The 288,358-nt window shown below is 41.5% G+C and overlaps 2 protein-coding genes across 2 annotated transcripts; both read right to left on the reverse strand.

The window, feature by feature from the left end:
* Positions 1-11,395: 11,395 nt before the first annotated feature.
* Positions 11,396-12,439, reverse strand: LOC126068844 (melanoma-associated antigen B2-like). The gene has a single exon (XM_049871536.1). It carries the CDS (start codon positions 12,437-12,439, stop codon positions 11,396-11,398), a length of 1,044 nt encoding a protein of 347 aa, XP_049727493.1.
* Positions 12,440-18,614: 6,175 nt separating this feature from the next.
* LOC126068845 (melanoma-associated antigen B2-like) lies at positions 18,615-156,230 on the reverse strand. The gene is made up of 4 exons (XM_049871538.1): positions 155,320-156,230; positions 106,453-106,527; positions 105,548-105,791; positions 18,615-19,052 (listed from the first exon to the last, which is right to left on the reverse strand). The coding sequence occupies exons 1-4, from the start codon at positions 156,228-156,230 to the stop codon at positions 18,615-18,617; spliced, it is 1,668 nt and encodes a 555-aa protein (XP_049727495.1).
* Between the last annotated feature and the right edge of the window lie 132,128 nt (positions 156,231-288,358).

Raw genomic sequence — 288,358 nt, forward strand, 5'->3', positions numbered from 1 at the left:
GTGTGCATTTATCGATATAAATTGGCCTCTGAGCACTGCTTTTGCTGTGTCCCAGAGGTTTTGATAGGAAGTATTTTCATTCTCGTTGCTTTCTATGAATTTCCTTATTCCCTCCTTGATGTCTTCTATAACCCAGTCTTTTTTCAGGAGGGTATTGTTCATTTTCCAAGTATTTGATTTCTTTTCCCTAGATTTTCTGTTATTGATCTCCAGTTTTATTGCCTTGTGGTCTGAGAAGATGCTTTGTAATATTTCGATGTTTTGGACTCTGCAAATGTTTGTTTTATGACCTAATATGTGGTCTATTCTAGAGAATGTTCCATGTGCACTAGAAAAAAAAGTATATTTTGCAGCAGTTGGGTGGAGAGTTCTGTATAAGTCAATGAGGTCAAGTTGGTTGATTGTTGTAAGTAGGTCTTCCGTGTCTCTATTGAGCTTCTTACTGGATGTCCTGTCCTTCTCTGAAAGTGGTGTGTTGAAGTCTCCTACTATAATTGTGGAGGTGTCTATCTCACTTTTCAATTCTGTTAAAATTTGATTTATGTATCTTGCAGCCCTGTCATTGGGTGCATAAATATTTGATATGGTTATGTCTTCCTGATCAATTGTCCCTTTTATCATTATATAGTGCCCTTCTTTATCCTTTGTGGTGGATTTAAGTCTAAAGTCTATTTTGTCAGAAATTAATATTGCTACTCCTCTTCTTTTTTGCTTATTGTTTGCTTGATATATTTTTTTCCATCCTTTGAGTTTGTTTGTTTGTGTCTCTAAGTCTAAGGTGTGTCTCTTGTAGGCAGCATATAGATGGATCGTGTTTCTTTATCCAGTCTGTGACTCTCTGTCTCTTTATTGGTGCATTTAGTCCATTTACATTCAGGGTAATTATAGATAAATAAGTTTTTAGTGCTGTCATTTTGATGCCTTTTTATGTGTGTTGTTGACAATTTCATTTTTCCACATACTTTTTTGTGCTGAGGCATTTTTCTTAGTAAATTGTGAGATCCTCATTTTCATAGTGTTTGACTTTATGTTACTTGAGTCGTTACGTTTTTCTTGGCTTTTATCTTGAGTTATAGAGTTGTTATACCTTTTTGTGGTTACCTTATTATTTACCCCTATTTTTCTAAGTAAAAACCTAACTTGTATTGTTCTATATCGCCTTGTATCACTCTCCATCTGGCAGTTCAATGCCTCCTGTATTTAGTCCCTCTTTTTGATTATTGTGATCTTTTACCTATTGACTTCCATGATTCCCTGTTATGTGTATTTTTTTTTAATTAATCTTAATTTGTCTGTTTTTGTGTTTTCCCTATTTGAGTTGATAACAGGACGTTCTGTTTTGTGACCTTGTGTTGTGCTGATATCTGATATTATTGGTTCTCTGACCAAACAATATCCTTTAGTATTTCTTGTAGCTTTGGTTTGGTTTTTGCAAATTCTCTAAACTTGTGTTTATCTGAAAGTATCTTAATTTCACCTTCATATTTCAGAGAGAGTTTTGCCGGATATATGATCCTTGGCTGGCAGTTTTTCTCCTTCAGTGTTCTGTATATGTCGTCCCATTCCCTTCTTGCCTGCATGGTTTCTGCTGAGTAGTCTGAACTTATTCTTATTGATTCTCCCTTGAAGGAAACCTTTCTTTTCTCCCTGGCTGCTTTTAAAATTTTCTCTTTATCTTTGGTTTTTGCGAGTTTGATGATAATATGTCTTGGTGTTTTTCTTTTTGGATCAATCTTAAATGGGGTTCGATGAGCATCTTGGATAGATATCCTTTCGTCTTTCATGATGTCAGGGAAGTTTTCTGTCAGGAGTTCTTCAACTATTTTCTCTGTGTTTTCTGTCCCCCCTCCCTGTTCTGGGACTCCAATCACCCGCAGGTTATCCTTCTTGATAGAGTCCCACATGATTCTTAGGGTTTCTTCATTTTTTTAAATTCTTTTATCTGATTTTTTTTCAGCTATGTTGGTGTTGATTCCCTGGTCCTCCAGATGTCCCAGTCTGCATTCTAATTGCTCGAGTCTGCTCCTCTGACTTCCTATTGCGTTGTCTAATTCTGTAATTTTATTGTTAATCTTTTGGATTTCTACATGCTGTCTCTCTATGGATTCTTGCAACTTATTAATTTTTCCAGTATGTTCTTGAATAATCTTTTTGAGTTCTTCAACAGTTTTATCAGTGTGTTCCTTGGCTTTTTCTGCAGTTTGGCTTATTTCATTTGTGATGTCTTGAAGCATTCTGTAAATTAGTTTTTTATATTCTGTATCTGATATTTCCAGGATTGTACCTTCATTTGGGAAAGATTTTGATTCTTTTGTTTGGGGGGTTGGAGAAGCTGTCATGGTCTGCTTCTTTAAGTGGTTTGATATGGATTGTTGTCTCCGAGCCATCTCTAGGAAACTAGTTTTTCCAGAAAATCCGCTAAAAAAAATGCAGTCAGATCCCTATCAGAGTTCTCCCTCTGGCTCAGGCTATTCGGATGTTAATCAAGCCGGCTGGGGAGGGTGGAGGAGGGGACAGAGAGATAGGAGAGTAGCACCTCAGAATATAGCCAGAGTTGCTTGTCTTGCTTGGAATGACTATTATATCTGAGATTCCTGCGGGGCGCGTCGCCTATGTGTGCTGGCGGTGTGGAGATTGCCCCCGGGGGGTCTGGCCCGCTGGAGTCACGGTCAGATCCTCCGCTTCCAGCCCCACGCCCAGCGTCAAGGCTCCCCTGCTGGGACGGTGCACTCTCGACTCCAAAATCAGTCGCTGCCTCCCGGGGACTTCTCGTCCCTCCAGCCGCGTTGCCGTGTCACCTCCGCGAACCGGTTGGGCCCCCTCCCGGGTTTAGTTCAGGTGGGTGGAGCAGCTCCCCGTGCTTGTGCCGTGACCGAGTGTCCTGGCTGGGAAGCTGTTCTCCCCACTCCAATACCAGTCGCTGCCTCCCGGGGACCTCTCCTATCGGCTGCGTCCCACGCCGCCCGCCTGAACCAGCTGGGCCCCCTCCCGGGGTTAGTTCAGGGGGGTGGAGCAGCTCTCTGTGCTTGTGCCGTACCTGACTGGTACGCTGGCTTCAGGCTCTGAAAACAATTGCTGCTTCCCCGTATTAGTTCGTTCTCTGTCTCTAAATCTGTGTTTGTTGTTCAGGGTTCGTAGATTGTTATGTATGTGATCGATTCACTTGTTTTTCCGTGTCTTTGTTGTAAGAGGGATCCGAGGTAGCGTTTGCCTAGTCCGCCATCTTGGCTCCGCCTCCTCATCAATAATATTTTTATAAGACAGTGTGACCCGGATATTGGGAACCAACTTCACAAAATAGAGGGAGGAGTAACTATGAGTATCAAACACCTAGTCGAGTTGGCATTCAAGGTCTTTAACAACAGAGAAGAAGACAAAGCCAGGAAGTGCCAGGTTGCCCTACTGGCAACAGCAGCAACAGTATAGAAACAGTATAGGCCGTGTAGGAGGAAAAGACCCTAGTGAGGCCTGGCCCTGACCCCCGCTGGAAGAGAACCAGTGTGCATATTGTGAGCAGGAGGCCCACTGACAGAGAGAGTGTCCTGAGAGAGAGTGAGTACCGACTAACTCAATACCAGGCCTCTCTAGTCAGTAATCCCCGCACATCAGTCCGATCTCTTGCGGCTCCAGATTCAGCCACCCCTCTGCCCTCTCTGTTCCTGAGAGACTCCGTTCACCGTGACCCACAAAATCAACCTCTAAGAGATGCCAGTTTAGAGATCTTCATAGGTGAGAGTAGCTTCATTGAGGGTGGCAAAGGAGAGTGGGCCACGCAGTTGTCAGCCACACCGAAGTCCTCGATGCAAAAGCTCTCCCAAATGGTACCTCAGCCCAAAAAGCTGAGCTGGTTGCGGTGATCCCGGCCTCCCGGCTGGCCAAGTCAAAGACAGTGACCATTTATATAGATTCGGAGAATGTGTTGTCACTTTTACATGTATATGAGACTTTGTGGAAGCAAAGAGAACTTTTAAATTCGGTCAGTAAGAAATCAAACACGGCCAGCAGATTTTACGACTCCCTGAGGTGGTGTCACTCTTGTTACTCTGGCTGTGGTACAGTGCAAAGGAGATCAACAGGAAGATACAGTAGTGGGCCAAGGCCACGAAAGGGCTGACTTATAGACCAAGCGAGCAGAAGAAATGTGACCTCAGTAGTAGTGCCTGATTCTAGCTTGCCATAAGCTACAGAAGACTTTTATAGTTGCAAAAACAGGGGTCAGGCAGGGAAGAAACAACTGATGAGGCTTTCAGGAGTAAAAAGTTAGAGAGCAAGAAGAACGAAGAGAAATCAAAAAAGGTGAAATGGGAGTAGAAAGGTAGAGAAGAAAGGGAGGGATGGCCCCAGAGTGGACTGTCCTAAACGTAAATATATTGATTTATTATGCTACTGGATAGGGTTACAGAGTTTTGTGAGCAGCTGGGTCTGCACCATTTCTCAATCTGTATGGTCCCTCTCAACATTAAAGACCACTACTTACAAAAAAAAAAAAAAGAGAGAAAGACAAGAACTTCTCGGAAGCGTAAGACTGAGCACCAGGAATATGTTCTGGGAGAAGATTGCAAGAGAAAAGTAAACTGGACTATTGAAGCCCACCGGGCCAAACCTTGCAAGAAGACCTAATTAGCACTGGCTAAGACCCTTCCCCTTCCCTTGGCTCTGTTCAGGACTAGGGTTGCACCTCAAACCAAAGTTAAGATAAGCCTTTTGGAGCTTATGTATGGGCGTTCCCCCCTCAGTAACTCGTGGGAGAGTTTCATTACTCTGGGTCCTGAGGATACCTTGGAGGCTAGAGACATACAAAGCTAGCTCGCTATTAAACAATATTTCTGTTCTGTAGCAGGGGTGCTTGACTCTCATTACAGGTATATGACATGACAGACTCTTCCAGAACCTGAAGTCTCTTTCTCCGTGTCAAGACCTGGAGCACTACAGACCCAGGAGGAGAACAAACCCCTGGCACTACAATCAAGATCGCCAAACAGGGAGAGTAGATCCACAACTCTCCTCTAGCTGCCTGCTACTCGGGACAGTGACCAACGAGCCCTGCAGAAGAGTAAGAACTGACAAGACAGTAATAACTGAAAAACTCAGGCTTCAGAGGATTTAAAGTCATAGACAATTGTACCAGTTGACTGTCATACCCTGGCAGTTGTGCAGGTTGTTATTCATGACTCTGCTCAAGTTTGCCACCAGTATGCGGCCTTATATCCTGCTTGTTTATTTCCTGTGTCTCCATAGAAGAAAAAAGGGGTCCCAAAAAGGGCAGGATAATTATCTCATTAACACCTCAAACACTCTCCACTTAAAAGATCACTGGGTCTATATCACCTCCCCACCAGAACTAAAGACAATGTAGAGGCAGTCCCCGTCCAGGTGCCCCCGCCTACTAAAAACACCACTAGATTCCCCATGCCATGGGTCTCCCCCAGGGCTCATCTTCCATTAATTACAATAGGGACTTTGTCCAACAGACTATCCAGGGTCTCACTGACTCCAGTGCTAAAACCCCAGGCAATTGGAATGAGACAACTTACTTCCAGACTAATCTGACCAACGAAGTCTGTTACATGGAGATACCTAATGAGAGAATCAAGAATTTCCCAAGAACTTTTTATTTTCTCCTTGACTATTACCACGTTGCAGCCCTATACAGTTTGAATTTGGCATCAGAATCCTGTGCATGCGTGAAACAATATTTGGGCACATGCACAGGACCTGAAGAGCTGTGTCCCCAATCTGTCCTTGGACCTGAACATCAAAGACATGGTTCAACATTTGGGCCTGCAACTGTGGACATGGGAGGGCTAAGGGCAGAGAGTTCAGGGTACCAAATCCAACCCCCAGACGCCATTGGAAATAAAAAGCTCCCCAACCCCCTCAGACAGTGAGCACCTGGCCTTATGGTTGCTAGACTCCACATTGCTCCTTGTCTGTGCAGACAATAAATTTCCACTTTCTGTTTCCTTGCAATTGGTGGTGTGGCATCCATCTTATTTCGATTGGCTAATAGGACTGGACAAGAACACTAGTTCAGTTACAAGGTCATGAAAGCTCCATAGACACATCCAAAGTCCATGAGGGACCAAATTACTGAGCTGAGGGCTATGTGGCCATGGTACTGGGGAACATCTAGCTCAATTGGCATAACATACTTTATAAAGAAAATGTTCTACATTCTAATACACTGAGTAGCATCTGGGGTCTTAAAAATTGTGAGTGGCCATCTAAGATACTCCACTGCTCCCAACTCATCTGGAGCAAGGAAAAATGAAGAAAACCAAAGACACAAGGGAAAGATTAGTCCAAAGTACTAATCGACCACAACTACCACAGCCTCTATCAGATTGAGTCCAGCAGAACTAGATGGAGCCTGGCTACCACCACGGACTGCTCTGACAGGGATCACAATAGAGGATCCTGGACAGAAATGGAGAAAAACGTAGAACAAAATTCTAACTCACAATTAAAAAAAAAAAGTCCAGACTTAGTGTCTGACGTAGACTTGAGAAACCCCGATGGTATGGCCCCTGGACACCCTTATAGCTCAGTGCTGAAGTCACACCTGAGGTTCAGCCAAGGATTAGGCAGGCCCATAAAACAACATGAGTCTAAATGGCCATACCAGCCTAGCGGCGAGGACAAGAAGGCAGGAGAGGACAGGAAATAGGGAAACCGAACTCGAGAAGCGGAAAGTGTTATCATGGGGATGGCAACCAATGTCACAAAACAATATGTGTATTAATTGTTTAATAAGAAGCTTGTTTGCTCTGTAAATCTTCATCTAAAATACAATTAAAAAAATTTATTTTCCCCATAGAGGAAAAAAAATTATTTTATTTTATTTTTTTTACAGATATTAATGAACAAGATAGTAAGCAAAGTGTAAGAGGAAAAAAACTGGACTCAGGTTAAAGACTTTTGAATTTGGATCATAGTAAAAGCTAGACAGAGCTTTAAGGATAATGAAAGGAGATTTGCATTCTCTTCAACGACTCAGAAGTTACTGTCCAACTGAGCTAAGACTCAATTCCTAGGTTTCTTTATATCTGTTCTTAAAGTATAACGGTTCAGAGCACAAGTACTGGAGAAAGATCTGAATTCCTTCACTGTGGCTTAAAGCAAATATCTTAACATTCCCTGAACCTCCATTTCTGCATCTGTAAAATGGGGTCAATAATAAAATTTGTGTATGAACTAATGTATGCTAAAAGATTAACATGGTAGATGATACATAGAAAACAGTCAATAAGTTTCAGCTAACATCATTTTCTTTGTTCCATAAAGATAGTTCCCTGTCTGTTATTGCTCCCTATTCTATACATTATTGGTTAGCACAGTCCCTATCACATAGTATGCTTGTATGATTATGTGTTCGATAAGTATTTGATAGGAAATATAAAATTTGGCAATGAATGGTAGAAAATAATTAAAGCCGTAGATGGAAAGATTATATAGTTGCGTACCAATTTATATTATATAACAAACCATGCCAAAATTTAGTGGCTCAAAACAACAGCCATTAATTTGTTCATAAGTCTGTGGTTTCAGTTGGGATGGCACATCTCTGCACCATGTAGTGTTGTCTGGGTTCACGCCTGAGTTTGTGGTCAGCTGATGGTCCAGGGCCTCACTCACATGGCTCTTGCCTGGCTGCCTGTCTTTCTGTTGGCAAAGGGCAAAGGAGCTATCTAGGCCATTTAGCTCTCACTATCCAGCAGGCTAGGCTGCATTTGTTCACATGGTAGTGGTCACAAGGTATCTCTTTTCAAGTCTCTACCTGTGTCATGTTTGTTATTATCCAATAGAACAAAGCAAGAACTGTGGCCAAGCCCAGGGTCAGTATTGGAAGGGACTTCCCATGGCTTGGACAACAGGGAGGGTAATCAGTGTGGCCATTTATGCACAGTGAAAATAAAATGCAGTAAATAGATCTCATGATATTTGAGCGTATTTACTGCAAAGGGAAAGTTCCTGATTAAGAAAGCAACATAAGCTTCTGAAAGGAAAGACAAGTTCATAGGACCAAGAAATTTCAGTAGCCAGAAGGGTTCCTGGACGTCTCTTCCTCGGGAACTAAAAGGAGAGATGAAGTGATGGGCGTGAAGGGGAGATGTGGCTGCTAAGAGAAGCTAAGGCAGTTCTCAACCTTACCAGTTACTGTTGAGTTGATTCCAACTCGTGGAGACCCCATGTGTGCCAGAGAACAACTGTGCTCCACAGGGTTTCCAATGACTGATTTTTCAGAAGTGGTGGAGAGGGTGTGCACCCCTGCAGCAGAGAGATGCCTCCTTGGCTTTAACAAAGACCGCCTTTACAGGATTCTTGGGGGGCACTGCTCTAGGACCCCACAAGGCTCCTACTGTCCTAGTCAGGACCCTATAGAGGAAATTAGAGGAAGGATTAGGTTGTAGATTGCCAGCCCTGCTTGGTTCTTCCTGGGGTGACAGTAGGGGCTGGCACTAAGGTGTCTGTACGGGGTTAGTGAGGAATTTGCTCAGTTCATGTCAGGGTCATCCTATCAACTGCTGGCAGGGCCAGGGCCACTCCTCTCTGCTACACTGAACTGGATACTTCAAATCCCTCTGGAACCCACAAGGAGGAACTGAAGGAGTAGCTCAGCCACCACTCCTGGCAGGGTGTCTCAGTGATGACAGCACAGTGGGGCTCGTACTGTCTCAGGTTCCTTGGAGGGCTCACCCTTCCACAAGGGTCCTCACCTTGGGTGCCCACTTTGACCAGATCCCTCACCTCCCTGAGATGCCCTGGAAGAAGTAACTGCAATTCACTAAGTCAGCATGCCAGTTCCCCAGGTTTCAAAACTGGGGTGGGGCTTTATGTTTCCCCCTTACTACAGAGAGGAGTCACCTCATCATAATTCGGTGTCCTCACCTTGATTCCTCTTACGGACCCAGTCTCCTGCCTCTGCTGAGTAGGCCTCCCCAGTAGCCCAACAACTTCATGGCATTGAGACGACCCACCCTCAGGAGAAAATGAGGGGGCTCCTTAGTATGGTATCTCTTACCTTGGCTTCCGAGGTCCAGAAGTAGAGGGGGGACGTTGTACAGCCTCCTGTCTTCTTGTTTGGTGGGGGGTTAATTCCATCCTTCCTCTTTAAGTATTTTTACATTGATTTCCACCAGGTTCTGGGATTTCTCTCTCTGCAGAATTGGGGCTTGAACATAGGCCCTCATCTCCCTTAGACCCTCCAGGCGGGAGTCAAGGGTCACTTGAGCTTGTCAGATTTCTCCTGGGCTCCCAGGGCTCATGGCATTGGCAGGATTCAGTGTAGCCCTCCCTATCTTTGGTTGAGTGGTCCTTAGTACCTCAATTATGTCTTCCCCTTGACTCTGCACCATTCTTGGGACCCTATCCTCTGCTGACCTGAGGCCACACCTCTCAGACCAAAGACCACACCTTCCTGAGACCTCACATTTGGAAGTCAGAGTGACCCACATCCTTTGCAGTCTGTTTTGGGAATCCTAGGGCTGGCCAGGGTGGCAGGGGTCACCTGACTGCAGACTTCTCAATTTGGTGACCCCTTCATTGCTCACTCAGGCTTATGACCTTGTTTCCGGGTAGGACCTGGTATTTCTCCCTCTACTAACTTGAGTCCACCTGAAAGCAGGGGTGGAATTGATGGCTCAGACCAAGGCCCTCACCTCCTTAGAGGGGACTCAGGGTGCTTCACATCTGGCTACCCCTGCCTGGAGGCTGTCAGAGCTGAGAGCAAGGATGGGCTGGGGGCAGCCCCTCTTTTAAGGGGAAGCCTCCTAATTAGCACTAAGGTCCTCGTCTTGCCGGCAGTTAGGGTCTAGGTCTCCCCCCTCTTCACAACTCGGGTGCTTTCTTGGACCAAGGCCCTCTCATCCTGAGACTTTACAGGCTGAAGTCAGCCTGGTGGCCCTGAAGCCAGCGGTAGGGTCAGGACTTTGTGGGACCTCCTCTGTTCTGGGATAGGTGACTCTGTAGTCCACATTCAGGGTCCTCACCTGGACTCCTGACCAGTCGTGAGACTCCAACCTCCTCTGCTGATGAAAGTCTCAACCTGGTCAGACCAGAGGCCTTGTCTTCCTGGCACTTCCTAGATGGAAGTCAGCGCCTGCCCGTCACATCTGGTCAAGGCTATACGGGGGCCTCCGAGTGCCAACAGGAGAGGTGGCACTCTTAGGACCCTGCTTTTCTGGGGTTAACTGCTCATCACAGTCCACGTTCAGTGTCCTCACCTTGACCCCTGATCAGTCTTGAGACTCCACCCTCCTCTGCTGAGGAGAGCTCACAGCCCCCCAAACCAGAAGATGCACCTTCCCAACACTTCCTAGATGGAAGCCAGGACACGTCACATCTGTACAAGGCTGTAGGGAGGGCCTCCAAGATTCAAGACATTGGTGGCAGGGGCCGGGGCCCCGAGGGCTGACAGCAAGGGCAGGATTCTTTGGAATGCAGTGTTCTGGAGTGAGTGATCCCTTAGTGCTCACGCAGGATTTTCACCTTGATACTTATCAGAGCCTGGGAGTCCCTTGTATGAAGACCCGACTCACAGGCTCAGAATAAGATTCTTGCCAGCCGAGACCCTCGAGGGACAGCTCAGGGTGTGCTGTACCATACACTCATGTGCGGCCTCACAGGAGTGCAGGCTGTTTTACTTCTCCTGGAAGATCATTTTTAGGCAGTAGGATGCCCCATAAACACTCAGGGTCCACACCTAACTCCTGAGGTCTTGGAGAATATCTCAATCTCCTCCTTATTTCATTGCTGCTCTTAGACTCTAAAATCTATACACGGGCTGCCACACCTTTACTTAAAGGGCCCCAGTACTAGCATGAAGCCTTCCAAAGGAGAGATGCTCAATCACTGTTTGGGGAAAATAAAAGCCAGGGAACAAGTGATCAAATCATCACAATTTATTTTCTCCCACATCCTTAAATAAGCTAAACAAATCCAGGCACGTGAGTGTTCTACTTTTACCAAATGGAATAAGGGAAACCATGAACTGACCAACTTTTATGGTTTTCCACCTCTACCTTGTCATCCCGACTAACTCCTGTGGAGATTTTTAATATTTCTAAGAACATTCCTATTCCAGTACCACATTAACGTGTTCTGAATTCGTAAGAAACGATTCAAGGATTTTCAATTTGTTTTACACAATACAAAACTCTTACCCCTAAATCTGAAAAACAACAATCAATGCATGAGGTGAATTTAGATTCTGAATCTTAACAATCCTTCAATTAAAAAGAACATTTGAAAAATACAAAAAACGAGCTAAATCTACAAGTCACTCAAGTGTAACAGAAATACGAGAAGACATACATGTGCCCACTCCAGCCCCATGTTGCCTCTACTACTTAGAAGGTTAACCAGCCATTTTCAACAACAAAGTGAAGAATCTGAATTAGACGTCACCAGGGATGGGAGGACCGGCTAGACTCTCCCTGACACTAGCCCTGGCCCTGGCATGAGGACCAGCCCCAGCCCATTCTCTGCCTGCGGCTGTCTCTTCCTCATCTCTGCAAGTTTCTTTATACAGGGCGTGTAAGGCACTGGAGTTGGTATCCTTGACCTTGGCCGAAAACTCCAGGACTCTTCTCTTGCTGTCTTCAGCTCGGGCTCTGGGACCCCACAGGAATTCATAGCGTGGAGGATCACTGTTGGGCACCTGCCGGTATTCCAGGTACTTTGCCTGCACCAAATCTTTGGTGATGAGCTTCCGGGGCTCCCCAAAGATGAAGTGCGTCTTCCCATCGTACATCCCAAACACATTCAGGAATTCCCACATCTCCTCCTCGGTGGCCCGGTTGCCATTCCTGTAGATCATGGCCAGGAGAGGCATCAGAAGCCCGGTCTTGGGAAACTCCCTGCCACCACTCAGACTCTCTTCCTTGGTAATCTCCAATTTGCTGACAAGGACATAGCATTGACCTTTGGAATCGGCTTCCTTCAGGTCAAGGCCAAAGACCAGCTCTATGCACTCAGAGGCTCGCCTCAGGATCTCAGGGAAGTGCTCCTTGTACCTTTTGTTGATGATCTTTATCATCTTTCCCTTCGTAAAATGCTCTTGCATTTCATACTTGGACAGCAGGAACTGCGACAACATGGTCACCCTCCTGGTTAGAGGATCTCTATGTGGCCTCTCATTGGGGGCTCGGGCAGAAGAGGAACTTGGACGTCCCTCATCTTGGCTCTCAGCCCCTCTAGGAGCTATTCTGCCTGAAGCACCTGCAGCAGGAGTGGTGGTGGACGGTGCTCTCTGAGACCGCTGGGGAGTGTGAGCAGCAGGGGAGCTCTGGGGAGGCCCCCCAAAAGGAGGAGAGGAAGAGGACGGGGAGCCTTCCTCCTCTGCTGCAGTGGCCTGAGCACCCTGGACACTGTGAATGTCACCATGGGCCTGGCGACGTTTCTCACGGGCGCGGAGCTTACTCTTATGACCACGAGGCATGATGACTCTGCTCAAGGACAGTAGGCAGGAGTGCAGAAAGAGGGCAGGTGATGCAGGCCCACAGGAGCAGGGAGGCTGAGAGGGTGTACGCCCTGTAGCAGAGAGGTGCCTCCTTGGCTTTCACAACCGACGCCTCTGCAGCATTTTTGAGGACACTGCTCTAGGGCCGTACAAGGCTCCTATTGTCTTGGTCAGGACCCTGTAGAGAAAATTAGAGGAAGGATTAGGTTGTAGATTGTCAGCCCTGCTCGGGGCTTACTGGGTTGAGAGCAGGGCTGATACTAGGGACTCTCTGCAGTGGGTTATTGGGGATTCCCCTAATTTCACTCGTAAGGCCATAATATCAACTGCCGGCAGGGCTAGGGCACCTCCCCTCTACTAATCTGACCCTGAAACCTCAACTCCCTCTGGGATCCACAAGCAGAAACTGAAGGAGCAGATCAGCCACCACTCCTGGCAAGGTGTCTCAGTGATGACAGCACACTGGGGCCCGTTCTTTCTGGGGTTCCCTGGAGGCCTCAGTCCTCTGCCAGGGTCCTCACCATGGCTGCCCCCTTTTACCAGCTCCCTCACATCCCCGAAACGCCCTGAGAGTTAGTGAGTGCAACTCACTAAGTCACCATACCCAGTTCCTCCAGGTCTGAAGGCAGTGTTGGGGCTCTACGTTTCCCCCCTTTTTTCTGGGAAGAGTTATCTCATCAGAACTCAGTATCCTCACCTTGACTCCTATTAGAGACCATGTCTCCTGCCTCTGCAGAACACCCCGTCGGTACCCCTTACCATCTAGTCGATTCCCAGTCAACGCGACCCTATATTAAAGAGTAGAACTTCTCCATGGAGTTTCCAAGAAGTGCCTGGTGGATGTGAACTGCTGAACTTTTGGTTAGCAGCCATAGTACTTAACCATTCTGTCACCAGGGTTTCCTCTCCTGTATAAGCCTCCCCATTTGTCCAAGGACTTCATGTCCCCTAGGAACAAACCAGGGAGGCACCTCAGCCTGACACCTCTGACCGTGGCTCCCCTGGGCCAACAGCAGTAGGAGGCTTTTCTGCATCCTCCTCTTTTCTTGGGGGAGAGAAGAGGTGTTAATTCCCTATTGCCTTCTAAGAGATTTTTTACCTTGACTCCCACTAGTATCTGGGATCCCTCTATCTCCTGAACTGGGGCTTAAATGAAGGTGCTCAGCTCCCTCAGACACTCCACGCAGAAGTCCAGAGTCCCCTGAACTTGCCAGATTTGTCTTGGGCTTCCAGGGCGACTGACATTAGCAGAGCCCACTGCAATCCTCCCCATTTTACGTTGAGTGGTCCCAGTACCTCAATCATACCTTCCCTTCACTCTGCACTATTCCTGGAACCCCACTCTCTGCTGTCATGAGGCCACATCCCTCAGACCAAAGACCACACTTTCCTGACACCTCAGAGTTGAAAGTCAAGTGAGCTACATCCTTTGCAGTTTGCTTTGGGAATCGTAGGGCTGGTCAGGGCCGCGGGTGTTACATGACCCCAGAGTTCTCAACTGGTGACACCTTCGTTCCTCACTCAGGCTTCTAAACTTGTTCCTGGGTAGGGATCCTCCCTCTACTAACGTTAAGTCCACCCAAAAGCTGGAGTAGGACTGATGGCTCAGACTAAGGGCCTCACCTCCCTAGAAAGCAGTTGGGGTGCTACACATCTGGCTACCCCTGCCCGGGGGCTCCCAGAGCTGACATCAAGGTTGAGCTGTGGCCGGCCCCTCTTTTAAGGAGAACCCTCCTCATTAGCACTAAGCTCCTCGCCTGGCCTGCAGTTAGGGTCTAGGTCTCCTCCCTCTTCGGAACTCGGGTGCTTTTTTGGACCGAGGCCCGCCCATCCGGAGACTTTACAGGCCGAAGTCAGCCTGGTGGTCTTGAGGCTGACGGTAGAGGCGCGACTTTGTGAGACCTGCTCTGTCCTGGGTTAGTGTCCCCTTAGTCCACATTCAGGGTCCTCACCTGGACTGCTGACCAGTCCCGAGATTCCACCCTTCTCCTACGATGAGAGTCTCAACCCGGTCAGACCAGACTCCTCAGCTTCTGGGCACTTCCCAGATGGAAGTCGGCGCATGCCCGCCCGTCACTTCCGGCCAAGGCTAGCGGGGAGCTCCGAGGGCCAAGGTCCTTAGAGGGGGTTCTCCGAGGGCCAACAGCAAGGGCGGCGCTCATAGGACCCCGCTTTTCTGGGGTTAATTGCTCACCACAGTCCACATTCAGGGTCCTCACCTTGACTCCTGATCAGTCCTGAGACTCCACCCTCCTCCGATGATTAAAGCCTCAACTCTCTCAGACCAGAGGCCTCTCCTTCCTGGCACTTCCAAGATGGAAGTCAGCGCATGCCCGCCTGTCACATCCGGCCAAGGCAATACGGGGCCCTCCAAGGGCCAAGGCCGTTAGAGGGGGTTCTCCGAGGGCCAACAGTAAGGTGGTGCTCTTACCCCAATTTTCTGGGGTTAATTGGTCACCACATTCCACATTCTCGATCCTCACCTTGACTCCTGATAGTCCTGAGACTCCACTCTCCTCTGCTGAAGAGAGCTCACAGCCCCCCAAACCAGAAGCCGCACCTTCCTAGCACTTCCTAGATGGAAGCCAGGACATGCCACATCCGTACAAGGCTATACCCAGTGCCTCCAAGGATCGAGGCCCTCCTACAGGGGCAGGGGGGCCTCCGAAGGCCGACAGCAAGGTCAGGATCCTTGGGACTCCAGCGTTTTGGAGTGAGTGGTTCCTTACTGCTCAGGCAGGGTCCTAACATTGATACCTATCACAGCCTGGGAGTCCTGCTTAAGAAGACCTGACTCACAGGCTCAGAACAAGATTCTCACCAAGGCGAGACCCTAGAGGGACCGGTCCGGGTGTGCTGCACCATACACTTGCCTGGGGCCTCACAGGATTGGAAGCTGTTTCACTGCGCCTGGCAGATCCTTTTTAGGCGATAGGTCGCCCCATAAACACTCAGGGTCCACACCTAACTGCAGTTAGGGACAAGACTCCTCCCTCTACAGAGCTGGGGCCACCCCTTCAGACCAGACCCTCCCTCCCTGAGACCACTCAGGAAAAAAGGATGGGCATCTCTGTCAGAGAGCTCTCCCAGAGGCTTCCCAGGACTAAGAACAGAGGCAATGCTCTCTTCTGCTCCTTCTCTTGATGGGGTTCCCACTCATAACACTCAGGGTCCTCACCTTGCCTCCTTTGAGAGCCTGAGTCTCCTTCCTCTATGGACCTGGGGTATGCCCACCAGACCTGGTACCCTCCAGGCAGAATTGAGACTCCTCATCCTGACAACTCTGCCCTGGGCCTCCCAGGGCCGACAGAGGGGGCATTTTGTGTGAACTCCTCTTTTCGGGGTGGGTGGCTCCCTCCTTCCTCATTCACAGTCTTCATTTTGTAAATGACCAGTCCTGGAAATCCACACTCTACTGAACCCAAGGCTGCTCTGCTCATATCAAGGTCTTAACTGACCTGGGACCTCTGATTTGGAAGTCAGGATGAGTCATATCCAGCCAGGACTGTCTGAGATCTCGCAGGGGAAATTGCAAGGCCAGGACGCTTGGGGACCACACTCTTCTTGAGGGGCCTGCACATCAACTTCATTCAGGATCATCTCTTAGGTATCTCCCAGAGGCTGAGTGTCCTCGCTTTACTGGCTTTGAGAGTGTCCTTAGGCCACTGTCTCAGGTCCCTGAGAAACCTGAAGAATAAGTGAGGGCACTACCTGGGGCTCTCTAGTTCTGAGAGCAAGCCCTGCAGTTCTTTGTGTGATCCCTAAATTCTGGTGTGTTTTTCCTCTGTCTTTTCATTCACTGGGATCCTCTTCTTAGCTCCTCTTTGATTAAAGGCTTCCTGAGAAATCCAGTATCCTTGCAAACTTGAGCAATTTTGCTATTGCAAATATTGCCAGGATTGGGTCCTTGTCCTAGAGTGAGAAGTGGCATGAGGTGGGGAAGCTGCAGCCAAAGATAGGAAGCCCAGCACAGGTGGTGGGCTGTCAGAAAAACAGGCTGATCTAATGCTTCTCTGCTTCAGCCATGCCTGGAGGTGCACATAACCTTGGTTGTAATAGATTTACTTTCTACAGGCAGAGGCTCTCCGGGATGATTTTATGAGCCCCAACTCTTTTCAGGTTATCTGGACTTGCATTTGTCGATGATTATATTGTCACTGAATATTTTCTTTTCTTTTCCTTATTCATACCTCTCACTTATTTTAGTATTCACATAGCTCTGACTATACAGTCCAACTCAACGCCCTGGGCACAGCGTTATTCATTTTCTTACCTGAGAAACATTTCGTAGTAGAGAGAAGAACAGTGAATTAAGAGACACATGGTAAGCCTCTGGCTGGAAGGAGTGGAACAAGCTAGGCTCCAGACGGATTCAGACAAGGGGTCTAATCTAGCTTGCTCATGTACTAGACTTTCAAAGTCAAATACATTACCAAAAACTCTGAGCTCCATGTTCTCCTTCTGTGAAGTGGGATTGATAAACCCTGTCTTCTAGGGCAGGTGCATTGTGTGCAAGGCATGAAAAGCACTTGGAAATGTGACTGCACATATTTGATCTTCAAAGAATGGCACTTGTTACTATGATTATTTTCACACTACACAATACCACCCTCCTCTTGAGAATTTTTGGTTTTGTTTACTCCACGATCTGTCAGAATATGCAGCACTCTAGGACAAAGAAAACGAAATCAGAAAAAATGCTGAGTAGGAAGAAAAATGAAGTAATATTTTACATTAGCTCCTTGCCGTTGAATCAATTCCAACTAAATGCAAGCCCATGTAGAACTGCCGTACACGATTTCCATGGCTATAAATTTTAAAGAAACAGATTGCCAGGCCTTTCTTCTGTGGTACCACTGGATGAATTTGCACTGCCAACATATATGTTAGTAGTCAAGGTCAAAGCATTTTATCACTCATTAGAGAGTCTCATAGTTATCTAGTGCTGTTATAACAGAAATACCACAAGTGGATAGCTTTAAGAAGTAGAAATTTGTTGTCTCACAGTTTAAAAAAAGGAGCCTAGAAATCTGAATTCAGGTTTTGGCTCTAGGGGAAAGCTTTAACTCTTTGTTTGCTGTGGGGGAAGATCCTTGTCTTTCTTCAGCTTCTGTTTCTTTTTTCCTTGGAGATCTCATGTGGCTTGGCAACTATCATTCCCCACTTGAGATTACTTGCTTGCCGAATCACCTCCTTTACATCTCAGAAGAGAGTGGAGTTAAGACACCCTCTGGGGCGGGGGGGGAACAAACACACTGCTGTCCAGAAGATTCTGACTCTCAGTGATGCAAAAAGGACAGAGTAGAAGTGCCCCATATGGTTTCCAAGGCTGGAAATCTTTACAGAAGCTGACCGCCACATCTTTTTCCCTTGGAGAAGGTGTTGGGTTGACTCTAGACACACCTTACAATCCAGTCTCTTTCACATAACAACACACATTCCCAGATGGCGTTATAACCATAGGTATAGGGTTAGGACTTACAAGACCTGTTTTTGGGAGGCATGGTGGTTAAATTCAATCCATATTAGGGAGCATATTCTTTAATGTGGGTGTGGGTAGACTGTCCCAGCTTAATGCAGCATGAAGCTCCTAGAAGTGCTGTCAAGGACCAACAATTTCCCCTCCCATTGCCCTTCCATGTATGTCATCCCAATTTTCATTCACATCACCACACCCAAAAGTCTAGTCTTCACCTGGGGTTTGCCAAATGACACTCAAGGTAACCTAATTCTAAAGTCCCTTCAATGGCATGGGCTCTGGCTACCCCAGCTCAATGCAAAAGGCTTCAAACAGTGGCTTCCCTACACAAAGGAGTAGGTCTCTATTTCTCAGGAACTCCATGGACACACTGTGCAGACCATACCCAGTCAGTGCACGTGTTCAAGTGCACCAGGACAAGAGCACAGGGCACCTTCCAGTCCTGACCCCGGAGGGGATTCCTCTCTCATTCCCCAAAATCCCAGAGTAACTGGGAAGAGCTAGCTTCCATTCCAGGCTCAGCCTCTCCATGCTGGGGCATCATGGGAGTGTCTGGCCGTGCTCACCCCCCACCACAACCTCATCTGGACTCCCTCCACCTCACTCCACTCACTTTACCCACCCCCTACCCTTGTCTGCCCCATGTAGCCAAATGTGAAAATCCATTCCCTACCACTACCCATTCACCTGCTGGTACTCTAGGTACTTTTCCTGCACCAAATCTTTGGTGATGAGCTTCCTGGGCTCCCCAAACCTGAACTGCCTCTTCCCATCGTAGATCCCCAGCACATTCAGGAATTCCCACGTCTCTTCCTCGGTGGCCCGGTCCCCATTCCTGTAGATCATGCCCAGGAGAGGCAACACGAGCCCATTCCTGGGAAACCCCCTGCCACCAATAAAATTCTCTTCCTTGGTGATCTCCAATTTGCTTACAAGGGCATAGGATTGACCTTTGGAGTCGACTTCCTTCAGGTCAAGCCCAAAGACCACCTCCAGGTGCACAGAGGCTCTCCTCAGGATGTCAGGGAAGTGCTCATTGTACCTTTTGTTGATGATCTTCATCATTTCTGCCTTCGTAATGGGCTCTTTCATTTTATACTTGTACAGCAGGAACTGCAACAACGTGCTCACCCTCCGGGTTACAGGGTCTCTTTGAGACCTCTCAGTGGGGGCTGGCGCCTCAGAGGAACTTGGCCTTCCCTCATCCTGGCCCTCGGCTCATCCGGCAGCTCTCGTGCCCAAAGCACTTACAATAGTGTTGGTGGGCGGGACTCTCTGAGGCTCCTAGGGAATGCGAGCAGCAGGGGAACTCGGAGAAGACTCCCCAAAAGGAGGAGAGGAAGAGGAAGGGGACCCTTCCTCCTCTGCTGCAGTGGCCTGAGCACCCTGGACACTGTGGTTGTCACCTTGGGCCTGTCGACGTTTCTCACGGGCACGGAGCTTACTCTTCTGACCGCGAGGCATGATGACTCTGGTCAAGGACAGCAGGCAGGAGTGTGTAAGGAGGACAGGTGATGTGGGCTCACTGGAGGAGGGAGGCTGAGAGGGTGTGCGTCCCTGCAGCAGAGAGATGCCTTCTTGGCTTTAACAAACACCACCTTTGCAGAATGCTTAAAGGGCACCACTCTAGGACCCACAAGGCTCCTATTGTCCTGGTCAGGGCACTGTAGAGCAAATTAGAGGAAGAATTAGGTTGTAGATTTCCAGCCCTGCTTGGGGCTTCCTGGGGTGACAGCAGGGGCTGGCACTAGGGACTCTCTGTACTGGATGATTGGGGGTCTTCTAAGATCACTCTCAGGGTCATCATATCAACTGCTTGCAGGTCCTGGTCCCTCCCCTCTGCTACTCTGAACTTGACACCTCAAATCCCTCTGGGACCCACAAGGAGGAACTGAAGGAGCAGCTCAGCCACCACTCCTGGCAAGGTGTCTCAGTGATGACAGCACAGTGGGGCCCATTTGACTGGGGTTCCTTGGAGGTCTCAGTCTGCCACCAGGGTCCTCACCTTGGGTACCCACTTTGACCAGATCCCTCACCTCCCTGAGATGCTGGGATAACGTAACTGCAACTCACTAAGTCATCACGTCCAGGTCCTAAGGTCTGAAAGCAGGGATGGGGCTCTGTGGTTACCCCTTATTTCTGGGAGGAGTCACCTCGTCATAACTCGGTGTCCTCACCTGGATTGCTCTTAGGAACCAAGTCTCCTGCCTCTGCTGAGTAGGCCTCCCCATTAGTCCAAGGACTTCATGACCCTGAGACGACCCACCCTCAGGAGAAAACGAGGGGGAACCTCAGTGTAATATCTCTGACCTTGGCTTCCCAGGTCCAACAGCAGAGGGGGGAGCGTTGTACAGCCTGCTGTCTTCTTCTTTGGTGGGGGATTAATTCCATCTTTACTATTAAAGAATTTTTACCTTGACTTAAATTTCTGTGTGCTGAACTGGGGATTAAACCTAGGACCTCATTTCCCTGAGACCCTCCAGGAGGGAGTCAAGGGTCACCTGAACTGGTCAGATTTGTCCTGGGTTCCCAGGGCTCATGGCATTAGCAGGGTTCAGTGTAGCCTTCCCATTTTGGGTTGAGTGGTCCCTAGTGCCTCGATCATATCTTCCCTTTAACTCTGCACCATTCTTGGGACCCCACTCTCTGATGACTTGACACCACACCTACCAGACCCAAAGACCACACTTTTCTGAGACCTCAGAGTTGGAAATCAGAGTGACCCATATCCTTTGCAGGCTGTTTTGGGATTCCTAGGGTTGGCTGGGGTGGCGGGGGTCACCTGACCCCAGATTTCTCAATTTGGTGACCCCTTCATTGCTCACTCAGGCTTCTGACCTTGCTTCCGGGTAGGACCTGGTATTTTTCCTTCTACTAACTTGAGTCCAGCTGAAAACAGAGGTGGGAATTACGGCTCAGACCGAGGCCCTCACCTCCCTAGAGGGGAGTCAGGGTGCTACACATCTGGCTACCCCTGCCTGGGGGCTCCCAGTGCTGACAGTGAGGTTGGGCTGTGGGCAGCCTCTCCTTTGCGGGGAGGCCCCCTCATTAGCACTAAGGTTCTCGCCTTGCTTGTAGTTAGGGTCCAGATCTCCTCCTCCCTCTTCAGAACTGGGGTGCTTCCTTGGACCAAGATCTTCTGGTAATGAGACCTTCCAGGTAGATGTTGGAGTGGCGTCCATCTTATTTCGATCCGCTAATAGGACTGGACAAGAACCCTTGTTCTGTTACAGATTTTGGCGACTCTGGCCGGGACTTGCAGACCCCAAACCCTGGGCGGTGAGTATCCAGACCCCCTGCAACCCTTTAAGATGTGCCCTGACGCCATTTGGTCAGTAAGGAGTTTCAGGTGGCCACGGTGATCCCTGCCCCAGGATGAGATCCACTGGGTCCCCACCTCAGCTTGGAAATAGAAACTGGAAACTGGATGGGAAAGGCCTCTGATTTAAGGTAAGTGCATGGGACCAGGTTGTTCCACTGGTCATCTGGGGGGCTAAATTCTCCCCTGAGGGGGTTACAGTTCTCCCAGGGAGCTAAGCAAAGAAGAGGGTGGCAACAGCGCAGTCCTAAGACCCGACCCTGTTAGAGTGGGGATTGAAGCCTCTGCCGAGACATCCCCCAACTCTGTGGCGGTTCCCTGCCCCGCTCACAGCCCACCAAGCCACAGGTTCTAACTGCAGTTTAGCCAGACCACGCTGCATCCCTAACAACAGTTTCAATTTGGTATCAGATTCCCGTGCATCTGTGAACCTAGATTTTGGCGCATGTGTAGGACCTGAAGAGCTGTGTCCTCAGTCTCTCCTTGGACCTGAACATCACTGACATGATTCAACATCTGGGCCTCCAAATGTGGACATAGGAGGGCTAAGGGCGGAGAGTTCATGGCACCAACTCCAACACCCAGAAGCCACTGGAAATAAAAAACTCCCCAACCCCCTCAGACAGCGAGCATGTGGCATTATGGTCGCTAGACCCCCACACTGCACCTTCTCTGTGCAGACAATAAATTTCCACTTTCTGTTTCCCTTGTAACTGGTGGTGTGGTGACCATCTTATTTCTATCGGCTAATAGGACTGGACAAGAACTCTTGTTCGGTTAAAAAATCATGAAAGCTCCATGGACATATCCAAAGTCCATGAGGGACCCAGTAAGGGCTAAGTGCTATGGGGCAATGGTATTGGGGAACATCTGGGTCAACTGGCATAACAACATAGTTTATAAAGAAAATATTCGACATTCTACCTTGGTGAGTAGCATCTGGGATCTTAAAAGCTTCTGAGCAGCCTTCTAACATATTGCACTAGTCTTACCCCATATGGAGCAAGGGAGAATGAAGAAACCAAAGACACGAGGCTCAGATTAGTCCAAAGGACTAATGGACTATAACTACCACAGCTTCCACCAGACTCAGTCCAGTACAACCAGATGGTGCCAAGCTACCAAAACTAACTGCTCTGATGGGGAGCAATAATCGATAGTCCTGGACAGAGTTGTAAAAAAAAATGAAAAAAAAAAAAAACCAGTTAGCTCAAAATTCTAAATCACAAAAAAACAAAAAAAAAAACACCAGACTTTGTATCTAATAGAGACTGGAGAAACTCTGAGGGTATGGCCCCGGACACCATTATACCTCAGTGCTGACTTCACTACTGAGGTTTACCCTTCAGCCAAAGATTAGGCAGGCTCATAAAGCAAAAGAAGTCTAATTGGGCACACCAGCCCAGAGGAAAGGACGAGAAGAAAAGACAAGACAGGAAAGATGGTAACGGGGAACCCAAGGTGGAGAAGGGGAGAGTGTTGACATGTCGTGGGGTTGGCAACCAATGTCACAAAGCAATATCTGTATTGTTCAATAAGAAACTAGTTTGCTCTGTAAACCTTCATCTAACATACAACAAAAAAAAAAATAAAAAATTTAGTTTCCTGATAGAGGAGGACAAATACTAATGGACAACATATGAAGCAAAGTGTAAGTGGCAAGAACTGGACTCAGGTTAAAGACTTTTTATTTCGGATCATAGGAAAAGGGTAGCTAGACAGACCCTTAAAGATAAAGAGAGGAGATCTGCATTCTCTTCACTGATGGGGAAGTTACTGTCACAACTAAGACTCAATTCCTAGGTTTCTTTATATTTGTTCTTAAAGTATAATGGTCCAGATTACAAGTGCTAGAGAAAGGTATGAATTCTGTAACTTACTGTGACATAAAGCAAATATCTTAACGTTCACTGCACCTCCATTTTTGGATCTGTAAAATGGGGTCTATAATAGAGTTGGTGTATGGACTAACATACGCTCAAAGATTAACATGGGAGATGGTACACAGAAAACACTCAGTAAATTTCAGCTGTCATTATTTTCTTTGTTCCATGAAGATAGTTTCCATGTCTGTTATTACTACTGTATGCATTATTGGTTAGCACAGTCCCTATCACACAATATGCTTATATAATTATGTGTTAGATGAGTGAATATTTGGTAGGAAATAAAAGATTTGGCAATAAACAGAAGAAAATAATGAAAGCAGTAGCTAGAAGGGTGAATAGTTAAGTTATATAATAAACTATGCCAAAATTTAGTGGCACAAAACAACAGCCATTTTTTTTTCTCCATGAGTCTGTGGTTTCAGTTGGGATGGCACATCTCTGCACCATGTAGTGTTGTCTGGGTTCACTCCTGAGTCTGTGGTCAGCTGATGGTCCATGGCCTCACTCACATGTCTCTTGCTTGGCTGTCTGTCTTTCTGTTTGCAGAGGCAAAGGAGGTATCTAAGCCATTCAGCTGTCACCATCCAGCAGGCTATCCTGCATCTGTCCTCGTGGCAGTGGTCACAGGGTATCTCTCTTCAAGTCCTACTCGTGTCATGGTTGCTATTATCCCACTGAGCAAAGCAAGCACTATGGCCAAGCCCAGGGACAGTAGAGGAAGGGACATTCCAAGGCTTGGACAAGAAGGAGGGTAATCAGTGTGGCCATTTATGCACAGGTGAAAAAAATGCACCAGATAGATCTCATGATATTCGTGCATATTTACTGCAAAGGGAAGGTTGCTGATGAAGAAAGCAACGGAAACATCTTAAAGGGAAGATGAATTAATAGGACCAAGAATTTCCAGGAGCCAGAAGGGTTGCTGGATGTATCTTCCTCTGAAGCCAAAAGCAGAGATGAAGTGATGGGTATAACTGGGAGATGTGGCTGCCAAGAGAAATGAAGGCAGTTCACAAACTTACCAGTTCCTGTTCAGTTGCTTCCAACTCATGGCGACCCCATGTGTGCCAGAGAACAACTCTGCTCCATAGGGCTTACAATGGTTGATTTTTTAGATGTGGATTGCCAGGCCTTTCTTCCGAGGTACCTCTGGTTGGACTAGAACTTCCACACTTTTGATTAGCAGCCCAATGTAAAGTGTTAACCATTTGTACCATTCAGGGACTCCCAGTTCACAACAACATCACTTATTAACTGAAGACTCATGTCCTGGTCATCTTGCTAGTTTCCTTTCAGCTTCTATTCTTTTGGGTGCTCCCTAAGACACCTATCCTAGGCCACATTCCACCAGAGATGCAAACATCGCCTTCATGTTTATGTGATTTTAGAAGACCCCAATCCTGGGAAGCATTTTAAAATACATTCAACATAACAGGCACTAGAAGAGGTCATTTTTGAGTAAGTCTTCTTGCTGATTTTTCACAAACTCTAGATCATCTCAATGTGACCCTGAGGTCTATCCAAAACCAAACCAAACCTCTTTCTGTCAAGTTGATTACAACTCTTGGCAATCCCATGTGTGTCAGGGTAGAACTGTGCTCCATACGGTTTTCAATGAGTGAGTTTTTGGGAAATAGAGCGCCAGGCCTTTCTTCTCTAGCTACCCTGGATTGACTGGAACCACCAAAACTTTCCTCCCCACGTATACACTGCTGGTTGGGTTGACGTCATGTAGAGACAGCCTTAGATGCAATTACCTTTTCCCAGTATTCATTTTTAAAAGCATACTTACTATAACAAAATCATTGATTTCAATATTATCTCTTAAAAGTTTGTTGAATTTCAAAAGATATTGCTTTCAAATTTGGTTTAAAATTTTGTTGAAACATTAATACATGCACGTGACACAAAAATTTAAATAATTAAAAACTACTTATATGGAAAGAATGTCCTATTCCCCAAAGATAACAACTGTTAAGAGTTTTTCTATTTTTTAGTGGTAACTTGAAAATCCTGGTGGTGCAGTGGTTAAGTGCTACGGCTACAAACCCAAAGGTTGGCAGTTGGAATCCACCAACTGCTCCTTGGAAACTCTATGGGGCAGTTCTTCTCTGTCCTATAGGGTCAGTATGAGATGGAAATAACTCAACAGTAATGGGTTTGGTGTCATTTTTTTTTTAGCGGTAACTTTGGTGAAAGTTGAGACAGTAAATAATACTGGGAAAGACAGCACAGTTTTTCCAAGGCAACGTCAGGGAAGCTCCACAGACACATCCAAACTCCCTAACAGACCAAATTACTGCGCTGAGGGCTACGGGCACCTTGATCTTGGGGAACATCTAGCTCAAGTGGCATAACATAGTTTATAAAGAAAATGTTCTACATTCTACTTTGGTGAGTAGCGTCTGGGGTCTTAAAAGTTTGTGAGCATCCATTTAAGATACTCTACTGTTCTGACCCCATCTGCAGCAAGAGAGAATCAAGAAAACCAAAGACACAAGAGAAAGGACTAATGGAGCACAACTACCACAGCCTCTATCAGACTGAGTCCAGAACAACTAGATGGAGCCCGGCTACCATCACTGACTGCTCTGACAGGGATCACAATAGAGGGTCCTGGACAGAGATTCAGAAAAATGAAGAACAAAATTCTAGCTCAAAAAAAAAAAAAAAAAAAGGCCAGACTTTGTGTCTGACAGAGATTGGAGAAATCCTTAGAGTATGGTCTCCGTACACCCCTATAGCTCATTACTAAAGTCATTCCTGAGGTCCAGCCAAAGATTAGGAAGGCCCATAAAACAAAATGGAGTCTAAATGGGCACACCAACCCAGCAGCGAGGAGAGGGCAGGAGAGGACAGGAAAGCTGGTAATAGGGAAAACAAGTTCGAGAAGGGGAAAGTGTTAACATATCGTGGGGTTGGCAACTAATGTCACAAAACAATATGTGTATTAATTGTTTAATAAGAAACTTGTTTGCTCTGTAAGCCGTCATCTAAAGTACAATTAAAAAAAAAAAGAATTTAGTTTCCCCATAGAAGACAGACATTAATGAACAAGACAGTAAGGAAAGTGTAAGTGGCAAGGAACTGGACTCAGGTTAAAGACTTTTTATTTTGGATTGTAGTAAAAGGGTAGCTAGACAGGCCCTTAAAGATAACGAAAGGAGATCTGCATTCTCTTCAAGGATGTGGAAGTTACCGTCAGAGCTAAGACTCAATTCCTAGGTTTCCTTATATCTGTTCTTAAGCTAAAGTGTAATGGTTCAGAGCACAAGTGCTGGACAAAGATCTGAATTCCATCACCTACGGTGACTTAAAGCAAATATCTTAACCTTCTCTGAGACTCCGTTTATGCATCAGTAAAATGGGGTCAATAGTAGGGTTGGTGTATGAACTAACGTATGCTAAAAGATTAACATGGTAGAAGGCACACAGAAAACACTCATTAATTTTAGCTATCGTCACTGTCTTTGTTCCATAAAGGTAGTTCCCATGGCTGGTATTGCTTACTATTCTATGCATTATTGGATAGTACAGTCTCTACCACATAGTTAGACATATAATTATGTGTTATGTAAGTTAGTATTTGATAGGTAACAAAAGATTTGGCAATGAATGGAAGAAGATAAAGCAGCAGCTAGAAGGGTTACAGACTTAAGTAATGATTTATGTTATATAAAAAACCATGCCAAAATTTAGTGGCTCCAAACGACAGCCATTTATTTGTTCACGAGTCTGTGGTTTCAGTTGGGATGGCACATCTCTGCACCATGTAGTGTTGTCTGGGTTCACTCCTGAGTTTGTGGTCAGCTGATGGTCCATGGCCTCACTCACTTGTTTCTTGCCTGGCTGCCTGTCTTTCTGTTGGCAGGGGCAAAGAAGGTATCTAGGCCATTTAGCTCTCACCATCCACAGGCTAGCCAGGGTTTGTTCACATGGTAGTGGTCTCAAGGTATCACAAGAAAAGTAAGAGAAGGCAAACTCCAGTGTCACATGTCTTTTCAAGTCTCTACTTTTGTCATGTTTGCTATTATCCCATTGAGCAAAGTAAGCACTATGGCCAAGCCCAAAGTCAGTATGGGAAGGAACTTCCCAAGGCTTGAACACCAGGGAGGGTAATCACTGTGGCCATTTATGCACAGGTGAAAAAATGCACCAGAGAGATCTCATGATATTTGAACATATTTACAGCAAAGGGAAACTTGCTGATGAAGGAAAGAGGAGTTCATAGAACCAAGAATTTTCAGGAGTGGAAAGGGTTCCTGGATGTCTCTTCCTCTGAAACTAAAAGGAGAGCTGAAGTGATGAGTATAAAAGGGAAATATGGCCCTTAACAAAAACTAAGGCAGTTCACAATCTTACCACTTACCGTTGAGTTGATTCCAACTCAAGCCGACCCCATGTGTGCCAGAGAACTACTGTGCTCCACAGGGTTTCCAATGGCTGATATTTCAGATGAGGATTGCCAGTCCTTTCTCCTGAGGTGCCTCTGGTTGGACTGGAACCTCCAACATTTTGATTAGCAGCCCAACGTAAAGTGTTAACCAGCTGCACCCCCCAGGGACTCCCAGTTCACAACAACATCCCTTATTAACTGAAGGCTGATGTCTTGGTCATCTTGTTAGTTTCCTTTTAGCTTCTGTCTGTTCTTTTGGGTGCTCCCCAAGACATCTATCCTAGGCCACATTCCACCAGAGATGCAAACATCGCCTTCATGTTTATATGACTTTAGAAGACTCCAGGCCTGGAAAGCATTTTAAAATACATTAAACACAACAGCACTAGAAGAGGTACTTTTAGAATAAGCCTTCTTGCTGATTGTCCACAAATTCTAGATCATCTCAGTGTGACCCTGTGGTCTATCCTAAACCAAATCCAACCTCTTTCTGTCAAGTTGATAACTACTCATGGCAGCCCCATGTGTGTCAGGGTAGGAGTGTGCTCCACAGGATTTTCAAGGACTGATTTTTTGGAAATAGACAGCCAGGCCTTTCTTCTGAGGCACATCTGGATTGACTCAAACCACCAAAACTTTTCTCCCAGTAAATAAAATGCTCATTGGGTTGACATCATGTAGAGATAGCCTTAGATCCAATTACCTTCTCCCAGTGTTCTTTTTTAAAAGGATATTTATTACAAAAAAAATCATTGATTTTAATAATATCTTTTAAAATTCTGTTGAATTTCAAAAGATATCACTTTCAACTTAGCTTTACAATTTTGTTACAAACCTAATACATGTACATGGTACAAAATTTCAAATAATAAAAAATTGTTTAAATGGAAAGAATTTCCTCTTTCCCAACAACAACTACTGTTACGAGTTTTTGTATCCTAGTGGTAACTTTGGTGAAGGGTAAGACAGTACACAATACTGGGGAAGCCAGCACAACTTATCCAAGGCAAGGTCATGGAAGCTTCATAGACACATCCAAACTCCCTGAGGGACTAAATTACTGGGCTAAGGGCTTTGAGGGCCATGGTCTCTGGGAACATCTAGCTCAACTGGCATAACATAGTTTATAAAGAAAATGTTCTACATTCTACTTTGGTAAGTAACATCTGCGCTCTTAAAAGCTTGTAAGTGGCCATTTAAGATACTCCACTAGTCTCCCCCATCTGAAGCAAGAGAGAATGACGGAAACCAAAGATACAAGGGGAAGATTAGTCCAGAGGACTAATGGACCACAACTATCACAGCTTCAACCAGGCTGAGTCCAGCACAACTAGATGGATCCCAGCTACCACCAGTGACTGCTCTGACAGGGATCACAATAGAGGGTCCTGTACAGAGCTGCAGAAAAACGTACAATATTTTAACACACACACACACAACAACACCAGACGTTCTGTCTCATAGAGAGTGGAGAAACCCCAGAGAATGGCCCCAAGGCCCTTACAACTTAGTACTGAAGTCACTACTGAGGTACACCGTTCAGGCAAAAATTAAACAGGCCCATAAAACAAAACAAGTCTAAATGGGCACAGCAGCCTAGGGGTGAGGACGAGAAGGCAGTAAAGGACAGGAAAGCTGGTAACAGAGACCCCAAAGTTGAGAAGTGGGGACTGTTGACATGTCACAGGGATGGCAACCGATGTCACAAAACAATATGTGTATTAATTGTTTAATAAGAGACTAGTTTGCTCTGTAAACCTTCATCTAACGTACAATAAAAAAATAAAATAAAATAAAAATTTTAGTTTCCTGATAGAGGAGGACAGATACTAATGAACAAAATATTAAGCACAGTGTAAAGGGCAAGGAATTGGACACAGGTTAAAGACTTTTTATTTTGGATCACAGTAAAAGGGTAGCTAGACAGGCCCTTACACATAAAGAAAGGAGACTGGCATTCTCTTCACCGACACAGAAGTTACTGTCACAGCTAAGACTCAATTCCTAGGTTTCTTTATATCTGTTCTCAAACTAAGTATAAGGCTTCAGAGAACAAGTGCTGGAAAAAGATCTGAATTCAGTCACTTACTGTGACTTAAAGCAAATACGTTAACATTCTCTGAACCTCCATTTCTGCATCTGTAAAATGGGGTCAATAGTAGGGTTGGTGTATGTATGCTAAAAGATTAACATGGTAGATGGTACATAGGAAACACTCAATAAATTTTCTTTGTTTCATAAGGGTAGTTCCCATGTCTGTTATTGCTTACTACTCTATGCATTATTGGTTAGCACAGCCGTAGCACATAGTTGGATATCTAATTATGTGTTAGGTAAGTGAGTATTTGATAGGAAATAAAATATTTCGCAATGAAAGGAACAAAATAATGAAAGCAGTAGCTAGAAGAGTTATACAGTTAAGTAAAGATTTATGTTATATAAGAAACCATGTGAAAATTTAGTGGCTCAAAACAACAGCCGTTTATTTGTTCATGAGTCTGTGGTTTCAGCCGGGATGGCACATCTCTGCACCATGTAGTGTTGTCTGGGGTCACTCCTGAGTTGCGGTCAGCTGATGGTCCATGGCCTTACTCACATGTCTCTTGCTTGGCTATCTGTCTTTCTGATGGCAGGGTCAAAAGAGGTATCTAGGCCATTTAGCTGTCACCATTCACCAGGCAAGCCTGCATTTGTTCACATGCTGGTGGTTCCAAGGTATCACAAGAAAAGTAAGAGAGGGCAAACCCCAATGTCAAATCTATTTTTAAGTCTGTACTTGCTTCCTGTTTGCTATTATCCCATTGAGAAAAGCAAGTACTATGGCGAAGCCCAGGGTCAGTATGGGAAGGGACTTCCCAATGCTTGGATGACATGGAGGGTAATCAGGGTGGTCATTTATGCACAGGTGAAAATTATGCACCAGACAGATTTCATAGTATTTTACCATACTGACTGCAAATGGAAGGTTTCTGACGAAGCATGATAAACTTCTGAAAGGAAAGATGAGTTCATAGGACCAAGAATTTTCAGGAGGCAGGTTTCCTGGATGTCTCTTCCTCTGAAACTAAAATGAGACAGGAATTGATGGGTATAAGGGGGAGAAGTGGCCCTTAACAGAAACTAAGGCAGTTCACAACCTTATCAGTTACTATTGAGTTGATTCCAACTCATGGTGACCCCATGTGAGCCAGAGAACAACTGTGCTCCACAGGGTTTCCAGTGGCTGAATTTTCATAAGTGGATCACTGGGCCTTCCTTTTGAGGTAGGTTTTGTTGGCTTCAAACCTCCAACCTGTTGATTAGCAGCCCAATGTAAAGTGTTAACCATTTGCACCACCCAGGGACTCCTAGTTCAAAACACTGTCCCTTATTAAGTGAAATCTCAAGTCTTGGTCATGTTGCTTGTTTCCTTTTAGCTTCTATTCTTTTGGGTGCTCCCTAAGACATCTATCCTAGGCCACATTTCACCAGACATGCAAACATCTCGTTTTTGTTCGTATTCTTTTAGACTTCAGGAGTAGAAAGCATTTTAAAATACATTAAACATAACAGGCACTAGAAGAGGTATTTTTTAAGTAAGCCTTCTTGCTGATTCTCCACAAACTCTAGATCATCTTCTGTTTGACTTTGAGGTCTATCCTAAACCAAACCTCTTTCTATCAAGCTGATTACAACTCATAGCAACCCCATGTGTGTCAGGGTAGAACTGTGCTTGATAGGGTTTTCAGTAAGTGATTTTTTGGAAATAGATCACCAGGCCTTTCTTCTGAGGCACCTCTGAATGGACTCGAACCATCAAAATGTTTCACCTAATGAATAAACTGCTCATTGGGTTGTTGTCATGTAGAGATGGCCTTAGGTCCAATTACCTTTTTCCAGTGCTCATTTTCAAAAGATGGGTTTTCATTTTCAAAAAGATAGTCATTACAAAAAAGTCACTTATCTTAATATCTTTTAAAAGTTTGTTGAATTTGAAACTAAAAAAAAAAAAAAGAAACTAAAGTACTGTCAAATTAGGTTTAAAATTTTGTTACAAAAGTAATACATGCACATGGAACAAAAATTCAAATAGTAAAAAATTGCTTAAATGGAAAGAATGTCCTCTTCCCCAAAGGCAACTAGTGTTTAGAATTTTTCTATCCTAGTGGTAACTTTGGTGAAGGGTAAGACAGTAGGCAATACTAGGGAAACCAGCACAACTTATTCAAGACAAGTTCATGGAAGCTCCACAGACACATCCAAATTCCCTGTGGGACCAAATTGCTGGACTGAGGGCTGGGGCAATGTGGTCTCAGGGCACATCGAGTTCAATTGCCATAATCTAGTTTGAAAAGACAATACTCTACGTTCTTTGTTGAGTAGCGTCTAGGATCTGAAAATCCGGCTAGTAGCCATCTAAGATACTCTAACTGGTCTCACCCTTTTGGGAGCAAGGCAAAATGAAGAAAACTAAAGATTGGAGGGCAAGATCAGTCCAAAGGACTAATGGACCAAAACTACCACAGCCTCCACCAGAGTCAGTGCAGTACAACCAGATGGTGCCAGGCTACCACCACTAACTTCTCTGATGGGGATCAATAGTAGAGAGTCCTGGACAAAGCTGGAGAAAAAAGTATTACAAAATTCTAACTCACACACACACAAAAAAAACCAGACTTAGTGTCTGACAGAGACTGGAGAAACACCTAGAGTATGGCACCCGGACACCATTATAACTCTCTATTGACGTCACTGCTGAAGTTCACACTTTAGCCAAAGACTAGGCAGGCCCATGAAACAAAAGGAGTTTAAATGGGCACACCATCCCAGGGGTGAGGACGAGAAGGCAGGAGAGGACAAGAAATCTGGTAAGAGGGAAACCAAGGTCGAGAAGGGGAGAGTGTTGACATGTCGTGGGGTTGGCAACCAATGTCACACAACAATTTGTGTATTCATTGTTTAATAAGAAACTAGTTTGCTCTGTAAATCTTCATCTAATGTAGAATTAAAAAAATAAAATAAAATTTTTGTTTCCTGATATAGTAGGACAGATATTAATGGACAAAATATTAAGCAAAGTGTGAGTGGCAAGGAAATATAGTCAGGTTAAAGAGTTTTTATTTCAGACCATAGGAAAGAGAGATGGGCCAAGCTGGGGGAGCAATCAGACGCTTCTAGTGATCCCTCTTGCAAAAAAGACCCCAAAACAAGTGAAACAACTATATTTATGACAAGCTAGGAGCCCTGAACATCAACAGTAAAGTTAGAAAATGGACTGAGCAGCGGGGGTGGGGGGGTGGGGGGGGAGTGGGGGGTGGGGAGAGACGGACCAAAAGCAACAAGGAGTTGCCCGACCTGAATCGCTGTGAACCCTCAGGCACCATTCCCTGGAGCAACCGCAGCAGGGCTGGAGATAGCGATCTGGATGCAGTTTCCTAAGGGAGAGGCAACCAGCCGCATAGCCTACTCACACCTCCGGAACCAGAGGAAAATGGCGCTCTTAGCAAAAGCTAAGCACTTCCCTGTATTTTACCCCACGACCAGCTGCCAAGCCGGCCTCACTGGCTGTCAATTTCCCTGGGCCTGACACAGGCCCTTCTCAGAGCTCTGGCCCATTCTCCCAGCCTTGGAGAAGGAATGAACTCACAATTGGGGGAAAAGATAATCTGCTAGCTCCACTAAGCTCGGGAGCTCAGGAGAGAAGCAGCTCTGTCCTGGCATAAAAGGTCTGTGGACTTTGAATACCTTTCCCCTCTGCATGGACCTGTGTGGGCCTATTTCTGGAGAACAGGCCCTTCTTGGCAGACTGCAACTGTTTCAGCTGTGCAGAGGAGAGGTGGGTGTTTGATGTTTGACACCACTTTGCCTATTGAATAGGGTCCTCACCTACACACATCAGGGGCCTAAGGAATGGTGGCTCCAACCATGTCACCTAGCCAACCATGACAAGGGTCCAAGGATAGCTGGTAACTCCCAGTCCTTACCACCAAAAACTCTGGGTCCCCATGGTCCATCTGCTGAACCCACCCACCTGTGTGCTCTAGGGAACAGACCCCCGCATTCCTCACAGACACATGGGGGATAGTTGTCAGCTTCCTGCCTGTTCAGAGCATGACCTCCTGCTACAATGATACCTGTGCCTACAACAATCACCCCCGCCCCTCTAAGACTGTAGGACAGAGCCTGTATCATGCACTTGATGACCAACTACCTGGACACCTGAGCTGAATCCACACAAGAAAAGTGAATGGACTACTAGGTTCATACACCTGATAACAGCTCTAGCCAACTGGTGACAGGATGTTAGAGCTTCAAAGATGAATATAATCAAGCTAGCTCTCTCAAGCAGCCTATTTGGGCATATCAAAACAGAACAAAGCAAGAAGATAGGATACAGTAAGCAAACATAAAATAAACTAATACAATAACATACAGCTGGATTGGAGACAACAGGCAATATGAAATCAAATAAAGAAACAGACCACGATCACTTCAACAAGCTCTCAAAACAAAGACTCAAGGGATCTTCTGGATGAACGTGCCTTCCAGGAATTACCAAATGGAGAATACAAAAGATTAATATACAGAACTCTTCAGGATACCAGGAACGAGGTCAGGGAGGAAATCCAGCAATACGCAGAATAACCCAAGGAACACACAGATAAAGCAGTTGAAAAACCTAAAAAGGCTATTCAAGAACATAATGAAAAATTCAATAAGCTGCAAGAATACATAGAGAGACAGGAATCAGAAACTCAGAAGATTAACAATAAAATTACAGAACTAAACAGCTCAATAGAAAGTCAGAGGAACAGAATTGAGGAATTGGAAGGCAGAATTGGTGAGACTGAAGAAAAAACATGTGGCAACAATATATTAAAAGAAAAATCATTTAAAAGAATTTAAAAAAGTGAAGAAACCCTTAGAATCATGTGGGACTCTATGAGGAGAAATAACCTACTAGTGACTGGAGTACCAGAACAGAGAGGGATAACAGAAAATACAGAGAGAATTGCTGAAGATTTGTTGGCAGAAAACTGCCCTCATATCATGAAAGATGAGAAGATATCTATCCAAGATGCTCATCGAACTCCTCATAAGATAGAACTCAAAAAAAAGTCACCAAGACATATTACAATCAAAGTTGCCAAAACCAAAGATAAACAGAGAATTTTAAGAGCAGGTAGGAATAAATGAAAAGTCACCTACAAAGGAGAGTCAATAAGAATAAGCTCAGACTACTTGGCAGAAACCATGCAGGCACGAAAGCAATGGGGTGACTTACACAAAGCATGGAAGGAAAAAAACATACCAGCCAAGAATCATATATCCGGCAAAACTGTCTCTCAAATATGAAGGCAAAATTAGGACATTTCCAAATAAACAGGAGGCGGGGCCAAGATGGCGGAATAGACAGATGCTTCCGGCAAGCCCTCTTACAACAAAGACCTGAAAAAACAAGTGAAACGAGTATATTTATTACAAGCTGGGAGTCCTGAACATCAAAGGCAAAGTTAGAAAACGAACTGAGAAACAGGGGAGGAAGAGACAGTCCAGAAACGGAGGGGAGTTACTGGATCTGAATTGCTGGGAGCCCTCAGGCACCATTCCTGGGAGAGGCTGCAGTGGGCTGGTACTAGCCCAATTTGGCCACAGTTCCCGCAGGGAGAAGCAGCCAGCATACTCACACCTTCAGAGCCAGAGAAGAATGATGCTCTGGGCAAAAGCTAAGTACTTGCATGTATTTTACCATGCTCTCCGCCCCCAAGCCGACTTCAGTGGCTGTTGATTTCCCTGGGCCTGAGATTGGCCCTGTTGAGTGCCTAGATCCATCCTTCTGGAGTAGGAGAAGGAATTAATTCACAGCTGGGGAAAAGATAATTTGCCAGCTCCACTAAACTGGAGAGATCAGGACAGAAGCGGCTCCTGTCCTGGCATAAACGGGCCTTGGATTTTGAGTACCTTTTCCCCCACATGGACCTGTGAATAGGCCCTCGTTGGCAGACTACAACTGGTTCAGCTGCGCAGTGGAGAGGTGGGTGTTTGATGTTTGACGCCGCTTTGCCTATTATACATGGCCTTCACCTACCCACACCAGGGGCCTAAGGACTGGCGGCTCCACTCAGGTCACCCAGCCACTCGCGACAGGGGTCCAAGAATAACTGGTACCTCCCAGTCCTTACAACCAAAAACTTTGGGTGCCCACGGTCTTTCTGTAGAACCTACCCACGTGTATGCGCTAGGGAAGAGGGACGCACTTCCCTCAGAGACACTTGGGAGATGATTCTCAGCCCCATGCCTTGTCCAGAGCATGACCCCCTGCTGCAACCAGATACCGGTACCTACACCAATCACTCCTGTCCCTCTGAGACTGTAGGACAGAGCCTGTATCACGCACTTGATAAGCAGCTACCTGGACACCTGAGCTGAATTCATACAAGAAAAATGAATGGACTCCTAGACAGATGTACCTGATAACATCTCAAGTCATCTGGTGACAGGATGTTAGAGCTTCAAAGGCAAAAAAAAATCAAGCTAGCTCACTCAAGCGACCCATTTGGGCATCTCAAAACAAAACAAAGCAAGAAGCTACGATACAGTTAGCAAACATAAACTAATACAATAGCTTATAGATGGCTCGGACAGAACAGTCAATATCAAGTCACATAAAGAAAAAGACCATGATCACCTCAACAAGCTCTCAAAACAAAGAATCCAGGGATGTTCTAGATGAAAGTTCATTCCAGGAATTAACAGAGGCAGAATACAAAAGTTTAATATACAGAACCCTTCAAGACATCAGGGAGGAAATAAGGCAATATGCAAAACAAGCAAGGAACACACAGATAAAGCAATTGAAGAAATTACAAAGATTATTCAGGAACATAATGAAAAGTTTAATAAGCTGGAAAAATCCATATACAGACAGCAGGCAGAAATTCAGAAGATTAACAATATAATTACAGGATTATATAACTCGATAGAAAGTCAGAGGAGCAGAACTGAGCAAGTAGAACCTAGAATTTCTGAACTCAAAGATAAATGACCTGGAACTAATATATTTGAAGAAAAATCAGATAAAAGAATTTAAAAAAATGAAGAAACCTTAAGAATCATGTGGGGCTCTATCAAGAGAAATAACCTACGAGTGATCGGAGTACCAGAACAGAGAGCGATAGCAGAAAATACAGACAGAATTGTTGAAGTTTTGTTGGCAGAAAACTTCCCTGATATAGTGAAAGATGAGAAGATATCTATCCAAGATGCTCATCGAACTCCACATAAGGTAGACCTGAAAAGAAAGTCACCAAGACATATTATAATCAAACTTGCCAAAACCAAAGACAAAGGGAGAATTTTAAGAGCAGCTAGGGATAAATGGAAAGTCACCTACAAAGGAGAGCCAATAAGAAGCTCGGACTACTCGGCAGAAACCATGCAGTCAAGAAGGCAGCGAGATGACTTATTTAAAAAATTGAAGGAAAAAACTTGCCAGCCAAGAATCATATACCAAACAAAACTGTCTCTTAAATGTGAAGGTGAAATTAAGACATTTCCAGATAAACAGAAGTTTAGGGAATTCTTAAAAACCAAACCATGACTACAAGAAATACTAAAGGGAGTTCTTTGGTTAGAAAATCAATAATATCAGGTATCAACCCAAGATTAGAACACTGGGGAGAGCAACCAGAAGTCAACCCAGAAAGGGAAATCAACCAAAACAAAGCAAGATTAAAAAAAAAATGCTCAAAACAGGGTAACAGCAATATTATTATATAAAAGAAGACAACATTAGAATAATAAAGAGGGACTAAGAAATGTAATCATACACCTGCCATATGGAGAGGAAGATACAGTGATACAAAGAAATAAAAGTTAGGTTTAAATTTAGAAAAATAGGGGTAAATAATAAGGTAAACACAAAGGAGAAAAACTATCCTACTCATCAAAATAAAATACAAGAAAAAAATAGAGACTCAGCAGAAACAAAATGAACAACAACAAATATGAGGAAAGGACAATATATACAGATAATCTACTCGGCACATAAAATTAAGTGGGAAAAAGAAACTGTCAACAACACACAAAAAAGACATCAAAATGATAGCAATAATTCATATCTATCCATAATTATGCTGAATGTAAATGGACTAAATGCACTAATAAAGAGACAGAGAGTGGCAGAATGGATGAAAAAACATGATGCGTCTATATGCTGCCTACAAGAGACACACCTTAGACTTAGAGACACAAACAAACTAAAACTCAAAGGATGGAAAAAAATATATCAAGCTAACAAGAATCAAAAAAGAGCAGGAGTGGCAATACTAATTTCTGACAAAATAGACTTTAAAGTTAAATCCAACATAAAGAATAAGGAAGGACACTATATAATGATTAAAGGGACAATATACCAAGAAGATATAACCATATTAAATATTCATGCACCAATGGCAGGGCTGCAAGATACGTAAAACAAACTCTATCAGCATTGAAAAGTGAGATAGACAGCTCCACAATAATAGTAGGAGACTTCAACACACCACTTTTGGTGAAGGACAGGACGTTCAGAAAGAAGCTCAATAAAGACACGGAAGATCTAAATGCCACAATCAACCAACTTGACCTCATAGACATATACAGAACACCCCACTCAACAGCAACCAAGTATACTTTGTTTTCTAGTGCACAAGGAACATTCTCTAGAATAGACGACATATTAGGGCATAAAGCAAGCCTTAGCAAAATCCAAAACACTGAAATATTATAAAGCATCTTCTCTGATCATAAGGCCATAAAAGTGGAAATCAGTAACAGAAAAAGCAGGGAAAAGAAATCAAACACTTGGAAACTGAACAATATCCTGCTCAAAAAAGACTGGATTACAGAAGACATTAAGGATGGAATAAAGAAATTCAGAGAATCCAATGACAACGAAAACACTTCCTACCAGAACCTTTGGGACACAGTGAAAGCAGTGCTCAGGGGTCAATTTATATCCATCAATGCACACATACAAAAAGAAGAAAGGGCCAAAATCAAAGAATTATGCCTACAACTTGAACAAATAGAAAGAGAGCAACAAAAGAAACCCTCAGGCACCAGAAGAAAACAAATAATAAAAATTAGAGCTGAACTAAATGAAATAGAAAACAGAAAAACAATTGAAAGAATTAAGAAGACCAAAAGCTGGTTCTTTAAAAAAATCAACAAAATTCATAAACCATTGACCATAATGACAAAAGAAAAACAGGAGAGGAAGCAAATAACCCGAATAAGAAATGAGATGGGTGATACTACAAGAGACCCAACTGAAATTAAAAGCATTATATCAAATTACTATCAAAAATTGTGCTCTAACAAATTTGAAAACCAGAAGAAATGGATGATTTCCTAGAAACACACTACCTACCTAAACTAATTCAAACAGAGGTAAAACAACTAAATAGACCCATAACAAAAGAAGAGATAGAAAAGGTAATCAAAAAACTCCCAACAACAACAAAAAAAACCCTGACCCAGATGGCTTCACTGCAGAGTTCTACCAAACTTTCAGAGAAGAGTTAACACCACTACTACTAAAGGTATTTCAGAGCATTGAAAAGGACGGAACACTCCTAAACTCATTCTATGACGCCAGCGTATCCCTGATGCCAAAACCAGGTAAATAACCACAAAAAAAGAAAATTACAGACCTATATCTATATCCCTCATGAACTTAGATGCAAAAATCCTCAACAAAATTCTAGCCAATACAATTCAACAACATATAAAAAAAAAATTCACCATGACCAAGTGGGATTCATACCAGGTATGGTTCAAAATTAGAAAAAACAATTAATGTAATCCATCATATCAATAAAACAAAAGACAAGAATCACATGATTTTATCAATTGATGCAGAAAAGGCATTTGACAAAGTTCAGCACCCATTCATGATAAAAATTCTCAGCCAAATAGGAATAGAAGGAAAATTCCTCAACATATTAGAGGGCATTTATACAAAGCCAACTGCCAACATCATCCTAAATGGAGAGAGCCTGAAAACATTCCCCTTGAGATTGGGAACCAGACAAGGATACCCTTTATCACCGCTCTTATTCAACATTGTGTTGGAGGTCCTAGCCAGAGCAATTAGGCTAGACAAAGAAATAAAGGGCATCCAGATTGGCAAGGGGGAAGTAAAAGTATCTCTGTTTGCAGACGACATGATCTTATACACAGAAAACCCAAAGGAATCCTCAAGAAAACTTCTGAAACTAATAGTTCAGCAGAGTATCAGGATACAAGATAAACATACAAAAATCAGTTGGATTTCCCTACACCAACAAAAAGAACATCGAAGAGGAAATCACCATATCAATACCATTTACAGTAGCCCCCAAGAAGATAAAATACTTAGGAATAAATCTTATCAGAGACCTAAAAGGCAAGAAACCAAAAGAGACCTACATAAGTGGAAAAACATACCTTGGTCATGGATAGGAAGACATAACAGTATAAAAAGTCTATTCTACCAAAAGCAATCTATACATTTAATGCAATTTCGAGCCAAATCCCAAGGACATTCTTTAATGAGATGGAGAAACAAATCACCAACTTCGTACGGAAGGGAAAGGGACCTTGGATAAGTAAAGCATTACTGAAAAAGAAGAACGAAGTGGGAGGCCTTACTCTACCTGATTTTAGAACCTATTATACCGCCACAGTAGTCAAAACAGCCAGGTACTGGTACAACAACAGATACATAGACCAATGGAACAGAATTGAGACTCCAGAAATAAGTCCATCCACATATGAGCAGTTGATATTTGACAAAGGCCCCAAAACAGTTAAATGGGGAAAAGACAGTCTCTTTAACAAATGATGCTGGCATAATTAGATATCCATCTGCAAAAAAATGAAACAAGACCCATACCTCACTCCATGCACAAAAACGAGCTCAAAATGGATCAAAGACCTAAATATAAAATCTCAAACAATAAAGATCATGGAAGAAAAAACAGGGACAACGTTAGGAGTCCTAATAAATGGCATAAACAGTATATAAAACATTATTAAGAATGCAGAAGAAAAACTAGATAACTGGGAGCTCCTAAAAATCAAATACCTATGCTCATCCAAAGACTTCACCAAAAGAGTAAAAAGTTAACCTACAGACTGGGAAAAAGTTTTTAGCTATGACATTTACGATCAGCGCCTGATCTCTAAAGTCTGCGTGATACTGCAAAAACTCAACTGCAAAAAGACAAATAACCCATTTAAAAAATGGGCAAAAGATATGAACAGACACTTAACTAAAGAAGACATTCGGGTAGCTAAATATACATGAGGAAATGCTCACGATCATTAAAATACAAATCAAAACTACGAGATTCCATCTCACTCCAACAAGGCTAGCATTAATCCAAAAAACACAAAACAATAAATGTTGGAGAGGTTGTGGAGAGACTGGAACACTTATACACTGCTGGTGGGAATGTAAAATAGTACAACCACTTTGGAAATCGATCTGGCTCTTTCTTAAAAAGCTAGAAATAGAACTACCCTATGATCCCGTAATCCCACTCCTTGGAATATATCCTAGAGAAATAAGAGCCTTCACATGAACAGATACATGAACACCTGTGTTCACTGCAGCACTGTTTACAGTAGCAAAAAGATGGAAGCAACCAAGGTGCCCATCAATGGATGAATGGGTAAATAAATTATGGTATATTCACACAATGGAATACTACGCATCGATAAAGAACAGTGATGAATCTGTGAAACATTTCATAACATGGAGGAACCTGGAAGGCATTATGCTGAGTGAAATTAGTCAGTTGTAAACAAAATACAATGTTGTATGAGACCACTATTATAAGAACTCCAGAAATAGTTTAAACAGAGAAGAAAATATTCTTTGATGGTTATGAGACGGAGGAGGAAGGGAGAGTGTGAGAAGGAAATTCACTAATTAGGAGATAAGAAGGACTTCAGGTGAAGGGAAAGACAACACCCAATACAGGGGAGATCAAACTAACTGGATTAAGAAAAAGCAGAGAAGTTTCCGGAATAAACTGAATGCTTTGAAGGCCAGTGTAGCAGTGGCAGGGGTTTGGAGACCATGGTTTTAGGAGACATCTAAGTCAATTGGCATAATAAAATCTATTCAGAAAACATTCTGCATTCCACTTTGGAGAAAGGCGTCTGGAGTCTTAAACGCTAGCAAGCGGCCATCTAAGAAGCATTAATTGGTCTCAACCCACCTGGATCAAAGGAGAATGAAGAACACCAAGGACACAAGGTAATTATAAGTCCAAGAGGCAGAAAGGGCCACATGAACCAGAGACTACATCAGCCTGAGACCAGAAGAGCTAGATGGTGCCCGGCTACAACCGATGACTGCCCTGACAGGGAAAGCAACAGAGTACCTCTGAGGGAGCAGGACAGCAGTAAGATGCAGACCCCAAATGCTCGTAAAAAGACCAGACTTAATGGTCTGACTGAGACTAGAAGGACCCCAGTGGTCACGGCCCCCAGACCTTCTGTTGGCCCAGGACGGGAACCATTCCATTCCAAAGCCAACTCTTCAGACAGAGATTGGACTGGACAATGGGTTGGAGAGGGATGCTGGTGAGGAGTGAGCTTCTTGGATCATGTGGATGCTTGAGAGTATGTTGGCATCTTCTCCCTGGAGGGGAGATGAGAGGGCAGAGCGGGTTAGAAGCTGGTGAAATGGACATGAAAAGAGAGAGTGGATGCAGGAAGCAGTTGTCTCATTACGTGGAGAGCAATTGGGAGTATATAGCAAGGTGTATATAAGTTTTTGTGTGAGAGACTGACTTGATTTGTAAACTTCCACTTAAAGCACAATAAAAATTAAAAAAAAAAAGTTAAAGAAAGAATCTTAGGAGCAGCTAGGGATAAACGAAAAGTCACCTACAAAGGAGAGTCGATAAGAATAAGCTCAGAGTACTCGGCAGAAACCACACAGGCAAAAAGGCAATGGAATGACTTATATAAACCACTGATGGAAAAAAATTGCCAGCCAAGAACCATATATCCTGCAAAACTGTCTCTCAAATACGATGGTGAAATTAGGACATATCCAGATAAACAGAAGTTTCGGGAATTCGTAAAACCCGCACCAAAACTATAAGAAATACTAAAGGGAGTTCTTTGGTTAGAAAATCAATAATATCAGGTACCAACCCAAGACTAGAACAATGAACACAGCAATTAGATGTCAACCCAAACCAGGAAATCACGAAAATAAATCAAGATTTAAAAAATGCTCAAAACAGGGAAACAGCGATGTTATTACGTAAAAGAAGACAATATTAAAACAATAAAGACGGACTAAGAAATGTAGTCATAGATCTTTCATATGGAGAGGAAGACAAGCTGATATAAAGAAAGAAAAGTTATGTTTAAATTTAGAAAAATAACGGTAAATATTAAGGTAACCACAAAGGAGAGAAACTATCTTATACATCAAAATAAAATACAAGGAAAAAATAAAGACTCAGCAGAAACAAAATTAACAACAACAAAGAAAAGGAAAAGACAATATATAAACTACTCAGCTCGAAAAAAATTAAGCAAGAAAAAGAAACTGTCAACACACAAAAAAAGACATCAAAATGGCAGCACTAAATTCATACCTATCCACAACTACACGCAATGTAAATGGACTAAATGAACCAATAAAGAGACACACAGTGGCAGAGTGGATTAAAAAAACATGATCTGTCTATATGCTGCCTACAAGAGACACATCTCAGACTTAGAGACATAAACAAACTAAAACTCAAAGGACAGAAAAAATATATGAAGCAAGTAACAATCAAAAAAGAGTAGGAGTAGCAATATTAATTTCTGACAAAATAGACTTTAAAGTGAAATCCAGCACAAAGTAAAAGGAAAGACATTATATAATGATTAACGGGACAATATACCAAGAAGGTATTACCATATTAAATATTTATGCATCCAATGACAGAGCTGCAAGATACATAAACTGTATCAGCATTGAAAAGTCTGATAGATAGCTTCACAATTATAGTAGCGAAATTCAACACACCATTTTTGGTGAAGGACAGGACATCCAGAAAGAAGCTCAATAAAGACATGCAAGATCTAAATGCCACAATCAACCAACTTGACCTCATAGACATACACAGAACACTCCACCCAACAGCAGCCAAGTATGCTTTCTTTTCTAATGCACATGGATTGTAGTAAAAGGGTGGCTAGACAAACCCTTAAAGATAAAGAAAGGAGATTTACATTCTCTACACTGTCTCAGAACTTACTTTCAGAGCTAAAACTCAATTCCTAGGTTTCTTTATATCTGTTTTTAAGTATAATAGTTCAGAGCATAGCTCTGAACCTCCATTTCTGCATCTGTAAAATGGGGTCAGTAATAGGGCTGGTGTATGAACTAATGTATGCTAAAAGATTAACATGGTAGATGGTATCTAGAAAACACCAAATAAATTTTAGCTATCATTATTTTCTTTGTTCGATAAGGATAGTCCCATGTCTATTACTGCTTATAGCTCTCATGATATTTTAACATATTCACTGCAAAGGGAAAGTTGCTGATGAACAAAGCAAGAACAACTTCTGAAAGATGAGTTCAAAGGACCAAGAATTGTCAGGAGCCAGAAGGGTTCCTGGACGTCTCTTCCTCTGAAACTCAAAGGAGAGATGAAGTGAAGGGTATAAGGGGCAGATGTGACCCTTAACAGAAACTAAGGCAGTTCACAACCTTCCCAGTTACTGTTGTGTTGATGCCAACTCATGGCAACCCCATATATGCCAAGAACAACTGTGCTCCACAGGGTTTCCAATGAGTGATTTTTCAGAACTGGATTGCCAGGCCTTTCTTCTGAGGTACCTGTGGTTGGACAGGAACCTCCAACCTTTTGATTAGCAGCCCAATGTAAAGTGTTAACCATTTGCACCCCAGGGACTCCCAGTTCACAACAACGTCCCTTATTAACTGAAGACTGATGTCTTGGTCATCTTGCTAGTTTCCTTTTAGTTTCTGTCTATTCTTTTGGGTGTTCACTAAGACATCTATCCTAGGGCACATTCCCCCAGAGATGCAAACATCTCTTTCAGGTTTGTATTATTTTAGAAGACTCCCAGCCCGGAAAGCATTTTAAAATACATTGAACATAACAGGCACTAGAAGAGGTATTTTTTGGGTAAGACTTCTTGCTGATTCTCCACAAATTCTAGGTCATCTCAGTTTGACTCTGTGGGCTATGCAAAAGCAAACCAAACCTATTTCTGTCAAGCCGATTTCAACTCACGGCAACCCCATGTGTGTCAGGGTACAACTGTGCTCCATACGGTTTTCAATGAGTGATTTTTTGGGAAATAGAGCGCCAGGCCTTTCTTCTGAGGCACCCCTGGATTGACTTGAACCGCCAGAAATTTTCCCCCAGTGAATAAACTGCTCGTTGGGTTGACATCAGGTAGAGATAGCCTTAGATCTAATTACCTTTTCCCAGTGTTCATTTTTAAAAGTATAGTTACTATAACAAAATCATTAATCTTAATATTATCTTTTAAAATATTGTTGAATTTCAAAAGACATTATTTTCAAATCAGGTTTAAAATTTTATTGAAACAGTAATACATGCACATGGAATAAAAATTCGAATAGTAAATTCTTTAAATGGAAAGAATGTCCTCTTCCCCAAAGACAACTACTGTTAAGAGTTTCTGTATCCTAGTGGTAACCTGGAAACCCTGGTGCTGTAGTGGTTAAGGGCTATGGCGCGCTGACCCAAAGGTTAGCAGTTCGAATCCACTAAGTGCTAATTGGAAATTCTATGGGGCAGTTCTACTGTGCCCTATAGGGTCGCTATGAGTCAGAATCCACTCAACGGCAATGGGTTTGGCTTATGGTTTTTCTGGTGGTAACTCTGGTGAAGGGTAAGACAGTACACAATCCTGGGGAAGCCAGCACAACTTATCCAACGTAAGGTAGAAGTTCCAGCCAAGACTTCCCCCTGCTCAGCTGCGGTACCCCACCCCCCTGGCAGCCTGCCAAGCCACAGCTTCTAACTATGATTTCGCCCGACCAGCTGCGGCCCTAACCACAGTTTGAATTTGGGGCCAGAATCCTGTGCATGCACGAATCAAGATTTTGGCGCATGTGCAGAGCCTGAAGAGCTGTTTCCTCAATCTGTCCTTGGATGTGAACATCATCAACATGATTCAACATCCAGACTTCCAAATGTGGCCATGGGAAGGCGAAGGGCAGAGAGTTCTGGGCACCAAACCCAACCCCCAGACGTGGCTGGAAATAAAAAGCTCTGTAACCCCCTCAGTCAGTGAGCACGTGGCCTTATGGTCGCTAGACCCGGCATTGTTCGTTATCTGCGCAGGCGGTAAATTTCCACTTTCTGTTTCCCTTGCAACTGGTGGCCTGGCGTCCGTCTTATTTCCATCGGCTAATAGGACCGGACAAGAACCCTCGTTCTGTTACAAATTTTGGCGACTCTGGCCGGGACTTGCGGACTCCAAAACCTGGGTGGTGGGTATCCTGGCCCCCCGCAACCCCTTAAGTTGGGCCCTGATCCCATTGGTCAGTAAGTAGTTCAGGTGGCCACCATGATCGCAGCCCCAGGATGAGGTCCGCCAGGTCCCCACCTCAGCCCAGATATAGAAACTGGAAACTGGATGGGTAAGAGCGTGGGACCAGGTTGTTCCACTGGTCATCTGGGGGGGCTAAAGTTCTCCCGGGGTCCTAGGCAAAGAAGAGGGTGGCAACAGTGCAGTCCTAAGACCCGACCCCAAGGTTTGTAAAATGAGGGAAGTGGGGGTTGTGGCCCCTGAGACCGATCCTCAGCCTAGTTGGGGTCCCTCACCCCATCTGAAACCAAGGGTATCAGGTCACTTTGCCACCAGTGACAATCTTTGTCCATCTGTGATCACCTAAGGTTAACTGGCACTTGATAGAGGGGATTTAAGTCCCTCAGAGGTTGCCCTGCCATCACGACTATCTTTGTTTCGGAACACTCTTTTCCTCTTTCCCTTTCTATCTCTGCTCTCTGACAGCAGAAAGTGGGTAATTTAGTTTATGGTCATTGATTTTGGTTAAGTCCTGGTTTTGGTTTTGATTCAGGTTTTCGTTTTTGGTTTAGAGGACGTCCTTTTTGCATTGTTATTCTTTGTCTGTCTGTTGGGCACTCCACTAGGTGAGGGGGGCATCCTTCTGTCTGAATGCATTTAAAACTAGTGTTCCTTGTCTGTCTTTGTGGGAGTGTGTAGGGTTAAAAAAAAAAACAGGATAATCCTAAAAACATTCCAAAGCGTTCACCTTTAAGGTATACTTCAGAGAACTGAGATAAATTCGGTTGTGATCGTGGGAGAAAGAGAAAGTCTTCCGTGCCGCGGCCAGGGTTGGTGATGAATAGGCCTTACAGCTGCAGCAGAGTGTGCGGCTCACCTCCTGGACCTGTGCCGGGCCGGAGGAAAGGTAGACAATTAACCAGGGAAGGCAGTTCAGGTGTCCTGGGAATTTTCCCTTGCTATTTTTTATTGCCCTATACAGGGGCGGATACTCTATCGAGGGGGAAATGTGTCCCTGGGTGCTGCAAAGCCAGGACAGAGTCAACAGGGAGGGTTAGCCCCCGGCCAGTATCCCCTCCAATGAATAACTCCAGTGGCGAATAGGGGCCAGGTTCCCTTTAGTACAGCAGGCCTGATTAACTGGAAGAATAACACATCAGGATGTCGAAAGAAACCAAAGAAATTGTATGAACTGTTTACTGCCATCTTTAACTCTTTTGGTTCTACCTGGGCAGGCTGTCAATCTCTCTTAAGCACCTTCCTCCCCCAGGAAGAGAAGAAGAATGAACCTAGACAAGGCTGGAGAGAAAGCCCAGAGGCAACATGATGGTCGATGGACCAGGGATGCAGTTGATGACATCTTCCCCCTTCAAGACCCCACTGGGACCATAATCGCACAGTGGAATATGGTAGGCTCACCCGATGTGGGGGCTGTCTTTTACTGAGCCTTAGATGTGGAGTGCCTAAGCTCTTAGATTGGAACAAAGTACATGAAATTAACCAGTGTAAAGATGGAGGACCCAGCAGCCTTCCTCAAAAGAGTTATAGAGCCATTAGACAATATACTGATCAAGATCCAAAGGACCCAACAAATGCTCACAGTTTCAATAACATTTTCATAAGACAGTGTGACCCAGATGTTGGGAACCAACTTCACAAAACAGAGGGAGGAGTAACTATGAGTATCGAACACCTAGTCGAGTTGGCATTCAAGGTCTTTAACAACAGAGAAGAAGACAAAGCCAGGAAGTGCCAGGTTGCCCTACTGGCAACAGCAGCAACAGTACAGAAATGGTATAGGCCCTGTAGGAGGAAAAGACCCTAGTGAGGCCTGGCCCTGACCCCCGCTGGGAGAGAACCAGTGTGCATATTGTGAGCAGGAGGCCCACTGACAGAGAGAGTGTCCTGAGAGAGAGTGAGTACCGACTAACTGAATACCAGGCCTCTCTAGTCAGTAATCCCCGTGCATCAGTCTAATCTGTTGCGGCTCCAGATTCAGCCACCCCTCTTCCCACTCTGTTCCTGAAAGACTCCGTCCACCGTGACCCACAAAATCAACCTCTAACAGATGCCAATTTAGAGATCTTCATAGGTGGGAGTACCTTCATTGAGGGTGGTCAAAGGAGAGTGGGCCATGCAGTTGTCAGCCACACCGAGCTCCCTGATGCAAACGCTCTCCCAAATGGAACCTCAGCCCAAAAAGCTGAGCTGGTTGCGGTGATCCAGGCCAAGTCAAAGACAGTGACCGTTTATATAGATTTAGAGTTTGTGTTGTCAGTTTTACGTGTATATGGGACTTTAGGGAAGCAAAGAGGTCTTTTAAATTGGGTCAGTAAAGAATTCAAACACGGCCAACAGATTTTACAATTGCTGGAGGTAGTGTCACTCCTCCTTATTCTGGCTGTGGTATACTGCAAAGGACATCAACAGGAAGATACAATAGTGGCCTAGGGCCACCAAAGGGCCGACTTATAGGCCAACTGAGCAGCGAGAATGGTGAGCCCAGTAATAATGACTGATTATAGCTTGCCATAAGCTAAAGAGAACCTTTATACTTGCAAAAATAGCATCCGGACAGGGAAGAAACAACTGATGAAGCTTAGAGGATTAAAAAGGTAGAGAGCAATAAGAATAAAGAGAAAACAAAAAGGTAAGAAGGAAGTAGAGAAGAAAGGGAGGGATGGCCCCAGACTGGACTGTCCTAAACGTAAATATATTGATTTATTCTGCTACTGGATCAGGTTTTAGAGTCTGGTGAGCAGCTGGCTCTGCACCACTTGTCACTCTGTATGGTCCCTCTCAACCTTAAAGACCACTACTTACCAAAAAAAATAAATAAATAAAGACAGAGACAAGATCTTCTTGGAAGCCTAAGAGGAGACTAAGCACCAGGAATATGTTCCGGAAAAAGATTGCAAGAGAAAGGTAAACTGGACTATTGAAGCCCACCAGGCCAAACCTTGCAGGAAGACCTAATTAGCACAGGCTAAGACCCTTCCCTTGGCTATGTTCAGGACTAGGGTTACACCTCAAACCAAACTTAAGGTACGCCTTTTTGAAGTTATATATAGGGGTCCCCTCCTCCGTAACTTGTGGGAGGGCTTCATTACTCTGGGTCCTGAGGATACCTTGAAGGCTACAGACATAAAGAAAGCTAGCTCACTGTTAAACAATATTTGTATTCTTTACCAGGGGTGCTTGACTCCCCTTAAAGGTACATGACGTGACAGACTCCTCCACAACCCGAAGTCTCTTTCTCTGTGTCAAGGACTGGAGCACTACAGACCCGGCAGGAGAACAAACCCCTGGCACTGCAATCAAGATTGCCAAACAGGGAGAACAGGCCCACAACTCTCGCATCCAGCCGGCTGCCGCACACGATACTGACCAACAAGCCCTGCAGAACAGTAAGAATAGACAAGACAGTAGTAACTGAAAAACTCAGGCTTCAGAGGATTTAAAGTGATAGACAATTGCGCCAGTTGACTGTCATCCCCTGGCAGTTGTGCAGGTTGTTATTCATGACTCTGCTCAAGTTTGCCACCAGTATGCGGCCTTATATCCTCCTTGTTTATTTCCTGTGTCTTCTTAGAAGAAAAACGGGGTCCCCAGAAGGGCAGGATAATTATCTCATAAACACCTCAAATGCTCTCCACTTAAAAGATCACTGGGTCTGCTTCACTCCCCCTATCAGAACTAAAGATACTGTAGAGTCAGTCCCGGTCCAGGTGCCCCCACCTACTAAAAGCATCCCTAGATTCCCCATGTGATGGGTCATCCCCTGGCCCATCTTTCATTAATTACAATAGGGACTTTGTCCAACATACTATCCAGGGTCTCACTGACTCCACTGCTAAAACCCCAGGCAACTGGAATGAGACAACATCTCCATACTAATCTGACCAACCAAGTGTGTTACATGGAAATACCTAATGAGAGAAGAGAATCAAGAATTTCCCAAGAACTTTTTATTTGCTACTTAACTTTTGCTTGCCCAACCACACGGGTCCTTCACCCCCAGATACACTAATTTACCTCCAAAACACATTTAAAATGCCATAAGAAAAAAACACCAAAGCCCTGAGTACTGAGTGTGCCCCCTGGGCTTTGAGCTCCCCTGGCTCAGAGCTTGTGGAGCGGAAGTTGGCTCGAATGAGCTGGTGCCTCCCTCGGCGGCTGTGCCATCACTTTGTGTGCCCCCCGGTGAATGTGTCTGAGTGCGTGGGTCTGGCTGGTGCCTGGGTGACCACAGCTCGGCTTGTCATTGTCCTGGCTGTGGATGGACAGCTTCTTACATTGGCCCTGTCACAACCACTGGTCAGTGTTCCCTAGGACTTTTGTTTCTCTCAGGCACCAGTGTCTGCATGTACTGGGCCTCCGGGCGAGCCTCAGGTTGTAGACTAAAGAGGGCGCTGGGTTTAATCCTAACTGGGGCAGGTGCAGTAATAGGGCTGCTGGCTCCTTTTTGAGGACAGGAGTCCCTCCAAAATAAATGGCTACACAAGTTCAACCAGGGCCCAACTGCACAAACTATTTGAGACATGGTAAAGGCGGCAACCCTGAACTTAACATGGTGTCTTCCCCTTCTAAGATCCTTGGCCATGGTCGCCTTGCTGCTTGTATTCAGGCCTTGTTTGTTTCACCTTTTAGTAAAGTTTGTGTCTTCCAGGCTTCAAAAAGTTCCACCTGCAAATGATGCTACGACAGGGATATCACCCCATCTCCCCCAAGCAGGTTCCAGCTAGAGCCCAGTTCTATGCCAGCGCCCCTAGGCAGCAGGAAGAAGCTACAGAAGATGAGACCTTCAGCCCTAAACCCCTTATAAGATTAAAAGGAACCTGTTAGAGCGGGGATTGAAGCGTCTGCGGAGACATCCCCCAGTCTGCCATGGTTCCCCGCCCCCCTTGCAGTCCACCAAGCCACAGCTTCTAACTGCCGTTTGGCCGGACCACGCTGCGGCCCTAACAACAGTTTGAATTTGGCATCAGAATCCTGTGCATCCAGAAACCAAGATTTTGGCACATGCGCAGGAACTGAAGAGCTGTGTCCTTAATCTGTTCTTGGACCTGAACATCACTGACATTATTCAACATCCAGGCCTCCAAATGTGGACACGGGAGGGCTAAGGGCACCAAATCCACCAAATCCAACACCGAGATGCCACTGGAAATAAAAAACTCCCCAACTGCCTCAGACAGCGAGCATGTGGCCTTACGGTCGCTAGACCCCCACACTGCACCTTCTCTGTGCAGACAATAAATTTCCACTTTCTGTCTCCCTTGCATCTGGTGGTATGGCAATCATCTTATTTTGATCAGCTAATAGGACTGGACAAGAACTCTTGCTCGGTTAAATGTCATGAAATCTCCATAGGCACATCCAAAGTCCATCAGGGACCAAATTACTGGGCTGAGGGCTATGGGGCCATGGTATTGGGGAACATCTAGCTCAATTGGCATAACATACTTCATAAAGAAAATGTTCTACATTCTACTACAATGAGTACCATCTGGGGTCTCAAAAAATGTGAGTGACCATCTAAGATACTCCACTGCTCCCAACCCATCTGGAGCAAGGGAAAATGAAGAAAACCAAAGGCACAAGGGAAAAATTTGTCCAAAGTACTAAATGGCCACAAGTACCACAGCCTCTATCAGACTTAGTCCAGCACAACTAGATGGACCCAGATACCACCACTGACTGCTCGGACAGGGATCCCAGCAGAGGGTCCTGTACAGAGCTGGAGAAAAATGTAAAACAAAATTCTAACTCACAATAAATAAAAAAAAAACCAGACTTAAGTGTCTGATGGAGACTGGAGAAATCCCAAGAGTATGGCCCCTGGACACCCTTATAGCTCAGTGCTGAAGTCACCAATATATTTGAAGAAAAATCAGATAAAAGAATTTCAAAAAATGAAGAAATCCTGAGAATCATGTGGGGCTCCATCAAGAGGAATAACCTATCAGTGATTGGAGCAGCAGAACAGGGAGGGATGACAGAAAATAGAGAACTGTTGAAGGTTTGTTGGCTGAAAACTTCCCTGATATTTTGAATGATGAGAAGATATCTATACAAGATGCTCACTGAACTCCATACAATGTAGATTTTAAAAGAAAGCCACCAAGACATATTACAATTAAACTTGCCAAAACCAAAGACAAAGAGAGAATTTTAAGAGCAGGTAGGGATAAATGAAAAGTCACCTACAAAGGAGAGTTAATAAGAATAAGCTTGGACTACTTGTGAGAAACCATGCAGGCAAGAAGGCAATGGTATGACATATAAAGCATTGAAGGAAAAGAGGGGCAGCCAAGAATCATATATCGGCAAAACTGTCTCTCAAATATGAAGGCAAACTTAGAACATTTCCAAATAAACGCATGTTTAGGGAATTCATAAAAATCAAAGTGAAACTATAAGAAATATTAAAGAGAGTTCTCTGGTTAGAAAATCAATAATATCAGATACCAACCCGAGACCAGAACACAGCACAGAGCAACCAGATGTCAACCCAGATAGGGAAATCACAAAAATGAATCAAGACAAAAAAACGCTCAAAACAGGGAAACAGCGATGTCATTATGTAAAAGAAGACAACATTACACCAATAAAGAGGGACTAGGAAATGTAGTCACAGATCTTTCATATGGAGAGGAAGACAAGGCAATATAAAGAAATAAAAGTTAGGTTTAAACTTAGAAAAATATAGGTAAATATTAAGGCAACCACAAGGGAGACTAACAATCCTACTCATCAAAATAAAATACAAGAAAAAAAAAAAGATTGAGCAGAAAAAAAAATCAATGACAACAAATAAGAGGAAAAGGCAATATATAAACTACTCAGCACAAAAAATTAAGTGGGAAAAAGAAACTGTCAACAACACACAAAAAAAGACAACAAAATGATAGCACTAAACTCACACCAATCTGTAATTACTCTGAATATAAATGGACTACTAAATGCACCAATAAAGAGAGAGAGAGTGGTGGAATGGATTAAAAAAACACAATCCATCTATATACTGCCTACAAGAGACACAGCTTAGACTTAGAGACACAAACAAAAACTCAAGGAATGGAAAAAAATATACCAAGCAAACGACAATCAAAAAAGACCAGGACTGGTGATATTCATTTCTGACAATATAGACTTTAAAGTTAAATCCATCATAAAGGATAAAGAAGGACACTATATAATGACTAAAGGGAGAATATACCAGGAGGAGGTAACCATATTAAATGTTTATGCACCCAATGATAGGGCTGCAACATACATTAAAAACAAACTCTATCAGCATTGAAAAGTGAGAAAGACAGCTCCACAATAATAGTAGGAGAATTCAACACACCACTTTTGGGGAAGGACAGAACATCCAGAAAGGAGCTCAATAAAGACACCCAAGATCTAACTAAATGCCACAATCAACCGACTTGACCTCATAGACATATACAGAACACTCTACCCAACAGCAGCCAAGTATATTATCTTTTCTAATGCACATGGATTGTAGTAAAAGGGTGGCTAGACAAACCCTTAAAGATAAAGAAAGGAGATTTACATTCTCTACACTGTCTCAGAACTTACTTTCAGAGCTAAAACTCAATTCCTAGGTTTCTTTATATCTGTTCTTAAACTAAAGTATAATGGTCCAGAGCACTAGCACTGGAGAAAGATCTGAATTCCATCACTTATTGTGACTTAAAGCAAATACCTTACCATTCTCTGAACCTCCATTTCTGCATCTGTAAAATGGGGTCAATAATAGCGTTGGTGTATGAGCTAATGTATGATAAAAGATTACCATGGTAGATGGCACATAGAAAACAGTCAATAAATTTTAGCTACCATTATTTTCTTTCTTCCATAAAGATAGTTCCCATGTCTGTTATTGCTTACTATTCTATGCATTGTTAGTTAGCACACTGCCTATCACATAGTATGCTTATATAATTATGTGTTAGATAAGTATTTGACAGGAAATAAAATATTTGGCAATTAATGGAAGAAAATAATTAAAGCCGTAGACGAAAAGGTCATGTAGTTAAGTAAAGATTTATCTTATATAACAAACCATGCCAAAATTTAGTGGATAAAAACAATAGCCCTTTATATGTTCATGAGTCTGTGTTTCCAGTTGAGATGGCACATCTCTGTACCATGTAATGTTGTCTGGGTTCCCTCCTGAGTTTGTGGCCAGCTGATGGTCCATGGCTTCACTCACATGTCTCTTGCTTGGCTGTCTGTATTTCTGTTGGCAGGGACAAAGGAGATATCTAGGCCATTGAGCTCTCATGATCCAGGAGGCTAGCCTGCGTTTGTTCACACGGTGGTGGTCACAACGTAATGGAAGAAAAGTAAGAGAGGGCAAACCCCAATGTCACATCTCTTTTCAAGTCTTTACCTGAGTCCTGTTTGGTATTATCCCACTGAGCAAAGCAAGTACTATGGCCAAGCCTGGAGTCAGTACAGAAAGGGAGTTCCCAAGGATTGCACAACAGGGAGGGTAATCAGTGTGGCCGTTTATGCACAGGTGAAAAAAAATGCACCAGATAGTTCTCATGATATTTGAGCATAGTTACGGCAAACGGAAAGTTGCTGATGAAGAAAGCAACATAAACGTCTGAAACGACGGAAGAGTTTGCAGGACCAAGAATTTTCAGGAGCCAGAAGGGTTCCTGGACATCTCTTCCTCTGAAAATAAAAAGAGAGATGGAGTGATGGGTATAAGGGGGAGGGGGCTGTGGGCCTTAACAGAAAGTAAGGCAGTTCACAACATTACTAGTTACTGTTGAGTTGATTCCAACTCATGGCGACCCCACACGTGCCAGAGAAACACTGTGCTCTATACGGTTTCCAATAGCTGATTTTTCAGAAGTGGATTGCCAAGCCTTTCCTGCGAGGTGCCTCTGGCTGGAATAGAACCTCCAACCTTTTGATTAGCAGCCCAATGTAAAGTGTTAACAATTTGCACCACCCAGGGACTCCCAGTTCACAACAACGTCCCTTATTAAGTGAAGACTGATGTCTTGGTCATCTTACTAGTTTCCTTTTAGCTTCTGTCTGTTCTTTTGGGTGCTCCCTAAGACATCTATCCTAGGCCACATTCCACCAGAGATGCAAACATCGCCTTCACGTTTGTACTATTGCAGAAGACTCCAAGCCTGGAAAGCATTTTAAAATACATTAAACGTAACAGGCACTAGAAGAGGTATTTTTTGAGTTAGCCTTCTTGAAGATTCTCCACAAACTCTAGATCATCTTAGTCTTATTCTGTGATCTATCCTAAACCAAACCCAACCTGTTTCTGTCAACTTGATTACAACTCATGGCAACCCCATGTGTATCAGGGCAGAACTATGCTCCATAGGGTTTTCAACGAGTGATTTTTTTGGAAATAGATCACCAGGCCTTTCTTCTGAGGTACCTCTGGGTTGACTTGAATGACCAAAACGTTTGCCCCAATGAATATACTGCTCGTTGGGTTGACATCATGTAGAGCTAGCCTTAGATCCAATTACATTTTTCCAGTATTCATTTTCAAAGGATAGTTAATATAACAAAATGATTTATTTTAATATTATCTTTTAAAATTTTGTTGTATTACAAAAGATATTACTTTCAAATTAGGTTTAAATTTTTGTTGAAAAAGTAATACAGGCACATGGTACAAAAATCAAATAATAAAAAATTGTTTAAACGGAAAGAATGTCCTCTTCCCCAAAGACAACTACTGTTAAGAGATTTGAATCCTAGTGGTAACCTAGAAACCCTGGTGGTATAGTGGTTAAGTGCTACGGTGCTAACCCAAAGTTGGCTGCTCGAATCCACCTGGCACTCCTTAGAAACTCAATGGGGCAGATCTACTGTGCCCCATAGGGTCGCTATGAGTGAGAATTGACTCGATTGCAATGGGTTTGGTTTTTGGTTTTTTTAGTGGTAACTTTGGTGAAGGGTAAGACAGTATAAAATAATGGGGAAGCGAGCACAACTTTTCCAAGGCAAGGTCATGAGCCTTCCACAGACACATCCAAACTCCCTGAGGGAACAAAATTACTGGGCTGAGGACTGTGGGGACCATGGTCTTGGGGAACATGTAGCTCAAGTGGCATAACAAATTTTATAAAGAAAATATTCTGCATTCTACTTTGGTGAGTAGCATCTGGGATCTTAAAAGCTCGTGAGCAGCCATCTAAGATAGTGCACTGGTCCTACCCCATCTGGAGCAAGGGAGAGTGAAGAAACCAAAGATACAAGGCCCAGATTAGTCCAAAGGACTAATGGACCATAACTACACAGCCTCCACCAGACTCGGTCCAGTACAACCAGATGGTGCCAAGCTACCAAAACTGACTTCTCTGACAGGGAGCAATAATAAACAGTCCTGGACAGAGTTGTAAAAAAAAAAAAAAAAGCACAAAATTTTAACTCACAAAAAAACAAAAACAAAAAACACCAGACTTAGTAGGTAACAGAGAGTGGAGAAACTCTAAGAGTATGGCTCTGGACACTATTATACCTCAGTACTGAGGTTTACCCTTCAGCCAAAGATTAGGCAGGCTCATAGAGCAAAAGAAGTCTAAATGAGCACACCACCCCACGGGCGAGGACGAGAACCAAAGAGAAGACAGGAAAGATGGCAACGGGGAACCCAAGGTGGAGAAGGGGAGAGTGTTGACATGTCACGGGGTTGGCAACTAATGTCACAAAACAATATGTGTATTAATTGCTTAATAAGAAACTTGTTTGCTCTGTAAGCCTTCATCTAAGGTACAATTAAAAAAATAATTGTTTCCCCATAGAGGACAGATACTACTGAACAAGACAGTAAGCAAAGTGTAAGTGGCAAGGAACTAGACTCAGGTTAAAGACTTTTTTTTTTTTTTTTTTTTAGCTTTAACTAACAGAAATTTATTCTGTCACAGTTTAGGAGGCTACAATTCTGAATTCCAGGTGACAGCTCCTGCGGAAGATTTTCTGTCTCTGGCAGCTCAGGTCCTTGTCATCAATTTTCCCTGGTCGAGGAGCTTCTTAGTACAGGGACCCCAGGTTCAAAGGGCGTGCTATTCTCCTGGGTCTTGTTTCTTGATGTCCCCCTGTCTCTCTGCTTGCACCTCTCTTTTATATCTCAAAAGAGATTGACTTAAGACACAACCTAATCTTGTCGTTTGAGTCCTGCCTCATTAACATAACTGCCACTAATCCCACCTCATTATCATCATAGAAGTAGGATTTACAACAAAGAGCAAAATCACATCAGATGACAAAATGAGTCCTGCCTCATTAACATAACTGCCACTAATCCCACCTCATTATCATCATAGAAGTAGGATTTACAACAAAGAGCAAAATCACATCAGATGACAAAATGGTGGACTAACACACAATACTGGGAAATCATGGACTAGCCAATTTGACACTCAAATTTTGGGGGGACACAATTCAATCTATAACCACCAGCAGGGAATGATTACATCACGAAATAAAGTAAGCTCAAACATAGGACATGTCTAAATATAATTTTAAATTCTATATAGATATTTCTTACTATGCTTAAGTATGTGTAGCTTTTTTAATACTGATAAAAATCTTTCATTTTCCTTCTCATTTAAAATTATTTACATCCATTTGGGATATTTTGTTGTATGCCACCAAATCAGTTCCTACTCATAGCGACTTTATAGGACAGAGTAGAACTGCCTCACAGGGTTTCCTAGGCTGTAATTTTTTTTTTTTAATTAACTTTTATTAAGCTTCAAGTGAACGTTTACAAATCCAATCAGTCTGTCACATGTAAGTTTACATACATCTCACTCCCTACTCCCACTTGCTCTCCCCCTCTTGAGTCAGCCCTTTCAGTCTCTCCTTTCGTGACAATTTTGCCGGCTTCCCTCTCTCTCTATCCTCCCATCCCCCCTCCAGACAAGAGTTGCCAACACAAGTATCCACCTGATATAATTAGCTCACTCTTCATCAGCGTCTCTCTCCCACCCGCTGACCAGTCCCTTTCATGTCTGATGAGTTTCTTCGGGGATGGTTCCTGTCCTGCGCCAACAGAAGGTCTCGGGACCATGGCCGCCGGGATTCCTCTAGTCTCAGTCAGACCATTCAGTTTGGTCTTTTTATGAGAATTTGGGGTCTGTATCCCACTGATCTGCTGTGTTCCCTGTCAGGGCAGTCATCTATTGTGGCCGGGCACCAACTAGTTCTTCTGGTCTCAGGATGATGTAGGTCTCTGGTTCATGTGGTCCTTTCTGTCTCTTGGGCTCTTAGTTGTCGTGTGACCTTGGTGTTCTTCATTTTCCTTTGCTCCAGGTGGGTTGAGACCAATTGATGCATCTTAGATGGCCGTTTGTTAGCATTTAAGACCCCAGACGCCACATTTCAAAGTGGGATGCAGAATGATTTCATAATAGAATTATTTTGCCAATTGACTTAGAAGTCCCCGCAAACCATGTTCCCCAGACCCCCGCCCTTGCTCCGCTGACCTTTGAAGCATTCATTTTATCCCGGAAACTTCTTTGCTTTTGGTCCAGTCCAACTGAGCTGACCTTCCAAGTATTGAGTGTTGTCTTTCCGTTCACCTAAAGCAGTTCTTATCTACTAATTAATCAATAAAAAACCCTCTCCCACCCTCCCTCCCCCCCCCTCGTAACCACAAAAGTATGTGTTCTTCTCAGGTTTACTATTTCCCAAGATCTTATAATAGTGGTCTTATACAATATTTGTCCTTTTGCCTCTGACTAATTTCGCTCAGCATAATGCCTTCCAGGTTCCTCCATGTTATGAAATGTTTGACAGATTCGTCACTGTTCTTTATCGATGCGTAGTATTCCATTGTGTGAATATACCACAATTTATTTACCCATTCATCCGTTGATGGACACCTTGGTTGCTTCCAACTTTTTGCTATTGTAAACAGAGCTGCAATAAACATGGATGTGCATATATCTGTTTGTGTGAAGGCTCTTGTATCTCTAGGGTATATTCCGAGGAGTGGGATTTCTGGGTTGTATGGTAGTTCTATTTCTAACTGTTTAAGATAACGCCAGATAGATTTCCAAAGTGGTTGTACCATTTTACATTCCCACCAGCAGTGTATAAGAGTTCCAATCTCTCCGCAGCCTCTCCAACATTTATTATTTTGTGTTTTTTGGATTAATGCCAGCCTTGCTGGTGTGAGATGGAATCTCATCGTAGTTTTAATTTGCATTTCTCTAATGGCTAATGATCTAGAGCATTTTCTCATGTATCTGTTGGCTGCCTGAATATCTTCTTTAGTGAAATGTCTGTTCATATCCTTTGCCCACTTCTTGATTGGGTTGTTTGTCTTTTTGTGGTTGAGTTTTGACAGAATCATGTAGATTTTGGAGATCAGGCGCTGGTCTGAGATGTCATAGCTGAAAATTCTTTCCCAGTCTGTAGGTGGTCTTTTTACTCTTTTGGTGAAGTCTTTAGATGAGCATAGGTGTTTGATTTTTAGGAGCTCCCAGTTATCGGGTTTCTCTTCATCATTTTTGGTAATGTTTTGTATTCTGTTTATGCCTTGTATTAGGGCTCCTAGGGTTGTCCCAAATTTTTCTTCCATGATCTTTATCGTTTTAGTCTTTATGTTTAGGTCTTTGATCCACTTGGAGTTAGTTTTTGTGCATGGTGTAAGGTACGGGTCCTGTTTCATTTTTTTGCAAATGGATATCCAATTATGCCAGCACCATTTGTTAAAAAGGCTATATTTTCCCCAATTAATTGACACTGGTCATTTCTCAAATATCAGCTGCTCATACGTGGATGGATCTATGTCTGGGTTCTCAATTCTGTTCCATTGGTCTATGTGCCTGTTGTTGTACCAGTACCAGGCTGTTTTGACTACTGTGGCTGTATAATAGGTTCTGAAATCAGGTAGAGTGAGGCCTCCCACTTTCTTCTTCTTTTTCAGTAGTGCTTTGCTTATCCAGGGCTTCTTTCCCTTCCATATGAAATTGGTGATTTGTTTCTCTATCCCCTTAAAATATGACATTGGAATTTGGATCGGAAGTGCGTTAAATGTATAGATGGCTTTTGGTAGAATAGACATTTTTACTATGTTAAGTCTTCCTATCCATGAGCAAGGTATGTTTTTCCACTTAAGTATGTCCTTTTGAATTTCTTGTAGTAGAGCTTTGTAGTTTTCTTTGTATAGGTCTTTTACATCCTTGGTAACATTTATTCCTAAGTATCTTATCTTCTTGGGGGCTACTGTGAATGGTATTGATTTGGTTATTTCCTCTTCGGTGTTCTTTTTGTTGATGTAGAGGAATCCAAGTGATTTTTGTATGTTTATTTTATAACCTGAGACTCTGCCAAACTCTTCTATTAGTTTCAGTAGTTTTCTGGAGGATTCCTTAGGGTTTTCTGAGTATATAATCATGTCGTCTGCAAATAGTGATAACTTTACTTCCTCCTTGCCAATCCGGATACCTTTTATTTCTTTGTCTAGCCTAATTGCCCTGGCTAGGACTTCCAGAACGATGTTGAATAAGAGCGGTGATAAAGGGCATCCTTGTCTGGCTCCCGTTCTCAAGGGAAATGCTTTCAGGTTCTCTCCATTTAGAGTGATATTGGCTGTTGGCTTTGCATAGATGCCCTTTATTATGTTGAGGAATTTTCCTTCAATTCCTATTTTGGTAAGAGTTTTTATCATAAATGGGTGTTGGACTTTGTCAAATGCCTTTTCTGCATCAATTGATAAGATCATGTGGTTTTTGTCTTTTGTTTTATTTATGTGATGGATTACATTAATGGTTTTTCTGATATTAAACCAGCCTTGCATACCTGGTATAAATCCCACTTGATCACGGTGAATTATTTTTTTGATGTGTTGTTGGATTCTATTGGCTAGAATTTTGTTGAGGATTTTTGCATCTATGTTCATGAGGGATATAGGTCTATAATTTTCTTTTTTTGTAATGTCTTTACCTGGTTTTGGTATCAGGGAGATGGTGGCTTCATAGAATGAGTTGGGTAGCATTCCGTCATTTTCTATGCTTTGGAATACCTTCAGAAGTAGTGGTGTTAACTATTCTCTGAAAGTTTGGTAGAACTCTGCAGTGAAGCCGTCCTGGCCAGGGCTTTTTTTTGTTGGGAGTTTTTTGATTACCGTTTCAATCTCTTTTTTTGTTATGGGTCTATTTAGTTGTTCTACTTCTGAATGTGTTAGTTTAGGTAGGTAGTATTTTTCCAGGAATTCATCCATTTCTTCTAGGTTTGCAAATTTGTTAGAGCACAATTTTTCATAATAATCTGAAATGATTCTTTTAATATCATTTGGTTCTGTTGTGATGTGGTCCTTCTCGTTTCTTATTCGGGTTATTTGTTTCCTTTCCTGTATTTCTTTAGTCAGTCTAGCCAATGGTTTATCAATTTTGTTAATTTTTTCAAAGAACCAGCTTTTGGCTTTGTTAATTCTTTCAATTGTTTTTCTGTTCTCTATTTTTTTTTTTAATTCATTTAGTTCAGCTCTCATTTTTATTATTTGTTTTCTTCTGGTGCCTGATGGATTCTTTTGTTGCTCACTTTCTATTTGTTCAAGTTGTAGGGACAGTTCTCTGATTTTGGCTCTTTCTTCTTTTTGGATGTGTGCATTTATCGATATAAATTGGCCTCTGAGCACTGCTTTTGCTGTGTCCCAGAGGTTTTGATAGGAAGTATTTTCATTCTCGTTGCTTTCTATGAATTTCCTTATTCCCTCCTTGATGTCTTCTATAACCCAGTCTTTTTTCAGGAGGGTATTGTTCATTTTCCAAGTATTTGATTTCTTTTCCCTAGATTTTCTGTTATTGATCTCCAGTTTTATTGCCTTGTGGTCTGAGAAGATGCTTTGTAATATTTCGATGTTTTGGACTCTGCAAATGTTTGTTTTATGACCTAATATGTGGTCTATTCTAGAGAATGTTCCATGTGCACTAGAAAAAAAAGTATATTTTGCAGCAGTTGGGTGGAGAGTTCTGTATAAGTCAATGAGGTCAAGTTGGTTGATTGTTGTAAGTAGGTCTTCCGTGTCTCTATTGAGCTTCTTACTGGATGTCCTGTCCTTCTCTGAAAGTGGTGTGTTGAAGTCTCCTACTATAATTGTGGAGGTGTCTATCTCACTTTTCAATTCTGTTAAAATTTGATTTATGTATCTTGCAGCCCTGTCATTGGGTGCATAAATATTTGATATGGTTATGTCTTCCTGATCAATTGTCCCTTTTATCATTATATAGTGCCCTTCTTTATCCTTTGTGGTGGATTTAAGTCTAAAGTCTATTTTGTCAGAAATTAATATTGCTACTCCTCTTCTTTTTTGCTTATTGTTTGCTTGATATATTTTTTTCCATCCTTTGAGTTTGTTTGTTTGTGTCTCTAAGTCTAAGGTGTGTCTCTTGTAGGCAGCATATAGATGGATCGTGTTTCTTTATCCAGTCTGTGACTCTCTGTCTCTTTATTGGTGCATTTAGTCCATTTACATTCAGGGTAATTATAGATAAATAAGTTTTTAGTGCTGTCATTTTGATGCCTTTTTATGTGTGTTGTTGACAATTTCATTTTTCCACATACTTTTTTGTGCTGAGGCGTTTTTCTTAGTAAATTGTGAGATCCTCATTTTCATAGTGTTTGACTTTATGTTACTTGAGTCGTTACGTTTTTCTTGGCTTTTATCTTGAGTTATAGAGTTGTTATACCTTTTTGTGGTTACCTTATTATTTACCCCTATTTTTCTAAGTAAAAACCTAACTTGTATTGTTCTATATCGCCTTGTATCACTCTCCATCTGGCAGTTCAATGCCTCCTGTATTTAGTCCCTCTTTTTGATTACTGTGATCTTTTACCTATTGACTTCCATGATTCCCTGTTACGTGTATTTTTTTTTAATTAATCTTAATTTGTTTGTTTTTGTGCTTTCCCTATTTGAGTTGATAACAGGACGTTCTGTTTTGTGACCTTGTGTTGTGCTGATATCTGATATTATTGGTTCTCTGACCAAACAATATCCTTTAGTATTTCTTGTAGCTTTGGTTTGGTTTTTGCAAATTCTCTAAACTTGTGTTTATCTGAAAATATCTTAATTTCACCTTCATATTTCAGAGAGAGTTTTGCTGGATAAATGATCCCTGGCTGGCAGTTTTTCTCCTTCAGTGTTCTGTATATGTCGTCCCATTCCCTTCTTGCCTGCATGGTTTCTGCTGAGTAGTCTGAACTTATTCTTATTGATTCTCCCTTGAAGGAAACCTTTCTTTTCTCCCTGGCTGCTTTTAAAATTTTCTGTTTATCTTTGGTTTTGGTGAGTTTGATGATAATATGTCTTGGAGTTTTTCTTTTTGGATCAATCTTAAATGGGGTTCGATGAGCGTCTTGGATAGATATCCTTTCGTCTTTCATGATGTCAGGGAAGTTTTCTGTCAGGAGTTCTTCAACTATTTTCTCTGTGTTTTCTGTCCCCCCTCCCTGTTCTGGGACTCCAATCACCCGCAGGTTATCCTTCTTGATAGAGTCCCACATGATTCTTAGGGTTTCTTCATTTTTTGAAATTCTTTTATCTGATTTTTTTTCAGCTATGTTGGTGTTGATTCCCTGGTCCTCCAGATGTCCCAGTCTGCATTTTAATTGCTTGAGTCTGCTCCTCTGACTTCCTATTGTGTTGTCTAATTCTGTAATTTTATTGTTAATCTTTTGGATTTCTACATGCTGTCTCTCTATGGATTCTTGCAACTTATTAATTTTTCCAGTATGTTCTTGAATAATCTTTTTGAGTTCTTCAACAGTTTTATCAGTGTGTTCCTTGGCTTTTTCTGAAGTTTGCCTTATTTCATTTGTGATGTCTTGAAGCATTCTGTAAATTAGTTTTTTATATTCTGTATCTGATAATTCCAGGATTGTATCTTCATTTGGGAAAGATTTTGATTCTTTTTGGGGGGGGGTTGGAGAAGCTGTCATGGTCTGCTTCTTTAAGTGGTTTGATATGGATTGTTGTCTCCGAGCCATCACTGGGAAACTAGTTTTTCCAGAAAATCCGCTAAAAAAAAATGCAGTCAGATCCCTATCAGAGTTCTCCCTCTGGCTCAGGCTATTCGGATGTTAATGAAGCCGCCTGGGGAGGGTCGGGGAGGGAACAGAGAGATAGGAGAGTAGCACCTCAGAATATAGCCAGAGTTGCTTGTCTTGCTTGGAATGACTATTATATCTGAGATTCCCACGGGGCGCGTCGCCTATGTGTGCTGGCTGTGGGGAGATTGCCCCTGGGGGGTCTGGCCCGCTGGAGTCACGGTCAGATCCTCCGCTTCCAGCCCCACGCCCAGCGTCAAGGCTCCCCTGCTGGTATGGTGCACTCTCGACTCCAAAATCAGTCGCTGCCTCCCGGGACTTCTCGTCCCTCCAGCCGCGTTGCCGTGCCGCCTACGAGAACCGGTTGGGCCCCCTTCCGGGGTTAGTTCAGGTGGGTGAAGCAGCTCTCCGTGCTTGTGCCGTGACCGAGTGTCCCGGCTGGGACGCTGTTCTCCCCGCTCCAATACCAGTCGCTGCCTCCCGGGGACTTCTCCTACCGGCTGCATCCCACGCCGCCGACGTGAACCAGCTGGGCCCCCTCCCGGGGTTAGTTCAGGGGGGTGGAGCAGCTCTCCGTGTTTATGCCGTACCTGCGTCCAGTCCAAATCCCAGTGGGACGGTTCCCCGGCTGGGACGCTGCTCTCCCCGTTCCAAGACCAGTCACTGCCTCCCGGGGACTTCTCCTACCGGCTGCGTCCCACACCGCCCGTGGAACCGGCTGGTCCCCCTCCCGGGGTTAGTTCAGGGGGGTGGAGCAGCTCTCTGTGCTTGTGCCGTACCTGACTGGTACGCTGGCTTCAGGCTCTGAAAACAATCGCTGCTTCCCCGTATTAGTTCGTTCTCCGTCTCTAAATCTGTGTTTGTTGTTCAGGGTTCGTAGATTGTTATGTATGTGATCGATTCACTTGTTTTTCCGTGTCTTTGTTGTAAGAGGGATCCGAGGTAGCGTCTGCCTAGTCCACCATCTTGGCTCCGCCTCCAGGTTAAAGACTTTTTATTTTGGATCGTAGTAAAAGGGTAGCTAGACAGACCCTTAAAGATGATGAAAGGAGATCTGCATTCTCTTCACTGATATGGCAGTTACTGTCAGAGTTAAGACTCAATTCCTAGGTTTCCTTACATCTGTTCTTAAGCTAAAGTGCACAAGTGCTGGACAAAGATCTGAATTCCATCACTTACTGTGACTTAAAGCAAATATCTTAACATTCTCTGAGACTCCGTTTATGCATCAGTAAAATGGGGTCAATAGTAGGGCTGGTGTATGAACTAATGTATGCTAAAAGATTAACATGGTAGAAAGCACACAGAAAACACTCATTAATTTTAGCTATCGTCACTTTCTTTGTTCCATAAAGGTAGTTCCCATGGCTGTTATTGCTTACTATTCTATACATGATTGGTTAGCACAGTCTCTACCACATTGTTAGATACATAATTACGTGTTAGGTAAGTTAGTATTTGATAGGAAATAAAAGATTTGGCAATGAATGGAAGAAGATAAAGCAGCAGGTAGAAGGGTTATACAGTTAAGTAATGATTTATATTATAAAACAAACCATGCCAAAATTTAGTGGCTCAAAACAACAGCCATTAATTTGTTCATGAGTCTGTGGTTTCAGTTGGGATGGCACATCTCTGCACCATGTAGTGCTGTATGGGTTCACTCCCGAGTTTGCAGTCAGCTCATGGTCCATGGCTCACTCACTTGTTTCTTGCTTGGCTACCTGTCTTTCTGTAGACAGGGGCAAAGTGGGTATCTAGGCCATTTAGCTCTCACCATCCATAGGCTTTTGGCGATTTCCAATTTTCCTAGATTCATACTTCGTACATTCCAGGTTCCAATTATTAATGGATGATTGCAGCTGTTTCTTCCCATTTTGCGTCGTGCCACATCAGCAAATGAAGGTTCGGAAAGCTTTACTCCATCCATGTCATTAAGGTCGACTCTACTTTGAAGAGGCTGCTCTTCCCCAGTCATCTTTTCAGTACCTTCCAACAGGGGGTGCTCATCTTCCAGCACTATATCAGACAATGTTCTGCTGCTATTCATAAGGTTTTCACTGGCTAATGCTTTTCAGAAGTAGACTGCTGGATCCTTCTTCCTAGTCTTAGTCTGGAAGCTCAGCTGAAACCTGTCCCCTGTGGGTGAAGGAGATTTTTATCAGCCGCTGCAGTCTGAAATTGATCGAACATGCAATCAAGATGCATTGATTATTACTGGCAATTGGAATGCGAAAGTTGGAAACAGAGAAGAAGGATCAGTAGTTGGAAAATATGGCCTTGGTGATAGAAACAATGCCAGAGATTGAATGATAGAATTTTGCAAGACCAATGACTTCTTCATTGCAAATACCTTCTTTCACCAACATAAACAGCGACTATACACATGGACCTCACCAGATGGAACACACAGAAATCAAATTGACTACATCTGTGGAAAGAGACGATGGAAAAGCTCAATATCATCAGTCAGAACAAGGCCAGGGGCCGACTGTGGAACAGACCATCAGTTGCTTATATGCAAGTTCAAGCTGAAACTGAAGAAAATAAGAGCAAGTCCACAAGAGCCAAAATATGACCTTGAGCACATCCCACCTGAATTTAGAGACCATCTCAAGAATAGATTTGACGCATTGAACACTAGCGACCGCAGACCAGACGAGTTATGGAATGACATCAAGGACATCATCCCTGAAGAAAGCAAGAGGTCACTGGAAAGAAAGAAAAGACCAAGATGGATGTCAGAGCAGACTCTGAAACTTGCTCTTGAGCATCGAGCAGCTAAAGCAAAAGGAAGAATTGATGAAGTAAAAGAACTGAACAGAAGATTTCAAAGGGTCTCTCAAGAAGACAGAGTAAAGTATTATAATGACATGTGCAAACAGCTGGAGATGGAAAACCAAAAGGGAAGAACACGCTCGGCGTTTCTCAAGCTGAAAGAAATGAAGAAAAAATTCAAGCCTCGAGTTGCAACGGTGAAGGATTCCATGGGGAAAATATTAAACAATGCAGGAAGCATCAAAAGAAGATGGAAGGAACACACAGAGTCATTATTCCGAAAAGAATTAGTTGATATTCAACCATTTCAAGAGGTGGCATATGATCAGGAACCGATGGTACTGAAGGAAGAAGTCCAACCTGCTCTGAAGGCATTGGTGAAAAACAAGCCTCCAGGAATTGATGGAATATCAATTGAGATGTTTCAACAAACAGATGCAGCGCTGAAAGTGCTCACTCGTCTATGCCAAGAAATATGGAAGACAGCTTCCTGGGCAACTGACTAGAAGAGATCCATATTTATGCCTATTCCCAAGAAAGGTGATCCAACCGAATGTGGAAATTATAGAACAATACCATTAATATCACATGCAAGCAAAATTTTGCTGACGATCATTCAAAAATGGCTGCAGCAGTTTATCGACAGGGAACTGCCAGAAATTGAGGCTGGTTTCAGAAGAGGACGTGGAACCAAGATATCATTGCTGATGTCAGGTGGATCCTGGCTGAAAGCAGAGAATACCAGAAGGATGTTTACCTGTGTTTTATTGATTATGCAAAGGCATTCAACTGTGTGGATCATAAGAAACTATGGATAACACTGCAAAGAAAGGGAACTCCAGAACACTTAATTATGCTCACGTTACATAGATCAAGAGGCAGTTGTTCAGACAGAACAAGGGGATACTGACTGGTTTAAAGTCAGGAAAGGTGTGTGTCAGGGCCATACCTATTTAATCTGTATGCTGAACAAATAATACAAGAAGCTGGACTGTATAAAGACGAATGGGGCATCAGGATTGGAGGAAGACTCATTAACAACCTGCGTTATGCAGATGACACAGCCTTGCTTGCTGAAAGTGAAGAGGACGTGAAGCACTTACTAATGAAGATCAAAGACCACAGCCTTCAGTATGGATTATACGTCAACATTAAGAAAACAAAAATCCTCACAACTGGACCAATGAGCAACATCATAATAAACAGAGAAAAGATTGAAGTTGTGAAGGATTTCATTTTACTTGGATCCACAATCAACAGCCATGGAAGCAGCAGTCAAGAAATCAAAAGACGCATTGCATTGGGCAAATCTGCTGCAAAGGACCTCTTCAAAGTGTTGAAGAGCAAAGATGTCACCTTGAAGACTAAGGTGGGCCTGACCCAAGCCATGGTATTTTCAATCACATCATAGGCATGTGAAAGCTGGAAAATGAATAAGGAAGACCGAAGAAGAGTGGAAGCCTTTGAATTGTGGTGTTGGCGAAGAATATTGAATATACCATGGACTGCCAAAGAACAAACAAATCTGTCTTGGAAGAAGTGCGGCCAGAATGCTCCTCAGATGCAAGGATGGCGAGACTGCGTCTTACATACTTTGGACATGTTGTCAGGAGGGATCAGTCCCTGGAGAAGGCCATCATGCTTGGCAGAGTACAGGGTCATCAGAAAAGAGGAAGACCCTCAACAAGGTGCGTTGACACAGCGGCTTCAACAATAAGCTCGAGCATAACAACGATTGTGAGGATGGTGCAGGACCGGGCACTGTTTCGTTCTGTTGTGCATAGGGTTGCTATGAGTTGGAACTGGCTCGACGGCACCTAACAACAACAACAATCCACAGGCTAGCTTGCATTTGTTCCTATGGTGATGGTTCCAAGGTATAGCAAGAAAAGTAAGAGAGGGCAAACCCCAGTGTAACATCTCTTCTTAAGTCTCTACTTGCGTCATGTTTGCTATATCCCTTTGAGCAAACCAAGCACCATGGTCAAGCTGAGAGTCAGTGTGGGAAGGGATTTCCCAAGGCTTGGACAACAGGGAGCGTAATCAGTGTGGCCATTTATGCACAAGTTTAAAAAGTCCACCAGATAGATCTCATGATATTTGAGCATATTTACTCCAAAGGGAAAGCTGCTGATAAAGAATGCAACATAAACTTCTGAAAGGAAAGATGAGTTCATAAGACCAAGATATTTCAGGAGCCAGAAAGGTACCGGGGTTATCTCTTTCTCTGAAACTAAAACCAGAGATGCAGTGATGGGTATAAGAGGGGGATGTGGCCCTTAACAGAAACAAAGGCAGTTCAAAACCTTACTACTCACTGTTGAGTTGATTCCAACTCATGGAAACCCCTGGTGTTCCAGAGAAAAACTGTGCTCCATAGGGTTTCCAATGGCTGATTTTTCAGACGGGGCTGAGAGGGTGCAAGCCCCTGCCGCAGAGAGATGCCTCCTTGGCTTTAACAAAGGCTGCCTTTACAGGATTCCTGGAGGGCACTGCTCTAGGACCCCACAAGGCTCCTACTCTCCTAGTCAGGACCCTGTAGAGGAAATTAGAGGAAGGATTATGTTGTAGATTGCTGGCCGTGCATGGGGCTTACTGGGGTGACAGCAGGGCTGACACTAGGGACTCTCTGTACTGGGTCAGTTGGGGGTCTTCTCAGTTCACCTTCAGGGCCATCATATCAACTGCAGGCAGGGCCAGGGCCACTCCCCTCTGCTACCCTGAACTTGACACCTCAAATCCCTCTGAAACCCTCAAGGAGAAACTGAAGGAGTAGCTGAGCCACCACTCCTGGCAGGGTGTCTCAGTGATGACAGCACAGTGGGGCCCGTTCTGTCTGGGGTTCCTTAGAGGCCTCAGTCCTTCACCAGGGTCCTCACATTGGGTACCCACGTTGATCAGATCTCTCACCTCCCTGAGATGCCCTGGAAGACCTAACCGAAACTCACTAAGTCAGCATGTCAGGTCCCCAGGTTTGAAGGCAGGGGCAGGGCTTTATGGTTCCCCTTATTTCTGGGAGGAGTCGCCTCATCATACCTCGGTGTCCTCACCTTGATTTCTCTTAGGGACCTAGTCTCCTGCCACTGCTTAGTAGACCTCCCCATTAGTTCAAGGATTTCATGGCACTGAGATGACCGCCCGCAGGAGAAAACAAGGGGGAACTTCAGTGTGATATCTCTGACCATGGCTTCCCAAATCCAGTAGTAGAGGGGGGACTTTGTACAGCCTCCTCTCTTCTTGTTTGGTGGGGGGTTAATTCCATCTTTCCTCTTGAAGGATTTTTAACTTGACTTCCACCAGGTTCTGGGATTCCTCTCTCTGCTGAATTGGGGCTTGAACATTGCCCCTCATTTCCCTGAGACCCTCCAGGCGGGAGTCAAGGGTCACCTGAGCTTGTTGGATTTGTCCTGGGCTCCCAGGGCACATGGCATTAGCAGGATTCAGTGTAGCCCTCCCCATTTTGGGTTGATCGGCCCCTAGTATCTCAATCATGTCTTCCCCTTGATGTTGCACCATTCTTGTGACCCCACCCTCTGCTGACCTGAGGCCACACCTCTCAGACCAAAGGGCACACCTTCCTGAGACCTCAGAGTTAGAAGTCAGAGTGACCCATATCATTTGCAGGCTGTTTTGGGAATCCTAGGGCTGGTCAGGGTGGCGGGGTCACCTCACCCCCAAGTTCTCAATTGGTGACCCCTTCATTCCTCACTCAGGCTTCTGACCTTGCTTCCGGGTAGTACCTGGTATTTCTCCCTCTACTAATTGAGTCCACCTCAAAGCAGGGGTGGCATTTACAGCTCAAACCAAGGCCCTCACCTCTCTAGAGGGTAGTCGGGGTACTGTACATCTGTCTACCCCTGCCCGGCGTCTCCAGGAGCTAACAGCAAGGTTGAGCTGTGGGCCGCCCCTGTTTTGAAGGGAAGCCTCCTCATTAGCACTAAGGGTCCTTGCCTCGCCTGCACTTAGGGTCTAGGTCTCCTCCCTCTTCTTCCTTGGACCAAGTTAGGGTCTAGGTCTCCTCCCTCTTCTTCCTTGGACCAAGGCCCGCCCATCATGAGACTTTACAGGCAGAAGTCAGCCTGGTGGCCTTGAGGCTGGCGGTAGGGGCGGGACTTTGTGGGACACCACTATTCTGTCTAGGTCTTTCCATCATCCTCATTCAGGATCATCAGCTTGATACCTATCAGAGACAGAGACTTCTGCATCTACTGACTTGAGGTGCCCTTCTTAGGCGCAGGCTCTCAAGTCCCTGAGAACTCTAAAGGATAAGTGAGGGGATGGTCAGCCTGACAGCTCTGCCTGGGGCTTTCTAGGTTTTAGAGCAGGTGCTACTCGGTCTCTGGGTGAGCCCTATATTCTGGGATATTCATCTTCCCAGTCCTCACTCATGGATGTCCTGATCTTGGTTCCTGTGTCTTGGACTAAAGGCTTCCCGGGAAATGTCACATTCCTCCACGTCTTCAGTCATTTGCCTCCTGGAATCCTTGCACAGTATGGGTCCCTGTCTGAGAGGCATGTGAGATGGGGATGCTTCAGCACAAGACAAGGGGTCCAGAACAGCGCTCTCAGCAAAAACCAAACCGCACTGCCATCGAGTTGATTCCAACTCATAGCGACCCTATAGGACAGAGTAGAACTGCCCCATAGGGTTTCCAAGGAGTGGTTGGTGCATTTGAACCGCCAACCTTTTGGTTAGCAGCCAAGCTCAACCACTGCCAGGGCTTCTCCTCTTGGGCAGTCTCCATAATGCACCACTCTGTTGTCCAACATCCAAAAGCTGCTGTTTAATAGATCTTGTCCAGTTTTCCAGTTGTTTTTAGCAGGAGGGCAAGTCTGTTACCAGTAACTTCCTTAAGGCCAGAAGCCTGTTGCTACTAATTTAGTAAAAACTCATTGCAACATACACAGCACTGAAACAGTTTACACGTTGGTTTCTTGCAGGGGTCTGGAAAGAATACAATTTCGTGTTTAGGGAAAGGACCTCAAAAAGAGTTTTTTGTTCTAGCCTCAGGCCATCCTTCCAGACTGTACGTTCTGTTTTGACAAACCTGCTCAGATGACCCTTAAATCCTTGCCTTATCCATCCAGTACAGGGGTACTCTGAAGGTACAGCGAAGGTATGCAAAAAATAAGTCCCTGCTTCTTCATCTTTCCTTGTTCTCTTTTTTTTTCACCCTTTTGGGCCTATGAATAAGTACCTGCCATTATACAACTTTTGACACCTTTAAAAGTGCATATTATTTATTTCAACCATTTCATCGTATTTCTCAAAGTATAATTATTACACAATGAATGCTGTTTTCTGTTCAGATGCATAAAACTTGTTCAAGCTCTCCTGTAATTTTGAAAGGTATGTTTGATTTTTTTTTTAATCTTATAAAACTTTAGTCACTGACTCTATTTACCTGGATCACCAAGAATGCAACTCCAGAAAAGGGATATTTTTCAGGCTTAGAAAAGAAAGTGTAAGCGGTAGAGCTCGTGTTTTATATGCATAATGTCAATTTGCCTGCATTTTCTTTGGTATTGGTTTATTCCTTAAACAGGCTGACACAGTTCCAGTACTGAATTTTAGACCGGGAAAGGAAACTCTCTTGGTGCTCTCTGAGGGTCTAACCAGTCTCCAAGGCCTGCTTAAACTGGCCTCTGGGTACTTCTGTAAATTCATCTCCCAACTGTTTCCTCTTGTTCACTTCAGTCAATGATAATGGCTCCTGTGTGTTCCTTGGAGGCACAGAGCATGGTCCTATGGCAGGGTAGTTACCTTCCACAATCCTTCCAGAAATGCTCATTCCCAGATATCCATATAGTTTTCTTTCAGTCTTCTGTTCAAATATCAATTCCCCATGGAGAGCTGCATGACAGTTCAGAATGAACTCAAATAGCTTCAAATGCAAATCAAAACTACAATGAAATATCATCTCACCCCAATAAGACTGGCATTAATCAAAAGCACACCAAATAATAAATGTTGGAGAGGTTGTAGAGAGACTGAAACACTTACACACTGCTGGTGGGAATGTAAAATGGTACAACCACTTTGGAAATTGATTTGGTGCTTCCTTAAAAAGCTAGAAATAGAACTACCATGTTGTTGTTGTTAGGTGCCGTCGAGTTGGTTCCGACTCATAGTGACACTATGCACAACAGAACGAAACACTACCCGGTCCGGAGCCATCCTTACAATCGTTGTTATGCTTGAGCTCATTGTTGCAGCCACTGTGTCAATCCACCTCGTTGAGGGTCTTCCTCTTTACCGCTGGCCCTGTACTCTGCCAAGCATGATGTTCTCCAGGGACTGATCCCTTCTGACAACATGTCCCAAGTATGTAAGATGCAGTCTCACCATCCTCGCTTCTAAGCAGCATTCTGGTTGTACTTCTTCTAAGACAGATTTGTTCGTTCTTTTCACAGTCCATGGTATATTCAATATTCTTCGCCAACACCACAACTCAAAGGCATCAATTCTTCTTTGGTCTTTCTTATTCATTGTCCAGGTTTCACATGCATATGATGCAACTGAAAATACCATGGCTTGGGTCAGGCACACCTTAGTCTTCAGGGTGACATCTTTACTTTTCAAAACTTTAAAGAGGTCCTTTGCAGCAGATTTACCCAAAGCAATGTGTCTTTTGATTTCTTGACTGCTGCTTCCATGGCTGTTGATAGTGAATCCAAGTAAAATGAAATCCTTGACAACTTCAATCTTTTCTCCATTTATCATGATGTTGCTCATTGGTCCAGTTGTGAGGATTTTTGTTTTCCTTATGTTGAGGTGTAATCCAAACTGAAGGTTGTGGTCTTAGATCTTCATTAGTAAGTGCTTCAAGTCCTCTTCACTTTCAGCAAGCAAGGTTGTGTCATCTGCATAACACAGGTTGTTAATGAGTCTTCTGCCAATCCCGATGCCCCATTCTTCTTCATATAGTCCAGCTTCTCGGATTATTTGCTCAGCATACAGATTGAATAGGTATGGTGAAAGAATACAACCCTGACGCACACCTTTCCTGACTTTAAACCAATCAGTATCCCCTTGTTCTGTCCGAACAACTGCCTCTTGATCTATGTAAAGGTTCCTCATGAGCACAATTAAGTGTTCTGGAATTCCCATTCTTCGCAATGTTATCCATAGTTTGTAATGACAGAACTACCATAGGATCCAGCAATCCCACTGCTTGGAATATATCCCAGAGAAATAAGAGCCTTTACATGAACAGATATATGCATGCCCATATTCACTGCAGCACTGTTTACAACAGCAAAAAGGTGGAAACAACCTAGATGCTCATCAACAGATGAATGGATAAACGAACAGTGCTACATACAAACAATGGAGTATTACACAATGATAAAGAACAATGAATGGATAAACAAACTGTGGTACATACACACAATGGAGTATTACACAACGATAAAGAACAATGAATGGATAAACAAACGGTGCTACATACACACAATGGAGTATTACACAATGAGAAAGAACAGCGATGAATCTGTGAAGCATCTCATAACATGGATGAATCTGGAGGGCATTATGCTGAGTGAAATAAGTCAATCACAAAAGGACAAACATTGTATGAGTCCACTCCTGTCCTGAAAAGGTTTATGCACAAAAGAAACAATCTTTGATGGTTACGAGGGAGGGGAGGGATGGGGATGGAAAAACACTAAATAGACAATAGGTAAGTGTTAAGTTTGGTGAAGGGTAAGAGAGTACACAAAACTGGGGAAGCCAGCACAACTTGTCCAAGCAAAGGTCATGGAAGCTCCATAGACACATCCAAAATCCCAGAGGGACCAAATTACTGGGCGGGGGGCTGTGGGGACTACGCTTTCAGGGACATCTAGCTCAACTGGGACAACATAATTTATAAAGAAAATGTTCTACAATCTACTTTGGTGAGTAACATCTGGGGTCTTAAAAGCCTGTGAGTGGCCATCGAAGATACCCCACTGGTCTCACCCCTTTAGGAGCAAGGGAGAATGAATAAGACTAAGCATACAAGGGAAAGATTAGTCCAAAGGACTAATGGACCACAGCTAGCATGGCCTCCACCACACTGAGTCTAGCACAAATAGATGGTGCCTGGCTACCACCACTGACTGCTCTGACAGAGAAAACATTAGAGGGTCCCAGACAGAGCTAGAGAAAAATGTAGAACAAAATTCTATCTCAAAAAGAAAGACCAGACTCTTCTTGTGTCATGTTTGATATTAACCCATTGAGCAAAGCAAGCACTATGGCCAAGCCCAGAGTCAGTATGGGAAGAAACAAGGTTTGAACAACAGGGAGGGTAATCAGTGTGGCCATTTATGCACAGGTAAAAAAAAAATGCACCAGATAGATCTCATGATATTTGAGCATATTTACTGCAAAGGGAAAGCTGCTGATGAAGAAAGCAACATAAACTTCTGAAAGGATAGACAAATTCACAGGACCAAGAATTTTCAGGAACCAGAAAGGGTTCCTGGACATCCTTTCCTCTGAACTGAAAGGAGAGATGAAATGATGGGTGTAAAAGGGGTATGTGGCTGCTAAGAGAAAGTAAGGCATTTCACAACCTTACCAGTTACTGTTGATTCCAACTCATGGTGTCCCCATGTGTGCCAAGAACAACTGTGCTCCACAGCATTTCCAATGGCTGATTTCTTAGATGTGGATGGCCAGGCCTTTCTCCTGAGGTGCCTCTGGTTGGACTGGAACCTCCGACATTTTGATTAGCAGCCCAATGTAAAGTGTTAACCATCTGCACCACCCAGGGACTCCCAGTTCACAACAACGTCCTTTATGAAGTGAAGTCTGATGTCTTGGTCATCTTGCTAGCTTCCTTTTAGCTTCTGTCTATTCTTTTGGGTGCTAAGACATCTATCCTAGGCTATATTCCACCAAAGATGCAAACATCTCCTTCATGTTTGTATGATTTTAGAAGACTCCAAGCCTGGAAAGCATTTTAAAATACATTAAACATAACAGGCACTAGAAGAGGTACTTTTTGAGTAAGGCTTCTTGCTGATTCTCCACAAATTCTAGATCACCTCAGCTTGACTCTGTGGTCTATCCTAAACCATACCAAACCTCTTTCTGTCAAGTTGATAACTACTCATGGCAATCCCATGTGTCAGGGGAGAAGTGTGCTCCATAGGATTTTGAAAGACTGATTTCTTTGAAAATAGACAGCCAGGCCTTTCTTCTGAGGCACCTCTGGATTGACCTGACCCACCAAAACTTTTCTCCCACTAAATAAACTGCTCGTTGGGTTGCATCATGTTGAGAAAGCCTTAGGTTCAATTACCTTTTCCCAGTTTTCAAAGGATAGTTATTATGAAAAAAATTCATTTTAATAATACCTTTTAAAATTTTGTTCAATCTCAAAATATGTTACTTTCAAATTAGCTTTAAAATTTTGTTACAAAAGCAATGCATGCACATGGTACAAACTTTCAAATAGGAAAAAATTGTTTAAATGGAAAGAATGTCCTCTTCCCCAACAACATCTACTGTTACGAGTTTTTATATCTTAGCGGTAACTTTGGTGAAAGGTACACAATACTGGGGAAGTCAGAACAACTTGTACAAGGTCATGGTAGCTCCATAGACACATCCCAACTCCCTGAGGGATCAAATTACTGGGCTGAGGGCTGTGGGGTCCATGGTCTCTGGGAACATGTAGCTCAACTGGCATAATTTACATAGTGTATAAAGAAAAGTGTTCTACAGTCCACTTTGGTGAGTAGTGTCTGTGCTCTAAAAAGCCTGTAAGTGGCCATCTAAGATACTCCACTGGTCCCACGCCATCTGGAGAAAGAGAAAATGACGAAAACCAAGGACACAAGGGAAAGATTAGTCCAAACGACTAATAGACCAGAAGTATCACAGCCTCCACCAGGCTGAGTCCAGCACAACTAGACGGTGCCCGGCTACCACCACTGACTGCTCTGACAAGGATCACAACAGAGGGTCAGGTACAGAGCCGCAGAAAAATGTACAACAATATGTTAACCACCCCCCACACACAAATAAAATAGACTTAATATCTCATAGATAATGCAGAAATCCCAAAGAATGGTCCCTGAAACCTTACAACTCAGTACTGAAGTCACTACTGGGGTACACCGTTCAGCCAAAAATTAAAGAGGCCACTAAACGAAATGAATCTAAATGGGCACACCAGCTCAGGGGTAAGGACGAGAAGGCAGCAAAGGACAGGAAAGCTGGTAACAGAGAACTCAAGGTCGAGAAGTAGAGACTGTTGACATGTCATAGGGTTGGCAACTAATGTCACAAAACAATATGCGCATTAATTGTTTAATAAGAAAGTAGTTTGTTCTATAAACCTTCATCTAACGTACAATAAAAAAATAAAATAAAAATTTTAGTTTCCTGATAGAGGAGGACAGATACTAATGAACAAAATATTAAGCACAGTGTAAATGGCAAGGAACTGGACTCAGGTTAAATTCTTTATTTTGGATCATAGTAAAAGGGTAGCTAGAGAGACCCTTCAACATAAAGAAAGGAGACTGGCATTCTCTTCACTGATGCAGAACTTACTGTCACAGCTAAGACTCAATTCCTAGGTTTCTTTATATTTGTTCTCAAACTAAAGCATAATGCTTCAGAGCACAAGTGCTGGAAAAAGATCCGAATTCCCTCACTTACTGTGACTTAAAGCAAATGTCTTAATGTTCTCTGAACCTCCATTTCTGCATCTGTAAAATGGAGTCAATAGTAGGGTTGGTGAATGAACTAATGTATGCTAATAGATTAACATGGTAGATGGTACATAGGGAACAGTCAATGAATTTTAGCTATGGTCATTTTCTTTGTTCCATAAAGGTAGCTCCTATGTCTGTTAAGCTTACTATTCTGTGCATTATTGGTTAGCACAGTCCCTATCACATAGTTAGATACATAATTATGTGTTAGGTAAGTGAGTATTTGATAGGAAATAAAATATTTGGCAATGAATGGAAGAAGATAAAGCAGTAGCTAGAAGGGTTATGCAGTTAAGTAAAGATTTATGTTATATAACAAACCATGTGAAAATTTAGTGGCTCAAAACAACAGCTGTTTATTTGTTCAAGAGTCTGTGGTTTCAGTTGGGATGGCACATCTCTGCACCATGTAGTGTTGTCTGGGGTCACTCCTGAGTTGTGGTCAGCTGCTGGCCCATGGCCTCACTCACTTGTCCCTTGCTTGGCTATCTGTCTTTCTGATGACAGGGGCAAAAGAGGTATCTATGCCATTTAGCTGTCACCATCCAGCAGGTAGCATGAATTTGTTCCCATGCTGGTGGTTCCAAGGTATCACAAGAAATGTAAGAGTGGGCAAACCTCAATGTCTCATCTATTTTTAACTCTATATATGACTCATGTTTGGTATTATCCCATTGAGCAAAGCAAGCACTATGGCCAAGCCCACAGTCAGTATGGGAAGGGACTTCCCAAGTCTAGGACAACAGGGAGGGTAATCAGTGTGGCCATTTAAGCACATGTGAAAAAAAAATGTACACGATAGATTTAATAATATTTTAGCATATTTACCACAAAGGCAAAGTTGCTGATGAAGCAAGATAAACTTTTGAAAGGAAAGACGAGCCCACAGGACCAAGAATTTTCAGGAGCCAGAAGGGTTCCTGGACACCTCTTCCTCTGAAACTGAAAGGAGAGACGAAGTGATGGGAATAAGGGCGTGATGTGGCTGCTAAGGAAACCCTAGGGGCGTAGTGGTTAAGTGCTACGGCTGCTAACCAAAAGGTTGGCAGTCTGAATCCACCAGGCGCTCCTTGGAAACTCTATGGGGCAGGTCTACTCTGTCCTGTAGGGTCGCTATGAGATGGAATCGACTCGACAGCAGTGGGTTTGGTTTTTTTTGGGTGGCTGCTAAGAGAAACTAAGGTAGTTTACAACCTTACCAGTTACTGTTGAGCTGATCCCAACTCAATGTGACCCCATGTGTGCCGAGAGCAACTGTATGCCACAGGGTTTCCGATGGCTGATTTTCCAGAAGTAGATTGCCAGGCTTTTCTTTCAAGATGACTCTGGCTGGACTGGAACCTCCAACATTTTGATTAGCGGCCCACTGTAAATTGTTAACCATTTGCACCACCCAGGGACTCCCAGTTCACAACAACCTCCCTTATTAACTGAAGTCTGCTGTCTTGGTAATCTTTCCACTTTCCTTTTAGCTTCCGTCTATTTTTTGGGGGGCTCCCTAAGATATCTATCGTAGGCCACATTCCACCAGAGATGCAAACATCTCCTTCAGGTTTGTATTATTTTAGAAGACTCCAAGCCTGAAAAGCAATTTAAAATACATTAAATATAACAGGCACTAGTGGACGTATTTTTTGAGTAAGTCTTCTTGCTGATTCTCCACAAATTCTAGTTCATCTCAGTTTGATTCTGTGATCCACTCAAAACCAAACCAAACCTGTTTCTGTCAAGTTGATTACACTCATGGCAACCCCATGTGTGTCAGGGTAGACTGTGCTCCATAGGCTTTTCAATGACTGAATTTTCTGGAAAAGGGTCACCAGGCCTTTCTTCTGAAACACCTCTGGGTTGACTTGAACCACGAAAACTTTCCTCCCAATGAACAAGCTGCTTGTTAGTTTGACATCATGTAGAGATAGCCTTAGATCCAATTACCTTTTCCAAGTGTTCATTTTTAAAACGATAATTACTTTAAAAAATCATTTATTTCAATACCTTTTAAAATTTTTTTGAATTTCAAAAGATATTACTTTCAAATTAGGTTTAAAATTCTGTTAAAAACGTAATACATGTACGTGGTACAAAAGTTTAAATATTTAAAAATTGTTTAAACATAAAGAATGCCTCTTTCCTAAAGACAACTACTGTTAAGAGATTTTGTATCCTACTGGTAACTTAAAAACCCTGGTGTTGTAGTGGTTAAGTGCTACGGCTGGTAACCCAAAGACTTGCAGTCTAAATCCACGAGGTGCTCCTTGGAAAGTATATGTGGCAGTTCTACTCAGTCCTATTGGGTCACTATGAGTCAGAATTGACTGAATGGCAATGGGTTTGGCTTTTGTTTTTTTTAGAGGTAACTTTGGTGAAGGGTAAGACAGTACACAATACTAGGGAAGCCAGCACAACTTGTCTAAGGGAAGGTCATGGAAGCTCCATGGAAACATCCAAAGTCCACGAGGGATGAAATTACTGGGCTAAGGGATGTGGAGCCATGGTCTGGGAGAAGGTCTAGCTCTACTGGCATTACATTGTTTATAAAGAAAATGTACTACATTCTACTTTGGTAAGTAGCCCTCTAAGATACTCCACTGGTCCCAACTCAACTGGAGCAAGGGAGAATGAAGAAAACCAAAGACACAAGGGAAATATTAGTACAAAGGACAAATGGACAACAACTACCACAGCCTCCACCAGACTGATTCGAGCACAACTAGATGGAGCCTGGCTACCAGCACTGACTGCTGTGACAGAGATCACAGTAGAGGTTCCTGGACAGAGCTCAAAAAATATATAGACCAAAAATCTAACTCACACACATACCCAATAAAGACCAGACTTAGTGTCTGACATAGACTGCAGAAACACAGAGAGTATGGCCCCCGTATAGCCTTATAAGTACTGAATTCATTCCTGCGGTTCACCCTTCAGCCAAAGATTAGGCAGGCCCATAAAACAAAACAAGTCTAAATGGGCAAACTTGCCCACAGGCAAGGACAAAAAGGCAGGAGAAGACAGGAAAGCTGGCAACAGGGAAACCAAGGTGGAGAAGGGGAGAGTGTTGACATGTTGTGGTGCTGGCAACCAATGTCACAAAAAAGTATGTGTATTAATTGTTTAATAAGAAACTTGTTTATGAAAATTGGAGGCGGGGCCATGACGGCAGAGTAGTCAGACGCTTCTGGCTATCCCTCTTACAACAAAGACCTGAAAAGACAAGTGAAATGATTATATTTATGACAAGCTAGCAGCCCTGAACATCAAAGGCAAAGTTTGAAAATGGACGCAGTGTCAGGGGGAAGGAGAGACAGTTCAGATGTGGAGAGGAGCTGCCAGACCTGAATTGCCAGAAACCCTCAGGCACCATTCCCTGGAGCGACCACACTGGGGCTGACGGTATCGTTCTGGATGCATTTTCCTCAGGGAGGAACAGCTAGCCCCACAGCCTACTCACACCTCTGGTACCAGAGAACGTCGCTTTTGGCAAAAGCCAAGTACATGCATTCATTTTACCACAGCCCCAGCCCCCAAGCCGGCTTCAGTGGTTGTCGATTCCCTGGGCCTGATATAGGTTCTGCTGAGTGACCTGAGCCATTCTCCCTGCCTTAGAGAAGGAAAAAATTCACAATTGGAAGAAAAGATAATCTGCTAGTTTCACTAAGCTGGGGAGCTCAGGACAGAAGCAGCTCCTGCCCAGGCACAAACGGTCTATGTACATCGAATACTTTTTACCCCTGCATTGACCTGTGTGGGCCCATTTCAGGAAAATAGGTCCTTGTTGGCAAACTGCAACTGTTTAAGCTGTACAGCGGACCTACACCAATCATTACTGCCCCTCTGAGACTGTAGGACAGAGCCTGTATCACACACTTGATGACCAACTACCTGGACACCTGAGCTGAATCCATACAAGAAAAGTGAATGGACTCCTAGGCTCATATATCTGATAACATCTCTAGCCGTCTGGTCACAGGATGTTAGAGCTTCAAAGGCGAAAGTAATAAAGCTAGCTCACTCAAGCAGCCTATTTGTGCATATCGAAAAAAAAACAATGAAGAAGCTAGGATACAGTAAGCAAACATAAAATAACCTAATACAATAACTTATAGATAGCTTGGAGACAACAGTCAATATCAAATCACATAAAGAAGCAGACCATAATCGCATCAACAAGCTCTCAAAACAAAGAATCAAGGGATCTTCTGGATGAAGGTGCTTTCTAGGAATTACCGGATGGAGAATACGAAAGATTAATATACAGAACTCTTCAAGACATCAGGAACATGATCAGGAAGGACATCAGGCTATACGCAGAACAAGACAAGGAACAGACAGATAAAGCAGCTGAAGAAATTAAAAAGCTTATTCAAGAACATAACGAGAGGGGTGGGGCCAAGGTGGCTGACTAGGCAGAAGCTACCTCGGATCCCTCTTGCAACAAAGACTCAGAAAAACAAGTGAATCGATCACAGACATGACAGTCTATGGAACCTGACCATTGAACACAGATCTAAAGAGTTGACCTGAGTGACAGGGGAGTGAAAAGCTGCACCCTGAAGCAACAACCGGTTCTAGAACTGGCATCCGGCTCCACAGTCTTGAGCCCTCACGGTTCCTGGGTGCCGAGTAGTGGGGCTGATTGTGGCTTGCTGAGGCGGGGATAGGCACGAGACACAGCCCTAACCCCTAGCCCCCTGGGGTAACCTCGGTAGAGACTCAGACAGCGCAAGCAGGCTGCACACTGACGCGGCTAACGACAGAACGAGCAACCACGGAGAAGGAGCGACTGTTTTCAAAGCGTGGAGCCAGCGTCTCACTCAGAAAACCTTGGTGCCGGGCTTTGGACTGGGCTCAGGGGAGCTGAGCATGGCTTCCTGAGATGGCGCAAGCACGGGACGCAGCCCTAGCCCCCTGAAGTGACCTCAGGGGAAGCCCAGCCAGTGCATGCAGCCAGTGCAACGACATGGCTGACAGGAGGAGAAGTCACCGGAAAGCTGCGACTGGTTTTGGAGCCCGGAGTGCAGTGTCCCAGCCTGGGAACCGTGGTGCTGGGCTTTGGACTGGGAGCAGAGGAGCTGATCACGGCTTCTGAGACAGCACAAGCACGGGCCACGGTCTGACCCTCAGGGGCAATCTGGACCCACAAAGGCTACATGCCCCTTGGGAATCTCAGATAAAACAGTCATCACCAAGCTAGATAAGTAACTTTGTCTATATTGCTGGGTGCCACTCTCTCCTATCTATCTGATCCCTCTCCTCCCTACCCCAGGTGGGCTTCATTAACATTGGAATTTCCTGGGCCAGGGACTGAAGTGCTCTGTGGGTTTTTTTTTCTTTTCCTAACCCATTCTCCTGGCCTGAGAGAAGCAGCTACTAAAAACCCAGGGACCAAAAACCCTTCCCTGACTTCCCTAAACTGGAATAACAATACAGAACCAGCTCCAGCTAAGCATATGAGATCCACTGTCTTGGGCTTTCATCCCTACAGGGAACAAGGTGGCTATTATAATGCAAAGGCAATTCTGATAGAGGTCTGACTGAAATTGTTTTAGCTGAGCACTGGAAAGACAAGTTTTCTAGGTCTGATATCTCTACCTATTAAACAGAGGCCTCACTGATCTTCACTGATCCACAATGGGGAACTGAGGGCTGAAGCTCCACCCAAATCCCCTAGCCACCTGCCAAAGGGGTCTGAGGATACTGACACCTACCAGTCTTTAGCGGTACATGCATTGGGTGCCTAAGGTACAGCTGCAGAGCCCACCCATCAAAGTGCTTTAGGAATAGAGACATACCTACCTCACTGGCACATGGGGGAAGGCTGTCAGCATCCTGCCCCCCCTGGAATGTGACCCCCACCTGCTACTAGAATCTGGTGCACACAACTATCACCACGACTCCTCTAAGTTAATAGGTGACAGTCTACACCACACACTTGGTGACCCAAAAAGAGACCACCTAAGCTTATTCTATTCAAGAATAGTGAAAGGACTCTTAGCCTTATATATCTGGTAACAGCCCAAACCAGCTGGAAATAGGACATAAGTGATTCAAGGGCTACAACAATCAAGACAGAGCAATCTAGTAGCCCATCTGCGTATATGGAAAGAAAACAAAACAAGATAAGACTCAGTGAGCAAATATAAAATAAATCATCACAATATCTGATAGATGGCTCGGAGACAGCAGTCAATATCAAACCACATAAAGAAGCAGACCATAATTGCTTCTACAACTCCCCAAATTAAAGAATCAAAATCTTTCCCAAATGAAGATACAATCCTGGAATTGCCAGACGCAGAATACAAAAAACTAACATACAGAAGGCTTCAAGACATCAGGGATGACCTCAGAAATGAAATAAGGCAATCTACAGAAAAAGCCAAGGAACACACTGATAGAGCAGTTGAAGAAATCAAAAAGATTATTCAAGAACATAGTGGAAAAATTAATCAGCTGCAAGAATCCATAGAGAGACAGCATTCAGAAATCCAAAAGATTAACAGTAAAATTACAAAATTAGACAACTCAATAGGAAGTCAGAGGAACAAAATCGAGCAATTGGAATGAGGAGTGCGGGAGTTGGAGGATAAGGCAATTGACACCGATATAAAAAAAATATAGTTGAAGAAAAATCAGATAAAAGAATTAAAAAAAATGAACACCCTAGGAATCATGTGGGACTCTATCAAGAAGAATAAGTTGTATGTGATTAGAGTTGCAGAACAGGGAGGGATAACAGAAAATACAGAGAGAATAGTTGAAGATCTGTTGGCAGAAAACTTCCCTGGCATCATGAAAGACAAAAGGATATCTATCCAAGATGCTCATCGAACCCCATATAAGATCGATCCTAAAAGAAAATCACCAAGGCATATTATCATCAAACTTGCCAAAACCACAGATAAAGAGAAAATTATAAAAACAGTCAGGGATAAAAGAAAAGTCTCCTACAAAAGAGAATCAATAAGAATAAGTTCAGACTACTCAGGAGGAACCATGCAGTCAAGGCGGCAATGGGATAACACATATAGAGCACTGAAGGAGAAAAACTGCCAGCCAAGGATCATATATCCAGCAAAACTCTCTCTCAAATATGAAGGTGAAATTAAAAGAGTTACAGATAAACAGAAGCTTAGAGAATTTGCAAAAACCAATCCAAAGCTACAAGAATTACAAAAGGAAATTGGTCAGAAAATCAATAATATCAGACACCAACACAACACAAGGTCACAGAACAGAACATCCTGATATCAACTGAAATAGCGAAATCACAAAAACAAATTAAGATTAATCTTAAAAAGAAAAAAATGCTCAAAACAGGGAATCACTGAAGTCATTATGTAAAAGACCACAATAATCAAAAAGAGGGACTAAATACAGAAGGCATAGATCTTTCATATGGAGAGGAAAGCAAGGCGATATAGGACAATAGAAGTTAGGTTTTTACTTAGAAAAATAGGGGTAAATAATAAGGTAACCACAAAGAGGTCTAACAATTCCATAATTCAAAATAAAAACCCAGAAAAACGTAACGACTCAGGAAACATAAATTCAACTACTATGAAAATGAGGAACACATAATTTACAAAGAAAAATGTCTCAGCACAAAAAAGTAAGTGGAAAAATGAAATCGTCAACAACACGCACAAAAAGGCATCAAAATGACAGCACTAAACACATACTTATCTAATTACGCTGAATGTAAATGGACTAAAAGCACCAATAAAGAGACAGAGAGTCTCAGACTGGATAAAGAAACACGATCCGTCTATATGCTGCCTAGAAGAGACACACCTTAGACTTAGAGACACAAACAAACTAAAACTCAAAGGATGAAAAAAAATATATCAAGCAAACAACAATCAAAAAAGAGCAGGAGTGGCAATATTAATTTCTGACAAAATAGACTTTAAAGTTAAATCCACCACAAAGGATAAAAAAGGACACTAAGTAATGATTAAAGAGACAATTTATCAGGAAGACATAACCATATTAAATATTTATGCACCTAATGACAGGGCTGCAAGATACATAAAACAAACTTTAACAGAACTGAAAAGTGAGATAGCCAACTCCACAATAATAGTAGGAGACTTCAACACACCACTTTCAGAGAAGGATAGGACTCCCAGTAAGAAGCTCAATAAAGACACAGAAGACCTAATTGCTACAATCAACCAACTTGACCTCATAGACTTATACGGAACACTCCACCCAACAGCTGCAAAAGTATACTTTTTTTTTCTAGTGCACATGGAACATTCTCTAGAATAGACCAAATATTAGGTCATAAAACAAACCTTTGCAGAATCCAAAACATCAAAATCCTACAAAGCATCTTCTCAGACCATAAGGCCATAAAAGTAGAAATCAATAAGAGAAAAATCAGGGAAAAGAAATCAAAACATTTGGAAACTGAACAATACCCTGCTCAAAAACGACTGGGTTATACAAGACATTAAGGAGGGAATAAAGAAATTCATAGAATGTAACGAGAATGAAAACGCTTCCTATCAAAACCTCTGGGACACAGCAAAAGCAGTGCTCAGAGGTAAATTTATATTGATAAATGCACACATACATAAAGAAGAAACAGCCAAAATCAGAGAACTGTCCCTACAACTTGAACAAATAGAAAGTGAGCAACAAAAGAATCCATCAGGCACCAGAAGAAAACAAATAATAAAAATTAGAGCTGAACTAAATGAATGGGAGAACAGAAAAACAATTAAAGAATTAAGAAGACCAAAAGCTGGTTCTTTGAAAAAATTAACAAAATTGATAAACCATTGGCTAGACTGACTAAAGAAATACAGGAATGAAATAACCCGAATAAGAAATGAGATGGGGCATATCACAACAGACCCAAGTGAAATTAAAAGAATCATATCAGATTATTACGAAAAATTGTACTCTAACAAATTTGCAAACCTAGAAGGAATGCACGAATTCCTAAAAAAAAAAAATACTACGTACCTAAACTAACACAATCAGAAGTAGAACAACTAAATAGACCCATAACAAAAAAAGAGATTGAAACGGTAATCAAAAAACTCCCAACAAAAAAAAGCCCTGGCCAGGACGGCTTCACTGCAGAGTTCTACCAAACTTTCAGAGAAGAGTTAACACCACTACTACTAAAGGTATTTCAAAGCCATAGAAACTGATGGAATACTACCTAACTCATTCTGTGAAGCCAGCATATTCCTGATACCAAAACCAGGTAAAGACACCACAAAAAAAAAAGAAAATTGCAGACCTATACCCCTCATGGACATAGATGCAAAAATCCTCAACAAAATTCTAGCCAATAGAATTCAACAACATATCAAAAAATCAATCCACCACGACCAAGTGGGATTTATACCAGGTATGTAAGCCTTTGTTTTTTTTTTTTTTTATGTAAGGTTGGTTTAATATTAGAAAAACCATTAATGTAATCCACCATATAAATAAAACAAAAGACAAAAACCACATGATCTTATCAATTAAAGCAGAAAAGGCATTTGACAAAGTCCAACACACATTCATGATAAAAACTCTCAGCAAAATAGCAATTGAAGGAAAATTCCTGGACATAATAAAGGGCATCTACACAAAGCCAACAGCCAACATCATTCTGAATGGAGAGAGCCTGAAAGCATTTCCCTTGAGAACGGGAACCAGACAAGGATGCCCTTTATCACCGCTCTTATTCAACATTGTGCTAGAGGTCCTAGCCAGAGCAATTAGGCTAGACAAAGAAATAAAGGGCATCCGGATTGGCAAGGAAGAAATCAAATTATCTCTACTTGCAGATGACATGATCTTATACACAGAAAACCCTAAGGAATCCTCCATAAAACTACTGAAACTAATAGAAGAGTTCGGCAGAGTTTCAGGTTACAAGATAAACATACAAAAATCACTTGGATTCCTCTATGTCAACAAAAAGAACATCGAAGAGGAAATCACCAAATCAATACCATTCACAGTAGCCCCCAAGAAGATAAAATACTTAGGAATAAATCTTACCAAAGATGTAAAAGACCTATACAAAGAAAACTACAAACTACTAGTGCAAGAAACTAAAAGGGACCTATATAAGTAGAAAAACATACCTTGCTCATGGATAAGAAGACTTAACACAGTAAAAATGTCTATTCTACCAAATGCCATCTGTATATACAATGCACTTCCGATCCAAATTCCAATGACATTTTTTAATGTGATGGAGAAACAAATCACCAACTTCATATGGAAGGGAAAGAAGCCCCGGATAAGTAAAGCATTACTGAAAAAGAAGAAGAAAGTGGGAGGCCTCACTCTCCCTGATTTTAGAACATATTATACAGCCACAGTAGTCAAAACAGCCTGGTACTGGTACAACAACAGGCACATAGACCAATGGAACAGAATTGAGAACCCAGATATAAATCCATCCACATATGAGCAGCTGATATTTGACAAAGGCCCAGTGCCAGTTAATTGGGGAAAAGATAGTCTTTTTAACAAATGGTGCTGGCATAATTGGATATCCATTTGCAAAACAATGAAACAGGACCCATACCTCACACTATGCACAAAAACTAACTCCAAGTCGATCAAGGACCTAAACATAAAGACTAAAACAATAAAGATCATGGAAGAAGAAACAGGGACAACGTTAGGAGCCCTAATGCAAGGCATAAACAGAATACAAAACATTACCAAAAATGACGAAGAGAAACCCGATAACTGGGAGCTCCTAAAAATCAAACACCTATGCTCATCTAAAGACTTCACCAAAAGAGTAAAAAGACCACCTACAGACTGGGAAAGAATTTTCAGCTATGACATCTCCGACCAGCGCCTGATCTCTAAAATCTATATGATTCTGTCAAAACTCAACCACAAAAAGACAAACAACCCAATCAAGAAGTGGGCAAAGGATATGAACACACACTTCACTAAAGAAGATATTCAGGCAGCCAACAGATACATGAGAAAATGCTCTCGATCATCAGCCACTAGAGAAATGCAAATTAAAACTACGATGAGATTCCATCTCTCTCCAACAAGGCTAGCATTAATCCAAAAAACACAAAATAATAAATGTTGGAAAAGCTGCGGAGAGATTGGAACTCTTATACACTGCTGGTGGGAATGTAAAATGGTACAACCACTTTGGAAATCTATCTGGCGTTTTCTTAAAAAATTAGAAATAGATCTACCACATAACCCAGAAATCCCACTCCTCGGAATATATCCTAGAGAAATAAGAGCCTTTACACAAACAGATATATGCACACCCATGTTTACTGCAGCACTGTTTACAATAGCAAAAAGATGGAAGCAACCAAGGTGTCCATCAACGGATGAATGGATAAATAAATTACGGTATATTCACACAATGGAATACTACGCATCGATAAAGAACAGTGTGAAATCTGTGAAACATTTCATAACATGGAGGAACCTCGAAGGTATTATGCTGAGTGAAATTAGTCAGATGCAAAAGGACAAATATTGTATAAGACCACTATTATAAGATCTTGAGAAAGAGTATAAACTGAGAAGAACACATTCTTTTGGGGTTACGAGGGTGGGAGGGAGGGAGGGTGGGAGAGGGTTATTTACTGATTAGTTAGCAGATAAGAACTACTTTAGGTGAAGGGAAGGACAATACTCAATACAGGGGAGGTCCGTTTAACTGGACTGGACCAAAAGCAAAGAAGTTTCCTGGATAAACTGAATGCTTCGAAGGTCAGTGGAGCAAGGGCGGGGGTTTGGGGACTATGGCTTAAGGGGGCATCTAAGTCAATTGGCAAAATAATTCTATTATGAAAACATTCTGCATCCCACTTTGAAGTGTGGCATCTGGGGTCTTAAATGCTAACAAGCGGCCATCTAAGATGCATCAATTGGTCTCAACCCACCTGGATCAAAGGAGAATGAAGAACACCAAGGTCACACGATAACTACGAGCCCAAGAGGCAGAGAGGGCCACATGAACTAGAGACTTACATCATCCTGAGTCCAGAAGAACTAGATGGTGCCCGGCCACAACTGATGACTTCCCTGACAGGGAGCACAACAGAGAACCCCTGAGGGAGCAGGAGAACGGTGGGTTGCAGTTCCGAAATTCTCATAAAAAGACCAGACTTAATGGTCTGGCTGAGACTAGAAGAACCCTGGTGGTCATGGTCCCCAAACCTTCTGTTGGCCCAGGACAGGAACCATTCTCTAAGACAACTCATCAGACATGGAATGGACTGGACAAGGGGTTGGAGAGAGATGCTGATGAGGAGTGAGCTACTTGTATCAGGTGGACACTTGAGACTGTGTTGGTATCTCCTGTCTGGAGGGGAGATGGGAGGGTAGAGAGGGTTAGAAACTGGCAAAACCGTCACAAAAGTAGAGACTGGAAGGAGGGAGTGGGCTGACTCATTAGGGGGAGAGTAAATGGGAGAATGTAGTAAGGTATATATAAGTTTATATGTGACAGACTGACTTGATTTGTAAACGTTCACATAAAGCAAAATAAAAATTATTTTAAAAAAGCACATAATGAAAAATTTAATAAGCTGCAAGAATCCATACAGAGATAGCAATCAGCAATTCAGAAGATTAACAATAAAATTACAGAATGAAACAACTCAATAGAAAGTCAGAGGAGCAGAATAGAGGAAGTAGAAGGCAGAATTAGTGAGAATGAAAATAAAACACTTGGAACCAATATATTCAAAGAAAAGTCAGATAGAAGAATATAAAAAATTGAAGAAACCCTTAGAATCACGTGGGACTCTATCAGAAGAAATAATCTATGAGTCATTGGAGCACCAGAATGGGAGGGATAACTGAAAATACACAGAGAATTGCTGAAAATTTGTTGGCATAAAACTTCTCTGATATTGTGAAAGATGAGAAGATATCTATCCAAGATGCTCATCGAATTCCTCATAAGGTAGAACTCAAAATAAAGTCAGGAGGACGTATTATAAACAAAATTGCCAAAACCAAAGATAAAGAGAGAATTTTAAGAGTGGGTAGGGATAAACAAAAAGTCACCTACAAAGGAGAGTGAATAAGATTAATCTCTGACTATTCAGCAGAAACCATGCAGGCAAGAATGCAATGGGGTGACTTATATAAAGCATTGAAGGAAAAAAAAGACAGCCAAGAATCATATATCCTGAAAAACTGTCTCTCAAATATGAAGGCAAAATGAGGATATTTCCAGATAAACAGAATTTTAGGGAATTTGTAAAAACCCAACCAAAACTACAAGAAATACTAAAGGGAGTTTTCTGGTTAGAAAATCAATAATATTAGATATCAACCCAAGACTATAACACAGGACAGAGCAACCAGATGTCAACCTAGATAGGGAAATCAGAAAAATAAATCAAGATAAATGCTCAAAACAGAGAAACTGCGATAGCATTATGTAAAAGAAATCCACATTAAAACATAAAGAGGGACTAAGAACTGTAGTCATAGATCTTTCATATGAACCAGAAGTCACAGCGATATAAAAAACTAAAAGTTAGGCTTAAAATTAGAAAAATCAGGGTAAATATTAAGGTAACCATAAAGGAGACTAACAATCCTACTCATCAAAATAAAATACAAGAATAAAATAAAGACTCAGCAAAAACAAAATCAACGAAAATGAGTAAGAGAAAAAGCAAATATGTAAACATACTCAGCACAAAAAATTAAGCAGAAAAAAGAAACTGTCAATAACGCACAAAAAAAAGACATCAAAATGATTGTGCTAAACTCATAAAAAATACCTATCCATAATTATACTGAATGTAAATGGACTAAATGCACCAGTAAAGAGAGAGAGTGGCAGAATGGATTAAAAAACCACGATCCTTCTATATGCTGCCTACAAGAGACACACCTTAGAGTTAGAGACTCAAAAAAACTCAAACTCAAAGGATGGAAAAAAATATATCCAGCAAACAACAATCAAAAAAGAGCAGGAATGGCAATATTAATTTCTGACAAAATAGACTTTAAAGTTAAATTAGCCACAAAAGATAAGGAAGGACACTATATAGTGATTAAAGGAACAATATACCAGGAGGATATAACCATATTAAATATTTATGCACCCAATGACAGGGATGCAAGATACATAAAACAAACTAACAGGATTGAAAAGTAAGAGAGACAGCTCCACAATAATAGTAGGAAACTTGAACACACCACTTTTGGTGAAGGACAACACATCTAGAAAGTATCTCAATAAAGACATACAAGATCTAAATGCCACAATCAACGAACTTGAGCTCATAAACATATACAGAACACTAAACAGCAGCCAAGTATACTTTCTTTTCCAGCACACATGGAACATTCTCTAGAACAGACCACATATTAGGTCATAAAGTAAGCCTTTACAGAATCTATAACATCGAAATATTACAAAGCATCTTCTCTGACCATAAGGCCATAGAAGTAGAAATCAATAACAGAAAAAGCAGGGAAAAGAAATTAAACACTTGGAAACTACAATACCCTCCTCAAAAATGACTGGGTTATAGAAAACGTTAATGACAGAATAAAGAAATTCGCAGAATCAAATGAAAATGAAAAGATTTCCTATCACAGTCTTTGGGACACAGCCAAAGCAGTGCTCAGAGGTCAATTTATATCAATAAATGCACACATACAAAAGAAGGAATGGCCAAAATCAAAGAATTATCCCTATAACTTGAACAAATAGAAAGAGAACAAAAGAAACCCTCAGGCACCAGAAGAAAGCAAATAAGAAAAATTACAGCAGGATTAAATGAAAAAGAGAACAGAAAAACAATTCAAAGAGTTAACAAGACCAAAAGCTGGTTCTTTGAAAAAATTAACAAAATTGATAAGCCATTGGCCAAACTGGAAACAAAGAAAAATAATCAGAAGAGGAAGCAAATAACCCAAATTAGAAATGAGATGGGGGATATCACCATACAGCCAACTGAAATTAAAAGAATCATATCAAACCACTACAAAAAGTTGTACTCTAATAAATTTGAAAATGTAGAAGAAATGCATGCATTTCTAGAAACACACTACCTACCTGAACTAATACAAAGAGAGACAGAATAGCTAAATAAACCCATAACAAAAGAAGAGATTGAAAACGTAATTAAAAAACTACCAACAACAACAACAAAAAAAAACCTGGCCAGATGGCTTCACTGCAGAGTTCTACCAAACTTTCAGAGATAAGCTAACACCACTACTACTAAAGGTATTTCAGGGCATAGAAATGGATGGAATACTCCCAAACTCATTCTATGAAGACAGCATAACCCTGATACCAAAAACAGGTAAAGACTCTACAAAAAAGAGAAAACTAAAAAAAAAAAAAAAAATTTTTTTTTTTACAGACTAGTATCCATCATGAAATTAGACCCGAAAATCCACAACAAAATTCTAGCCAGTAGAATTCAACAACATATCCAAACAATAATTCACCATGACCAAGTGAGATTCATACCAGATATGCAGGGATAGTTCAACATTAGAAAAACAATTATTATAATCCATCATATAAATAAAACAAAAGAACCACATGATCTTATCAATTGATGTAGAAAAGGCATTTGACAAATTCTAGCACCCATTCATGATAAAAAACTCTCAGCAAAACAGGAATAGAAGAAAAATTCCTCAGCATAATAAAGGGCATTTATACAAAGTCAACAGCCAACATCGTCCTAAATGGAGAGAGTCTGAAAGCATTCCCCTTGAGAACGGGAACCAGACAAGGATGCCCTTTATATCACCACTCTTATTCAACATTGTGCTGGAGGTCTTATCTGGAGCAATTAGGCTAGATAAAGAAATAAAGGGCATCCAGATTGGTTAGGAAGAAGTAAAAATATATTTGCAGATGACATGTTCTTATACATAGAAAACCCTAAAGAATCCTTAAGAAAACTACTGGCACTAATAGTTCAGCAGAGTATCAGGATACAACATAAACATACAAAAATCTGTTGGATTCCTCTACACCAACAAAGAGACCATTGAGGAGGAAATCACCAAATCAATAAAATTTACAGTAGACCCCAAGAAGGTAAAACACTTAGGAATAACTCTTATCAGAGACATAAAAGATCTATACAAAGAAAACTACAAGACACTACTTCAAGAAACCAAAAGAGACCTACATAAGTGGAAAAACATACCTTGCTCATGGACAGGAAGACTCATCATTGTCAAAATGTCTATTCTATTAAAAGCGAAATGTAAATACAATGCAATTCTGATCCAAACCGCAATGACATTTTTTAATGAGATGGAGAAACAAGTCACCAACTTCATATGGAAGGGAAAGAGGAGCCAGATAAGTAAAAAAAAAAAAAAAAAGTAAAGCATTACTGAAAAAGAAGAACAAATTGAGAGGCCTCACACTACCTGATTTTAGAACCTATTATACCCCCGCAGTAGTCGAAACAGCCTGGTACTGGTACAACAACAGGTACGTAGACCAATGGAACAGAATTAAGAACCCAGATATATATCCATTCACATATGAGCAGCTGATATTTGACAAAGGCCCAAAGTCAGCTAAATGTAGAAAAAAATTTCTTTAAGACATGGTGCTGGCATAACTGGATATCTATCTATAAAAAATGAAACATGACTCATACCTCACGCCATTCACAAAACTAACTCTAAATTGAGGAAAGACCTAAATATAAAATCTAACATGACAAAGATCATGGAAGAAAAAATAGGGACAACGCTAGGAGCCCTAATACATGGCATAAATAGTATACAAAACATTACTAATAATGCAGAAGAGAAACTAGATAACTGAGAGCTCCCAAAAGACAAACACCTATACTCATCCAAGGACTTCACCAAATGAGTAAAAAGATTACCTACAGACTGGGAAAAACTTTTTACCTATGACATTTCTGATCAGTTTCTGACCTCTGAAATCTACATGATAATTGCAAAAACCTAACAACAAAAAGACAAATAACCCAAATAAAAAACAGGCAAAGGATATGAATAGGTACTTCACTAAAGATGACATTCAGGTAGCTAAAAGATACATGAGGAAATGCTCACGATCATTCCAATGAGATGATGTGTGATGAGTCACGATCATTAGCCATTAGAAAATTGCAAATCAAAACTACAATGAGTTCCCATCTCACTCCACAAGGCTGGCATCAATCCAAAAAACACAAAAGAATAAATGTTGGAGAGGTTGTGGAGATACTGGAACACTTATACACTGTTGGTGGGAATGTAAAATGGTACAACTACTTTTAAAATCTATTTGGTGATTCCTTAAAAACTAGAAATAGAACTACCATACAATCCAGCAATCCCACTCCTCAGAATATATCCTAGAGAAAAAAGAGCCTTTACATGAACAGATATATACACACCCTTATTCACTGCAGCACTGTTTACAATAGCAAAAAGATGGAAGCAACCAAGGTGCCCATTAGCGGATGAATGGATAAATAAATTATGCTATATTCACACAATGGAACACTACACATCGATAAAAAACAACAATCAATCTGTGAAACATTTCATAACATGGAGGAATCTGGAAGGCATTACACTGTGTGAAACTAGTCAGTTGCAAAAGGACAAGCAGATGAGACCACTATTATAAGAAATCAAGAAATAGTTTAAACAGAGAAGAAAATACTCTTTCATGGTTATGAGAGTGGGAAAGGAGGGAGGGAGAACAGCATACGCTAATTAGATAGTAGACAAGAACTATTTTCAGTGAAGAGAAAGACAACACACAATACAGGAGAGGACAGCACAACTGGACTAAACCAAAAGCAAAGACGTTTCCTCAATAAACCAAATGCTTCAAAGGACAGCATAGCAGGGGTGGGGGTTTGGGGACCATGGATTCAGGTGACATCTAGGTCAACTGGCATAGTAAAATCTGTTAAGAAAACATTCTGCATCCGACTTTGGAGAGTGGCGTCTGGGGTCTTAAACAGTAGCAACCAGCTATCTAAGATGCATCAACTGGTCTCAACCTACCCGGCGCAAAGGAGAATGAAGAACACCAAAGACACTAGGTAATTATGAGACTAAGAGACAGAAAGGGCCACATAAATCAGAGACTCCAACAGCCTGAGACCAGAAGAACTAGATGGTGCCTGGATACAACTGATTACTACCAAGACAGGGAACACAATAGAGAACTCCTGAAGGAGCAGGAGAGCAGTGGGATGCATACCCCAAGTTCTCATAAAAAGACCAGACTTAACGGTCTGACCGAGACCAGAAGGGCCCCGGAGGTCATGGTCCCCAGATCTTGTTAGCCCAAGAAAGGAACTAATCCCAAAGCCAACTCTTCAGACAAGGATTGTATTGGAGCATAGGATAGAAAATGATACTGGTGAGGAGCGAGCTTCTTGGATCAAGAAGATACATGAAACTATGTGGGCAACTTTTATCTGGAGGGGAGATGAGAAGGCAGAGGGGGACAGAAGCTGGCTGAATGGACACGGAAATACAGGGTGGAGAGAAGGAGTTTGCTGTCTCATTAGGGGAGAGCAATGGGGGGTATATAGCAAAGGTGTATATAAATTTTTCTATGAGAGACTGAGTTGATTTGTAAACCTACACTTAAAGCACAAAAAAAAATTTAAAAAGAAAAAAAAAGAAACTAGTTTCCTCTGTAAACCTTCATCTAAAGTACAACTATAAAAAAAAGAATTTAGTTTCCCCATAGAGGAGGACAGATACTAATGAACAAGATATGAAGCAAAGCGTAAGTGACGAGGAACTGGACTAAGGTTAGAGACTTTTTATTTTGGATCATAGTAAAAGGGTAGCTACACACACCCTTAAAGATAAAGAAAGGAGATCTGCATTCTCTTCAATGACTCAGAAGTTACTGCCTAACTGAGCTAAGACTCAATTCCTAGGTTTCTTTATATCTGTTCTTAAAGTATAATGGTTCAGAGCACAAGTGCTAGAGAAAGATCTGAATTCTATCACTGTGACTTAAAGCAAATATCTTAACATTCTCTGAACCTCCATTTCTGCATCTGTAAAATGGGGACAATAATAAAATTCGTGTATGAACTAACGTACGCTAAAAAATTAACATGGTAGATGATACATAGAAAACAGTCAATAAGTGTTAGCTAACATCATTTTCTTTGTTCCTACTCTATGCATTATCGGTTAGCACAGTCCCCATCACATAGTATGCTTGTATAATTATGTGTTAGATAAGTGAGTATTTGATAGGAAATAAACAGTTTGGCAATGAATGGAAGAAAATAATTAAAGCTGTAACTGGAAACGTTATATAGTTAAGTAAAGATTTATGTCACATAACAAACCATGCCAAAATTTAGTGGCTCAAAACAACAGCCATTTATTTGTTCATGAGTCTGTGGTTTCAGTTCGGATGCCAGATCTCTGCAACGTGTAGTGTTGTCTGGGTTCACTCCTGAGTTTGTGGTCAGCTGATGGTCCACGGCCTCACTCACATGGCTCTTGTTTGGCTGCCATGTCTTTCTGAGAGTAGGGGCAAAGGAGGGATTTAGGCCATTTAGCTCTCACCATCTAGCAGCCTAGCTTGGGTTTGCTCACATGGTGGTCGTCACAAGGTATCTCTTTTCAAGCCTTTACTTGTGTCATCAGAAACCCTGGTGGCACAGTGGTTAAGGGCTACGGCTGCTAACCAAAGGGTTAGTAGTTCAAATCCACCAGGCGCTCCTTGGAAACTCTATGGGGCAGTCCTACTCTGTCCTATAGTGTCGCTATGAGTCGGAATTGACTCGTTGCCAGTGGGGTTTTACTTGTGTCATGTTTGTTATTATTCTGTTGAACAAAGCAAGGACTATGGCCAAGCCCAGGGTCAGTATTGGAAAGGACTTCCCATGGCTTGGAGTACAGGGAGGGTAATCAGTGTGGCCATTTATGCACAGGTGAAGAAAATGCACCAGACAGACCTCATGATATTTGAGCATATTTACTCCAAAGGGAAAGTTGCTGATGAAGAAAGCAACAAAAACTTCTGAAAGGAAAGACGAGTTCATAAGACCAAGAAATTTCAGGAGCCAGAAAGGTACCTGGATGTCTCTTCCTCTGAAACTAAAAAGAGAGATGAAGTGATGGGTATAAGAGGGGGATGTGGCCCTTAACAGAAACAAAGGCAGTTCACAACCTTACCAGTTACTGTTGCATTGATTCCAACTCATGAAGACCCCTTCTGTGCCAGAGAACAACTGTGCTCCGCAGGGTTTCCAATGGCTGATTTTTCAGACGGGGCTGAGAGGGTGCAAGCCCCTGCAGCAGAGAGATGCCTCCTTGGCTTTAACAAAGGCCACCTTTACAGGATTCTTGGAGGGCACTGCTTTAGGACCCCACAAGGCTTCTACTGTCCTGGTCAGGACCCTGTAGAGGAAATTAGAGGAAGGATTAGGTTGTAAATTGTGGGCCGTACGTGGGGCTTACTGGGGTGACAGCAGGGCTGACACTAGGGACTCTCTGTACTGGGTCAGTTGGGGGTCTTCTCAGTTCACCTTCAGGGCCATCATATCAACTGCTGGCAGGGCCAGGGCCACTCCCCTCTCCTACCCTGAACTTGACACCTCAAATCCCTCTGGAACCCACAAGGAGGAACTGAAGGAGTAGCTGAGCCACCACTCCTGGCAGGGTGTCTCGTAATGACAGCACAGTAGGGCCCGTTCTTTCTGGGGTTCCTTAGAGGCCTCAGACCTCCACCAGGGTCCTCACCTTGGGTGACCAGCCCTCACTTCCCTGAGATGCCCTGGAAGAAGTAACTGCAACTCATTAAGTCAGCATGCCAGGTCCCCAGGTTTCAAAGCAGGGGTGGGGCTTTATGGTTCCCCCTTACTTCTGGGAGGAGTCACCTCATCATAATCCGGTGTCCTCACCTTGATTCCTCTTAGGGATCCAGTCTCCTGTCTCTGCTGAGTAGGCCTCCCCATTAGCCCAAGGACTTCTTGGCATTGAGACGACCCACCCTCAGGAGAAAATGAGGGGGCACCTCAGTGTGATATCTCTGACCTTGACTTCCCAGGTCCAATAGTAGAAGGGGGATGTTGTAGAGCCTCCTCTCTTCTTGTTTGGTACAGGGTTAATTCCATCTTTCCTCTTGAAGGATTTTTACCTTGACTTCCACCAGGTTCTGGGATTCCTGTCTCTGCAGAATTGGGGCTTGAACATAGGCCCTCATTTCCCTGAGACCCACCAGGCGGGAGTCAAGGGTCATCTGAGCTTGTCAGATTTGTCCTCGGCTCCCAGAGCTCAAGGCATTAGCAGGGTTCAGTGTAGCCCTCCCCATCTTTGGTCCAGTGTTCCCTAGTACCTCAATTATGTCTTCCCCTTGACTCTGCACCATTCTTGGGACCCTAGCCTCTGCCGACATGAGGCCACACCTCTCAGTCCAAAGACCACACCTTCCTGAGACCTCACAGTTGGAAGTCAGGGTGACCCATATCTTTTGTAGGCTGTTTTGGGAATCCTAGGGTTGGCCAGGGCGGCGGGGTCACCTGACCCCAGAGTTCTCAATTTGGTTTTTTTTTTTCAATCCTCACTCAGGCTTCTGACCTTGCTTCCGGTAGGACCTGGTATTTATCCCTCTACTAACTTGATTCCACCTGAAAGTAGGGGTGGGGTTTATGGCTCAGACCAAGGCCCTCACCTCCTTAGAGGGGAGTCAGGGTGCTTCACAGCTGGCTACCCCTGCCCGGAGGCTCTCAGAGCTGACAGCGAGGTTGGGCTGGGGGCAGCCCCTCTTTTAAGGGGAAACCTTCTAATTAGCACTAAGGTCCTTGCCTTGCCCGCAGTTAGGGTCTAGGTCTCCCCCCCTCTTCAGAACTGGGGTGCTTCCTTGAACCAAGGTCCTCTCATCCTGAGACTTTACAGGCAGAAGTCAGCCTGGTGGCCTTGAGGCCGGCAGTAGGGGAGGGACTTTGTGGGATCTCCTCTGTTCTGGGTTAGTTGTCCCTTTAGTCTATATTCAGGTTTCTTACCTGGACTCCTGACCAGTCCTGAGACTCCATCCTTCTCCGATGTTGAAAGTCTCAACCCCCTCAGAGCAGAGGCCTCTCCTTCCAGGCACTTCCTAGATGGAAGTCAGCACATGCCCTTCACATCTGCCCAAGGCTATAGGGCGGCCTCCGAGGACCAAGGCTTTTGGGGGGTCTCCGAGCACCAACAGCAGTGGCAACGCTCTTAGGACTCCCCTTTTCTGGACTTAATTGCTCATCACAGTCCACATTCAGGGTCCTCACCTTGACTCCTGATCAGTCCTGAGACTCCACCCTCCTGTGCTGAGGAGAGCTCACAGCCCCCTAAACCAGAAGCTGTACCTTCCCAGCACTTCCTAGATGGAAGTCAGGACATGTCACATCTGTACAAGGCTGTAGGGAAGGCCTCCAAAAATCAAGATATTTGTGGTAGGGGCCAGAGGCCCCGAGGGCTGACAGCAAGGGCAGGATCCTTGGGACTGCAGTGTTCTGTAGTGAGTGGTCCCTTAGTGCTCACGCAGGGTTCTCACCTTGATACCTATCAGAACCTGGGAGTCCCGCATATGAAGACCTGACTCACAGGCACAGAACAGGATTCTCAGGATGCCAAGACCCTAGAGGGACAGGCCAGGGTGTGCTGCACCATACACTTGTGCGGGACCTCACAGGATTGCAGGCCGTTTCACTTCTCCTGGCAGATCATTTTTAGGCGGCACGTCGCCCCCTGAACACTCAGGGTCCACACCTAACTCCAGTTAGGGGCAAGACTCCTCCCTCTGCAGAACTGGAGATACCCCTTTAGACTGCACCCTCCCTCCCTGAGACCACTCAGGAAGAAACGACAGGCACCTCTGTCAGAGAGCTCTCCCAGGGGCTTCCCAGGACTGAGAACAGAGGCAATGCTCTCTTCTGCTCCTCCTGTTGATGGGGTTCCCACTCATAACACTCAGGGTCCTCACCTTGCCTCTGTTGAGAGTCTGAGTCTCTTCCCTCTACGGAACTGGAGTATGCCTAACAGACCTGATACCCTCCAGGCAGAAATGCGGGGACTCCTCATCCTGACAACTCTGCCCTGAGGCTCCCAGGGCCAACAATAGGGAGCATTTTGTGGGAACTCCTCCATCTGGGTTAGGTGGTTCTCCCTTTCCTCATTCACAGTTTTGATCTTGAACCTGACCAGTCCTGAAATTCTCAGTTTTGTGTCATTTCTAAATTTGATGAGAAGGTTTATTCTACAGTGGATCTTACTCATTCTTGGCACTTAAATAATCTTTTCTCCTTTAAAACACTAATTACATTATATTAGGAAGAACATTGATTTTTTTTACATTTTTTTAAAACAATTTTTATTGTGCTTTAAGTGGAAGTTTACAAATCAAGTCAGTCTGTCACATATAAGCTTATATACACCTTACTGCATACTCCCACTTACTCTTCCCCTGAGTCAGCCCGCTCCCTCCTTCCAGTCTCTCCTTTTGTGATGGTTTTGTCAGTTTCTAACCCTCTCTACCCTCCTATCTCCCCTCCAGGCAGGAGATGCCATCACAGTCTCAACTGTCCACCTGATACAAGTGGTTCACTCTTCATCAGCATCTCTCTGCAACCCATTGTCCAGTTCCTTCCATGTCTGATGAGTTGTCTTAGGGAATGGTTCCTATCCTGGGCCAACAGAAGGTTTGGGGACCATGACCACTGGGATTCTTCTAGTCTCAGTCAGACCATTAAGTCTGGTCTTTTTATGGGAATTTGGGGACTGCATCCCACTGTTCTCCTGCTCCCTCAGGGATTCTCTGTTGTGCTCCCTGTCAGGGAAGTCATCAGTTGTGGCTGGGCACCATTTAGTTCTTCTGGACTCAGGATGATGTAAGTCTCTAGTTCATGTGGCCCTCTCTGTCTCTTGGGCTCGTAGTTATCGTGTGACCTTGGTGTTCTTCATTCTCCTTTGATCCAGGTGGGTTGAGACCAATTGATGCATCTTAGATGGCCGCTTGTTAGCATTTAAGACCCCAGATGCCACACTTCAAAGTGGGATGCAGAATGTTTTCATAATAGAATTATTTTGCCAATTGACTTAGAAGTCCCCTTAAGCCATAGTCCCCAAACGCCCGCCCATGCTCCACTGACCTTTGAAGCATTCAGTTTATCCAGGAAACTTCTTTGCTTTTGGTCCAGTCCAGTTGAAGAACATTGATTTTTATATTTAGGATATAATTTATAATAATTCAAGACATTTTACATTAACAGTTATTCTACTCTTACCTTGCAATAGCTCTGATGAAGTCTAGAGACACTGTGCATTTGTATTTTGGTCCATCAAGCTGATAATCATGGCCAACCAGGGTTAATAGCTGAAGGGTCACTAGAGAGGTAACCTAAAAATGAGAAAGCATTTCTAATGAGAAACTGTTTCAATGAGATTATATGATGTCCTTTTTTCTGAAACATTTCACAGTTCCTCTGAGAAAGACATAACTGAAACCACGAAGGATCAGCAAAAAATATGACCACTTTGAAATTTGCATATACAAATTTGTACAGATGTTTAAAGTCCTAGTTAATCAAACTAAAACTCAGTCTTCAAAGATTCCACTAGAGACAGCTTTGCTTCATTAATGACTTGACACTGCTAACCTTTAAAAACTACAAATAAAGCACATTTCTTCTCTACATAGCATTTCATGGAGTTTCTATCTAAATACCTCAGAACATCAAACTCGAACAAATTTGCTATTGGAAATCTTGCAGAGATTGGTTCCCTGCCGAAGAGTGAGGGGAGCCATGATGTGGTGAAGCTGCAGCCAAAGACAGGAAGCCCAACACAGGTGGTGGGCTGTCAGAAAACCAGGCTGATCTCATCCTTCTCTCCTTCAGCCACACACAGAGGCTCATGTAACACTGGTTCTGATAGATCTACTTTCTACAGGCAGGGGCTCTCCAGGATGATTTCCACATCCTTTCAGGTTATCTGGCCTTGTATATGTCAATAATTGTATTGTCATTCAATATTATCTTTTCCTTTTCCTTATTCATATCTCTCACTTATTTTAGTATTCACATAGCTGTGGCTACACACTCCAACTCAATGCACTGGGCACAGCGTTATTCGTTTTCTACCTGAAACACATTTTGTAATGGAGAGAAGAACAGTGAATTAAGTGACACACGGTAAGCCTCTGGCTGGGAGGAGTGGTGGAACAGCGTGGGCTCCAGACGGATTCAGACCAGGGGTCTAATCTAGCTTGCTCATGTACTAGACTTGCAAACTCAAACACATTACCAAACACTCTGAGCTCCAGGTTCTTCTTCTGTGAAGTGGGGTTGATAAGTCCTGGCTTCTAGGGCTGGTGCATTGTGTGCAAGGCATGAGAAGCACCAGGCAAAATGCGCATATTGGGTCTTTAAGGAATGGCACTTATTACTATGATCATTTTGACACCACACAATACCAACCGGCCATCTGAGAATTTTTTGTTTTGTTTTCTCCAGGGTTTGTAAGAATACGCAGTGCTCTAGGACAAAGAAAACCAAATGAGAAGAAATACTACTTAGAAAGAAAAACTAAGTAATATTTTACAATACCTCCTTGCCGTCAAGTCAATTCCAACTAAAACCAACCCCATGTAGAACTGCTGTATAGGGTTTCCTCGGCTATAAATTTTAAAGAAACAGATTGCCAGGTCTTTCTTCTGCAGTGCCCTTGGATGGGTTTACACTGCCAACATTTATGTTAGTAGTCAAGATCAAAGCATTTTATCACTCATTAGAGTGTGTCGTAGTTATCTAGCGCTGTTATAACCGAAATACCACAAATGGGAGGCTTCAGCAAATAGAAAATTATTTTCTCACAATTTAGGAGGCTAGAAATCTAAATTCAGGTGCTGGTTCTAGGGGATAACTTTAACTCTTTGTTTGCTTGTCTTTCTTCAGCTTGTTTCATCTTTCCTTGGAGATCTTGTGTGGCATGGCAACTATCATTCCCCACTTGTGATCGCTTGCTTACTCAATCACCTCCTTTGTATCTCAAAAGCCACTGGACTTAAGATATCCCACTGGGGGAAAAAAAAAAGCACTGCTATCCAGAAGATTCTGACTCACAGGGATGCAACAGGACAGAGTAGAAATGCCCCATAGACTTTCCAAGGCTGTAAATCTTTACAGAAGCTGACTGCCACATCTTTCTCCCCTGGAGAAGGTGTTCAGTTGACTCAAGACACACTTTACAATCCCCTCTCTTTAACATAACAACACATATTCCCAAAAGCAATTATAACCATGGTTATTGGGTCATTATTTACACCACCTGTTTTGGGGGGACATGGTGGGTAAATTCAATCCATATTATGGAGTATATATTTTAATGTGCGTGTGGGTAGACTGTCCCAGTTTAATGCAACACTAAGCTCCTAGAAGTGCTGTCAAGGACAAACAATTTCCCTCCTCAACTGCCCTTCCAACTATCTCACCCCAATTTTCATCACCATGGCCAAAAGTCCAGTCTTCACTTGGTGTTTGCCAAATGACACTCAAGATAACCTCATTCTACTGTCCTTTCAATGGCATGGCCTCTGGATCCCCCAACCAAAGGCAAAAAGCTACTAATACTGGCTTTCTTACAAGGAGTATCTCCCTATTTCTCAGAAACCCTGGAAATGATGTGCATAACACACAGTCAGCATTTGTGTTCAAGAGCACTGGAACAAGAACACAGGACACCTTCCAGTCCTGCCCCAGGGGGGATTTCTCTCTGGTTTACCCCCAATCCCAGAGGCAGTGTGAAGAGCTGGTTGCCATTCCCGGCGCAGCCATTCCACAATGAGACACATGATGGGAGTGTCTGACCTTGCACACTGCTCCCATAGACTGATCTGGACTTGCCCATGCCCCCAACCTCACCCCTACCTGCTCTTCTCACCCCCTACACTTCCCCACCCTGTTTCCTAACTTAAAATTCCCCCAGTGCACACCGAGATCAAAGTTTCCCAAGGCCCCAAAATGCCCTCCTCAGGGCATTTACACTAGAGGGAATCCTAAAGTGCTCACTCCTTTCCTACTAGTCCTGAAGTCTTGGAGAGTATCTCAACCTCCTCATTTCATAGTTGTTCTTAGACTTTAAAATCTATTCACAGGGACTTTGACGCCTTTGCCTAAAGGGCCCCAGTACTAGTCCGAAGCCTTGCAAAGGGCAGATGTTCAATTACTCTTTGGGGAAAATAAGAGCCAGGGAACAAGAGGTCAAATCATCACAATTTATTTTCTCCCACATCCTTAAATAAGCTAAACAAATCCAAGCACATGACTGTTCTACTTTTACCAAATGGAATAGGAAAACGAAGAATTGACCAACTTCTATGGTTTTCTGCCTCTACCTTGTGATCCCAACTAACTCTTGTGGATATCTTTAATATTTCCAAGAACATTCCTATTCTGATACCACGTTAACTAGTTCTGGATTCATAAGAAACGTTTCAAGGATTTTCAATTTGTTTTACGCACTACAAAACTCTTACCCCGATATCCGAAAAACAACGATAAATGCATGAGGGTGAATTTAGATTCTGAATCTTAATGATCCTTCAATTAAAAAGAACAACATTTGAGAAATACAAAAAACGAGCTAAACCTACAAGTCACTCAAGTGTAATGGGAATACAAGAAGACATACATGTGCCCTCTCCAGCCCCATGTTGCCTCTACTTCTTAGAAGGTTAACCAGCCATTTTCAACAACAAAGTGAAGAATCTGCATCAGACTTCACTAGGGATGGGAGGACCAGCTGGACTCTCCCTGATACTAGCCCTGGCCCTGGCATGAGGACCAGCCCTAGCCCATTCTCTGCCTGCGGCTGTCTCTTCCTCATCTTCCCAAGTTTCTTTATACAGGGCTTGTAAGGCACTGGAGTTGGTATCCTTGACCTTGGCTGAAAACCCCAGGACTTTTGTCTTGCTGGCTTCAGCTTGGGCTCTGGGACCCCACAGGAACTCGTAGCATGGGGGATCACTGTTGGGCACCTGCCGGTACTCCAGGTACTTTGCCTGCACCAAATCTTTGGTGATGAGCTTCCGGGGCTCCCCAAAGATGTAGTGCGTCTTCCCATCGTACATCCCAAACACATTCAGGAATTCCCACATCTCCTCCTCGGTGACCTGGTTGCCATTCCTGTAGATCACGGACAGGAAAGGCATCAGAAGCCTGGCCTTGGGAAATCCCCTGCCACTGCTCAGATTCTCTTCCTTGGTGATCTCCAATTTGCTGACAATGATATACGACTGACCTTTGGAACCGACTTCCTCCACGTCAAGGCCAAAGATCAGCTCTATGCACTCAGAGACTCTCTTCAAAATCTCAGGGAAGTGCTCCTTCTACCTTTTGCTGATGATCATCATCGTTTTTTCCCTTGGTAATACGCTCTTGCATTTCATACTTTGCACCAGCAACTACGACAACATGGTCACTCTCCTGGTTAGAGAATCTCTATGTGACCTCTCATTGAGGGATCGGGCAGAAGAGGAAATTGGATGTCCCTCACCTTGGCCCTTAGGCCCTCTAGGAGCTCTTCTGCCCGAAGCACCTGCAGCATCAGTGGTGGTGGATGGGGCCCTCTGAGACCCCTGGGGACTGCGAGCAGCAGAGGAGCTCTGAGGAGGTTCCCCAAAAGGAGGAGAATTAGGGTGCTTCATGTTCCCAAGACTCTCCAGGCCGAAGTCAGCCTGGTGGCCTTGAGGCTGGCGGTTGGGGGCGAGACTTAGTGGTATCTCCTCTGTTTTAGGTTACGTGTTCCCCTTAGCTCACATTCAAGGTCCTCATCTGGAATCCTGACCAGTCCCGAAACTCCACCCTCCTCCGATGATGAGCCGCGACCCTCAGATCAGTGGCAGCAACATTCCGGCACTTCCTGTGCAGAAGACAGGACGTCAGGATACGTCACATCCGGCCAAGACTAGAGGGGGCCTCTAAGGGCCAAGACTCTTGTGGGGGCCTCCAAGGGCCGACAGCAAGGACGGGAGCCTTGAGACAACACTGTGCAGACTTGGGTAGTCCCTTTGTGCTTACTCAGGGTCTTCACCTTGATAACTATCAGAGCCTGGGATTCTGCCGATACAGACCTGAGTCACAGGCTGAGAACAAAACCCTCACCTCGCAGAGACCCTAGAGGGGGCAGACAGGGCGTACCTCACACAACCCTTGCCTGGGGCTTCACAAGAGTTCCAGCTGGGTCAGCGCTCTGAGAAGACCCACTTTTGGCATAGTTCGCCCCTTTAGCACTCACAGTCCACACCTTACTGTAGTTAGGGACAAGACTCCACCCTGTGCACAATGGGGGTCGCCCCTTGGACCAAAGCCTTCCATCCCTGACACCCCTAGTGCTGAAATGAGGGGGCACTTCAGGCTGATAACTCTGCCTGGTGCTTTCCAGGATCAAAACAGGGGCTAAGCCCTACATGGGGGTCTTTCTCTTGATAGGGGTCCCCTCAAAACACACAGGGTCTTCACTTTGACTCCTGTTAGGTCCTAGGTCTTTTTGCTCTCGAGAAACAGGAGTGTTCTCCCTCCCACCCTCCATTAGACCTAAGTCCTTGCCACACAGAAGCCCCACAGGAGGAAATAAAGGGATGCCTCAGACTGACAGGTTTGCCAGGACCTCACAGAACTGTGAACAGGGGTGGGACTCTGTGAGGAGCCCTTTGTTTTGTGGATTCCTTTATAACAGGAAGGATCTTTATCTTGCCTCCTCCTAGGGCCTAGGTGTCCTCCCTCTGCAGAACTAGGGCCAACGGAATTGTACCAAGGACCTGAGACAATCTCTGCATAGCCATTTCTGGGAAGGAAATGAGGGTAGTGCTTAGTCTGACAGCTCTGAGCCGTGCATCCCAACTCAGACAGCAGCGGGGCAAGGGACTTTGTGGGGCCTTCTCTGTTCTGGGGTGGATGGTTCCCTCATCCCTCAGTCAGTGTCCTCACCATGACACCCGATCAGTTCTGAGAATCTACCCTCTACTTCCTGAAGATCCTCTCTGATCAAGGCCCACACCTTCATGGCACCATGATTTGGAAGCCGGGTGACGCATATCTGTCCACAGCTCTTCAGGACCTCGAAGGAGTGACAGCAGAGATGAGTCTCTATGGGACACCACTATTCTGTCTGGGGCCTTCCATCATCCTCATTCAGGATCAGCTTGATATCTATCAGAGACTAAGACTCCGGCATCTACTGACTCGAGGTGCCCTTCTTAGGCCCAGGCTCTCAAGTTCCTGAGAACTCTAAAGGATAAGTGAGGGGATGCTCAGCCTGATAGCCCTGCCTGGGGCTTCCTAGGTTTGAGAGCAGGTGCCACAAGGTCACTGTGTGATCCCTATATTCTGGGGTGTTCATCTTCCCAGTCCTCACTCATGGATGTCCTGATCTTGGTTCCTGTGTCTTGGACTAAAGGCTTCCCGGGAAATGTCACATCCCTCCAGGTCTTGAGTCATTTGCCTCCTGGAAACATTGCAGAGAATGGTTCCTTGTCCCAGAGCGATGTGAGATGGGGATGCTGCAGCACAAGAAAAGGGGCCCAGGACAGTGCTCTCGCAAAAACGGAACCCATTGCCTTCGAGTTGACTCTGATTCATACCGACCCTATAGGACATAATAGAACTGCCCCATAGGGTTTCCAAGGAGTGGCTGGTGGATTCGAACTGCCAACCTTTCAGTTATCAGCCAAGCTCTTAATCACCAGGGCTTTTCCTCTTGGGCAGTGTCCATAATGCACTATTCTGTTGTCCAACATCCAAAAGCTGAGGTTTAGTAGATCGTGTCTAGTTTTCTAATTGTTTACATCAGGAGGGCAAGTCTGTTACCAGTAACTTGGTTAAGGCCAGAAGCCTGTTGCTACTAATTTAGTAAAAACTCATTGCAACATACACAGCATTGAAACATTTCACACATTGTTTTCTTGCAGGGTTCTGGAAAGAACACAATTTTGTGCTTGCAGAAAAGACCTCAAGAAGAGCTGTTTGTTTTAGCCTCAGGCCATCCTTCCAGAGACTGTATGTTCTGTTTTGACAAATCTGTTCAGATGACCCTTAAATCCTTGTCTTATCCATCCAGCACTGGGGTACTCAGAAGGTGCTGAGAAGGTATGCAAAAAATAAGTCCCTGCTTCTTTGTCTTTCCTTCTTCTCTTTTTTTCCCCCCTCTCCTTTGGGCCTATGAATAAGTATCTGACATTTTACAACTTTTGCCACCTTTAAAAGTGCATATTATTTATTTCATCCATATCATCGTCTTTCTCAAAGTATGATTATTATTAAATGAATGCTGTTTTTTGTTAAGATGCACAAAACTTGTCCAAGCCTTCCTGTAATTTTGAAAGGTATGTTTGCATTTTTTTTATAATCTTATAAAACTTTATTCACTGACTATTTACCTGGATGACTAAGAATGCAACTCCAGTATAGGGACATTTTTTAGGCTTAGGAAAGAAAGTGTGAGTTTTTAGAACTCGTGATTTATATTCATAATGTCAATTTGCCTACATCTTCTTTGGTATTGGTTTATTCCCTAAAACAGGCTGGAAGGGTTCCAAATTCCAATTGCATTTTTTCATGAGATGGAGAAACAAATCACCAACTTCATATGGAAGGGAAAGAGGCCCCAGATAAGGAAAGCATTACTGAAAAATAGAACAAAGTGGGAGGCCTCACACTACCTGATTTTAGAACCTATTATACTGCCACAGTAGTCAAAACAGCCTGGTACTGGTACAACAACAGATACTTAGACCAATGGAACAGAAATAAGAATCCAGACATAAATCCATCCAAATATAAGCAGCTGATATTTGACAAAGGCACAAAGTCAGTTAAATGTAGAACAAACAGTCTCTTTAAGAAATGTTGCTGGCATAACTGGATATTTATCCATAAAAAAATGAAACAAGACCCATAGCTCACACCATGCACAAAAATTAACTCTAAATTGATGAAAGACCTAAATATAAAATCTAAAACGATAAAGATCATGGAAGAAAAAATAGGGACAATGCTAGCAGCCCTAATACATGGCATAAACAGTATACAAAACATTACTAACAATGCAGAAGAGAAACTAGATAACTGAGAGCTCCCAAAAGTCAAAGACCTATGCTCATCTAAAGACTTCACCAAAAGAGTAAAAAGATTACCCACAGATTGGGGAAAAGTTTTTAGCTATGACATTTCCGATCAGTGTCTGATCTCTAAAATCTACATGATACTGCAAAAACTCAACTACAGAAAGACAAATAACCCAATCAAAAAATGGGCAAAAGATATGAACAGACACTTAACTAAAGAAGACATTCACGTAGCTAACAGACACTTGAGGAAATGCTCACGATCATTAGCCATTAGAGAAGTACAAGCCATAACTACAATGAGATTCCATCTCACTTCAACAAGACTGGCATCAATGCAAAAAAAAATAATAAATGTTGGAGAGGTTGTGGAGAGACTGGAACACTTACACACTGCTGCTGGGGATGTAAAATGGGACAACCACTTTGGAAATCGATTTGGTACTTCCTTAAAAAGCTAGAAATAGAACTACCATACAATCCAGCAATCCCACTCCTTGGAATATATGCTAGAGAAATAAGAGCCTTTACACGAACAGATATATGCACACCCATGTTCACTGCAGCACTGTTTACAATAGCAAAAAGATGGAAGCAACCAAGGTGCCCATCAATGGATGAATGGATAAATAAATTATGGTATAGTCACACAATGGAATACTATGCATCCATAAATAACAACGATGAATTTGTGAAACATTTCATAACATAGAGGAATCTGGAAGGCATTATGGTGAGTGAAATTAGTGAATTGCAAAAGGACAAATATTGTGTGAGACCACTATTATAAGAAATCAAGAAATAGTTTAAACAGGGAAGAAAATATTCTTTGATGCTTATGAGAGTGGGTAGGGAGGGAGGGAGGGAGGGAGAGGTGTATTCACTAATTAGATAGTAGATAAGAACAACTTTAGGTGAAGGGAAGGAGACACACAATACAGGCGAGGTCAGCACAACTGGACTAAACCAAAAGCAAAGAACTTTCCTGAACAAACCAAATGCTCTGAAGGCCAGCGTAGCAGAGGCGGCAGTTTGGGGACCATGGTTTCAGGGGACATCTAAGTCAACTGGCATAATAAAATCTATTAAGAAAATATTCTACATCCCACACTGGAGAGTGGCGTCTGGGGTGTTAAACACTAGCAAGCAGCCATCTAAGAAGCATCAATTGGTCTCAACCCACATGGAGCAAAGGAGAATGAAGAACACCAAAGACACTAGGTAATTATGAGACCAAGAGACAGAAAGGGCCACATAAATCAGGGACTCCATCAGCCTGAACCAGAAGAACTAGATGGTGCCTGGCTACAACCAATGACTGCCCTGACAGGGAACACAACAGAGAACCACTGAGGGAGCAGGAGAGCAGTGGGATGCAGACCCCAAATTCTCGTAAAAAGACCAGACTTAATGGTCTGACTGAGACTAGAAGGACCCAGGAGGACATGGTCCCCAGACCTTCTGTTACCCTAAGATAGGAACCAATCCCAAAGCCCAGTCTTCAGACAGGGATTGTACTGGACTATAGGATAGAAAATGATACTGGTGAGGAGTGAGCCTCTTGGATCAAGTAGACACATGAGACTATGTGGGCAGCTCCTGTCTGGAGGGGAGATGAGAAGGCAGAGGGGGACAGAAGCTGGCCTAATGGACATCGAAAAAGAGGGTGAAGAGAAGGAGCGTGCTGTCTCATTCGGGGAGAGCAACTAGGATTATATAGCAAAGTGTATATAAATTTTTGTATGAGAGACAGAGTTCATTTATGAACTTTCAGTTAAAGCACAATAAAAATTTTAAAAAATGAGTTTGCTCTGTAAACCTTCATCTAAAGTATAATTAAAAAAAAAAAAAAGAAATTCATTTTCCCATAGAGGAGGGCAGATACTAATGAACAAGATATGAAGCAAAGTGTAAGCGGCAAGGAACAGGAGTCAGCTTTAAGACTTTTTATTTTGGATCATAGTAAAAGTGTAGCTAGACAGACCCTTAAAGATAAAGAAAAGAGACCTGCATTCTCTTCATTAATGCGTAAGTCCCTGTTAGAGCTAAGACTCAATTCCTAGGTTTGTTTATATCTGTTCTTAAACTAAAGTATAATGGTCAAGCGCACAAGCGCTGGAATAAGATTTGAATTTCCTCACATATTGTGACTAAAAACAAATATCATAATGTCCTCTGCATCTGTAAAATGAGGTCGATAACAGAGTGGGTGTATGAACTAACATATGCTAAAAGATTAACATGGAAGATGGTACATAGAAAACACTCAATAAATTTTAGCTATCATTATTTTCTTTGTTCCATAAAGACAGATCCCATGTCTGTTATTGCTTACTATTCTACGCATTATTGCTAAGCACAGTCCCTATTACATAGTATACTTATATAATTATGTGTCAGGTAAGTGACTATTTGGTAGGAAATAAAATATTTGGCACTGAATGGAAGAAAATAATTACAACAGTAGGTAGAAGGGTTATATAGTTAATTACAGATTTATGTTGTATAATAAACCATGCCAAAATTTAGTGGCTCAAAGGAACCATTTATTTGTTCATGTGTCTGTGGTTTCAGTTGGGATGGCACATCTCTGCACCATGTAGTATTGTCTCGGTTCACCCCTGAGTTTGTGGTCAGCTGATGGTCCATGGCCTCACTCACGTATCTCTTACTTGGCCGTCTGTCTTTCTCTTGGCAGGGGCAAAAGGAGGTATCTAGGTCCTTTAGCTCTCACCATCCAACATGCTATCCTGCATTTGTACACATGGAGTAATGGATACAAGGTATTTCTTTTCAAGTCTCTTCTTGTGTCATGTTTGCTGTTATCCCACTGAGCAAAGCAAGCACTATGGCCAAGCCCAGGGTTACTATGGGAAGGAACTTCACAAGGCTTGGACAACAGGGAGGGTAATTACTGCAACCATTTATGCACAGGTGAAACCAACGTACAAGACAGACCTCATGATATTTGAGCATATTTACTGAAAAGGGAAAGTTGCAAATGGGCAAGATAAACTTCTGAAAGGAATGTTGAGTTTATAGGACCAAGAATTTTCAGGAGCCAGAAGGGTTCCTGGACGTCTCTTCCTCTGAAACTAAAAGAAGAGATGAAGTGATGGGTATAAAGGGGAGATGTGGCTGCTATGAGAAACTAAGGCAATTCACAACCTTACCAGTTATTGTTGAGTTGCTTCCAATTCATAGTGACCCCATGTGTGCCAGAGAACAACTCTGCTCCATAGGGTTTCCTATGGCTGATTTTTCAGAAGTGGATTGCCAGGCCTTTCTTTCGAGGTGACTCTGGTTGGACTGGAACCTCCAACCTTTTGATTAGCAGCCCAATGTAAAGTGTTAAGCATTTGTACCACCCAGGGACTCCCAGTTCAAAACAACGTCCCTTATTAACTGAAGACTGATGTCTTGGTCATCTTGCTAGTTTCCTTTTAGCTTCTGTCTATTCTTTTGGGTGCTCCCTAAGACATCTAACCTAGGCCACATTCCACCAGAGATGCAAACATCTCCTTCATGTTTCTATTATTTTAGAAGACTTCAATCCTGGAAAGCATTTTAAAATTCATTGAACAGAATAGGCACTAGGAGAGGTATTTTTTGAGTAAGCCTTCTTGCTGATTCTCCACAAATACTCAATCATCTCAGTTTGACCATGAGGTCTATCCAAAACCAAACCAAACCTCTTTCTGTCAAGTTGAGTACAACTCATAGTAACCCTATGTGTGTTATGATAGAACTGTGCTCCATAGGATTTTCAATAAGTGATTTTTTGGAAACAGATAACCAGGCCTTTCTTCTGAGGCACCTCTGGATGGACTCGAACCATGAAAACGTTTCACCCAATGACTAAACTGCTTGTTGGGTTGTCACCATGTAGAGATAGCCTAAGATCCAATTACCTTTTCCCAGTGTTCATTTATAAAGGATAGTTATTTTTAAAAAAATCATTTATTTTAATGTGTTTTAAAATTTCTTGAATTTCAAAATATATGACTTTCAAATTAAAATTAAAATTTTGTTAAAAAAGTAATACATGTACAGGGAAGAAAAACTCAAATTGTAAAAAATTGTTTAAATGGAAAGAATGTCCTCTTCCACAAAGACAACTACTGTTAAAAGAGTTTTTATATCCTAATGGTAACTTTGGTGAAGGGTAAGACAGTACACAATACTGAGGAAGCCAGTACAACTTATTCAAGGCAAGGTCATGGAAGCTCCATAGACACATCCAAATTCCCTGAGGGATCAAATTACTGGGCTAAGGGCTGGGGACCATGGTCACGTGGAACATCCAGTTCAATTGCCATAACAGAGTTTATAAAGAAAATGTTCTACATTCTTACTGTGTTGAGTAGTATCTAGGATCTGAAAAGCCTGTAAGCAGGCATCTAAGATACTTCACTGGTCTCATTCCTTTGGGAGCAAGGCAGAATGAGGAAAACTAAAGACTGGAGGGCAAGATCAGTCCAAAGGACTAATGGACCAAAACTACCACAGTCTCCACCAGAGTCAGTGCAGTACAACCAGACGGTTCCAGGCTACCACCACTAACTGCTCTGATGGGGATCAACAGTAGAGAGTCCTGGACAAAGCTGGAGAAAAAAGTAGAAGAAAATTGTAACTAATAAAAAAAAAAACACAAAAAAGACCAGACTTAGTATCTTACAGAGACTGGAGAAACCCCAAGAGTATGGCTCCTGGACAGCATTATAGCTCATCACTGACATCACTGCTGAAGTTCACCCTTCAGTCTAAAATTAGGCAGGCCCATAAAACAAAAGGAGTTTAAATGGGCACACCATCCCAGGGGCAAGGATGAGAAAGCAGGAAAGGACAAGAAAGCTGGTAACAGGGAAACCAAGGTCGAGAAGGGGAGAGTGCTGACATGTCGTGGGGTTGGCAATCAATGTCACTAAACAATATGTGTATTCATTGTTTAATAAGAAATTAGTTTGCTCTGTAAATCTTCATCTAACATACAATAAAAAATAAAATAAAATTTGTTTCCTGATACAGTAGGACACATACTAATGGACAAGATATTAAGCAAAGTGTAAGTGGCAAGGAAGTGGAGTCAGGTTAAAGACTTTTTATTTTGCATCATAGTAAAGAGAGGTGGGCCAAGATGGAGGAAGAGTCAGACACTTCTGGTGATTTCTCTTGCAAGAAAGATCCAAAAAACAAGAGAAATGATTACATGTATGACAAGCTAGGAGCCCTGAACATCAAAGGCAAAGTTAGAAAACAGACTGAGTGCCAGGGGAAGGGACACATGGATCAGAAGCAACGAGGAGTTGCCGGACCTGAATCGCCAGGAACCCTGAGGCACCATTCTCAGGAGCAACTGCAGCAGGGCTGGAGATAGCGATCTGGACACAGTTTCCTCAGGGAGAGACAGCCAGCCACACAGGCTACTCATACCTCCAGAACCAGAGAAAAATACTGCCCTCGGCAAAAGCTAAGTACTTGCATGCATTTTAGCCCTCCACCAGCTGCCAAGCTGGATTCAGTGGCTGTCAATTTCCCTGGGCCTGAGACAGGCCCTGCCGAGCACTCTGAGCCGTTCTCCCAGCCTTGGAGAAGGAATAAATTCCCAACTGGGGGAAAAGATAATCTGCCAACTTCACCAAGCTGAGGAGCTCAAGAGAGAAGCGGCTCTATCCTGGCATAAAAGGTCTGTGGACTTTGAATACCTTTCCCCCGCATGGACCTGTGTGGGCCTATTTCTGGAGAATAGGACCTTCTTGGCTGACTGCAACTATTTCAGGTGTACAGTGGAGAGGTGGGCGTTTGATATTTGACACAACTTTGCCTATTAAACAGGGTCCTCACATACACACATCATGGGTCTAAGGACTGGTGGCTCCACCCATGTCACCTAGCCACCCGTGACAGGTATCCAAGGATATGGGTACCTCCCAGTCCTTACAACCAAAAGCACTGCGTGCCCATGGTCCATCTGCAGAACCCACCCACCTGTGTGCTCTAGGGAACAGGGATACGCTTTCCTCAGAGACACGTGGGGGACGATTCTCAGCCCCCTACCTTGTTCAGAGTGTGACCCCCTGCTGCAACCAGATACCGGTACCTACACCAATCACCCCCGCCCCTCTAAGTCTGTAGGACAGAGCCTGTACCACACACTTGATGATCAGCTACCTGGACACCTGAGCTGAATCCATACAAGAAAAGAGAATGGACTCCTTTACTGATATACCTGATTAACAGCTCTAGCCATCTGGGGACAGGATGTCAGAGTTTCAAAGGCAAAAATAATCAAGCTAGCTCACTCAGGCAACCCATTTGGGTATATCAAAACAAAACAAAGCGAGAAACTAGGATACAGTAAGGAAGCATAAGATAAACTAATACAATAACTTATAGATGGCTCGAAGACAATACTCAATATCAAATCACATAAAAAAGCAGACCATGATCACTTCAACAAGCTCTCAATACAAAGAGTCAAGGGATCTTCTGGACAAAATTGCCTTCCTGGAATTACCAGATGCAGAATACAAAAGATTAATATACAGAACTCTTCAGGACATCAGGAAGGAGATTAGGAAATACGCAGAACAAGCCAAGGAACACACAGATAAAGCAGTTGAAGAAATTCAAAAGGTTTTTCAAGAACATAATGAAAAACTGAATAAGCTGCAAGAATCCATAAAAAAAAAAGAATTGAGAGACAGTAATCAGAAATTCACAAGATTAGCAATAAAATTACAGAATTAAACAACTCAATACAAACTCAGAGGAGCAGAACTGAGGAAGTGCAAGGCAGAAATGGTGAGGCGAAAGATAAAACATGTGGCACTAATATATTCAAAGAAAAATCAGATAAAAGAATTTTAAAAAATGAAGAAACCCTAAGAATCATTTGGGACTCTATAAGCAGAAATAACCTAAGAGTGACTGGAGTACCAGAAATGGGAGGGAATACAGAAAATACACAGAGTTTTGTTGAAGATTTGTTGGCAAAAAACTTTCCTGATATTGTGATAGATGAGAAGATGTCTATCCAAGCTGCTCATTGAACTCCTTGTTAGGGAGATTTTAAAAGAAAATCACTAAAACATAACCAAACTTGCCAAAACCAAAGATTAAGGGCGAATTTTAAGAGCAGATAGGGATAAACGAAAAGTCACCTACAGAGGAGACTCAATAAGAATAAGCTCGGCCTACTTGGCAGAAACCATGCAGGCAAGAAAGCAATGGGGTGACGTACATAAAGCATTGAAGGAAAAAAATGGCAGCCAAGAATCATATATCCAGCAAAACTGTCTCTCAAATATGAAGGCAAAATTAGGACATTCCCAAATAAACAGGATGTGGGGCTAAAATGACGGAATAGACAGACACTTCCGGCAAGCCCTGTTACAACAAAGACCTGAAAAAAAACAGTGAAACGAGTATATTTATGACAAGCTAGGAGCCCTGAACATCAAAGCCAAAGTTAGAAAAGAAACTGAGAACCAGGGGGAAGAAGAGACGGTTCAGAAGTGGTGAGGAGTTACAGGACCTGAATCGCCGGGAGCCCTCAGGCGCCATTCCCGGGAGCAGCTGCAGCGGGTTCATACTACAATTCGACCGCAGTTTTCGCAGGAAGGAGCAGCCAGCCTACTCACATCGCTGGAACCAGAGAAGAACGGTGCTCTGGGCAAAAGATAAATATTTCCGAATATCTTACCACGCCCCTGCCCCCAAGCCAGCTTCAGTAGCTGTTGATTACCCTGGGCCTGACATAGGCCCTGATGAGTGCCTAGAGCCATGCTTCTGGCCTAGGAAAAGAAGGAATAAATTCACAGTGGGGGAAAAGATGATTTGCTAGCTTCACTAGCCTGGGGAGCTCAGGACAGAAGCGGATCCTGTCCAGGCATAAATGGTCCGTGGACTTTGACTACCTTTCCCCTCTGCATGGAACTATGTGGTCCTACTTCCAGAGAATAGGAACTTGTTGGCACACTACAACTGATTCAGCTGTGCGGTGGAGAGGTGGGTGGTTGATGTTTGACACTGCTTTGCCTATTAAACAGGGTCCTCACCTACCTACATCAGAGGACCAAGGACTGGTGGCTCCACTTAGGTCACCCAGCCTCCTGCGACAGGGATCCAAGGATAACTGGTACCTCCTCGTCCTTACAACCAAAAACTTTGGGTGCCCATGGTCTGTCTGCAGAACCCACCCACCTCTACACTCCAGGGAAGAGGGATGCACTTTCATCAGAGACACTTGGGGGATGATTCTCAGCCCCCTGCCTTGTACAGAGCATGCCCTCCTGCTGCAATGAGATACCGGTCCCTACACCAATCACCCCTGCCCCTCTAAGACTGTATGACAGAGCCTCTATCACACACTTGATGACCAACTACCTGGATACCTGAGCTGAATCCATACAAGAAAAGTGAATGGACTCCTAGACTGATATACGTGATAACAGCTCTAGCCATCTGGGGACAGGACGTTGGAGCTTCAAAGGTGAAAACAATCAAGCTAGCTCGTTCAAGCAACCCATTTGGGTATATCAAAATAAAGCAAGAAGCTAGAATACAGTAAAAAAAAAATAAACTAATACAATTGATGGCCCAGAGACAACAGTCAATATCAAATCACATAAAGAAACAGAACATGATCACTTCAACAAGCTCTCAAAAGAAAGAATCAAGGGATCTTCTAGATGAAAGTACCTTCCTGGAATTACCGGAAGCAGAATACAAAAGATTAATATACAGAACCCTTTTCAAGACCTCAGGAAGGAAATTGGGCAATATGCAGAACAAGCCAAGGAACACACAGATAAAGCAGTTGAAAAAATTAAAAAGGTTATTCAAGAACATAATGAAAAATTTCATAAGCTGGAAAAATCCAAAAAGAGACAGCAATCAGAAATTCAGAAGATTAACAATAAAATTACAGGATTAGACAACTCAATAGAAAGTCAGAGGAGCGGAACCGAGCAAGTGGAAGGCAGAACTTGTGAACTTGAAGATAAAGCACTTGGTACCAATATATTAGAAGAAAAATTGGATAAAAGAATTAAAAAAAAATGGAGAAACTCTAAGAATCACGTGGGGAATCTTTCAAGAGGAATAACCTATGAGTGACTGGAGTGCCAGAACAGGGAGGGTAACAGAAAATACAGAGAGAATTGTTGAAGATTTGTTGGCAGAAAAATTCCCCGATATTGTGAATGATGAGAAGGTATCTATACAAGTTGCTCATCGAACTCTGCATGATGTATATTTTAAAAGAAAGCCACCAAACAAAAGGAAACCCTGGTGGCATAGTGGTTAAGTATTAAAATCAAACTTGCCAAAACCAAAGATAAAGAGAATTTTTTTTAATAATTTTTATTGTGCTTTAAGTGAAAGTTTACAAATCAAGTCAGTCTCTCACACAAAAACCGATATACACTTTGCTACACACGCCCAATTACTCTCCCCCTAATGAGACAATTCGCTCTCTTCCTCCACTCTCTCTTTTCGTGTCCATCTCGCCAGCTTCTAACCCCTTCCACCCTCTCATCTCCCCTCCAGGCAGGAGATGCCAACATAGACTCAAGTGTCCACCTGATCCAAGAAGCTCACTCATTACCAGCATCCCTCTCCAACCCACTGTCCTGTCCAATCCCTGTCTGAAGGGTCGGCATTGGGAATGATTCCTGTCTTGGGCTAACAGAAGGTCTGGGGGCCATGACCACCGGGGTCCTGCCAGTCTCAGTCAGACCATTAAATCTGGTCTTATGAGAATCTGGGGTCTGCATCCCACTGCTCTCCTGCTCCCTCAGGGGTTCTCAGTTGTGTTCCCTGTCAGGGCAGTCATTGTTTGTAGCTGGGCGCTATCTAGTTCTTCTGGTCTCAGGATGATGTAGTCTCTGGTTCATGTGGCCCTTTCTGTCTCGAAAAAGAGAGAATTTTAAGAGCAGCTAGGGATAAACGAAAAGTCACCTACAAAGGAGAGTCAATAAGAATAAGCTTGGACTACTTGGCAGAAATCATGTAGGCAAGAAGGCAAGGGGATGACTTATATAAAGCATTGAAGGAAAATAATTGCAAGTGAAGAATCACATATCTGGCAAAACTATCTCTCAAATATAAAGGCAAACTTAGAACATTTCCAAATAAACACTTCTTTAGAGAATTCATAAAAATCAAACAAACTACAGGAAATATTAAAGAGAGTTCTCTGGTTAGAAAATCAATAATATCAGATATCAACCTGAGACCACAACACTGGACAGGGCAACCGGATGTCAACCCAGATAGGGAAATCACAAAAATAAATCAAGCCAAAAAAAAAAAAAACGCTCAAAACAGGGAAACAGCGATGTCATTATGTAAAAGAAGACAACATTAAACCAATAAAGAGTGACTAAGAAATGTAGTCATAGATCTTTCATATGGAGAGGAAGACAAGGCAATATAAAGAAATAAAAGTTAGGTTTAAACCTAGAAAAATAGAGGTAAATATTAGGGTAACCACAAGTGAGACTAACAACCCTACTCATCAAAATAAAATACAAGAAAAAAGAAAAAAAAGGATTCTGCAGGAAAAAAATCAACGACAACAAGTAAGAGGAAAAGACAATATATAAAGATAAACTACACAGCACAAATAATTAAGGGGGAAAAAGAAACTGTCAACAACACACAAAAAAATACAACAAAATGATAGCACTACACTCATACCAATCTGTAATTACTCTGAATATAAATGGACTAAGTGCACCAATAAAGAGATAGAGAGTGGCAGAATGGATTAAAAAAACACAATCTGTCCATATACTGCCTACAAGAGACACACCTTAGACTTAGAGATACAAACTAAAACTCAAGGGATGGAAAAAAATATATCAAGCAAATAACAATCAAAAAAGAGCAGAAGTGACAATATTAATGTCTGACAATATAGACTTTAAAGTTAAATCTATAACAAAGGATAAGGAAGGGTACTATATAATGATTAAAGGAACAATATACCAGCAGGATATAACCATATTAAATATTTATGCACCAAATGACAGGGCTGCAACATACATAAAACAATTTCTAACAGCATTGAAAAGTGAGATAGTGCCACAATTATAGTAGACTTCAACACACCACTTTCAGTGAAGGACAGAACATCCAGAAACGAGCTCAAAAAAAAACATGCAAGATTGAACGAAATGCCACAATCAACCAACTTGACCTCGTAGACATGAACAGAATACTCCGCCCAACAGCAGCCAAGTATACTTTGTTTTCTAACAGACACGGATAATAGTAAAAGGGTGGTTAGACAGACTTTTAAAAATAAAGATTTGCATTCTCTAACTGACTCAGAACTTACTTCAGAGCTAAGACTAAATTCCTAGGTTTCTTTATATATGTTCTTAAACTTAAAATATTTAGCTCCCACCATTCAGCAGGCTACCCTGCATTTGTTCACGTGGTGGTGGTCACAAGGTATCTCTTTTCAAGTCTCTACTTGTGTCATGTTTCCTATTATCCTATTGAACAAAGCAAGCACTATGGCCAAGCCCAGGGTCAGTATTGGAAGGCACTTCCCATGGCTTGGACGACAGGGAGGGTAATCAGTGTGGCCATTTATGCACAGGTGAAAAAAATGCACCAGATAGATCTCATGATATTTTAGCATATTTACTGCAAAGGGAAAGTTGCTGATGAAGAAAGCAGCATAAACTTCTGAAAGGAAAGACGAGTTCATAGGACCAAGAAATTTCAGGAGCCAGAAAGATTCCTGAATGTCTCTAACTCTGAAACTAAAAGAAGAGATGCAGTGATGGGTATAAGGCGGATGTGGCTGCTAAGAAAAACTAAGGCAGTTCACAACCTTACCAGTTTCTGTTGCGTTGATTCCTACTCATGGAGACCCCTTATGTGCCAGAGAACAACTGTGCTCCACAGGGTTTCCAATGGCTGATTTTTCAGAAGTGGTGGAGAGGGTGTGTGCCCCTGCAGCAGAGGGATGCCTCCTTGGCTTTAACGAAGGTCGCTTTTACAGGATTCTTGGAGGGCACTGCTTTAGGACCCCACAAGGCTCCTACCACTCTGGTCAGGACCCTGCAGAGGAAATTAGAGGAAGGATTAGGTTGTAGATTGCCAGCCCTGCTTGGGGCTCATGGATGTCCTCATCTTGGTTCCTGTCTCTAGGACTCAAGGCTTCCCAGGAAATGTCACATCCCTCCAAGTCTTGAGTCATTTGCCTCCTGGAAACCTTGCAGAGAATGGGTCCCTGTCCGAGAGTAATGTGAGATGGGGACACTGCAGGACAGGACAAGGGGCCCAGGACAGCGCTCTCGCAAAAACCAAACCCACTGCCGTTGAGTTGACTCTGACTCATAGCGACCCTGTAGAGCAGAGTAGAACTGCCCCAAAGGGTTTCCAAAGAGTGGCTGGTGGATTTGAACTGCCAACCTTTCGGTTAGCAGCCAAGCTCTTAACTACTACCAGGACTTCTCCTCTTGGGCAGTCTCCGTAATGCACTATTCTGTTGTCCAACATCCAAAAGCTGAGGTTTAGAAGATCGTGTCCAGCTTTCCAGTTGTTTATAGCAGGGGGGCAAGTCTGTTACCAGTAATTTCCTTAAGGCACCAAGCCTGTTGCTACTAATTTAGTAAAAACTCATTGCAACATACACAGCATTGAAACATTTTACACACTGGTTTCTTGCAGGGTTCTCTAAAGAACACAATTTTATGTTTGGGGAAAGGACCTCAAGAAGAACTGTGTGTTTTAGCCTCAGGCCATCCTTCCAGAGACTGTAGATTCTGTTTTGACAAATCTGCTCAGAAGACCCTTAAATCCTTGTCTCATCCATCCAGCACTGGGGTACTCAGAAGGTGCAGAGAAGGTATGCAAAAAATAAGTCCCTGCTTCTTCATCTTTCCTTCTTCTCTTCTCTTCCCCTCCCCCCACTTTGGGCCTATGAATAAGTATCTGCCATTATACAATTTTTGCCACCTTTAAAAGTGCATATTATTTATTTCAACCATTTCATCGTGTTTCTCAAAGTATAATTATTATAAAATGAATGCTGTTTTCTGTTAAGATGTATAAAACTTGTTCAAGCCTTCCTGTAATTTTGAAAGGTATGTTTGATTTTTTTATAATCTTATAAAACTTTAGTCACTAACTCAATTTACATTTAGATCCATGACCAAGAATGCCACTCCAGTATAGGGACATTTTTTAGGCTTAGAAAACAAAGTGTGAGTTTTTAGAACGTGTGTTTTATATTCATAATGTCAATTTGCCTGCATCTTCTTTGGTATTGGTTTATTCCCTAAAACAGGATGACAAGGTTCCAGTACTGAATTTTAGAGAAGGAAAAGAAACTCTCTTGGTGCTCTCTGAGGGTCTAACCAGTCTCCAAGGCCTGCCTAAAGTGGCCTCTGGGTACTTCTGTAAACTCATCTCCCAACCGTTTCCTCTTGTTCACTTCAGTCAATGATAATGGCTCCTGTGTGTTCCTTGGAGGCACGGAGCATGGTCCTATGTCAGGATTCCACAATCCTTCCAGAAATGCTCATTCCCTGGATATCCACATAGTTTTCTTTCTCATTTCTCTCAGGCTTCTATTCAAATATCAATTCCCCATGGAGAGCTGCATGACAACTCAGAATGAACTCAGCTTCAAATGCTATTTGATTTGGCAAAAGAGAAGACAATGGTAATCTTCAAGTATTTAGTTTCCCAAATACACGGCATTAACAGGACGCAAACCATAACTAGCAACACACAAACAGCAGAAGATAAACTAGATAACTGGGCTCTTCTAAAAATTAAACACATGCTCATCAAAAGACTTCACCAAAAGAATAAAAAAAGAACCTACAGACTGGGAAAAAGTTTTGACTATGACAAATCCAACAAAGGTCTAATGTGTAAAATCTGCAGGAAAATCCAACACTTCTACAACAAAAGACAAATAATACAATTAAAAGATGGGCAAAGGATACGAACGGACACACTTCATCAAAGACGTTCCAGCAGCTAACAGATACATGAGGAAATGCTCACGATCATTAGCCATTAGAGAAATGCAAATCAAAACGACAATGAGATATCATCTCACCCCAACTAGACTGGCATTAACCAAGAAAACACAAAATACTATATGCTGGAGAGGTTGTGGAGAGACTGGAACACTTACACACTGCTGGTGGGAATGTAAAACGGTACAACCACTTTGGAAATCGATTTGGTGCTTCTTGAGAAAGCTAGAAATAGAACTACCATAGGATCTAGTAATCCCACTGCTTGGAATATATCCTAGAGAAATAAGAGCCTTTACATGAACAGATATATGCACACCCATATTCACTACAGCACTGTTTACAACAGCAAAAAGGTGGAAACAACCTAGATGCCCATCAACAGATGAATGGATAAACGAACACTGCTACATAGAAACAATGGAGAATTACACAATGATAAAGAATGGATAAACAAACTGTGGTACATACACACAATGGAGTATTACACAATGATAAGGAACAATGAATGGATAAACAAACAGTGGTACATACACACAATGGAGTATTACACAACAATAAAGAACAATGAATGGATAAACAAACGGTGCTACATACACACAATGGAGTATTACACAATGATAAAGAACAGCGATTAATCTGTGAAGCATCTCATAACATGGATGAATCTGGAGGGCATTATGCTGAGTGAAATAAGTCAATCACAAAAGGACAAACATTGTATGAGTCCACTCCTGTACTGAAAGGGTTTACGGACAAAAAGAAATAATCTTTGATGGTTACAAGGAAGGGGAGGGGTGGGGATGGAAAAACACTAAATAGACAATAGATAAGTGGTAATTTTGGTGAAGGGTAAGACAGTACACAAAACTGGGGAAGCCACCACAACTTGTCCAAGCAAAGGTTATGGAAGCGCCATAGACACATCCAAAATCCCAGAGGGACCAGATTACTGGGCGGGGGGCTGTGGGGACCATGCTCTCCGGGAATATCCAGCTCAACTGGCGTAACATAGATTATAAAGAAAATGTTCTACAATGTACATTGGTGAGTAGCGTTGGGGGTCTTAAAAGCTTGTGAGTGGACATCTAAGATATTCCACTCGTCCCACTCCATCTGGAGCAAGGGAGAATGAAGAAAACTAAAGATACAAGAGAAAGATTAGTCCAAAGGATGAATGGACCACAGCTACCATGGCCTCCACCAGACTGAGTCCAGCACAGTTAGATAGAGCCCGGCTACCACCACTGACTACTCTGACAGGGATCACAACAGAGTGTCCTGGACATAGCTGGAGAAAAATGTAGAACAAAGTTCTAACTCACAACAAAATAAAAAGAAAAACAGATTTATTGGTCTGACAGAGACTGGAGAAACCCTGAAAGTATGGCCTCCAAACACGTCTACTGTACTGAAGTCAATCTTGAGGTTCACCCTTCAGTCAAAGATTAGACAGGCCCATAAAACAAAACAGTCTAAATGGGCACACCAGCCCAGGGGCGAGGACAAGAAGGCAGGAAGGGACAGGAAAGCTGGTAATGGGGAACCCAAGATCGAGAAGGGAAGAGTATTGACAGGTCATGGGGTTGGCAACCAATGTCACAAAACAATATGTGTATTAATTGTTTAATAAGAAACTACTTTGCTCTATAAACTTTCATCTAACATACAATAAAAAATTAAAAAAGGCTTTAGTTTCCGCATAGAGGAGGACAGATACTAACGGACAAGTTATGAAGCAAAGCATCAGTGGTGAGGACCTGGACTCAGGTTAAAGACTCTTTACTCTGCATCATAGTAAAAGGGTAGCTAGACAGAGCCTTAAAGGAGACTTAAATTCTTTGCATTGACACAGAAGTTACTGTCAGAGTTGAGACTGAATGCCTAGGTTTCTTTATATCTGTTGTTAAACTAAAGTACACAAGTGCTGGAGAAAGATCTGAACTCCATTACTTACTGTGACTTAAAGCAAATGTCTGAATGTTCTCTGAACCTCCATTTCTGCATCTGTAAAATGGGGTCAATAGTAAGGTTGGTGTATGAACTAATGTATGCTAAAAGATTAACATGGAAGATGCTACATAGAAAACACTCAATAAATTTTAGCTATCATCATTTTCTTTGTTTCATAAAGATAGCTCCTATGTTTGTTATAGTTTGTCATGCATTATTGGTTAGCACAGTCCCTATCACAGAGTATGCTTATATAATTTTGTGTTAGATAAGTATTTGGTAAGAAATGAAATAATTGGAATGAATGGAAGAAAATAATTAAAGCAGAAACTAGAGGGATTATATATACTTAAGCATAGATTTATGTTATATAACAAACCCTGCCAAAATTTAGTGGCTCAAAACAACAACCATTTATTTGTTCATGAGTCTGTCGTTTCAGTTGGGATGGCACATCTCTGCACCATGTAGTGTTGTCTGGGGTCACTCCTGAGTTGTGGTCAGCTGATGGTCCATGGCCTCACTCACACGTCTGTTCCTTGGCTACCTGTCTTTCTGATGGCAGGGGCAAGAGAGGTATCTAGGCCATTTAGCTCTCACCATCCAGCAGGCTAGCCTGCATTTGTTCTCATGCTGGTGGTTCCAAGGTATCACAAGAAAAGTCAGAGAGGGCAAACCCCAATGTCACATCTCTTTTCAAGTCTATACTTAACGTCATGTTTGCTATTATCCCATTAAGCAAAGGTAGCACTATGGCCAAGCCCCAAGTCAGTATGGGAAGGCATTTCCCAAGGCTTGGACAACATGGAGGGCAATCAGAGTGGTCATTCATGCACAGGTGAAAATTATGTACCAGATAGATCTCATAATATTTTAGGATATTTACTGTAAATGGAAGGTTGCTGATGAAGCAAGATAAACTTCTGAAAGGAAAGATGAGTTCATAGGACCAAGAAATTTCAGGAGCCAGAAGGGTTCTTGAACATCTCTTCCTCTGAAACTAAAAGGAGAGAGGAAGTGATGGGTATAAAGGGGAGATATGGCGGCTAAGAGAAACTAAGGCAGTTCACAACGTTACCAGTTACTGCTGAGTTGATTCCAACTTATGGCGACCCCATGTGTGCCAGAGAACAACTGTGCTCCACAGAGTTTCCAATGGCTGAATTTTCATAAGTGGATTGCCAGGCCTTTCTTCTGAGGTACCTTTGGTTGGATTCAAACCTCCAACCTTTTCATTAGCAGCCCAGTGTAAAGTGTTAACCATTTGAACCACGGACAGACTCCCAGTTCACAACAACGTCCCGTGTTAAGTGAAATCTGATGTCTTGGTCTTCTTGCTAGTTTCCTTTTAGCTTCTGTCTATTCTTTTGGACGCTCCCCAAGACATCTATCCTAGGCCACATTCCACCAGAGATGCAAACATCTCCTTCACATTTGTATTCTTTTAGAAGACTCCAAGCCTGGAAAGCATTTTAAAGTACATTAAACATAACAGGTACTAGAAGAGGTATTTTTTTGAGTTAGCCATCTTGAAGGTTCTCCACAAACTCTAGATCACCTCAGTTTGATTCTGTGATCTATCCTAAACCAAACCCAATCTGTTTCTATCAACTTGATTACAACTCATGGCAGCTCCATGTGTGTCAGGGTAGAGCAGGGCTCCATAAGGTTTTCAATGAGTGATTTTTTTTTTTAAGTAGCATAAATTTTTTTTTTAATAACTTTTATTAAGCTTCAAGTGAACGTTTACAAATCCAATCAGTCTGTCACATATAAGTTTACATACATCTCACTCCCTACTCCCACTTGCTCTCCCCCTCTTGAGTCAGCCCTTTCAGTCTCTCCTTTCGTGACAATTTTGCCGGCTTCCCTCTCTCTCTATCCTCCCATCCCCCCTCCAGACAAGAGTTGCCAACACAATCTCAAGCGTCCACCTGATATCATTAGCTCACTCTTCATCAGCGTCTCTCTCCCACCCGCTAACCAGTCCCTTTCATTTCTGATGAGTTGTCTTCGGGGATGGTTCCTGTCCTGTGTCAACTGAAGGTCTGGGGAGCATGGCCGTCGGGATTCCTCCAGTCTCAGTCAGACCATTAAGTTTGGTCTTTTTATGAGAATTTGGGGTCTGCATCCCACTGATCTCCTGCTCCCTCAGGGGTCCTCTGCTGTGCTCCCTGTCAGGGCAGTCATCGATTGTGGCCAGGCACCAACTAGTTCTTCTGGTCTCAGGATGATGTAGGTCTCTGGTTCATGTGGCCCTTTCTGTCTCTTGGGCTCTTAGTTGTCGTGTGGCCTTGGTGTTCATTTTCCTTTGCTCCAGGTGGGTTGAGACCAATTGATGCATCTGAGATGGCCGTTTGTTAGCATTTAAGACCCCAGACGCCACATTTCAAAGTGGGATGCAGAATGATTTCATAATAGAATTATTTTGCCAATTGACATAGAAGTCCCCGAAAACCATGTTCCCCAGACCCCCGCACTTGCTCCGCTGACCTTTGAAGCATTCATTTTACCCCGGAAACTTCTTTGCTTTTGGTCCAGTCCAATTGAGCTGACCTTCCATGTATTGAGTGTTGTCTTTCCCTTCACCTAAAGCAGTTCTTATCTACTGATTAATCAATAAAAAACCCTCTCCCTCCCTCCCCCCCTCGTAACCACAAAAGTATGTGTTCTTCTCAGGTTTACTATTTCCCAAGATCTTATAATAGTGGTCTTATACAATATTTGTCCTTTTGCCTCTGACTAATTTCACTCAGCATAATGCCTTCCAGGTTCCTCCATGTTATGAAATGTTTGACAGATTCGTCACTGTTCTTTATCGATGCGTAGTATTCCATTGTGTGAATATACCACAATTTATTTACCCATTCATCCGTAGATGGACACCTTGGTTGCTTCCAGCTTTTTGCTATTGTAAACTGAGCTGCAATAAACATGGGTGTGCATATATCTGTTTGTATGAAGGCTCTTGTATCTCTAGGGTATATTCCTAGGAGTGGGATTTCTGGGTTGTATGGTAGTTCTATTTCTAACTGTTTAAGATAACGCCAGATGGATTTCCAAAGTGGTTGTACCATTTTACATTCCCACCAGCAGTGTATGAGAGTTCCAATCTCTCCGCAGCCTCTCCAACATTTATTCTTTTGTGTTTTTTGGATTAATGCCAGCCTTGCTGGTGTGAGATGGAATCTCATCGTAGTTTTAATTTGCATTTCTCTAATGGCTAATGATCGAGAGCATTTTCTCATGTATCTGTTGGCTGCCTGAATATCTTCTTTAGTGAAATGTGTGTTCATATCCTTTGCCCACTTCTTGATTGGGTTGTTTGTCTTTTTGTGGTTGAGTTTTGACAGAATCATGTAGATTTTAGAGATCAGGCGCTGGTCGGAGATGTCATAGCTGAAAATTCTTTCCCAGTCTGTAGGTGGTCTTTTTACTCTTTTGGAGAAGTCTTTAGATGAGCATAGGTGTTTGATATTTAGGAGCTCCCAGTTATCGGGTTTCTCTTCATCATTTTTGGTAATGTTTTGTATTCTGTTTATACCTTGTATTAGGGCTCCTAGGGTTGTCCCAATTTTTTCTTCCATGATCTTTATCGTCTTAGTCTTTATGTTTAGGTCTTTGATCCACTTGGAGTTAGTTTTTGTGCATGGTGTGAGGTATGGGTCCTGTTTCATTTTTTTGCAAATGGATATCCAGTTATGCCAGCACCATTTGTTAAAAAGGCTATCTTTTCCCCAGTTAATTGACACTGGTCATTTGTCAAATATCAGCTGCTCATACGTGCATGGATCTATGTCTGGGTTCTCAATTCTGTTCCATTGGTCTATGTGTCTGTTGTTGTACCAATACCAGGCTGTTTTGACTACTGTGGCTGTATAGTAGGTTCTGAAGTCAGGTAGGGTGAGGCCTCCCACTTTCTTCTTCTTTTTCAGTAGTGCTTTGCTTATCCGGGGCTTCTTTCCCTTCCATATGAAATTGGTGATTTGTTTCTCTATCCCCTTAAAATATGACATTGGAATTTGGATCGGAAGTGCGTTAAATGTATAGATGGCTTTTGGTAGAATAGACATTTTTACTATGTTAAGTCTTCCTATCCATGAGCAGGGTATGTTTTTCCACTTAAGTATGTCCTTTTGAATTTCTTGTAGTAGAGCTTTGTGGTTTTCTTTGTATAGGTCTTTTACATCCTTGGTAAGATTTAATTCCTAAGTATCTTATCTTCTTGGGGGCTACTGTGAATGGTATTGATTTGGTTATTTCCTCTTCGGTGTTCTTTTTGTTGATGTAGAGGAATCCAAGTGATTTTTGTATGTTTATTTTATAACCTGAGACTCTGCCAAACTCTTCTACTAGTTTCAGTAGTTTTCTGGAGGATTCCTTAGGGTTTTCTGTGTATATAATCATGTCGTCTGCAAATAGTGATAACTTTACTTCCTCCTTGCCAATCCGGATACCCTTTATTTCTTTGTCTAGCCTAATTGCCCTGGCTAGGACTTCCAGAACGATGTTGAATAAGAGCGGTGATAAAGGGCATCCTTGTCTGGTTCCCGTTCTCAAGGGAAATGCTTTCAGGTTCTCTCCATTTAGAGTGATATTGGCTGTTGGCTTTGCATAGATGCCCTTTATTATGTTGAGGAATTTTCCTTCAATTCCTATTTTGGTAAGAGTTTTTATCATGAATGGGTGTTGGACTTTGTCAAATGCCTTTTCTGCATCAATTGATAAGATCATGTGGTTTTTGTCTTTTGTTTTATTTATGTGATGGATTACATTAATGGTTTTTCTGATATTAAACCAGCCTTGCATACCTGGTATAAATCCCACTTGGTCAGGGTCAATTATTTTTTTGATGTGTTGTTGGATTCTATTGGCTAGAATTTTGTTGAGGATTTTTGCATCTATGTTCATGAGGGATATAGGTCTATAATTTTCTTTTTTTGTAATGTCTTTACCTGGTTTTGGTATCAGGGAGATGGTGGCTTCATAGAATGAGTTGGGTAGTATTCCGTCATTTTCTATGCTTTGGAATACCTTTAGTAGTAGTGGTGTTAACTCTTCTCTGAAAGTTTGGTAGAACTCTGCAGTGAAGCCGTCCAGGCCAGGGCTTTTTTTGGTTGGGAGTTTTTTGATTACCGTTTCAATCTCTTTTTTTGTTATGGGTCTATTTAGTTGTTCTACTTCTGAATGTGTTAGTTTAGGTAGGTAGTGTTTTTCCAGGAATTCATCCATTTCTTCTAGGTTTTCAAATTTGTTAGAGTACAATTTTTCATAATAATCTGAAATGATTCTTTTAATTTCATTTGGTTCTGTTGTGATGTGGTCCTTCTCATTTCTTATTCGGGTTATTTGTTTCCTTTCCTGTATTTCTTTAGTCAGTCTAGCCAATGGTTTATCAATTTTGTTAATTTTTTCAAAGAATCAGCTTTTGGCTTTGTTAATTCTTTCAATTGTTTTTCTGTTCTCTAATTCATTTAGTTCAGCTCTCATTTTTATTATTTGTTTTCTTTTGGTGCCTGATGGATTCTTTTGTTGCTCAGTTTCTATTTGTTCAAGTTGTAGGGACAGTTCTCTGATTTTGGCTCTTTCTTCTTTTTGGATGTGTGCATTTATTGATATAAATTGGCCTCTGAGCACTGCTTTTGCTGTGTCCCAGAGGTTTTGATAGGAAGTATTTTCATTCTCGTTGCTTTCTATGAATTTCCTTATTCCCTCCTTGATGTCTTCGATAACCCAGTCTTTTTTCAGGAGGGTATTGTTCATTTTCCAAGTATTTGATTTCTTTTCCCTAGATTTTCTGTTATTGATCTCTAGTTTTATTGCCTTGTGGTCTGAGAAGATGCTTTGTAATATTTCGATGTTTTGGACTCTGCAAAGGTTTGTTTTATGACCTAATATGTGGTCTATTCTAGAGAATGTTCCATGTGCGCTAGAAAAAAAAGTATATTTTGCAGCAGTTGGGTGGAGAGTTCTGTATAAGTCAATGAGGTCAAGTTGGTTGATTGTTGTAATTAGATCTTCCGTGTCTCTGTTGAGCTTCTTACTGGATGTCCTGTCCTTCTCCGAAAGTGGTGTGTTGAAGTCTCCTACTATAATTGTGGAGGTGTCTATCTCACTTTTCAATTCTGTTAAAATTTGATTTATGTATCTTGCAGCCCTGTCATTGGGTGCATAAATATTTAATATGGTTATGTCTTCCTGATCAATTGTGCCTTTTATCATTATATAGTGTCCTTCTTTATCCTTTGTGGTGGATTTAAGTCTAAAGTCTATTTCGTCAGAAATTAATATTGCTACTCCTCTTCTTTTTTGCTTATTGTTTGCTTGATATACTTTTTTCCATCTTTTGAGTTTTAGTTTGTTTGTGTCTCTAAGTCTAAGGTGTGTCTCTTGTAGGCAGCATATAGATGGATCGTGTTTCTTTGTCCAGTCTGTGACTCTCTGTCTCTTTATTGGTGCATTTAGGCCATTTACATTCAGGGTAATTATAGATAAATAAGTTTTTAGTGCTGTCATTTTGATGCCTTTTTATGTGTGTTGTTGACAATTTCATTTTTCCACATACTTTTTTGTGCTGAGGCGTTTTAGTAAATTGTGAGATCCTCATTTTCATAGTGCTTGACTTTATGTTAGTTGAGTTGTTACGTTTTTCTTGGTTTTTATCTTGAGTTATAGAGTTGTTATACCTTTTTGTGGTTACCTTATTATTTACCCCTATTTTTCTAAGTAAAAACCTAACTTGTATTGTTCTATATCGCCTTGTATCACTCTCCATATGGCAGTTCAATGCCTCCTGTATTTAGTCCCTCTTTTTGATTATTGTGATCTTTTACCTATTGACTTCCATGATTCCCTGTTATGTGTATTTTTTTTTAATTAATCCTAATTTGTTTGTTTTTGTGATTTCCCTATTTGAGTTGATATCAGGACGTTCTGTTTTGTGACCTTGTGTTGTGCTGATATCTGATATTATTGGTTCTCTGACCAAACAATATCCTTTAGTATTTCTTGTAGCTTTGGTTTGGTTTTTGCAAATTCTCTAAACTTGTGTTTGTCTGTAAATATCTTAATTTCGCCTTCATATTTCAGAGAGAGTTTTGCTGGATATATGATCCTTGGCTGGCAGTTTTTCTCCTTCAGTGCTCTGTATATGTCGTCCCATTCTCTTCTTGCCTGCATGGTTTCTGCTGAGTAGTCAGAACATATTCTTATTGATTCTCCCTTGAAGGAAACCTTTCTTTTCTCCCTGGCTGCTTTTAAAATTTTCTGTTTATCTTTGGTTTTGGTGAGTTTGATGATAATATGTCTTGGAGTTTTTCTTTTTGGATCAATCTTAAATGGGGTTCGATGAGCATCTTGGATAGATATCCTTTCGTCTTTCATGATGTCAGGGAAGTTTTCTGTCAGGAGTTCTTCAACTATTTTCTCTGTGTTTTCTGTCCCCCCTCCCTGTTCTGGGACTCCAATCACCCGCAGGTTATCCTTCTCGGTAGAGTCCCACATAATTCTTAGGGTTTCTTCATTTTTTTAAATTCTTTTATCTGATTTTTTTTCAGCTATGTTGGAGTTGATTCCCTGGTCCTCCAGATGTCCCAGTCTGCATTCTAATTGCTCGAGTCTGCTCCTCTGACTTCCCAGTGCGTTGTCTAATTCTGTTATTTTATTGTTAATCTTTTGGATTTCTACATGTTGTCTCTCTATGGATTCTTGCAACTTATTAATTTTTCCACTATGTTCTTGAATAATCTTTTTGAGTTCAACAGTTTTATCAGTGTGTTCCTTGGCTTTTTCTGCAGTTATCCTAATTTCATTTGTGATATCATTAAGCATTCTGTAAAGTAGTTTTTTATATTCTGTATCTGATAATTCCAAGATTGTATCTTCATTTGGGAAAGATTTTGATTCTTTTGTTTGGGAGGTTGGAGAAGCTGTCATGGTCTGCTTCTTTAAGTGGTTTGATATGGATTGTTGTCTCCGAGCCATCACTGGGAAACTAGTTTTTCCAGAAAATCCACTAAAAAAAAAATGCAGTCAGATCCCTATCAGAGTTCTCCCTCTGGTTCAGGCTATTCAGATGTTAATGAAGCCGCCTGGGGAGGCTGGGGGAGGGAACAGAGAGACAGGAGAGTAGCACCTCAGAATATAGCCAGAGTTGCTTGTCTTGCTTAGAATGACTATTATATCTGAGATTCCCGCGGGCGCGTCGCCTATGTGTGCTGGCTGTGTGGAGATTGCCCCCGGGGGGTCTGGCCCGCTGAAGTCACGGTCAGATCCTCCGCTTCCAGCCCCACGCCCAGCGTCAAGGCTCCCCTACTGGGACGGTGCACTCTCGACTCCAAAATCAGTCGCTGCCTCCCGGGGACTTCTCGTCCCTCCAGCCACGTGGCCGTGCCGCCTCCGAGAACCAGTTGGGCCTCTCCCGGGGTTAGTTCAGATGGGTGGAGCAGCTCCCCGTGCTCGTGCTGTGACCGAGTGGCCCGCCTGGGACGCTGTTCTCCCCGCTCCAATACCAGTCGCTGCCTCCCGGGGACTTTTCCTACCAGCTGCGTCCCACGCCGCCCGCGCGACCCGGCTGGGCCCCTTCCCGGGGTTAGTTCAGGGGGGTGGAGCAAATCTCCGTGTTTATGCCGTACCTGCGTCCAGTCCAAATCCCTGCAGGATGGTTCCCCGGCTCGGACGTTGCTCTTTCTGCTCCAAGACCAGTCACTGCCTCCCGGGGACTTCTCCTACCGGCTGCGTCCCACGCCGCCCGTGGAACCGGCTGGTCCCCCTCCCGGGGTTAGTTCAGGGGGGTGGAGCAGCTCTCTGTGCTTGTACCGTACCTGACTGGTACGCTGGCTCCAGGCTCTGGAAACAATCGCTGCTTCCCCGTATTAGTTCGTTCTCCGTCTCTAAATCTGTGTTTGTTGTTCAGGGTTCGTAGATTGTTATATATGTGATCGATTCACTTGTTTTTCCGTGTCTTTGTTGTAAGAGGGATCCGAAGTAGCATCTGCCTAGTCCGCCATCTTGGCTCCGCCCCCGAGTGATTTTTTTTTTGGAAATAGATCACCAGGCCTTTCTTCTGAGGCACCTCTGGATTGACTTGAGTGACCAAAATGTTTCCCCCAATGAATATACTGCTTGGGTTGACATCATGTAGAGATAACCTTAGATCCAATTACATTTTCCCAGTGTTCATTCTCAAAGAAGAGTTACTATAAGAATATAATTTATTTTAATATCTTTTAAAATTTTGTTGAATTACAAAAGATATTACTTTCAAATTAGGTTTACAACTTTGTTGAAAAAGTAATACATGAGCATGGTACAAACCTTCAAATAGTAAAAAATTCTTTTAAAAAAAAGAATGTCCTCTTCCCCAAAGGCAACTACTGTTAAGAGATTTTGAATCGTAGTGGTAACCTGGAAACCCTGGTGGTGTAGTGGTTAAGTGCCATGGCTGCTAACCCAAGGCTGGCAGCTAGAATCCATCAGACAGTCCTAAGGAAGAAACTCTATGGGGGCAGTTCTACTGTGCCCCATAGGGTCGCTATGAGTCAGAACTGACTTGACTGCAATGGGTTTTTTCTTTTTTTTTTAGCGGTAACTTTGGTGAAGGGTAAGACACTACACAATACTGGGGAAGCCAACACATCTTATTCAAGGCAAGGTCATGAGGGCTCCACAGACACATCCAAACTCCCTGAGGGAACAAATTACTGGGTTGACGGCTATGGGCACCATGGTCTCAGGGAACATGCAGCTTAATTGGCATAACAGTTTATAAACAAAATGTTCTACATTCTACTTTGATGAGTAGTATCTGGGATCTTAAAAGCTTGTGAGTGGCCACCTAAGATACTCCACCTGTCCCACCCCATCTGGAGCAAGGGAGAATGAAGAAAACTAAAGATACGAGGGCAAGATTAGTCCAAAGGACTAATAGACCACAACTACCATGGCCTCCACCAGACTCGGGCCAGTACAACGAGATGGTGCCAGGCTACCCAAACTGACTTCTCTGATGGGGATCAACAATAGAGAGCCCTGGACAGAGCTGTAAAAAAAAATGTAGAAGAAAATTCTAACTCAGAAAAAAAAAAAAACAACCAGACTTAGTGTCTGACACAGACTGGAGAAACCCCGAGAGTATGGCCCTGGGCACCATTATAACACAGTATTGACTTCACTGCAGAGGTTTACCCTTCAGCCAAAGAATAGGCAGGCTCATATAGCAGAACAAGTCTAAATGGGCACACCAGCCTGGGGGCGAGGATGAGAAGGCAGGAGAGGACAGGAAAGCTGGTAACAGGGAACCCAAGATGGAGAAGGGGAGAGTGTTGACATGTCGTGGGGTTGGCAACCAATATCAAAAACAATATGTGTATTATTTAATGAGAAACTAGTTTGCACTGTAAACCTTCATCTAACATACAATAAAAAAAAAATTAGTTTCCTGATAGAGGAGGACAGATAATACTGGACAAGATATGAAGCAAAGTGTAAGTGGCAAGAAACTGGACTCAGCTTAAAGACTTTTTATTTCATATCATAGTAAAAGGGTAGCTAGACAGACCCTTAAAGATAAAGAAAGGAGACCTGCATTCTCTTCATTGACACAGAAGTTACTGTCACAGCTAAGACTGGATTCCTAGGTTTCTTTATATCTGTTCTTAAAGTATAATGGTCCAGAGTACATGCGTTGGAGAAGGGTCTGAATTCCATCACTTACTGTGACTTAAAGCAAATACCTTAACGTTAACTGAATGTCCATTTCTGCATCTGTAAAATGGGGTCAACAGTAGGGGTAGTGTATGAACTAATGTACACTAAAAGATTAACATGGTAGATGGTACATAGAAAACAGTCAATAAATTTTAGCTATCATCATTTTCTTTGTTCCATAAAGATAGTTCCCATGCCTGTTATTGCTTCCTACTCTATGCATTATTGGTTAGTACAGTCCCTATCACATAGTATGCTTATATAGTTAAGTGTTAGATAAGTGAGTATTGGAAAGGAAATAAATGATTTGGCAATGAATGGAAGAAAATAATTAAAACAGTTGCTAGAAGGGTTATAGAGTTAAGTAAAGATTTATATAACAAACCATGCCAAAATTTAGTGGCTCAAAACAACAGCCGTTTATTTGTTGAGGAGTCTGTGGTTTCAGTTGGGACGGCATATCTCTGCCCCATGTAGTGTTGTCTGGGTTCACTCCTGAGTTTGTGGTCAGCTGATGGTCCATGGCTCACTCACATGTCTCTTGCTTGGCTGCCTGTCTTTCTGATAGCAGGGGCAAAGGAGGTATTTAGGCCATTTAGCAATCACCATCCAGCAGGCTAGCCTGCATTTGTTCACATGCTCTTGGTTCCAAGGTATTGCAAGAAAAGTCAGAGAAGGCAAACCCCAATGTCACAACTCTTTTCAAGTCTATACTTGATTCATGTTTGCAATTATCCCATTGAGCAAAGCAAGCACTATGGCCAAGACCAGGGTCAGTATGGGAAAGGACTTCCCAAGGCTTGGACAACAGGGAGGGTAATCAGTGTGGCCATTTATTCACAGGTGAAAAGAATGTACAAGAAAAATTTCATAATATTTTAGCATATTTACCGTAAAGGCAAAGTTGTTGATGAAGCAAGATAAACTTCTGAAAGGAAAGACGAGTCCATAGGACCAAGAATTTTCGGGAGCCAGAAGGGTTCCTGGATGTCTCTTCTTCTGAAACTAAACGAAGAGGTGAAGTGATGGGTGTAAAGGGGAGATGTGGCTGCTAAGGGAAACTAAGGCAGTTCACAACTGTGCTGCATACGGTTTATAATGGCTGATTTTTCAGAAGTGGATTGCCAGGACTTTCTTTGGAGGTGACCCTGGTTGGACTAGAACTTCCAACTTTTGTGTAGCAGCCCAATGTAAAGTGTTAACCATTTGCACCATCCAAGGACTCCGAGTTCACAACAATGTCCCTTATTAAGTGAAGTGTGATATCTTGGTCATCTTGCTAGTTTCCTTTTAGCTTCTGTCTATTCTTTGGGGTGCTCCCTAAGACATCTATCCTCGGCCACATTCCACCAGAGATGCAAACATCTCCTTCATGTTTGTATTATTCTAGAAGACTCCAAGCCTGGAGAGCTTTTTAAAATATATTAAACATAACAGGCGCTAGAGAAGTTATTTTTTGAGTAAGCCTTCTTTCTGATTCTTTACAAATTCTAGATTATCTAAGTTTGACTGTGTGGTCTATGCAAAACCAAACCAAACCTCTTTCTGTCAAGTTGATTACAACTCATGGAAACCCCATGTGTGTCAGGGTAGAAGTGTGCTCCATAGGGTTTTCAATGACTGAATTTTCTGGAAATGGATAACCAGGCCTTTCTTCTGAGACACCTCTCCATTGACTTGTCCACCAAAACATTTCTCCCAATGAATAAGCTGCTCGTTGGTTTGACATCATGTAGAGATAGACTTAGATCCAATTACCTTTTCCCAGTGTTCATTTTTAAGAAGGATAATTATTTCAAAAAAATCACTTACTTTAATATCTTTTAAAATTTTGTTGAACTTCAAAAGATATTGCTTTCAAATTAGGTTTAAAATTCTTTTGAACAAATAATACATGTATATGGTATAAAAGTTCAAATAATAAAAAATTGTTTAAACGGAAATAATGCCTCTTTCCCAAAGACAACTACTGTTAAGAGTTTTTGTATCCTAGTGGTACTTGGAAACCCTGGTGTTGTAGTGGTTTAGTGCTATGGCTGCTAACCTAAAAATTGGCAGTCTGAATCCACCAGGCTCTCCTTGGAAACTCTATGCGGCAGTTCTACTCAGTCCTGTTGTGTCAATATGAGTTAGAATGGACTCGATGGCAATGGGTTTGGTTTTTGTTTTTTTTCGTGGTAACCTTGGTAAAGGGTAAGGCAGTACACAATACTAGGGAAGCCAGCACAACTTGTCTAAGGGAAGGTCATGGAAGCTCCATAACCAAAGCCAAACCAAACCCACTGCTCCATAGACACATCCAAAGTCCATGAGGGATGCAGTTACTGGGCCGAGGGTGTGGGGCCATTGTCTTGGGGAACACCTAGCTCTACTGGCATAACATAGTTTATAAAGAAATGTTCTACATTCTACTTTGGTGAGTAGCCATCTAAGATAGTCGACTGGTCCCAACCCAAATGGAGCAAGGGAGAATGAAGAAAACCAAAGACACAAGGGAAAGATTAGTCGAAATGACTAATGGACCACACCTACCACAGCCTCCACCAGACTGAGTCCAGCATAACTAGATGGACCCTGGCTGCTAGCACTGACTGCTCTGACAGGGATCACAATAGAGGGTCCTGGACAGAGCTTGAAAAAAATGTAGAGCAGAAATCTAACTCACACATGCACAAAAAGACCAGACTTAGTGTCTAATAGAGACTGGAGAAACCCCGAGAGTATGGCCCCCACACACCCCTATACCTCAGTACTGAAATCACTCTTGAGGTTTGCCATTCAGCCAAATATTAGGCAGGCCCATAAAACAGAATGAGTCTAAATGGGGAAACCAGCCCAGGAGAGAGGACAAGAAGGCAGGAGAAGACAGGAAAGCTGGCAACAGGAAAACAAAGGTGGAGAAGAACAGAGTGTTGACATGTTGTGGTGCTGGCAACCAATGTCACAAGAGAATATGTGTATTAACTGTTTAATAAGAAACTTGTTTGTGAAAATTGGAGGCAGGGCCATGATGGCGGAGTAGTCAGACGCTTCTGGTGATCCCTCTTACAACAAAGACCCAAAAAACAAGTGAAGTGATTATCTTTATGACAAGCTAGCAGGCCTGAATATCAAAGGCAAAGTTAGAAAATGGACTGAGCAGCAGGGGGAGGGAGAGACAGTTTAGAAGTGGAGAGGAGTTGCCAGATCAGAATTGCTGGAAACCTTCAGGCACCATTCCCTGGAGCAACCACGGCAGGGCTAGCAGTATCATTCCGGACACGTTTTCCTCAGGGAGGAGCAGCTAGCCCCACAGCCTACTCACACCTCTGGTACCAGAGAAGAACTTCGCTCTCGGCAAAAGCTAAGTATTTGCATTCATTTTACCATGGCCCCAGCCCCCAAGCTGGCTTCAGTGGCTGTCGATTTCCCTGGCTCTGACATAGGCCCTTCTGAGTGACCCGAGCCATTCTCCTGGCCTTGGAGAAGGAAAAAATTCACGATTGGGAGAAAAGATGATCTGCCAGCTCTACTAAGCTGATGAGATCAGGATAGAAGCAGCTCCTGCCCAGGCACAAACAGTCCATGGACTTTGAATACCTTTCACCCCTGCATGGACCTATGTGGGCCCATTTCAGGAAAATAGGCCCTTGGTGGCAGACTGCAACTATTTCAGCTCTGCAGTGGAGAGGTGGGTGCTTGATGTCTGATACTGCTTTGTCTATTAAACAGGGTCCTCACCTACCCACATCAGGGGACTAAGAACTGGTGGCTCAACTCAGGTCACCAGGCACCCATGACAGGAGTCCAAGGATAACTGGTACCTCCCAGTCCTTACAACCAAAAACACTGTGTGCCCATGGTCCATCTGCAGAACCCACCCACCTGTACGCTCTATGGAAGAGGGACATGCTTTCCTCACAGACACTTGTGGGACAGTTGTCAGCCCCCTGCCTTGTTCAGAGTGTGACTCTCTGCTGCAAACAGATACCTGTACCTACATCAATCACCCCTGCCCCTCTAAAGCTGTAGGACAGAACCTGTATCACACACTTGATGACCAACTACCTGGACACCTGAGCTGAATCCATACAAGAAAAGTGAATGTACTCCTAGGCTCATACATCTGATAACATCTCTAGTCATCTGGCGATAGGACATTAGAGCTTCAATGGTGAAAGTAATCAAGCTAGCTCACTCAAGCAGACTATTTGTGCATATCAAAACAAAATGAAGCAAGAAGATACACTATGGTAAGCAAACATAAAATAACCTAATACAATAACTTATAGATGGCTCAGAGATAGCAGTCAGTATGAAATCACATAAAGAATCAGACCATGATCACATCAACAAGCTCTCAGAACAAAGAATCAAGGGATCATCAAGATGAAGGTACCTTCCTGGAATTACCAGATGCAGAATACGAATGATTAATATACAGACCTCTTCAAGACATCAGGACGAGATCAGGAAGGAGATCAAGCAATATGCAGAAAAAGCCAAGGAACATAAAGGAATTAAAAAGGTTATTCAGGAACATAATGAGAAATTTAATAAGCTGCAAGAATCCATAGAGAGACAGGAATCAGAAATTCAGAAGATTAACTATAAAGGTAGAGAATTAGATAATTCAATAGAAAGTCAGAGGAGCAGAATAGAGGAATTGGAAAGCAGGATTAGTGAGAATGAAGATAAAACACTTGGCACCAATATATTCGAAGAAAAGTCAGAAAAAAGAATTTAAAAAAATGATGAAATTGTAAGAATCACATGGGACTCTATCAGGAGAAATAATCTACGAATGATTGGACTACCAGAACAGGGAGGGATAACAGAATATACAGAGAGAATAGTTGAAGATGTGTTGGCAGAAAACTTTCCTGATATTGTGAAAGATGAGAAGATATCGATCCTAGATGCTCATTGAACTCCACATACAGGAGATCTCAAAAGAAGTCACCATGACATATTATAATCAAACTTGCCAAAACCAAAGATAAAGAGATAATTTTGTTAGTTAGGGATATCAGAAAAGTTACCTACGAAGGAGAGTCAATAAGAATAAGCTGGGAATACTTGATAGAAACCATGCAGGCAAGAATGCAATGGGATGACTTATATAAAGCATTGAAAGAAAATAATTGATAGCCAAGAATCATATATCCACAAAAACTGTCTCTCAAATATGAAAGTGAAATTAGGACATTTCCAGATAAACAGAACTTTAGGGAATTCGTGAAAACCGAACCAAAACTACAAGGAATACTAAAGGGAGTTCTCTGGTTAGAAAATCAATAATATCAGACATCAACCCAAGATGAGAACACAGGACAGAGGAACCGGATGTCAACCTAGATAAGGAAATCACAAAAATAAATCAAGATAAATGCTCAAAACAGGGAAACGGCAATGTCAGTATGTAAAAGAAATCAGCATTAGAACAATAAAGAGGAAATAAGAAATGTAGTCATAGATATATCATACGGACAGGAAGTCAAGGCCATTTAAAAAATTAAAAGTTAGGTTTAAAATTAGAAAAATGGGAGTAAATATTAAGGTAACCATAAAGGAGAATAACAATCCTACTCATCAAAATAAAATAAAAGAATAAAATAAAGACTCAGCAAAAAGAAAATTAACAACAAGGAATAAGAGGAAAAGCGAATATATAAACTACTGAGCACAAAAAATTAAGTGGGAAAAAGAAATTATCAACAACACACAAAAAAAGACATCAAAATGACAGCACTAAACTCATAAAAAAAAACTCATACCTGTCCATAATTACGCTGAATGTAAATGGACTAAATGCACCAAAAAAGCGATAGCAAATGCCAGAATGGATACAAAAAAACACGATCCGTCCATACGATGCCTACAAGAGACTCACCTTAGACTTAGAGACACAAACAAACTAAAACTCGAAGGATGGAAAAAAATATATCCAGCAAACAACAATCAAAAAAGAACAGGAGTGGCAATATTAATTTCTGACAAAACAGACTTTAAAGTTAAATCCACCACAAAGGATAAGGAATGACACTATATAGTGATTAAAGTGACAATATACCAGGAGGATATAACCATATTAAATGTTTATGCACCCAATGACAGGGCTGCAAGATACATAAAACAAACTAACAGCATTGAAAAGTAAGAGAGACAGCTCCACAATAATAGTAGGAGACCTCAATACACCACTTTTGGTGCAGATCAAAACATCCGGAAAGAAGCTCAATAAAGACAGGGAGATCTAAATGCCACAATCAACGAACTTGAACTCACAGACATATACAGAACACTCCACTCAACAGCAGCGAAGTATACTTTCTTTTCCAGCGCACATGAAACATTCTCTAGAACAGACCACATATTAGGTCATAAAGCAAGCCTTAACAGAATATAAAACATCGAAATACTACAAAGCATCTTCTCTGACCATAAAGTCATAGAAGCAGAAATCAATAACAGAAAAAGCAGGGAAAAGAAATCAAACACTTGGAAACTACAATACCCTCCTCAAAAACGACTGGGTTATAGAAGACGTTAATGATAGAATAAAGAAATTCATAGAATCAAATGAAAATGAAAAGATTTCCTATCAGAACCTTTGAGACACAGCTAAAGCAGTGCTCAGAGGTCAATTTATATCAATAAATGCACACATACAAAAGAAGAAATGGCCAAAATCAAAAAATTATCCCTATGACTTGAACAAATAGAAAGAGAACAACAAAAGAAACCCTCAGGCACCAGAAGAAAGCAAATAAGAAAAATTACAGCAGGATTAAATGAAAAAGAGAACAGAAAAACAATTCAAAGAGTTAACAAGACCAAAAGCTGGTTCTTTGAAAAAATTAACAAAATTGATAAACCATTGGCCAAACTGAAAACAAAACAAAACAAATCAGAAGAGGAAGCAAATAACCCAAATTAGAAATGAGATGGAGGATACCACCAAAAACCCAACTGAAATTGAAAGAATCATATCAGACTACTACAAAAAAAATGTACTCCAATAAATTTGAAAATATAGAAAAAAATGCATGGATTTCTAAAAACACACTACCTACCTGAACTAACACAAACAGAGGTAAAACAACTAAATAAACCCATAACAAAAGAAGAGATTGACAACGTAATTAAAAAACTACCAACAACAAAAAAAAGCCCTGGCCGAATGACTTCACTGCAGAGTTCTACCGAACTTTCAGAGAAGAGATAACACCACTACTACTAAAGGTATTTCAGAGCATAGAAATGGATGGAATACTCCCAAACTCATTCTATGAAGAGCGCATAACCTTGATACCAAAAACAGGTAAGGACTCCACAAAAAAAAAATTACAGACGAGTATCCATCATGAAATTAGACGTGAAAATCCTCAACAAAATTCTAGCCAGTAGAATTCAACAACATATCAAAACAATAATTCACCATGACCAAGCGGGATTCATACCAGGTATGCAGGGATGGTTCAACATTAGAAAAATAATTTATGTGATCCATCATATAAATAAAACAAAAGACAAGAACCACATGATCTTATCAATTGATGTAGAAAAGGCATTTGACAAAGTACAGCACCCATTCATGATAAAAACTCTCAAAAAAACAGGAATAGAATGAAAATTCCTCAGCATAATAACGGGCATTTATACAGTCAACAGCGAACATCATCCTAAATGGAGAGAGTCTGAAAGTATTCCCCTTGAGAGTGGGAACCAGACAAGGATGCCCTTTATCATCACTTTTACTCAACATTGTGCTGGAGGTCCTAGCCAGAGCAATTAGGCTAGATAAAGAAATAAAGGGCATCCAGATTGGTTAGGAAGAAGTAAAAGTATCTCTATTTGCAGATGACATGCTCTTATACACAGAAAACCCTAAAGAATCCTTAGGAAAACTACTGATACTAATAGAAGAGTTCAGCAGAGTATCAGGATACAAGACAAACATACAAAAATCTGTTGGAATCCGCTACAACAATGAAAAGAACATCAAAGAGGAAATCACCAAATCAATACCATTTACAGTAGCCCCCAAGAAGATAAAGTAGTTAGAAACAAATATTACCAGAGACATGGAAGACCTATACAAAGAAAACTATAAGACACTACTGGAAGAAACCGAAAGAGACCTAAATAAGTGGAAAAACACCTTGCTCATGGATAGGAAGACTCAACATTGTCAAAATGTCTATTCTATTGAAAGCAAATTATAAATACAATGCAATTCTGATCCAAATTGCAATAACATTTTTTAATGAGATGGAGAAACAAGTCACCAACTTCATATGGAAGGGAAAGAGGCCCCAGGTAAGTAAAGCATTACTGAAATAGAAGAACAAAGTGAGAGGCCTCACAGTACCTGATTTTAGAGCCTATTATACCGCCACAGTAGTCAAAACAGCCTGGTACTGGTACAACAGATACACAGACCAATGGAACAGAATTGAGAACCCAGACAGAAATCCATCCACATATGAGCAGCTGATATTTGGCAAAGGCCCAAAGTCAGTTAAATGCTGAAAAAATAGTCTCTTTAAGAAATGGTGCTGGCATAACTGGGTATCTATAAAAAAATAAAACATGACATACTTCACACCATGCACAAAACTAACTCTAAATCGATGAAAGACCTAAATATAAAATCTAAAATGACAAAGATCATGGAAGAAAAAAATAGAGACAAGGCTAGGAGCCCTAATACATGGCATAAACAGTATACAAAACATTACTAACAATGCAGAAGAGAAACTAGATAACTGAGAGCTCCCAAACGACAAACACCTATGCTCATCCAAAGACTTCACCAAATGAGTAAAAAGATTACCTACAGACTGGGAAAAACTTTTTACCTATGACATTTCTGATCAGTTTCTGATCTCTAAAAATCTACATGATATTGCAAAAACTTAACAAGAAGAAGACAAATAACAATTTAAAAATCAGCAAAGGATATGAATAGGCACTTCACTAAAGATGACATTCAGTTAGCTAACAGATACATGATGAAATGCTCATGATCATTAGCCATTAGAGAAATGCAAATCAAAACTACAATGAGATTCCATCTCACGCCAACAAGGCTGGCATTAATCCAAGAAACACAAAACAATAAATGTTAGAGAAGTTGTGGCCAGATTGGAACACTTATACACTGCTGGTGGGAATGTAAAATGGGACAACCACTTTCGAAAGTGATTTGGTGCTTCCTTAAAAATCTAGAAATAGAACTACCATACAATCCAGCAATCCAACTCCTTGGAATATATCCTAGAGAAATCAGAGCCTTTACACGAACAGATATATGCAAACCTATGGTCACTGCTTGCCAAAGTACAGGGTCAGCAGAAAAGAGGAAGACCCTCAACGAGGTGGGATGACACAGTGGCTGCAACAATGGGCTCAAGCATAACAACGATTGTGAGGATGGCGCAAATCTGGGCAGTGTTTCATTCGGTTCTGCATAGGGTCTGTATGAGTTGGAACCGACTCGCGCACCTAACAAGAACAACAACATATTCATTGCAGCACTGTTCACAATAGCAAAAAGATGGAAGCAACCAAGGTGTCCATCAGCAGATAAACAGATAAATAAATTATAGTATATTCACACATGGAATCCTATGCATCCATAAGGAACAACAATGAATCTGTGAAACATTTCATAACGTGGAGAAATCTGGAAGGCATTAGGCTGAGTGAAATTAGTCAGTTGCAAAAGGACAAATATTGTATGAGACCACTATTATAAGAAATCAAGAAATAGTTTAAACAGAGAAGAAAATATTGTTTCCTGGTTATGAGAGTGGGGAAGGAGGGAGGGAGAGTGGCATTCACTAATTAGATAGTAGATAAGAACGAGTTTCGGTGAAGGGAAAGACAACGCACAATACAGGAGAGGACAGCACAACTGGACTAAGCCAAAAGCAAAGAAGTTTCCTCAATAAACCAAATGCTTCAAAGCCCAGCACAGCAGGGGCGGGGGTTTGGGGACCATGGTTTCAGGGGACATCTAGGTCAACTGGCATAATAAAATCTGTTAAGAAAACATTCTGCATCCGACTTTGGAGAGTGGTGTCTGGGGTCTTAGAACAGTAGCAAGCAGCTATCTAAGATGCATCAATTGGTCTCAACCTACCTGGACCAAAGGAGAATGAAGAACACCAAAGACACTAGGTAATTATGAGACCAAGAGACAGAAAAAGGGCCACATAAATCAGGGACTCCATCAGCCTGAGACCAGAAGAATGAGATGGTGCCCGCCTACAATTGATGACTGCCCTGACAGGGAACACAACAGAGAACCACTGAGGGAGCAGGAGAGCAGTGGGGTGCAGACCCCAAATTCTCATAAAAAGACCAGACTTAATGGTCTGACTGAAACTAGAATGACCCAGGAGGACATGGTCCTCAGACCTTCTGTTATCCCAAGACAGGAACCAATCCCAAAGCCAACTCCTCAGACAGGGATTGTACTGGAGTATGGGATAGGAAATGATACTGGTGAGGAGCGAGCTTCTTGGATCAAGAAGATACATGAAACTATGTGGGCAGCTCTTGTCTGGAGGGGAGATGAGAAGGCAGAGGGGGACAGAAGCTGGCTGAATGGACACGGAAATACAGGGTGGAGAGAAGGAGTTTGCTGTCTCATTGGGGGAGAGCAACGAGGAGTATACAGCAAGGTGTATATAAATTTTTCTATGAGAGACTGAGTTGATTTGTAAACTTACACTTAAAGCACAATAAAAATTTTACAAAGAAAAAAAAAGACTAGTTTGCTCTGTAAACCTTCATCTAACCCAAAAACCCAGTGCCTTCATCTAAAGTACAATTTAAAAAAAGATGAAGAATTTAGTTTCCCCATAGAGGAGGACAGATACTAATGAACAAGATATGAAGAAAAGTCTAAGTGGCAAGGAACTGGACTCAGGTCAAAGACTTTTTATTTTGGATCATGGTAAAAGGGTAGCTAGACAGAGCCTTAAAGATAACGAAAGGAGTTTTGCATCCTCTCACTGACTCAGAAGTTACTGTCTAATTGAGCTAAGACTCAATTCCTAGGTTTCTTTATATCTGTTCTTAAAGTATAACGGTTCAGAGCACAAGTGCTGGAGAAAGATCTGAATTCCATCACTGTGGCTTAAAGCAAATATCTTAACATTCTCTGAACCTCCATTTCTGCATCTGTAAAACGGGGTCAATAATAAAATTTGTGTATGAACTAATGTATGCTAAAAGATTAACATGGTAGATGGTACATAGAAAACAGTCAATAAATTTCAGCTCTCATCATTTTCTTTGTTCCATAAAGATAGTTCCCTGTCTGATACTTCTTCCTATTCCATGCATTATTGGTTAGCAGAGTCCCTATCACATAAGTGAGTATTTGATAGGAAATAAACGATTCAGCAATGAATACAAGAAAATAATTAAAGCCATAGTTGGAAAGGTTATATAGTTAAGATTTATGTCATATAACAAACCATGTCAAAATTTAGTGGCTCAAAACAACAGCCATTTATTTGTTCAGGAGTCTGTGGTTTCAGTTGGGATGGCACATCTCTGCACCATGCAGTGTTGTCTGGGTTCACTCCTGAGTTTGTGGTCCGCTGATGGGCCATGGCCTCACTCACATGGCTCTTGCTTGGCTGCCTGTCTTTCTGATAGCAGGGGTAAAGGAGGTATTTAGGCCATTTAGCTGTCACCATCCAGCAGGCTATCCTGCGTTGTTCACATGGTGGTGGTCACAAGGTATCCCTCTTCAAGTCCCTACTTGTGTCATCAGAAAACCTGGTGGCGTAGTGGTTAAGTGCTACGGCAGCTAACCAAGGGTTGGCAGTTCAAATCCACCAGGTGCTCCTTCAAAACTCTATGGGGCAGTTCTATTCTGTCCTATAGGGTCACCATGAGTCGGAATCAATTCGACGGCACTGGGGTTTTACTTCTGTCATGTTTGTTATTATCCTATTGAACAAAGCAAGCACTATGGCCAAGCCCAGGGTCTGTATTGGAAGGGACTTCCCACAGCTTGGACAACAGGGAGGGTAATCAAGGTGGCCATTTATGCACAGGTGAAAAAAATACACCAGATAGATCTCATGATATTTGAGCATATTTACTCCAAAGGGAAAGTTGCTGATGAAGAAAGTGACATAAACTTCTGAAAGGAAAGATGAGTTCATAAGACCAAGAAATTTCAGGAGCTAGAAAGGTTCCTGGACGTCTCTTATCTAAAACTAAAAGGAGAGACGAAGTGATGGGTATAAGAGGGGGATGTGGCCCTTAACATACACTAAGGCAGTTTACAACCTTACCAATTTCTGTTGAGTCCAACTCATGGAGGCCCCATGTGTGTCAGAGAACAACTGTGCTCCACAGGGTTTCCAATGGCTGATTATTCAGAAGTGGCGGAGAGGGTGTGTGCCCTTGCAGCAGAGAGATGCCTCCTTGGCTTTAACAAAGGCCACCTTTACAGGATTCTTGGAGGGCACTGCTCTAGGACACCACAAGGCTCCTATTGTCCTGGTCAGGACCCTGTAGAGGAAATTAGAGGAAGGCTTAGGTTGTAGATTGCCAACACTGCTTGGGGCTTACTGGGGTGACAGTAGGGGCTGGCACTAAGGACTCAGTACTGGGTTAGTTTTGTGTTTTCTCAGTTCATGTCAGGGGTATCATATCAACTGCTGGCAGGGCCAGGGCCACTCCCCTCTGCTACCCTGAACTTGAGACCTCAAATCCCTCTGGAACGCAGAAGGAGGAACTGAAGGAGCAGCTCAGCCATCACTCTTGGCAGGGTGTCTCAGTGATGATGACACAGTGGGGGCCATTCTGTCTGGGATTCCTTAGAAGCTTCAGTCCTCCACCAGGGTCCTCACCTTGGGTACTCACTTTGACCAGATCCCTCACCTCCCTGAGATGCCCTGGAATAAGTAACTGCAACTCATTAATTCAGCATGCCAGGTCCCCAGGTTTCAAAGCAGGGGTGGGGCTTTATGGTTCCCCTTATTTCTGGGAGGAGTCACCTCATCATAATTCGGTGTCCTCACCTTGATTCCTCTTAGGGAACAAGTCTCCTGCCTCTGCTGAGTAGGCCTCCCCATTAGCCCAAGGACGTCATGGCATTGAGACGACCCACCCTCAGGAGAAAATGAGGGGGCACCTCAGTGTGATATTTCTTACCTTGGCTTCCCAGGCCCAATGGTAGATGGGGGACGTTGTACACCCTTCTCTCTTCTTGTTTGCTGGGGGGTTAATTCCATCTTTCCTCTTGAAGGATTTTTACCTTGACTTGCACCAAGTTCTGGGATTCCTCTCTCTGCTGAATTGGGGCTTAATGTTCGGCCCTCACTTCCCTTAGACCCTCCAGGCGGGAGTCAAGGGTCACCTGAGCTTGTCATGGCATTAGCAGGGTTCGGTGTAACCCTCCCCATCTTGGGTCGAGTGGTCCCCTGTACCTCAGTGATGTCTTTCCCTTGACTCTGTACCATTCTTCGGACCCTATCCTCTGCTGACCTGAGGCCACACCTCTCAGACCAAAGACCACACCTTCCTGAGACCTCACCGTTGGAAGTCAGAGTGACCCATATCCTTTGCAGGCTGTTTTGGGAATCCAAGCCTGGCCAGGGCAGCAGGGGTCACCTGACCCCAGAGTTCTTAATTTGGTGACCCCTTCATTGCTCACTCAGGCTTCTGACCTTGTTTCCGGCTAGGACCTGGTATTTCTCCCTCTACTAACTTGAGTCCACCTGAAAGCAGGGGTGGGATTTATGGCTCAGACCAAGGCCCTCACCTCCGTAGAGGGGACTCAGGGTGCTTCACATCTGGCTACCCCCACCTGGAGGCTCTAAGAGCTGAGAGTAAGGTTGGGCTGGGGGTGGTCCCTCTTTTAAGCAGAAGCCTCCTAATCACCACTAAGGTCCTCAGTTAAGAGTCTAGGTCTTCCCCCTGTTCAGAACTGGGGTGCTTCCTTGAACCAAAGTCCTCTCATCCTGAGCCTTTACAGGCCGGAGTCAGCCTGGCGGCCTTGAGGCCGGCGGCAGGGGCGCGATTCTGTGGGACCTCCTCTGTTCTGGGTTAGGTGTCCCCTTAGCCCACATTCAGGGTCCTTACCTGGACTACTCACCAGTCCTGAGACTCTACCGTCGTTCGATGATGAAAGTCTAAACCTGCTCAGACCAGACGCCTCGCCTTCCCGTCACTTCCTAGAGGATAGACGTCGGCGCATGCCTGTCCGTCACTTCCGGCCAAGGCTACGCGGGGCCTCCGAGGACCAAGGCTTTCGGGGGGTCTCCGAGCGCCAACAGGAGGGGCAGCACTCTTAGGACCCCGCTTTTCTGGGGTTAAGCTCATTACAGTCCACATTCAGGGTCCTCACCTTGACTCCTGATCAGTCCTGAGACTCCATCCTTCACTGCTGAGGAGAGCTCACAGCCCCCCAACCAGAAGCTGAACCTTCCCAGCAGTTCCTAGATGGAAGCCAGGACATGTCACATCTGTACAAGGCTGTAGGGAGGGCCTCCAAGATTCAAGACATTTGTGGTAGTGGCCGGGGACCCTGAGGGCCCGACAGCAAGGGCAGGATTCTTGGGACTCCAGTGGTCTGGAGTGAGTTGTCCCTAAGTGCTCACGCAGGGTTCTCGCCTTGATACCCATCAGAGCCTGGGAGTCCTTCGCCTATGAAGACCTGACTCACAGGCTCAGAACAAGATTCTCAGCAAGCGGAGACAGTAGAGGGACAGGTCAGGTTGTGCCACACCATACACTTGCGCGGGGCCTCAAAGGATTGCAGGTTGTTTCACTTCTGGCAGATCATTTTTAGGCAGTAGGTCACCCCATAAACACTCAGGGTCCACACCTAACTCCAGTTAGGGACAAGACTCCTCCCTCTGCGGAACTGGGGTGGCCCCTTTAGACCAGACCCTTCCTCCCTGAGACCACTTAGGAAGAAACGATGGGCACCTCTGTCAAAGAACTCTCCCAGAGGCTTCCCAGGACAAAGAACAGAGGCAATGCTCTCTTCTGCTCCTTCTGTTGATGGGGTTCCCGCTCATAACACTCAGGGTCCTGAGCTTGCCTCCTTTGAGGGCCTGAGTCTCCTCCCTCTATGGATCTGGGGTATGCCCACCAGACCTGACACCCTCCAGGCAGAAATGAGGGGACTCCTCATCCTGACATCTCTGCCCTGGGACTCCCAGGGCCGATGGCAGAGGGCGTTTTGTGTGGCCTCCATTGTCTGGAGTGGGTGGCTCCCTCCTTCCTCATTCACAGTCTTCATCTTGAACCTGACCAGTCCTGGAAATCCACTCCCTGCTGAATCCCAGGTTGCTCCCCTCATATCAAGGTCTTCACTGACCTGGGACCTCTGATTTTGTAGTCAGGATGAGTCATATCCAGCCAGGACTGTCTGAGATCTCTCGGGGGCAACTGCAAAGCAGGACGCTAGGGGATGTCACTCTTCTTGAGGGGCCACCCATAATCTTCATTTAGGGTCATCACTTAGATATCTATCAGAGGCTAAGTGTCCTCGCTTTACCGACTTTGAGGGTGTCCTTAGGCCACTGTCTCAGGTCCCTGAGAAACCTGAAAAACAAGTGAGGGCACTGCCTGGGGCTCTCTAGGTCTGAGAGCAACCCCTGAAGTTCTTTGTGTGATCCCTAAATTCTGGTGTGTTTTTCCTCTGTGTTTTCATCCACTGGGGTCCTCTTCTTGGCTCCTCTTTGATTAAAGGCTTTCTGAGAAATGCCACATCCTTGCAACCTCGAGCAAATTTGTTATTGCAAATCTTGCAGAGATTGGGTCCCTGTCCCAGAGTGAGAAGTGGCATGAGGTGGGGAAGCTGCAGCCAAAGACAGGATGCCCAACACAGGTGGTGGGCTGTCGGAAAAACAGGCTGATCTAATGCTTCTCTCCTTCAGCCACACCTGGAAGTCCATGTAACCTTGGTTCTAATGGATCTACTTTGTACAGGCAGGGGCTCTCCAGGATGATTTTATGAGCCCCAGATCTTTTCAGGTTATCTGGCCTTGCATTTGTCAATGATTATATTCTCACTGAATATTATCCTTTGCTTTCCTCATTCATACCTCTCACTTATTTTACTGTTCGTATAAAAACTCAGGCTATACAGTCCAATTTCGTGCATTGGGCACAAAGGTATTCATTTTCTTGCCTGAGATACATTTCATAGTGGTGAGAAGAAAGTGAATTAAGGGGGACACAGGGTAAGTCTCTGGCGGGAGGAGTGGAAGAGTGTGGGCTCCAGGCACTTCAGACCAGGGGTCTAATTCAGCTTGGTCATGTACTAGACTTGCAAACTCAAACACATTAACAAACACTCTGAGCTCCAGGCTCTTCTTCTGCGAAGTGGGTTTGATAAGCCCTGTCTTCTAGGGCTGGTGCACTGTGTACAAGGCTCGTAATGTGTCTGGCAAAGTGACTGCACATATTGGGTCTTTAAAGAATGGCAGTTATTACTATGATTACATTGACACCACACAATACCACCCTCCACTCTGAGATTTTTTTCTTTTCTCCAGGATGTGTCAGAGTGTGCAGCGCTCTAGGACAAAGAAAACCAAATCAGGAGAAATGCTGCTTAGAAAGAAAAACTAGTATTTTACATTAACCAGTTGCTGTCAAGTTGATTCCAACTCAGTGTGACCCCACGTGTTACAGAAGAGAAGTGCCCCAAAGGGTTTTCTTCGCTGTGATCTTTACAGAAACAGACTGCCAGGCCTTTCTTCAGCAGTGCACTGGGTGGGTTCTCACTGGCAACCTTAAAGGTAATAGTCAAGGGCAAAGCTTTTTGCCATGTGTTAGGGAATGTCGTAGTTATCTAGAGCTGTTATAACAGAAATACCGCAAGTGGATGGCTTTAACAAATCCATTTTCTCAGTTTAGGAGGTCGAAGTCTGAATTCAGGGGTCGGCTATAGAGGAAGGCTTTCTTTCTGTTGGACCTTGGGGAAGGTCTTTGACTTTTTTCAGCTTCTGTTTCTTAGTTCCTTGGAGATCTCATGTGGCGTGGCCCCAATATTCCCCCATCTGTGCTTACTTGCTTGCTCAATCTGCTCTTCTATATCTCGGTTGAGTTTGACTTGAGACCCTCCCCCTCCACACAAAAAAACAAGAAAACAAAAAATAAACCCATTGTTGTTGCTTCGATTCTGATTCAAAGCGACCCTATAGGACAAGGTGGAATTGCCCCATAGGATTCCAAGGCTGTAACCTTTATGAAGACTGCCACATCTTTCTCCAGTGGAGGCACTGGAGGGATGATTTATAACACACCCTACACTAATACTGTATCTTTAACATAATTCCCAAATGGGATTATAACCATAGGAACGGGGTTAGAATTTACAATAACTATTTTGGGAGGAGGGGCACAATGGGGAGTATGCTATTTAATGTGAATGTGGGGTAAACGGCCCCAGTTTAATGCAACACAGAGCTCCTAGAATTATTGTCAAGCCCAACAATTCACCCTCCCAGCTGCACTTTCATCTGAGTCACCCCAATTTTCATTCACATCACCACTGCCAAAAGGCTAGTATTCACTTGGCGTTTGCCAAAAAAGGACAATCAAAATAACCTAATTCTAATGTCGTTTCAATGAAGTGGGCTCTGGCTCCCCCTGCCCAACACAAAAGGCTACTAACAGTGGCTTCCTGACATCTCACTTCAAGCGAGCATTTCCTTATTTCTCAGAAACTTCCTGGAAATCACGTGCATAACACACCCAGTCATAGCATGTGTTCAAATGTACCGGGACAAGAGCACACAACACCTTCCAGTCCTGCCATAGGTGGGGATTTCTCTCTGGTTTGTCCACAATCCCAGAGTAACTGTGAAGAGCTGGTTTCCATTCTAGGTTCAGCCTCTGGAGGCTGAGATACATCGTGGGAGTGTCTGGCCCTGCACACCCCTCCCACAGCTTCATGTAGCCCCCCACACAGCCTAACTTAAAATGACTGCCCACTCAGGCAGGTGGAGTTCCCCAAAGCCTCCATCTCCCCTGCCTCAGGGGACACTGCTTTCATCTCCAGCCTCCCCCATTGTCACTCCTTTTTACTAGTTATTTAGGCTTTAAAGTGTATCCCACTGTCTTCTGTATCTGATAGCTGCTCCTAAACTCTAAAATTCTATGGCCAGAGGATTGAGATTCTTCTCTCTCTCTCTTTTGTTTTTTTAAGGCAGTTCCAGCACTAGCTCAAAGCCCACCAAACACCAGATGCTCAGTTAACTTTTGGGGTATAAATCAGACAGTGAACAAAATTTCTAATGCATAGTTTAATTTGTACATTCTGGAATAAGCTAAGCATGTTCAGGTATATATCTTTTAATTTTACAAAAAAGAAATATTACAAGGTTTGAGAGGAAATAGTAAAACTTTATTTCTTGATCCCAACTATTCTACTACGGGAATCATTTACATTTACAAGAAAATCTCTGTTCTAATACATGTTATCTTACTCTGGACCACAAAAGAGATTCCAGGATGTTCTATTTGTTTTCAAAAACACCAAAACTGTTACACTAATACACGAAAACAGTAATCAACAAGTGATCCATGTTATTCATAAGCTTAGATTATGAATCTAAATAAACCTTATACTACAAGGTACAGAATTTTCAAAATAACCCCAACGCCCCCCCCCAAAAAAAACTCAACGTTATCCATGTAGATGAAGAACAAAAAGAAGAGATACATGTGTTCCCTCCAGCCTGAAATCTCCCCCATGACTTAGAAGGCTGATAGCTCTCTTGGAACACTAAGTGAAGAACCTGCCTCAGACTTCACTAGGGGCGGGAGGACCTGCTGGATTTTGCCCTGAAACGGGCTCTGGCCCTGGCATTAAGACCAGCCCCGGCCCATTCTCCAGCTGCTGCTCTCTTTGCCTCATCTACCCAGGTTTCTTCATACAGGGCTTGGAAGGCACGGGAGTCGGTAGCACTGATCTTGGCCAAAAACTCCAGGACTTTTGTCTTGTTGGCTTCAATGTGGGCTCTGGGACCCCACAGGAATTCGTAGCATGGAGGATCACTGTTGGGCACCTGCCGGTACTCCAGGTACTTTTCCTGCACCAAATCTTTGGTGATAAGCTTCCTGGGCTCCCCAAAGATGAAGTGCCTCTTCCCATCATAGATCCCGAGCACATTCAGGGTTTCCCAGATCTTCTCCTCAGTGGCCCGGTTGCCATTCATGTAGATGATGCCCAGGAGAGGCAGCAGGAGCCCGATCTTGGGAAAGCCCCTGGCACCAATAAAATTCTCTTCCTTGGTGATCTCCAATTTGCTGACAAGGACATAGGATTGACTTTTGGAGTCGACTTCTTTGAGGTCAAGACCAAAGACCACCTCCATGTGCTCAGAGGCTCTCCTCAGGATGTCAGGGAAGTGCTCCTTGTACCTTTTGTTGATGATCTTCATCATTTCTGCCTTCGTAACGGGCTCTTTCATTTTATACTTGTGCAGCAGGAACTGTAAGAACATGCTCACCCTCCTGATTAGAGGGTCTCTTTGAGACCTCTCAGTGGGGGCTGTGGCCTCAGAGGAACTTGGACCTCCCTCACCTTGGCCCTCAGCCCCTCCAATAGCTCTTGTGCCCAAAGCAGCTACAATAGCGGTGGTGGTGGGTGGGACTCTCTGACACCCCTGGGGAATGTGAGCAGCAGGGGAGCTCGGGGGAGATCCCCCATAAGGAGGAGAGTAGGAGGATGGGGACCCTTCCTCCTCTGCTGTAGGGGCCTGAGCACCCTGGACACTGTGGGTGTCACCTCGGGCCTGGTGACGTTTCTCACGGGCACGGAGCTTACTCTTCTGACCGCGAGGCATGATGACTCTGGTCAAGGACAGCAGGCAGGGTATGTGGAAGGAGGGCAGGTGATGCGGGCCCACTGGAGGAGTGAGGCTGAGAGGGTGTGTGCCTCTGTAGCAGGGAGGTGCCTCCCTGGCTTTCACAACTGCCGCCTCAAGTTTCCTATTGTCCTGTCAGGACCCTGTAGAAGAAATTAGAAAAGGATTAGGTTGTAGATTGCCAGCCCTGATGGGGTTTAGTGGGGTGACAGTAGGGTCTGACACTAGGGACTCTCCGTACTGGGTTTCTGGGGGGTCTTCTACATTCAGTCCATGGCCACCATATCAACTGCTGGCAGGACCAGGGCCCCTCCCCTCTGCTACTCTGAACTTGACACCTCAAATCCCTCTGGGACCCACAAGGAGGAACTGAAGGAGCAGCTCAGCCACCACTCTTGGCAGGGTGTCTCAGCGATGACAGCACAGTGGGGCTCATTCTGTCTGGGGTTTCCTGGAGGCGTCAGTCCTCCACCAGGGTCCTCACCATGGCTGCCCCCTTTCACCAGGTCCTTCACCTCCCTGAGATGCCCTGGGAGTTAGTTCATGCAACTCACTAAGTCACCATACCCAGGTCCTCCAGGTGCGAAAGCAGCGTTGAGGCTCTATGGTTTCCCCTTATTTCTGGGAGGAGTCATCTCATCTTAACTCAGTATCCTTACTTGGCTCCTCCTAGGGACCAAGTCTCCTGCCTCTGCTGAATGGCCTCTGGTTTAGTCCAAGGACTTCCTGCCCCTGAGACCAGCGGTCTCAGGAACAAATGAGTGGGCATCCTAGCCCGGCATCTCTGACCTTGGCTTCCTAGGTCCAATAGCAGAGGGGGGACTTTGTGCAGCCTCTCCTTTTCTCAGAGTATCAATTCCCTCTTTTCTCTTTCAGGATTTGTTCCTTGACTTCCACCAGATTCTGGGATTCCTGTTTCTGCTGAATTGGGACAACCAGCCTTAAACCAAGGACTTCATCTCCCTGAGACACTCCAGGCAGAAGTCAGGGGGCACCCAAACCTGTCAGATTTGTTCTGGGTTCCCGGGGCCAATGACAGGAACAGGGTTCAGGGCAGGCCACCCCATTTTGGGTTGAGTGGTCCCCAGTATCTCAATCATGTCTACATCTTGACTCTGCACCATTCTTGGGACGCACCCGCTGCTGACCTGAGGCCACACCTCTCAGACCAAAGAACTCATCTTCCTGAGACCTCAGAGTTGGAAGTCAGACTGAGCCACATCCTGTGCAGGCTGTTTTGAGAATACTAGGGCTGACTGTGGTGGTGGGGGTTACCTGACCCCAGAGTTCTCAATTTGGTAATCCCTTCATTCCTCACTCAAGCTTCTGACCTTGCTTCCGGGTACAACTTGGGATTCCTCCCTGTGCTAACTTGATTCCGCCTGAAAGCATTGGTGGGATTTATGGCTCAGACTATGGCCCTCACATCAAGCACTGAAATTCTGGCTACCCCTGCCGGGGGGGCTCCCAAAGCTGAGAGCAGGGGTGGGTTGTGGGCAGCCCCTCTTTTGTGGGTAGGCCTCCTTATTAGCACTAAGGGTCCTTGCCTCACTTCCAGTTAGGATCTAGGTTTCCTCCCTCTTGAGAACTGGGGTGCTTCCTTGGACCAAAGCCCACCCGTCCCCGAGACTCTCCAGGCCGAAGTCGGCCTGGTGGCCTTGAGTCTGGCGGTTGGGGGCAAGACTTGGTGGTACTTCCTCTGTTCTAGGTTAAGTGGTCCTCTTAGTTCACATTCAGGGTCCTCACCTGTACTCCTGACCAGTCCTGAGATCCCACCCTCCTCCGGTGATGAGCCGCGCCCCTCAGATCAGGCGCGGCAACTTTCCGGCACTTCCTGTGCGGAAGACAGGAAGTAACCTTACCTCACATCCGGCCGAGGCTGGAGGGGGCCCTCTAAGGGCCAAGGCTGTTGGGGGGGCTTCCGAGGGCCGACAGCAAGGGCGGGACCCCTGAGACCCCACTGTGCAGACTTGGGTGGTCCCTTTGTGCTCACTCATGGTCCTCACCTTGATAACTATCAGAGTCTGGGGATTCTGCCTATACAGACCTGAGTCACCGGCTCAGAACAAGACCCTCAACTCTCAGAGACCCTAGAGGGGGTGGTCAGGGCGTACGTGACGCTCTCTCTCTGCCTGAGGCCTCACGGGAGTGCCGGCTAGGTCAGTGGTCTGAGAAGACTGTCTTTTGGGGGTAGGTCGCCCATTTAGCGTTCAGGGTCTACACCTTACCCCAGTTAGAGACAAGACTCCGCCCTCTGCCGAACGAGGGCTACCCACTTTGGGCCAAGAATCTTTCTTTCCTGTCATTAACAGTCGGAAATGTAGGGTCACTTCAGCCTGTTACCTCTTCCTGATGTCTCCCGTGTCTAAGAGAGGGAGCAGAGCTCTGCTCTGCGACCCCTGAATGTGTCGTTCCTCCTCATAACACTCAGAGCTCTGTTCTGCGACCCCTGAATGTGTGGTTCCACCTCTTAACACTTTGTAGCCTCGTTCTTCTTCCTTGGCTGACGTGAGGCAGTCCCGAGATGAAGTCTTTCACCAGCCTCGTATATTCTTGAATAAACGAAGTAAATCCAGGTATATGTATGTTTTGCCTTTACCAAAAGAAAGACTAAAAGGAATAGGTGAAACCAAGAATTGACCAACCTTTTTTTTTCCAACTGTGTTTTGTGACCACAACTACTTACTGTTGAATTCTTCAACATTTTCAAGGATATCTGTATTTCAGTGCCATGTTATCTCATTCTGGATCACACAAAAAAAAAAATTCAAGGATTTTTTTGTCTTACAAAACGTAGAATTTTTACTCTCAAACTTGATCCTAGCAGAAATAAATGTGTGATCCTTGATGTTATTAATAAACTTGGTTTCTTAATCAAAATACACCTCCTATTCAAAGGAATAAACTGAAAAAAAAGAGAGAAATCTGCAAGTTACTAATGTATAACAGAGACGTAAGAAGACATACATAAGTTCTCTCTAGCCCTATGTGGCCTCCACTACTTAGAAGGTGGACAGACTTCTTCAAATGCGAAATGAAGAATCTCAGACTTCACTAGAGGTGGGAAGAGCTGCCACACATGGCTGTGGCCTTGTCAATGGCAGTATGGCCGGCTTTCTGCACCTCTGGCTCTGGTGGTCTCTTTTTTCTATATCAAAGCGTCTTCATAAAAAAAAAAAAAAATCTTTTTTTTTTCATAGTGGACTGGAAGGCACTGGGATATATCATCGAACTTGACCAGAACCTCCAAAACTGTCGTCTTGCTGGTTTCAAGGTAAGCTCTTGGAATTCACAGGAATTCATAGGATGGAAGATCACTGTTGGGCACCTTTTGGTACATCTGTTACTTTAGATGTACCTAATCTTTGGTCGTCAGCTTCCCAAGTTCCCCAAACATGAGGTGTTTATTTTCAGAATATACAACTATAATATTTAGGATTTCACAGATTTCCTCCTCAGTTGTGCTGTCCTTGTCATAACTCTGCCTCTCATTTCAGGTGAGACTGTTTGTTGGCAAGGACATAGGAGTGTTCCACTTCCTTCATGTCAATGCCAAAGAAGACCTCCATGTGCTCAGAGGCCGTACTGAAGTTGTTAGGTAAGTGGTACTGTACTCTATGACATTTTTCAGCAAGTTTGCTGTTGTTATGGTCTTTTCATTTGATTACTGAGGAAATTCACCAAAAACCAATTTCTAGCCTAGAGGGTATCCAAGCAAGTTCTCAGTGTCTGGAAGAGCCTGTGGGAGTGTTCTAACTGTCTTCCTCTTCTTGACTGCTAGAGTCCTCATCTGATTTGCTGAGTGAGGTGGTTGTGCACTCTCCAGGGCCTGGGTCTGACTTCAGGCCTGAAGGTGTTGCTCAGGTGTACAGCACTGATGGTTCTGACACTGAGGCATGATGATTTTTGTTGGTGGCAGGAGGCAGGAGTGTGGGCAGGAAGGACCACATCCTTAGGGAGAGAAGGAGGATGTGAGTGGCCTCAGCTGGTAAATTAATCATGACAGCTCTGAGGAAAGTCACCTCCACCTGTCTTTTCTGAGGGGAGTGATCTAGGGCCTTACACATCCCCTGTCCTGTCCCATAAGGACCTGAAGGAGAAAGTTAGAAGGCTCTGTAGGGTGCAGCTAGCCAACTAACTCAAGGCTTCCAAGGCTCACAGTAGGAGGGGTGGTATTGGGCTTCATGGGATTCCCTCTGTTCTAGGAAGGGTAGTCCCCTCAGTCCTTGCTCAGGGTCCTCACCATGACTCCTGGCAGGTCCTGGGATACTCCCTCTGCTGACCTGAGACTTCCTTCCTTGAGACCAAAGCCTTCTCCTCTCTGAGACCCCTAGGAGGAAGTGAGAGGCCAGGACATTTCATTCTGCCAACCCTTTCTGGGACCTGCAGGCCATGTTCCTGCAGATAACACCCCAGAGTAGAACTTTCTGGGAAAGATAAAGGCAGGAAATGGGGACAGGGGTCAAAGAAATTACCAGCGATGCTTGCAGTAGTCTCGAGGGGTGAAGCTGGAAACACATATTCATTTTCTTCTTTACAGTTCAAATAAATTAAAAACCTAAAGCAATTTCCTAGACAAAGCTGTAACACAAACCTAGTGTTTATCTTGGGGATTGGACTTAATGTGTACAGGTAATTAGAAGTGCGTTGATCTGGTCAAAAGTAAAAAAAAAAAAAATGCTGTGTTTCAAAGCGTTATCAAATATAAGAGAAAGATGGTGGCTGAAGACAGCCGACAAAAAACAAAACAAAACAAAAACCCTCAGCATATGAGTAATGTATATAGAGTAAAATTTATTGCATCTCTTGGGTAATTTTAGTATTCATAAGTGCCTACCTCTCCCAGTGGAACAAAATTCATGAATGTCATTAATATATTGTTTTGAGTCATTTTCTAGCTAATTAATAAAGATATTAAATATTACTGTTTCTGAATCTGTGCCTCCAGCATATATTTTAGCAATGCCTCTTCAGTGGGCTTTTAGTATTTAATATTTCCCTCTGTGATATTTGGATATGTATATGTTTTGAAAATGTTATAAAACTCTTCATCAAATAATTGGAGAAGGGATTTGTAATGTTGCTAAAAGGCTTTTCAGTTGAAAAGGAATTCGTAGAATAGCCATTGATATTGGGAGATAACTTCAAGTTGTATAATTACAGGCAACCACATGTCATTCTTCCATTAAAAAAAAAAATTCTTCCATTAGACAGCCAGAAATCCAGAAAAATAAAATAAAAGCATCTCAATCAATGTTTACATGGATTACCAGTCCTTGTAGAGTATATAAAAATGTCTCCTTAGAATAAGGGCTATTCAAAGTACCAGTTTTATTTTAGAGAATCATTTTTATATTTCTTCTAACCTGTTTTTCTATTTTATGATGAAAATCTATTTAAAAATATGAATGTTTATTGTTTAAAATGATTAGTATAGAAAGGTGGGAAAGTAGGAAAAGCACAAGGAAAAACAACAATATACTCTCCAGCACTCAGAGACATCCACTATTACCAAACTATTTTTATTGTTTGTTATTAGGCAATTTTGAAAGACTCTGGAAAAAAATGTAGCTTGGCATACACAAACCACCTAGTGAACAATGACGGATTCCTACCCCCTAAAAAAAAAAAAAAGTTAGTTCTTTTTAGTTTGCAGATGGATAAAGAAACAGCCCCAAGAAAAGAATGCTGCTCTTTAAATTATTCCTCCCTACTTTTCCTCATCCAAAGACTGTATACTGCTTTGATTACTGTAGAACTCAGCTGAAGCTGTTGACAATGATTTTTCTTTTAAAAAAGAACCCTAGGGAGAAAATAGCAAAAAATTGCATAGTATTTTCAGAGAGCAAGAATAAAGGGAAACAAAAATCCGCCATCAAGATTCGAACTGCAGAGAACACCTAATGTAGAATGTAATTTTTCTGCAGACTTTACATCTACCAAACACACAATGGCTAGGTGGTCTACATATGTTATATAGTTATGTAATGAGTTGGGTTTGATATGACATTTGAAAGCTAGAAGTCTAGATTGTTTGTGATCCAGAAAGGTCTAGAGTATATAAAATGTGTATCCAACTCCAAATTGGTATAACTAAGGCTTCCCTGGATTTTAGTTCCTGATTGAAGATGCCATAGATAAACTGTTTGGAAAACAAAGTAGAGTCCACACTAGGAGTAACTGTAGCAATCTTTCTTTAATGACAGAAACCACTAAATGTCTGAAATCCAGAACAATATCAAATGACCAGCAAAAGGTACAAGAGATATGACAAATATAAATCAATGAATAGGGGTTGTTGAAATTAAAGATTCCACTGGTTAAGAGCTTAGCTACTAACCCAAAGGTCAGCAGTTTGAAATCCACCAGCTGCTCCTTGGAAACCCTATGAGGCAGTTCTACTCTATCCTATAGGGTCACTATGAGTCAGAACCAACTATATAATATACATATTTAATTTTATATAATGTGCATGTACTGGAGCCTTGGTGGTACAGTGTTTAAGAGCTTAGCCGCTACCTAAAATTTGGCAATTCAAATTCATGAGCCACTCCTTGGAAACCCTATGGGGCGGTTCTACTCTGTCCTAGGGTTGCTGTGAGTTGGAATTGACTCGACAGCAACAGGTTTGGTTTTTTGGTTTAGGTGGCATAAATGTTTTGTGCTGGACTGCTAAACCTAAAGGTTGGTGGTTTGAACCTACCCAGTAGTACCTTGGAAGAAAGGCCTGGTGATCTACTTCTGTTAAGATTACAGCCAAGAACCCTATAGAGAAGTTGTATAACACATGGGGTTACCATGAGCTGGAATTGACATCAGCGGGTTTGGTTTTTATTTTTTTGTTTTACCGTGTAATATGAAGATCTTTGTTAAATTCAGAGTCCGGTCACATGTCTAGAGTACATAATCACGCTCCAGAGAGAACCACATAAAAGTGTATTTTTGTGCGTTGGAGGAGGTGGGTTGGAATGGGACCATCGGAACTGGGCAAATCCGTAGGGACTGGGGAAGTATTGGATTCTTTCCACAAAACAGACAAACAAAAAACAATTAGCTGTGAGAAAGCAATGAAGAACAGGACTTGCCAGTACTTAAAAAACAGTGCTTTCACTCCCAAATGGTAATCAAAATCACTTGGAGAGTTTATTAAAAATGTAGATTTCCAGGCCCACTGTAACTCCTGCATTAAGAGGAGCCTTGGGCTTTTTTAAAGAAGAAGTCTTAAGTGATTCTGATAAGAAGCCAAGTTGGGAGTCACACTGTTACACACACTGTTGTCTTGTTAGCACTTTATTAAGAAGTGTTAAACTCTTGGAAATAAAGATTTTCCCAGAAGATTGAAAAAAAAAAGTATTTTCCATTTAAATTCAAATATACTAATCAGAAGGCCGTAAATATCCTGGAACTTCTATTAAAATTTTGGGGGATCATTTTCAACTGCTGAGTTTTCCTTCGATACTGAACATTTTTTTTTAACCTGGCTGTAGACATTTATGTAGGCCTCAAATTGTCCGATTGTGTCAGGGTGAATAAAATAAGAGTGGCTGAAAATATTAGTTGAAACCTTGCTAAGGTACTATTAATATTTAGAAAATTTTATAGGTAAGAATAAAACAGGTTTTAGGTCACATATAATATTCTTTTTCCATTCCTTTTTAAGGCCTGTCCATGTATTATTAACCCCCTTCCACTTCAGTGCTTATAAGTAAATTTCTTTATAGCCCTTACACAGTAGTTGAAAATAGTGTCTATAACCCCACCCACCCATTGCCATCGAGTCGATTCCGACTTATAGTGCGACCCTAAAGGACAGCGTAGAACTGCCCCATACAGCTTCCAAGGAGTGCCTGGTGGATTCAAAATGCCGACCTTTTGGTTAGCAGCTGTAGCTCTTAACCTCTACACAACTAGGGTTTCCATAATGTCTATAGGTTATGTGTATAGGTTACATTTCAGTTGTTACTTAATTGTTCAATATACATTTTTATACTCTTTCAAATGCATTTCCAAGAGGAGGGCACAGACTTTTACTGTGTTACTATTCAGAATATGTAAAGTTAGTATTTTGAATGCAGTAGACCCTGAATAACTTATTCAATGGATTTGAAAAAACATTACATTTTTTCAATTGAGTAAAATATGCCTTTGCTGTTCAACAGCCATATGTGGCTATTTAAATTCAAATGAATTAAAATTAAATAAAATTTAAGATTTAGTTCTTCAGTCGTACTCACCACATTTCAAGTGTTCAACAGCCACATGTGGCTACTGTATTGAACCGCGCAGATATAGAACGTTTCCATCAACACAGAGATTGGGCAGTGCTGATCTATATAAATCCTTTCTTGTCCTTCCTGCCCTTCCTCCCTCCATTCCTTCCATTTTTTTATCATTAAGTATACATATATATTTTTTAATGATAAATATATATTTATATATCATATTTACATGTAATATGTAGATGATATTTATATCATATGTATAGCTAGAGAGAGAGAGAGAAAATACCTTCTATGGGCCTAACCATTTACATTAGAGCTATCCTGGTGTATAAGATTTTAACGATCTCTGTTCTCAAGGAGTTGATGGTCTGGGTACACTCAATAACTTATACAGTGATGACTACTGTTAACAGCTAATAAGTTATTGAGTATGCCCATATTACAATGACTACATAGCATATTTTTATTAGAAAAAAGCTCATAGTCCTTAAATGCTTATAATATTTGGGCAGTTTACATACATTAACTACATTAATCTTCTCGATAAACAATCTTATGATGTAAGTCTCCATTTTACAGATGAGAATACTGTATTACAGAGAACATTCGACTGTTAAGTATTCAGGCTATACTACCACACTGACTGATAGGTATTTGGAATATCACCTCTAGAAAGGTTCTTGTTTAGGCAGAATATGGAACATGTGTAGTTAAGTTTTTTTGTTGTTACTCTTTTTCACTCAAACTTTTATCTAAACATTTATTAAGTTAGCACTGTGTACTAGGAAATACATGATCATATTATAAAAAAAACATCCAAGTCCTATTACCAGGTTTATAGGTTAATGGGAAAATAGAAATCTAGATAATAATAATACAAAGTAATAAATGCTTTATTGCAAATAAGTACAAGAACAAATGGGTGCACAGAGCCATCTCAAACTGTCTGGGGCCATTGTGGAAAGTTTCGTTGAGAAGGTAGCACTTGATCTTGGACAACAATGTATGAAGGCCTTTCTGAGAGAAGAGAGGACAGCAGTGGTAGAGAGAGAAGAAACACTATGGCATATTTTGGAACATTCCACAAGCCAAAAGGTCAATCCTCTGTGCTGGTTATAATATAAAAAGAGATGATTCTGTTGCCAAATCCTTAATCCTGGTTTGCAGTTCCAGATTTTAGAAGTGTGCTTTTTTCTCCCCAGTGAGGGCTATTTATTTTTAATAGCAGACTTTCTACTCTAACTTTAACAAGTAGCTTTCAGATGCAGCCTTTCTTTTTACATGGTCTTAACTTTCCATTATGATTTCTACAGTCTGTATTCTCCAGTGCACTGTTGATTAACTTCAGGCCCCCGACGGTTGAACTCTAGGCTGTCAGCCAGTTGCACATTTGTTTCTGAAGAATGTACTTTGACTTTCTGGCCCCTTGGATCATGTTGAAAATCCTCAAAACAAACAAACAACTCAGGAACTGGCAATGTCAACTACCTCTACCTAGCAATGGGGACAAAGGGTGGAGTCTCAGAGTTTCTGATCAGCTTTCTAATTCCTTTGGACTTAATCATGACCAGACAACCAAGATTTAATGGAAACCTGGAAGTTCTTGTTTGCATTTGAAATTACAATACTCAGAACTTGAAACAGAATGGAAAGTGTTTTTCAGCCTGGTTGACGTGATCCCATGTATCTCTAAACAGCTTGTATCACACGGTCAAGAGGTCCTGTATCAACTAACGTAACTGGGTATATTAAGAAGTCTCAGCTTGGTGGGAACTAAAGATAAAATGGCTGCAGTTTTTCCAATCACTGTCTTCTCCCACTTTGTTGGATTGTCCTTTCCAGTCCATCAATATTGTCTTGGTTATTAACATTTAGTTTAGATTAAAGCTTCAATTTCAAAGTTGTTTTAAATCTCATATCCGTTCCTCATCCTTAGGTCAGGTTTGAGTCCTGACTGTAGGGTTGGAGCTTGGGGGAGTGGGGTGGGGTCTGGCTTTGAGACAGATAACCTCTTTTCTCTTTCTTTGTCTGTATATTCTTACCAATATATGTATATATAGTGGCAGGAATTTACACGACAAAACAAATGCCAATCCAACAATTTCTACATGTATTACATTGATTACATTCTTCATGTTCTGCATCCATTCTTGCTATCCTTTTCCAAATTATTCCACCATCACTATCATAACCTCAATGCCCCCTACACAAAAGCTCCCCTTTTCCTCCTTCTTCCCATCTTTATAATTTTTGGTTTCTGTGTATTTGTTTATTTCATATAAATGAGATCATACAGTATTTGCCCTTTTGCGACTGACTTATTTCACTTAGTATAAGGTTTTCAAGGTTTGCCTCTTTTGTGGCATGCATCAGGACTTCATTTCTCTTTATGGTTGAGTAATATTCCATTGTATGTATGTACCACATTGTGTTTATCCACTCCTCTGTTGATGGGCATTTAGGTTGGTTCCACATTTTGGCTATTGTGAAAAGTGCTACAGTGAACAGTGGTGTTCCCTTCTCTCTTTAAAGTCTAATCCTCTCTATAGCCATTCCCAATTCTCTGACTAATGCTGACAGGCTTAGGATTCCCTCTGTGTGAGTGGCACTGCTCAAATACTGGTCCTCTCATTGGACACACATGTAGGTTCTTTGTGCGGCTCTGAGAAGCCTCACCACCTTGCTGTTCTCCGACGTGGGAGATCCCACTTTAATTTGACTTCTTACTCCTCCTTCAGCTCTTTTCATCAGCAGAACATCCTCTTGTTGCTGAAATACCCTAACTTGGCAGCCAGCCCCCTTGAGTGCTCATCTTGGGTAAAATTGCTCTAGCCAGATAATCTCAGAAGCGGCCATTAGAAACGCAAACATTTTTCTCATGCCAAAAGGAGAGAATTTAGACTGCTCTAAGACTGCTCCAATGGAAGCCCAACAGTTCCCTTGGAAACCCTGGTGGCATAGTGGTTAAGAGCTATGGCTGCTAACCAAATGGTCAGCAGTTTGAATCTACCAGGCGCTCCTTGGAAACCATATGGGGCGGTTCTACTCTGTCCTATAGGGTTGTTATGAATCAGAATTGACTTGAAGGCAATGGGTTTGGTTTGGTTTACTGCTTCCCTCTCTCTCCAGCCACCCTTATCTGTTTAACCCTATTCTCTCTGCACAGATACGCACAAAGATGATACCCTAACCTGTGACAAAAGAGGAAGCCTTTAGGAATGAATAAGAGTCCTTAAAACAAGGACCAGCTAACAGCCCTGTGAAATCGTTTGTGTAAATACTATCTTATTCTCTAATTCTTAAATTGTTATTCAACTTCCTCAGGCTGAATCTTATTTCATTCATTCAACAGATACTTCCTGAGGACCCAAAGTGTACAAGCACATAAATAGAAATACCTGAGACATTGCCCTGCCCTCAAGATAGCGAAACTAAACAAAGAAACCCATTGCTGTCAAGTCAATTCTGACTCATAGCATCCCCATAGGACAGAGTAGAACTGCCTCATAGGGTTTCCAAGGAGCGCCTGGTAGATTCAAACTGCTGACCTTTTGGTTAGCCACTGTAGGTCTTAACCAGTGCACTACCAGGGCTCCCAAGATAGCTAAAGGAAGCTAAAATAAATTTTTAAATAAATATTTCTAAATATTAAATATTTTTGACATCAAGGTCAAAGATGAGAGGTGACATAGAGTGTTATGAGAATTCAAAGAGGATGAAAACAATTTTATTTTGACTTACCCAGGAAAGACTTCATGGAGGACAGGACTTTTGAGATGAGTAGGATTTGTATGTTCAGAATAAAACAGAAAGGATACTCCAGATTAAAAAAAAAAAAAAAAGCACACACATGGAAAAACATTTGGAATGGTTGGGGAAAAGAGATATTTTTCAATACGTAAAATTAAAACATCCCTCCCCGATGTTCAGTATGGATTGAAAGGAGGAGAATATAGGAAGGAAAAGAAGACAAGAAGGAATAATAAAAACTAATAAGCAGTTGGATTTTTCTGCCTTTAAGTGGGTCCATGTAGCACTTTGCACATAGTGGACACTGGTTAAAAAAATGTCTTAGCAACCTGACTCTTAAATTCCAGTTATGCTTAAACTTTTCCTCCTTTTCTGCCTAGTGAACAGACATTAGAATAAAAAGTTTTTAAAGGCAATGTTACAGCTTATTTTTTCCTAATTGATCAACTCTTCACTAGGTATGTCTAGTCACCATGAAAATTACAAGGAATTATAACACATAGTTTCACTTCACAAAGAGTTTACATTTTATTTCCCTGAATGGTTTTGTTTTTACCCAGATAGCAGAATAAATGTCACCAATGAATCTAATTCTATATTATTCACCCCCACCCCCCACTGTTAAGTATTCTCCTCACTCCTGCCATTAAGCAAACGCAGGAATAACCTCTGACGTAATGTTGAGTTGTAAATACTGGAACAGACCTCCAGAAAGGCACTATTTTAGCACTGACAGCCAACATTGACATATTTTTAAATTTCTAATTGACATATTAATTCTCCATGATTTCCATCCATTTGTAGTGACTGCTCTTATCAAGAAGGAGCTGTGGTAGCACAACGGTTAAGCACTCAGCTGCTGACCAAAAGGTTAGCAGCTCAGACCCTCTCAGTGGCTCTGTGGCCCATAAATATGACAGCCTAGAAAACCCTATGGAGCATTTCTACTCTGTCACATGGGATCGCTGTGAGTCGGAATTGACTTGACGGCATACAACAATGTTTGTCAAGTGTATATGTATGCCTTACATAGATTTTCACAATGAACTGCCAATCAGATGACTATTCCCATTTGAAAAATGAAGACAAACTAGGTATAAGAAACTAGGTAAAACAAAGCACCATTTGTTACACGGATTTTAACTTTAGCAAGGTCTTTTAGTCAGCCGTTCCAGTTTAATTGGTCTATCCTTTCTTGTTGGTTACCTTAAAAAAAAAAAAAAAAAGCACATTTGAATGTAAGGCAGAGAGGCCTGCTTGAACAGTTAGCAGATCATCACCGCATCCTATTTAACAATATACATGCTGCCTGTAGATGTCACTATACCCCTATAATTCTTCTGGGTGACACTCCTTCCCACCTCGCCCCATCAGAGTCACAGGAATGAATGTTTGGAGGGATGTTGAATTTCTGTTTTCTAAATAGAGAATTGAAAGGCAAGATTTCCCAGAATATAAATTTGCAAATCAAGCAGCAATTTAAACATATGCATACGCACACACACAAACATACACAAAGACCAGAAGGAGTGCCTTTAAAGGTAGATAATTCAGTTTACTGCCTTCATTTCATGAGTCAATTGGATAAACTCTCAGGTTGGTGAAAAAAGATCCAACCAAGAATGTAGCTGTGCCTCCGTTACCTCCCTTTTCTTCTTTATAAGTGACCCGTAAAAAGCACAGCCTGCAAATAACCAAAATCATGTTTCAACTGATATTTTCTCACAGATCTTCAAAGAGTTAAATAAAATAGATTTCTTGTTTAAAAAAGAGGTGAAAATGATGCTTTTATGGGTTAATTAATAGCAGAAGAAATGTAGACCAGTACATCTGAGGACGGCACAGGATCGGGCAGCGTTTCATTCTGTTTTGCATAGGGTTGCTATGAATGGGAACCAACTTGACGGCACCTAACAGCAACAACAATGTCTGGTTTTAAGAATAGGTTCTTGCTTCAGCAGCCTTTCACCTGAGAACTGGAGTTGGCAAAAGCCCTAAAACTAGGTGTGAACAACTTGTCGTCTTTCCACTCAATTGTGTGACACAGCAGTTAACAGCATACGATGGGATGCAGTATAAGATATTCACGATAGCAGTATAGGAATTTAAGGGGAGCCAAGAGCTCAATTACAATGCCTGAAGTAGAATATGGATGTTGAAAGAGCAGGAAATCAGCAGGCGTAGGCGATAAGGTTTTGGCATTTTCCTTCTTGGACTGAGCTACTAAACTCTGGGCCCGGTAGCATATTAGGTAGCGATGCCCCTTTCATTAATTTTTTTAAAGGAAAAAGCCAGTTGCTGTCAAGTTGATTCCGGCTCATAGCAACCCCACGTGTGTGAGAGTAGAACTGTGCTCCATAGGGTTTTCTATGACTGATTTTTCAGAAGTAGATTGCCAGGCCTTTATTCCAAGGCACTTCTGAATAGACTCAAACCTCTAACCTTTTGGTTAGCAGCGGAGTGCATTAACCATTTACAGCACCCAGAGGCTCAGTTTGGGCCTAGAGATCTCTTTATCACAGCCTGTAGACACCAGGGGGTTCCAGGTGGGAAAAGAAGGACACTTGGACAACCTTACAAAGCCTGCAAGACCATCCTCAGCCTAACTGCCAAAGAAGGATCTTGCCCAGTGAGAGAAACACAGCCAAAGCTGAAGCGGTAAATGATCTTAGATTTTCAAAGGCAAAGAGAGTTGGAGTAAGGGAGCTCTAATTAATTAAAATCAGCTTTCCAGGTTAGTAAAGTGCTTGTCCAGGTTGACGCTGATTGCTGAAGGGCAGGGCTCAAAAAAAAAAAAAAAGCTCCACTGGATCAACAGGGGAATTATGGAGTCATATCCTTCTACACATAGGCTGAGAAGGGAGGAATAAGCAACTAAGTCATGTAGCTAGAAGGACCACAAGTCAAAAAGAAAGAAAATAAAATTAAGCAAGGTGTGTAGAATGGAAAAGTCTGAGATAAACTCTACATGTGGGTATGGATTTGGGCAAAGCTCAATAATAACAAGGCATAATCGAGGCCAGGAGTTTTTGTTAGTTGCCATTAAGTTGATTCCGATTCATGGTGACCCCATGTGTTAGAGTAGAACTGCTCCATACGGTTTTGCAGGCTGTGACCTTTCAGAAGCAGTTTGCCAGGCCTGTGTTCCAAGGTGCCTCTGGGTGGCTTACAGCCACCAGCCTTTTGCCTAGTGGTTGAGCACTTAATTGCTGCAACATCCAGGGACTCCAAAAAACCAAACCAGTTGCCGTTGAGTCAACTTTGACCCATGGCAACCCCACGTGTTACAGAGTAGAACTATTCCAGAGGGTGTTTTTGGCTGTCATCTTTATGGAAGCAGATTTCCAGGCCTTACTTCTGAGGTACCTCTGTGTGGATTTGAACCACCAACCTTTTGGCTAGTAGTCTAGCACTTTTTTTCTCTCTCATTCTTTTTTAATGCAGTTTTGCCTGTCTAATCTTTGGCTGAAGGGTGAACCTCAGGAGTGACTTCAGTACTGAGTTAAAAGGGTTTCCAGGGGCCATCCTCTCAGGGTTTCTCCGGTCCCGTCAGGCCAGCAAGTCTGGTCTTTCTTTTTGAGTTAGAATTTCATTTTACATTTTTCTCTAGCTCTGTCTGGGACCCTCTATCGTGATCCCTGTCAGAGCAGTCAGTGGTGGTAGCCGGGCTCCATCTAGTTGTGCTGGACTCAGTCTGGTGGAGGCTGTGATAGTCTGGCACTTAATTGTGCCGCTGAGTAGTAGACACTGCCAACACTATTAAGGACTTGTGTTGTAGCTATTTGTGAACATGCTTCATATTCCTTTTTAGACAGTCTCTTTTTTTATAATTTTTATTGTGCTTTAAGTGAAAGTTTACAAATCAGGTCAGTCTCTCACACAAAAACCCATATACACCTTGATACACACTCCCAATTACTCTCCCCCTAATGAGACAGCCTGCTCTCTCCCTCCACTCTCTCTTTTCCTGTCCATATCGCCAGCTTCTAACCCCCTCCACCCTCTCATCTCCCCTCCAGGCAGGAGATGCCAGCATAGTCTCAAGTGCCCACCTGATCCAAGAAGCTCACTCCTCACCAGCATCGCTCTCCAACCCATTGTCCAGTCCAATCCATGTCTGAACAGTTGGCTTCGGGAATGGTTCCTGTCCTGGGCCAACAGAAGGTCTGGAGGCCATAACCACCAGGGTCCTTCTAGTCTCAGTCAGACCATTAAGTCTGGTCTCATGAGAATTTGGGGTTTGCATCCCACTGCTCTCCTGCTCCCTCAGGGATTCTCTGTTGTGTTCCCTGTCAGGGCAGTCATTGGTTGTAGCCGGGCACTATCTAGTTCTTCTGGTCTCAGGATGATGTAGTCGCTGGTTCATGTGGCCCTTTCTGTCTCTTGGGCTCGTAATCGCCTTGTGTCCTTGGTGTTCTTCATTCTCCTTTGATCTACGTGGGTTGAGACCAATTGATGCATCTTAGATGGCTCTTTGCTAGCGTTTAAGACCCCAGATGCCACTCTTCAAAGTGGGATGCAGAATGTTTTCTTAATAGATTTTATTATGCCAGTTGACTTAGATGTCCCCTGAAACCATGGTCCCCAGACCCCTGCCCCTGCTACGCTGGCCTTCGAAGCATTCAGTTTATTCAGGAAACTTCTTTGCTTTTGACTTAGTCCAATTGTGCTGACCTCCCCTGTATTGTGTGCTGTCTTTCCCTTCACCTAAAGTAGTTCTTATCTACTATCTAATTAGTGAATGCCCCTCTCCCACAGTTCCTCCCTCCCCCCTCTTGTAACCACAAAAGAATGTTTTCTTCTCAGTTTAAACTATTTCTGAAGTTTTTATAATAGTGGTCTTATACAATATTTGTCCTTTTGCAACTGACAAATTTCACTCAGCATAATGCCTTCCAGGTTCCTCCATGTTATGAAATGTTTCACAGATTCCTCACTGTTCTTTATCAATGTGTGTGAATATACCATAATTTATTAATCCATTCATCCGTTGATGGGCACCTCGGTTGCTTCCATCTTTTTGCTATTGTAAACAGTGCTGCAGTAAACATGGGTGTGCATATATCTGTTTATGTGAAGACTCTTGTTGAATTTTATTGGCTAGAATTTTGTTGAGGATTTTTGCATCTACATTCATGAGGGATATAGGTCTATAATTTTCTTTTCTTGTGGTGTCTTTACCTGATTTTGGTATCATGGATATGGTGGCTTCATACAATGAGTTTAGTAGTATTCCATCCTTTTCTATGTTCTGAAATACATTTAGTAGTAGTGGGGTTAACTCTTCTCTGAAAGTTTGGTAGAACTCTGCAGTGAAGCCGTCCGGACCAGGGCTTTTTTTTTGTTGGGAGTTTTTTGATTACCTTTTCAATCTCTTCTTTTGTTATGGGTCTATTTAGTTGTTCTACCTCTGTTTGTGTTAGTTTAGGTAGGTAGTGTGTTTCTAGGAATTCATCCATTTCTTCTAGGTTTTCAAATTTGTTAGAGTACAGTTTTTCATAGTAATCTGATATGATTCTCTTAATTTCAGTTGGGTCCGTTGTAATATTGCCCCTCTAATTTCTTATTCGGGCTGTTTGCTTCCTCCCCTGTTTTTCTTTTGTCAGTTTGGCCAGTGGTTTATCAATTTTGTTGATTTTTTCAAAAGATCAGCTTTTGGTCCTGTTAATTCTTTCAATTGTTTTTCTGTTTTCTATTTCATTTAGTTCAGCTCTAACTTTTATTATTTGTTTTCTTCTGGTACCTGTGGGATTCTTTTGTTGCTCTCTTTCTATTCAAGCTGTAGGGATAATTCTTTGATTTTGGGCCTTTCTTCTTTTTGTATGTGTGCATTTATTGATATAAATTGGCCTCTGAGCACCGCTTTTGCTGTGTCCCAAAGATTCTGATAGGAAGTGTTTTCATTCTCATTGGATTCTCTGAATTTCTTTATTCCATCCTTAATGTCTTCTATAATCCAGTCTTTTTTGAGCAGGGTATTGTTCAGTTTCTAAGTGTTTGATTTCTTTTCCCTGCTTTTCCTGTTACTGATTTCCACTTTTATGGCCTTATGGTCAGAGAAGATGCTTTGTAATATTTCAATGTTTTGGATTCTGCTAAGGCTTGCTTTATGACCTAATATGTGGTCTATTCTAGAGGACGTTCCATGTGCACTAGAAAAGAAAGTATACTTGGTGCTGTTGGGTGGAGTGTTCTGTATATGTCTGTGAAGTCAAGTTGGTTGATGGTGGCATTTAGATCTTCTGTGTCTTTATTGAGCTTCTTTCTGGATGTCCTGTCCTTCACCGAAAGCAGTGTGTTGAAGTCTCCTGCTATTATTGTGGAGCTGTCTATCTCACTTTTCAATGCTGATAGTTTGTTTCATATATCTTGCAGCCCTGTCATTGGGTACATAAATATTTAATATGGTTATATCTTCTCGGTGTATTGTCCCTGTAATCATTAGTGTCCTTCCTTATCCTTTCTGATGGATTTAACTTTAAAGTCTATTTTGTCAGAAATTGATATTGCCATTCCTGCTCTTTTTTGATTGTTGTTTGCTTGATATTTTTCCATCCTTTGAGTTTTAGTTTGTTTGTGTCTCTACGTCTAAGGTGTGTCTCTTGGAGGCAGCATATAGATGGATCTTGTTTTTTAATCCATTCTGCCACCCTCTGTCTCTTTATTGGTGCATTTAGTCCATTTACATTCAGGGTAATTATGGATAGGTATGAATTTAGTGCTGTCATTTTGATGTCTTTTTTTGTGTGTTGACAGCTTCTTTTTCCCACTTGATTTTATGTGCTGAGTAAATATTCTTTATATATTGTTCTTTCCTCATATTTGTTGTTGTTGATTTTGTTTCTGCTGAGTCTGTATTTTTCCCTTGTATTTTATTTTGATGAGTAGGATAGTTTGTCTCCTTTGTGCTTACCTTATTATTTACTCCTATTTTTCTAAATTTAAGACTAACTTTTATTTCCTTGTATCACTGTATCTTCCTCTCCATATGGAAGGTGTATGATTACCTTTCTTAGTCCCTCTTTATTATTTTAATGTTGTGTTCTTTTATATAGTAACATCGCTCTTACCCTGTTTTGGGCATTTTTTTTTTTATATAATCTTGCTTTGTTTTTTTTTTTTTTTTTTTTTTTGGATTTCCCTGTCTGGGTTGACTTCTGGTTGCTCTGCCCAATGTTCTAGTCTTGGGTTGATACCTGATATTATTGATTTTCTAACCATAGAACTCCCTTTAGTATTTCTTGTAGTTTTGGTTTGGTTTTTAGGAACTCCCTAAACTTGTGTTTATCTGGAAATGTCTTAATTTCACCTTCACATTTAAGAGACAGTTTTGCTGGATATATGATTCTTGGCAGGCAATTTTTTTTCCTTCAATTTTTTAAATATGTCATCCCATTGCCTTCTTGCCTACATGGTTTCTCACAAGTAGTCCAAGCTTTTTCTTCTTGGCTCTCCTTTGTAGGTGTCTTTTCATTCATCCCTTGCTGCTCTTATAATTCTCTCTTTATCTTTGGTTTTGGCAAGTTTGATTATATGTCTTGGTGACTTTCTTTTAAGAACTACCTCATGTGGAGTTTGATGAGCATCTTGGATAGATATCTTCTCATCTTTCACAATATGAGGGAAGTTTTCTGCCAACAAATCTTCAACAATTCTCTCTGTATTTTCTGTTATCCCTCCCTGTTCTGGTACTGCAACCACTTGTAGGTTGTTTCTCTTGATAGAGTCCCACATGATTCTTAAGGTTTCTTCATTTTTTTCATTCTTTTATCTGATTTTTCTTCAAATATATTAGTGTCAAGTGATTTATCTTTGAGTTTAGAAATTCTAGCTTCTACTTGCTCAATTCTGCTCCTCTGATTTTCTATTGAGTTGTCTGATTCTGTAATTTTATTGTTAATCTTCTGAATTTCTGATTGCTGTCTATGTATGGTTTTTCTAGCTTATTAAACTTTTCATTATGTTCTTGAATAATCTTTCTAATTTCTTCAGTTGCTTTATATGTGTGTTCCTTGGCTTGTTCTGCATATTGCCTCATTTCCTTCCCGATGTCTTGAAGGGTTCTGTATATTAAACTTTTGTATTCCACATCTGGTAATTCCAGGAATGCACTTTCATCTAGAAGATCCCTGGATTCTTTGTTTTGAGAGCCTGTTGACGTGATCATGGTCTGTTTCTTTATGTGACTTGATATTGACTGTTTTCTCTGAGCCATCTATAAGTTATTGTATTAGTTTATGCTTGCTTACTGTGTCATAGCTGCTTGCTTTGTTTTGTTTTGGTATACCCCTATGGGCTGCTTGAGTGAGCTAGCTTGATTATTTTTGCCTTTGGAGCTCTGATGTCCTGTCCCCAGCTGGCTAGAGCTGTTATCAGGTATATCAGTCTAGGAGTCCATTCAGTTTTCTTGTATGAATTCAGCTCAGGTTTCCAGGTAGGTGATCATCAAGTGTGTGGTACAGGCTCTGTCCTACAGTCTTAGAGGGGCAGGGGTGATTGGCGTATATACCAGTATCTGATTGCAGTAGGGGGTCACACTCTGAATAAGGCAGGGGGCTGAGAACCAACCCCCAGGTGTCCCTGAGCAAAACGCATCTCTGTTCCCTAGAGCGTGCTGGTGGGTGGGTTCTGCAGAGGGACCATGGGCATCCAGAGTTTCTGGTTGTAAGCACTGGGAGGTGCCAGTTATCTTTGGACCCCTGTCGCAGGTGGCTGGGTGATCTGAGTAGACCTATGAGTCCTTAGGTCCCTGATGAGGGTAGGTGAGGACCTTGTTTACTAGCCAAAGCAATGTCAAACGTCAAACACCCACCTCTCCACCGCACAGCTGAAATGGTTGGAGTTTGCCAACAAGCGCCTATTCTTCCGAAATAGACCCACACAGGTCCATGTAGAAGGGAAAGGTGCTCAAGGTCCACGGATGGTTTATGCCTGGACAGGAGCCGCTTCTGTCCTGAGCTCCCCTGGTTAATGGAGCTAGCAAAATTATCTTTTCCCCCCAGTTGCATATTTTTTCCTTTCCCGAGGCCGGGAGGACAGCTCCAGGTGCTCACCAGGGTGTATCACAGGCCCAGGGATTCAGCTGCTGAAGCTGGGTTGGGGGTGGGGAGGCATGGTAACATATACGCAAGCACTTGGCAAACCCTTCTGCTCAGGTCCCGGAGGTGTGAGTGGGCTGTGTGGCTGCTGCTTCTCCCTGAGGACACTGCAGCCGAACGCTAGGACCAGCCCACTGCCGCCGCCGCTCCGGGAATGGTGCCTGAGGGCTCCCCGCGATTCAGGTCCGGTAACTCCTCTCCGCTTCTGAACGGTCTCTTCCTCTCCCTGCCCCTCAGTTCGTTGTCTAAGCTTGCCTTTGATGCTTAGGGTTCCTGGCTTGTCACAAATATACTCGTTTCACTTGTTTTTTTGGGTCTTTGTTGTACAGAGGGCTCGCTGGAAGCGTCTGTCTATTCCGCCATCTTGGCTCTGCCTCCGACAGTCTCTTTTTAAAGGACTAAAAGTCTCATTTCCTTTTATTTCTTCCCATTGTACTTAGCTAAACATCTGGTGCCTAGTGGATTCTCAAAAAGCATTTGTTGATTAAATAAACTAATGAAAACAGAAGATAAACAATGGGGAAAAGAAACAGAATTTGGGTAGTGCTTGGACTATGGCAGTGAAAAAGCATAGGATGTTAAAAGGTGGTTTGAAGGTTTTGATTTGAAAATTGTGAAAAAGTTGGTGCCATTGTCAGATACTTGAAATGTAGAATTGAGATTCCGTTTGTAAACAAGAAAATAATTTCCTTTCAGGCTCTATGGAGCTGGTCCATATTTGATGGAGATATATATATATTAAACTGAGCTTAAAGCAGGCTGGTTGGAAATATGAGATGGAAGGAAAGGGGCTGCATATGCAGGTCTAGGATTACTAAGTGGAGAGGAGATATTTCAAGCTTCAGAATGGATGAGTCCCTGAGGGAATGTGTATAACATAGTATGGATATTAAGAAGGTCAAGAATGAAGTATTTTGTGATGTTTGGAATCAGCAGGTGGGATATGAAAGAAGAATCAGAGCCAACTGAAGAGAGAATAGAGTTATGTTATCCGAGACCAATAGTCTTGAATAACATAACACTAAAAGGCTACCATGTTACAAGAATCAACAACATATCAAATTATTAAGAATTTAGATAGGTAAATAAAAAACAGCAAACAACAAAAACCTTTACTAAGTTTTGCCAAGAGGTCTTTAATCACCTAAGAGAACTGCCTTACTAATGTTATTGTACACTTATAAGTTAGATTTTTGACAGTTTAGCAGGGAGTTGGTGGGGGTGGGTAGGAAAATTGATGAGGAAATGGAAACCACATATGTAGGTGAAGTTTGTAAAGGAAAGAAGAGTTCTGAACAGGTTTATTATGTAATGTCTGGCTGTGTGGGTTTTTTTTTTTTTTTCAGTCCAAGGTCCTTTGCTTTTTCCATGGATTACTTCTCTCTGGTATTTGAAGAGAAATGATTAGTAAGAAGAACTGATGCTAGATTAACTTTATATGCGAATAACTGAGAGAAGCAAGGATACAGCATTCAAAACATTTATCCATTATTTTTATATCAAAACAAAACAAACATTGATATAGTCTAAATGTTTTTATACTTCTTTTTAAATAGGGCATGGGCTGTTCTGTGAGGCTTTTGAAAGCTGTGCTCCCTGCAGAGGAAGATGCATGTGCACACTGAAATTTACCTGAGATTATAGAATATCCACAAATCCCTTCCATGGATCTCAGTGTAACCACTTGTCATTGAGTTGATTCTGACTCATGTGCTCCATAGGGTTTTCAGTGACCCATGTTTTGGAAGTAGATTGCCAGGCCTTTCTTCCTAGGTGCCTCTGAGTGGACTTGAGCCACCAGCCTTTTGGTTAGCAGTTGATCATGTTAACTGTTTGCACCACTCAGGGACTCCAGATCCCAGTGTAAGAGTCCCTAATTTAGCCCACGGAATGCAAATTTCATTGACTTGACTCTTTTTTTCCCTAATTTTATTTATTTTGTTGTTGTTATTGAGAATATACACAGCAAAACATACACCAGTTCAACAGTTTCTACATGTACAGTTTAGTGACATTGATTACATTCTTCGAGTTGTGCAACTACTCTCACCCTCCTTTTCTGAGTTGTTCTCCCCCATTAACATAAACTCACTGCCCCATAAGGTTCTTGTCTAATCTTTTGAATTGCTGTTGTCAATTTGTTCCCATATAGATCATTCTTAAGAGAGCATATGGTCAAGGCTGACCTTTTTTACTACTTAAGCTAAACTATTGTTTTTTTTTTTTTTTTTTTAAATGTTTTAAGGTAACTTTAGGGCATATTTTTGGTGTAAGGTTCAAAGATTATCTCAGGGCAATAGTTTCAGGGGTTCATCCATAGAAAGTCTGGAGTCCATGAAAGTTTGAAATTATGGTTTGCATTTCCCCCCTTTTGATCAGGATTCTTTTATGGTATCTTTGATCAAAATGTTCAATAATGGCAGCCGGGTACTATTCAGTTCTTCTGGTCTTGTGGCAAAGGAGGCAGTTTTTCATGGAGGCAGTTAGCTGCACATTTCTTATCTCCCCCCTATTCCTGACTCTTCCTTCTTCCTCTGTTGCTCCAGGTGGATAGAGACCAATTGTTGTGCCTTGGATGGCCACTTGCAAGCTTTTAAGACCCCAGGCATTATGCAACAAGCTAGGCGATAGAACAGAAGACTAAACATGTTATTAGGCCAGTTAGCTAGGTTGTTCCGTGAAACCATGACCCTAAACCTCCAAACTAAGGAACTAAATCCCATGAGGTGTTTGGTTATGCGTAAGTGGCCTTAGCAGCTGCTCTTTTTTTTTTTTTTGGTCCTTGTTGTAAATATATCTGTCACACAACTTTTGCTAATTCAACTTTTTACAGATGTACAACTTATCGACAGTGTTTACAATAATTGCCTTTGCAACCCTGCCCTTAATCAATGAAATTTTTCCATCACCATTAACCCTCCTTTTCCCCCTACCTCCCACCCCTGGTAACCACTAATAAACTTTGGTCTATGTACATTTGCTTTTTATTGTCTTTTTATATAAGTGAGGTCATACAATATTTGTCCTTTTGTGTTTGGCTTATTTCGCTCAGCATAATGTCTTCAAGCTCCACCCATACCGAAGCAAGTATCAAGACTTCCTTTCTCCCACTGGCTGAATAGTATTCCATTGTATGTATGTACCACATTTTGTTTATCTGTTCATCTGTTGATGGGCGTTTAGGTTTTTTACATTTTCTGGCTATTGTGAATAGTGCTGCAGTGAACATCGTTTACAAATCTCTTTTTGAAATCTCTGCTTTCAAGTCTTTTGGGTATATACCTAGGAGTGGAATTGCTGAGTCATATGGTAGTTACAGTTTTAGTTTTTTGAGGGACCACCGCACTGTTTTCCACAACAGCTGTACCATTTTGCATTCCCATCAGCTATGAATTTGACTTGCCTATTGAAGTGGGAAGAACATGGAATAAGAATCAGAAGTCCTGGGTCCTAGTTCCACTTCTTCCAGTCTGACTGTGTTATCATGAAAAGAAACTATGATATTCTTAGTCTACAATTTCCTTCTTTACAAAATGAGGCCATAGATTTAAATTATTTCTTAGGTCTATTTTAGTCAAACATGTTGCTCTTAATTCTAAGTCAATGGCAATTGGTTTATGATTCTACTTAAAAAGCCAAAAGGAACTTTGATATTGAATTAATTCTTCTTCTCTGTTTGTATGATTACAATTCTACTTACAAAAAGCACCAGGCCATTTTACGGATTCTGTGGTACACATTTCAATTTATTCTTCCCAGATATTCAGAAGACAGGTGTTAATTGCATTTTAAACCCCCCTGTGAACACCAGCTGCTCCTAAATAACTCAGTTTCTGTCGGTACAAGTTTTGGATCTTTCCTTATTTTCCCAGAAACTTTGAACTCTTTTTTTTATAGGTGATGCCCTAGCAGCTTGGAATACACTCACAGCAGGTCACTTGCCCCAGGGGGATGATCAAATTTAGCTTCTTACAAAAGTTAGACCATTGTTTCTTTTGAACATTTTGAAGTTCTCCTGCAAAACAAGAATCGAAAGAAGTCAAACAGGCTTCTTCACAGAAGGCAGGAGCTTAGTAGCAGAAAAGGGTGATGGGGTCAAATGAAGGTGCTCAAGATAGGAGAGAAATCGAGAAGGAGATGAAGGACTGAGAAGTGAAAGGAGAAAGGGGAGCAGACAGGCTAGCCGAATGTCTGTTTCACTTATGTTCTGCTGGATGGATTCACCAGAAGTGGCTTCCTGGGACAAAATACCTTGTCAAGGAGTTATTTCTTAAGAATGAATGCAAGACAGGTTTGTCTCCAGTTGAGAGTATTAAACCCCAAGACTTTAGAGAAAGTAAGGTTTAGAACTCACATCCTAATTATTTTGAAGGAAGAGGAAGAGTTATGTGGCTGTTCTCAACCTAAATCCCCCTTCAGAGTCATTAAGCAAAAATTTGAGGAAGATATCAGTCTTCCCCACTAACCATGTGAAGAGGCATTTGGGGAAATACAGTTTATGGAACTTAGCAGGGTAGGATGATTATCTGTATAGCTAATCTCTATGATGGGAATACTTAAGTCATTAGAGTTAATTCCAAGATGCAGCCAGAATTTTTAGACTGTATTTCAAAAAAGGGAGAAATGTTTGAATACCTGAAAGTTAACAGTAGAGTACTCTTATTCCTTAAATACTCTTTAGAAAGCCCATTGTTATGGATTGAATTGTGTCCTCGCAAAATATGTGTTGGAACCCAAACCCCTATAACTGTGGTTGTAATTCAGTTTGGGAATAGGGTTTTCTTAGTTATTTTAATGAGACCATATCACTGCAGGGTGTGTTCTAAACCTAATCATTTTTGGGTTATAAAAAGAGCAGATTAGACACAGAAAGAAGTACAAATTGGGGGAAGATAGATGCCATGTGAAGATCTCGAAGGAACTGAGTAACACCATGGCTACAGAAGCTGAAAGAGACAAGGATTTTCACCCAGAGCTGACAGAGAGACTTCGCCTAGAGCAAGTACTCTGAGCTTGAATGTCTAGCCTCCTGAACTGTGAGAAAATAAATTTCTGTTCCTTAAAGCCACCCACTTGTGATATTTCTGTTACGGCAGCACTAGGAAACTAAGACACCCATAAAGAGTCACAATAAAAACAGATTTAAAAGTATTAAGACATAAAGTCAAGCTGCGTTACAGAGCCAGGAGAATTGCACTCTGTCCTGCTGCTTGATTCTAAAACTCTCTGTAATTGCTTGCAAAGGCTGAGGCAACAGACATCTCATGATACTACAGGGACAGCAAATAATAACCCCCTGGATGATTGTTTTTAAAATAAACATTACTAGAATTGACTCTAACGAGGGTTTAAAAGCCCATTTTCTTTCTTTTCTGGGATGCAGGCTGTTTTCTTAATAAATTTTATTATGCCAGTTGACTTACATATCCCCTGAAACCATGGTCCCCAAACCCTCGCCCCTGCTATGCTGGCCATCAAAGCATTCAGTTTATTCAGGAAACTTCTTTGCTATTGGTTTAGTCCAGTTGTGCTGACCTCGCCTGTATTGTATTGGCTTTCCCATCACCTAAAGTCGTTCTTATTTACTATCTAATTACTGAATACCCTTTTCCCACCCTCCCTCCCTGCCCCCTCTCATAACCATCAAAGAATATTTTCTTCTCTGTTTAAACTATTTCTTGAGCTCTCGTAATAGTATTCTTATACAATATTTGTCCTTTCGCAGCTGACTAATTTCATTCAGCATAATGCCTTCCAGATTCCTCCATGTTATGAAATGTTTCACGGATTCATCACTTTTCTTTATCGATACATAATATTCCATTGTGTGAATATACCATAATTTGTTTATCCATTCATCTGTTGATGGGCATCTTGGTTGCTTCCATCTTTTGCTGTTGTAAACAGTACTGCAGTGAACATGGGTGTGTATATATCTGTTCATGTAAAGGCTCTTATTTCCCTAGGATATATTCCAATGAGTGGGATTGCTGGATCGTATGGTAGTTGTATTTCTGCTTTTTTAAGGAAGCGCCAAATCGATTTCCAAAGTGGTTGTACCATTTTACATTCCCAGCAGCAGTCTCTCCACAACCTCTCCAACATTTATTGATGTTGTTGTTAGGTGCTGTTGAGTTGGTTCCGACTCAAAGCGACCCTATGCAAGACAGTACGAAACACTGCCCGGTCCTGCACCATCCTCACAATCGTTGTTATACTTGAGCTCATTGATGCAGCCACTGTGTCAGTCCACCTCGTTGAGGATCTTCCTCTTTTCCACTGACCCTGTACTCTGCCAAGCATGATGTCCTTCTCCAGGGACTGATCCCTCCTGACAACATGTCCAAAGTATGTAAGATGCAGTCTTGCCATCCTTACTTGCAAGGAGCATTCTGGTTGCATTTCTTTTGGCAGTCCGTGGTATATTCAATATACTTCGCCAACACCACAATTCAAAGGCATCAACTCTTCTTCGGTCTTCCTTATTCATTGTCTGGCTTTCACATGCAGATGATGTGATTGCAAATACTATGGCTTGGGTCAGGCGCACCTTAGTCTTCAAGTGACATCTTTGCTCTTCAACACTTTGAAGAGATCCTTTGCAGCAGATTTGCCCAATGCAGTGCGTCTTTTGATTTCTTCACTGCTGCTTCCATGGCTGTTGATTGTGGATCCAAGTAAAATGAAATCCTTGACAACTCCAATCTTTTCTGTTTATCATGACATTGCTTATTGGTCCAGTTGTGAGGATTTTTGTTTTCTTTATGTTGAGGTACAATCCATACTGAACGCTGTAGTCTCTGATCTTCATAGGTAAGTGCTTCAAGTCCTCTTCACTTTCAGCAAGCAAGATTGTGTCATCTGCATAATGCAGGTTGTTAATAAGTCTTCCTCCAATCCTGATGCTCCGTTTTTCTTCATATAGGCCAGCTTCTCGTTATTTGCTTAGCATACAGATTGAATAGGTATGGTGAAAGAATACAACCCTAACACACGCCTTTCCTGACTTTAAACCAATCAGTATCCCTTGTTCTGTCCGAACAACTGCCTCTTGATCTATGTAAAGGTTCCTCATGAGCACAGTTAAGTGTTCTGGAATTCCCATTCTTCACAATGTTATCCATAATTTGTTATGATCCACACAGTCGAATGCCTTTGCGTAGTCAATAGAACACAGGTAAACATCCTTCTGGTATTCTCTGCTTTCAGCCAGGATTCATCTGACATCAGCAATGATATCCCTGGTTCCACGTCCTCTTCTGAAACCAGCTTGAATTTCTGGCAGTTCCCTGTCAATATACTGCTTCAGCCATTTTTGAATGATCTTCAGCAAAATTTTGCTTGCGTGTGATATTAATGGTATTGTTCTATAATTTCCACATTCGGTTGGATCACCTTTCTTGGGAATAGGCATAAATATGGATATCTTCCAGTCAGTTGGACAGGAAGCTGTCTTCCATATTTCTTGGCATAGGCGAGTGAGCACCTCCAGTGCTGCATCTGTTTGTTGAAACATCTCAATTGATATTCCATCCATTCCAGGAGGCTTATTTTTCACCAATGCCTTCAGAACAGCTTGGACTGAATACCAGTGACATACCAGTGAATACCGGTGGCATAGCTTCCAGCATCATAGCAACACGCAAGCCCCCACAGTACGACAAACTGACAGACATGTGGGGGCCAACATTGACTAATTTGTGTTTTTTGGATTAATGCCAGCCTTGTTGGAGTGAGATGGAATCTCATTGTAGTTTTGATTTGCATTTCTCTAATGGCTAATGATCATGAGCATTTCCTCATTTATCTGTTAACAACATGAATGTCTTCTTTAGTAAAGTGCCTGTTCATATCCTTTGCCCATTTTTTAATTGGGTTGTCTTTTTGTAGTTGAGTTTTTGCAGTATCATGTAGATTTTAGAGATCAGGCGCTGATCAGAAATGTCTTAGCTAAAAAGTTTTTCCCAGTCTGTAGGTAATCTTTTTATTCTTTTGGTGAAGTCTTTGGATGAACATAGGTGTTTGATTTTTAGGAGCTTCCAGCTATCTAGTTTTTCTTCTGCATTGTTAGTAATGTTTTGTATACTGTTTGTGCCATGTATTAGGGCTCCTAGGGTTGCCCCTATTTTTTCTTCCATGATCTTTATTGTCTTAGATTTTATATTTAGGTTCTTTGATCCATTTTGAGCTTGTGTTTGTGCATAGTGTGAGGTATGGGTCTTGCTTCATTTTTTTTGCAGATGGATATCCAGTTATGTCAGCACCATTTGTTAAAAAGACTGTCTTTTCCCCATTTAACTGCTTTGTGGCCCTTGTCAAATATCAACTGCTCATATGTGGATGAATTTCTGTCTGGATTCTCAATTCTGTTCCATTAGTCTATGTATCTGTCGTTGTACCACTACCAGGCTATTTTGACTACTGTGGCAGTATAATAAGTTCTAAAATCAGGTAGAATGAGGGCCTTACATTTTTTTCTTCTTTTTCAATAACGCTTTACTTATCTGGGGCCTCTTTCCCTTCTGTATGAAGTTGGTGATTTGTTTCTCCATCTCATTAAAGAATGTTGTTGGAATTTGGATTAGAATTGCATTAAATGTATAGATCGTTTTTGGTAGAATAGACATTTTTATAATGTTAAGTCTTCCTATCAATGAGCAAGGTATGTTTTTCCACTTATGTAGGTCTCTTTTGGTTTCTTACAGAAGTGTTTTGTAGTTTTCTTTGTATAAGTCTTTTACATGCTTTGTAAGATTTATTCCTAAGTATTTTATCTTCTTGGGGGCTACTGTAAATGGTATTGATTTGGTGGTTTCCTCTTTGATGTTCTTTTTGTTGGTGTAGAGGAATCCAACTGATTTTTGTATGTTTATCTTGTATCCTAGTACTCTGCTGAGCTCTTCTATTAGTTTCAGTTGTTTTCTTGAGGATTCTTTTCTGTGTATAAGTTCATGTCATCTGAAATAAAGATAGTTTTACTTCTTCCTTGCCAATCTGGATGCCCTTTATTTCCTTATCTAGCCTAATTTCTCTGGCTAGGACCTCCAGCACAATGTTGAATAAGAGTGGTGATAAAGGGCATCCTTGTCTGGTTCTGATCTCAAGGGGAATGCCTTCAGGCTCTCTCCATTTTCGATGATGTTGGAAAAGCCCATTTTCTTGATGTAGGATATATTCAGTTCTTTCTAGTCCGTCTTACCAGCTGTCCTGGAAGAGCAGCTATTTTTTGTTACTAAGGAGCTTTGGCATAATGGATAGAATCAAGTATTTCAAATCTGCAAATCTAGAGTTTCGGATAAGAAAAGAAAATTGGGACCAGCCTATGGCATTAGGTGATCCTTTCAAGCTCACTTGGAATTTCAAATTTTAGCCGGATAGCATGTAATTCTTAGTAGCTTAAATGTAAATTTCTATGTAAAGACTGCAACGAAATTCCTTCCTCTCCGTCTTTGGTTCAGTTCATTCATTTATTTATGTATTCACTTGAGTAGGTAACATCTTTACTAAGGACTAACTATGTGCCAAACATTATAATTGATGCTTTGGACGCAAAGATAACCAGACAGAATTCCTGTCTTCAAGAAGCTCAGAGTCTATTCAGGGAGATAGACAAGTCAAGAAATATAGGATTATGTGATAAATTCTAAAGAAGTCACAAGGAGGGAGAATCTAACTCAGCTTGGGTGAACTGAGCCTTGTCAGGATCAATCTTAAGTCCATTAGTTGATCAGAGTAAGGTATAAACTCAAGACAAAGTTAGTTCTTGCAATGTTTTGTGTTCGTATCTCTTGTCCTTGTGTTTTTTTTTTTAACAACCGTTTCTTTTCGTGTCTATCTTTGCTATCTAATAGATTGTGAAGCCTTAAGGGCAGTTCAGATTTCTGCATCATCTTTTATTCCTAGGACCTAGCACAGTAGTAGGGACTTAGTAAGTATCTTAGAATAAAGGCCAACAAAGTAGAGAGAGAGAAATTATCATCGTTTATGCTATAAATCATCATCTATCAAGTGATTGACTGATGAATGCCCACTTCTGACTATGGAGCCTGGGCTCAAGCAAAAGTTTCATGTAAGACTTCTCTTTTTAGTGTTTTTTTAATTACAAAGTAAATAAATTTGCACCATGGAACAGTTCCTTTCCTTCTGATATCCTATTAGGCAACGTCTATAATTTTTAATAGGGAATGATGATATGGTGAAAAATGTTACTGAATTCTGCGTAGTATATACATGTTTAAAAATATGCATATATTACAAATTAAAATAAGAATGATGAATTTTGAACACCAGTTTTTCAGTTCTGGAAAGCACCTGACAATCAGAATATTCTATTTATAAGATGGATTCCAACTGTGAAACAGAAGGATGGGTAACAGATTTGGTTACTCAGAGATATTGATGATGCAACTCCATGTGGAATGGCAGGAACATCAGAGAAGGAGGCAGAGCTTTTAAATTTTTGATTGGAAGGGACAATGGCAATTCTTCTTTCCTGAGTGGGGTCACTGGAGTGGAACAGGTACTAAAATTTAGGAAGAAGCATTGGTCAGTGAGAGTCCCCAAACAAGAGACTAGGAGGTGGCCATCTAGGCATCTGAGGTCAGAAGGATCAGAAGGAAGCCAGACTTGCAAGATGTTGGATTACCCTGTGTAAGCTGTTGTAGATCAGAAGACCCAGTGGTTACCATGATATCAGCCAGACCTTGGAGAGATTACAGAGTTGGACAGCAGCTGTTGCAAAGTGCTTACCCAAGGATTGTGGTACTCTCTGGTAGTGGCTCCAGGCCATAGCGGTTGCCCCAGCAGCAACAGCAGGAATATTAGCCATCAGCCATCAGAGGGTCCTGCAGGGAATATTAGCATTGTTCCAAACTGAGGACAAAAGATACTGATTACTGTCATAAGTCAGAATGCTATTTACTGTAGCGAGGGACTTCCAAGGCCAACCCTTCTTGGCACTGAGCCAGGAACCAGAAGCAATAGGGAGGTATGGGGGACCTGGGGATAAAGCCATTAAAATAGTAGGGGTACATTGAGAAAGAACTGTGTGGCAGTACAGCCAGATTCCTTTTCCCCGCTTTACGTGTTGTGTGCCCCTATGCCTCATCTGTTATGTGCTTTGTTTTTAATGGTTCTCATCTGTGACCGTCTTCAAGGTTTGCCTGCAGGGAACAAGAAGTGTCTGGGAGTTTACATGCCCCACCCAAGTTAGGCAATGACTGGCTGATGGGATGGTACGAAAGCTCAACTTCTTTGCTTAAAAAAAGGATAAACTCTAAGGCGTAATGTATGCTCCAGAGTTCCCTGTGGGATCAGACTGAGGGTGGGACTTTACCTGAAATCATACCTTTGGTTTTGTCTGCCTTGCCTCTCCCACTCCCCTTGCAGTTTCTCCTCGGAGCACTTCCTTAATAAATCAGCTGCCTCTGAATCTTTATTTCAGAGTCTGCATGTAGGAAACGTCACTGAATACAGTTGGCTTAGCAGCCACTGGGAAGAGAGTTTGCCTGCACACTCCATTACAATTCTGACATGGAATTATAGAGTCATAGAAGCCTTGAGAGTAGAGGTGACTTTAAGGGTGGGGGAAAGGGAGCCTCATTGTTTTGGGGACACCGAGTTCCTGTTAAGGGTGATGGAAAGTTTGGAAACAGATTATAGTGATGATCGAACAACATGATGAGCATAATTAATGTCACTGAATTGTACATGTGAAGAATGTGGAAATAGCAAATGTTTTGTTGCACATATATTTGCTACAATAAGAAAAAACAAAGGAAAGCCTTTGGAGATATAAGAAAGGATAAACAAGTGAGCAGAGCTGAATTCGGGGAAGAGAGATGTCATGCCACGTGAAGATGACCAGGAGCAGAGGCTCAAAGAGACAAGGACCTTCCCCTAGAGCTGATGGAGAGAGAAAGCCTTCCCCTAAAGCTGGCACCCTGAATTTGGACTTCTGGCCTCCTAAACTGTGAGAAAATAAATTTCTGTTTGTTAAAGTCAAAAAGAAAGAAACATGAAGGACCAGGGGGGCAAAAAAAAGATGAGTCTTAAAAGATACAGAGGCATTTTTTCAGATAAAGTGAGGCAAGATCTCCTTGTTACTTTAAATAATATCCAGTGCCATTGAGCCGATTCTGACTCATAGCAACCCTATAGGACAGAGTAAGCCTATCTAATTATCAATATTGAAAGTAATATTAATTAATATCTATCTGTCGTGTGTTATTAAGTGCCTAGTGCTGTATTAAGAATCTTACATTTTAATCGTAATCTTTAGGAGGAACATATGAGGCATGTAAAGTCATGACACCTTTTCACATATATGAGGACTCCAAAAGGCCTGGTAATTTGCTTGAGGCCTACAGCAAATCACCGGCAAATATGGGATTTGAACACAGGTAGTTTGACTTTAGAGCTTACTTGAGTTTTGATCACTTTGCAATATTGCCTTCTTGGTAAACAACATTAAAATAAAGATTGTCTTCCATCTCATTTCCTCTGCAGTGTCAAGGTGAAGTTTTTTCTTTTTCTTGATGATCTCTTTTAAGCCCACTCATGATGAAAATCATGTTTAATTCATATTTTGTTCTGTGTGTTAATATTTAGAACATTATAGAAAGAAAAAAGGAAAAGAAAAATCTGTCTCTTTAGGAGTCTGACATTTGGAACAGAAGTAGACAGAAAGTGTCCTTAAATGTTTTAAAGGAAATTAGATTTTAGGAAAGGATAAATAGAAAAGACATCTGAAAAGTTTGGAGAGTAAAGATCTCTAACTTGGAAGGCCAGAATTCCTATACCTGAATATGCTCTAAGATGATATTACGAGCACAATACTAACAGGCTAATACAAGTCTTGAAATATTTTTTGTTTTTAGTGTTACTCTGAAAGGTTCTTTTTTGAGTATTTCTCAATGATTATCTAATCGTAAAACCAATTCTTATTTTTAAAGCAATTGAGCACAAATAAGGGATGAGAGTATTATTTGGAATATCCTTTCTCTAGTTCTCTATACTTGGAGATGCTTGATTATTGGACCTATATTGATATTTATCAATATTTATCAGTATCAATTGGTATTTACCAAGAGGTTTCTGGGTGGCGCACACAGTTTGTTCTCAACTATTAACCTAAAGGTTGGCAGTTTGAACCTACCCAGTAGCACCACAGAAGAAAGGCCTGGCAATCTGTGTCTGTAAAGAATGTTTTTTAGTGCCATTGAGTTGATTCTGACTCATGGCAACCTATGTGACAGAGTAGAACTACTCCATAGGGTTTTCTTAGCTGTATTCTTTATGGAAGCAGATCTCAGGGTCTTTCTCCCATGGAGCCACTGAGTAAGTTTAAACTGCCAACCTTTTGGTTAGCAGCTGAACACCTGACTGTTCTGCTACCAGGGCTTCTTTCCGTAAAGATTATAGCCAAGAAAAACCTATGGAGCAGTTCTACTCTGTAACACATGGGCTAGCCATGAGTCAGAATCGACTCAGTGGCAAGGGGTTTGGTTTTTGTTTTGTTTTTTAATTGATATTATGGCATCCCCATCACCCTCCTTATTTATAAAGCCCAATATGACCCCCTCGCCATCACCCTTCAGTCCTTAACTCTGTGGTATTTTTCTTTACTTACCTGACCCATATTCCACTTTTTATTTATGTGTTTATATCTGTCTTCCCCACTAGAAATTTTGGGGAAAAGCATTATGCAAAAGATGTTCATCACAGTAACATTTATAATAATAAAAAAAAGACCAAACCCATTGCCATCGAATTGATTCTGATTCATAGCGACCCTATAAGACAGAGTAGAACTGCCCCATAGGGTTTCTAAGGAGCGCCTGGTTGATTCAAACTGCCAACCTTTTAGTTAGCAGCCGTAGCACTTAACCACTATGCCACCAGGTTTTCCTTAGAGGTCTTTAGAGGAATAAAAATAAATGATTCCATTTAAGATACAACTATTGGTCTCTTCCCATCTGGAGCAAAGGAGAATGAAGAAAACCAGAGACTCAAGGAAGAAATCAGTCCACAGAAGTAATGGCCCACATGAACCACAGCCTCTTCTAGCCTGAGACTAGAAGAGATGGGTCCTGGCTACCAACACCAACAGTTCTGACCAGGGACACAATAGAAGGACTCAGATGGAATGGGAGAAAAATGTAAGAACAAAGCTCAAATTCATAAAAAAGACCAAACTTACTGGACTGGTAGATACTAGAGGAACCCTCAAGACTATCTCCCTTTTAACCTGGAACTGAAGCCACTACTGGAGGTTACATTTCCACCAAATAATAGATTGGCCTACAAAAGAAGCAGTAACATCCATGAGGAATGTACTCCTTTAAACAATCAACTATAGGAGACCGAATGGTTAACATTTACCAAAAGCAAAGATGAGATGGCAAGGAGGGCCGGGGAAACTGGATGGATGGAGACGAGGCAGGCAGGGTGGAAATGGTGAGTGTGCTGACACATTGTGGGGATTGTAACCGTTGGCATGAAACAATTTGTGTATGAATTTGCTGTGTTAACTTTCACCTAAAACACAATAAAATATTTTTAAACACAGAAAAAAAAAGATTCCGTTATTAACAAGGTTACAGTCATAGGCTTTCATTGTAAAATAACAATTTTCTCTTATGATGATCATATCTGTAAAGGTTTTCTCATACCTTCAGATATCAGCAAAAGTCAAGGATGAAATGTTTTCTTGTTGTTGTTGTTTTGTAGGGAGTCAATAGCATACAGTAAAAGCTAAAGGTTACATACATTCTGGAGACTCGCAGTACAAAAGGTGATACTATTTTCTGATAATGGGACATGGCGTCCATCTTACTCATATGACAGTAGGGCATGAGAAGGATCAGAATAAATTTACCTTGGATACTTACTCTCAAAGCTTCTCTTCAAAGGATGCGATTCTAAATAGAACTGGGATTCTGTCCTGCTCTTGGCCAGTAATGTGATTGTAGATGGCCATAGGTTATAGACGATGATGCCTTTGAAACTGAAAATTATGAAATGATCATGATAGTGACTCTCGGGAATTAAAACAGACCAATATAGAGCTGGAAAAGAGGACCTAGGATTAATGCCAACGGATGTTGGGATAAATAGAAAAGATGACAAAGATAAGCTGGCAATATTTATCTTCAGTTAGTTCTGTGCTAGTATATTCTGAAATATGATGTATATAAATGGAACGAAGCTGAAGAGAAAATTGGTAATTAACAAGTCAACATTTATTTTTACAATTCAACTGAAACTTGTTTTAAAGAATGTTTTTGTTGTCATATATGTCCAGAAAAATGGTGACTCAGTTATATTTAAGTAAATAATTTATCAAATGAGATAACCTCTATAAACTCAGTTTGTAAATTGGACAGTTTTATACATATGACCTAGTTTTGACTGGTTTAAATATTTTTACTTCATCCTCAAGTGCTTAGACTATGATAAATTTTTGCATTTTGAAATAACAGGACGTTCTTTCTGCTTACGCATTACTTTGCTGACTTGACCATATAGCTAGAACTTATAGTGTACTGCCTGATTATGTTAATCATCTTTTCCTCTTCATTCAATCATCCATTCATTTGTTCCTTTGTTCTCTCCTTCATTCTTTCATCTTTCCACAAGCATCTGTGAGTCCCTATTATGTGTGGCAGGCTGTGTGTGAGGCGCCAGGAATGTACTGTGAATAAGATGTGGTCCCTGCCCTTCCGGAGCACACATTCCAGAGGCAGAGGCAGGCACCTCAACATCAAACCACAGTGGGACAAGCACTCTTTACAGTCTGTGATGGGTTTTTGTTGTGTCAATTTAGCCAAGCTGCAACTGTGTTTCCCACGAACCTGCATGGGTCCAGTTTGGTATGGGCCACAAGAGACATTTTCTGTGAGATTTGGAAGGCAGACATTTTTTCTGCTTTGAAGGTTGGTGTAGGGCACGAAGCACTGTTGCAGATCATAAAAGCGTATTTGTCGATCCTGGCATTGGCGTGGGGTGCCAGCTGGGCCTACAGTTCTTCCAGCTTCTGGCAGATCCTCCTTCAGCTTCTCTGACTCCCAGGCCAGATGTGTGTTTAGCTCCATGGTGAAAAGCACCGGCATCTCTTACAGGTCACCCTCATTGTCAAAGTTGGAGGCTTGAGGTGGTGAGAGATCAACTTAGTTTCTAGTAAGTTTCTCTTGGTTCCAGCTCAGGTTGGCAGATTACAGTTTGTCCTTTCTTCTCAAATATCTTCAAGCTTGCTTGACTGCTCTGCAGGCTTCAAGTTCCAGTACCAGACACAGAAATAAATTTCTCGCGCAGACTTTATAAATAGCACTTTTTATCCCATAGTAATGGAAGGTCATATCCGTATAATGAATACTCTCTCTGTGTCTGTGTATCTATCTGTCTGTCTGTCTCTATCTAACAGGATTGAATGGCTCATTTTTCCTGAGAGGGAAAGAGTACCCTGGGTAAGGGTAGGGAAAGATTTCACTAAGATATTTGAGCTGGGCTCGAAGGATGAATTGGAGCGTGTTAAGTGAAGAATGGGGAGAAATTTGTTCCAGCAGACTGAGGAAATATCATGGGTGAAACATGGAGTTGGAAATTATAGAGCTTATTAGGATAATGGTGAGATGACTATGCTTGAGTGGAGAACAGGAAGGCAAGGGGAGGGTTGTAGGTTGAGAAAAAGATGGAGGATGAGCAGGAAAAAGAAAGTGAACCCAAACTGTGAAAGACTTCATAGAAATATAGGAGCAATATTGACAAAGTCTGGTGAGAAAAATGAGATAGTTAGATCATGTATGTACTAATTAGATCATTTGTGTATTAACTATGTAGCCAAATACACTTAAACTTCCTTGAGGAACATGTAGTTCTTTTTGCCTCACTCACCCCCCTTTAAATACAATAAAGTGTCAATAAATGTTTTATGATGACACACTCCTCACATTTACTTATTCAAATATCATCATCCAGCATGCTTCTCGATAGAAATACCCTGAAAGGTAAAGAGTGATAATTTAGGTCCATACAAAGCAATCTGGACATAATAGCTAACTATTTGAAATAACTTCAAATATATAGGAAATGGTATAGAACCGTGGTTCCTAAACCGTGTACCAAGGTATCCCGGGGGCGCCACAACAAACTTGCAGGGGCACCAGGAAAATTCAAATTTTCGAGATAAACACAGCTATATCTGTGGGACATCAAGTGAACTACATGCATTTTGATGATGTTACATCTTTGCAAAGCTGATTTCTGGTGGCTGTTATGATAAAAAACAGGCACTATACAAAAACTGGACCCCCTGGTGGCACAGTGGTTAAGAATTGGGGTGCTCACCAAAAGGCCGGCAGTTCAAATCCACCAGCCACTCCTTGGAAACCCTATAGGGCAGTTCTACCCTGTCCTGTAGGGTCGCTATGAGTCGGAACTCACATGAGGGCAACGGGTTTGGTTTTTTGTTATACAAAAATCAATGGGGAACAGGAAAGGAAGGTAGCAGTGTCTAATCTGATTCCAAGGTTTGAGAAAGCTGCATAGTTCCCGAAAGGCACATGCGTTCCGTTACCAAGTAGTTGTGGTCATTTAAAAGTAAATCAAAATATCCTTTTTTCAACTTATAAGTATTATTTTTTCAAGCAGCTACTGAAGTGGCAGGACGTAAATACCTATTAAGCTGCTTGGATCTTATTACTTAATAAACAGAGCTGTTAAGTATTTCTTTTGGCCTAGGAGGACCATGAAAACCCTGGTGGCATAGTGGTTAAGAGCTATGGCTGCTAACCAAAAAGTTGGCAGTTCAAATCCACCTGGCGCTCCTTGGAAACCCTATGAGGCAGTTCTACTCTGTCCTATAGGGTTACTATGAGTCGGAATCTACTCGACAGCAACAGGTTTATGGGTTTAGGAGAACCATGAAAAATTATTGAGAAGTTAAGGGCACCATGAACCAAGAGTTTGGGAATCTCTGTTAGAGAGGTGACAAAACTACAAAATATGTGTTGTGTAAGACAAAGTTGGAACAGACATTTCAAACTGAATCTTGTAGGATTCAGCATTTGGCCTAAAGGTGCTCTTGTGTTCCATAATTGCAGTATGCTTTAGTAGCATAAATATTTCTCTGCTCGCCTAGCTGTTGATAGTAATTCTAGCTGTGATCCCCTTATGCCATGTATTCCTTGGAGCAGGAGACATGTGGAGAACAACAGCTCAGTGCATCAAATCTCTACACTTTGAAAGTGAAGTGCATTACTGAAAAACTCCAAGTAGCTAAAGCAGTGGCTCGACTTTTCCATTTGATGCAGGTAGAGATGTTTAAGCTAGTTTCTGCTCTTCTACATGGCCAGTTCCTACCTTAACAAATAATTAGTGTATTTAGAGTCGTTTGCCTTCTTTTAAGTATGAACAATTTGACCATCATGATTGGAGTTCCAGCTGTGTGTTTGTTTTTCAGTGTTCAAAAGAAAATAACTGCTAACCTATAGCTGTATCCAATGAAAGTAACTTTTTAAGAATGAGATCAAAATAAAGATATTTTCATACCAACAACAATGAGACAGACAAACAAACCCAAGAGAGTTTAAGTAACAAATCCTAATTTCCTAAAGAAATTCTAACAAAGGTACTTCAGGGAGAAGAAATGTAATCTCAGATAGGAGATCTGAGATTACAAAAATGACGAAAACTGAGGAGTGATAAATGTGAAGGTAAATCTAAATGAACGGTGACTAAATAAAATCATAATAATTGTGCCTCATGTGGTTAAAACTTAAAATTAAAATATAGGTAAACGATAACAAGTGTTAGGAAGAGGGTTAAAAAAACCCATTGCAAACAAGTTGATTTTGACTCATGGTGACCTCGTGTGTCAAAGTAGAACTGTGCTCCAGAGAGTTTTCAATGACGGATTTTTCGGAAGTAGATTGCTAGGTCTTCTGAGGTGCCTCTGGGTGAACTCCAAACTCCAGCCTTTTGGTTAGCAGCCAAGCACATTAACTGTTTGCACCACCCAGGGACTCTAGGAAGGAGGTTAAACCCAAACCAAACCAAACCCAGTGCCGTCGAGTCGATTCCGACCCATACTGACCCTATAGGACAGAGTAGAACTGCCCCATAGAAGTTTCCAAGGAGCGCCTGGCGGATTCAAACTGCCGACCGTTTGGTTAGCAGCCGTAGCAGTTAACCACTACACCACCAGGGAAGGAGGGTAGTGGAATTTCATTGTTCTGTTGTTGTTAGGTGCCACCGAGTCGGTTCCAACTCATAGCAACACTCTGTACAACAGAAGGAAACAGTGCCCGGTCCTGCTTCACCCTCACAGTCAGTATGCCTGAGCCTGCTGTTGCAGCTACTATGTCAAGTCCATCTCGTTAAGGGTCTTAATTGTTCTAGGGTACTCAAATTTTCCAGGAGAAAGGTAAAAGTATTGATTAATTTTATAATTTGACAAATTTGTTATATGTATTGTGATTTCTAGTAACAACAGAATAGAAACACACTATATAATTTTCAAATTAGTTGATGGAAAAACGAAGTTAGCTCCAAAACAAACAAACAAACAACAATAAGTGGTAAGAAAGGAGAGAAAAAGAATTGAAGAACAGGTGGGAAAATTATAAGGTAAAAAAGGAGATATGTCTAATCTCAATGATCAAAAATCACATTAAATTGGTTATATTAAATATTCTACTTAAAAGACAAAGATTGTCAGACTGGAAAAAATAACTAAATCCAAGTATATGCTGTTTATAAGAAATTCATATAAAGCATAAGGATACCAAAAGTTTGAAATTAAAATAATGAAAAAACTTATCATGCAAATACCAATTAAAGACTTTTAGTGAAAAGGCATTTCTCACTAAAAAGGAGTCAAAACCCATTGCCGTCAAGTTGATTCCAACTCATAGCGACCCTATATTATATTGAAGGTTGTACTCATCATGACATTGTAAAAATTAAGTTTGTATGCACTTAATAATATAGGTCCAAAACATGAAAAAAAAATTGAACAGGACAGTAAAAATAAGCAAACATTCAATCATGGTGAATAATTGCAAAACACATTCGTCAGAAATTGTTAGAACCAACCAACCAAGAATGTAAATTTAACTGTGATGAACAAGCTGTACCTAGTGGACATATGTAGAATGTTGTTCCCAGCAGTTGCAGAGCACTTATTCTTTTCAGACACAAATAAAACAGTTTTTAAAAAATTGACCACATATTGTGCCATAAGATTTTTTCTATCAATGTCAATGTTTTGACACCACAAAAATCTTTAACAATTGTAACAACAAAAACACTACAAACTCCTATATGTTTGGCAATTAAAAAAAAAAAGGTTTCTAAATCTACCAGTGGAAGAAAATCGTAATAGAAAGTATTTTGAAGAGAGTAATAATGAAATTCTTTTTTGTACTTTAGATGAAGGTTTACAGAACAAATTAGCTGCTCATTAAACAGTTAGTACACATATTATTTTGTGATATTGGTTACCAACCCCACGATATGCCAACACTCTCCCCTTCTCAAACTTGGGCTCCCTATTACCAGCTTTCCTCTCCCCTCCTGCCTTCTTGTCCTTGTCCCTGGGCTGGTGTGCCTTTAGTCTTGTTTTGTTTTGTGGGCCTGTCTAATCTTTGACTGAAGGGTGAACCTCAGAAGTGGCCTCATTACTGAGCTGAAAGAGTGTCCAGGGGCCATGCTCTCAGGGTTTCTCTAGTCTCTGTCAGGGCAGCAAGTCTGGTCTTTCTTTTTCAGTTAGAATTTTGTTCTACGTTTTTCTCCAGCTCTGTCCAGAACCCTCTATTGTGATCCCTGTCAGAGCAGGTCAGTGGTGGTAGCCGGGCACCATCTAGTTGTACTGGACTCAGTCTGGTGGAGGCCATGGTAGACGTGGTCCATTAGTTCTTTGGACTAATCTTTCCCTTGTATCTTTAATTTTCTTCATTCTCCCTTGCTCCAGACGGGGTGACACCAGTGGAGTATCTTAGATGGCCACTCACAGGCTTTTAAGACCCCAGATGCTACTCACCAAAGTAGGCTGTAGAATATTTTCGTTATAAACTATGTTGTGCCAGTTGAGTTAGATGTTCTCTGAGACCATGGTTCCCACAGCCCACAGCCCAGCAACTCGGTCCCTCAGGGAGTTTGGATGTGTCTATGGAGCTTCTGTGACCTTGCCTTGTACAGGTTGTGCTCGTTTCCCTAGTATTGTGTACTGTGTTACCCTTCACCAAAGTTACCACTTATCTGTTTTTCCATCCCCATAATAATGAACATTTTAAACCAAAACAGGTGAGATGCAGCTAAAGAATACCTAGATGGAAAGGCATAGCTTTAAATGTATATATTTTGAAAGAAGTTAGAGACAAAACAGCAAAATAAACTCAAACAAAGCATTTAAAAAAGGTAAAGGGAAGAAAAAGATGAAAGAGAAAAACAAATATACAAAAGAATGTCAATTAAACTGAAAGGTGCTTCTTAAATTGACAAATCTCTGGGAAACTTGACCAAGAAAACAAGAGAGAAAGCAAAAATAATATCAGGATCAAAGAAGGAGACATCCCTACAGTTGTTGCATATATAATAACAATTTTTTTAATTTAGGTAAAATGGACAGATGTCTAAAAATATATAACTTTCCCAAACTGACTCAAGAACAAATTAAAAATGAAAGAATCTAAGGACAATTAAGTAAATTGAATCCATAGTAACTAATCTTTGGACAGAAGCAGCACGGGTCTAGTTGGTTTCACCAGTGAGTTCTACCAAGCATTCAAGGAATAAAAAAGAATAATTTTACACAAATTCTCCAAAAAAATAGAAAAATAAGTAATAATCACCAACTGATGTTAGGGTGTTGATCTAACCTTAATGCTAAAATTCTACAAAAACAACATGAAAAAGGAAAACCTCGGGCCAATTCACTCATTAATATTAAATCAAGTTGAGTGACTTCCAGAAATGCAAGTTTTGTTAAACATGAGCAAATCAAGGTTGGTTAAATACTAACAACTCAATCACTGTAACAGATGAAAAGGAAAACTCAACTGATCATCTCAATAGATGAGGATTTAGCATATGATAACATTCAATATCTACTAGTGATGAAAAGAAAAACTCTTAGCAAAAGAGAGATAGAAGGAAATTTCCTCAGCATGACAAAGGATATTTTTAAACATAACACTTAATGATAAAATGTTGAAATTTTTTTCCTTTGTAATAAGGAAAAAAACAGGAATGTTCATAACCACATTTATTCAACTGCAAAGTAAGCAAGAAAATAAAATATATAAGATTTAGAAAGAAAAACAAAACTGTCATGATTCATTGTGCTAATTTTCTTTTGCTGTGTAACAAATTACTACAAACTTAATGGATTAAAACGGCACACATTATTTAAGTTTCCATGAGTCAGGAGTCTGGACTTCAGTCAAGGATGATAGGTGCTCAGCTTCACTAGTAATCAGAAAAATGCAAATTAAACCACTTTTTTTTTTTAAGATGTAAATATGGAGTCCTTGGATGGTGCAAATGGTTAACGATCTTGGCTGCTAATGGAAAGTTTGGCAGTTCAAATCTACCCAGAGGTGCCTCGGAAGAAAGGCCTGGTGATATACTTCCAAAAAATCAGCGATTGGAAACCCTATGGAGCACAGTTCTACTCTGACACACATGGGATCACCATGAGTTGGAATCAACTCAATGGCAACTGGTTAACTGGTTAAGACATAAATATACACTAATACGATAGTAAAACAAGAGCCAATAAAGTGACAATACCAAGTGTTAGTGAGAATGTACCAGAATGAGAACTTACATATACTGCTGGATAGGATGTATATTGGTAGAACCGTTTTGAAAATCCCTCTGGTGTTGTCTGCTAAAGTTGCAGATACACATACACTATGATTCAACAATTCCTTGCCACACTTCTCTATACCTTAGAGAAATATGTGCACATGTGTTCTGGGGCAGTGTACAAGAACTGGAATAGCTTCATTATGAGCCCAAACGAGAAACAAATCAAATGTTCACCATTTGAATGGATAAATGCAATGAAAGTAAATAATAGTCACAGACATAAAATATGAATGAAATCTCACAGACCTGGGTTCCATTCCTGACCAACGCACCTCATGAGCAGCCACCAGTTGTCTGTCAGTAGAGGCTTGCATGTTGCTATGATGCTGAACAGGTTTCAGTTGAGCTTCCAGACTAAGACTAGGAAGAAAGGCCTGGTGATCTACTTCCCCAAATCAGCCAGTTAAAGCCCTATAGGTCAAGGATCTTATTTCCAACTGATCGTGAGGATGGGTATGAGTTGGAATCAACTCGACGGCACTGGGGGATGAGGATGGCGAAGGACTGGCAGCATTTTGTTCTGTTGTGCATGGGGCCACCGTGAGTTGGGGGTTGACTTAACTACAGCTAACAACAACAGTAACAACAACTAAGGGTAAACAGTAAAAAGAAAAACAAGGAAATGATAAGTCAAGAAGTCAGTATAAATGGTCACCTCTTTTTTTTTTTTTTTAGTGGGGTAGGAGGAGGAAGTTGTGATTAACTCTGTTTAACTCTGTATACATAAACACACATACATTTCTGTGGACATTTTATAGTTTACATTACAGTTTTAAAATTACATTAAAAAATGGAAAAGATAATTGAGGAGACAGCCTTCTTTTAAAAAAACTCACCAGTTGTCTTGTCATAGAACACTTAAGAATTGTCAGAGGTGAGTTAAGCATTGATTTCTTTCAAAGCACCTAATTTTCTGAGCTGTATGTGCTGACAAGTCAGTAGTAGGCTGGCTAGCAAATAGATGAGAATGAATAAACACAGTGTCTCTCCCTGCAAGTTAAAGGCAAGGCATTAACAGGTGAGAAAATAACAGTTTTGAAAAATACTTAGGCTGTGGAGAGATTGGAGCCCTGTAGGGCAGTGATTAAATGCTAGGCTGCTAACTGAAAAGTTAGCAGCTCCAATCCACCGGCCGCTCCTTGGAAACCCTATGGGACAGTTCTACTCTGTTCTATAGGGGTCGTTATGATTCAGAATTGACTCGATGGCAATGGGTTTGGTTTCTTTTTTTTTGGTTTTATGGATATTTGGAAAAATTTCCTTGCTGTACGATTTTGGTGTTCAAATTGTGTGTCACCTCTAACAAATCTGAAATCTGCATGTTTAAAAATTTTTTCAACAGAAACTTTGAATAATTGATGGATAGAATTGCAAATAGTATTATGAGTTAATGGAAACGCTGGTGGTGTAGTGGGTAAGTGCTATGGCTGCTGAATAAAAGGTCGGCAGTTCATATCCACCAGGTGCTCCTTGGAAACTCTATGGGGCAGTTCTGCTCTGTCCTACAGGGTTGCTATGAGTTAGAATCAACTCCATGGCAACGGGATTATGAGTAAATAAGTGAAAAATAGTATTTCAGTTTCATAAACACAAAGAGTGATCTCTTCCATTTAGTTTTCAACAATTTTATAAAATATATCTTTTTAGGGCTGAGAGCCATTGGAAAAAAAAATAGTTCCATTATAGATTTCTAAAAATAATGAAGCTTATTCAATCACATTGCTCTCATTAAAATGTCATTATTATTAATATTTTTAGTGTGATAGAAATGTGACTTTAACAATGTAGAAATGCATTTAAAATAATGCCATCGTTGTCTCACTTTTTTTTTTTACATTTCTATATTTTTTATATTTGGGTCTGTTTCAAATGTACCTAAGTACATTTAATGTGGTACGTACACAATTTATAAATAGCCACGTATACAATTTTTGAGGGGTGGATGTTCACTTTTTACTGATAGGGATGCATGATCAAAGAAAGTTGGATCCCACTGTGCTGAAAATACTAGTAAAATTGTAGCAAATCTATTAAACAACAGAATATCTGAATAATGTAAGTTGAATGTTATTAATTTTTTTCTGTAGTTAACCAACAAACAAAATAAAAAACAAGCAAATAAAGCCTACTTCTAATCCAGCCTTCAATAATAGGCAGATTTTAAAACTTTTTTCTTCTTCTCTTCCTCCTCCTCCTTTGTTTCATCTTCGATTCTTTATGGTTTTAGATTGTGTTGGAACAATATTCTTCACGAATACAAAGCCTATAGCACATTTAAGGAGTCCCTGGGTAGAGCAAATGACTACTAGCTGAAAGGTTGGCAGTTTGAACCCACTCAGAGGTACCTGAGAAGAAAGGCCTTGTGATCTGCTTCTGAACTATCACAGCCTTGAAAACCCTACGGAGCACAGTTCTACTCTAACACACATAGGATCGCCACGAGTCAGAGTCAGTTGATGACAATGGTTTTTTTTTTTTGATAGTTGATATACATATACCATGAATTCTAAGGTTACTGTGTATTAGACTAATATCTGTTCCTACTCAGATGTCCAGTGGTCTCTAGCTGGCCTCATCTGCCTGAGTAGCCCAGAACTCCTTATCCAAACTTTTTCCTCCCTTTACACTTTCCCTTCTCTTCACCCATCCCATCTCCACACTTCCCACCATGGATTAAAAATTGCCTGTCCTAGGAACACAACATAGAACCCCTGAGGGAGTAACAGAACAGTGGGATGCAGACCCCAAATTCTCATAAAAAGACCAGACTTAATGGTCTGACTGAGACTAGAAGGACCCCGGTGGTCATGGCCCCAGACCTTCTGTTAGCACAAGACAGACCACTCCCAAAGCGAACTCTTCAGACAGGGATTGGACTGCACTATGGGACAGAAAATGATACTGGTGAAGAGTGAGCTTCTTGCTCAAGAAGACACATGACACTATATTGGCATCTCCTGTCTGAAGGGGAGATCAGAGGGTAGAGGGGGTTAGAAGCTAGCAAAATGGACATGAAAAGAGAGAGTGGAGGGAGGGAGCAGGTTGTCTCATAAGGGGGAGAGTAATTGGGAGTATGTAGGAAGGTGTATATAAGTTTTTATGTGAGAGACTGACTTGATTTGCATGCTTTCACTTAAAGTACAATAAAAAAAAATTGCCTGTCCTACATCTCAGCCTTTTTTTCTTCTTCACATTCATTCATATGTACATCCACAGCTAATCAGGATCATTTGTCTAGACCAGTAATCTTTCCAATTTTTTGATCGTACACTCACTTAATCAATAAAAATGGTTTCAACACGTAACTTCAATTCATTTATATTTATTCTTAAATTGTATTCATTAGTGGTTCTCAACCATGACTGCACATTAAAATCACCTAAAACTTGAAAAAAAATAAAAAAAGGTCCTACTATAGTAGACTATCTGGGGTAGGTTCCAGGCATTTAATTTTGTGTGTATGTGTGTTTTAGGTTAAAGTTTCCAGTGCAGGTTAGTTTTTCATTCAACGATTTATACATAAATCATTTTGCGACATTGGTTGCAATCCCCGCGATGTGTCAGCACTCTCCCCCTTTCCCTTTCCACCCCAGATTCTCCAGGTCCATTCGTCCAGTTTTCCTGTCCCTTCCTGCCTTATCATCTTTGCTTTTGGGTAGGTGTTGCCCATTTGTCTTGTATACTTGACTGAACTAAGAAGCACGTTCCTCACATTTGTGTTAATATTTGTTTTATAGTCTTGCCTAATCTTTGGCTGAAAGATGGACTTCGGGAATGGCTTCAGTTCTGAGTTAGCAGGGTGTCCGGAGGCCATAGTCTCGAGTTCCTCCAGTCTCTGTCAGACCAGTAAGTCTGGTCTTTTTTGTGAATTTGAATTTTGTTCTATATTTTTCTCCTGCTGTCTGGGACCCTCCATTGTGATCCCTGTCAGAGCGGTTGGTGGTGGTACCTGGGCACCATCTAGTTCTTCTGGACCCAGGCTGGTGGAGGCTATGGTTAATGCGGTCCATTAGTCCTTTGGACTAATAGCTTCCCTTGTGTCTTTAGTTTTCTTCATTCTCCTTTGCTCTGGACAGGATGGGACCAATAGATGTATCTTAGATGGCCGGTCACAAACTTTAAAGATCCCAGACACTACTCACCAAAATAGGATGTAGAACATTTTCTTTATGAACTATGTTGTACTAATTGACCTGGATGTCCCCTGAGACCATGGTCCCCAACCCTCAGCCCCGGTAACTCAGTCCCTCAAGGTGTACGGATGTGTCTAGGAAGCTTCTGTGACTTTGCCTTGGTCAAGTTGTACTGATTTTCCCTATATTGTGTGTCGTTTTGCCCTTCACCAAAGTTCATTTGTATTTATTCTTAAATTGTATTCATTAGTGGTTCTCAACCGTGATTGCACATTAAAATCATCTGAAACTTTTAAAAAATTCTGAAGACTAGATCCTACCCCAGACCAATTGTAGTTGAATATCTGGGGTGGGTTCTAGGCATTTAATTTTTTAAAGCGCCCCAGGTGATACTGATGCCTCAGAATTGAACACCAGTTAACATACATACATGGGAGCCCTGGTGGCACAGTAGTTAAGAGGTCGGCAGTTCAAAACCACTAACCACTCCTTGGAAACCCTAGGGAGCAGTTCTACTCTGCCCTATAAGGTTGTTATATGTATATATATATATATTTAATTTTATTGTACTTTAGATGAAGGTTTACAGAACAAACTAGCTTCTCATTAAACAGTTAGTACACATACTGTTTTATGACATTGGTTAACAACCCCACGGTATGTCAACACTGTCCCTTCTTGACCTTGGGTTCCTTATTACCAGCTTTCCTGTCCCATCCTGCCTTCTAGTCCTTGCCCCTGGGCTGGTGTGTCCCTTTAGTCTTGTTTTGTTTTATGGGCCTGTCTGATCTTTGGCTGAAAGGTGAACCTCAGGAGTGAATTCATTACTGAGCTAAAAGCATGTCCAGGGGCCATACTCTTGGGGTTTCTCTAGTCTCTGTCAGGCCGGTAAGTCTGGTCTATTTTTTTTCTTTAATTTTTATTGTGCTTTAAGTGAAAGTTTACAAATCAAGTCGGCCTCTCATACAAAAATTTGCTATATACTCCTAATTGCTCTCCCCCTAATGAGACAGTACACTCCTTCCCTCCACTCTCTTTTCGTGTCCATTTGGCCAGCTTCTGACCCCTCTACCTGCTCATCTCCCGTTCAGGCAGGCGATGCCAACATAGTCTCATGTGTCCACTTGATCCAAGAAGCTCATTCTTCACCAGTATCATTGTCTATCCCATAGTCCAGTCCAATCCCTGTCTGAAGAGTTAGCTTTAGGAATGGTTCTTCTCTGGGACTAAAAGAAGGTCTGGGGACCATGACCTCTCAGGTCAGTCTAGTCTCAGTCAGACCGTTAAGTCTGGACTTTTTAGGAGAATTTGAGGTCTACATCCCAATGGTCTCCTGCTCCCTCAGGGGTTCTCTGTTGGGTTCCCTGTCAGGACAGTCATCGGCTGTAGCTGGGCACCATATAGTCCTTCTGGTCTCAGGCTAACGTAGTCTATGGTTTATGTGGCCCTTTCTGCCTCTTGGGCTCATAATTACCTTGTGTCTTTGGTGTTCATTCTCCTTTGCTCCAGGTGGGTTGAGACCAATTGATGCATCTTAGAAGGCCTCTTGCTAGCTTTAAGACCCCAGATGCCACTCTCCAAAGTGGGGTGCAGAATGTTTTCCAAATACATTTTTTTATGCCAGTTGACTTAGATGTCGCCTGAAACCATGGTCCCCAAAACCTGCCCTTGCTACGCTGGTCTTCGAAGCATTCAGTTTATTCAGGAAACTGCTTTTGGTTTAGTCCAGTTTGTTCTGACCTCTCCTGTATTGTGTGTTGTCTTTCCGTTCACCTAAAACAGTTCTTATTTACTATCTAATTAGTGAAAACCCATCTGCCTCCCTCCCTCCCTCTGCCCTCTCATAACCATCAAAGAATATTTTCTTCTCTGTTTAAGCTATTTCTTGAGTTCTTATAATAGTGGTCTTATACAATATCTGTCCTTTTGGAACTAATTTCACTCAGCATAATGCCTTCCAGATTCCTCCATGTTATGAAATGTTTCATGGATTTATCATTCTTTATCGATGCATAATATTCCATAGTGTGAATGTACCATAATTTGTTTATCCATTCATCTGTTGATGGGCACCTTGGTTGCTTCCATCTTTTTGTTATTGTGAACAGTGCTGCAGTGAACATGGGTGTGCATATATCTGTTCATGTAAAGGCTCTTATTTCTCTAGGATACATTCCAAGGAGTGGGATTGCTGGATCATATGGTAGTTCTATTTCTAGCTTTTTAAGGAAGCGCCAAATTGATTTCCAAAGTGGTTTTACCATTTTACATTCCCACCAGCAGTGTTTAAGTGTTCCAGTCTCTCCACAACCTCTCCAACATTTACTATTTTGTGTTTTTTGGGTTAATGCCAGCTTTGTTGGAGTGAGGTAGAATCTCATTGTAGTTTTGATTTGCATTTCTCTAATCGCTAATGATCGTGTGCATTTCCTCATATATCTGTTAGCTGCCTGAATGTCTTCTTTAGTGAAGTGTCTGTTCATATCTTTTGCCCATTTTTTAATTGAGTTATTTGTCTTTTTGTAGTTGAGTTTTTGCAGTATCATGTTGATTTAAGAGATCAGGTGCTGATCAGAAATGTCATAGCTAAAAACTTTTTCCCAGTCCGTAGGGAGTCTTTTTACTCTTTTGGTGAAGTCTTTGGATGAGCATAAGTGATTTTTAGGAGCTCCCAGTTATCTACTTTTTCTTCTGCATTCTTAATAATGTTTTGTATACTGTTTATGCCATGTATTAGGGCTCCTAACATTGTCCCCATCCTCTCTTCCATAATCTTTATCGTTTTAGATTTTATATTAAGGTCTTTAATCCATTTTGAGTTCTTTTTTGTGCATGGTGTGAGGTATGGGTCTTGTTTAATTTTTTTTTTTTTTGCAGATGGATATCCAGTTATGCCAGCACCATTTCTTAAAAAGACTGTCTTTTCCCCATTTAACTGACTTTGGGCCTTTGTCAAATATCAGCTGCCCATATGTGGATGGATTTATGTCTGGATTCTCAATTCTGTTCCATTGGTCTATGTATCTGTTGTTGTACCAGTACTGGCTGTTTTGACTACTGTGGCGGTATAAGAGGTTCTAAAATCAGGTAGTGTGAGGCCTCTCACCTTGTTTTTCTTTTTCAGTAATGTTTTACTTTTCCGGGGCCTCTTTCCCTTCCATATGAAGTTGATTTGTTTCTCCATCTCATTAAAGAATGTCATTGGAATTTGGATCGGAATTGCATAAAATGTATAGATCGCTTTTGATAGAATAGATATTTTTGTAATGTTAAGTCTTTCTATCCATGAGCAAGGTAAGTTTTTCCACTTATGTAGGTCTCTTTTGGTTTCTTGCAGAAGTATTTTGTAGTTTTCTTTGTATCAGTCTTTTACATCTCCGGTAAGATTTATTCCTAAGTGTTTTACTTCTTGGGGGCTACTGTTGATTTGGTGATTTCCTCTTCGATGTTCTTTTTGTTGGTGTAGAGGAATGCAACTGATTTTTGTATGTTTATCATGTATCCCGATACTCTGCTGAACTCTTCTATTAGTTTCAGTAGTTTTCTTGAGGATTCCTTAGGGTTTTCTGTGTATGAGATCGTGTCGTCTGCAAATAGAGATAGTTTTACTTCTTCCTTGCCAATTTGGATGCCTTTATTTCTTTATCTAGCCTAATTGCTCTGGCTAGGACCTCTAGCACAATGTTGAATAAGAGTGGTGATAAAGGACATCCTTGTCTGGTTCCTGATCTCATGGGAGATACTTTCAGGTTCTCTCTATTTAGGATGATGTTGGCTTTGTATAAATGCCCGTTATTATGTTGAGGAATTTTGCTTCTATTCCTATTCTGCTAAGAGTTTTTTTCAGGAATGGGTGTTGAAGTTTGTTAAATGCCTTTTCTGTATCGATTGATAAAAATCATGTGATTCTTGTCTTTTGTTTTATTTATATGATTGATTGCATTAATTGTTTTTCTAATGTTGAAGCATCCCTGCATACCTGGTATGAATCCTACTTGGTCATGGTGAATTATTTTTTTGATTTGTTGTTGAATTCTATTGGCTAGAATTTTGTTGAGGATTTTTGCATATAAGTTCATGAGGGATATAGGTCTGTAATTTTCTTTTTTTGTGGTGTCTTTACCTGTTGTTTTTTTTTTTACGGGTTACCTGGTTTTGGTATCAGGGATACGCTGGCTTCATAGAATGAGTTTGGGGTATTCCGTCCTTTTTTATGCTCTGAAATACCTTTAGTAGTAGTGGTGTTAACTCTTCTCTGAAAGTTGGGTAGAACTCTGCAGTGAAGCCATCCAGGCCAGGGCTTTTTTTTTGTTGTTGTTGTTCGAGTTTTTCGATTACCTTTTTAATATCTTCTTGAAGGTTTATTTAGTTGTTCTAGCTCTGTTTGTGTTAGGTCAGGTAGGAAGTGTGTTTCTAGGTATTCATCCATGTCTTTTCCTAGTGATCTGATATGATTCTTTTAATTTCAGTTGCGTCTGTGGAAATATTGCCCATCTCATTTCTTATTCGGGTTATTTGCTTCCTCTCCTGTGTTTCTTTTGTCAGTTTGGCCAATGGTTTATCAATTTTGTTAATTTTTTCAAAGGATCAGCTTTTGCTCTTGTTAACTCTTTCAATTGTTTTCTCTTTTCTATTTCATTTAGTTATGCTCTTATTTTTATTATTTCCTTTCTTCTGGTGCCTGAAGATTTTTTTTTTTTTTGCTTTCTATTTGTTCAATTTATAGGGATAATTCTTTGATTTTAGCCCTTTCTTCTTTTTGTATGTGTGCATTTATTGATATAAATTGACCTCTGAGCACTGCTTTTGCTGTGTCCCAAAGGTTCTGATAGGAAGTGTTTCATTCTCATTGGATTCTCTGAATTTCTTTATTCCATCCTTAATGTCTTCTATAATCCAGTCTTTTTTGAGCAGGGTATTGTTCAGTTTCCAATCATTTAATTTGTTTTCCCTGCTTTTTCTGTTATTGATTTGTACTTTTCTGGCCTTATGGTCAGAGAAGATGCTTTGTAATATTTCAGTGTTTTGGATTCTGCTAAGACTTGCTTTATGACCTAATATGTGGTCTATTCTAGAGACTATTCCGTATGCACTATAAAAGAAAGTATACTTGGCTTCTGTTGGGTGGAGTGTTCTGTATATGTCTAGGAGGTCAAGTTGGTTGATTGTGGCATTTAGATCTTCCGTGTCTTTATTGAGCTTCTTTCTGGATGTCCTGTCCTTCACCTAAAGTGGTGTGTTGACGTCTCCTACTATTATTGTGGAGTTGTCTATCTCAGTTTTCAGTGCTGTTAGAATTTGTTTTATGTATCTTGTAGCCCTGTTATTTGGTGCATAAATATTTAAAATGGTTATATCCTCCGGGTATATTGTCTCTGTAATAATTATATAGTGTCCTTACTTATCCTTTATGATGCATTTATCTGTAAAGTCTATTTTGTCAGAAATTGATATTGCCACTCCTGCTCTTTTTTGATTGTTGTTTGCCTGATATATTTTTTTCCATCCTTTGAGTTTTAGTTTGTGTCTCTAAGTCTAAGATGTGTCTCTTGTAGGTAGCATATAGATGGATTGTGTTTTTTTTTTTTATCCATTCTGCCACTCTGTCTCTGTATCGGTGCATTTAGTCCATTAACATTCAGCGTAGTTATGGATAGGTATGAGTTTAGTGCTGTCATTTTGATGTCTTTTTTTGTGTGTTGTTGACAGTTTCTTTTTCCCGCTTAATTTTTTGTGATGACTAGTTTATATATTGTCTTTTCCTCTTCTTCGTTTTTGTTGATTTTGTTTCTCCTGAGTCTCTATTTTTTTCTTGTATTTTATTTTGATGAGTAAGATAGTTAGGCTCCTTTGTGGTTACCTTAATATTTACCCCCTATTTTTACATTATTTTTTTTATCGCCTTGTCTTACTCTCCATATGAAAGATCTATGGCTACATTTCTTAGTCCCTCCCTATTATTTTAATGTTGTCTTCTTTTACATAATGACATCGCTCTTCCCCTGTTTTGAGCGTTTTTTTTTTTTTTTTAATCTTGTTTTATTTTTGTGATTTCTTTGTCTGGGTTAATATCTGATTGCTCTGTCCAGTGTTGTAGTCTTGGGTTGATACCTGATATTATTGATTTTCTAACCAAAGAACTCCCTTTAATATTTCATGTAGTTTTGGTTTGTTTTTTACGATATCCCTAAACTTCTCTTCATCTGGAAATGTCTAATTTCACCTTCATATTTGAGAGACAGTTTTGCTGGATATATGATTCTTGGCTGGCAGTTTTTTCCTTCAATGCTTTATGTAAGTCATCCCATTGCCTTCTTGCCTGCATGGTTTCTGCCAAGTAGCCCAAGCTTATTTTTATTGACTCTCCTTTGTAGGTGACTTTTCATTTATCCCAAGCTGCTCTTAAAATTCTCTCTTTATCTTTGGTTTTGGCAAGTTTGATTATAATATGCCTTGGTGACTTTCTTTTAAAATCTACCTTATGTGGAGTTCAGTGAGCATCTTGGATAGATATCTTCTCATCTTTCACAAATATCAGGGAAGTTTTCTGGCAAAAAATCTTCAACAATTCTTTCTGTATTTTCTGTGATCCCTCCCTGTTCTGGTACCCCAATCACTTGTGTGTTATTTCTCTTGATAGAGTCCCACATGATTCTTAAGGTTTCTTCATTCTTTTTAATTCTTTTGTCAGATTTTTCTTCAAATATATTGATGCCAAGTGCTTTATCTTCAAGGTCACATATTCTGCCTTCCACTTGCTCAATTCTGCTCCTCTGACTTTCTTCTGAGTTGTCTAATTCTGTAATTTTATTGTTAATCTTCTGAATTTCTGATTGCTGTCTGCCTGTGGGTTTTTCCAACTTATTAAATTTTTCATTGTGTTACTGAATAGCCTTTTTAATTTCTTCAACTGCTTTATCTGTGTGTTCCTTGGCCTGTTCTGCATATTGCCTGATTTCATTCCTGATGTCTTGAAGGGCTCTGTATATTAATCTTTCGTATTTTGCCTCCAGTAATTCCAGGAAGGCACTGTCATCTAGAAGATCCCTTGATTCTTTGTTTTGAGAGCTTGTAGAGGTGATCATGCTCTGTTTTTTTATGTGACTTGCTATTGACTGTTGTCTCCGAGCCATCTATAAGTTGTTCTATTAGTTTATTTTATGTGTGTTTACTGTACCCTAGCTTCTTGCTTTGTTTTGTTTGATATGCCCACATGGGTTGCTTGAGTGAGCTAGCTTGATTATTTTCGCCTTTGGAGCTCTGACATCCTGTCCCCAGATGGGTAGAGCTATTGTCAGGTTTATGAGCTTATGAGTCCATTCATTTTTCTTGTGTGGATTCAGCTCAGGTGTCCAGGTAGCTGGTCATCAAGTGTGTGGTACAGGCTCTGTCCTACAGTCTTAGAGGGGCAGGGGTGTTTGGTGTTGGTACCAGCATCTGGTTGCAGCTGGAGGTCATGCTCTGAACAAAGCAGGGGGCTGAGAATCATCTTCCAAGTGTCTCTGATGAAAGTGCATCCCTCTTCCCTAGAGTGTTCAGGGGGGTGGGTTCTGCAGACATACCATGGGCACCCAAAGTTTTTGGTTGTAAGGATGAGGAGGTACCAGTTATCCTTGGACCCCTGTCACAGGAGGGTGGGTGACCTTAGTGGAGCCACCAGTCCTTAGGCCCCTGATATGGGTAGGTGAGGACTCTGTTTAACAGGCAAAGCGATGTGGAATAGGAAGCACTCACTTCTCCATTGCACAGCTGAAACAGTTGTAGTCTGCTAACAAGGGCCTATTCTCCTGAAATAGGCCCACACAGGCCCATGCAGGGGTGAAAGGTATTCAAAGTCTATGGCCTGCTTATGCCTGGACAGGAGCCGCTTCTGTCCTGAGCTTCCCAGGTTAGTGCAGCTGGCAAATTATCTTTTCCCCGATGTGTGAATTTATTCCTTCTCCACGTCTAGGAACATGGCTCGAGGTGCTCAAATGGGCCTATCTCAGGCCCAGGGAAATCAGTAGCCACTGAAGCTGATTTGGGGGTGCGGGGCACGGTAAAATATACGCAAGTACTTAGCTTTTGCTGAGAGCGCTGTTCTTCTCTGGTTCTAAAGGTATGAGTAGGCTGTGTAGCTGGCTGCTTCTGCCTGAGAAAACTGTGGTTGAATGCTACCACCATCCCACTGCAGCCTCTTCTAGGAATGGTGTCTGAGGGATCCCAGCTATTCAGGTCTGGCAACTCCTCTCTGCTTCTGAACGGTCTTTCTCCCCCGCCCCCCACTGCTCAGTCCGTTTTCTAACTTGCCTTTCATGTTCAGGACTCTTAGCTTGTCATAAATATATCCATTTTACTTGATTTTGGGGGCCTTTATTGTTAGAGGGATCGCCGGAAGCATCTGGCTATTCTGCCATCTTGGCCCCACCTCCTATATGTATATTTTTAATATACATGTGGGAAGCCCTGCTGGCACAGTGGTTAAGTACTAGGCCGCAAATCAAAGGTTGGAGGTTTGAACCCACCGGCAGCTCCACGGGAGAAAGATGTGGTTATATGCGCTGTAAAGATTATAGCCTTGGAAACCATATGGGGCAGTTCTATTCTGTCCTATAGGGTCGCTATGAGTAGGAATCAACTTGAAGGCAATTTTTTTTATATACTTGTATTGCTATATGTATGTATTTATATATGATGAGAAAATGAAAGTAGCGATATTTTTAAATATTGGCATTTTGTGCTTTTCTATTTGTCATAATGGTATAATAAAACTTTCTGTTCTTATAAAAATTATTATTAACAGCATTCTGGATGTTTCATTTTGAAAGTCTTGGTAATCATGATGGCTTCATGCTATCATTAGTTAACATTTCAGTCACAGTGAACACTTTTGAATTTAAACGTACATTTCAAATAGTCTTAATTTAAAAAAATGTTGGCCCAGTGCTTCCCAGATCTGTTTAGATCATTCATGTTCTTACTCGTAATGTAACTGGTAAAAGAGCTCCACTCACCATTGGAGAAATGTCTTCACCTTTGTCATTTTTGTGTAGCTCATGTGTGCCTTCATTATTACTGTTACCTCCATCCCATGATTTCTTTGTTGAAATCTTTATAAACCAATTGTCCAGAGAGTGAGAGCTAATTTACTTGAAACTATTAAAAAAAAAAAAAACAGTTGCCCTTGAGTCAATTCTGACTCATAGTGATGCTGTAGGACAGAGTAGAACTGCCCATAGGGTTTCTAAGGGGTGCCTGGTGGATTTGAACTGCCGACCTTTTGGTTAGCAGCCATAGCTCTTAACCACTACACCAACTATATAACTTGTGAATACCCATTTAACTGGGCCCACACTGACTGCAACACATTTAGGTTTTCTCTTTTAGGACACCTCAGAGCTCCCAGCTGTCCCTGAAATTGAGAACTATGTGTGTCACTTGACTGTCCAATATTAGGCGAAGTTAGAGTGCAAATGTCAACCCACATATTAAAAATTAGCAAAGCTTAGTGTTTTTCTTATTTCTTAGATGAAAACTAAATATATATATATATATAAATATATACAGATTTTCTCTAAAGGATTGTCTTGTGTACCGCCTGTGTTATATACACCCCATTTGGTAGACAGTGCTCTAAACTGTCATCATTCACTGAACTCTAAATTCAGTCAAGGTAATGACTGCGTCTTTTGTTTTTTCTCCCCCTTACTAGTATTTCTTTCACCTATCCCGCAGAGTAATTAACACATAGTAGATAATCCATAAATGTTTGCCTAATGAATGAATTCATTTGGCAAATTTTACATTTTACACAGGGATGCTCAGTGAAGGGGGCTGTATTTGAAAAAAGAACCCTGGAGATTTTTGTATTCTCAGAGAACATCCAGTTCCTTATTGAAAATTACAGAGCAGCTGATGGCTGATAATGCACCTAATGGACTTGCCCTCCCAGATACTATTTGCATTTTAAAAGTAGCGTGGTTGAAATTAAAGAGAGGTGGTAGTATGTGTCCATCACACTCACAGTGATTTTTAAAACAATTATTATAATTAGTGTTGGAAATGGTGCTGGCTGGAATGTAAATTGGCATATCTTTTCTGGAAAGGAAATTGGCAATACAAATCAGAAGGTGTAACGGTTTGTATATCCTAGAAATTTTGCCTCAAGGAAATCCATCCTGAAGACATAATCTTGGATTTGCTCAAAAATTCAGCTATACCTGGGTTTCTCAATCCTGGCACTTGTTGACATTTTGGGCTGGGTAATTTCTTGTTGTTCTATGCGTTATAGGATGTTTAGCAGCACCCCTGGCCCCTACTTACTAGATGCCAACAGTATATTCCCCCTACCCACGCCCTAGCTGTGAAAACCAAAAATGTCTCCTGTGGGAGGTGTAGGACGAATAGCCCTTGACTGGAAACCACTGAGCTACAGTAATACTGATCTCAGCACTGTTTATAACAACTAAAGCATTAGAAATAACAAATATCCCCAAATAGGAGTAGATAAAAAAAATTATTGATTCACACAGTAGAATATTATTCAGTTAAAAAAAGAAATATTATGGAAAAATACCCAGTGATAAGGACTTTTTCCACACATTGTTAAGAAGAATTGTTGCATTACAAGACATTATTTTTTATAATGTGCATATATGTACTGAAAGAAGAAAACGCTTAATGGATAAATGTTAACGGCAGTCTCTCCTTAGGTGAAAAAAAAAATTTTTTGCTTTATCTGTGTTTCAGAACATGTATTACTTTTATAATAAGAATATAAACAATATGCTGTTGTCTTCTTAAAAAAAAAAATAAGTTGAAAGGGGATTTCCCAAAGGCATAACCAGAGAAGGAACTACTTTGAGGCAGTATCTCAATTTGCAGCTCCAATCAAGTCGTATGACCTAGCTAGCTACTTATATTGTCTACTCATAAATTGGTCTTAATTGGAGATGATGCTCTGGAAAGTATGGGCTGAATTTTTAGGGAACCACATCAGATCACGGAAGTCAGCTGCCTGCCTGTCTTCCTTCTTCCATTCCTTCCTTCTTCCTTTTCTCCAAGAACAAAGGGTCTGATATCTTCTTGATTCATTTTCGCTTTCTCCCTTTTATTTTCAAACAGTGGAAAGCAGGCAGTGGTGTTTCACTGGTAGAATTCCTGCCTTCTATGCCAGTGACCTAGGGTCGGTTCCCAGATGATGCACCTCAAGCACAGCCACCACCATCTGTCGGTGGAGGCATACATGTAGCTATGATGCTGAACAGGTTTCAGCAGTGCAGCCAGACTAAGACAGACTAGGAAGAAAGGCCTGATGATGTATTGCAGAAAATCAGCCTATGAAAACCCTATGGATCACACTGGTCCCAACTGCAACCAATCATGAGGATGGTGTAGGATTGGGCAGCATTTCATTGTGCACGGGGCCACCGTTAAGTCAGAGGCTGACTCGATGGTAACTGACAAGAACAAAAGCACAGAAGAGGCTGAGTCACTGGAGTTTTGTTGTCCCAACAGCCAGAAGTAAAGAGGTAAGCAAAATGAGAATCTTAAAAATGATCAAATGGGTCTCTTTTACCTTTAGGCTGAACAGCTGTGAAGAGTGCATAATTATACCTAGAACAGGACCACAATCTAACTTGGGATGTGAAACAAACCCATCATATCCAAGCTAATGTCGTTTACAGCAAACTTGCTTTCTTGTTTGAAATTCTATTTTTTCCCCTGGCTCTTGGCCTTTTTGCAAAGACTCATTTGTACATTTCTTTTCTAAGTTTTGCACCCAGATCATAAGAGCAGGATCCATTATTCAACGTTGATTTTATTTAGCAGTAGCTGGATCTGTGTTTCTGTCAGATGTTCACAATTACTGCTAACTAACTGTCTTCTAAGAACCTTGGTGGGTATGACTATTTAATCATCTTGGTTTCTCAGGCGACCACCTTCTTAGCCTTTATTTGCCATAACTTCAAGGTTTTCTTGAATGGCACCCGTTATAGTAGCCCCTCAAGATGACTATTTAAAAAAAAAAAAGATGACTAGGGGCTATTTAATTACAAATTGAAAAGTTGAGCCTGTTAGCATGAAGTAAAGACCAACAATTCCCTCACCTGTATCTCCCAAAGGGACACACCAATCTTTAAATGTTGTGTGGGAGGCCTCTGCATAACAAAATATATGCTGCTGCTAACATCATAGCTACCCCCAAAGACATTTAAATCAAACTACATTAACATCTGGTTTTCCATAAATCAAAATCTTCGAGGCTGTGCTTGAAGGACCATTTGCCATTTAAAGCCAGAATTTTAATGAAGGAAAGAGAACAATTAAAAAAATTGTGAGCTTCATCTGGAAACACTCCCCTGATAACCTCCCCTATACATTTATTCTCATAACATATCTTTTCAGCTCGAGATGCTAACCTGTTTGGGATAACGTGGAAATCACTTTTCTTCAGAACACTGACAAGATGACTCTCTTGATATTTAGCAAAAGGCTATAGCTCTTGGTTTGAACTAAGGTGGACTTACCTTCACTGGTAATGTACAAACCTGCTTTACTGCTGAAATATCATCAGTGTCCACAGTGACAAGCTTCCCCAGTCTTCAAATTGATCACTTAACAAAGAAAGAAAGAAAAAAAACCTTTTGCCAATGGGAGATACAGACTCCATGGTTTGATTGCTATTGAAATTTATTGAAACAGACTCAACTTTATTCTCTTCCTACATTAAAAGAAAAAAAGGCATACCTTGTGATGGTTTCACAATGTGATTAATGTCATTGCTATCATTGGATTGTTCACCTGGAAAGCGTTGAATTGGCAAATGTTGTGCTATATATATTTTTACAACAATAAAAAGGCATACCATTAAATGCCTATTAAAAAGTTCTAAACGTAATGCTTGAGTATTTTTCGACATTTCACCTTCAGCTCTGAGAAAGCGCCAGGGGAATCTGCAGAGCTGTGGCCTTCTTGGTTGTTAATGAGCAATAACTTGGACATTCTCCTTAGCACAGCGCAGTTTGATAGTGCCTTTGACGCTGATGATAAGTTAAAGAACAGATGGGTAGGGAGGATAAGAAGGCCCCTACTTTGACAGTGATATTCCAGGCAGAGACATCTAATGAGCGACAGTACAAAGGCACGTGGCAGCTCTGGGACGAATTGTTGCCCTAGTGTAAAACTGCTTCACAAACACATTTGAAGCTTGTTCAACTTCTCGCTCCATTTTTCTCTTCTTGGGCTCATTTCATTTTCATAGGAAAACAGAGTTGGGGGACTGAAGACAAAAGAAAATGAACAGGAGGAAGTGGCATCATAGGTTAGAGCACAGACAATGCTCTCTTTGAACCCAGCCCTTACAGCGGGATGGCTTGGTAAACGGTGAAATTTTCAAAATGAAGTGGATACACATCACCTGGTAAAATGCATATTCTAATTCTTTAAGTCTGGATTGGGGCCTGAGATTCTGCATTTCTAATAAGCTTCCAAGTGATGCACCCTTTGAATACCGAAGCTGTGAAAGACTGATTCTGTCTGATGTCAAACCATTCAAGTAGAGTCATCTCTCCCTAGATTGAAAAGAAAAGACCAAAACCCATGGGCAGAATAAATCTCGAGTCAAGGAACATTTAAGAAGTATCTGCTCTTATTTCATTCACAATTCATTTAATCTTAATAAAAACTCTGAGATGCACCCCCATTTCTCAGGTGGGGGGAATGAGGAATAGAAGTGTTAAAGGAACCTACCCAAGATCACATGCCTGGAAAGATGTGGCGATATGGAGCAACAATTTGCACTGATGTCTCCTGTCTTCACGTCCAGCTACTTTGTATAGTATTTTAAATGAGCGAAAGGACTTTTGTCCACATAAACACGTCTGATCCTCACATATATACCCTGCTAGAAAAGTAGAGTAGACCTTATTATCCTTATTTCATAGATGAGGAAAGTAAGGCAGGAAAGATTAAACAGTATGGGCAAAGTCCCACAGCTAATTAGCAACAGAGCTAGAGCTGTCACTTAGCCCTTCTGACCCCGCTCCTCTTCTCTTTTATCATGCTACCGAACAGTAATCAATTTGTAAATGAGAACGAAAAGAACAACCAGGAATATGCTTTAGAAATTTCCAGCAGGGAAAAATTAGCATTATTTACAAGCTAAACCAATTAAAATAACTGTTAAACAAGAGACTGTGGCGTTCAGCTTTCATTTCGGTATCAAAGGTCTCAAAACTTAAATTTCCAGTGATTCCTAACTCTACGGTGATATCCCAGGGGGTGGGGGGTGAGGAGCATGAATCCTATTTATGTTAACCTTTAGACTTTTTGTAATTATCATATTTTTATTCTCATACTTTAAATTATTCATTGTTTTTCTTGATTTGGAAAAGCTGCCTTGGGTGGCTGGGAAGTAAAACTCATTTCAGGCGAATCTACTTTATTTCTCTTAAAAAAAATAAAATCGACCTTACTCTACAGATACGTTCTAATTCCTTCAGTCTTTCTCTCAACTGGCTCCCTTTAAGTATTTAAACATAAAAGGCTGCCCTTTTAACCCACATATTGGGACACATATCACATTATTTCTCTTTTCCTCCAGAGACAAACATTTTTAAAGACTTGTCTACATTCTGTGTCATGAAGCACCATACACAAATTTAACAAAAAAAGAGAAAAAAAAAATCTGCAGCAGTTTTAACTACCTTAATGTGTACCAGGGCTTTTTTGTTTGTTTGTAAAACAGAAAGAAAAATAAAAGGAAAGAAGAAAAAGGAAAGCAAGCGCTACCTATAAAAATGGTTATAGGTTCTAGAACATGAATAAACAACTCACAAATGAAAAAAAAAGTACAAATGGATGATAATTATGTGTGAAACCTAACCAGAAACCAAAGGGAACAATGATACCTCATGTAGCCTCTAACAGGGTTTCTTTAAAAGTGATACCATCTTGCCTCGGGTGAATCATTAACGAGATTATATTTTCTGGGAAGCAGTTGGTCTGCCTGTTATCATGAAATCCTTAAAGTGTGGTCTAATGATTCAAGCGCTAGGAATTTGAATGAATCAAAAGTCCAAACCTAGATTTATGCACAAGTGTGTTCATTATGGTGCTACTTATAATAGCAAAATACTGGAAACAACCTTAATGGCTAACATAAGGAATTAAATTATTTATATGATATACAATAGTATCAAATCACATTTTAAAAGAGGATTAAGGTGAAGCAAAAATATCCTCACAATATATTATCAAGTACAATCTTTGTATTACAAAATACTATCTGCAATATGAATGCAGTTTTTATAAGAATAAATTTGTGTTTTTGTGTATATGAGAAAAATCAGTAGGACATTAGGATACCCAAATATTAATGGTTTCTGCTAGATGGTAGGGCTACAGAGGATTTTTATTTTCTCTCTGTGTAATAATGTCTATCCCAGATTTTCTTTAAATAATATGTTTACATTCATAATATCAACTGTTTATTATTTTTCTTTAATTCAGGTAATTCCTATTGTGTTTGCTTTTCATGGAATCATTCTTATTTATAATCCATTTCTTAATTCCAACACCTCTTCTCCTTCATGCCCTACTTTATTTGGATATGTTTCTTACAGGCTGTGTTAAGGTGCACTGAAGTCTATATTCTTTTCAGTTGTAAGCTGCTTAAGTGTAAAGGCTATGCAAAGTCCATGTGTTAAATTCTATCACTTCTTGTATGAACTGTGCATACTCAATAAATTTAGGATGTATGTATGAGGATTATAAAAAGTAGGAAGCGCATACTGAACATTCAGATACCAGATAAGCTAAAGAGCCAAATTCATCCTTTATGGCAAATTAAGTCACTCTGAAAAACCTTCTATCACCCATGAATTCTGGTAGAATGTTTTACCCCTTCATTTACATTCCGACAACACCTATTGCATGCCATTTTATAAAGATTATCACATTAGTTTTGTGACTTTTTTCCTCCAAGACTGTGAACTTCTCACCCATTGTATGTATTGACATATACCTAGCATCTAGGGGTTTTTGCCCTGTGGTAGTAACTCAGTAAATTCTTGTTAAATGAATGAATCGGTATAACAATGGAAGAAAGACCATGGAAAATGGGAGCAGTGTTACAGCAGAGGAGAAAGGGTCCTGGGGCTGTAAAGATTCAAGTTTGTCCTCTACTACAACTTAGTCATAGGACCTAGTACAAGTCACCTCTCTTCTTCTGTGTAAAAGGGGACATTTGGATTAGATGGTTCTTAATGTTCTTTCAACTTCGGCAATCTGGGATCCTAATAATGAATTTAACAGCACTGACTGAGTATTAATATGGACCCAGAGCTGAAGGTCCGATTTGCAATTTGTTTTGTTAGTTTTTCTTGCCTGCTGTGGGATTTTTCCCCACCTTTGGGGCCCAAACATTTCATCTACCCAACCTGTAGCAAAGGAACGTATAAATTGAAATTTTGACACTGGAATAGCAATATGATCTGATATGTAGTTCTTAAATAGCGAATGAAGGAGGCTAAAGGGGGAGCAAGTATGTATACACTTAGTGGAGATGGTCTGTGAATTCATAGCTCTTCTTTAGGGAAGCACTGTAAAAGGCAGTCTGTTCTTGCCCCGGTTATAGAAAAGCACTTTTGTTCCAGTAATGGACTAACTTAAAATGTAATTTTTATTGTCAAATGTAACTTTCAGGTCTCTCCGCATATCAGAAAGAATCAACACTTTCTTAAGGTAAATGCAGTGTGTAATAAACTCTCACATTACTAAGTATCTCCCCCCACCCCGGAATGTCAAGGATAAATTTGCTGAAGTTTTCCACAATCCAGATGTCCTTGAAAACCTCATGTGTGAGCCAGCCGACTCAAAGCAAACAATGACTGAAGTTCAGAATTATTGAAAGCATCCCAAACTCAAGTGATCCCAGTTTAAATGACCTTTTCCTCAATCAAAATATATGTCCCTCCCCGACCCCCCCTTGTAATTTTTACCCTGATTCAAGAGAAGAAATGGGATCATCTAAGATGTTTAGGTCACGAATGTGGATGTTCTGGTCCAAAGCCTCAATCTAGCCCTGTGTTTAACTAGGCCAAGTCCCAAAAAAGGTCATCTCTATTAGGACTACATTTTGAACTTTGAAAATGGCATTGTAAACTTTTGATGGCAAACATTTATTAGGTGGTATGAAATAGATATTATTTGTAATATAGCTATTTTTCTACAAAATACAGTGCAACACCTCCTACTTTTCAGAATAGGAAATTGGAATTTTTAAGTGTTAAAATGAGGCAAAGGGAGAATTTCAAAAGATTTAGCTAATAGCAATTAGTTGAAATGTTTAAAACAACTTACTGCAATGTTTTCCCTATATTTATATATGAAAAAAATACATATGTAGGATATGATCAAAAGTCCCTGGGTGGTGCAGACAGTTAAGCACTTGGCTACTAACTAAAAGGTTGATGGTTCAGATTCTCCCAGAGGCACCTTGGAAGAAAGGACTGGTGATCTACTTCAGAAAAATCAGCCATTGAAAACCGTATAGAAGGAAGTTCTACTCTAACACCCATGTGGTCGCCATGACTCTGAATTGACTCTGTGGCAGCTGGTTTGGTTTTGGTTATAGGATAGGATCAGTATGTTGGCCTTTTATTTTCCTTCTGTATATTATACTTTCATGGAGCCAAGATGGCATAGTGGTTAAGGATTTGGCTGCTAACCAAAAGGTTGGTAGTTCGAATCCACCAGCCGCTCCTTGGAAACCCTATAGGGGCAGTACTGCTTTGTGCTATAGGGTTGCTATGAGTCAGAATGACTTGACATCAATGGTTTTTTTTTTTTTTAATTATTATACTTTTTTCTGCTCTTCTCCATGTAAATGTCTCGTGTGTGTGTGTGTAGGTGTGCATGTGTGCACATATCTTCAATCATTCCACAAGTGTGTAATTCTATGACATTGTTCCTTCTTTGTTTTTTAAAAAAATATTTCTTCCTTTGAGTTTGTAACTTTCCTTTTCCTAGAGTTTTCCTTTCTTTATTTTCTATTCCCAGTCCTATCTTTCTCTTTCTTCCTTATCTGGCCATAATATAGATCAAAGATTGGCCAACTATGGCCTGTGGGATTGTATTAGAACACAGTCATGCCCATTTGTTTACATATTGTCTATGGTGGCTTTGCAGTACAAAAACAGAATTGAGTAGATGCCACAGACGCTATCTGATATGACTTATAAAGCCCGAAATATTTACTATCTGGCCCTTTAAAAGATTATTGACTCCTAATGCAAGTAATAAGTGTACTTTCAAGTTTTTTTTGTGGTTAAATAGGTATGTATTTCCCAAGGTATGTTAAGCACAACATGTTCCATGGGGACAGTTCGTGAAACAAGTTCCCCTATCAAATAAGTTTTGGAAATCTGCAAACATAAGTCCTGACTGTTTTTGAGCTTTAGAACATACGTTATCACATGAGGAGCTTTGATAAGTCCTGCAGGAAAGAAATCTGTTTAAACAACGTTAGCTCAATCGTTGTGAGGGTGGTTAATCATCGCTTCCCTCTCAAAACCTTTTAAACATTAACCAATGCCCCCAGGAAATGGTGTTCCAAAAGCCATTCTTTAGAAAATGCTAGGGCAGAGCTTTATTCTTTAACCTGAATGAATAGATTATCTTATTTATTGTTCTAAAATAACTACCCTTCAATTATTATTACTTATAAATCTGGGACACCATTAAAAAAAAAGCCTCCCTGTCCTTGTTTTAGAAGCCCTAATGGGGACAGAATAGAGAAGAAAGGGAGGAGCCCCAGAAAGGAAATTAAATGCTTTCCAAAATGATGAAATCCCATAGATTGACTTCAATATATCAGCCTCATCCCTCCAAGTGGGTGTGACCTAGATTCAAGAGGGGAGAGGCACTGCTATTTAAGCCTCGGAAAGAGTATCAGACATTTCCTTCAGGAGCATGTAAATATGCTCACGTAATGGTAAGATTAAATATATCCCTTGTCACAGCAACTTGCTCTGAGAAAATGTAAGATTCTATGCTTGCAAAAGTGATGGAAGAGCCAAAAAATAAACAGTGTAAGAAAAAGTTCAAGCAACTAGGATTCACTTCTTTTCCAAAGATAAGAGAATAGAGTGATTTACTGAGAAACTTTAAGAACAGGAATTATTGGTGGCCACCGATCCCGACGGAGATATCTAAAGAATAAATTTCATTCATTTATTCTCTGTTAGGCACTGGCATACAACCACAAAGAAGACACCGTTCCTCCTTTGATGTGAAGAACAGGCAGAAACCCATGGTGTTAACATGAGGGAGGATGCATTGGGATAGAGGCATGCACTGGTCCTGTGGCAGTGCCAATGAGGAGGTACCTGACTCTGCTAGGTGGCTGGAGATGCAATGAAGGGATGTGGGCATTAGGGAAATTTTCACAGAGAAGCTGCCCGCCAGTATTTCCTAAAAGGAAGAACTGCTTCCATATATTGAAAGAGGTTGCCTTAAGCTCTTCCTTATAAGTTCCTTGTAAGATGCATCTGAGACATGTGCTCATTCTCATAAGCAACTTATGCCATCAACTAAATTACAAGCTATATGAGAGCTGGGATCTTTGTCGTCGTTGTTTTCCTTACATTCTGCATTGTACAGCCTAGCTGTAGGACTGTTGTTAGAATGGAGTAAGAGGGCACCTTGCCTTGGTTCCTGTACTTTTGAGGGCCTGTTCTTGTTACCGGGAAAAGGTTCTTGCTTCTCACTGGTCAAGAATGAGCAGGTAAGGCATGTAGTTTTCCACACGAGCAAAGCTTCATTGAAGAGGCTTGCAAGCAGAGACGAGGAGGGCCTAGAGCAACGCTTACCCCCATCTCACAGAACAAAAGACAGGCCTGAGTTTTTAAAAGTTCTTGGGTGGGAAAAGATTCATGTTTATTCATAGGCACAGGCGGGGATATGTTAACTAAGGTGCACGCTCAGCAGCTTTCCAAGATGGCTCCTGTCCTGGAGGCCTCTGGGATTCATAAAAGAAAAAGATTCATAGCAGGACTTATTATGGGGTGTCATGCCTGCATAGTTTCCCACTCCCCGGGTTCAATTCCCTGGCTGGGGCTGTAGCCCCTCACTGCCCCTGGTGAAAGGTCACACAGTGGCCACAGGCAGATGTTCTGCACATGTCCCCGGGCCAGGTCTTCTCCAACTGCTTCTGAAAGGCAACTTTAAAGAAGTTTGTAGGCTATTTTTAGATACCTTGCCCCATTGTTCTGGGGAATGGCTTTGTTTCTGTGCCCTGGCCCATTTCTTGTTACTTTGTTTGCAGATTTGGGGGCCCTCTGTTCTCTGTCTTATTAAGTCTCTAGGTTCCACACTCAATGCCCTGTTACCTCCCTGATAGTATAGTCTATTTCTCTTTCACTTGCTTCTCCTCTAACCACACCAGTCTCTTCACTATTTCTCAAACAGGCACCCTCTGATCTCAGGGCCTTTGCTCCCTATCTTACTCTGATCCTCTGCCAGCTGTGCTTCTGCCTAGGGATGCAAGGCCCACTTGGAGTTCAAGTCCCATACCCTCATTCTAGACCACATATCAGCTTCCAAGGCATGTGTGGGCCTCTTCCTTGGTTCCATCCATTTGAAGCTGTACACTCTGCTGGTGTATGCATGTCTAGGTCAGAGGATTTGCTAAGGGCTGGCTTTTTGCTGAGCGGGTAGGTAGATGGAGAATGGAGTTTGAACATGTGGGCTGGATGTCCATATGCCTGCGTACACAAGCCCTGTGTGACGGAGCCAGGGTCAAGGGAAGAGAAGGGGGCCAGGCTGGAACTGTCTCTTTACTGCTCAAGGTAGAAGGATAGACCATGTATTATTTAATTCTCTGCTAGATGGAATTATAACTTTCAGAGACCCACAAATTTTAGGTGTAGTTGGCCTAGCAGAGTGCCTTGTTTAATATAGGGAGTTAAAATATATTTGTGAATTGATTTGCAATTTGGAAACTATTGAATGTGCTAAAATTATATAATTATGATGTTTATTATATAATTTCACATGTAACTAAGGAATTGTTTCATCTGCTGAAAAGAATATTTGTTAATATATTTATTATATGTAGAGTCCCTGGGTGACACAAATGGTTAAGTGCTTGACTACTAATCGAAAGGTTGGTGGTTCAAACCCACCCAGAAATGCCTTGGAAGAAAGGCCTGGTAATCTGCTTCCAAAAGATCACAGCCTTGAAAACCCTATGGAGTGCAATTTTACTCTGCAACATGTGGGGTCGCCATAAGTTAGAATCAACTAGACAGCACTGGATAATGATTATCAGCCTTTAGTTTTCATTAAAATCATTGAAAGTGGTTATTTAATATGCAGGGGGAAATACTTCAGTAATCTTGGCATCTAGCTCAGATGTCTAAAAAACTACCAAGAGATTGTTTCTTCTGCTGTATGGCGTCAGGCATTAGCTGGACTGCCTGTTCCCCAATTTATGTGTTGTCTCCTTTGACATTGGAGCTGCATGATTACATCTGTATTCAGTTGCTTTCCTGATTCAGCAGTGGCTATATTTGAATTTTTTTTTCCCCTGGAGAGAGAAGAAGCGTGTTTGGAAGCTCTTGCTGGGGCAGTCTGAACCTAAACATACTCCATGCTAGGAGCCCAAGCCCCAAAGGCCAACCAATATTCCCTAACTGTGCACACCCACACCTGGGGTTCTTCCCATCAGATGTAAGTCTGAGGGCTTTCCCACTTGTCTGCCAAGACTGAGGGGAAATCAAGACAATTGTTCTGTATGTTTTTTAAAAAGTTGATCTGAAATGTATACATGTGACGACTTGTGGCCATATGTAGCCTATCTATACACTATTTTTTACAGTATTTCACCCATGGCAAATGAACTCCTCTAGCATGCATGGGACTTTTCTCTTGCAGTTTGGCATATGACCACTGTGACATTGTCCAAAGTTTCATGAGTAGGCTATCCAGATTCTGTTTCAAAGTAGAACTTTATACTTTGCAAGCTTGCAAAAAAGACCATTTATAGAGAAAGCGATCTTCTTTACACTAATTTTCTGTATGTTAATGTTACCTAGGTGGCTCAAAAGAGTTAGTGTACCTCCCTAAGTGTCCAACTTACTACTAGCGAGTAACTGAGGTACTGGGGAGTACAGAGCCCAATATTAGTTAAGTCGGCATTTCTGCAGCAAATCATACATTCTTGCTTATGTAAGTCCTACAATGCCAATGAATCTTTTCTGTGCAGAGAATTTACAGCTTAGAGGATGATCAGACTGACTTGTAACTTGGATATTTGGTTTTTAAGCTTTATGTCTAATAGACCCAGTTGTTTAGTCCTGACAAAATAGCTGCATTAGGTAACATGTGCATATCTTGTCTTTCTAATCTGGAATGATTTGCAAATTATGGCTCTTGTCTGTGGTTACACAAGACAGCTGTCAGCTTAACTGCTGTAACTATAGCATTGGCAGTGCAAAACAAAAACAAAAAAGAACAAGAGAATCCACCTCTTGGGTTGTTCAAAGTAGGGTCATTGTCCTAACTTTCTGCTAATTTCCATGGAAACTTATTTAGCACTTAATTAGTAGCACCCTCCAAAAGAAGTTCTGGAAGCATAGGAAACTGATAAAATAATAAAACTAATTAATAAAAACTAATAAAAAGTGTTTCCCCATGGGGAGGGGAGGAGTGGGACCTGGCCAAACCTGGGACAATGTGGGAGGAATATTTTTGACTTTAACTTTTTACATTAAATTTTTTTTTCAACTTACAACTGTATTACATATTTAAAAAACTGAATTCAAAAATTAAATAAGGAAAAAGCAGTCAATCCAATAGAAAAATGAGCAAAAGGCTTGAACAGACACTTCACAAAAAAAAAGATATCCAAATGGCCAATAAAGACACAAAAAGGTACTCAGTTTCACTGGTCTTCAGGGAAATGCAAATTAAAACCACAATAAGGTACCACACCTCAACCAGAATGGTTAAAATGAAAAAGAAAATACCATGTGCTTGTGAGGGTGTGGAGCAACTGGAATTCCCATGCGTTGCAGGTTGGATTGTGAAATGGGTCAGCCACTTTAGAAACTGTTTGGGAGGATCTTCAAAAATGAGTATATGAATACCAGATGACCAGCAATTCCACTTGTTAGTAAAATGCCCAAAAGAAATGTACATGTACACCAAAGACATGTACTAGAATGTTCAGAGAAGCACTGTTTATAATCACCCCAAACTAGAAACCACACAAATATTCAACTAGAGTTGAGTGGATAAATGTGGTACATTCATGCAATGGAATACCTTACATTAATGAGAATGAACAATGTGTAACTATATGAATGAATGGTTGAATCTCGCAAACATCTTGGTAGGAATGACCTGCGTGCTAGTTCCATGGCTGTGTTCAACTTGTGAAGATGTGTTGAGTTTTGGTATGTGTGCTTTTCCACATACACATTATACTTAAAACACCATGACATCTTAGAACAGTTCGATCCAGGATCTAAGGAGTTACTTCTGTTCTAGTGGAGTGAATTTGTCAAAGCAATCCCCAGTTTTCCAAAGCCGTAGAACATACAGTTATGGGATGTGACAAATAGTACTTTCTGTTTGGATTATCAACTATAATTCAAGATCCAGTCAGAGTTCAGTGGACTGTGAGCAAGATTCCACAGGATTTGGCAAAGTTGCTTCTTGAAACCCATGAGCATAAATCCACAGGTTTATTGCTCAGTAAGTGCATCCTTCACACACAGAAATGATCCCCTTTAGGCTGGTTTTGAAGACTTAAAAAAGGAAAAGTGGGAGGGGGGACTCAGCTTGCCAAAATTGAGTCATCATGTTGGAGCTGACAGTGTGCGTGAAGTGAAAAAGCTCATTGAGAGAGAAAGATAAGTGCCAACTTTGATGAGACTTGTACTAGTACCCAAGACCACCTGAAGATGTCTCAATTATCAGCAGGGATACTGCAGCTTGTGAACTTCATCCCTAAGAGCTTTACTCACGCCTTGGCTTGCCCAGGGAGAAATAATGGCTTGTCTGCTCCATATGTATTATGCTCAGCCAACCACACCTAAAGCAAAAGGGAGGCTGTCAGGTTCACTGGGAAGACAGAGCATATGTTGTTCTCACCTTCACTGTTTCCAACACTGTGTTTCCCAAAGAATAAGCAGTTGGGGCAGAAATGTTGACAGAAACGTGATTAAGTGGTCAGAGGTTTGACAAGATTGGCAAAACACTACCCTGCAGTGTCCAATATGGTAGCCGCTAGCCACATGTGGCTATTTAAATATAAGCTAAATAAAATTAAAAATTCATATTCTCAGTAGCTACATATTGGTTACACTATTGAATAGCTCAGATTATAGAATATTTTTATCCTGCAAAAGGTTCTATTTGACAACACTGCCCTTGCCCAGGGTCATAAAATTAAGTCCCTTGGGCTAAACCTGGCCTACCACCTGTTCGTGTGAATAAAGTTTTATTGGAACTCAGCTCATTCATTTACATATTGTCTCTGGCTGCTTTCAAGCTACAGTAGCAGAATAGAGTAGTTGCAGTGAAGACGGTCTGGCTCACAAAGCCTAAAATGTTTAGTATCTGGCCCTTTACAGAAAGTGTTTGCTGATCCCTGCCCTAGGCTGTTCTTGATCATGTCACTTTAGAGATTTTCCATAGAAATGCCCAAAGACTTCATGGAAATACTGGAGGCTTTCAATTTCTTCACTGAAGAGACCACACAGATCCTTCCTTTGGGCTGCAGATAATAACTAGAAACATGAATTAAGAGGCCCATACAGTCTCCTACAGAGTCTGCTTAGTTACAAGCAAGGACTGACTCCCTGGGGGAAGAAAAACAATTCCACCTATTTTTGTCTATAAAGTTTCATTGGAATTCAGCTCATTCATTGATGCCTTAATGCTCTTCTTGATGCTGGGGGAGAATGGATAACACAAAACCTTAACTGGTAAGTAGGAAGATAAAGCAGGTCATTTGCCTGCTTTTTAGCCATATGTCATTCAAAGTGCTGAGAGGTCTGCTTTCTCTAAATGCACACACACACAGAGTTATCAGTAAGAGCCCCAGAGATGGGGCCTGTCTGCATGCATGGTGCTGGGTGGACATGGTAGTGTCTATGGCACCCCTTCCCCTAGGCTGAAGCATGCCTGAAGGTGGTGGGTATCTTAGTTTAGGCTAGTTCGAGATGAGAATTTAAGTGCAAATAGTTTATTTGGGAGGTGATCCTGGAGGTCACTGGAACAGGAGTGGGGAAGTTTGAGACAGGGAAGAGAAGGAAGCCAAGACAGATGGAATTAATGAGAATATTACTGGTGTGGCCATCTGTGGCTGAATCCCACCAGGGCTCTCTGGGAGATGGTGTAGAGCACATCTCAAAGTTTTCCCACGTGAGGGGCAAGCAAGCAGGGGTGTTTATCCACTAGGTCCATCCTCAGTGGTTGAGGGCTGCTTCTAGAGAGATCAGTTCCACACCACACCCACAACCCCGCCATACACACACACCAACACCCCCAGCCTGCCCTGCATATAAGTTGAGCATATTCCTGCAGTGAAAGTCTTCAGGTAGAGATGCAGGTGGCCACAGCAGGAAAAGCCTCTGAAGTGCTCAGTCTGCATTGAAGTGAGTCAGAGCCTCTGAGGAAGTGGCAGAAGGCCTTGCTGATCCCTTCAGTCCCTGAAGGAAGGCCCTGTAAGCTTCCTGTGAGTCTAGCTGCCTCACAGCTGTGAGAAGGGAGGGTGAATGGGAACTCCTTGCTGACCATATGTACTTTGTTCATCACTGTGTGCCCAGCATAATGCCAGGCATGTTAAAATAAACCTTTGCCATTGAGTGGATTCCAACTCATAGCAACCTATAGGACAGAGTAGAACTGCCCCATAGGGTTTCCATGGCTGTAATCTTTACGGAAGCAGACCATCACATCTTTCTCCAGTGGAATGGCTGGTGGGTTCAAATTGCCAGGCTTTCAGTTAGTAGTGGAGCGCTTAACCACTGCACCACCAGGGCTCCTTGCCAGGCATGTAGTAGGTACTTAATATACATTTGCTATATCAATCTATGATTGAATACCTTTGTTGTTGATTCTCTCAAGATTGTTGAATTTATTTAAGTTCAGAAAATATTAAACAAAAGGGGTGTAAATGTAGTTAAGATTTTGCTCAATAACTAGGGTATGTAAGAAATATCACATTATTTTACTTTTCAAAGTTTAAATTAATTTGATATTCAGCTTTCATCCTACTGCTGACCTGTTCATGGTCCAAGCTGTCATGTTCTGCTGCAGCCTCCGAGATTTTGCTGGGCTCAGCACCCTAATGCCTCAGGTCCAGCCTCTCTGGGTACATAATTCTGCCTTTCCCTCTGAGATCTCACAGGCATGTTGTGAATACATAGGGGGCAGGTCCTGATGATTACAGAACACAGAACCCCAAGCCACTGATTCCTTCCTAGTCAGGAGAGGAGACCCTGAATGACGCAAATGGTTATCTAAGCACTCAACTACTGGCCAAAAGGTTGGTGGTTCGAACCCACCCAGAGGTGCCTTGGAAGTCAGGCCTGGCAATCTGCTTCTGAAAGGCCACACCCTGAGAAACCCTATGGAGCACAGTTCTATTCTGAACACATGGGGTCACCATGAGTTGAAATTAACTTGATGGCAACTAAAAACAACGATATAAAAATACACAAAGAGCACCTTCTTAGTCTGGAGTAACCCCATTCCCTCAGGGCTTTACTAATTCCCCTCAGCCCTTCTCTCCATCTAAAACAAGCAAAAACCAAACTCTTTGACATCAAGTCTACCCTGACTCATGGCGACCTCATGTGTGCACAATAGCACTGCTCCATGGGGTTTTCAAGTCTGTGACCTTTCAGAAGCAGATCACCAGGCGTTTCATCCCAGGTGCCTCTAGGTAGGCTCAAACCACCAACCTTTTGGTTAGTAGTTGAATGCTTAACCATTTGTGCCACTCAGGGACTCCTCTCTCCATCTACACCCTGAGAATACTCAATAATATTTTCCTCAGATATTTTGACTAGAAAGGGGATTGTCTTTAAGGAACACAAATGGACACGAGGCAAAGCCTGACCATTTCCTTGCAATGGAGAAAAGAAACACACAAAAAGAACAATACACACATAGTAGTATCTCAGTAAATTATTCCTGTGGCAGGTTATGCTTTCCAGAAGCAAACCCTGAGATGAAGGTTAGGGTGCAAGATGTTTATTAGGGATCAACATTTGTGATGGGAAGGGGGAGGAAGAATGATTGGGCAGAGGGAGGAGCTGAGCTCACACAGGCCCCACGAAACCTTGGCCAACCTGCTGAGGAACTCTGCAGTGAGTATTGTCTGTCAGAGTTGAGGCTGAAATAGCTGGTCCTTTCTACTTCTGTCCTGCTCAGTCCCACCATGACTCACATGGGAAAGGTGTGGCCTTGGTGAGGCGGCTCTCAGCAGTTGAGGCTGATCCTCAAGGAGCTGACAGCTGGAGGCCACCAGCTGTACACATTCCCCACAAGTGGGCAGCAAGCCCTTCCTTGAAGGGGAATTCGAGTGGCGGATCCACACACCTACCATGATCTTGCTATTGAAAGATGGACAGTTAGTTTCATTAAACATATGACAAGGCCTGGGTGTCACAAGTGGTTTGCATTCGACTTCTAGCCTAAAAGTTGTCAGGTCAAACCCAGCCAGTGACACCACAGAAGACAGGCCTGGCGATCTGCTTCCATAAAGATTCGAACTGCTGACCCTTTGGTTAGCAGCCATAGCACTTAATCACTACACCACCAGGGTTTCCCCATAAAGATTATAGCCCAGAAAACCCTGGAACAGTTCTACTCTTTAATACATAGGGTTGTCATGAGGCAGATATACTCAATGGCAATGGGTTTGGTTTTGGTTTAATAATATCTTGTTATTATACAGTACTTCATATTTTTTAATGGTTTTTCATGGAACTATATCCCATTTTCATTCTCAAACGTAAAGCAAGTATTATTACCATTTTACAGATGAGGATACAAAACTCAGAAATGTTCATTGGCTTGTGATCAAATGGCAGAAGTGGGCCTCAAAGTGAGTATCCTTCCCACTATGCCATCCCTCCCCCGCTCCATGGAGTCAGTTCTGACTTATGACGACCTCGTGTGTGTCAGAGTAGAACTGTGCTCCGTAGGATTTTCAGTGGCTGTAATTTATGGTAGTACATCATCAGGCCTTTCTTCTGAGGCACCTCTGGGTGGTTTCAAATCACCAACCTTTTGTTTAGCAGCCAAGGGCTTAACCATTTGTGCCACCCAGGGACTCCAATACTGTCCCTTATTTAATTGCAAAACATGAATAAGAAGAGGTTTCCGACTGAGATGCCTTTAGAGACAAAGCAGGAAGGAATATGAGGGATGCCACCAATGTAAATGGACAAGCCTACTTTGTGTGAATGGTGAGGACTGTATGCTGTGGTCAAGTAGAGAGACCGTGTCCATCTAAAAGAGATAGTTGGACAGGAAACCTGAGGTGGGAAGGGGGAGTGTGTTGTCACATTATAGGAATTGCAACTAATGTCACATAACCACATGTGTATAAATTTTCATATAAGAAATTAACTTGAGCTGTAAACTTTCATCTAAGACACAATAAAATTAACAACAACAACAACAAAAATACAGCTTGTTTTAAAAATGTAACATGTCTTGCAAAAGAGGAAGGCTTGGCATGACTAGGTCTGTAGATCTGCATGGAAGGAGCTGAGTGCCAACTGTCCCTTTGAGGTTTTTTTTTTAATTGTGCTTTAGTCTTATACAAAAATTTATAGGCATATTGTTATGTGACATTAGTTGCAATCCCTGTAACGTGACAGCACACTCCCACAATTTACAGTGCAAATTAGTTTCTCATGCAAAAATTTATACACAATTTGTTTTGTGACATTGGTTATAATCCCCGCAATGTGTCACCACTCTCCCCCTTTATCTTTCCACTCTGGGTTCTCCATGTCCATTTGTTCAGTTTTCCTGTCCCTTCCTGCCTTCTTGTCTTTGCTTTTGGACAGGTGTTGCCCATTAGGTCTCCTATACTTGATTGAACTAAGAAGCATGTTCGTCACATGTGTTATTGTTTGTTTTATAGGCCAGTCTAATCTTTGGCTGAAAGGTGGACTTCGGGAGTTAGCAGGGTATCCGGGGGCCATAGTATCAGGGGACAAACCGTATTCTTAATGTGGAATATAACAGATTAAAGAAAAAAAAAGAGTCAACTTGAAACAAACAAACAAAAAATAATAGCTTGTGAGGGCCTGTCATATTATATCTGTGGGGCATTTTCCTCACCTCTTCTCTGTAGAGATTCTGAGGAGGGGGTGGGCACAGCCAGTTGTGTCGTAAGAAAAAGAAAAACAGCCTGGAGAGCTGGGATGCCCCCAACTGAACATAACACAGAGTGTATAAACATAGTAGATAAATGCAGTGTATATAAACAGCATACATACCGGCAAAGTGTGTAAACAATGGTCAGACAGGGCCACTCATGACCAGATCTGAAACAAGACAAAGATGAGGACACCCTGCAACGGCAAGGTGACTAAATGACCCCTCTTCTGACTAATGTGAGTAGAACTGGGCCTCTGTAGGGTTTCCAGTGGCCGATTTTTTTAGAAGTAGATCACCAGGCCATTCTTTAGAGGCACCTCTGGGTGGACTAGAACCTTGAATCTTTTGGTTAGCAGCTGAGCTTTTTATCTGTTTGCACCATTCAAGGACTCACCACAACTCTAGTATTGCTTTAATCCTTCTGCCTCCTAAAAATTATCAAAATACCCAATCACCACATGACCCCCAATCCAGAACTGACCCCTGCTTCCATAAACCCTCCTTAGAATCACCCCGCACAAACCCTTACAGTCCTCTGGTACACATTCTTGCAAGCTACAGCAAGTTAAATAAACCTTGACTGCTGTTGTATTCCAGGTGAGTTTCAACAAAAGGTAAGGAAAGGCTTCGGTAGAGTTGCTATTTGAGGTTGGCCATGAAAAGTGGGTTATATAACCCGTGAGGATATGTGGAGAAGGTGGGTGTGGAGCAGGGCATAAACACAGATAAAGAGGCAGGAAAGCACAGGATTTGTTGGGGGACAAGGAACCCCTCAGTTTGCCAAGAATTCAGGTTACATGTAGGGAAAGAATAGCGGAGAAAGCTAGAAAGGTACTGGGAGGGGCCATATTGCAAAAGACTTTGCCTACCAGGTTAAGGATATTGATAAGCCATGGGGAGTCCCTGAAAATTTTTGAAAAGAGAAGTGGGATACCCTGAAGTCTGCATTAGGCTATTAGGATTTCTTTGAATATCACTGTGGGCAAATCCATAGTGAAGGACTTTCTGGAGATTGAAAAATCATTTGGTGCTTTGGGAAGCAGCTGCAAGGAGGACTTGGCTTAAGTTAAAAAAAAAATCACAAAAATCCAGCTGCTACTAATAATTGAATATTTCTTCTTTTGATTTGTGTTGTTCTGGTGAGCCCCAGAGTAGCGGTTGAAAGAGTTTGTTTTCCCTCTGTTCGATTTTATTAAGCTGTCCTGGACTCTTGAGTCGGCAAACGTAGCATTTTCTTTTTTAAGCTGAGCTAGCTTTCTCTGGAAGGTTTTTCTCCAGTTTATTCAGCTTCACTTCTCATATCTGATGCTGAACACTCACCAGCTGCCGGGCATGCAGGAAAAGAAGAAAAAAAATCTCAGTAATGGTATCTGAAATTTTCTATTTTGCCTCAGAATATGCGCAGCTCAAAGAAAAACAGTGTGAACAAGCTTCCCTCTGCTGTTGGACAATATGCGCAGTAATTAACTTGTGGTGAATGCCTGAAGGTATCACAGTCTCCCACAGCATGGCATGATAGGAAAAACACCAGGCAGGGTCTCCAGAGAACTAGCCAATGTCACTGCCCTGCCACTGACCAGCTGTGTGATCATGTGTGTAATGATCACGATGATTGACACCCCACCTTCCAGTCCTTCTCAGTGATTACCCCAAATCAAATATTGCCTAACTCTGGCTACATACCACAATCACCTGTGTCTCCTGCTAATGCTTTCCATACATTTAATGATACACAGCCTAGGTGGAAAGCCTCTTGTCTAAACTAATCATTGTTTTCAGACAACCTCTCCCCGCTGTTGGTGATTGGCCAATGAGACTTCATAGCAGACAGTAGTAATTCTTGAGTGCTCACTGTGTCCGTTAGCCTTTGCTATATAACAAACCACCCCAAACTTAGTAAGAATTTAAACAACAACCATTTATTTATTTCACAATTCCATAGGTTGTTGATCGATGCTGGGCTTGCTCGGGTGTCTGTGGTCAGCTGGAGGGACGGTTGGTGACTGGTTGTTCTAAGATGGTCTCATTCATGTAGTTGGCTCTTGGCCACGGTGACAAAAGCAATATGTCTTTCATCTCCAGCAGGCTACACTGGGCTGCTTCATGTGACAGCAGTGTTCAAGAATAGCAAGATAAGACAAGCCCCAATACGCAACTGCATTTCAGATCTCTGCTTTGCCACACCCACTATTGTCTCATTGGTCAAAGTAAGTCACATGGCCAAGCTTGGCGCCAGTGTGAGAGAGGACTACCCCAGGATGTGGATACAGGGAGGCTTGAACAAATTGGTAGCAGCTTTTTATTACTGTGACAATCTGCTACATTCACAATGTGTCAGACAATGTTCTAAGCTCTCTAAACACAACTCAGTTAATTCTCACAAAAACTCATTGAGGTAGGCAGAATGTAATCATTCCATTTTACAGTTGAGGAAAATGAAACACAAAGAGGTTAAGTAACTTGCCCAAGGAAGGTTACAGAGCTACAAAGTGGCAGTGCTGTTGTTTGGACCCGGTCAGTCTGGTTCTCTCATATATATGTGAAAGTTGGACAGTGAAAAAAGAAGATAAAAGGAGAATTGACACATTTGAATTATGTTGTTGGCAAAGAATACTGACTATACCATGGACTGCCAGAAGAACAAACAATCAGCCTTGGAGGAAATACATCCAGGATACTCCTTAGATGCAAGGATGGCGAGACTTCATCTCTCATACTTTGGAGTTATCATCAGGAAAGACCAATTGCTAGAAAAGGACATCATGTTTGATGAAGCAGAGGGTCAGCAAAAACAAGGGAAACCCACCATGAGATGGACTGACACAATAGCCACACCAATGGGCTCAAACATACCAGCAATTGTGAGGATAGTACAGGACTGGGCAGTGTTTTGTTTTGTTATACGTAAAGGACACCATGAATCAGAGCTAATACCGTGGCACCCAACAATAACAACAGTCTGGTTCTAGACTTTATGCTCAGAATATCAACATATGTAGCTGAAGGGTGCCAAGGAAAATATTTCTCTCTGTGAAGAAGGAGACGCAGAAAGAAACACACAGGAAGAAGCACTGCCTCTCTTCTTCTGGACAGTGTTATGAGTGGATGGAGGCCTCGAGCTGGGGCAGTCATCTTGTCAAAGCACAGTGGAGTCCAGAGTGAAGAGAATTACCTACAGCCAGAGTCCCTGTTTCTGGATTTCTTGTTTTGTGACATAATAAAATTCCTTATCATGTAGTCAGAGTGAGTCAAACTTTTCTGTTACTTGCAGCTAAAAGCATTTTAATTTTTCCATGGCTAAATCATAAACCTCTCCAGCCCTTAAGCTCTTCATCTATAAGCTCTGAATTAGATGATTGCAAAAGTTCTTTCCAGTAGTAACATTTTATGTTTTTTAATGGCACTGTTAATAAGGGCAGCAACTTGGTTCCTGGTTACAGCTGAAGGTCTATAAAAAAAAAAAAATACATGAGCAAAAGTTTCAACTTTGGCAAATATTTACCTTTGCTTTTTTCTTTTTTAATTGCTACTATAACAAATCACCACAAACTGAGTGGCTTAAAACAACACAAACTTATTATCTTATAGTTTAGGTTACAAGTTCAATACAGACCTTACCTACTAAGATCAAGGTATCAGCAGGAACTTTCTGGAGTCTCTAGGGGAGAATCTGCTCTCCTGTCTTTTCCAGATCCTAGTGGCCACCACATTCTTTGGTTTGTGGCCACCTTCCTCTGTCTTCATGGCCAACAAAAGTAGGTTGACAAATCATATCTCTCTGACTTGTCTTCTGGATGAGCATCGGTGTTTGATTTTTAGAAGCTCCCAGTAATCTAGTTTTTCTTCTGCATTGTTAGTAATGTTTTGTAAACTGTTTATGCCATGTGTTAGGGCTCCTAATGTCCCTATTTTTCTTCCATGATCCTTACTGTTTTAGATTTTATATTTAGGTCTTTGATCCATTGTGAATTTGTTTTTGTGCATGGTGTGAGGTATGGGTCTTGTTTCCTTTTTTTGCAGATGGATATCCAGTTAGGCCAGCACCATTTGTTAAGACGACTGTCTTTTCCTCATTTAACTGATTTGGGGCCTTTGTCAAATATCAACTGCTCATATGTGGATGGATTTCTGTCTGGATTCTCAATTCTGTTCCATTGGTCCATGTATCTGTTGTTGTACCAGTCTCAGGCTGTTTTGACTACTGTGGCGGTATGATAGGTTCTAAAATCAGGTAGAATGAGGGCCTTCCATTTTTTTCTTCTTTTTCAATAACGCTTTACTTATCTGGGGCCTCTTTCCCTTCTGTATGAAGTTGGTGATTTGTTTCTCCATCTCATTAAAGAATGTTGTTGGAATTTGGATTAGAATTGCATTAAATGTATGGATCGTTTTTGGTAGAATAGACATTTTTATAATGTTAAGTCTTCCTATCAATGAGCAAGGTATGTTTTCCCAGTTATGTAGGTCTCTTTTGGTTTCTTACAGAAGTGTTTTGTAGTTTTCTTTGTATAAGTCTTTTACATGCTTTGTAAGATTTATTCCTAAATATTTTATCTTCTTGGGGGCTACTGTAAATGGTATTGATTTGGTAATTTCCTCTTCGATGTTCTTTTTATTGGTTTAGAGGAGTCCAACTGATTTTTGTATTTTTATCTTATAACCTGAGACTCTGCTGAGCTCTTCTATTAGTTTCAGTAGTTTTCTGGAGGATTCCTTAGGGTTTTCTGTGTAAAGATCATGTCATCTGCCAATAGAGATACTTTTACTTCTTCCTTACCAATCTGGACGCCCTTTATTTCTTTATCTAGCCGAAATGCTCTGGCTAGGACCTCCAGCAAACTGTTGAATAAGAGTGTTGATAAAGGGCATCCTTGTCTGGTTCCCGATCTCAGTGGGAATGCTTTCAGGCTCTCTCTATTTAGGATGATGTTAGTTGTTGGCTTTGTATAAATGCCCTTTATTATGTTGAGGAATTTTCCTTCTATTCATATTTTGCTGAGAGTTTTTATCATGAAAATGTGTTGAACTTCGTCAAATGCCTTTTCTGTATTGATTGATAAAATCATGTGATTCTTATCTTTTGTTTTATTTATATGATGGATTACATTAATTGCTTTTCTAATGTTGAACCATCCCTGCATACCTGGTATGAATCCCACTTGGTCATGGTGAATTTTTCATATGTTTTTGAGTTCTATCCGCTAGAATTTTGTTGAGGATTTTTGCATCTCAGTTCATGAGGGATATAGGTCTGTAATTTTCTTTTTTTGTGGTGTCTTTACCTGGTTTTGGTATCAGGAATATGCTAGCTTCATAGAATGAGTTTGGTAGTATTCCGTCCTTTTCTATGTTCTGAAATACCTTTATTAATAGTGGCGTTAACACTTTTCTGAAAGTTTGGTAGAACTCTGTAGTGAAGCCATCCGGGCCAGGGCTTTTTGTTGTTGTTGTTGTTGTTAGGAGTTTTTTGATCACGTTTTCAATCTCTTCTTTTGTTATGGGTCTATTTAGTTGTTCTACCTCTGTTTGTATTAGTTTAGGTGAGGTAGTGTATTTCTAGAAATTCATCCATTTCTTCTAGGTTTTCAAATTTGTTAGAGTACAGTTTTTTGTAGTAATCTGATGGGATTCTTTTAATTTCAGTTGAGTCTGTTTTAATATCGGCCATCTCATTTCTTATTCAGGTTATTTGCGTCCTCTCCTGTTTTTCTTTTGTCAGTTTGGCCAATGGTTTATCAATTTTGTTAATTTTTTCAAAGAACCAGCTTTTGGTCTTGTTAATTCTTTCAATTGTTTTTCTGTTTTCTATTTCATTTAATTCTGCTCTAATTTTTATTATTTGTTTTCTTCTGGTGCCTGAGGGTTTTTTTTGTTGCTCTCTTTTGTTCAAGTTGTAGGGATAATTCATTGATTTTGGCCCTTTCTTTTTTTTTTGTATGTATGCACTTATTGATATAAATTGACCTCTGAGGACTGCTTTAGCTGTGTCCCAAAGGTTCTGATAGGAAATGTTTTCATTCTCATTGGATTCTCTGAATTTCTTTATTCCATCCTTAACATCTTCTATAATCCAGTCTTTTTTGAGCAGGGTATTGTTCAGTTTCCAAGTATTTGATTTCTTTTCCCTGCTTTTTTTGTTATTGATTTGTACTTTTCTGGCCTTATGGTCAGAGAAGATGCTTTGTAATATTTCAGTGTTTTGGATTCTGCTAAGGCTTGCTTTATGACCTAATATGTGGTCTATTCTAGAGAGTGTTCCATGTGCACTAGAAAAGAAAGTATACTTGACTGCTGTTGGGTGGAGTGTTCTGTGTTTGTGTATAAGGTTGAGCTGGTTGATTGTAACATTTAGATCTTGTGTGCGGTTTTTGAGCTTCTTTCTGGATGTCCTGTCCTTCACCAAAAGTGGTGTGTTGAAGTCTCCTGCTATTATTGTGGAGCTCTCTATCTCACTTTTCATTGCTGATAGAGTTTGTTTTATGTATCTTGTAGCCCTGTTATTTGGTGCATAAATATTTAATATGGTTATATCCTCCTGGTATATTGTCCCTTTAATCATTATATAGTGTCCTTCCTTATCCTTTGTAGTAGATTTAACTATAAAGTCTATTTTGTCAGAAATTAATATTGCCACTCCTGCTCTTTTTTGATTGTTTCTTTGGTTGATATATATTTTTTCCATCTTTTGAGTTTTAGTTTTTTTGTCTCTCTAAGCCTAAGGTATGTCTCTTGTAGGCAGCATATAGTTGGATAGTGTTTTTTTTTAAATCCATTTTGCCACTCTCTGTCTCTTTATTGGTCATTTAGTCCATTTACATTCAGCGTAATTACAGATAGGTACGAATTTAGTACCGTCATTTTGATGTCTTTTTGTGTGTGTTGTAGGCAGTTTCTTTTTCTCACTTAATTTTTTGTGCTGAGTGGATTATCTTTATATATCATCCTTTCCTCATATTCATTGTTGTTGATTTTGTTTCTGCTGAGTCTCTATTTTTTTTCCTAGTGTTTTATTTTGCTGTGTGGGATAGTTTGTCTCCTTTGTGGTTACCTTAATATTTACCCCTATTTCTCTAAATTTAAACCTAACATCAAGTTCACCAATTCTGCCTTCCACTTGCTCAGTTCTGCTCCTCTGACTTTATATTGAGTTGTCTAATTCTATAATTTTATTCTTAAACTTCTGAATTTCTAATTGGTGTCTGTCTGTGGATTTTTCCAGCTTATTAAATTTTTCATTATGTTCCTGAATAACCTTTTTAATTTCTTCAGCTACTTTATCTGTGTGTTCCTTGGCTTGTTGTGCATATTGCGTGATTTCCTTCCTGATGTCTTGAAGGGTTCTGTATATTAATCTTTTGTATTCTGCATCTGGTAATTCCAGGAAGGCACTTTCATCTAGATTTTCCCTTGATACTTTGTTTTGAGAGCTTGTTGAAGCGATTGTGGTCTGCTTCTTTATGTGATTTGATATTGGCTGTTATCTCCGAGCCATGTATAAGCTATTTTATTAGTTTATTTTATGTTTGCTTACTATATGCTAGCTTCTTGCTTTGTTTTGATATGCCCACATGGGTTGCTTGAGTGAGCTAGCTTGATTATTTTCACCTTTGAAGCTCTGACGTCCTGTCCCCAGATGGCTAGAGCTGTTATCAGGTCTGTCAGTCTAGGAGTCCATTCAGTTTTCTTGTATGAATTCAGCTCAGTGTCCAGGTGGCTGGTCATCAAGTGTGTGGTACAGGCTCTGTTCTACAGTCTTAGAGGGGCAGGGGTGATTGGTGTAGGGACCGGTATCTGGTTGCAGCAGGGGGTCATGCTCTGAACAAGGCAGGGGGCTGAGAATTGTCCCCCAAGTGTCCTGACGAAAGTTTGTCCCTCTTCCCTAGAGCGTACAGGTGGGTAGGTTCTGCAGACGGACCATGGGCACTCAAAATTTTTGGTTGTAAGGACTAGGAGGTACCAGTTATCCTTGGACCCCTGTCGTGGGAGGCTGGGTGACCTGAGTGGAGCCACCATTCCTTAGCCCCTGATGTGGGTAGGTGAGGACCCTGTTTAATAGGCAAAGTGGTGTCAAACATCAAATACCCACCACTACACCTCACAGTTGAACCAGTTTAGTCTGCCAACAAGGGCCAATTGTCCTGAAATGGGCCCACACAGGTCTGTGCAGTGGGGAAAGGTACTCAAAGTCCATGGTCCGTTTATGCCTAGACAGGAGCCACTTCTGTCCTGAGCTTCCCAGGTTAGTGGAGCTGACAAATCATCTTTTCCCCGAATTGTGAATTTATTCCTTCTCCAAGGCCAGGAGGATGGCTATAGGTACTCACGTGGGCCTGTCTCAGGCCCTGGGGAATCAACAGCTGTTTAAGCAGCTTGGGGGCAGGGGGCGTGGTAAAATATACGCAAGTACTTAGCTTTTGCCTAGAGTGCCGTTCTTCTTTGGTTCTGGAGGTGTGTGTAGGGTGTGTGGCTGGCTGCTTCTCCCTGAGGAAACTGGGACCAAACACTAGTACCAGCCTACTGCAGCCGCTCCCAGGAATGGTGCCTGAGGGCTCCCTGTGATTCAGGTTTTGTAACAGCTCTCTGCTTCTGAACTGTCTCTTCCTCCTCTTGCCACTCAGTTCTTTTTCTAACTTTGCCTTTGATGTTCAGTGCTCCTAGCTTGTCATAAATATACTCGTTTCACTTGTTATTTCAGGTCTTTGTTGTATGACAGGGCTTGCCGGAAGCACCTGTCTATTCCACCATCTTGGCCCCTCTTTTTTTTTTTTAAAAACAAGTTTCTCATGATTGTAAGGTACACTCAGTGATCTCTAATTCTTTTTTCACCTTTTCTTTTTCCTGATATTCGTGAACGTGTCAATGTAAAGGCCCATATGGTATATCCCCTATAATAACCTACTCGTAGGGGTGAAAAGAATAGCAAGCTGGGAGAAATATGTGTGAAAGACATGAAGAGCCACTTTCTATGTCCGGCTCCAAAATTTGTCTAGTTTGTTGTTTAGAGGCTGATTCTTCATAGCTTGTCCTCCTAAAACAGAGCAGATATTTCCTGAAGAATTTCTAACAAATTAAAATGCACATATTCAAACCAGACTTGCCTATCTGCTGTGCTAATTCTGAGAGGTGATTAGAAGGGGGTCAGGCAAGGCTGTATCAGGCTTATGATGACAATAACAATAGCTGGTAGACTTTATTGTGCATTTATTATGTACTATAGAGGTCAGAATCGACTCGATGGCAACGGGTTTTTGGCCCTTCCTAAGTGCTTTATATGTACTATTTTATTTAATCCTCACAATGGTCCTAAGAAGTAGCTAGTCTCCCCATTCTGTAGGTGAGGAAGCAAAGGCACAGGAGGTTATGTAAGTTGCCCAAAGTCTCACAATTCATAAATGGTGATACCTAGATAGAAACAAACAAGGCTGTGAGGTATTGTGTTTATTGTTAGGAAACCAAGCTCAGAGACATGCATGAATTTTCCCGAGGCGGCATAGCTAGGAAGTGGCAGAACAAGAACTCAGCCCATATCTCCCTGACTCTAAACCCCAAGGTCTTAACCACTGTTTCATGCTAATTCTTTCTATGCTATTAAATGAAAGATATTTACCGATGATGATTTAACCTACTTTGTTTCCCAAAGATATTTTCATTTAATAAGACGTTAGTTAATATTAGAATACTAATATAATTATTAATATTATTAGTTATTAACAATAATATTACTATTCTAATATTAACTAACATTAACTGTTAACTATTAACTAGTATCTTATTAGATGAAAATATCTTTGGGAAAACCTGTTGTCGTCGATTTGATTCTGACTCATAGCAACCCTGTAGGACAGAGTAGAACTGCCCCATAGGGTTTCCAAGGAGCGCCTGGTGAATTCGAACTTGACCTTTTGTTTAGCAGCTGTAGCACTTAACCACTATGCCACCAGGGTTTCGTTCTGTGGTACATAGGGTCACTATGAGCCGGAAGCAACTCGACAGCACCTGACAACCACAACAGCAACATCTTTGGGAAACACAGTGGGTTAAATCATCATCAGTAAATATCTTTCTTTCATTTAATAGCATAGAAAGAACTAGCAGGAGTGGCAGGCAAAATTGGCCCCAGAAGGAAAGAAATGGGAGGAGGTGAGCTGAGCTTTCACAGAGACATTGCTGACATAGGCCTCCATGCAGAAGGACCACGCTCTGAAGACATTGCTGAACCTGTTTCCCCAATCCAGAAAAGCTACCACCCTAAAACGGTACTCTGAAGCCAGCTCCCATCCTCACACATGGTTTCTGACATCTCTGTGCACCTCTGGAAATCCAGCTGTCCCACCAAGGTGGATATGCCCCATGGGCCAGCCCTGCCTATTACACAAAGACGCTGGTTTGCATAACCAAAGGCTTCAAGTGAAAGTTTAGTCACAGAGCCAAAGGAACCAGACTTCCGAAATCTGTCATTTAACATGGGCGAAATGATTCCGGGCATGTAAAGGGCCATTACTCTCATCCCCAAAGCAAATAACAATTAAAACATCAGTCAGGATATTTTAAAGGTATCTTATATAGTATAGGGAGCCCTGGTGGTGCAGTGGTTAAGAGCTTGGCTGCTAACCAAAAGGTCGGCAGTTCGAATACACCAGCTGCTCCTTGGAAAGCTTGTGGGGACAGTTCAACTCTGTCCTATAGGGTGGCTATGAGTCAGAATTGACTCGACTGCAATGGGTTTTTTGGATATAGTATATAGAAACCCTAGTGTCGCAGTTGTTAAAGTGCTTGGCTGCTAACTGAAGGGTCAGCGGTTAGAGCCTACCAGCCGTACTCCAGGGGAGAAAGACGAGGCAGTCAGCTTCCATAAAGATTTCAGCTTTGGAAACCCTATGAGGCAGTTCTACTCTGTCTTATAGGGTCTCTATGACTCGGAATTGACTTGATGGCAGTGGGCTTGGTTTTGTGGATTATATAGTCTATACCATACCATAGTAGACGGGATCAATTCAAAATAGCCAATACCAGTTCATTTCAGCTCATTAATGCTTAGGATATTGATCTTTATGCATTCCATTTTATTTTTGATGGCTTCCAAAATTCCTAGGTTCATACTTTGTACATTCCACGTTTTGATTATTAATGAATGTTTGCAGCTGTTTCTTTTCATTTTGAGTCGTGCTATATCAGCAAATGACGGTCCTGAAAGCTTGACTCTAGCCACTTCATTAAGGTCAACTCTACTTTGAGGAGGCAGCTCTTTACCAGTCATGTTTTAAGTGCCTTCCAACCTGAGGGGATGATCTTCTGGCACTGTATCAGACAATGTTCCACTGCTATTTGTAAGGTTTTCACTGGCCAATTTTTTCAGAAATAGACCTTCGGGTCCTTCTTCCTAGTCTGTCTTAGTCTGGAAGCTCTGCTGAAACCTGTCCACCATGGATGACCCTGCTGGTATTTGAAATACCGGTGGCATAGCTTCCAGCATCACAGCAACATGTAAGCCGCCACAGTACGATAATCTGACAGACTGGTGTTGGCCACTTTGAATGGAACAATCATATCATCTACTGTGCTGGGAATGACAAATTGAAGAAAAATATTGTCACATTTCTCGTCAAAAAGAACATTTCAAGATCTATCCTGAAGAGATCCATATTTATGCCTACTCCAAAGACAGGTGATCCAGTAGAATGTGGGAAATATCAAACAATATCATTAATATCACGCACAAGTAAAATTTTGCTGAAGATCACTCAAAAATGGATACAGAGTGGTTTAAAATCAGGAAGGGTGTGTGTCAGGGTTCTATCCTTTCACCATACCTATTCAATCTGTATGCTGAGCAAATAATCCGAGAAGCTGGACTATATGGAGGAGAAGGTGGTATCAGGACTGGAGGAAGACTCATTAACAACCTGCGATATGCAGATAACACCACCTTGCTCGCTGAAAGTGAAGAGGTCTTGAAGCACTTACTGATGAAGATCAAAGACTACAGCTTTCAGCACGGAGTACACCTCAACATAAAGAAAACAAAAATCCTCACCAAAAACCTGTTGCCGTCTAGTTGATTCCAACTCATAGTGACCGTATAGGACAGGACAGAGTAGAACTGCCCCACAGAGTTTCCAAGGAGCAGTTGTTGGATTTGAATTGCCGAACTTTTGGTTAGCAGCCTCACTGTAGCTGTTAACCACTGTGCCACCAGGGCCACCAGGACCAATAAGCAACATTAGCGATAAACAGAGAAAATATTGAAGTTGTCAAGGATTTCATTTTACTCAGATCCGCAATTAACAGTCATGGAAGTAGCAGTCAAGAAATCAAACAACGTATAGCGTTGGGAAAACCTGCTGCGAAAGACCTCTTTAAAGTGTTGAGAAGCAAAGAGGTCACTTTGAGGACTAAGGTGCGCCTAACCCAAGCCATAGTATTTTCAAATGCATGCGAAAGCTGGACAATGAATAAGGAAGACCTTAGAAGAATTGATGCCTTTGAATTATGGTGTTGGCAAAGAATATTGAATATACCATGGAGTGACGTAAGAATGAACAAATCTGTCTTGGAAGAAGTATAGCCAGAATGCTCCTTTGAAGCCAGGATGGTGAGACTTTGTCTCATGTACTTTGGACATGTTATCAGGAAGGACCAATCCCTGGAGAAAGATACCATGCTTACTAAAGTAGAGGGTTATCGAAAAACGGGAAGACCTTCAACGGGATGGATTGACACAGTAGCTGCAACAGTGAGCTCAAACAGCAACAATTTTGAGGACCGGGCAGTGTTTCGTTCTGTTGTATACAGGGCTACTATGAGTCACAACTGACTGGATGGCGCCTGTCAACCACAGCATAGTATATACAGTATGTACTATTGTGAGACTCGGCTGATTCATGTTTTTGAGCAAATTCATCTACCAACATGCCAAAAACTAAACCTGTTGCTGTCAGGTCAATTCCAACTTACGGCAACCCCGTATGTTGCAGAGTAGAACCTCTCCATAGGGTTTTCTTGGCTGTAATCTTTACCGAAGCGGATCACCAGGCCTTTCTCCTGCAGTGCCACTGGGTGGCTTTGAACTGCAAACCTTTAGGTTAGTAGCCTATCGCAAACTGTTTGTGCCACCCAGGGACCTTAAATCTTCTACAGGAAAGGTAAAACAGGAATTGTGGGGAGAACTGAAGAAATCTGTTTTCAAAACAGAACACTTTAAAGACGTTATGATTAATGTAAAATAAAATTGAAAGATGTAGCTTGCTGATCAGTGCCACAAAGTTTATAGTCATCACAATAAAAGCATGATGTGTCTATGTTAGTGGAGACTTTGAAAAAATATAAGAACCCAAAAATGTTAGAGCAGAAACAGAATTCTGGGGCCACCTACAGGTGGTCATTCAAAAGTCACAGGGCTTTCAGTTGAGTGTTCTGTTCACTCTATTTCTAGCAATATGTAGCCAGTTGGATGAAGTTACTTAAAACAAAGGTTGCTTAGAAATTAAGGTTCTCCTAGAGATAAAAATTTCCTCACTATCCTGTGAAAGAAAATTTTTTGTAAGGCTTTTGACCAAAAGTAAAATGGTTGGAGTTAAAAGCAAGCCCCAAATTTGGTAACCTTTAACATGTATAACTGGATAGCAACCTAGAGTATCTAAGGAAATATTTTTCTTTTGTGGTTAAGGATGTGAAAAAAATGTACCCACCTAGGAGTCATAATACAACTTTTCTATGCAAAATGTATTGGGAAGTGTATGCCTTTAAGATAACCCATCTTGAAGAAAAAGTAACTTCCTAGTGTTAATTTGCATATAGCCAATAAGGTGCCACCTGCTGCATTCTGTGCTAGCATTTTATTCTGGCCTGCCACTTGTTGCATTCTTCACCTGCATTTTATTCCCAGCAGCCAATGTAAACTCTTTATTCCCAGCAGCCAATGTAACTCATGACATATGTAATCGAGAACCAATCAGAGATGCCTTAGCCCTATACAAGCTTGTACCCAAGCCCCCCCCCGCCCCAACTCTGTGGTTTCTATTTGGTGACCCCTGTTTTCCCAGTTTGAACTGCCTTTTAAAAAACCTAAATAAACCTCACTGATTTATCCTACCTAGGTTGTATTACTTTAACTTGGCGACACTATTAATTAGCAGAGTTTGGAGTGTTGGCAGGATTTTCACAAAATCAAACACAAAAAGGCGCGTGACTGCCTGTGGTTTTGTGGTCTTAGAAGAGGCCAGCTCTGTAGGATCAAAAGCCTCCCAAGTGGGTCTGTAGGTTTGTGTGCTTTGACCAGAATGGAACCATTCAGAGTTCTCCCCACAAGGATCAGAACCCTGGAAACAATTCTCTTTATTTAGCGAGAGGTGGCATATTCTATAGGTCGGTGCTAAGCCAAATTTTTCCAACATAGATGTCATATCGAGTAAAAATGTTGGGCCTAAATGAGTTTATGAAGCATTTAATACTACCAAAAGAAAACTTTATAAGAATTACTGAAAAGACTGATACTGCTTTTGATAAAATCTAGTCATTTAATGTCTGTTTTCAAACGTTTAATATTTAATCCTTCCAAAATAAAGTATATGTTCTCATTACCCTTGCAATTGATACTTTTATAGATGGAGGAGTAATCCAATTAAAGAACATGGGGTTCTAGGACCACCTCTGCAACTGTGTATCTGAGATGTTGCTACCTGATGTGGTGGCTTTAAACTGTGCCAGTTTACTTAAATTGGAACTTCATTTCCAATAATACCCTTCCCTGTATGGTTCTGGGTTAAAGTTGGCCACAAGAGAAAATTTGCGTGAGATTTGGAAGGTTGAAAGTGAAGCAGCAGCCGTTATGCTCTGAAGGTCAGTGCAGGGCTCTAAGCACTGCTGCAGCTCATACACATTACTGTCCATCTGCTGGCTCACCTTGTTGGCACGGGCAGCCACCAGCCCACAGCTACTTCAGCTCTTACCAGATCTTTTCCTACAAAAAAATAAAAACTTTTTTTTTTTTTTTTACAGCTTCTCCAAATCTTGGTGCAGGCACGTGTGTAACTCTGTGGCAAAAGGGTATCATCTTCTTTTTTAGATTTACTTGTATCATCAAGGTTGGAGACAGTGGGAGTCAAACATGGTTTCCAGTTTATTCTGGTGGGTTCCAGTTTGTTCTGGAAGGTTCCAGTTTGTCCTCACACTCTTTGACATCATGTCCAGCTTTGCATCCAGTTCTGCTGACCTGCAGTGACTTCAGTCTTACCACCAGACAGTAAGGCAACAGTCTTGCGTAGACTTCTCTACCAGCTCCCACAATTGCCCAAAATTCAATCCACATAATAAATGTCTTATTTTGTGTCACTGAGAAGGATTCTGTTTTCCTGATCAAGCCTTAACTGTTGCATATAAAGTTACTGGGCCTCAATTACTTCATCTGTAAAATTGAACAAGGGTAGTAGAAGATATCTTAGTTTCCTTTCTCTATTAAATACCACAATTCTTAACTTTTGTTGAATTCCTGTGGTAGAGGTAGCAAAGTTGAAAGTCCTTCAAAACACTTTAAAGTGTTGCATTTATAAGCATTATTCTTATTCTTAGTAAGAAAGATTATTTGTTGAATAAATGGTTACTGTTCTCCTCACCATAGTAATAGCTAGCATTGGTTGATATTTACCATGTGGCAGGCACTGAGCTATATTTACATGGGTTAATCTCACTTAATTCAAACAGTAACCCTAACGGGTGGGCAATGCCCCATTTCATAGATGAGAAAAGTGAGGCTTAGAAGGGCAATGTCAGATAACCAGTAAGTGGTAGAGCTGAGATTTGAATCCAAGAAACATGATGTAGATCCCATGCTATCAGGCTATACAGAGAGAATAACATTTCTGAAATCGTAGTGCCTGTCCTCAAGAAGCTTACCGTGTAATAGAAGACACAGTTGGGTAAATTATTACAATTTGGTAAGGTAATTCTATAATACTTGAGTACATAAGAGGACATACAAATCAATGAGGTCTAGAAGAGTTAATGTTGGAACTGAACTGTGAAAGACAGAGTGCGATTTACTTAGGAGAACAGGGAGGGAAGGACATTTCAGGCAGATAAAGCGGCATGGGCAAAGGCATGGAGCTATGAAGCAACTTGTCATATTCAGGGATATTCTGAAATATCCTTAATATTTCGGAATGACCAGAGAGAAAGATGTGAGATTGAGGGGAGAACAGGAGAGAGGCGAGGCCAGAGACAGAACCAGGGGCCTAATTCTTGTGTGCTAATTTAAGAAGCTTGAACACTGTCATAACTCTATGGGGAGTCATTAAAGGATTTTTCAGAAGGAGGTGGCATGGTCAGATTTGCATTGTTAAAGCTGGCAGCAGCTAAGAGGATAGTCTGGAGTTGGAGAGAGACTGGATACAGGGATAACAGCAAATCGAGGACAAAGAATGAGGAAATGAGAATGTCAACTGTTCTAAATTGAGAGGCAGTGATGGCCTATAGAGGGTGAATTTTAAGTCTAGATCCTTCTTGGCAACTTGACCTTGGCTTAGGGGTGGCTCACAGCTGCTGGCTGAGTCCTCCTTTATGCCCTGCCACCCATAACTGGGAGTTGGTAGTCATCTCTTGAGATTCCTCAAAAAGCATTGCCAGTGTCAAAACTGGTATGAGAGACTATGATCCTGAACTTGGAGAATCGTTTGATGCACTGACAGGTAAGCCATAAGCATTTTCAGTTCAAGCTTTTCCATAGAATGTTAAGGATCTTAACTGCCAGAGAATCAATCCTTAGAATGAGAAGGCCAAGTGGTGTAGTGGAAAAGTATTGTGGGCAGGCAGATGTGGCTCTGATTCCTGAGTCCATCATTCATTAAGGGGTGGCATTGGTCAAGATACATAACCTCGCCGAGTTTTAACTTTCTAATCTGTAGAGAAAGTTTAATAAATTGCATGCTGCAGCACTTTTAAAAGGATTAAATGAGCTACCGCATATAAAATACTGAGTTTTTACCTGGCATATGGTAGGCCATCAGTAAATAATAATCTCCTTCGTCCTGTCCTTCTGTTTCTTCCTGTTTCCGCAGCCCCGTGGCACAGTGGCTTAAGAGCGTGGCTGCTAATCTGAAGGTTGGCAGTTTGAATCAACCAGATGCTCTTGGAAACCCTATGGGGCAGTTCTACTGCATCCTATAGGGTCGCTGTGAGTCAGAATCGACTCGACAGCAATGGGTTTGGTTTGGTCTTATCTATGTGTAGCAAATGATAATCATATGTGAATATCATTCAAAAATATGTTAAATAGAATCTAACCTTATTGAATGCCAAATATGTAATGATGGTATCTCATTTATTATTTCAATTTTTAGAAGGATTTGTGGTTGTTCTGGTTTTCATGAGAAATAAGAGTATAAATCTCTTATCACCTGAGTAAAATCCCTCATGCTTAGTCACATAAACTCTGAAATAGAAACCAGAAAATCAGGACTTTTTGGTCTTAATCAATTAGGAATGATTTTGAATTGAAAGGTTAAAACCTCAGGATAATATACTGAAACATGGAGTCTATATTTTAATTACAGTACTCATATTTAATCTTATCCTTTAAATATTCCTGTAATTTTAAAATTAGAAACTGGTTTTTAAAAGTTGTATTAAAAATAGCTCACTCTGTCCTTGATGTAACAAATCCGGAACCCTTCTGGCCATATTGGTGGTCTCCAAGCTCCTCAGGGCTAAAATTGACAGCTGAATTTTGCTCAAGGGAGCAATGGGGAGATTAATACTACTTTGCATTTTTCCCAATCAGAGCATTTCTGTTAGACTCATAATAATTGACCCTTGTATGTGGATCCTCCACTTGGGAACCACTACAGAATTAGTACCTCGTAAAATGGCACCTGCTCAATTGTCCCTTAACAATAACCGTGATAAAAATTGCCCAAATTCATAAATGTGATAGAAAAGACTGCCATAATGATGATAATGGATCGCCTTAGGTCTTCTGTAGTATTTTATCTGTTTCCCTCTGAGGTTTTTTTTCATCTCCCTTTCATTTCCTTAACTGAAAATATTTCAAAAAGTTTGATGTAAAACCATAAAATGAAGCCATTTGATACTAAGTCAATCTTCCCTCTTAACCCACTCTACAGTGACTAGGCATTTTAATTAGTGCAAATCTCTTTTGTCCATGAGTAATTTTAATGAGTATTTTTGGCTGTGCTGTTCTATATGGCTTTAAGCTTGCATATTTTTATCTCAAGTTTTGCTTTCATCTCCAACTGCAATTTGGTTGATTTTCAGATGAGAACAGAAGTGTCTTGGGGCCATTTTGCTACATTACTCAATGAGTTTGGGTTGCTGTGGGGAAAGCACTGTGGCAGAGGGAGTTGTTTATGTTCAAAATACAATTAGTCGTATAGCAATTCCCAAATAACAGTGGCATCTTTTTCAGGTGGATACTTTCACTTTACTTCATAATTTTTCTTCTAATTACAGTAAGAGGGAGACAGGTCCAAAAAACAATGGACACTTCTAGGTATATACCCTCAAAAATATATAGGTACTTATGTACACCAAGAAGACACACACAAGGAAGTTCATAACAGGACTATGTGTAATAGCCCCAAACTGGAAACCACCCAGTTGCCCATTGACAGAAGGAATAACTGTATCACAGTATATTCACACAATGGAATGTTATAAAGCAGTGGAATGAAGAAATTACAACTACTCACAAATGCAAAGATAAATATCACAAATAGAATGATAAGCAACTGAAGACTGATACAAAAGAGTACATATTAAGTGATTTATTTCTATAAAGTTCAAATACAGGAAAACTAATTTATGGCATTAGAAGTCATTAGAAGTGGTTAGTCCGGGAAGAGAGATTGTGGGTAATATTTTCTTTTTCGATATGAATGCTGGTTACAGAGGTATGCTCACTTTATGAAAATTTGCTTATGATTTGTGCACTTCTTTGACTATAATGCAGTCAATAAAAAAACTAAAATCGACAGTACAGGACTTGAATATCCATTGGTTCAGTTGTTTGTTGTTCATGTTGCATATGAGAAAAACAAAACAAAAAAATCCATTACCATGGAGTCAATTCCGACTCATGGTGAGCTTATAGGACGGAGTAGAACTGTCCCATAGGGTTTCCAAGGAGCAGCTGGTAAACTCAAACTGCTGACCTTTTGGTTAGCAGCTGTAGCTCACTGTAGCTACAGCATAAGGATTTCCTGGCTGAGAATAATGACCAGTGAACATGGCAACAGTTTGGGCTTACAGTTAGGTACCAGAAAACTCATCAGCAAGAGTATAAAAGTAAGCTTAGTCATAAAAGTTGAAAATACCACTGGCTCAATAAGCCAACAATTATCCACGAATTGTCTGTTTATCCTGCCCAATTTAACCACCTCCCATTGTTCTATGGCAACAAATAAGCATGTTAGCAAGGAATAAACTGTTGCAAGTTGGGCAGGGACCTTTGCAAAATATTCCTTCAATGAGTGGTCTGTCATCTGGATAGGAGGTTTACAGCCTCAAAACTGCAGGAATGTCTATTAAAAGGACACATGAACACGAGACAATGAGGAAGAATAAATATCAGCATTCTGTTCCCACCTAGTCAGAGTGCAAACCTCTCCAGTAAGCCTGGACACTGGAACCCTCCTCAGCCCATCAGATAGACGTCCTAATGAAGATGAGTCCTGAGCATAATGCACACAGCAAGGAGGGGAGTCATGTTTGCTGCTCAAGGAATGTTAAGTTTTATCTAAACCAGGATAATAATTAGCTTGTTCTTAGATAAATTGTTAGAGGATTATGCTGTATGTGGATTTTAAAATAAACCATTTTAAACAGTGCGTCTTAATTTAGAAGAATCGAAGTGTGTCATTCACTTGAAAGCTAGACTTGTACCTATAGCTCTGAGGAGAAAAACAAAGAAAATTCAAGATCTTGATCTTACCAAACAAGGTATCTTCTAATTAATAATCTCCTTTGTCCTGTCCTTCTGTTTCTTCTGTTTCCGCAGCCCCATGGCACAGTGGCTTAAGAGCTTGGCTGCTAATCTGAAGGTTGGCAGTTTGAATCAACCAGATGCTCTTGGAAACCCTATGGGGCAGTTCTACTGTGTCCTACAGGGTCGCTGTGAGTCAGAATCCAGTGGTGAAATGAGGTTCTGCATAAAATGCAGTGCTCAAAAAAAAAAAAAACTAAAAATAATTTTTTATTTTTTCTTTGCAGGTCAGGCACTTAATCTACATCTGTACCCTTTACCTAGGAGTCCTTGGGTGGCGCAAATGGGTAAGTGCTTGACTACTAGACAGAAAGTTGGTGGCTCCTGGGAAGACAGGCCTGGCAATCTGCTTCAGAAAGGTCACAGCCTTGAAAACCCTATGGAGTAATTCTGCTCTGACACATGTGGGGTCGCCATGAGTTGTAATCAACTCGACGGCAACTAACAACAACAGCAACCGTTTACCTGCTGTGAACTGGCTTTCCTGTTATTCTTCCTGGTGCAGGAAAGGTCTTTGCAATATTTGACATTGCCCAAGTTTATCACAGTCCCTTGTTGATGCTACTGCCACAGACTCATAAGTGCTCATTCCCTGAGTAGTATTTCTCAGTAAATTTCTTCTGTTGCTTCTAGAATTTTCAGTGCTTCAAGGAGAACTTTTATGCTCTCATCCCAGGTGTGCTATCATACTTTAAATATCTCCTAATCATGCGATCAACAGACAGTGAAGGATCTTATGGAAAATATCATAGTAAGTTATACATTGCATCATTTTAACAAATCACTTATTTAAGTGTTTAAGGAGAAATGCAAAATGAAAAACTATAATGCCACTTTCTTAAATGAAACTATTAATGCTATTGGTAGTAAACCCAAACCAAACCCAGTGCCATCGAGTTGATTCCAACTCATAGCAACCCTATAGGACAGAGTAGAATTGCCCTACAGGGTTTCTAAGGAGTGACTGGTTGATTCAAACTGCCGACTTTTTGTTAGCAGCCTGAGCTCTTAACCACTGTGCCACACCACTAGGGTCCCTTGGTAATTACTCCAAAATAAGGTACAAGCAATCCATAGTGCACCTACTCACCAAAATACTTGGCACGTGGTTGAAGACACTTTGCTTGACAAAAAGTTCTAAGCTCTTCATTTTCTTTACATCTTTCAAATATTTGGGTTTTCTCAATTGTTATCACATTTTTCTTCCACAAAGACAACTTTTTTAAAGCTACTTAATTGAACAGTGCTTGACGTATGACGTAAGGTGGAATTTCATTAAATATTTGGTGAATAAATGGATGAATTATTGAATAGATAAACAAAGGATATAAAGATGGGGAGGTGGGTGGATGGGTGGATGGATGGGCTACCTACATATAGGCAAATAAATTTTTGCTCTTACACTATCCTTGTAAGCATACTCTGCAATTTATAGTAATGGATTAGTCTCATTAGGGACTCTTTTATAAGGATGTTTATCCATCTCAGTATAGAATCTTTTGCTGAGAACAAAATTAAGTACTGATACCTATGTGATGGCTCCTTTATTGACAGCAAAATAAGCTAATTAAGTGTACAGTTTTGGAGGCACACAGATTTGAGTTTGAATCTCAATTCATTACTTAACAGTTGGGTATCCTTGGGCAAGTTATACAACCACTCTAAGTGTGATAAAATGGGGATAATAACAGTACCTCTTTGATAAGGCTTTTGTGAAGATTTACTGATCCGTATTTAGAAAGTGCTTACCGTGAATCTTGGCAAATGTATTTTCAATAAATGGTAGTTGTTATATTAAAAGATCTTCCCAATCCTTCAACTGATCAAATCAAAGATTAGCTACAAGTGATTCTGTAGTACCCAAGCTTTAAATAGAACAGTGTTACAAAGCATGATGGATGTGTATGTGAACTCTGAAGTCAGATCGCATGGATTTACATCTTAAATTTGTGACAAATTTCTTAAACTTTCTTATCTTCTGTTGTTTTTTTTTTTTTCTGTAAAATGGGCATGCTATAATCCCAACTCAAAGGACTTTTGTGAAAGTTAAAAAGTTCACTGTAGGTAAAGAACTTAAGACAGCACCTGCCACATAGTAAATACCAAGAATCGAGTTTACTATTTTTTTATTATATAATGGGATTGGACATCTTTTCATTCTTCCAATTTTTTCTGTGCCAGGCAGTATTCAATTAAAATAAATTATACACAAATCCTGATATCAAACAGCCTGCAACCAAATGGAAGAAAACAAGTGTAAAAGAGTTGTGTTCAGACTTGAAAATTTTATAATGGCGGTATGCACAGAGCTTAGAGGGGTAACTCAGGAAGGGCCGGTCAACTCCACTGGGGTTGGAGGTATTCTCAGAGAATTACGAAGACATCATCGGTAAAATGTCATTAAGATGAGTCCCTCATTTTGCCCCATCTATGCTTTGGTCACATATCATTATTTGTTTTCATGTCTGTATCCACTACTAGACTGCGTGAGGTACTTATGGGCAGGGACTGAGTTTAACTTAAGTTGTATGTCCAGATTCTAGCATGTTGATAAATACATAGTAGATATTCAATGCATAAATGGTGAGTGGATATGTGATTAATTATATTGTCATGCATTAATTTAGGAAACCCTGGTGGCATAGTGGTTAAGAGCTACGGCTCCTAACAGAAAAAAAGGTCAGCAGTTCGAATCCACCAAGCGCTACTTGGAAACTCTGTGGGGTAGTTCTACTTTGTCCTATAGGGTCGCTATGAGTCGGAATCGACTTGATGGCAGTGGGTTTGGTTTTCCGCTTTGGCATTTATTTATGGTAACATCTCTGTATTTACGTTAAGTAAATATAAGGAATCATGGGAAGGAATTTCAGTTGAATCTTTGCTCTTGATCAGACTCACTGATTGGTATAGATGACTAAGATGACTGAGTAGATTTTTTAAAGGAGATTGGCCACTAAACCATGCCCGTTTTTTCATTGCTCAAAAATGATACTCAATACGCACTTTGAATGTGTACGGCCCATTTGCTAGTATGACATCATCATCTTGTGAAAATGAAATTCTAGCAAGAAACAAGAGAATGAAGCTAGAGAATGCTTGGTCTGTTGATCCCTTCATTCCCCAAATTGAGCTGGGCTTTTCTGGTACCATGGACTTGACCACTGGTGAATTTCTATTTATGATTTTGGGTCCCGTGTTATGCAAGTTCCAGGAAGTGGAAAATATTTTGTTCAATTGCAAAGACCTTTGTCTTAGAATAACTTGATGATAGAAGAACTACCAGGAACATTTTTTTGTTAATTTTCCTTTAATAAGCAATCTATGCAAGCAATAATTTTTCTTAAACCAGTGCAACTATTGGAACAGAGCCACATTCTGTTTCTATAAGTAACCTTTTTGTTGCTAAAAAGATTATATTTGTTAAGAGAAATGTGGTGTTATGTTTTCCATGGAATTCTTCAGTTTAACGTGAGTCATTTTTTTTTCTTTCTTTATTATGCTTTAAGAGAAAGTTTACAAATCAAGTCAGTCTCTCATACAAAAAGTTATACACACCTTGCTGTGTACTCCTAGCTGCTCCCCCCCAATGAGACAGCACATTCCTCCCCTCCACCCTGTATTCCCTGTGTCTATTCAGCCAGCTCCTGTCTCCCTCTTCCTCCTCATCTCGCCTCCAGTCATGAGATGCCCACATAGTCTCATGTATCTACTTGAGCCAAGAAGCTCAGTCCTCACTAGTATCATCATATATCTTATACTCCGGTCTAATCCCTGTCTGAAGAGTTGGCTTCGGGAATGGTTCCCGTCTTGGGCTAACAAAGGGTCCAGGGACCATGACCTCCAGGGTCTCCTAGTCTCAGTCAGACCATTAAGTCTGGTCTTTTTATGAGAATTTGAGGTCTGCAAACCACTGTTCTCCTGCTCCATCAGGGACTCTCTGTTGTGCTCCCTGTCAGGGTAGTGATCAGTGGTAGCCAGGCACCATCTAGTTCTTCCCGTCTCAGGTTGATATAGTCTCTGGTTTACATGACCCTTTCTGTCTCCTGGGCTCATCTTTACCATATGTGTTTGGTGTTCTTCATTCTCCTTTGCTCCAGCTGGTCTGAGACCAATTGATGCATCTTAGACGGCCACTTGCTAGCGTTTAAGACCCCAGATGCCTCCTATGTGAGTCATTTTTGTCTCCTTGGTCTCCTGTAGTCAGAAATATGAATAATATAATATGGAGTTAACCACTTGCCTGGCTTTCAAAGGCCTTCTCATCCTTTCTCCATTGTTGTTTTATTTGTGATTTTTGTCTTTGGATTTCTAAAACAATAGAACAGATAGAAAAGAGATCAAGTGGTAAATTTATATTCCCTAGAGAAAAAGATAATAGAGAAAGAGGATCCAGCAGTGAATGTTATCAGCAAATAAAGAGAGAAGATGACCTGAAGAGAGGGAAAAAGAGGGGATCAAGATTTAGAGGGAGTTTAATAGATTTGAATCCAAGAAGCATAAATTAGCCAATATTTTCAAACCTCCTGACCAATGATTTTTAAACTTCCTGGGGTGACAGATTCTTTTGAGACTCTGATGAAACTACAGATGCTGTTGATCAAAAAATGTTTAATGGTACACACACACACATAATATTACAATTTCACATTCCCCTTGAAATCTACTCATAGCCCTCTGGTTATGAAACACTGTTTTAACTTCTCAGTCTTACTGAAAGGGTTAAAAATTGAATGTGGTCTAAAGAAACCAGTTGTCTTCAGAACAACCTTGTGAAGTGCTCAGGCCCCTCTTGACTGATGAAAGGAGATAGGCAAGGAAGTGCAAACAATGTCTGTAATCTCCATAGCCACATTTTTTTGTCATCCCATACACTTTTAGGAAGAATAATTATTTCTGAGGTCCAAAATACCTTCAAACTACACGACTTCAGTTATGTTATCTGTAGCCCATCCACTTGTAGGAGAAGGTAATTCTTGCTGTACATGCCAAGTGTTCATTAGAACAGCCTGGAATAAACAGACCAACTCTGTTGTCATGCATCTCAAAAACATTAGTCTTTAGAAGGGAAGCATGCTTGCCGTTGGGTATCTTCTCTGGCTGATAACATTGTTTACTCTATAAAACCAACTACGGTTGATGGGTATGTGACATAAGTATAAGTGAGCCACACTAGTCTGTGAGGATCATGGAAACCAGTGCCAGTACATTACAGTCCATGTACTTCATCAAAAGCAGCATTTCTTCTTCATTTTGGGGTTTAAACCAGTAGAATTGTTTTTCATTTTATAAACGTTGGGGGAGGGGAGAATTGTAGTCTTGATTTTGGGGGAGTGCTGTCATAAAGTTAGTTAAGAAGGATTGCAGTTGGTGTTTTGTCTCCAGATAAGCAAGTCCATCTTCTGAAATGTCATATCTAATTGCTTTACATTTTATTCCCCTTTGTTTCTTTTGCTGCTTCACAAACATTTTTGCAGTCCTAAGAAAAATCAATTACAGTAGGTCTCTAAGGTTTTCTGGTTTTTCTTTCACTAGGGAAAAGTTGATTATTTAAGATTTCAGAAAGCAGGTTCGACACTGATCTTCAAACCTTAATATAGTTATTTGTGTTGATAAAAAAGTAAATGCGAAGCAATTCCGGGAACCATAAAATGCTTTTGCCACAGAATTTTTTTGTGAAGTCATGGAGGCTCAAGTATATAGTACATATGCGTGATAATAGTTACTAAGGATGCTTAGCTCAAGTGTATAACACTTTCCTTGTGAAAACCAACCCAATGACCATCTCTTAACTTTATTGTGCTAATTAGATTGGACACTAGATGATACATAATAAGGTAAAAAAGATACCGACTACCATTAGTGAGCAAACCAGAGTAAGCTACTGACTACAATTAGACATAAACCTGGCAAATAAAAGTAGCATATTTCACGCAAATAATGCACACCTTCTGTGTTTGTTTGCCAGCAGTGCCCACCCCCATCAAGGTATTTTTGTAAGCATGCTATCCTAATTTTTTTTACAGCAAACATGTGAAATAGGATTGGCATGGCAGTGCTTGTGAGGGTGCCTCGAGGTGGTGGCGGGGGGACGCAGCTGGCAAACAAACGCAGAAGGTTCATGTTATTTACGGAAAATATGGTAGTCATGTTTGATTCTTTTCTTTAAAAATTATCTGGTCTTTAAGGCGATTTTCAGGAAACATACAGTCAGAGAACCAAGGGATTAGTTGGCTGGGTGACCCAAACAGTGTAGCACTCAACTACTAGCCAAAAGGTTGGTGCTTGACTACTAGCCTAAGGTTGGCGATTGAAATTCACCCAGAGGCCTCTGAAGACAGGCCTAGCAATCTGCTTCTGAAAGGTCACAACTAACTTGATGGCAACCAAGAACAACAATGTGGTTATATCAGTCCAAGAGATAGAAAGAACACCCCAGCACAATGTTTATATCTGCTGGGTCCTGATCAGTAAATTGATGAGGCAGAAAGTCATTTAATATTAGTTTCTTTGAGATGGACTGCCAAATCACATTTTAAGCAATTTTTCTTGCCAGTTAAAAAAATAAAAGGAATTTTTGCTCTGATTATAGTTTATTTTCATTCTCTTATGTGCTCAATTCTGCTGCTGTCACTCATTGTTAGTGTACAATGGGGTACTATTGTACAGTTGCTATGTGTGCACACATTTTCATTAAGGAACAACTCACAGATAGCAATCTAACAATACAGTTCAGTTAAGGTACTCTTTTTTGTTTGTGAATGTCTAGAGGATAAGAGAAGAGGAAAGAGCAAATGTGTTCTGCACGGTAGCACATTGCCTTGTTACATCATGTATTAAAACAGATATGATAGAAAAAAATGACAGAGATCATACAAAAACCTTATTGGTAAGATACCTGGGGGGTAGGCATTAAACATGTTAGTAATAAATGTTTAAAACCCGTTGCCATCTAGTCAATTCTGACTCATAGCGACTCCATAGAACAGAGTAGAACTGCCCCGTAGAGTTTCCAAGGAGCAGCTGGTGGATTCGAACCATGGACATTTTGGTTAGCAGTCGAGCCCTTAACCACTGTGCTACCAGGGCTCCAAGAAGCATTAAAAAAAAAAAAAACACACACCGTCAAGTTGATTCCGACTCAAAGCGACTCTGTAGGACAGAGTAGAACTGCCCGATAGGGTTTCCAAGGAGCAGCTGGTAGATTTGAACTGCTGACCTTTTGGTTAGCAGTTAAACTCTAGTAAACTAGTGTTTATTAAGTGCAGGGTCTGATGAGCACTTTCATAAATTCCATTTGATTTAGTCCTCATGTTAACCCTTGTTGTTGTTCTGTGCTGTCAAGTCGATTCCAACTCATCGTGATCCTATATATATGTTAACCCTAGGAGGTAAATATTAAGCTGATTTAAAAAAAAAATTTTGGAATTAAAATAAAAATACAGGTAAATGTACATATGATAATTGAATACCCCTGTGAAACTAACAGCCGTATCAAGAAATAGAATATGATCAACACTGCAGTAGCTACCCTCATTCTTCCCTTCCATTACAACCACCTCCTTACAAGGTAAACCAATATCCTTACATCTAAGAGCATATAATAGTTTTTCCAGTTTTAGTATTTTGATTCAATAGAAATCATACAATATGTATTCTTGTATGCCTGTATTCTTTCACTGAACACCAGATCTGTGAGATTTATCCATGGTGTTGAGTGAACGTAGTTGTACATAGTTCATTCTCATTGCTGTCCAGTTTTCTATTGTGTGAGTGTGCCATGAAGTATTTATTCATTCCACTGTTGACGGGCACTTCGGTAGTTTCCTGTTTGGTACTATTACAAAGAGAGTTGATGTAAACTTTAGCACATTTCTTTTGGTGAAAATATGTATGCAATTTCTGTTGAGGATATACCTAGGAGTGGAACCCCTGGGTCAGGGGATACACATTAATAACCTAATGTTTACTTATGAGAAAACAGGGTTAAAGAAATTAAGCAACTAGCTCAAGCTCACACAACTAGTAAGTGATAGAGACAAGATTTCAATGTAAGTCTAACTGCAAAATGCACTACTTTACATATTTTAGACTCTTAACAATAGAATAAATGTAACAGACATTAAACATTTTTTGGTTGCAATAGATTGCTCCCTACAGGGTATTTTCTAAAGCCTAGTCCCGTTTTTGCCTTTTGTTTTTTAAATGTAGCAAGCAATGAATCAATATGACAATTAATCAATAAAAGAGACACAGAAAAATGGCTGGGTAGTGTTTAATTTTTAGGACAAATACTTTATATAACCTCATTTACACTAAAAATGAAGAATTGCTGTACAAAGATATAGCTCTTGAAACATACTTCAAAGTCAGAGTGCGTGGCAATGTGTTTAAGTATGTTGCTGTTGGTTACTGTTGGTGACCCCATGTGTGCAGGGCACAACTTCTCCATAGGATTTTCTAGGCTGTGACCTTTCAGAAGCAGATTGCCAGGCCTGTCTTCCAGCGTTCCTCTGGGCGGGTTCCAAATGACAGCCTTTTCGCTTAACCATTCGTGTCACCCAGGGGCTCCGTTTTATGTGTGTGTATGTGTTTTTTAAAGGGAAAGCAGCTCCTCTTTTGTTCATTATTTCCCCCTAATAGTTGTAAACAAAAAACCCACTGCCTTCGAGTCGATTCCGACTCATAGAGACCCTATAGGACAGAACAGAACTGCCCCATAGAGTTTCCAAGGAGCGCCTGGAGGATTCAAACTGCCGACCTCTTGGTTAGCAGCCGTAGCACTTAACCACTACGCCACCAGGGTCTCATGCTAAAAAAAAGGCTCTTTTGATGTAAAAGGAAACCCTGGTGGCGTAGTGGGTAAGTGCCAAGGCTGCTAACCAAAGAGTTGACAGTTCAAATCTGCCAGGCGCTCCTTGGAAACTCTATGGGGCAGTTCTACTCTGTCCTATAGGGTCGTTATGATTCGGAATCGACTCGACGGCACTGAGTACTGGGTAATAGTTGTAAAGATCCCAAACCCCCAGAGTGAATGAGCATTGGGGCTCCAGGGTGCATACCAATCCTCACAGCGCCTCCTTTCTCTCCTCCTAGCTTTATTCACCTGCCCAGCAACCCTGCAGCCTTTCCCTCCCAGGCGCTGTTGGATGGAGCAGTGGCTCCTTCGCTCCTGCTTCAGGTGCTGGCAGGGATGCCGGCCCGGTCCCAGCGTGCAAGTGGGTTCCGGGCTCTGGGAAGCTGCAGCCAAGGCTACCACTGCCAGTCATGCTCCTGGCACCCGCACACCTGCTACCCGCGGCCACTTCTCCGTGCCCCCGCCCAGCAAGCCCCCTCTCGTACCTAAACTTGCGCAAAGTCCCAATTCGGCTTCCGTCAGAGCTGCTGCCCCGCCCAGGCGCACACCCAGCAAGGCTGTCTTCCAGTGTCCAGTGGATACAGCTCTTAGGCTTTGTCCGTCCAGCTCCCATAAGGTTTTAATGTAATAGGCTTTATGGGGTTTTAACTACGGATTGTACGGGAACCGCCTGTATGTAATATGGTGTTCACACAACATCCAAAAAACAACGTCCTATTTCACAGAACATTTGGTGCACATTAAGCGACGTATACCTTTATATATATGCGTGTTATGCAAAGCATACCTCTGTGTGTGTGTGTGTGTGTGTATAACCAAACCAAACCCTTTGCTATGGAGTCGATTCCGACACATAGTGACCCTATGACAGAGTAATACTGCCCCCTAGGGTTTCCAAGGAGCAGCTGGTGGATTTGAACTGCCAACCTTATGGCTAGCAGCTGAGCTATTGTGATACAAAAAAGGTTCTGTCCCTGACCTAAACAAGTTGAAAAGGGCAATTGAAATTATATGCATGTATGTATAACTTAGGAGCCCTGGTGAGCAAAGTGTTTGGCTAATAACCAAAATGTTGGCAGTTCAAGTCCACCAGCTGTTCCTTGGAAACCCCATGAAGCAGTTCTACTCTGTCCTATAGGGTTGCTATGAGTCAGAATAGACTCGATGGCAATGGGTATATGTAACTTAAGGAGTCCTGGTGGTGCAGTGCTTAAGTGCTTGAATACTAACCAAGAGGTCAACTGTTCAAACTCACCAGTCACTCTGTGGAAGAAAGATGTGGCAGTCTGCTTCCATAAAGATTACAGCCTTGGAAACCCCATGGGGTAGTTATACTCTGTCCTATAGCATTGCTGAGTTGGGATTGACTTGACAACAATTGGTTTGGGTTTTTTTTTTAATATGTATAACATAAGTAATACAAACAATACTATCTCAGAGTACTACAAATGCAGGCTGTAAAATGGTGAGCTAAAGAAACTCAAATGACATTGAGTTCATCAAAGGGAGGCCAAGAAGAAAGAGGCATTTCTTGGTGAATTGTTAGAGAAAACATTCTGAGTAGCCTGGTAGATGCCCAACTGGGAGCTGGAACGAGGGTTACCTGCAGGAACTGGTGCCCTGTAAAACTCTTCCCTTTTCTGATTTCCCTAGTCTGCAGCAATTTTCTTTGCTCTTATTTCCTGTAGTGCTTGAATTCTGTGCCACATAATTTCGTGCAGTTCTGCATTGCTTGCTAATTGTGTTGAGAATCTGAATTCCTTAAATAGATCATCATTTCCTTGAGGGAAGAAAACTTTCAACAGCATTTTTGGTATTTTTCAGTACCTCACACTGTGCTGTGACTCATCTATTTGAGTAGCCAGAACTGTGATTTGGTCTTCAAGATGCAGCTTCTTTCCCTTAAAAATGGACCTGCTTGTGTTTCACTCTCCTGAGGCCACCATATAAGACAAGCTGGCACAGTGGATGAAGCAGTCGACTGCTAACCAGGAGCTTGGTGGTTCGAAACCACCAGCGGCTCCTGCAGAGAAAGATTTGACAGTCTGCTTCCATAGAGATACATTCACAGCCTTGGAAACCCTGTGGGGTAGTTCTACTCTGTCTTACAGGGTCGCTACGAGTTGGAATCAACTTGATGGCAGTGGGTTTGAGTTTTGGGTTTTTGGTGATGTAAATATGGGTATACATATAGAGTTTTAATTTCAGTTATCATAAGGCTATGTCATGGTTAGTGATCAAAGTTAAAGTGGCTTTTTGGGGGCTGCTTTACAAGGAAGAAGAGTAATGAATCTCACTTAGATGCAATAAGTTATCCTATGTGCTTGAAAAAATAATAGATTGGGTTTCCCATTAAAGAGAAGCTGAGCTATATAGTATGTAAGTGGAGGAAGGACTTTTTCCAAAGTCAGTTACAAATTGGGCATTCAGCCCATCAAAGGGAGAATAATGAAGGATGGGGAAAAGAAAACCAGGAAGCATCCATTGCCAATAATCTCCAACTTGATATTACTGTGACTCAGTGGAGGCTTACATCTGCATATTTTTGTGTGTGTCAGGGTGTATTGGTACAACCAAGGATTACATAAATATTTATAATGTACTTTTTTCCAATATATAAATTTGAGTTAATAAGAATTATGGTGGCTGTACAGTTTTCTAGAATGTAAAATTAGTGTTCTCTTTCCTCTTATCAGCCTTAGTTTATCAATTTTGTTCAATGCATTCTAACTCAGTGAATATACAGTGAATGCCTCCTATGAGCTGGAGGTGTGCTGAGCACTAGGGATTCACATAAGACATCTCTGCTCTCAAGGAGTTCTTTGTTTCATGCCAGAAAGAGACATACACATAAATACATCTAAAACAATGGCTTGAACATTTTAATAGAAGACCATTGAAAATTGAGTCATGAATCCTGTTTTAACTTCACCTCCCCCAAGTGCATTTAGACCCTGAGAAAACTACCTAACTTTTCTAAGATTCAGGGTCTTTTAATATGACAGACTTTATGCACCCATTATATTCCATAGTTAATAATTGTGAAATCATATAAACATGTTTGGAACATGTCATGGATTGAATTATGCCCCCCCCAAAATATGTGTATCAACTTGGTTAGGCCATGATTCCCAGTATTCAGTGCTTGTCCTCCATATTGTGATTGTAATTTTATGTTAAAGAGGATTAGGGTAGGATAGTAACACCCTTACCAGGTCACATCCCTGATCCAATGTAAAGGGAGTTTCCCTGGGGTGTGGCCTGCATCACCTTTTATCTCTCAAGAGATAAAAGGAGAAGAAAGCTAGAAGAGAGGGGGACCTCATGCCACCAACAAAGAAGTACCAGGAGCAGAGCACGCCCTTTGGACACGGGGTTCCTGTGCAGAGAAGCTCCTAGTCCGGGGAAGATTGATGAGAAGGACCTTCCTCCAGAGCCGACTGAGAGAGAAATCCTTCCCCTGGAGCTGACGCCCTGAATTTGGACTTCTAGCCTACTAGACTGTGAGAGAATAAATTTCTCTTTGTTAAAGCCATCCACTTTTGGTATTTCTGTTATAGCAGCACTAGATGACCAAGACAGAATTTGGTACCAAGAGAATGGGGTGTTGCTGTAACAGATACCTAAAATGTGGAAGCGGTTTTGAAACTGTGAATGGATAGAGGACTTACAAGGAAGTGAGGAAAACTGTTAACACCAGAGACAATGCAGATGGTGGAGAAACAGCAGTAGAGGACTGGCAGCAGCAGCAAACTGGCAGCAGAAGAACCAGGAGACCACGACCAGACAGCACTGGAGCCGACCCATGGAGCAAGAAAGCTGATTGCCTGTGCGCAGGAGGCTTCCTGGCAGACTGAGGTGCCTCCAGGCACTTATCGGTGGAGCTACTGAGCTTTGGAACATTTGCCCCAGCAAGCAGATGCAGCCATGAGGCCCCAGAACCAAGAGGCCAAGAAACCAGGAGATAGAAGCTAAAGAGATAACACAAGAAGCTGAGCTGCCTCAGTCTCAAAAGGTATGCCCATGACCTCAGCGGTTTCAAAGGGTGGAGCCATGGCCTCTGGTGTTTCTAAGGGTGGAGTTGCCACTCAGATGGACTAGGAGAATGGTGTGCCTAAAGCCAAGAGAGCAGAGTTGCTGTCCCAGTGAGCCTGTAATGCAGAGCTGAAGCTCAGGGCCAAGGGGCCTCCACTTAGAATCCGGAGAGTGTGGCCAATACCTAGTATCTGGAGCAGAGGGCTGTTGTGTAAATTGTCTCAGAGAACAGAAGGTTATTCTCAAGCCTTGAGGGCTAATGTAATGTGTTTTGCTGACTTGTTTAGTGCCTGTTATGCCTTCTTTTCCTCCAGTTTCTCCCATTTGTAATGAAAATGTCTAGCTTGTGCCTGTGCTGCCATTGTATCTTTGGAAGCAGATAGCTTGTATTCTAGATTTCACTGATGAAGAGGAATTTTTGGATTTTGGACTTGGAGTTAAGACTTTTACTATGATATGATGGGGTGAATATGTTTTACATGTTACAAGGATGTAATTTTTTGGAGGCCAAAGGATGGGATGTCATGGATTGAATTATGTCCCCCCAAAATATGTGTATCAACTTGGTTAGGCCACGATTCCCAGTATTCTGTGGTTGTCCTCCATTTTGTGATTGTAATTTTATGTTAAAGAGTATTAGGGTGGGATTGTAACACCCTTACTGGGGTCATATGCCTGATGCAGTGTAAAGGGGGTTTCCCTGGGGTGTGGCCTGCACCACCTTTTATCTCTCAAGAGATAAAGGAAAGGGAGTTGGGGACCGCATACCACGAAGAAAGCAGCACCAGGGGCAGAGCGTATCCTTTTGACCTGAGGTTCCTGCTTGGAGAAACTTCTAGTCCAGGAGAAGATTGATGACAAGGACCTTCCTCTAGAGCCCACCGAGAGAGAAAGCCTTCCCCTGGAGCTGATGCCTTGAATTTGGACTTCTAGCCTACTAGACTATGAGAAAATAAATTTCTCTTTGTTAAAGCCATCCACTTGTGGTATTTCTGTTATAGGAGCACTAGATGACCAAGACAAACCTTTTTGTAACTCTTTCAAAACTGTGGTTTCATACTATAAAATTGTAAGTTTTTTTTAAAGCCTTTTTGTTGTTCATATTCAAGCCTTTAGTCTTTTTCAGCTAGACATACATCTGTTCAAATTTTTATTTATGGAGAATAAGTTTTATTTATGCTTATGGGGAATATGCTTATACTGAGAAAAAGTGATAATGAATACAAATAAGTATAAAATTCATTCCACGTAGACATGCCTTTTATTAGTAACTAATAAGTCCATATCCATATGATTTAAAAATTTTATACTGAGAATAAGTGGTCTCTTTCTTCATTTTTTTTTTTTTTGGCTTTTACACATCATTTCACACTTTTAAAGGCAAAAACCTGGCTTCCCTATTTTAGTGAAGTAGATACAGCCAAGTGACCCTGATTTTTCAGTTTCTGCTAAGTGTCTCTAAAAGGTGAATTTGTAAAACTTTTATTTATTTATTTATTTTTTAGTAGTTCTGACTCTGTTTACTGTATTATCCTTAATTGACATTTTATGGAAGAATTTTATGTATTCAGAATTTCCTGTGCTTCAGTGAAAATGAAAATAAGGTTTCACCTTCTTATAGGAAAAACACTCTTAATTATTTGGACTGATGGAAGTGACTACCTAAAAGATAGTTTCTAAGTTATCTTTTAAACCTAACAATCCTCAATATTGTCATTTTCATATCTAAAATCGATTAAGAATATGGTCATTTCTGATATAGTTAGGAAAAGTCCAAGTATGAAGAACTTAAAATTAGTGACTTTTTTTAACAGTAGTCAGGAAAAACCACACCTATTGCAAAAGCAGTTTGTCAGGATTTTCATCACCTCTGATTGACCACATTGGGCCACTGATGCATTACTATATTGGTAATTTAATTTCTCCCTCTTTGCTAAAAGATATAGACAAGTCTGTATCACCATAATTACTATAATTTATTGACAAACATGATGTGCAAAGCTCTCTGCTAGATAAAACTTCCTTTGACCAGCACTGATGAAGTTGTATATTCTTCAGACACAGTCTATCCTTCAGACACAAAATAAGATGAAACACACAAGTAAGCATCTGTGAATTGGAAGAAGAAGCTCAGTTTATTTGGAAAAAGCAAAGGTTTCTTCTCTACCAGAATTTTTTTTTTTTAATAGAAAAGGTCAGTCCTTTCAGAATCTACTTTGACTTACATAAAACTGCTCATTATAAAGTAGATCTAACCCAGCTTGGCTTTGATACGCTATTTCCCTTGAATAATCCCTCACTCTTCCTAACAGATTACAATGATTTGTGTTCTGTTTTCGTCAGTATCACTCATGTTGGATGAGGGCTGGAATGTAGTTAGTGCTCCTCAGTAATTAAAAACCAACTCCTGCTACAAAAGCAGAAAATCATCATGTAAAACAGAGGACTGAAGTCAAAGTTATAGAATGTAAGTGAAAATATGTGTTCTCTAATATTTGTGAAGGAAAGATTTCTGACTTCATGAATATATTTAAATATATCTGTCATAATTTTGAGACAAAGAGAAGGACTTTGTGATCATTTCCCTTATTCAGGCAGCATTAGCTTCAAGCAAATTGTGTACAGGTTCTGTCCCAATGTCGATTCAGCCAGCAAAGATTTTTCCAAGTCTGTAAATCTCTTCCCCAACATCAAACACACACACATACACCCTAGCCAATCCCAAAGTTGCAGGTTGTTCCTTACTCCCCCTCCTCTCCCTCCTCCCCATCCTCCCCCCTCCCTCTCCTTCCCCTCCTCTCCCTCCTCTCCTCCTGCCCCACCTTCCCCTCCTTCCCCTCCTCTCCCTCTTCCCTTTCTCTCCCTCCTCTCCCTCCTCCCCCTCTTCCCCCTCTTCCCTTCCGCTCCCTCCTCCCCTCCTTCCCCTCCTCTCCCTCCTCCCCCTCCTCCTCTTCCTTCTCTCCTGCCCCTGTCCTTCCCTCTTCTCTTTTTCTGTTTCTTCTTCTTCTTTCTCTTCCTCCTCCTCTCTCTCTCAACTGAAATGTTTCTATAAAGGAAATCCAGTTACAATGTACCTCAAGGAAAGGAAAATTGTCACAATAGGTTAAGAATTATAGGTTCTCATTCTGGTAATGGAGGAGTAGCTCCTACTGGACCACCCTTCCCACAGAAAACAACCTGAAACTCTGGACAAAAAAAAAAAAAAAAACACCCAAAGTCACTGAAGAGCAACTAAAGCCAGGTAGAGATGGCACACTGGTTAAGAGCTGGGCCACTAACCAAAAAGGTCTGCAGTTTGAATCCTTAGGAACCGTATGGGGCGGTTCTGCTCTGTCCTATAGGGTTGCTATGAATCAGAATCGACTCAATGGCAACAGGTTTGGTTTGGGTATGCTTGGAAGTAGGAAATGGAATGGGGCAAAATTCTCCCTTTTTAAAGCTTTTTTGCTGATGGAAGGCTGCAATCAGTGCTAAGCAGGGTGGCTACAACTGGAAGAGAAAACAGGTAGTTGCAGGTTGTTCCCTCCTCCCCCTCCTCCCCCTCCTCCCCCTCCTCCCCCTCCTCCCCCTCCTCCCCCTCCCCCTCCCCTCCTCCCTCCTCCCTCCCCCTCCCCCCTCTCCCCCTCCTCTTCCTCCCCCTCCCCTTCCTCCCCCTCCTCCACCTCCTTGTGACTTGAAGAAAGAGAAAACTAGTTTACATGACCACAGCAGCCAGAAAGTAAGGGGGAAATATTGGAGAGACCCAATAAGGTGAGTTCCTAATTCTGCCCAAATCTCTGGTTGACCCCTGAATTATTCAAGTGCAAGGCAAGTTCTAAGCAACCCAGCTAAGGCAAAAATATCTGAACAAATATTTTAGCTGCTGCTCACCACCGGAAATGCAGAGTTGAATTTGAGTTCAGGCAAGTGAACTACCTACTAAAACAAAACAAAAAATCAGTACTCTCCAGAGGAACACAACAGAATCTAGGGTCTGTACATCCTACTATTCATAATGTCCAGGATACTTGGGCACACGAAGAAACAGGAACTTAAGACCCATACTGAAGAGAATAGGCAATCAAAACAGAGTGACAGCAAAACCAGATGTAATATGCAGATATTTTTATTGGCTTCTTTTATCATTTGCAACCTTCTTATTCATGGATTTAAGTTTTTAAGCATTTTGTTTCTGTCCCTTTGTTTTACCAACGCTTCGGGAAATCATCTTGAGGTTTTTCTGGAGATGAGCCGTCTTCACCTAGTCATCCAGCATTTCCCTGTGAACTAGTTGTATGTTTTCCCAAGAGGCTCGTAAGATGGTTCTGGTCTCGCCTACTTCGATATGGAAGAATTCTGATTTTTCAAGTAGCTCTGTCTGTAGTAGAAGGTGCATCATCATCACTGTGTAGATCGTAAGTTTCGGGTACTCGCTTATTGGACCGGTTTCGAGATAGTACTCCACTGAAGCCATGAGTCTGCTCATATTTCTATTGAGGGCGGCCAGGCACATGATTTGCAATTCAAGCGGGTTAATATCCACCAGAGGTGACTCAAAAATATCGTAAACTTCTATAAGAAGCCTGATCTTCTCAATGAATTGATAACATTCTTTAACCTGGGCAAATAGTCTCTGTGTTTGCTCTCTCCTCTTCCTTAGAGCATAACGTCTCTTCACTATAAAAAAAATCAGGACAACGCAGATGAGGATCTCCCAGGGAAACCTGCAGATACACGGAGTTAGTCTGAAGTATTTGGAACACACCACCAGAAAGCTGTGTAGCTGTTGCAGGACCGGCTGGGACAAATTCTCTATGACAGCCAGCAGGCCCCCCATGGCTTCAAGGGGTACTGCAGCTCTGCCTCTGATTGCCAGTATCCTGTGAGCCACAAGTGACCACACAGAACCTTCTGGAGTGTTCTGTTGATGACACAAACAAGTGCCTAGCAACCAGGACAATCAGTGGGGCTGGGGGAGGGGAAGGTGAGGACAGCTAGGTTTTATAACAGTATTCTTTAAATTTGCCTTCAGCTCACTGCACAAACAGAAAATCACATTACTTGTACAGTGCATTTGGAGAAGTGAAAAAGTTGGAGTGTAGCCGGAAGAGCCCAGTACATGAGCTCTGCCCACTCTAGGCCCCATCTGGCCTTCCAGGAAACAAAGCAGTGCTGTGCCATAATCTATTCTCTGTACATGAACATATCAGAGCATCATGGTGGGGGTACACTTCCATGCCCATGGCCCTGGGTGAGGCTCATTCTCCTGATTTAAATTTCCTTCTGCAGCATGAAAGCCTGATCCTACCTACCAAGATGATAGGGATCTCCCTCCCCTGAAGGTTCCCTCTCTCCTTTGTGTTTGGTCAGTGCAGGCAGGCAGGGGCAGAGGAGTGAAGGGTCTTGCCAAAGGTGTTAACTAAGAGAACTGGTTTTCTATAATAAAAACATAGGAGAAATCAATTGGAACTGGCAGTGTCTTAAAATTTCATGGATTTTCTGTGGAGCCAATTCATCTCCATTTAATCCATGTTTTCCTGGACAGGTGAGACTCTCCTCCTGCAGTGACTCAGTGGCACAGTCTCCTTCCATTATGTGGCCCTGTCGTCTTCAGCACATGGCTCCCAATCCACCAAGCCATCTTCAGAAGTGTGGATGCCCCTGTGGAGGGAGTAAATCCTTCTTGTGGTTGAATTTGCCACTTTAGGCAGACTCAGACCCAGAGCCCCCTGTGTATAACCCAGGATTCTGCCATGAGCAACTTGTTCCCCATATCTTTACCCACAAGGGAAACAAAAAAATCATCAGCAAAAGCCAGACTGGGGGTCCTGGATTGTACCAGGATTTGAGCCATAGGTCCTCCCATTGATGTGCAGACTAGAGACTTTGGCCAGCGTTAGTGGTAATGGGGGGGGGGGGGGGTGGCCACATGGTTGATGGCGTGATAATTGTTTGCTTTTGTATTTATTTTTTAAGTGGAAATTGTCATTTACAAGTTTATAATCTGTTTCTGAAAGTAAAGAATTCAGCCATTGTAGGAAATTAGAGGAAAAAAAATGTCCACAGAACTACAAGGCTGCTACAGTAATCAAAACAGTGTGGTACTGGCATAAGAATAGACACAGACAAATAGAATAAAGTTGAGAGTCCAGAAATAAGCCCTTATGTCTGTGGTCAAGTCATTTTCGACAAGGATGCTAAGTCCATTCAATAGGGAAAGAACAGTCTAACAAAAGGTGCTAAGAAAATTGAATATCCACATACAAAAAAAAAATGAAGTTGGACCCTTACCTTACACCAAATACAAATTAACTCAAAATGAATCCAAGAGCTAAAGCTATAAAATTCTTAGGGGAAAACCTTTCATGACCTTAGATTTGCCAGTGGTTTCTTAGATATGACACAAAAAGCACAGGTGACAAAAGAAAAAATAGATTAAGTTATACTTCATCAAAATTAGAAACCTTTGTACATCAAAGGACACTATCAAGGGAGTGAAAAGACAACCCCACAGAATGGGAGAAAATATTCAGTATCTGAAAAAATGTTTAATATCCAGAATATATGAAGAACCCCTATAACTGAATAACAAAGACAAACAACCCGATTAAAAAAAAAAAAAAAGGCAAAGAATTTGAATAAACATTATTCCAAAGAAGATATACGAATAGCTGAGAAGCCCAGGAAAAGATGCTGAGCATCATTTGTCGTTAGGGAAATGCAAATCAAAACCACAATGAGGTACCACTTCACAACCAACAGCATAGCTATAATAATAATAATAAAAAAACTGGAAAATACCAAGTGTTAGTGAGAAATTAGGCCCCTTGTACAAAAAAAAAATATATTTTTGTACAATAGTGGTGGAATTTTAAAATGGTGCAGCCGCTGTAGAAAAGTTTGGTGGCTCTACAAAAAGTTAAATGTAGAATTATCATATGAGCCAGCAATTCCACTCAGAGGTATATACTCAAAAAAATTGAATCAGGGACTCCAACAGACACATGTATACCAACGTTTATTGCAGCATTATCCACAATAGCCAGAAGGTGGAAACAACCCAAATGCCTGTCAATAGGTGAATGGATGAACAAAATGTGGTATGTACATACAATCAAACATTATTCAGCCATAAAAAGGAATGAAGTTCTGATACATGGATGAACCTTGCAAACATATGCTAAGTGAAATAAGCCAGACACAAAAGGACATATATTGTATGATTTCACTTACATGAAATATATGGAATAGGCAAATTCATAAGAGACAGAAAGTAGATTAGAGGTTATCAGAGGCAGAGGGGAGGGGAGAATGGGGAGCTATTGCTTAATGGGAAATGAGTGTCTGTCTGGAGGTGATGAAAGGGTCTTGGAAATAGATAGTAGGATTTGCACAACATCGAGAATGTAATTAATGCCACTCAATTCTACACTAAAAAATGGTTAAAATTTTATGTTATATTTTACCACAATTAAAAAGAGGATTTTAGTCAGGACTGTCTTCAAGTTGCAAGTTACAGAAATGCAACTGGAAGTAGCTTAAGCCAAAATAAAGATTTTGCAGTAAGGATATTGAAGGAGCCCACAGAATGGAGGAGCTACTGGAGCCAGGGGAGCCACTGAAACCATGGGTTGCAATCAGGGACTCACCGATCCTGAGTCCCTTTGTCTGTCCGATGTTCCTGAGTCTGTGTCTATGGATAGGCTCCACCTTCTCAGGCTTCTCCATGTGGCGGGAACATGGTTGCCAGTATCTCCAGCAGGCAAGGGTTTTAAAGCAGCCATTATACCTATGATCAAGGTCATAAGGAAGCAGCTGTGGGGGTTCTCCCAAAGAGCCATGCCCTATGTTTTGTGTGAAATCTGAGGCACTCATAGGACTTCCGCCACCAGCAGAAGCCACAACTTCACCAAAGTATTCTGCTGTAGACACTAACATGTCCAGTTCTAGTCCCTGGAAGGGACCACACTAAGGGAAAGTTAACGGATATCTCCACAGTTACTTCTCAACCAGAATCTATCCACTTGGTAAGTCAGAAGCAGTGGTTCTTTGGAACACTGAGGGGTTCCCTGCACCACCCCTGATGTCAGCCTTCCTAAGGGAGTATGAGGTGACCTTGTCCCACATCCCTGGATTGCTTATCCTGGTATCTGGGGCAGGCTGGTGTGGTGGTTCTGTAGTCACAGTCGCACATGTGAAAACCAAAAACCAAACCCATTGCCAATGAGTCGATTCTGACTCATGATGATCCTATAGGACAGAGTAGAACTGCCCCACACAGTTTCCAAGGAGCACCTGGTGGATTTGAACTGCCAACCTTTTGGTTAGCAGCCATAGCTCTTAACCACTATGACACCAGGGTTTCCAGCATGACACCCTGATAAAACAGTGGGTAGAGCTGCCTGACTGGGCAGAGATGAACAGTAGGTCAGTGTAAGCAGTGGCAGCCAGCTCATGGGTTTGCTATTGGAGACAAGAACGGCCACTTAGACATCAGCTCCCTGGCCTGGTATGACTTCCAAGCCACTGATTCAGGCATCTATCAAGCACCTGATTATATCTGTGTTCAGTACAAACCTGTTACACTTTCAGTGAAGATTCAAGGAGTGTCTTTGATGATCTAGTGTTGACTATGCCTGAAAAATGGTTGTTGTTGTTGTTAGGTACAGCTGAGTAGATTTTCAACTCATAGCAACCCCATGTGACAGAGAACTGCCATGTAGGGTCTCCTAGGCTCAAATCTTTGAGGGAGCAGATGGCCAGGTCTTTTCTCCCACAGAAGCCGCTGCATGGGTTCAAATCGTCAACCTTCTGGTTAGTACCTGAGCTCCTTTGAAAAATGGAGTTACTAAATGAATACTCTGGGAAATGTTTTGTCAGAGCAAAGAGGTGATGATGGCAATTATGGCATTAGCATTTATCAAGGGTTTACTCTGTGACAAGCACTAAACTAAAAAAAATACATGAATTATCTCATTTAATTCTCCCAACACACCTATGAATATGTTCTATTATTATCCCCATTTAACAGATGAGAATGAATCATGGAGAATTTAAACAGATTCACAGTATGTAGTTTATACATACGCTAGTCTACTTGGTCATTAGAGATCAAAGAGATTCATAAATTCTAATCACTGCACCAAGAATCACGTGTGGGAGTATGCTGAGAAATGGGACTTCCCAGATAACCATTCCATTAGATGAGTGTTAGCCCCTCAACTTGTGCACAGTGACTGGGAATGTGGGAATGAAATACTCATGAACAAACCGTGTGAAAACACACATACTCGAGTGATAAACCAGAGGACAAGTTCATATTATACGTCAGAGCTAGGAGCTGCTGAGGACTGGTGGGGTGCTAGTGAGAAGCAGGGAATTAAAAAAAAAAGAACCAAAAAAAACAGTAGCAACGCCCATGAAGACTGCTTTTGAAGTAGAAATGAAATGACACTTCCCAGCAAAGGCATTGGAAAGAACATGAACCAAACGGCTGAGCCATACACTGCAAATTCTAGCTGCAGTTTTGAATCAAAAGGCAGCTTTCTGGCACATAAACTAAAGAACTGTTGGGAAAACATAGGTCTTTTCTGTCGTATCCAACGCCAACTTCCATCAGCAGTAATATCACAGTTAGCCACAGAATTGAATATAGAAGGTTAAATGTCACTGGGTGAGCACCCCAAGATCCTTATGGGCACATTTTATAAAAAGAATGCTGAACTACTGGAAACTAGCTTGGTGGTAGTGAAGAAAGAGCTGAGAGCTAGATTTACTCACTTGACTTGAACACTCTGGTGTTACCAGAGGTGACAGATCTGTGCACCTGCATATGACATAAACCTCCGGTAGTAATAATGACGACTTCTGCACAATTTTTTTTTTTTTTTTTTTTGCCTTTCATACAGGAAAGGCTTTGAAGGCAAGTGCAGTACAAATGTGAGGTGTTCTTAGTTAAGCATTCACCCAGTGCGTTTGGAGATCGTCCTGCCCTCGATTTCACACTAACCTCAGACAGTTCCAGTCTCTCTAATTTAGCAAAACTTCAGAGTTCATGGATTACTCTAAATCAAAGGTCAGCAAACTTTTTCTGTGAAGGGCTAGATAGTAAATATTTTAGACTTTGCGGGGCACATACTGTCTTCTTTGTTTTTATTTATTTATTTTTACAACCCTTTACAAATTAAAAAAAAATACGTTCTTAGCTCAAGAGTGTTACAAAGACATGCTGCTGGCTGGAATTGGGCCTTGAGTCCTTGTTTGCTGACTACCTCCCCCCCTCCCCCGCCCGCAACCCCTTCCAGATCATTGCGAAAGTGGAGACGTGGGTGGGAAATGCACAATGAGATATGTGCATAATTTAACACACGAATACTTTCACATGGAAACCCTGGTGGTATAGTGGTTAAGTGCTATGGCTGCTCACCAAAAGGTTGGCATTTGGAAATCTACCAGGTGCTACTCGGAAACTCTATGGGGCAGTGCTACTCTGTCCTTTAGGGTCACTATCAGTCGGAATCAGCTTGATGGCAGTGAGTTGGTTGGTTGGTTGATACTTTCACATATGTTTGGTACATGAAATTGTTTGTTCTGTCTTTCCCATTTGAAATTAAATTCCTCCTGGGCAGAGACTTCACTACAATTTTTTTTTTAAGTTCTCTAAAACAGCAAGAAATGAATTCTATACAGAGGGGATCTGAATAAATACGGACTGACAGACTATTATAAAGAAATAAAATAGCCTATGTTAAAAGACCATGGTCGGCAAAATCTCAGTTTTTCTTTTCAAATGGAAAAAAGTAGCAGTTTTTCTTTCTACTTAACAGTTAGGAAAATGTGACCGCTAACACGCAAGTCGATGTGTGCCTGGTGACTCTATTATCATCAAGAATGATAAAAAAAAAAATGGTTGATTATCATCAAGAATGATATTACTATTTTAATGACTTACACCCTAAATTGTGGTTTTCAAATGTTTCTTACATTATCCCACGTTAGTATTGACATCAGAAATACTGTGCATTTGCACATACAATAGTATTTTCACTTAAGAGAAAAAGAGTAAACAGATTTTACAAGGTCCGGAATTCCTGATACCTGATAGAATAATAGCTCAGAATCAACCATTTATACCCAAACCCAGTAAACCCAGTGCCGTCGAGTTGATTCCGACTCATGGCGACCCTATGGGACAGAGTAGAACTGCCCCATAGAGTTTCCAAGGAGCGCCTGGTGGATTCGAACTACTGACCCTTTGGTTAGCAGCCGCAGCACTTAACCACTACACCACCAGGGTTTCCTTATACACAAAATCTGCTGCATATCACAACAAAGAATTAACAAAGTGAAGGATGTGTAAGATGTATTTACTTTTATTTCCTACTTAACACTGTCTAGGTGTCCACTTATGAGTCGGAATTGACAGCACTGGGTACTGGAAGGTGTCCACTTTGATGAAAGGAAAGGACTGAAGTTTTCAGAGTAGGAAACGCATCTAGGAATTAGAGCCCCCCTATTAACTTTCCATTTTATGAATTCGTATATCTTGACTGCAGAATCTGGTTGGGTTTTTGTGCCTCTGGGCTTTATTTATTTATTTATCATCACTGTATTGAAGGGCCATGTATTCTCGTCATGCATTTTTTAAAACTACTGCTGAGGCATTTTCACATTCAGTACTATAATAAACATTTTACTATTGAACTCCAGTATGCCCTCCTTTCCTCTAAAGATACCTGAAGTTATGTATTACTAAGGATAAAAATATAGTCTTCCTGGTTCAGAAAATTTTTATTTACTATAGTTCAAAAAGCCAGCATTATGAGGTAAGCTTTCATAGAAGATGTTGACAACAAAAGTCAGGATACACCCATCTGGTTTGTGCCTTAAAATTTTTTGTGCTGTTATTTACAGTTGGGTCATGTAGCTATCAGATGCTTTCCTTCAAATCACCGCCTCATTTCGCTTATGACTTCAAAGGTAATTTTCGAGGGTGAGAAATAAAAAAGATGGGACACAGTGAAACTGCAACTCTGTCCTATTGTCATTGTCTCTTTATACTGGTTTTGGTCTTAATCTGGTGCCAACTTCAACAGTGCATTCTTTTACTCAGTTCTACACTCAGCAAATTCATTTGTCTCTTTTCCTTCCTTCTCTATTCAGAGGTAGACAGGAATCATGTTTGTAATATACTTTTATTTTTAAAACCCAAAAGTTCTCATCTCCTTCTAAAATTACATATAAGCACCTGTTCTGGGATTTCAAGGGCTTCCATAAGTTGATCCTTCTTACTATCTGTCATGGATTGAATTGTGTCCTCCAAAAATATCTGTTAACTTGGCTAGGTCATGATTCCCAGTATGGTATGATGTCTACCATTTGGTCATCTGATGTGATTTCCCTATATGTTGTAAATCCTATCACTATGATGTAATGAGATGGATTAGCGGCAGTTATATAGATGAGATCTACAAGATTAGATAGTGTCTTAAGCCAGCCTCTTTTGAGATATAAAAGACAGAAATGAGCAGACAGACATGGGAGACCTCATACCACCAAGAAAGCAGTGCTAGGAGCAGAGTGCATCCTTTGGACCTGAGGTTCCTGCACTGAGATGCTCCTAGACCAAGGGAAGACTGATGACAAGGACCTTCCTCCAGAGCTGGCAGAGAAAAAAAGCCTTCCCCTGGAGCTGACAGCCTGGATTTGGATTTGTAGCCTACTAGACTGTGAGAGAATAAATTTCTCTTCATTAAAGCCATCCACTTGTGGTATTTCTGTTATAGCAGCACTAGATAACCAAGATATAATTTGTTACCAGGAGTGGGGTGCTGCTCGAACAGATACATAAAATGTGGAAGTGGTTTTAAAACTGAATGGATAGAAGACTCAGAAGGAAGTGAGGAGAACTGTTAATACCAGAGAGGGTGCAGATAGTGAGAAACAGCAGCAGAGGATTGGCCACAGCAGAGAATTGGCAGCAGCAAAGCAGCAGCAGAGAACCAGCAGCAGCAGAGGACTGGCAGCAGTAGAACCAGGAGACCAGCGCCAGACTGGAGCTGATCTGTGGAGCGAAAGAGCTGAGTGCCTCTGCACAGGAGGCTTCCTGGTGGAGTAGGGTGCCTCCAGGCACTTATCTGTGGAGCTAGGCTTGCCAACCCACAGAGAAGGAGTTGAATGCCTTCTAGCCAAAGTTTACTGGTGGAGTGAGGTGCCTCCAGACACTTATCGGTGGAGCTACAGAGCTTTGGAACAGTTGCCCCAGTAGGGCAGATGTGGGCGTGAGGCCCGAGGGGCCAAGAGGCCAAGGAACCAGGAAGGAGAAGCTGAAGAGACAAGGAACACAGGAAGCTGAGCTGCCTCAGTCTCCAAAGGTGTGGCCGCAACCTCTGGGGTTTCAAAGGGTGGAGCCATGGCCTCCGGTGTTTCTAAGGGTGGAGTTGTCACTCACAGGGATTAGGAGAATGGTGTGCCTAAAGCCGAGGGAGCAGAGTTTCCATCCCAGTGGGCCTGGAAGGCAGAGCTGAAGCCCAGGGCCGAGGGACCTCCGCTCAGAATCTGGAGAGTGTGGCCAATACCTAAAGCCTAGAGGGCAAGGCTATTGTGCGAATGGCCTCAGAGAACAAAGGATTATTTTCAAGTCTTGAGGGCTAGTATAGTGTGTTCTGCTAACTTGCTTGATGCCTGTTATGCCTTCTTTCCCTCCAGTTTCTCCCATTTGTAATGGAAATGTGTAGTTTGTACTTGTCTGTTGCACCATTGTACCTTTGGAAGCAGATAACTTATATTCCAGATTCCACAAATGAAGAGGAATTTTTGGATTTTGGACTTGGAGTTGATTTAAGACTTTTGCTGTGATATGATGGGGTGAATATATTTTACATGTGGCAAAGACATGAATTTCAGGGTGCAAAAGTGTGGAATGTCATGGATTGAATTCTGTGCCCCTAAAATATCTGTCAACTTGGCTAGGTCATGATTCCCTGTAATGTATGATTGTCTACCATTTTGTCATTTGATGTGATTTCCCTATGTGATGTAAATCCTATCACTGTGATGTAATAAGATGGATTAGTGGCAGTTATATAGATGAGATCTATAAGATTAGATAGTGTCTTAAGCCAATCTCTTTTGAGATATAAAAGAGAGAAGCAAGCAGAGATACATGGGGCCTTCATACCACCAAGAAATCAGCTCTAGGAGCAGAGCATGTCCTTTGGACGTGAGGTTCCTGTGCTGAGGTGCTCACAGATCAAGGAAAGATTGATGACAAGGAACTTTCTCCAGAGCAGACAGAGAAAGAAAGCCTTCCCCTGGAACCAATGCCCTGAATTTGGACTTGTAGCCTACTAGACTGTGAGAGAATAAATTTTCTTTGTTAAAGCCATCCACTTGTGGTATTTCTGTTATAGCAGCACTAGATAACTAAGACAATATCTACGTTGATACATTGCAATACGTTAAAAAAAAAAAACCCTTGCTGTCAAGTTGATTCCAACTCATAGTGACCCTTGTAGGACAGAGTAGAACTGCCCCATAGGGTTTCCAAGGAGCGGCTGGTGGATTCAAACTGCTGACCTTTTGGCTAGCAGCTGAGCTCTTAACCACTGCACCACCATTGCTATACGTAAACTTGGCTAAATCTTGTAGAGAGTGAGTCTCACTATTAATTGCTGATAATGAATACACACTGAGTTCAGAATCTACCAGGGGAGGAAAAAAGACAAAAAACAAAAAAAAAGTCTTTTCCCATTTAGTATATACCCGCCATACTTGGGATAAATATCCAGGAGGTCCTTCTCTCTCCTGTCTCTCCATTTTTCCCTTCCCATATGTGGCCTCAGTCAGGGTCCTAGGTCCATCCCAAGTGCTGGGCCTTCATATTTTTCAGAGTAAAACATCCACAAGCTATATCAAACTTTTCTTGCCATGATAGACAACTATCAAAGCAGAATTTTTTATGTGCTATTACACTAACAAAGTCTCTCTTTATATTCTCTATCTAATCAGTAAAGAACCCTATCTAACCAGTAAATAGCCCTGGTGGCACAGTGATTAAGAGCTACAGTGAGCTACGGCTGCTAACCAAAAGGTCAGCAGATCAAATCCACCAGCCACTCCTTGGAAACCCTATGGGGCAGTTCTACTCTGTCCTATAGGGTTGCTATGAGTCAGAATCGACTAAGTGAAAAGGGAATGAGAGAGAGAACCAGTAAAGAGTGAAGAGTATCCTGACACATTTATCCTCAAATAATCTTTCCACTTTGTTGGTATGGTCACCTCACTGACCTTCAAAGACTCCAAGTTCATTCAGGTTTCACCAACTTGACTAATGTGTTTTTCTGTAACAGAACCCCTGTTATTCTGCACTTATTCAAGTCCTTCAGAGCCTGGTTCCATCCCCACCCACACGGAGTCTTCTGTTCTAGTTAGCTATCACTGCCTAACAACCACCCAAAAACTTAGTGACATCAAATAACAAACATTTTATATGCTCAAGGTTTTGTGGATCAGGAATTTGGGCAGGGCCCACCAGGGATAGGTCATTTTCATTCTACAATGTCTGAGGTCTCATTTGGGTGACTTCAGTGGCTAGAGATACCTGGGATGGCTCAATTGAGGCCCTGTGTCTGTTATCTCCATACTGGCTTCATCTGTGTTCCTTATTCTTTATATTGTATCTGCTAGAGCTGTAATGTCTAAGATGGCTTCTTTATTCACATACCTGGTGCCTGGGCTGGGATGGCTGGAACGCTGAGATGCCTAAGCATCTGTCGCTCCACGGAGTCTTCCCATGTGGTTATTTTGGGCTACCTCACAGAATGGAAGTCTCAGGGTACTCAGATTTCTTTCCTGGTGGGCTGACTTCCCCCAGAGCATTAAGAGAGTGAAAAAGCAAGCTAAAGAGTTGTAAAAGATATTTCTGATAAATATAACTGGCAAAAAGTTCATATCCTGAATGTATTTTTAAAGTCACTAAAAATCATTAAGGAAAAGAGAGACAACACAGTGGAAACAATGAGTAAGAGAATTGAAGAGGTATTTCACAAAAGAGGATCATAAAATGGCCAATAAACATATAAAAGGTGTTCTGCCTCCCTAATCATTAAAAAACACCCAAACCAAACCCATTGCCATGGGGTTGATTCCAACTCATAGCGACCCTGTAGAATAGAACTGCCCCACAGAGTTTCAAAGGCTGGAAGCCGAGAGTCACATTTTTCTCCCTCGGAACAGCAGGTTGGTTAGAATTGCCAACCTGTCGGTTAGCAGTGGAGCACTTAACCAGTGTGCCACCAGGGCTCCTTACGTTTATTATTAGGGGAATGCAGTTGAAACACAATGTGATACCACTAGCCATCCACCAGAGTGGCTAAATGAATAAGACTGACAACACCAAGTGAAGGCAAGGATGTGGAGAGGCTGGAACTCTCATGTACTGCTGGTGAAAGGGTAAATTGACCACAACCACTGTAGAAAACAGTCTGACGTTATCTACTAAAGATACACATACTCTATGACCCAGCAGTTCAGCTCCTTGGTATAAACCCAACAAAAATATGTGGACATGTGCACCAAGAGACACGTACAAGAATGTACATGGGAGTGTTATTGGTAGTAGTCCAAAACTGGAAACAGACATTCATGAACAGTAGAATGGATGAATACAATGGAATACAAAAAAAAAAAAAAAAGGAAAATATATAAACCAGAGCTACACGCCCCAACATAGATGAATCTCACAAGCATGATGCTGAAGAAAAAAGTCAGGTACAAAAGAATATGTGCTGCATGATTCCAACTATTTAAAGTTGAAAAGCAAAAACAGACAAAACTATGCTGTAGTGTTTAAGAATTCACGTATACACTGAAAAACTGTAATGGACTATAAGGAAGTAATTACCATATAAGTCCGGATAATGGTTACCTTTGTGGGGAAAGAAGGATAATCATTGGCAGGGAAAATGAGGGTAACTTCTGGGGTCCAGTAACATTCTATTTTTTGACCTGGGTGGTGGTTTCATAGGAGTTTGTTTTATGATAAATTATTGAGCGGTACATCTTTGGTTTTGTGCACTTTTCAGTATGTATGTTATCTTTTACAACTAAGAAGATTAAAATGAAATAAAACAAATTCAATTTCTCTTTTTCATGTTCTTATTTTATCTTCGTCTAGATGCTGTGCCATTTCCTTTCTTAAATTTTATTTTATTGTGGTATGAGTTGGGTTTTCCTGAGCAGCGCATTGTAGCTTAGCTGGTTTTCACTGTGCAGGTACATACTCTTCTCAGTTGTCATAAAGCCAGGCTCCATCCTGTGAATATGGCTTGTTTTCATGATTCTCCAGGTAGCCTCACCCACATCACTTCTCAGGACTAACTGAATCTGGCAAGCAACAAGGCCCGGGGCAGCCAGGGGAGGAGACTTCTGCTTCCACCTGCTTTTCCCGTGTTCTGCATTCTATTTTACACTTAAAATAGCTTTGCCCCCCACTGTGTGTCTCCCGCTTTCAATAAGTATATTTTTTGTCTGTGATTTCTGAGCACTGAAGTTTATGCAGCTATGTTCATACCAGAACATACTTCTCATACACAAGAAATAGACCTGGTAGTAGATTTTGTCTTAAGGGTTTGGTTATTATTAGCTGAGACATGAGAAATGGTTTTTATATGTTCTTCCCAGGTCACTGAAAATTTATTGTGATTTTTTTATTTGGTTAATTCTTCAGTCACTGAGAGAAACTCTTGACTGACTTTGATAAATTTTCCAAATAAGAAAATACACAATGTATCTAACATCAAGGAGTGGTGGGCACATGACAACCAATCAGGCAAACAAATAGCCTCTTTTCCCCTACTTTATATTTTGTTGCAGGTTTCTTGTTGAAAATAAACTAAACTGAGACATAGAAGAATTACATTTAGAACATTTGATTTTCTTCTTTTTCAAAGAAAACATGTTTAAATCCCGGTAATAGTAAAATATCAGGCACAAAAAAGAGAGCTAAATATTAAGATCTTGCTCTGCTTGGAGAGTCCGTGGTTGCACACTATTGCCTGTTTAGTCTGATCTGTTTCTAGGTGTACGCTAAAATAGAAAAAACTTTCAATGTAAATGTTGGACTGGTGTACCATGCCGTCCGTTCGATTAAGAGACTCCAGGTGTAATGAGAAGAAGCTATTAGAGACGATTATTTCTACATCAGAATATTTTTAAGAACCAATGTTTTGTGGAAGAACAAACAGCTCCATGCTGGTATGAGTTGTAGTTTCTTAACAGTGAAGCTATGGTACTTCCACAAATAGCTTTAGCAAATGATTTCTTTTGAACTTGCCTATGTATAGTGATTTTAACCATTTCTACCACACCAAGTAAGTTTTCATTACCGTTGGGTTAACACTATGCCGGCCATTTTTTATGCCTCTGGACCTCAGAGGTAAGACATTATTCAGGTTTTAATTCATTTAGTGTCAAAGGGGGTCCCTTTTGAAATGTGTAAAGCTCAGCAGACCCAGCAATGTAGCTTCATTGTTGTATAGGTTGAGCATTCTATTAGGTGATGCTTCCTGAATGTGTTAGTTTTGTAAACTTTTGCCTTGTTTTCCTTTATTGCTGTGAGATAAGGCTTGCAAACATAATTATGGCTTTCCTGTGTGATAGTTAGGGAGCCCTGTTGGGTTTGTTTTGGTATCTCTGCGTCATATTTGGAAAACCAGAGGTTCCCCATGTAACCTAATGGAAAGGTGCCCACAATAAATTATTTATATAGCTCTCATTGGCATATTGTCATACACAGATCAGTGGCACCACAGTGCCATTTGCCTCATTGGTGGCTTGTATTACCAGATCATATTTCTCAAAATCCCTATTACCAAACAAAAATTCAAATGCACTCAATTATTAAACATGCATTCCAATACTGAATACCTATGCCATCAAAAAAAAAAGTTAAGGAGAAAAAAAATGTAGTGATGAAAGGAGTAATAGAGATGTGGTGCTTGTCCCTACTGTTCTATGTACTTGGCCTGTGTATGAGACTACAGACTTGAAGAGTATGGGCTTTGGAGTCAGAGTTATTGCTAGTTGCTGTCGAGTCAATTCTGACTTACAGAGAACTGGGTTCAAGTCCCAAGTTGGTCATTTACTAGCTGTGTGAAACATGGTAAATTACTTTACCTCTCTGGACCTCAGTTTTCTCATCTATAAACTGAAGGAAGAAAGACTAACGTATTATATGGATTTTTGAGAGTATTTAAAGTAACAATGTGTATATAGCTTTACACATGGTATCTCACACATAGCATGTGCTCAATATTCATTACTGTTGTTGTTGTTATTATAATAAAGAATCGATTTGTTGTGAGAATGCCCCATATAACATAGTGTCTTAGTTATCTAACAGATAAAACAGAAATACCACAAGTGGGTGGCTCTAACAAACAGAAATTTATTTTCTCACAGTTTAGGAGGCTAGAAGTCTGAATTCAGGGTATCAGCTCTGGAGAAAGGCTTTCTCTTTGTTGACTCTGGGGGAAGGTCCTTTTTCCTTGGTTGCTTAGTGATCTTCATGTGGCGGTGTCTCTCCTCTCTCATCTCTGCTTCCTTAATCTCCTATTTTTATATTTTGTAAGGGATTGATTCAAGACCCACCATACACTAATTCTGTCTCATTAACATAACAAAGAAAACCTATTCCCAAATGGGATTATAACCACAGGCATAGAGTTTAGGATTTATAACACATATTTTGGGGGGACATAATTCAATTCACAACACATAGTGAGACTGAAGAATGACAGCAGCTTAACCCAACATGGATTCTGGGCTAGAAGAGGGCCAAGCACTATGAAGGGTCTGAAGTTTTACCTTACTTGCAAGCTAATAAGGTAGCTTACCAGATTTTCATGGGTGCTAGCAAAAGACAGGAGACTCCTGGTTTGGTGACTCTATCACTCACAGCACAGCAGGTAGCATGAGCATCAGGTTTGTGTCAATTTCCCTTGTTGTTGTTAGGTGCCGTCCAGTCAGCTCTGACCCATTGCAACCCCATGTACAGCAGAAGGAAACACTGCCTGGTCCTGAACCATCCTCACAGTCGTTGCTCTGTTTGAACCCATTGTTGCAACCACTGTGTCAATCCATCTCATTGAGGGTCTTCCTCTTTTTCACTGACCCTCTCCTTTAGCAAGCACGATGTCCTTCTCCAGCGACTGGTCCCGCCTGATAAGATGTCCAAAGTACGTGAGACAAAGTCTCACCATCCTCGCTTCTAAGGAGCATTCTGGCTGTACTTCTTCCAAGACAGATTTTTTTAGTTGTCCTGGCAGTCAGTGATATGTTCAGTACTTTTCACCAACACCATATTTCAAACACATCAATTCTTCAATCTTCCTTATCCATTGTCCAGCTTTCACAGGCATATGAGCCAATTGAAGATATCATGGCTTGGGTCAGGCGTACCTTAGTCCTCAAAGTGACATCTTTTATTTTTAACACTTTAAAGAGGTCTTTGCAGCAGATTTGCCCAATGCAATATGTTGTTTGATTTCTTGACTGCTGCTTCCGTGGATGTTGATTATGGATCCAAGTAATATGAAATTCTTGGCAACTTCAGTCTTTTTTCCGTTTATCATGATGTTGCTTATTGGTCCAGTTGTGAGGATGCAGTAGGTTTGGATCACAGTTGAGGAGCCTTGAGTTAGGAAACCTTAACATTTTAAAGGGGGTTGCTAACAAACCTACCCAACCTTTGCCCCAGAGGGAGACATCATCTTTATTATTCTTAACAACAAACAAATCTACTCTCTGCCCCAGAGGGAGACACTATCTCTATCATTCAAGGCTGTTTGCTGCACAAACGTCCTTAACAAGAGAGTCCAGAACAAAAACGGTTAATGCCACTGCTTAGAAGATGTGCAGAAATATGAGAGAATCATGGAGAATTGTCTCCCAACAAGTAGGAGGAAATAGGTGAAGAGGAGAGAATAAAGAGAATAGTGTAGAACAAATTTTTTTTAACTTTTATTGACGTAATATACACATAGGAAAATACACATAATTATATAGTTCAATAAACTTTCAAAACTGAGTACATCCATATACACAGTGTTCAGATCAACGAACAGTATGTGCTGCCTTCCAAGAATAACCACAATTCTCAGGTACCTAACCATAGAGTAATTTTGCCTGTTTTTTGAACTTCATTTAAATGGACCCACAGAATATGTTCTCTTTTGCGATTGGTTTCTTTTACTTAACATTATGTTTGTGAGATTTATCCATAGTATTGCATATGTTTTTGGTTGTTCATTTTAATTGCTGTGTAGTATTCCATTATGTGAGGGTATTATAATATATGCATCAACTGTAATATTGATGGGCCCTTGGATAGTTTCTGTTTTTTGATTGTTATAAATACTGCTGTTGCAAAGATTCTAGCACGTGTCTTTCGGTGAATACGTGTATCTATTTCTATTGGGTATATTCTTACGAGTAGAAATGCTGGGCCTGAAAGATAGCTTTGAAAGGGCTAAACTGTGCTAATGCCAAGTCTTGCTTTAAAATAATTATTTCTCCTGGTTCTCTATTATTAGCCTCTAAAGAGTACATCTGCATCAGCTTGAAACAACATGTCACTCTAGGACCATGATTAAAATAACAGTTTTTAGAAGCCAGTCTAAAATAGATGTTCTCATCAGACTACATATGAAGTTTTAATTAAAACACATTCATATTAAGATTCCCTCACTTCAATATTGCTATTCACTTTTGCTT

Source organism: Elephas maximus, chromosome X (genome assembly GCF_024166365.1).
Source record: "Elephas maximus indicus isolate mEleMax1 chromosome X, mEleMax1 primary haplotype, whole genome shotgun sequence".
Taxonomy (NCBI): Eukaryota; Metazoa; Chordata; class Mammalia; order Proboscidea; family Elephantidae; genus Elephas; species Elephas maximus.

Bases quoted from the DNA above. Each gene is read 5' to 3' on its own strand.
- LOC126068845 (XM_049871538.1), bottom strand. From the start codon at position 156,230: ATGCCTCGCGGTCAGAAGAGTAAGCTCCGTGCCCGTGAGAAACGTCAC. The intron at 106,528-155,319 runs GTATGAAGAAAC...TCTTCTGCACAG, and splicing joins TCCCGTGCCTTCCAAGCCCT to GAAGTGCCGGAATGTTGCTG. The intron at 105,792-106,452 runs GTCAGGATTCCA...CGTGATCTACAG, and splicing joins AGGGTGGAGTTTCGGGACTG to GAATGGCAACCAGGTCACCG.
- LOC126068844 (XM_049871536.1), bottom strand. From the start codon at position 12,439: ATGCCTCGTGGTCATAAGAGTAAGCTCCGCGCCCGTGAGAAACGTCGC.